Source organism: Pogoniulus pusillus, chromosome 3, assembly GCF_015220805.1.
Source record: "Pogoniulus pusillus isolate bPogPus1 chromosome 3, bPogPus1.pri, whole genome shotgun sequence".
In the NCBI taxonomy this organism is placed as follows: Eukaryota; Metazoa; Chordata; class Aves; order Piciformes; family Lybiidae; genus Pogoniulus; species Pogoniulus pusillus.
The window spans coordinates 14,662,555-14,939,700 of record NC_087266.1 but is presented as its reverse complement, the minus strand read 5'-3'; the positions used below and the strand labels follow the sequence as shown (position 1 = coordinate 14,939,700).

Sequence of the window (277,146 nt, the reverse complement as noted above, 5' to 3'; positions counted from 1 at the left end):
GCTATTGCGCTTCAGGACATAGTTTAGTCTTCCTGGTAGCCGGGTGCTGGTTGGACTGGATGACCTTCAAGGTCTTTTCCAACCTTCTTGATTTTAATGATTTTATGATTCTGCCATGTGCTCATCTTCCTCTTCTGTCTCATAGTCTTTGGGGTTGTGGCCTTCTACTTTAGCCTCACGCTCTTGACCCTCTTCTACATTGTCCCGTATTTCCTCTGCGCGGTCCTTCCTTGCGTCGTCTCATTTCCCGTCCTTTGCGTCGTCCCATTTCCCATCCTTTGCGTCGTCCCATTTCCCTTCCTTTGCGTCCTCCTCTTCTTCCACTCTGCGTCGTGTCCTTCCCGCTTCTGCCCTTGCCATTGTGCGTCGTGCCCTGTTGCGTCGTGCCCTTCTTCCTTTGTTTCGTCCTGCTCGTCTTCCTGCTCCAGTCTTACCCCTTCCCCTCTGCGTCGTGCCCTGTTGCGTCGTGCCCTTCCTGTTTTGTCCCCTCCTGCTTCTTCCTGCTGCTTCTTTGTCCATTGCGTCGCGTTCCCTTCTTTTTTCCCTTTCCCCGCTTTGAGGCAAAGCTGCTGAGGTTGGGGAGGCCACGGAGGGTTTGGGGAGCAATGGTGGGCTTTGGGATTGCCATGGTGGGCGTGGGTGGGCATGGGAATGACACAGAGGAAGAGGATGGGTTTGAAGCAGAAGATGAGAGCACAGAAGGGTGTGCTTGGGTAAAAGAAGGGCAAGAGAGTGGTGAAGTGTTGATATAGATAGTCCAAGGCAGTGGTGGAGTCACCATGCCTGGGGGAGTTGAAGAAGGATGTGGATATTGCGCTTCAGGACATAGTTTAGTGTTCCTGGTAGCTGGGTGATGGTTGGACTGGATGACCTTCCAGGTCTTTTCCAACCATCTTGATTAGGAGGAAGTTCTTCACAGAGAGAGTGATTTCCCACTGGAATGGGCTGCCCAGGGAGGTGGTGGAGGCACCGTCCCTGGAGGTCTTCAAGAAAAGACTGGATGAGGCACTTGGTGCCATGGTCTAGTTGACTGGATAGTGCTGGGGGATAGGTTGGACTGGATGATCTTGGAGGTCTCTTCCAACCTGGTTGATTCTATGATTCTATGATTTTAATGATTTTAGGATTCTGCCTTGTTCTCATCTTCCTCTTCTGTGTCATAGTCTTTGGGGTTGTGGCCTTCTACTTTTGCCTCATGCTGTTGACCCTCTTCCGCATTGTCCCGTATTTCCTCTGTGCGGTCCTTCCTTGCGTCGTCCCATTTCCCATCCTTTGCGTCGTCCCGTTGCCCTTCCTTTGCGTCGTCCCGTTGCCCTTCCTTTGCGTCGTCCCGTTGCCCTTCCTTTGCATCCTCCTCTTCTTCCACTCTGCGTCGTGTCCTTCCTGCTTGCGCCCTTGCCTTTGTGCGTCGTGCCCTGTTGCGTCGTGCCCTTCCTGTTTTGTCCCCTCCTGCTTCTTCCTGCTGCTTCTTTGTCCATCGCGTCGCGTTCCCTTCTTTTTTCCCTTTCCCCGCTTTGAGGCAAAGCTGCTGAGGTTAGGGAGGCCACGGAGGGTTTGGGGAGCAATGGTGGGCTTTGGGATTGCCATGGTGGGCGTGGGTGGGCATGTGGTAACATGGGAATGACACAGAGGAAGAGGATGGGTTTGAAGCAGAAGATGAGAGCACAGAAGGGTGTGCTTGGGTAAAAGAAGGGCAAGAGAGTGGTGAAGTGTTGATATAGATTGTCCAAGGCGGTGGTGGAGTCACCCTGCCTGGAAGGGTACCAGAAGTGCCTAGCTGCGGAGCTTCTGGATAGGGTTTCCTAAGGTCATGGTAGCTGTGCTCTGGTTGGTGTGAGTGATCTTAAAGATCTTCACCAACCTTAGTGGTTTTAATGCTTGTATGATTCTGCTTCGTCCTCTTCCTCTTCTGCGTCATCCCCTATCGCGTCGTGCCCTTCTTTCCCTTTGCCTTTTTCTTCTTGGAGAGAAGCCTTGGTGGGTTGGGGCGGAGAAGGTTGATGTAGGGTGAAGCTTGTGGGCTGGGAGAGAGCAGGGTTGTTCTTTGTCTTGTGTTGCAGTGCTCTTGTTGTCCTCTCTATGTGCTGTCCTGTTCTTGTGCCTCTTCCTTTTCTTCCTTCTTCTCTGTCCATATGTTGCGCCGTTAAAGGCGCAAGAGGATGTGTCATCCTCTAGGAGGAAGAGGGGGAAGAAGAATTGTTCTTCTTCCCCCTCTTCCTCCTCCTCTTCTTCTTCTTTTCTAGGGCGTCCAGATTCACTCGCACCCTCATCTCCTTTGAGAGCGTGCCCAGAGGGATCCGTGCTGGAGGGCAGATGGTTGATCCAACTCCTCCGGTTTCCCCTGGCCATATTCATGATGCCCCGCATCAGTGCAGAAGGTCCTGAGAGGTTTGGCCCTTGAGGTGCCCAAGAGCTACTGCAGAGCGAGGACATGGATGAGAGCCTGAGGTCCTCTGAGGAGTGTTGCTGAGCACCTGTGGGGCTGGAGATGGCGGCGACAAGTGGCATCATGTGAAGACTCGAGAGTTGTTGGACACAGAGAGTGACCTGTCTCTCCTTGGCTTTCCAGAGCCAATGGCTGTGTGGAACATGGTGGCTGCCCTGGATCAACAGCACCTTCTGCAGCTCCAGGTATCTTTCTCTCTTGCTGCTTTTCCTCTTCTTCTGTTTCTTCTTTTCCATCTACAGCTGGGCAATAGCTTGCTTCAGGATAGAGTTTAGTCTTCCTGGTAGGTGGCTTACGGTTGCACTCGATGACCTTCAAGGTCTTTTGCAACCTCCATGATTTTGATGATGTTATGATTCCACCTTGTCCACATCTTGCTTTTCTGCATCGTGGCCCTCTTTCTTCCCTTTGTCTTCTTTGCGGAGAAGACGTTGGGCTTGGGGAGGCCGTGGTGGGCATGGGTGGGCCTGGGGAAATCTCGGTGGATGTGGGGAGAAGACATGAATGACAGAGAGGAAAAAAGAAGGGGATGAAGCAGGAGTTGATGGCACACAAGGCTGTGCTTGTGGATTAGAAGGGTGCAAGTGTGGGTCAGGCCTCGTAAGAGGCTGGCCAGGGAGGTGGTGGAGTCACCACCATCTCTGTAAGAGTTTGAGAAGCGTGTAGATGTGGCGCTTCAGGACAGAGTTTAGTGGTGATGCTGGTTGACTTTGGGTTGCAGTGGCTGATGCTAAAGGTGTTTTCCAACCTTCACGATTGGAATGAGTCTTAATGACTCTATGCTTCTGCGTCATCCCCTTCTTTCTCTTCTGCGTTGTGCCCTTTATGCTCTGCGTCGTGGTCTCTTGCGTCGTGGCCTTCTTCTTCTTTCCTGTTTTCTTCTTTGAGAGAGGAAAGGGTGGGCTTGGGGAGGAGATGGTGGATTTGAGGAGAAAGTGGTGGGATTGGGGAGAGGGCTTGTGGTTGGGCTTGGGTGGGAATGGGGAAGGGGTTTGGGGATTTGGGGAGCACATGGGAACGACACAGAGGAGGAAGCTGGGGATGAAGCAGAAGAGCCCAACGCGCAAGGGCGGCGTTGGAAAGAAGAAGTGTGAGAGCCTGTTGAGGCTTTGCAGTAGGTTACCCAGAGAGGTGGTGGAGTCACCATGCCCGGGGGAGTTGAAGAAGCGTGTGGCTATTGCGCTTCAGGACATAGTTTAGTCTTCCTGGTAGCCGGGTGCTGGTTGGACTGGATGACCTTCAAGGTCTTTTCCAACCTTCTTGATTTTAATGATTTTATGATTCTGCCATGTGCTCATCTTCCTCTTCTGTCTCGTAGTCTTTGGGGTTGTGGCCTTCTGCTTTTGCCTCACGCTCTTGACCCTCTTCTGCATTTTCCCGTATTTCCTCTGCGCGGTCCTTCCTTGCGTCGTCTCATTTCCCGTCCTTTGCGTCGTCCCATTTCCCATCCTTTGCGTCGTCCCATTGCCCTTCCTTTGCGTCCTCCTCTTCTTCCACTCTGCGTCGTGTCCTTCCCGCTTCTGCCCTTGCCATTGTGCGTCGTGCCCTGTTGCGTCGTGCCCTTCTTCCTTTGTTTCGTCCTGCTCGTCTTCCTGCTCCAGTCTTACCCCTTCCCCTCTGCGTCGTGCCCTGTTGCGTCGTGCCCTTCCTGTTTTGTCCCCTCCTGCTTCTTCCTGCTGCTTCTTTGTCCATCGCGTCGCGTTCCCTTCTTTTTTCCCTTTCCCCGCTTTGAGGCAAAGCTGCTGAGGTTGGGGAGGCCACGGAGGGTTTGGGGAGCAATGGTGGGCTTTGGGATTGCCATGGTGGGCGTGGGTGGGCATGGGAATGACACAGAGGAAGAGGATGGGTTTGAAGCAGAAGATGAGAGCACAGAAGGGTGTGCTTGGGTAAAAGAAGGGCAAGAGAGTGGTGAAGTGTTGATATAGATAGTCCAAGGCAGTGGTGGAGTCACCATGCCTGGGGGAGTTGAAGAAGGATGTGGATATTGCGCTTCAGGACATAGTTTAGTGTTCCTGGTAGCTGGGTGATGGTTGGACTGGATGACCTTCCAGGTCTTTTCCAACCATCTTGATTAGGAGGAAGTTCTTCACAGAGAGAGTGATTTCCCACTGGAATGGGCTGCCCAGGGAGGTGGTGGAGGCACCGTCCCTGGAGGTCTTCAAGAAAAGACTGGATGAGGCACTTGGTGCCATGGTCTAGTTGACTGGATAGTGCTGGGGGATAGGTTGGACTGGATGATCTTGGAGGTCTCTTCCAACCTGGTTGATTCTATGATTCTATGATTTTAATGATTTTAGGATTCTGCCTTGTTCTCATCTTCCTCTTCTGTGTCATAGTCTTTGGGGTTGTGGCCTTCTACTTTTGCCTCATGCTGTTGACCCTCTTCCGCATTGTCCCGTATTTCCTCTGTGCGGTCCTTCCTTGCGTCGTCCCATTTCCCATCCTTTGCGTCGTCCCGTTGCCCTTCCTTTGCGTCGTCCCGTTGCCCTTCCTTTGCGTCGTCCCGTTGCCCTTCCTTTGCATCCTCCTCTTCTTCCACTCTGCGTCGTGTCCTTCCTGCTTGCGCCCTTGCCTTTGTGCGTCGTGCCCTGTTGCGTCGTGCCCTTCCTGTTTTGTCCCCTCCTGCTTCTTCCTGCTGCTTCTTTGTCCATCGCGTCGCGTTCCCTTCTTTTTTCCCTTTCCCCGCTTTGAGGCAAAGCTGCTGAGGTTAGGGAGGCCACGGAGGGTTTGGGGAGCAATGGTGGGCTTTGGGATTGCCATGGTGGGCGTGGGTGGGCATGTGGTAACATGGGAATGACACAGAGGAAGAGGATGGGTTTGAAGCAGAAGATGAGAGCACAGAAGGGTGTGCTTGGGTAAAAGAAGGGCAAGAGAGTGGTGAAGTGTTGATATAGATTGTCCAAGGCGGTGGTGGAGTCACCCTGCCTGGAAGGGTACCAGAAGTGCCTAGCTGCGGAGCTTCTGGATAGGGTTTCCTAAGGTCATGGTAGCTGTGCTCTGGTTGGTGTGAGTGATCTTAAAGATCTTCACCAACCTTAGTGGTTTTAATGCTTGTATGATTCTGCTTCGTCCTCTTCCTCTTCTGCGTCATCCCCTATCGCGTCGTGCCCTTCTTTCCCTTTGCCTTTTTCTTCTTGGAGAGAAGCCTTGGTGGGTTGGGGCGGAGAAGGTTGATGTAGGGTGAAGCTTGTGGGCTGGGAGAGAGCAGGGTTGTTCTTTTTCTTGTGTTGCAGTGCTCTTGTTGTCCTCTCTATGTGCTGTCCTGTTCTTGTGCCTCTTCCTTTTCTTCCTTCTTCTCTGTCCATATGTTGCGCCGTTAAAGGCGCAAGAGGATGTGTCATCCTCTAGGAGGAAGAGGGGGAAGAAGAATTGTTCTTCTTCCCCCTCTTCCTCCTCCTCTTCTTCTTCTTTTCTAGGGCGTCCAGATTCACTCGCACCCTCGTCTCCTTTGAGAGCGTGCCCAGAGGGATCCGTGCTGGAGGGCAGATGGTTGATCCAACTCCTCCGGTTTCCCCTGGCCATATTCATGATGCCCCGCATCAGTGCAGAAGGTCCTGAGAGGTTTGGCCCTTGAGGTGCCCAAGAGCTACTGCAGAGCGAGGACATGGATGAGAGCCTGAGGTCCTCTGAGGAGTGTTGCTGAGCACCTGTGGGGCTGGAGATGGCGGCGACAAGTGGCATCGTGTGAAGACTCGAGAGTTGTTGGACACAGAGAGTGACCTGTCTCTCCTTGGCTTTCCAGAGCCAATGGCTGTGTGGAACATGGTGGCTGCCCTGGATCAACAGCACCTTCTGCAGCACCAGGTATCTTTCTCTCTTGCTGCTTTTCCTCTTCTTCTGTTTCTTCTTTTCCATCTACAGCTGGGCAATAGCTTGCTTCAGGATAGAGTTTAGTCTTCCTGGTAGGTGGCTTACGGTTGCACTCGATGACCTTCAAGGTCTTTTGCAACCTCCATGATTTTGATGATGTTATGATTCCACCTTGTCCACATCTTGCTTTTCTGCATCGTGGCCCTCTTTCTTCCCTTTGTCTTCTTTGCGGAGAAGACGTTGGGCTTGGGGAGGCCGTGGTGGGCATGGGTGGGCCTGGGGAAATCTCGGTGGATGTGGGGAGAAGACATGAATGACAGAGAGGAAAAAAGAAGGGGATGAAGCAGGAGTTGATGGCACACAAGGCTGTGCTTGTGGATTAGAAGGGTGCAAGTGTGGGTCAGGCCTCGTAAGAGGCTGGCCAGGGAGGTGGTGGAGTCACCACCATCTCTGTAAGAGTTTGAGAAGCGTGTAGATGTGGCGCTTCAGGACAGAGTTTAGTGGTGATGCTGGTTGACTTTGGGTTGCAGTGGCTGATGCTAAAGGTGTTTTCCAACCTTCACGATTGGAATGAGTCTTAATGACTCTATGCTTCTGCGTCATCCCCTTCTTTCTCTTCTGCGTTGTGCCCTTTATGCTCTGCGTCGTGGTCTCTTGCGTCGTGGCCTTCTTCTTCTTTCCTGTTTTCTTCTTTGAGAGAGGAAAGGGTGGGCTTGGGGAGGAGATGGTGGATTTGAGGAGAACGTGGTGGGATTGGGGAGAGGGCTTGTGGTTGGGCATGGGTGGGAATGGGGAAGGGGTTTGGGGATTTGGGGAGCACATGGGAACGACACAGAGGAGGAAGCTGGGGATGAAGCAGAAGAGCCCAACGCGCAAGGGCGGCGTTGGAAAGAAGAAGTGTGAGAGCCTGTTGAGGCTTTGCAGTAGGTTACCCAGAGAGGTGGTGGAGTCACCATGCCCGGGGGAGTTGAAGAAGCGTGTGGCTATTGCGCTTCAGGACATAGTTTAGTCTTCCTGGTAGCCGGGTGCTGGTTGGACTGGATGACCTTCAAGGTCTTTTCCAACCTTCTTGATTTTAATGATTTTATGATTCTGCCATGTGCTCATCTTCCTCTTCTGTCTCGTAGTCTTTGGGGTTGTGGCCTTCTACTTTAGCCTCACGCTCTTGACCCTCTTCTACATTGTCCCGTATTTCCTCTGCGCGGTCCTTCCTTGCGTCGTCTCATTTCCCGTCCTTTGCGTCGTCCCATTTCCCATCCTTTGCGTCGTCCCATTGCCCTTCCTTTGCGTCCTCCTCTTCTTCCACTCTGCGTCGTGTCCTTCCCGCTTCTGCCCTTGCCATTGTGCGTCGTGCCCTGTTGCGTCGTGCCCTTCTTCCTTTGTTTCGTCCTGCTCGTCTTCCTGCTCCAGTCTTACCCCTTCCCCTCTGCGTCGTGCCCTGTTGCGTCGTGCCCTTCCTGTTTTGTCCCCTCCTGCTTCTTCCTGCTGCTTCTTTGTCCATTGCGTCGCGTTCCCTTCTTTTTTCCCTTTCCCCGCTTTGAGGCAAAGCTGCTGAGGTTGGGGAGGCCACGGAGGGTTTGGGGAGCAATGGTGGGCTTTGGGATTGCCATGGTGGGCGTGGGTGGGCATGGGAATGACACAGAGGAAGAGGATGGGTTTGAAGCAGAAGATGAGAGCACAGAAGGGTGTGCTTGGGTAAAAGAAGGGCAAGAGAGTGGTGAAGTGTTGATATAGATAGTCCAAGGCAGTGGTGGAGTCACCATGCCTGGGGGAGTTGAAGAAGGATGTGGATATTGCGCTTCAGGACATAGTTTAGTGTTCCTGGTAGCTGGGTGATGGTTGGACTGGATGACCTTCCAGGTCTTTTCCAACCATCTTGATTAGGAGGAAGTTCTTCACAGAGAGAGTGATTTCCCACTGGAATGGGCTGCCCAGGGAGGTGGTGGAGGCACCGTCCCTGGAGGTCTTCAAGAAAAGACTGGATGAGGCACTTGGTGCCATGGTCTAGTTGACTGGATAGTGCTGGGGGATAGGTTGGACTGGATGATCTTGGAGGTCTCTTCCAACCTGGTTGATTCTATGATTCTATGATTTTAATGATTTTAGGATTCTGCCTTGTTCTCATCTTCCTCTTCTGTGTCATAGTCTTTGGGGTTGTGGCCTTCTACTTTTGCCTCATGCTGTTGACCCTCTTCCGCATTGTGCCGTATTTCCTCTGTGCGGTCCTTCCTTGCGTCGTCCCATTTCCCATCCTTTGCGTCGTCCCGTTGCCCTTCCTTTGCGTCGTCCCGTTGCCCTTCCTTTGCGTCGTCCCGTTGCCCTTCCTTTGCGTCGTCCTCTTCTTCCACTCTGCGTCGTGTCCTTCCTGCTTGCACCCTTGCCTTTGTGCGTCGTGCCCTTCCTGTTTTGTCCCCTCCTGCTTCTTCCTGCTGCTTCTTTGTCCATCGCGTCGCGTTCCCTTCTTTTTTCCCTTTCCCCGCTTTGAGGCAAAGCTGCTGAGGTTGGGAGGCCACGGAGGGTTTGGGGAGCAATGGTGGGCTTTGGGATTGCCATGGTGGGCGTGGGTGGGCATGTGGTAACATGGGAATGACACAGAGGAAGAGGATGGGTTTGAAGCAGAAGATGAGAGCACAGAAGGGTGTGCTTGGGTAAAAGAAGGGCAAGAGAGTGGTGAAGTGTTGATATAGATTGTCCAAGGCGGTGGTGGAGTCACCCTGCCTGGAAGGGTACCAGAAGTGCCTAGCTGCGGAGCTTCTGGATAGGGTTTCCTAAGGTCATGGTAGCTGTGCTCTGGTTGGTGTGAGTGATCTTAAAGATCTTCACCAACCTTAGTGGTTTTAATGCTTGTATGATTCTGCTTCGTCCTCTTCCTCTTCTGCGTCATCCCCTATCGCGTCGTGCCCTTCTTTCCCTTTGCCTTTTTCTTCTTGGAGAGAAGCCTTGGTGGGTTGGGGCGGAGAAGGTTGATGTAGGGTGAAGCTTGTGGGCTGGGAGAGAGCAGGGTTGTTCTTTGTCTTGTGTTGCAGTGCTCTTGTTGTCCTCTCTATGTGCTGTCCTGTTCTTGTGCCTCTTCCTTTTCTTCCTTCTTCTCTGTCCATATGTTGCGCCGTTAAAGGCGCAAGAGGATGTGTCATCCTCTAGGAGGAAGAGGGGGAAGAAGAATTGTTCTTCTTCCCCCTCTTCCTCCTCCTCTTCTTCTTCTTTTCTAGGGCGTCCAGATTCACTCGCACCCTCGTCTCCTTTGAGAGCGTGCCCAGAGGGATCCGTGCTGGAGGGCAGATGGTTGATCCAACTCCTCCGGTTTCCCCTGGCCATATTCATGATGCCCCGCATCAGTGCAGAAGGTCCTGAGAGGTTTGGCCCTTGAGGTGCCCAAGAGCTACTGCAGAGCGAGGACATGGATGAGAGCCTGAGGTCCTCTGAGGAGTGTTGCTGAGCACCTGTGGGGCTGGAGATGGCGGCGACAAGTGGCATCGTGTGAAGACTCGAGAGTTGTTGGACACAGAGAGTGACCTGTCTCTCCTTGGCTTTCCAGAGCCAATGGCTGTGTGGAACATGGTGGCTGCCCTGGATCAACAGCACCTTCTGCAGCACCAGGTATCTTTCTCTCTTGCTGATTTTCCTCTTCTTCTGTTTCTTCTTTTCCATCTACAGCTGGGCAATGGCTTGCTTCAGGATAGAGTTTAGTCTTCCTGGTAGGTGGCTTACGGTTGCACTCGATGACCTTCAAGGTCTTTTGCAACCTCCATGATTTTGATGATGTTATGATTCCACCTTGTCCACATCTTGCTTTTCTGCATCGTGGCCCTCTTTCTTCCCTTTGTCTTCTTTGCGGAGAAGACGTTGGGCTTGGGGAGGCCGTGGTGGGCATGGGTGGGCCTGGGGAAATCTCGGTGGATGTGGGGAGAAGACATGAATGACAGAGAGGAAAAAAGAAGGGGATGAAGCAGGAGTTGATGGCACACAAGGCTGTGCTTGTGGATTAGAAGGGTGCAAGTGTGGGTCAGGCCTCGTAAGAGGCTGGCCAGGGAGGTGGTGGAGTCACCACCATCTCTGTAAGAGTTTGAGAAGCGTGTAGATGTGGCGCTTCAGGACAGAGTTTAGTGGTGATGCTGGTTGACTTTGGGTTGCAGTGGCTGATGCTAAAGGTGTTTTCCAACCTTCACGATTGGAATGAGTCTTAATGACTCTATGCTTCTGCGTCATCCCCTTCTTTCTCTTCTGCGTTGTGCCCTTTATGCTCTGCGTCGTGGTCTCTTGCGTCGTGGCCTTCTTCTTCTTTCCTGTTTTCTTCTTTGAGAGAGGAAAGGGTGGGCTTGGGGAGGAGATGGTGGATTTGAGGAGAAAGTGGTGGGATTGGGGAGAGGGCTTGTGGTTGGGCATGGGTGGGAATGGGGAAGGGGTTTGGGGATTTGGGGAGCACATGGGAACGACACAGAGGAGGAAGCTGGGGATGAAGCAGAAGAGCCCAACGCGCAAGGGCGGCGTTGGAAAGAAGAAGTGTGAGAGCCTGTTGAGGCTTTGCAGTAGGTTACCCAGAGAGGTGGTGGAGTCACCATGCCCGGGGGAGTTGAAGAAGCGTGTGGCTATTGCGCTTCAGGACATAGTTTAGTCTTCCTGGTAGCCGGGTGCTGGTTGGACTGGATGACCTTCAAGGTCTTTTCCAACCTTCTTGATTTTAATGATTTTATGATTCTGCCATGTGCTCATCTTCCTCTTCTGTCTCGTAGTCTTTGGGGTTGTGGCCTTCTACTTTAGCCTCACGCTCTTGACCCTCTTCTACATTGTCCCGTATTTCCTCTGCGCGGTCCTTCCTTGCGTCGTCTCATTTCCCGTCCTTTGCGTCGTCCCATTTCCCATCCTTTGCGTCGTCCCATTGCCCTTCCTTTGCGTCCTCCTCTTCTTCCACTCTGCGTCGTGTCCTTCCCGCTTCTGCCCTTGCCATTGTGCGTCGTGCCCTGTTGCGTCGTGCCCTTCTTCCTTTGTTTCGTCCTGCTCGTCTTCCTGCTCCAGTCTTACCCCTTCCCCTCTGCGTCGTGCCCTGTTGCGTCGTGCCCTTCCTGTTTTGTCCCCTCCTGCTTCTTCCTGCTGCTTCTTTGTCCATTGCGTCGCGTTCCCTTCTTTTTTCCCTTTCCCCGCTTTGAGGCAAAGCTGCTGAGGTTGGGGAGGCCACGGAGGGTTTGGGGAGCAATGGTGGGCTTTGGGATTGCCATGGTGGGCGTGGGTGGGCATGGGAATGACACAGAGGAAGAGGATGGGTTTGAAGCAGAAGATGAGAGCACAGAAGGGTGTGCTTGGGTAAAAGAAGGGCAAGAGAGTGGTGAAGTGTTGATATAGATAGTCCAAGGCAGTGGTGGAGTCACCATGCCTGGGGGAGTTGAAGAAGGATGTGGATATTGCGCTTCAGGACATAGTTTAGTGTTCCTGGTAGCTGGGTGATGGTTGGACTGGATGACCTTCCAGGTCTTTTCCAACCATCTTGATTAGGAGGAAGTTCTTCACAGAGAGAGTGATTTCCCACTGGAATGGGCTGCCCAGGGAGGTGGTGGAGGCACCGTCCCTGGAGGTCTTCAAGAAAAGACTGGATGAGGCACTTGGTGCCATGGTCTAGTTGACTGGATAGTGCTGGGGGATAGGTTGGACTGGATGATCTTGGAGGTCTCTTCCAACCTGGTTGATTCTATGATTCTATGATTTTAATGATTTTAGGATTCTGCCTTGTTCTCATCTTCCTCTTCTGTGTCATAGTCTTTGGGGTTGTGGCCTTCTACTTTTGCCTCATGCTGTTGACCCTCTTCCGCATTGTCCCGTATTTCCTCTGTGCGGTCCTTCCTTGCGTCGTCCCATTTCCCATCCTTTGCGTCGTCCCGTTGCCCTTCCTTTGCGTCGTCCCGTTGCCCTTCCTTTGCGTCGTCCCGTTGCCCTTCCTTTGCATCCTCCTCTTCTTCCACTCTGCGTCGTGTCCTTCCTGCTTGCGCCCTTGCCTTTGTGCGTCGTGCCCTGTTGCGTCGTGCCCTTCCTGTTTTGTCCCCTCCTGCTTCTTCCTGCTGCTTCTTTGTCCATCGCGTCGCGTTCCCTTCTTTTTTCCCTTTCCCCGCTTTGAGGCAAAGCTGCTGAGGTTAGGGAGGCCACGGAGGGTTTGGGGAGCAATGGTGGGCTTTGGGATTGCCATGGTGGGCGTGGGTGGGCATGTGGTAACATGGGAATGACACAGAGGAAGAGGATGGGTTTGAAGCAGAAGATGAGAGCACAGAAGGGTGTGCTTGGGTAAAAGAAGGGCAAGAGAGTGGTGAAGTGTTGATATAGATTGTCCAAGGCGGTGGTGGAGTCACCCTGCCTGGAAGGGTACCAGAAGTGCCTAGCTGCAGAGCTTCTGGATAGGGTTTCCTAAGGTCATGGTAGCTGTGGTCTGGTTGGTGTGAGTGATCTTAAAGATCTTCACCAACCTTAGTGGTTTTAATGCTTGTATGATTCTGCTTCGTCCTCTTCCTCTTCTGCGTCATCCCCTATCGCGTCGTGCCCTTCTTTCCCTTTGCCTTTTTCTTCTTGGAGAGAAGCCTTGGTGGGTTGGGGCGGAGAAGGTTGATGTAGGGTGAAGCTTGTGGGCTGGGAGAGAGCAGGGTTGTTCTTTGTCTTGTGTTGCAGTGCTCTTGTTGTCCTCTCTATGTGCTGTCCTGTTCTTGTGCCTCTTCCTTTTCTTCCTTCTTCTCTGTCCATATGTTGCGCCGTTAAAGGCGCAAGAGGATATGTCATCCTCTAGGAGGAAGAGGGGGAAGAAGAATTGTTCTTCTTCCCCCTCTTCCTCCTCCTCTTCTTCTTCTTTTCTAGGGCGTCCAGATTCACTCACACCCTCGTCTCCTTTGAGAGCGTGCCCAGAGGGATCCGTGCTGGAGGGCAGATGGTTGATCCAACTCCTCCGGTTTCCCCTGGCCATATTCATGATGCCCCGCATCAGTGCAGAAGGTCCTGAGAGGTTTGGCCCTTGAGGTGCCCAAGAGCTACTGCAGAGCGAGGACATGGATGAGAGCCTGAGGTCCTCTGAGGAGTGTTGCTGAGCACCTGTGGGGCTGGAGATGGCGGCGACAAGTGGCATCATGTGAAGACTCGAGAGTTGTTGGACACAGAGAGTGACCTGTCTCTCCTTGGCTTTCCAGAGCCAATGGCTGTGTGGAACATGGTGGCTGCCCTGGATCAACAGCACCTTCTGCAGCTCCAGGTATCTTTCTCTCTTGCTGCTTTTCCTCTTCTTCTGTTTCTTCTTTTCCATCTACAGCTGGGCAATAGCTTGCTTCAGGATAGAGTTTAGTCTTCCTGGTAGGTGGCTTACGGTTGCACTCGATGACCTTCAAGGTCTTTTGCAACCTCCATGATTTTGATGATGTTATGATTCCACCTTGTCCACATCTTGCTTTTCTGCATCGTGGCCCTCTTTCTTCCCTTTGTCTTCTTTGCGGAGAAGACGTTGGGCTTGGGGAGGCCGTGGTGGGCATGGGTGGGCCTGGGGAAATCTCGGTGGATGTGGGGAGAAGACATGAATGACAGAGAGGAAAAAAGAAGGGGATGAAGCGGGAGTTGATGGCACACAAGGCTGTGCTTGTGGATTAGAAGGGTGCAAGTGTGGGTCAGGCCTCGTAAGAGGCTGGCCAGGGAGGTGGTGGAGTCACCACCATCTCTGTAAGAGTTTGAGAAGCGTGTAGATGTGGCGCTTCAGGACAGAGTTTAGTGGTGATGCTGGTTGACTTTGGGTTGCAGTGGCTGATGCTAAAGGTGTTTTCCAACCTTCACGATTGGAATGAGTCTTAATGACTCTATGCTTCTGCATCATCCCCTTCTTTCTCTTCTGCGTTGTGCCCTTTATGCTCTGCGTCGTGGTCTCTTGCGTCGTGGCCTTCTTCTTCTTTCCTGTTTTCTTCTTTGAGAGAGGAAAGGGTGGGCTTGGGGAGGAGATGGTGGATTTGAGGAGAACGTGGTGGGATTGGGGAGAGGGCTTGTGGTTGGGCTTGGGTGGGAATGGGGAAGGGGTTTGGGGATTTGGGGAGCACATGGGAACGACACAGAGGAGGAAGCTGGGGATGAAGCAGAAGAGCCCAACGCGCAAGGGCGGCGTTGGAAAGAAGAAGTGTGAGAGCCTGTTGAGGCTTTGCAGTAGGTTACCCAGAGAGGTGGTGGAGTCACCATGCCCGGGGGAGTTGAAGAAGCGTGTGGCTATTGCGCTTCAGGACATAGTTTAGTCTTCCTGGTAGCCGGGTGCTGGTTGGACTGGATGACCTTCAAGGTCTTTTCCAACCTTCTTGATTTTAATGATTTTATGATTCTGCCATGTGCTCATCTTCCTCTTCTGTCTCGTAGTCTTTGGGGTTGTGGCCTTCTACTTTTGCCTCACGCTCTTGACCCTCTTCTGCATTGTCCCGTATTTCCTCTGCGCGGTCCTTCCTTGCGTCGTCTCATTTCCCGTCCTTTGCGTCGTCCCATTTCCCATCCTTTGCGTCGTCCCATTGCCCTTCCTTTGCGTCCTCCTCTTCTTCCACTCTGCGTCGTGTCCTTCCCGCTTCTGCCCTTGCCATTGTGCGTCGTGCCCTGTTGCGTCGTGCCCTTCTTCCTTTGTTTCGTCCTGCTCGTCTTCCTGCTCCAGTCTTACCCCTTCCCCTCTGCGTCGTGCCCTGTTGCGTCGTGCCCTTCCTGTTTTGTCCCCTCCTGCTTCTTCCTGCTGCTTCTTTGTCCATTGCGTCGCGTTCCCTTCTTTTTTCCCTTTCCCCGCTTTGAGGCAAAGCTGCTGAGGTTGGGGAGGCCACGGAGGGTTTGGGGAGCAATGGTGGGCTTTGGGATTGCCATGGTGGGCGTGGGTGGGCATGGGAATGACACAGAGGAAGAGGATGGGTTTGAAGCAGAAGATGAGAGCACAGAAGGGTGTGCTTGGGTAAAAGAAGGGCAAGAGAGTGGTGAAGTGTTGATATAGATAGTCCAAGGCAGTGGTGGAGTCACCATGCCTGGGGGAGTTGAAGAAGGATGTGGATATTGCGCTTCAGGACATAGTTTAGTGTTCCTGGTAGCTGGGTGATGGTTGGACTGGATGACCTTCCAGGTCTTTTCCAACCATCTTGATTAGGAGGAAGTTCTTCACAGAGAGAGTGATTTCCCACTGGAATGGGCTGCCCAGGGAGGTGGTGGAGGCACCGTCCCTGGAGGTCTTCAAGAAAAGACTGGATGAGGCACTTGGTGCCATGGTCTAGTTGACTGGATAGTGCTGGGGGATAGGTTGGACTGGATGATCTTGGAGGTCTCTTCCAACCTGGTTGATTCTATGATTCTATGATTTTAATGATTTTAGGATTCTGCCTTGTTCTCATCTTCCTCTTCTGTGTCATAGTCTTTGGGGTTGTGGCCTTCTACTTTTGCCTCATGCTGTTGACCCTCTTCCGCATTGTCCCGTATTTCCTCTGTGCGGTCCTTCCTTGCGTCGTCCCATTTCCCATCCTTTGCGTCGTCCCGTTGCCCTTCCTTTGCGTCGTCCCGTTGCCCTTCCTTTGCGTCGTCCCGTTGCCCTTCCTTTGCATCCTCCTCTTCTTCCACTCTGCGTCGTGTCCTTCCTGCTTGCGCCCTTGCCTTTGTGCGTCGTGCCCTGTTGCGTCGTGCCCTTCCTGTTTTGTCCCCTCCTGCTTCTTCCTGCTGCTTCTTTGTCCATTGCGTCGCGTTCCCTTCTTTTTTCCCTTTCCCCGCTTTGAGGCAAAGCTGCTGAGGTTAGGGAGGCCACGGAGGGTTTGGGGAGCAATGGTGGGCTTTGGGATTGCCATGGTGGGCGTGGGTGGGCATGTGGTAACATGGGAATGACACAGAGGAAGAGGATGGGTTTGAAGCAGAAGATGAGAGCACAGAAGGGTGTGCTTGGGTAAAAGAAGGGCAAGAGAGTGGTGAAGTGTTGATATAGATTGTCCAAGGCGGTGGTGGAGTCACCCTGCCTGGAAGGGTACCAGAAGTGCCTAGCTGCGGAGCTTCTGGATAGGGTTTCCTAAGGTCATGGTAGCTGTGCTCTGGTTGGTGTGAGTGATCTTAAAGATCTTCACCAACCTTAGTGGTTTTAATGCTTGTATGATTCTGCTTCGTCCTCTTCCTCTTCTGCGTCATCCCCTATCGCGTCGTGCCCTTCTTTCCCTTTGCCTTTTTCTTCTTGGAGAGAAGCCTTGGTGGGTTGGGGCGGAGAAGGTTGATGTAGGGTGAAGCTTGTGGGCTGGGAGAGAGCAGGGTTGTTCTTGTTCTTGTGTTGCAGTGCTCTTGTTGTCCTCTCTATGTGCTGTCCTGTTCTTGTGCCTCTTCCTTTTCTTCCTTCTTCTCTGTCCATATGTTGCGCCGTTAAAGGCGCAAGAGGATATGTCATCCTCTAGGAGGAAGAGGGGGAAGAAGAATTGTTCTTCTTCCCCCTCTTCCTCCTCCTCTTCTTCTTCTTTTCTAGGGCGTCCAGATTCACTCGCACCCTCGTCTCCTTTGAGAGCGTGCCCAGAGGGATCCGTGCTGGAGGGCAGATGGTTGATCCAACTCCTCCGGTTTCTCCTGGCCGTATTCATGATGCCCCGCATCAGTGCAGAAGGTCCTGAGAGGTTTGGCCCTTGAGGTGCCCAAGAGCTACTGCAGAGCGAGGACATGGATGAGAGCCTGAGGTCCTCTGAGGAGTGTTGCTGAGCACCTGTGGGGCTGGAGATGGCGGCGACAAGTGGCATCGTGTGAAGACTCGAGAGTTGTTGGACACAGAGAGTGACCTGTCTCTCCTTGGCTTTCCAGAGCCAATGGCTGTGTGGAACATGGTGGCTGCCCTGGATCAACAGCACCTTCTGCAGCACCAGGTATCTTTCTCTCTTGCTGCTTTTCCTCTTCTTCTGTTTCTTCTTTTCCATCTACAGCTGGGCAATAGCTTGCTTCAGGATAGAGTTTAGTCTTCCTGGTAGCTGGCTTACGGTTGCACTCGATGACCTTCAAGGTCTTTTGCAACCTCCATGATTTTGATGATGTTATGATTCCACCTTGTCCACATCTTGCTTTTCTGCATCGTGGCCCTCTTTCTTCCCTTTGTCTTCTTTGCGGAGAAGACGTTGGGCTTGGGGAGGCCGTGGTGGGCATGGGTGGGCCTGGGGAAATCTCGGTGGATGTGGGGAGAAGACATGAATGACAGAGAGGAAAAAAGAAGGGGATGAAGCAGGAGTTGATGGCACACAAGGCTGTGCTTGTGGATTAGAAGGGTGCAAGTGTGGGTCAGGCCTCGTAAGAGGCTGGCCAGGGAGGTGGTGGAGTCACCACCATCTCTGTAAGAGTTTGAGAAGCGTGTAGATGTGGCGCTTCAGGACAGAGTTTAGTGGTGATGCTGGTTGACTTTGGGTTGCAGTGGCTGATGCTAAAGGTGTTTTCCAACCTTCACGATTGGAATGAGTCTTAATGACTCTATGCTTCTGCATCATCCCCTTCTTTCTCTTCTGCGTTGTGCCCTTTATGCTCTGCGTCGTGGTCTCTTGCGTCGTGGCCTTCTTCTTCTTCCTGTTTTCTTCTTTGAGAGAGGAAAGGGTGGGCTTGGGGAGGAGATGGTGGATTTGAGGAGAAAGTGGTGGGATTGGGGAGAGGGCTTGTGGTTGGGCATGGGTGGGAATGGGGAAGGGGTTTGGGGATTTGGGGAGCACATGGGAACGACACAGAGGAGGAAGCTGGGGATGAAGCAGAAGAGCCCAACGCGCAAGGGCGGCGTTGGAAAGAAGAAGTGTGAGAGCCTGTTGAGGCTTTGCAGTAGGTTACCCAGAGAGGTGGTGGAGTCACCATGCCCGGGGGAGTTGAAGAAGCGTGTGGCTATTGCGCTTCAGGACATAGTTTAGTCTTCCTGGTAGCCGGGTGCTGGTTGGACTGGATGACCTTCAAGGTCTTTTCCAACCTTCTTGATTTTAATGATTTTATGATTCTGCCATGTGCTCATCTTCCTCTTCTGTCTCGTAGTCTTTGGGGTTGTGGCCTTCTACTTTAGCCTCACGCTCTTGACCCTCTTCTACATTGTCCCGTATTTCCTCTGCGTGGTCCTTCCTTGCGTCGTCTCATTTCCCGTCCTTTGCGTCGTCCCATTTCCCATCCTTTGCGTCGTCCCATTGCCCTTCCTTTGCGTCCTCCTCTTCTTCCACTCTGCGTCGTGTCCTTCCCGCTTCTGCCCTTGCCATTGTGCGTCGTGCCCTGTTGCGTCGTGCCCTTCTTCCTTTGTTTCGTCCTGCTCGTCTTCCTGCTCCAGTCTTACCCCTTCCCCTCTGCGTCGTGCCCTGTTGCGTCGTGCCCTTCCTGTTTTGTCCCCTCCTGCTTCTTCCTGCTGCTTCTTTGTCCATTGCGTCGCGTTCCCTTCTTTTTTCCCTTTCCCCGCTTTGAGGCAAAGCTGCTGAGGTTGGGGAGGCCACGGAGGGTTTGGGGAGCAATGGTGGGCTTTGGGATTGCCATGGTGGGCGTGGGTGGGCATGGGAATGACACAGAGGAAGAGGATGGGTTTGAAGCAGAAGATGAGAGCACAGAAGGGTGTGCTTGGGTAAAAGAAGGGCAAGAGAGTGGTGAAGTGTTGATATAGATAGTCCAAGGCAGTGGTGGAGTCACCATGCCTGGGGGAGTTGAAGAAGGATGTGGATATTGCGCTTCAGGACATAGTTTAGTGTTCCTGGTAGCTGGGTGATGGTTGGACTGGATGACCTTCCAGGTCTTTTCCAACCATCTTGATTAGGAGGAAGTTCTTCACAGAGAGAGTGATTTCCCACTGGAATGGGCTGCCCAGGGAGGTGGTGGAGGCACCGTCCCTGGAGGTCTTCAAGAAAAGACTGGATGAGGCACTTGGTGCCATGGTCTAGTTGACTGGATAGTGCTGGGGGATAGGTTGGACTGGATGATCTTGGAGGTCTCTTCCAACCTGGTTGATTCTATGATTCTATGATTTTAATGATTTTAGGATTCTGCCCTGTTCTCATCTTCCTCTTCTGTGTCATAGTCTTTGGGGTTGTGGCCTTCTACTTTTGCCTCATGCTGTTGACCCTCTTCCGCATTGTCCCGTAATTCCTCTGTGCGGTCCTTCCTTGCGTCGTCCCATTTCCCATCCTTTGCGTCGTCCCGTTACCCTTCCTTTGCGTCGTCCCGTTGCCCTTCCTTTGCGTCGTCCCGTTACCCTTCCTTTGCGTCGTCCCGTTGCCCTTCCTTTGCGTCGTCCCGTTGCCCTTCCTTTGCGTCGTCCCGTTGCCCTTCCTTTGCGTCGTCCCGTTGCCCTTCCTTTGCGTCGTCCCGTTGCCCTTCCTTTGCATCCTCCTGTTCTTCCACTCTGCGTCGTGTCCTTCCTGCTTGAGCCCTTGCCTTTGTGCGTCGTGCCCTGTTGCGTCGTGCCCTTCCTGTTTTGTCCCCTCCTGCTTCTTCCTGCTGCTTCTTTTTCCATTGCGTCGCGTTCCCTTCTTTTTTCCCTTTCCCCGCTTTGAGGCAAAGCTGCTGAGGTTGGGGAGGCCACGGAGGGTTTGGGGAGCAATGGTGGGCTTTGGGATTGCCATGGTGGGCGTGGGTGGGCATGTGATAACATGGGAATGACACAGAGGAAGAGGATGGGTTTGAAGCAGAAGATGAGAGCACAGAAGGGTGTGCTTGGGTAAAAGAAGGGCAAGAGAGTGGTGAAGTGTTGATATAGATTGTCCAAGGCGGTGGTGGAGTCACCCTACCTGGAAGGGTACCAGAAGTGCCTAGCTGCGGAGCTTCTGGATAGGGTTTCCTAAGGTCATGGTAGCTGTGCTCTGGTTGGTGTGACTGATCTTAAAGATCTTCACCAACCTTAGTGGTTTTAATGCTTGTATGATTCTGCTTCGTCCTCTTCCTCTTCTGCGTCATCCCCTATCGCGTCGTGCCCTTCTTTCCCTTTGCCTTTTTCTTCTTGGAGAGAAGCCTTGGTGGGTTGGGGCGGAGAAGGTTGATGTAGGGTGAAGCTTGTGGGCTGGGAGAGAGCAGGGTTGTTCTTGTTCTTGTTCTTGTGTTGCAGTGCTCTTGTTGTCCTCTCTATGTGCTGTCCTGTTCTTGTGCCTCTTCCTTTTCTTCCTTCTTCTCTGTCCATATGTTGCGCCGTTAAAGGCGCAAGAGGATGTGTCATCCTCTAGGAGGAAGAGGGGGAAGAAGAATTGTTCTTATTCCCCCTCTTCCTCCTCCTCTTCTTCTTCTTTTCTAGGGCGTCCAGATTCACTCGCACCCTCGTCTCCTTTGAGAGCGTGCCCAGAGGGATCCGTGCTGGAGGGCAGATGGTTGATCCAGCTCCTCCGGTTTCTCCTGGCCGTATTCATGATGCCCCGCATCAGTGCAGATGGTCCTGAAAGGTTTGGCCCTTGAGGTGCCCAAGAGCTACTGCAGAGCGAGGACATGGATGAGAGCCTGAGGTCCTCTGAGGAGTGTTGCTGAGCACCTGTGGGGCTGGAGATGGCGGTGACAAGTGGCATCGTGTGAAGACTCGAGAGTTGTTGGACACAGAGAGTGACCTGTCTCTCCTTGGCTTTCCAGAGCCAATGGCTGTGTGGAACATGGTGGCTGCCCTGGATCAACAGCACCTTCTGCAGCACCAGGTATCTTTCTCTCTTGCTGCTTTTCCTCTTCTTCTGTTTCTTCTTTTCCATCTACAGCTGGGCAATAGCTTGCTTCAGGATAGAGTTTAGTCTTCCTGGTAGCTGGCTTACGGTTGCACTCGATGACCTTCAAGGTCTTTTGCAACCTCCATGATTTTGATGATGTTATGATTCCACCTTGTCCACATCTTGCTTTTCTGCATCGTGGCCCTCTTTCTTCCCTTTGTCTTCTTTGCGGAGAAGACGTTGGGCTTGGGGAGGCCGTGGTGGGCATGGGTGGGCCTGGGGAAATCTCGGTGGATGTGGGGAGAAGACATGAATGACAGAGAGGAAAAAAGAAGGGGATGAAGCAGGAGTTGATGGCACACAAGGCTGTGCTTGTGGATTAGAAGGGTGCAGGTGTGGGTCAGGCCTCGTAAGAGGCTGGCCAGGGAGGTGGTGGAGTCACCACCATCTCTGTAAGAGTTTGAGAAGCGTGTAGATGTGGCGCTTCAGGACAGAGTTTAGTGGTGATGCTGGTTGACTTTGGGTTGCAGTGGCTGATGCTAAAGGTGTTTTCCAACCTTCACGATTGGAATGAGTCTTAATGACTCTATGCTTCTGCGTCATCCCCTTCTTTCTCTTCTGCGTTGTGCCCTTTATGCTCTGCGTCGTGGTCTCTTGCGTCGTGGCCTTCTTCTTCTTTCCTGTTTTCTTCTTTGAGAGAGGAAAGGGTGGGCTTGGGGAGGAGATGGTGGATTTGAGGAGAAAGTGGTGGGATTGGGGAGAGGGCTTGTGGTTGGGCATGGGTGGGAATGGGGAAGGGGTTTGGGGATTTGGGGAGCACATGGGAACGACACAGAGGAGGAAGCTGGGGATGAAGCAGAAGAGCCCAACGCGCAAGGGCGGCGTTGGAAAGAAGAAGTGTGAGTGCCTGTTGAGGCTTTGCAGTAGGTTACCCAGAGAGGTGGTGGAGTCACCATGCCCGGGGGAGTTGAAGAAGCGTGTGGCTATTGCGCTTCAGGATATAGTTTAGTCTTCCTGGTAGCCGGGTGCTGGTTGGACTGGATGACCTTCAAGGTCTTTTCCAACCTTCTTGATTTTAATGATTTTATGATTCTGCCATGTGCTCATCTTCCTCTTCTGTCTCATAGTCTTTGGGGTTGTGGCCTTCTACTTTTGCCTCACGCTCTTGACCCTCTTCTACATTGTCCCGTATTTCCTCTGCGCGGTCCTTCCTTGCGTCGTCTCATTTCCCGTCCTTTGCGTCGTCCCATTTCCCATCCTTTGCGTCGTCCCATTGCCCTTCCTTTGCGTCCTCCTCTTCTTCCACTCTGCGTCGTGTCCTTCCCGCTTCTGCCCTTGCCATTGTGCGTCGTGCCCTGTTGCGTCGTGCCCTTCTTCCTTTGTTTCGTCCTGCTCGTCTTCCTGCTCCAGTCTTACCCCTTCCCCTCTGCGTCGTGCCCTGTTGCGTCGTGCCCTTCCTGTTTTGTCCCCTCCTGCTTCTTCCTGCTGCTTCTTTGTCCATCGCGTCGCGTTCCCTTCTTTTTTCCCTTTCCCCGCTTTGAGGCAAAGCTGCTGAGGTTGGGGAGGCCACGGAGGGTTTGGGGAGCAATGGTGGGCTTTGGGATTGCCATGGTGGGCGTGGGTGGGCATGGGAATGACACAGAGGAAGAGGATGGGTTTGAAGCAGAAGATGAGAGCACAGAAGGGTGTGCTTGGGTAAAAGAAGGGCAAGAGAGTGGTGAAGTGTTGATATAGATAGTCCAAGGCAGTGGTGGAGTCACCATGCCTGGGGGAGTTGAAGAAGGATGTGGATATTGCGCTTCAGGACATAGTTTAGTGTTCCTGGTAGCTGGGTGATGGTTGGACTGGATGACCTTCCAGGTCTTTTCCAACCATCTTGATTAGGAGGAAGTTCTTCACAGAGAGAGTGATTTCCCACTGGAATGGGCTGCCCAGGGAGGTGGTGGAGGCACCGTCCCTGGAGGTCTTCAAGAAAAGACTGGATGAGGCAATTGGTGCCATGGTCTAGTTGACTGGATAGTGCTGGGGGATAGGTTGGACTGGATGATCTTGGAGGTCTCTTCCAACCTGGTTGATTCTATGATTCTATGACTTTAATGATTTTAGGATTCTGCCTTGTTCTCATCTTCCTCTTCTGTGTCATAGTCTTTGGGGTTGTGGCCTTCTACTTTTGCCTCATGCTGTTGACCCTCTTCCGCATTGTCCCGTATTTCCTCTGTGCGGTCCTTCCTTGCGTCGTCCCATTTCCCATCCTTTGCGTCGTCCCGTTGCCCTTCCTTTGCGTCGTCCCGTTGCCCTTCCTTTGCGTCGTCCCGTTGCCCTTCCTTTGCGTCCTCCCCTTCTTCCACTCTGCGTCGTGTCCTTCCTGCTTGCACCCTTGCCTTTGTGCGTCGTGCCCTGTCTGTTTTGTCCCCTCCTGCTTCTTCCTGCTGCTTCTTTGTCCATCGCGTCGCGTTCCCTTCTTTTTTCCCTTTCCCCGCTTTGAGGCAAAGCTGCTGAGGTTGGGGAGGCCACGGAGGGTTTGGGGAGCAATGGTGGGCTTTGGGATTGCCATGGTGGGCGTGGGTGGGCATGTGGTAACATGGGAATGACACAGAGGAAGAGGATGGGTTTGAAGCAGAAGATGAGAGCACAGAAGGGTGTGCTTGGGTAAAAGAAGGGCAAGAGAGTGGTGAAGTGTTGATATAGATTGTCCAAGGCAGTGGTGGAGTCACCCTGCCTGGAAGGGTACCAGAAGTGCCTAGCTGCGGAGCTTCTGGATAGGGTTTCCTAAGGTCATGGTAGCTGTGCTCTGGTTTGTATGAGTGATCTTAAAGATCTTCACCAACCTTAGTGGTTTTAATGCTTGTATGATTCTGCTTCGTCCTCTTCCTCTTCTGCGTCATCCCCTATCGCGTCGTGCCCTTCTTTCCCTTTGCCTTTTTCTTCTTGGAGAGAAGCCTTGGTGGGTTGGGGCGGAGAAGGTTGATGTAGGGTGAAGCTTGTGGGCTGGGAGAGAGCAGGGTTGTTCTTGTTCTTGTTCTTGTGTTGCAGTGCTCTTGTTGTCCTCTCTATGTGCTGTCCTGTTCTTGTGCCTCTTCCTTTTCTTCCTTCTTCTCTGTCCATATGTTGCGCCGTTAAAGGCGCAAGAGGATGTGTCATCCTCTAGGAGGAAGAGGGGGAAGAAGAATTGTTCTTCTTCCCCCTCTTCCTCCTCCTCTTCTTCTTCTTTTCTAGGGCGTCCAGATTCACTCGCACCCTCATCTCCTTTGAGAGCGTGCCCAGAGGGATCCGTGCTGGAGGGCAGATGGTTGATCCAACTCCTCCGGTTTCCCCTGGCCATATTCATGATGCCCCGCATCAGTGCAGAAGGTCCTGAGAGGTTTGGCCCTTGAGGTGCCCAAGAGCTACTGCAGAGCGAGGACATGGATGAGAGCCTGAGGTCCTCTGAGGAGTGTTGCTGAGCACCTGTGGGGCTGGAGATGGCGGCAACAAGTGGCATCATGTGAAGACTCGAGAGTTGTTGGACACAGAGAGTGACCTGTCTCTCCTTGGCTTTCCAGAGCCAATGGCTGTGTGGAACATGGTGGCTGCCCTGGATCAACAGCACCTTCTGCAGCACCAGGTATCTTTCTCTCTTGCTGCTTTTCCTCTTCTTCTGTTTCTTCTTTTCCATCTACAGCTGGGCAATAGCTTGCTTCAGGATAGAGTTTAGTCTTCCTGGTAGCTGGCTTACGGTTGCACTCGATGACCTTCAAGGTCTTTTGCAACCTCCATGATTTTGATGATGTTATGATTCCACCTTGTCCACATCTTGCTTTTCTGCATCGTGGCCCTCTTTCTTCCCTTTGTCTTCTTTGCGGAGAAGACGTTGGGCTTGGGGAGGCCGTGGTGGGCATGGGTGGGCCTGGGGAAATCTCGGTGGATGTGGGGAGAAGACATGAATGACAGAGAGGAAAAAAGAAGGGGATGAAGCAGGAGTTGATGGCACACAAGGCTGTGCTTGTGGATTAGAAGGGTGCAAGTGTGGGTCAGGCCTCGTAAGAGGCTGGCCAGGGAGGTGGTGGAGTCACCACCATCTCTGTAAGAAGCGTGTAGATGTGGCGCTTCAGGACAGAGTTTAGTGGTGATGCTGGTTGACTTTGGGTTGCAGTGGCTGATGCTAAAGGTGTTTTCCAACCTTCACGATTGGAATGAGTCTTAATGACTCTATGCTTCTGCATCATCCCCTTCTTTCTCTTCTGCGTTGTGCCCTTTATGCTCTGCGTCGTGGTCTCTTGCGTCGTGGCCTTCTTCTTCTTTCCTGTTTTCTTCTTTGAGAGAGGAAAGGGTGGGCTTGGGGAGGAGATGGTGGATTTGAGGAGAAAGTGGTGGGATTGGGGAGAGGGCTTGTGGTTGGGCATGGGTGGGAATGGGGAAGGGATTTGGGGAGCACATGGGAACGACACAGAGGAGGAAGCTGGGGATGAAGCAGAAGAGCCCAATGCGCAAGGGCGGCGTTGGAAAGAAGTGTGAGAGCCTGTTGAGGCTTTGCAGTAGGTTACCCAGAGAGGTGGTGGAGTCACCATGCCTGGGGGAGTTGAAGAAGCATGTGGATATTGCGCTTTAGGACATAATTTAGTGTTCCTGGTAGCTGGGTGATGTTTGGACTATCTTCCTGGGTACCCCATTCCAATCGCAACCACTCTTTCTGTGAAGAAGTTTTTCCTTTAAGTCATATATTTCATTGAGGTATGTTCCATTTTGATCAACTTGCCCAAAAAGGATTGTAGAGACTGCAGAATGGAGAGACACACTGGAAAAATACAGGGCAGTCTTATGTCTGGAAATCTCTGAGCATTTTTTTTCTGTTCAAAATGACAGCCCAGAAATGGAAAGGCTCCATTAAGGGCTCAAGAACAAAGGAGATTTGGATTAGTTTTGTCACAGTTTTTAATCTAAGCTCAAAAATAGAGAGGACCAAGGTGAAAAGAAAATAGGAAGAAAGTGAACACGAAACTACTGACTTTCTTTTCAGTTACAAAAATCAGACAACTTCAAATGAAATTGGCAGGAGCCAGGTTCAAAACAAGGTAGAATAGCTGTTTACACAACAGTTAATTAGTCAAAGAACTGTGTAATGCTTTGCCTCACAATGCAGTGCATACCGAGATGCTCATCACCTGTCAGCAGAGCATTCGGGGCTTCTACACCATACTCAGTCTGCAACAATACTTCTCTACTCTGGACATCAAAGTATCTACTTACACACATCTGTCTTCCTGTGCTTACAACCTTCTGCTGTTGGTCATAGCTGGCAGTGGAGTACCCACCCTGGCAGAGCTCTGCTCCAGGAAATGAGAGTTCTTCCTAGGGAAAAGAAATTGTCTAAGTATGAAACAAAATTTAGAAACAAAACCACAGGGGACCTAGATAAATTTATTGAAGATTTTTTCCCTCCACTTGATTTTGAGGACTTGTTTTCAAAGTTTGACAATAGAAAAATATAAAAAGAGCTGGTTTATTGTGCATTGAAACAAGAAAATCTGAAATAGCTTTGTATTTCAAAAATTCATCTTGGCTGCAAGCTCCTTTTATGCAGTGCAGCTCATTCACTGAATGCATTCATGATGTGATTCTGCAGGGAGGATGATTTCTGGCCATATTTATTTGAAGGCTGTATTACAATGAATAAACATAAATAATGTCTATGAGAAGGCAGGGTAAGATTGCCTGGCAGCCTTCAGTCTGCCTTTCTCATGACTGCTAACTTGACAGTTTTCACATAGTTCTTTGTGTGGGACAAACTACAAACCAAATAATCCTGAGGTAAGGCTTTCATTGCCTACATGGTACTGAATGTATTTATTTTTGCTATTCCATTTAAGTCCCAAGTGCTGTCAGAGTGCCAAATTTTCAGACAGTGTGATTTTTTCAGAATTACAAGTCTTTGTTTAGTTTAAAATGGAGTTGTCACATCTCTTGTGATGACTGGGGCAATGGTTCTTACAAAGATATAAAAAGCTTCTGAAGCTTTTCAAGGTCTCCCTGAAAATTTCCCTCGGGGAGGTGAGGCTGTTGAGGTGCACTCAGTCATATCCAGCAAGAGCCCCTCTGGAGACTGACAGAGTACTTGACACTTTCAGTGGGATGATTTCATAGGTGACATGGTGTCCAACAACAGTTGCAGTGAGCATGTCACATAGGGAAGAGCCTGAAGGTCTCTGTGCAAAGGCATTCCCTGAAGGCAAGGGTTCTGCAGGCTCTCTTCAGCATGCATACTCAGCCATACTACGCATAGTGACTCTCCATGACATCTCAGCATCAGACTCTTTGTAATGAAGGAATATTACTCCTCAGTGCACACTACTCACCTTACAAGGTCTTTCAAAGTCTTTTTGTCACCTTCTGATACGGCAGACAGTAGTTTGCCTGTGAGTTGGGAGGGCAACAGATCTCCTAATACTCTTCACCAGGGCATTCTCTTATTCATACACAAGCAAATGGGGGAGGAAGGAGGAAATTTCTGGGGGGGAGCAGGTAAAAATCCAGTTTAAGCAGCCAGAGAGATTTCTTCTTGATTTACTACTGAAGAACAAAATACAATTACCAAAGGTTTGGTTAATGTTATTCAAATAAATCAATTGACCCATAAAAAAAAAGCATCAGCCTTCTATCACTATACATGACACATCCTTTAGCTGTTTCAATGCTGGTGGCTTGAAATCCTTAACAGCTGAAAAAAAAACCCTCAAGTAACCACATTAAAATTTATAAGTATGCATCATGAACAAAATAAAAATAGCTTAGGATGCTAGAACCATTCCAAAGCAAACACAGCCTAAAAATAGGGAAGCTAAAGTTAAATTTAACAGAAATAAAATATATTAAGATCCAGGGAATCTTAAGCAAAAAAAAATAAAAGCCCTGCTTTTTTTCCCTGACTCTTTAAGAAGCTATTTCAGGATCATAAACACTACTCAGATTTATACTGAGATGGAATTTTATTTATTTATTGTGTCATATTTATATGTTGTCTTCTGTTGGAGACATTGGCCTTTACAAATGTTTAATGCTAGAAATTTATGAAGCAATTAAGCATTCATAAATGGGCATCCCTAACTGGCTATGGCAGCTAGATTATTTTTTAGGATGCAAAGGACTGAGGACAAAGGAAATTCTTCAGTTTATGACATAATTAGTTCAAAAGTATTCTATTTGGGAGAAGGAGTGAAATGCCGCTTCAGACAGGATTGGATGCATGCATTAGAAATAAAAATAAACCAGTTTAAAGTTGCAGACTGATCATTTATTGTGAAGGAGAAGAGATGAAGTCCTAGCTTTCGCTGTCTGAGAAGAAGAAATAAAGTCCTAGCCATTTAAGTCCATCAGTGAGTTATTCCAGCTGGTAACAGCAAAATTCACCCTGAATCTGATGTTTATGAACTGTCTTCCCCTAGACAGCCATGAACTTAAAAGCTGCTATTCACATAAATGCCACAAAATAATGAAAGTCAGCTTCAGTTGGAGAGCAGCTGCTCTCTGCCAATTTCAACAGCATTAGTGTCACCAGCAGGAGTTAGTTGGTGGCTTCTCCAAACTCACCAAGCCAAAGCTTTCAGTGCACACTTCTTTTCAGGTCTTCTTAAAGCTAGATGAATATATATATATTTTTTTTTCCCCCCTTGCCCAGATGTGGCACTGCCACAGAAGATGAGCTTTTGGGTGCAGGGATCCATGCTTTTACTGCAAATAATGGGTTAAACCTATCAGCACAGGATCATAGAATCAGTCAGGGTTAGAAGGGACCACAAGGATCATCTAATTCCAATCCCCCTGTCATGGGCAGGGACACTCTACCCTAGATCAGGCAGGCCAGAGCCTCATCCAGCCTGGCCTTAAACACCTCCAGGGATGGGGCCTCAACCACCGACCTGGGCAACCCATTCCAGGTTCTCACCACACTCATGCTGAAGAACTCCCTCCTCACATCCAGTCTGAATCTCCCCACCTCCAGCTTTGCTGCTGTCACTACCTGAGATTCTTTCAGTACAATTTGGTTCTGAGGCAAGGATACTGGGGTCTGAGTTACTGAGTCACTGGTGGGACAGAACATCACTGGGTTTTGTATATAGTCCTCTATGCTTTGGGGGGGTGTGTGTCTACTGAAAGCAGTACAGTATCCTGAGGGCTGTTGGGAGTATCTGGCACCCTGGCAGGAGCACAGATAGTGAAAAGCAGATCAGCACTGTGGCATTCAGATAAATTTTAATGCAAAGGTGGAATCTGCACTGCAAAAGGAAGGTTAAAAACATGGAAGTACCCATCAAGCAAAGCTGGATTCAGTTTGTTGGAGGTCCCGTACGCAGATCTGTGATTTACTTTAGGCTGGAAGTGACGTTTACAATTCCCTGTCATGGCTCTTAATTACATTGTGCAGAGCTCCAAGCTTATTTAAAGTTGTAGCAGACAAGTATAATTTGTGTGTTTAGGATCAGGATGATTCACTCAGCTGCACAAAAAAACAGGGCCTGCGCTGGCAGGGGGACAGCTTGAGGTCTGCTGAGAGGTGACTCTGCTGGTATCAACTTTAGCAAGTCTCTTACATAAGCCAAAGGCCCAAAAAAGAAGCAATTTGAGAGTAGTAGGTATAAATTAATTACTACTGTAAATCAGGGGGAAAATCCAGCTAAATAGTAACTTTTAAACATTGTATCTCCTGCTGCCCTCTCGGCTGTGTTACAAAACCATCTGTAAAAGAAGTGCACTATTAATTTGCAATTTCTGGCCTAGCAACAGCTGTTCAGAGGGATGCTGGCTTAGCTGGCTCTGTGTTTGCTTTTATCTACTCACATTCTGGAAGAATGCACTTACTGCAGTGTTCCGTAAGTTTTAACTATGGCTATGCTTTGATAACTGAACTAGACCCTGGGAATGGCATTTGTGTGTGTTTCTGACACCCAAAACCACTAAAGAATCATGGCAAAAGTAACCTAACGTTTGGGGTTTTTTTCATCTGTAAATGATGTAGAAACTCCACATGGGTACTGAATGGTTGAATCAAACAACTTGCCTTTCAGCAAAAGCATTTTAAGGTAGCCTCACAGGATTAGTAAATTTCATGGGAAATAACAGATGAATGACTGTGCTCTCATTGAAGTAATTGTACTGGGAGTGACTGCATGCTTGCTTAACGCCTTTGTAACCAATTACTGATAACAGATTCCTGTTTCCCTCATCTTGCTAGAAAGAACAGCATTAACAAGTTTATACTGAACATCCCAGGGATAAGTCTGTACCATCTGTGATAATTCACTTCCACACCTGTGATTTGACTTAGTAGCATTTTGCTTCTGCTTTTTATAGGGACACTGTGCATTATCTAAAGCACCACACATAGTCCAGGCAGTCTCTGGTATAAATGAGAGAAGCTGGACTTGCCAGGGCAGTCTTCTGGCTTACCGAAATTTCACAGCAGATGCAGTCATTGCCAAGCCCACAAAGGTGACACTGCTGATAGGCTAGGCTTCAAGAGAAGACACTTGAAATCGTCTCTGGAGAACAGCTGGTTGAATGCACCTTGGCTCCCAAGGAAGCCCTTCCAGGAAATATTTGGGTAGTTCCTGACTGTACCTTATTTAGGTGGATGTCTTTCACAAATCACTTGTTAGCTTACAAAGGGAAAGAAGCTTTGAAATTAATTGATAAAGCAAGTCATCTCATAGTCATTTCACAGATGAGGAAAGTGAAGGGAGGAGGTTGGCCAGAAGTCTCTGCTCTATTACAGGTGAAGGTTTGGCTTGTCATCCTGTGTGGTAACTCCAGCCCATGAATGACTACTGCAGTCAGCAGAAGAAACAAATGGCTGGTTCCTTTTTGCCTTTCCACATAAATCAAACTAGGAAAGCTTGCTTGTATAAAAGGACTGTATTTTCACTCTCTTCTTTTCCACATCAAAGAATCATGATCTTGGTTGCTGGCATCGTGTGCAGACTGATACCTGTGCCTGCCAGTACCAGCTGCAGACTGGGTATCAGACAGTTAATAACCTCAGAAAGATGGTGAGTCAACGTCTGTGTGAGATGGAAACATGGCCTGCTAAGGAGTTCTCTTCTAACTGGACCCAAATACTACTTGAATGGAACAAACTGTTCCCATCCTTTTATCCAAAGATAGAAGAGGGAGAGAAAACACTGTTCAGACATTTGCCAAAATGGTAAGGGAGATGAACAAAACCCCCTCCCAGCTTCAAAGCTCTGGTTTAAGCTCACCAAAACACTGCTTCACCTACTCCAATGCCAGTATTGCTATCCCAAACTCCCCAAAAGTCTCATTCCTTCAAGACAGGGCAGGAAAGCAGCAATACCTGTCTGCATTTTAAAATAAAATTCTTTGAGGGGAAAAAAAAATGCAAGTGAACTTCTGAAGGAAGTGATAAACCCTTTGGTAATAGCACCTAAACTGGCATGCCTGGTCTTGAAACTCCGCCTCTTGCATGTTGTTCATTGTACGTTTAGTTCACTAAGTACATCTTTAGGGAGAGGCTGTCTCCTGAAAGCTTCAAGCTACAATGCTTCCTGTCTCCCTAATCAGCTGTGCAACAGGGTAAATTTAGAAACAAAAGGCAGTGCAGCAGCACTGACAAATGAGTTTAGTGCACATTAAAACCTGTTTTGGAAAAGTCTGAACAGGTCGTGCATGTCTCCAGCTCAGGCAGAACTGGCAGGCTGTGAGCAAAATAATAAATGACTTGTATGCATTTACCACCTTTCATCCTGAGAGAACCTGAAGTGTTTTACATAACAGGAGTTATCACCCACCCGCAAAACAGGCACCTGTGGAAGGCAGGCTGCAGGAGCCAGGTGAGGCACAAGCATTTTTTAAAGAGGCAAGCAAAGAATATAATCTCCTCTATTCAAGCATGTAAGAAGACTTTAGGTGGGCGCATGAATTAGCCAGGCTGGAATTTAGCCAGGAAACCAGTACATGAAATAATCCTTGCTTGGAAATAAGCACAGTGAATTATTGAACGACCCTGAGCCAAACACAGAGCATTTCATGTGAGCTTGCTGAAATTGCTGCAGAGTCACTAACAGGTTTGTATTCCAAAAAAGCTCGCTTTCAAGTCTCACAATGATTATTTACTCAAAGGCAGAATTACAAACAGCAGAAAGTCAACTACAAGGAAGGCCTTCCTTAGTAGGAAAAAACAGAAAAAGAAAGAAATAAAAAAGACATCATAAAGAGAAAGTTTTGAGGTGAAGGAGGTGGAAAATACACGAGTCCCTTAAGGGAAACACATACCAGTAAACAAATGAAGTGTAGGTCTGCAGGCCATCATTTTTTACCACACCACTCTGCATTCGAGAACGTGCAAAAGACTGTTCCATTAGAAAAGACCACACACTTCTGCTGGATTTTTTCCCCTCTTACCCAGTTTGATGCTTTTGTTTTTGCCAAGACTGGTATCTGGGCTTAGCTTCAAGCTCATCAGTAGTTCCCTTAGAGTTTCAGCCAAAAAGACATCTTTTCCACAAAGGCTGGATGATTTTCAGGATGATTTTACTTCTCTGCAGGAGGTTTTTCTCCTGCAAAGTGGGAGCTGTGCTAAATCTATTGTATCTTGGCCACACTCAAACTCGACTAGCTGGGTTAATTCACAGACAAATTGAACACATGCAGTACATTTAGTTAGGAGACAGATAGCACTAAAGCAACCTTCTGCCCAGTGGAAACTTTCTGTCCAGTTTATTAAAGCAGTTGTGCTTAATTAAAGCATGCACATTTCTTCAAAAGAATGAAGCATGAACTAAAGAACTTCTCAAGCAGAGAAGGAATTAATGTTTGCAAAGCAAACCATAATGGACACAAGTTTGGTTCTGGGTTTTTTTTTCTCCATTTTTACACTACCAGTGTGACCATTCTTTACAAGGAGTTACCAGACAAAGTGCTAGAGTCAAAACTGCACCTTTCTGGGGTGTGTACCTTAGCTAACAACAAACTACAGGAGCAACAAGGGTTACTAATTGAACCAAAGATGGAAGTGACCTGCTGATCTGAAACTCTAGGAACCTCCATTTCCTAACCTGCTACTTGAACTCTCTCAGTGGCCCCCAGCTCTTTAAGATGGTGCCTTAGAATGGATGTCAGAGGTCAGCTAGAATGCCCAGGCAACCTGAGGCTGCCTCAGCTCTATCTCATTTCTGAGAGGTGCTCATCTAACTTTTTCTTTGACTTCTCCTATGAGAGTTACTAGAGCCTCCTCAGGCACCCCAGCAAGGCACCCAGATGAATAAGACTTTCCCAACCTAAAGTTTACCTTACTGCAACGTAACCAATGACTTCTCATCCTATGCTCTAAAGATAATAGGTTCATCATAACAATTGCTTTTTACTGAAAGATCATCTTTAACCACTTGATCAGCTTTTCTCCAGATAAGTGGCCCAACTATTGTAATCTTCCTCTCTTTTTCCTCATCATTACTCTTCTCTGCACTATCTGTCCATATCTTTCATCAAATGCTGTACCCAAAAAGCTGACCAGCACTCCTGCAGCTCACTGATAGGAACCAGCACAAAACTGCTTTTCTATCCATTGCATCTGCATTTGTGCATCTCATAAGCCCATAAACATTGTTATAAGAGAAAACCCTCTGCTAACCTGCAGATAGATCAATTTTGTGATGTTCTCCTGCATCACATCAGCAATTTTATCTACTGAGTTACCAGGTCCTAATCTTTGACTCCTGTAGCTAACTACTTCTGAGTACATACTTGTCTTTTCATCTGTATTGGTTTGTCTTCCAGTTTTCTCCAAACACTTCACTGTCTGATCTTATTTACAGCACACTGGAAGCTCCTTCAAAATTTGTGTGTATGTTTCTAAATCTAAATCACAAATGTGTGTGAATACACAGAAATATATGAAGTCCCTGCTCAGATCTGAGTGAATAGCACAGAAAGTCTATCTTACATTTTGACAATGGCACAATGGGGGGAAAAAAGACACCCAAACCCCCAAGCCAAACCAAATAACAAAAAAAGGGGGGGAAGAAGGGGGGAGAAAAAAAGAAAGAAAAGCCTGAGAGTGGCCACCACAGTCTGTGCTAGAAGCAGTCAGAACACTCAGTTTTCCTATTATGTGATATAAAAATCTCAACCTTGTTCCAGTAGCAGAGTACATTATATGCAAACACAGCATGCAGACCAAAGGGCTGATTCAAAACTTAAGGTCAAAGATTTCTGACTTCAAAGGCACCCTGAATTGCCTTCAAATGCCTGGACATCAGCTTGTCACCTTGTGTTCCAGTGCTGCTGTTCTTCTGCAGAAATACCTAGCAACAGAAGTTATAGCACAGAAATAGTTATATTCAAATGTGGAATAAATCCACATGTTATTATATTTTCAAACAGCCCACCCGTAGAGGCAGCTTAAATCTTCAAAAACAAAAGAAATCCCAGCAACTGCCGTCAGATCTTGGGGATAGGGATGTAATCCAAAAACATCTTAATCTCTCTTTAAAAGGAAGAGCTCGAGCAAGTAGCACAGTACGTGCTATTTTTCAGTGGAACATGGCATTTATCTGTACTGAACTACAACATTAGGGGTTTAATCCCTGCCATGAGTAACATTTTGCCCTATAACGTACCAGTTCCTTAATCTCCTGAGCCACACGTACACATCTTTCTGTGTATGCACATACATAACTACACCGTTACAGAATGTGCCTATACTAAGATCATGGATTATGCATTAAGCCTGAAGGCAAACTTCAGGGTAGACAAATCTTATCTGAAGCCAATTTCCTTTCTATTCTAGCTTAAAAGCAATAGATGCACTCTAACAGGAGAGGAGTGACTGGCAACATATCCTCTCTTATCCCACCCCCTTGGTTTTGGGGCTTTTTTTTTGTTTTGGGTTTTTTTTTGTCCATGTGCAAGGTGCCTTTAAATCCCCCAAAAAGTGAACTTATACATACTGTGCTATGACTACTCATGGCTGGTTTCTTCAGAGGTGCACAGCTGAGTAATGTGCATTCACATGCTCTCTCTTTATCTTCTGAACAAACTAGTCCTCATCACACCTAAAACCCTTTAGATTTAAAAATAAGCAGCAGCCATGCAGACTTGGTAACTGGGACATCACACTTTTTGCTTTGTTTTGTTTTTTTACTCCATATGAACCTAGAACAAATGTCACAATGCTCATGAGAACTTGAGTTGTTTTTAGGCAGAAAATTGGTGCTTATACATAGTGTGTCTATCTATAGATAAGCACAGAAATGCATGCAGCATTACTCTGTGTGTATGTATGTATAATGACACAAGATTCCCCCTCTCTCTCATAATTCATCAATGTACTTCTACATCTAAAAGGTTACTTTGGCTTCCCAAAAGCAAGACTGGATAAAGCTAAAGAGGAATGCTGAATTGGAAAAAATGGCTAAATCCCTAAAGACTCAGGCAAATTTTTTCAGAAAAGAAAGAACTGGTGCACATTGATTTGTCAGTGGTAACTGTGCGCTCTCTGTCTCCCACCAAATTACAGGGTGTGCTAGTTTGAGGCTAACTGGAATATTTTAGTGAGAAAAAGTAGATTATAGGCTGTGAAAAGGAAACAGTGGTGATGTTTACTTCACTCGCAGGCTTGCCGAGATGTATAAAAACAAGAACACAAATATAGATAAGACAGTGTGTGAGTCTCTTATCTATTGGAGTCTGTGCCTATGATTTTCTTCCTGGGCTTTACTGTGTAACCCAACTAATTCTGCTTCTAACCACCCTTGTTGATCCTCCAAACTTGCCTTGCATGCAAGGCATACTCTGGGATAAGGTAGTGGGGTGGAAAGAAGGCGGAAGGGCTGTTGGGAGCCCCTCCTGGGGACTCTGATTTCATAAGAGTGGCAGGGCAAGTAACTCCCAAACCATCACACAAGGTGATTCAAGTTAACTGGTGAACAGCAGAGAAAGGCTAACTGGAAATCAGCAGCACACCTTTCCTACTGAATGTCTGTCCACAAGCAGTGAAAACTATCATTTGTTTTACACTAACATATTACCATGCTGCAGTGGGTGGGTTTAAGGTGGCAGAATTGGATGCATACATTTACTACATCACAAAAATTATATTCTTACATGGTGCTGCCTCTCAGGAACACATCTGCAAAATGGCATGGTTTGAATTAATAGGAAGAATCTAAATAATGCTTTTGTCAAATGCATCCTCAAAGCATTTTGCAAATACTAACATTTCAGTGCTCCCAGGACAAGTAAAACTATGCCCCACAGCTCTTCTGGGAAATGGCAACATTTAAAGGCTGAGCAGCAATTCAGATGTGACACTATGAAGTGGAAGTCCTCTTTGTCCAGGGCAGTGTGTATCCAGCTAGACAGTGCTGACTGCATTTAAAAATTGTCTTTACCTCTTGTTTCAGCTGTCACCAATGCACTCACTTCAGTAAGATGGTCATCTCTTAGAGGTTAGTGACATTAAAAATAAAACGCAAGCAAATGTCAAGCCAGCTGCCACAAACAAGTGCCCCAGATCTCTTTCCTTGGTTAAGAGGAAGATATGTTTAAGAGCACCTAAGAGCTCTTACAGCAGGACAGGTGTGCTCAGTTCCTATTTTCATGACTTCATTGTTTTAAGATGATGATAAATCAAAATCCATGAATGACCACAGTAAATTTCACTGTTGTAAGGAACCTGAGCCACACATGGGTTTCATGCAAACCCAGCTTATTTTCCAAGCCATGGCTAATACATGGATGCTGGTATTACAGTTTGGGTAACAGGCTTTCTAGCATTCTTGTCACTAAACTGCAAAGAGAAGTTTCTGTATCTCTCAGCGATCCTATTGGTGCTTATCACACTCAGATAATCAATGAAAATCTAAATCCAAATACAATTTACCTGCAGGACAGTTTACAGCTGCGAAGACCATTCAAAGTTGAGTCACATCTTAAATGAAAAACATATATGCTAAAGATGACTTGGGTTTCAGTGCTGCTTTTACTGCTTCCTGCCAACCAGGATTTCTCATGCTGTGCAGATGCCTTCTTATTTCAGTGACATCTAAATTTAGAAGGTGCAGATAACTTGTTAGCAGTAAGTGGTGACAAGGGGCAAGAAGAACACCTTTACTCTTGGCCAGGAACTTACGATGGTGATACTCTAAATAGAATCTGCGTCCCCACTCTTTCTGAATGAGCCTCCAGAACAGGATGTGCTACACAGTTCATAGCCTGATCTCAATTATTTTGTTAATGAACCTAGGTGCCTTTTTTTTTCCCCCCTAATAATCTGCACATTAGGATAGGGAAGACTCAAAGTTTCCTTGGAAGCATACTATTTCTGGCCTGCTGAAACCAATACTTTATAACTAAGTGTTGTAAATATTTCAAAAAGAATTGCCAAGTGAGCCTGGAACACCTGGACCAGATATCCTACCTTGCTGTAATGCTGTCTACTTAGGGCTGCCTCAGAAGGTTACTCCTATCTTCAACTACTGCAGTATGTCACCATCTTATAAATGGGAGAGAGTGATATCAGCAATCAGGATCGGTGTCTTGTCGGGCCTTAGCACTGGCTTTCTACTTCCAGGTGCAAGGTGTGAGGTTAGGTTTAAACCTAAAGGATCTGAGGAGTAACTCAGGAGTAAAAGACAAAGTAGCATAAGCATTGAGCCCTGGACCTTTAACTAAGCCAACACAGAACCGCATTGAATTTCACTGAATAGTAGCAATTCTGGAACTGCTAAAATGCAACAGTGTGATTTCAGCCATCACCAGCTGCATTGCATTAAAACCCCCCACCTTTCAGAATTTCTGTTTTACAGAAAGTCAAAATTAATTAATCTTGTCAAGCTTTTTAAACTAAAATCTTCAGACACTTTCAAGGTATGCCATTACATATTTCACAATTCATAAGGCAAAACTTGGAAATGAAAATAGTGTGTCTTTATTGATAGTCTGCCACAAATTAATGTATAAACTTTAGAGTTTGCCAAGAATGTATCTGCTACGTGGGAAGATCCTGAACATTGCCAGCTTATCTGCAAAAAGAGGATGCTTATAGTAGGCAACAGATGTTGTGTTACCAGCTCTCACTGTAGTGCCATATGCAATTAAAGGATTGCTTTACACAAACCGTATGAGGCTCAGTAGAGTCACCATCTCTTCATTATTGCAAGCACACAGAGATGTACACATTAATGTTAAGCCTTCATCCACTTCAGTGGGACTCCTTGGTCTCTCAGGTGAGCTTGTACAGAGTATTTGCAGGACTGGAGTTTATGACTACACAAGCAGTGACAAGGGGGACAAGAACAGACGTACTACAATAGGAATTCCAACAATTCAATGCATCCATCTCACTGAAGGAAATCAGTGTCTTTACATACTACTGAACGTTAAAAACAAACAAAGATGTTTAAGCACAAAGTATATATTTATACCAAATAAAACAACTGAAAAAAAGTATTACATAAAGAAAATTAATGTAACAGAATGTACTTAAGTACCTAACTTACAGTCATGCTCATATCTAATAGTAACATTGGTAACTAATATATATAATTTTTTGACAAGGGTGCATTTAGGAGTTCTCTAACATACAACATTCTAAATGTGGAGAGTATTTTTCCCAAGATACAGAAAACAAATTATTTTACACAGGCACACCTGTTAATTTGTATTAAAAAGAAAAAAAGCCAAAACATGCTTGTAAGTGAAAAGGTCACTTTAGTACTAATTTACCAGATGTGTGAAATCTATGTAGCGTTAATCATGTTGAAATTGTCTCTTCTCCTTTTGCATTGGTGAGCGCCAACACTGAATGGTACAATATTTGATCCATGTGATTTACTGACACTGCAACCCGTTCCCAAGCAGTAGCCCTGCCCAGGTGAACAGCACAGTACTGTACAGCCCTATCAGTCTGCATGTAGTGTATTTATAACTAAAAGCTATTACAATTATTACAATGATTTCTGTTTCAATATATACATCAGTATAAAATACTACCCAAAACACTTTTGCATTTCAAACAATTTTAACCACTTCAAACAATGCATCTGTAGAATTAAAAAAAAGAAAAAAAATCCAAATTAATGTTGATTGCCAAGAGTACAACATCTCTATGGTATGCTTCCTAATAGATGAGAGAACAGAAATGTATTAAAATCAATTAAAATAAGTATCACAAAACATAATTAATGTTAGAGCAGTTCAAGGATTCCCAGTTTGTCAGTATCTAACTCTAAGCAGTGCTACCCAGATACAGTATAAGCCATTTAGTGTTTCTACAATGAGAAGAAAACATTCAAATATTAAAGCTGTGACAAACACACAAAAGCAAGGAAAGAAAATTTGTTCTGTACTCATCCCTGTTGTAGCAAGGTACAGCATGTCAGGAGTTGGCACTCAGTGCATTGTGTCTGCTATTATACCCAGATACAACTGCGGAAGACAACTGAAATGGAAGCAACTCTTAAATTTCCTTGCTGTTGTGGTTTTAAGTCAGACCATTCAAGTTATAACAACTTAGTGTCTTTTTCTGAAGGGAAGAAGAGAGAAGAATTCATAATGAAACTGTAAAAATGCTACTAAAATCCCTATCTTGGACACAATATACTGCTTCAAGAGCTACTGTGTCATTGCACAATACAAGTGGCCTATTAGTCGTTGGATTGGTGGTGTAGCAGAATATGTTTGCCATTGTGGATGTGTTTTGGAAATCGGTATTTTAAACCCTGCCTGTATACCAGAACAAGCCACAAACAATTCTGTATATTTCAAACACTAACATCCTTACATAAAGTAGTAAATGTACATTTATAGTGGCAAATTTCAAATCTCTGCCCCTGCTGCTTCAGATTTTTAAAATGAGACTTGGTCTGGAGTTTTCATTCTTTACACTATCCTAAAACAGAACTGTTTCTGAAGCATACAAAAATCCAAACAATAATCATATGGGATTTTTTTTTTGCTTTGTTTTGCTGATTTATTCTTAACTTGAAAAACAATAAGTGTTTTTAAAAAACCCACCCAAACCATAAAAATCTCTCCCCAGGAGAAGTCCCTGCTAGCTGAGATTTTCTTTTTTTCAAACCCAAGTTTCACACTTACAGTATCTTTATTGTCATTTTACACACTCTCGAAAGTAAAGGCTCATGTTGAGAATGGTGAGAGGCCTTTAACTACAGAGGTGTTAACTGGTGATGCTATTTTTCATTAGAAAAAAAAAACAAAAGCCCCACGGGACTTCATAGCTTATACTGAAACTTTGATTCATGCTCATTTTGTTCATTTAAAAATACTCTTTGGAAACTGTGTCATCTCCTGCAAACAACCTTGTGATACATCTTTTCCTGTTAAAATAAAGATAATTCATATTCACTTCTACCCCATGCTAAGCTCTACTACTAATATACATCTTCATTACCTGCTCATGTCACCATCTAACACATATCTTTACATTCTTCTACGTATAGTGCCCAGGGCTTATTTTTCACCAAACAGAATTTGATAACAATTACATTTGGGAGTTTTTCTTGAAGATCTCCTTTTCTCCCCTCTCTTTTTGTCTGTTTGTTTTTTTTTTTTTTGGTGTTCTAGCCTTTTCATTGCAACTTAGAGTGATATCCACTTGTTCAGACTATTTCCATGCTAACTTTAAAACTTTATGGAAAGTTTTATTGCCATTAAGGAATTTGAACTCTAAATTTGCTTAGGTATCAAAACTGAAAACCAGAAGAGAGATTAGCTGCATCTGTCATTTTCAATATGGTTTCTGCTACTTTAAAGTAAGTGTTTGAATTGTACATAACAACACTTAGTATTCTACCTTTTATACCACTGAAATTGGATTCTAATTAAAAATCTGGCAAATAACCATGAAAAATAAGCCACTGGTCATGAATTCTAATGATTACATTCAAAGCTAGCCTTTAAAAAGATTTAAAAGTTACAGGCAAAACATACTGGTTTATGTACTCTAGCTTATCAGGCTACAATAGGCATGTTTTAAGTATAAAAAAAAAGCAGACAATTCAGATTTAAATAAGACTATGTGAAATCAGAAAAAAAAAAAACTGGATTTCACTATTAAAAAAAAAGAGAACACCTATAATTACTTCCCATCCTACAGCTACAGTTAAACCAACTAACAAAAATAACCAAACTATTTTTGACAAACAAAAGTTAGGCTAGAATATGTGGCAACAAAGTTCATATATGTTTCTATGTAAAACTCATGATTTACTATAACATATGAACAAGAGCACTTTGTGACTAATTAAAGAGCTACTAGTAGAAACACTTAATGCCAAACAGTCTTCAGCCCTCCTTTAAGTCGTATCTCCAAATCAGTATTGACTTTTTTCGACCAGATACATCATTTTTGGCTTGTCACCCCAGTATGTCATGTTTTACTGCTTGCCACAGGCAGCAGGAGACAACTAGCTGAGCAAACTACAAGCAGTGACATGCAGAAATTAACCCTCAAATCCGAGTACTTAGATAAAATGATATGCAAGCGCACATGAGGACAAAAGGAATGGCATTCGTCATCCAAACAGGCTCATCGTCCCTCCCCACCCCCCTTTGAACAGTAGTTGCAACAGCAATAGCAAAAGATCAAGAAGATGTCTGTTCTTCAGAGTCAACTGTGGAAAAAAGTCAGCAATATATAACAGCAGTGATGGGCAAGGAAGAGCAAAATGAAAGAATCTTGTTGAGTGTTTGTTCATTTACTTTTTCTGAACACAAGCCAAAGTGCACCACACTGGCTTGTTCTGAACTTCAGATACAGATGTCCTAATCTCCTCAGATCCTTCACAGATTTAGTATTCAGTCTCCCTGAGGCCCCTATAACCAAGTAAGAAAACTCTCTTTATCTAGCTTGGTGGCTGCCAAGACAGACTCCATGTCATTAAGGATGTCAGAGCTCAAAGCCTCTTGCAGACTTGGCATCAGTTCTTCTCCTTCTATATTCATCCCATCTCCTTCCAGTGTCCCAAGGTCCACATTTGTCCCTGGAATGGCTTCAAGGTAGTCTGGGAAACGGTTCTGATGGGACGGTATGTTACTTTGGCCGATACTGTCACCTAGTTGTAACACAAAGCAAGACAGATATTAAATACACTATCTAACTCACCATTTATCAGGACAAGTGGTTAAAAAGTTAATCCTGTGTCTCTTGCATCACACAAGCAATATGATTCCTAGAAATCCATCACAAAATCCAAAGATGACCTGATTGCTTGCAGACATACAAAGAACATGCCTCCATTTCAACTTTTTCACCTACTGACACAAATCTCTACAGCTCTTTGATGTCATTTAGCATATATTAGTCTTTACACTCCCAGGAATATTTATGCTCAATCCCCCATCCTCCCAATAGAGCTGCTTACACATTTTTCACAAGTCTAGCTAAATTATTTCTACTGCAGGAAATTATTAGGGTAGAAAAACAATGCTGTGAGTATTGCAGCTTTTCACAGTCGCTGGTTTTCATCACGAACAGGCACAAAGATATCTGGAAAACACACATTAAGCATACATGCCAGAACAGACCTGTGTCCATCTCATCAACACTGTTCAGGAAGTCATCGGGGGTCCTGGGTACACTATAACTGCTCATGCTAAGTCCACTATCTGTGCTTTCATCTCTGGAGTGATATGTTCCACTGTAACAGAAAAAAGAGAGGAAAAAATTATTGAGGGCAGAGTACTGAAGAAATTAGAATAAATGCTTGCTTTTGAATCAATTCAAGGGCTTTGAAAATACTGCTGTCACAGGAGATGCTCCAGTCTCATAAAAAACTGAAGCCCTGGTCTGTGTGAAACAGCTGGGTTTTGCTTTATATAGACCTCTTCCAATTAAAACTTTATTACTTTGATCCAATTTCACATGATAATTAAGCAGCTTTACAAATTGCCTGCCTGTGTTCTGCACTGTTTTAAATCTCCTGCACCCACCCACAGCTAAAAACCTTTGGAAGCATATCACAGATAGCCCCTAATAATTACTGAAAAGCTAACAGTAATGGCAAACCTTTTCACAACACTTCTATAAGAATTCCATGAGGATTATTTTTTTTAGCTACTGATGTCCCTATCAACCACTGAAGTGCATTTTTAGGTCACTGCTGTTATAAATAGGAGGTATAGTTGGAAGTCCTTTAGCAATTCTTTAATTGCTTGCCACTTGCATTACTACTAATTCAGTCACAGCAAGAGAGCAGCCCAACATAAATCAAACACTGGTACAGCAGCCATCCTGTAAACAAAGCCTGTTCAGCACGATCTTGTTGACAGAACAATTTTAACACTGATGCCACAGGGCTTTACGTGCATTTGCCATCTTACTGCCAGTGCAGCCAGCAAAACCAAGAAAGCGGCAGTGTGAAATCTGGGAGGGGAGTAGAAAGTACATCAGTGTACTGAGTTTAGATAGCAAGGTTTTTGTAGCAGGGAAACTTCAAGGAACAACCAGCAACAGAACAAGGGGACACAGTCTCAAGTTGTGCCAGGGGAAGTATAGGCTGGATGTTAGGAGGAAGTTCTTGACAGAGTGTGATTGGCATTGGAATGGGCTGCCCAGGGAGGTGGTGGAGTCACCGTCCCTGGAGGTCTTCAAGAAAAGACTGGATGAGACACTTGGTGCCATGGTCTAGTTGACTGGCTAGGGCTGGGGGATTGGTTGGACTGGATGATCTTTGAGGTGTCTTCCAACCCGGTTGATTCTATGATTCTAAGGGTGGCTTCTGCAAGGAGACACCAAGAGCTGACCCCCTGTCAGTTGGTTCCAGCAAATGAACCTCCTGCTGCCCAAGGCTGAGCTCATCAGTGATGCAAGTTGTACTTTTGTGATAATGTACTTTTAAAAGGGTAAAAAAATCCACTGTGCAGCTGCTGAGACTGAGAAGTGAGAACATGGGAAAGAAACAGTTCTGCAGGTACCAATGTCAGTGAAGGAAGAGAGAGCAGGAGGTGCTCCAGGTGTTGGAACAAATTCCCCCGCAGCCCACAAAGAACATCGTGGTGTCACAAACTGTCTTCCCGCAGCCCACTAAGGACCCTCTGCTGCAGCAGATCAGTGTGCCCCAAAGGAATCTGCAACCCTTGCGGAGCCCATGCTAGGGCAGGACCCATGGAGAAGCAGGTTTTTCTGATAGGAACTGTGGCCTTCATAAACAGTTGTAGGAGCACACCATTACTTTCCCTCCCATTTACCTCCTAACATCCAAGCTTCACAAAGCATTATCAATTTTTTTTTTCTGGTTGTGGGAGTATTCACCAATAATCCCTACTGATTTTCCAGCTTGAATACTACATGAAGATCAACTTGAATTACAGTTCAAATTAGCATCAGAAAAGAAGACACACTGATCCTCCTCACAATATGCTCATGAAATACATGGAGTATGTCTTCCTGTCAAGTATGAAGCACCAAACAGATGACAGCTGAGCAGCTATTCAACTCTGTGTGAGCAGAATGTCATCAGCTACGACTGTAAGCCATTAGCCATGACAGGTAAGATTTCACAAAGCTGAGATTGTTTAGCCTGGAGAAGAGAAGGCTCAGGGGTGACCTTATTGCTGTCTACAACTACCTGAGGGGTGGTTGTGGCCAGGAGGAGGTTGCTCTCTTCTCTCAGGTGGCCAGCACCAGAACGAGAGGACACAGCCTCAGGCTGCGCCAGGGGAAATTTAGGCTCGAGGTGAGGAGAAAGTTCTTCACTGAGGGAGTCATTGGACACTGGAATGGGCTGCCCGGGGAGGTGGTGGAGTCGCCGTCCCTGGGGGTGTTCAAGGCAAGATTGGACGTGGCACTTGGTGCCATGGTCTAGCCTTGAGCTCTGTGGTAAAGGGTTAGACTTGATGATCTATGAGGTCTCTTCCAACCTTGGTAATACTGTGATACTGTGAAATCCAACATTTCTTTAGAGTTAAATCATAAACAGATTTTTTAAAAGCATGATTTAAAAAAATCCAGTATCACCACTCATTGCATAACGTATCACCACTCATTGCACAACAATCCTAATAATTAGGATTCTGTAAAAAATATGCTGGTTTACTTTGTGGGAGAAAATACCAAAAACAGAAGTAAGACTATTCTGAACTAAATCACTTGAGAAGGCTTTTTAGCTGCTGCTCTCACACTTGGAATGTCCAGCCCATCTCTTTAAATCCCTTCTTAATACACATTTCCTATTTCTTCAACAAGCATTACAAGCATTTCTTAATTTAGAAGACACACCACCCAGAATTACCACAGGCAACTAAACCACATTACCCAAAATAGAATGGATGCTTCTTCAGCTAATATTTGTTAAAATATGTGTATATAGAAGAATAAATCCCAATTTTGGAGTTAAACAGAGACTTACTGTCACTACCAGTATAAATCTAACAAAGCTATATAAAAAGAGTGGCAAACCAAAAAGATAAAATAGTCTAATAAAAAAAGTGTACATATCTGGATTCATAAAATTCCACAGTGACAGTACTGAAGACAGCAAGGAGGAGATAGACTACGCAAATGAAAACACTACTGTACATTTGGTCAAGTTGCTCCAATGGAACAATTTTTTACTAATGTTTTCTAGTTGTTCTGATTATGTAGGCAGTGGAAAATATTTGACTACCTAAACTTTGAATATCCAACTTTGTTAGTGGGCTGGGACGGCTCTTCTAAGATAACATGCTGAGAGTGCCAGCATTGCTCAGCCTGGAAAACAAAAGGCTTCAAGGAGAGTTTATTATGTCCTTTCAGCACTTAAAGGAGTCCGATGAGAAAGGTGGGGACAGAGTTTTTTACAAGGAACTGCAGCAATAGGACAAAAGGTAACGGCTTTAATCTAAGAGGGTAGAGTCAGACTAGATACAAGGAAGACACTTCTACAATGAGGATGGTGAAAATCTGCAGCAGTTTGCTTGGAGATGGTAGATGCCCTATCCCTGGAAAAATTCAAGTTCAGTTTGGATAAGGCTCTAAGCAACCTGTGGGAAGCACTGGGCTAGATGACCTTTAAAGGTCCCTTCCAACCCAAACTACTCTATGATTCTATGACTCCTCCTGAAATTCATAGGACCGTCTCAGCAGGAACTTTATATATACCCTAGAAAGATGCAAAGAAGCATTTCTCTAAGTCTGAACTATAACATAAGGCACATCAAGAAAATCTTTAGGGCAAAACTATTGAACTCCTTAGGGAGTTTAATAATGAAACACCACTACTTTCTTCTCCATGTGCAAGGCCTTCCTTTTTTACTTAGGTTTTCCCCCATCCCCCACTCCCAATATACTCAAAACACTGCATAATTTGAGACAGAAACTGTTCTCCTGCTCACACAGTAACATACACAACACTGGCACTGGCAATATTTCATGCAGTAGGAGAAAAAGCTTACTGGCAACAGGTGTTATTTGCATAATGCAAGGCATACAAATGACACCAGATTCTAGTGACATGATGGAAAGGATGTTCTTGCACCATCACTACTGAACTTTACTTTTGAGAATTAATAGTGAGGATAGAGCACATGAAATGGTAGAGAAGTCTCCTGGAAAGGGCCGAAAATGAAACAAGCTAACCTGGTGAACTGTCAATTACTGGAAGAATTAAATACAACAACAGTACACCTTTGTGGATGAAATATCCAGGTGAGAGGTACCAATAACACTGAGTTACTTAAAAAAATGCAGGAAGGGATTCATAGTTGCAGCAAAGGTTTGCAAACATTTTTATAGTTTTCAATATCCAAAATTAAGGCAGGCATTTTTGCTTGCCCTGTTCCAAAGTCACCTTACAAGCAGTTTTGAAACTGTATTGATGACAAAAGCTATGGAAGCTAAGACTTACATTGAAAGACTTCTATGGGGTTTTCCATAATATAAAATATAGCATTAAAAAGGAGAATGAGCACGTTGTTATACTTCATGAAGCATCCTAACATTAGGCTAGCATTTCAGGGTAATGCAGAAAGGTAGTAATGAACTCTGATGGATTCTCTTATCATAGGGGATACTAAATTGACATCAGCTTAGAATACTGACAATATATAATCCAATTAAGAGCTATAAAATTAACTACTCCAACTCAAGATCAACTACCTGATACTGTTGGAACACTAGTAGATTTTTGCTTCGTTAATTAAAAGTTTATGTGGCTTAGAGGTATGACTTTTACCATTTTCATATTTTCTTACCAGCATGCTAAGCAAAAAGTACAGATGCAACTTATCTCAAACTGCAGTAATTTCTCCAAAACTGTATTGGTTAGTATGAAGCATTTGCAAGCTGTAGTTAGAACAGTATTTCCAACCAAAAAAATTGTAACTCAGAGGGATTAAAGAAAAAAAAAAGTATGAAAACGAATAGTTTATACTATAAAGCTCAAGTTGTGTTTAGAAGATTCACTTCAAACTCATGCAGCAATTAAACCAAAACAAGCCACTATTTGCAGACCTAATATTAACAGCATAAAAATACTGCTAAATTAAATACCTGAAGTGGAGGGGAGGGATGAATAGAGAAACCTTAAAATGAACCTCAAGGTCTAGTCCTAAATGTGCTTCACAGTTCATTTGATCTCATAGCAAGCTACTCACAAATTCTTCTGAGTCAGTAATTTGAAATGACTGTTAGTCAACAGATTATGCAGAAGCAAACATGTTATGACTTTGAATAAAAAAACCTTTCTACAAGTCTGAACAGACTACTTCCTCCCACAGGAGACAGCTTTTAATCCTCAACTTTTACTAGACTTGCCATTTAAGGAAAGATTCATTTACAGCTGTGGCTTTTGGCAAAGACAGATGTTCAAAATAAACTATTACATGTACCAAACAGAATTTTAAATCAAAATTCTCCCTCTAGTAGCTACTCCAACAAACCTGTTAAGAAAAGGATCAGAACTATTTGTAGTCATTGTTCTCATTTCCTGAGACATTCCAGGAGATGAAACAGGATTTTGAGATCCACCATCTTGTTCCATTGTTGGAAGCTGACTACGAAGAGCCAATTCCTAAAACAGGACGGAGAGGAGAAAGAAAGACCACATTAGGCATTTGAATGAACATTTAGATACATAAACATGTGACATTACAGGTACTTGATGCTTTTACTGTTTCTAGTTACAAGACTTAAATGAAATTAAGTTTCTGAAAACATAGCAAGAATTTTCACTGACTTCAAAAGATAATGAATGTTCCATCAGTTAAGTCTAGTACTAGAGACTTCACTGTAAATGTATTTATGGATAGAAGTATTTGTGTGTTTACATAAATCTTTCCCAGTTCACTTCAATATCCTGTTGCTAAGTCTATTCTTAAGATAAAAAAAAGAAGAGTTAACACTATCTGACTACTAAAGTATGTCTGTCTAGCTCTGTTGACCAGCACTTTTTCCCCCATGTCTTTTAAGTTCTGATTAAGTCCCTGGTTTCTTTTTTCACCTTGTTAGCTTCATTTAGCAAAGTTTAAAATCTATCTCTGCAAGCTTCCATTTTACTTCTCTTGTTTGAGGCATGCATTTTAAACTTTCTGATTGACCAAATCAGTGATTGGTCCCATGCATACATCTCAAAGGTCTTCAAATCTTTAATAATTTGTTAGTAAAATTAAGACACTGCATTTCTGAAGTTACATACCTAGACTACCTATGTATTTTTATGCATCTGACTGTGCACAAACCTGAATCAGTTCAACCTTAAAGCTTGCAAATAAGTTTTAACATGAAATCTGCAAAATTAAAGGTGGGTGGAGAAAAGCAGCATTGAATGCAATCTCCAGTGCCCCCACCCATCTCTCTTTAAACAGCTAATCCACAAGTTACACATGTGAACAATACAATAATTTTCTTCAAGCAGTTCTCCTAAAACGTCATCAATAGCTAACAAAAGCTGTGCTCTGTTAATGCAGAAACTGGTAAAGAATCTACTGACTACCTCGTCTTTATTAGTAGTATGTGATTTCCAGGCTGTGCCCAGAAAGCTAATCTCAGGCAAAACCAATCTTGTCTGTCTTGACAATACCCAGTGTTTGTTTCTTGTAAAATGAGAGGTCTTCATCTGTTCTCACTTATATGCCTAAAGCTTACTGTAGACTTTTAAGATACAAAACCAGTCCTTCTCCAATTCAAAGTGATTTATTTTTAAAGAAGTCTGCGGTTATTGTATTTTCTAGCAGATGGTGCCAACTACTGAATACTTCCCTACCACTTGTACTACTCTCTTTTGGATCTGCATATGCTTCACTCCCATTCTTGTGGATTTTTATTCTATATATTTATTTAATACCTAGTTTCATGTCTTGTACTAGGTTTTCTCACTCCAGCTGATTAGACCTTTGCAGAAAGCACACAAACATAACACTGGGTTTTGTGTCCATCACAACCAATTGCCCACTCCAAGTAAATCCAGTTCTCTGCTACCCACCACTTGGCCACTTTTCTAATACACAGTAATAATAATCCTTCTCCTCATTTTCACATCACAGGATGGTAGGCATATTTTAATAATTTCTTTTGGTATATCCATATGATTTTCATTTGATTATGTAACAAACTCAAGTGCAATGACTATACAATGAGGTCTTACTTCATAGCTAAGTTCACAAACTACTATCAGTCACACCAGCCTTGATACAAGAATGCTGATAAACAGGTGGACTCAATCCATTAAAATAAAAAAAAAAGGAAAGTAGAAAAGCTTTTAATTACTGAAATGCTTCCCAAATGACCTAAACAAGGCAGATCTTAGAGCAGTTATCCCAGAAATGGCTCAAGAACTGCAAGCTCAATTTTTATGTCCTTCCTCCGGAGACCAGAATTCTTTCAAACATCTCCTAAGCCTTCTCTTGTCTGAGAAACTGCCTTCATGTGATATAGCTCCTTTTAACTCATTCTGTCCTGTAATTCGCTCAGTGAAGAAGGAACAGATTTTGCACCACTAGAATCTATTTAGTCCTGGGAACATGCCTGGAATACAGCACAACTTCGTTCTCCACTCTGATAGCAGAGCTGTAAATTAACAAGCACTCATTCTATGTGGCTACAGCTACCTGCACTTGGCAAAAACACTCTCTTTTTCCCCTTTCCTCTTGCTTAGATCTGTGTGTTGCATTTTATTCCCTTGGGCTGTGGTCCCTGACAAGGATGAAAAGAAGGGGACAAAACTGACAGTAGCCTGCACAAGAAGCTTAAATCATACAACAGTGCCCCAATTCGCATTGCTTCCTAAGGCAGTAGCTTTTCATAAAACAACTATCAAAAACAATACTACTAATAAAATCAAGAATTAATTAAGAAAAAGAAAAAAGAGAGAAAATAAATCCATACAGGTCCATTCTTCAGGAGCTACTGGCAGCAGGGAAGTATAAAGTCATAGATGTTTATACCTTAAGAAAAAAGTCAGTAAAAAGGAATAAACAATTTGTAAAAATGGGCAGTTAACTGGTTATTTTCTAGTTCCTTGAGGGGTAGGAGAGACTGAAGTTTCATTAATATATGAACTTAAACAGGATGATAAAAATAAATGTACTAGCCAGCTAAAACAGACCAAAAAGAAAAAAAAATCACATTTCACTGAAGGCCCGCTAAAAAGAGATCTATTCAACTAGGAGAAAGAACTTTCTTTTGCCTATTCTTTAGCATGTAAGATATAGTGAAATAAGTATTTTTAATATTAGTACTACTTTTATCTTTCTTTCAACAACAACATTGTTAGAAGTCCAAAATTACAACTATGTTAAACTATTATTAAGTAGCATTACTGTTACTTATTCAGAAGGCTGAACTACAGCACTTTCTCCTAGAAAAAATATTTTTCCATTACTCATTGAAATAATAAATTTGTGTCATTCTAGGGGCAGGAAAAATAATGGAATTACCAAAAAAGACAAGTTATTAAAAACTAAAAACAGACCAATTATTATTCATTCTCTAAAATAAGCAAAGGTTTTGACAAGTCCTACAGAGTGCATTAAGGCTATTTTTCCTAAATGTGCTGCTTGCAGAATGGCCTTTTTGTTTCTTCTTTATAAAATTGATGTTAAGTTTCAGAAGTTATGCTTCCTATACTAAAAAAAAAAACAAACCACCACACACATGGAAGTGTACAAGCCACTCCCAGTTATAGACTTTCAGTTTATGCTGTAAAATATATCCTTTATTAGAAGTATTCTAAGTCTGGAGGCAAAAATAAAACCATGACAAAATCCTGTCTTAGATTTCTATAACTTCATCTCATCCTATTTTCGTTAAGTATGTCAAACTTTTTAAAAGTACCTCTGGGTAATAAAAAAAAAGAAGCTTAGCATTCCTATTACTAACGTAAAAGCTGGATTTTTGTTACTACATGAAGACTAAAATGATCTGTCATCTCCTTAAGCAAAGTAATTTAAAAAACAAGGTCAGCATTGTGCAATTTATCTGGTTGACCTTATCAACTTCAAAAATTGTTGATAATTGCATACAGTTTAATCCTTATATGAAGTTCCAGGTCATTCATACCATGTCCAAATTCACTTAATGGAATTAGTCTGCCCAAGCCACTTTTATCTTCATTGTACTTTTTAAGGCAAGGTAAAAGACTCCATTGCACAGCTAATTTATCATATTCTTACTGTATTAAATGTATGACATGATACTCAATTTAAATGGATATATCCTTAAAATTGTTTGGTGGGCGTGCTAAAATATTTACATTAAAAGGGATAATTTTAAAGTTTCTGCCCCCTAAACACAGATCAACTCTCAAATTATCCACAGGCTTCACTAGGGTGAAATGAAGTGTTAAGGGGAATAAAAGACCATGACTTACAGCACCAGTTACTTCTTCAGACTAAGGATCTAAGTATTCTTGCTTGGGAGCCACAAAGTTGCAGCATATACACAAAAGAAACAAGGAAAACACATGGACAGATGAAGACAAATATGAAGAGTTATGTAATTAGCGAAGAGTAAGGGGGAAGCACAAATCATTCAGTGTTGCAATCATGAAAGCTAGCAAAATTAATTTAATAAGTGCTACTGATAGAGTGATAATTGTATTGTACACGCTTGGCAAAGAACTCAAGGCTACACAAAGCATTGCAGGGACAGATAAAGCAGCATACATTGGAACAGATGCTTGTAAATAAAGTCGGTCTTCTTGTCTGGTTTTGCAGACTTTTGTCGTGCCACTGCTTCACACCCCTCTTACTACCTGCCTGCCATGGCTCCAGTACTGCACCTGTCCAACCAAGGTGTATCAGAGCACCAGTAAGGCAGGTACATTTCAGCAGGAATCAGCAATCATAAAGGCTACACATTATACTCAGGTCAACACGACTCATTATCTTCTGCTGATCAATTACTTGAGCAGTATCACAGTATCATCAAGGTTGGAAGAGACCTCACAGATCATCAAGTCCAACCCTTTACCACAGAGCTCAAGGCTAGACCATGGCACCAAGTGCCATGTCCTGTAAAAACCACCACTGACTCCAGGAAAAGCATTGTAGTGGGCTACTGCTCATATAGTCACAGATTGTGTCCTGAAGCAATTAGTGGCATAAGAAACAGTCAAAAGCAATGCATGCTAATCTGATTTACTCTGTAGACTTTCAGACAGGATATTTATCCATAAATATCTACAACTATTGTATTGGCCTGTATAGTTTAGGTGTCACAAATGAAATCAGAGTTTCTGAATTTTCATGTTACCCATAATAATGTGAACACCTTTCCTACTGTGCAACTTCTAATTACTGATGCTCATCATTTACCAACAGACTGAAATACAAATTCTGCAGTTTTTGCCACAGAAAGTAGTAAACATTTCACTTAGATCTATGATACTCAATAAGGAAGTTAACTACACTATTTCAGAAGTCAAAGAACATTTAAAGCATTTAGGTCCCAGGACTGTTGAACAACAGCACTGTTACTTGTGCAGTACTATTGTCTGAATTCCACATTTTGTATAATTTGATGGCAGTCAACATACCCTTTCTCTCTCAATCCAGCCACACAAAACTTTTACTTATATTCAATGACATTTGCACCTACTGGGCAGTCCTTACAGTAGTACCTTAGTGTACTGCTCATCGCCAAAGACTAACATAATAATTAGGTCAAGGAATATCTCCATAATTTCTACAGGACATCCAACTCCAAGGTGAAATTTCTGGTGGTTTGACAAAACTTTCTATTTTATTTAACAGTGCTTTGAAGAAGTCAAGTTTGTCAGTCAGGGCAGAGGGAGATGTGTGCCTTGATTTCTTAATCACTGTGGGTCCCAAATCAGGGGCGATTTCAAAGTGACTTTTTACTGGTAGTTACAGATAGCCTTTGACTGCATATTCTTACTTCTCCCTTAGGACAGAACTAGCATTTGTATGGTCATACACTAAGACAAGTCAGAAAACCAACCCAGGTTAAAAAAAAATTTTTTTTCTGGATCTATCGGGTGTCTGATTTCTCTTGCAGTGCAGCCACAGCAATACATCAAATAGATTATGAAAAAAAAAAACATGTTAGAGACATCCCTTTCTGCTGCCTTAGTATTAAGGCAATTCCTGGCAAACAGCTGAGTTTAATGTCTTACATTGGTGCAGTTCAGTTTGCCAAAAGACATCTACCAGACCTCTCAGTCACAAGTCATTTTATTAAGAAGCAAATATTTTGCTTAAAAATTACCACACAACTCCCCAGCTGCAGTCTTCAGCCCCAGCTTAGGTTGGCTCTAAACCACTGATTAAGGCTTCTGAATTAATTTCTAAAGTTATATCACTGTATAGATGTGCTGCCTCACCTGTTAGCCTCACAGTATTCTATAACAAATCTCTGTGCAAGTGATACTTGATAAGATTACCTGAACTAATCTTTAGCTAACTAAAATCCAAGTGCTTTCCTAGAAACAGATGCCTATACAAACAGAGGCAATACTTAAAGATTTGTTATTGTATGCTGAATCTACTGACTCAAACTAAAAAAATCAGTTCATTAATTACAGAGATCTTTGCAAGGTAGACTGGTGAACTCATTATTTAACAAAGCAAAATACTCTTGCAAACAGTAGTATGTCAGCAGTTCCAATGAAAACAGAGCCAAATGTGTACAAAATTGACTCCTGTCTATTTAGAATCTCCGAGTTATTTACAACACTGTATATGCTGCTCAGCTCCCTTATCTCCATGGCATTTCCCCAGCAATATTTTGTTACTGATTTTGGAGAATAAGGGAAAAAAACCCACATATAAAAGAATAAAAATAAATATCTATCAGAAAACATAAGCCATGAGACACAACCCCAAATGCAGTACTTGTAAAAAGAGTTATCAAGTCAATAAAACACAACAAAAGGAGGGATACTCCGTTTATGTCTACTAAAATGAAAAGCTTCAGGGAGTATTTGTGACAATTGATTAAAAACAAAGTTCAATCAGAATGTAAAATTTTAAATGAGGAAAACAATCTTTTGGAAAGACTCATCACTGTGTCTTTGCTAGCCCTGCTCAGAACAGATCTCCTCAGTCTAAGACATATCACAGGCCACTTTCACTATCAAACAATAAGGCAAATAAAACTGAGGTATACAATACAGCTACAAATTTGCTGCAAACATCTTGTTATTTTCTTCCTGCATCTTGTAAATGTAATTTAATAAAATATTTGTGTATATAAGTGGTGATATCTTCACTGGTCAAAAAAGCCACTGGTTAAAGACCAAATGATGACTTTAGCTCTGTTTAAAAAACAGACAGCAAAATAACCTACCAAAAACCCCAACACAAAACTCCCCCTAACCCAGAACACCCTTAACTAAATCACAGAATCATATGATCAGTCACGGTTGGAAGGGACCACAAGGATCATCTAGTTCCAACCCCCCTGCCATGGGCAGGGACACCCTGCCCTAGATTAGGCTGGCCAGAGCCCCATCCAGCCTGGCCTTAAACACCTCCAGGGATGGGGCCTCAACCACCTCCCTGGACAACCCATTCCAGGCTCTCACCACTCTCATGCTCAACAACTTCCTCCTCACGTCCAGCCTGAACCTACCCACCTCCAGCTTTGCTCCATTCCCCCTAGTCCTGTCACTCCCTGATAGCCTGAAATGTCCCTTCCCAGCTTTTTTGTAGGCCCCCTTCAGATATCGAAAGGCCACAAGAAAGTCACCTCAGAGCCTCCTCTTCTCCAGACTGAACAGCCCAACTCTTTCAGTCTGTCCTCATAGCAGAGCAGCTCCAGCCCTCTGACCATCCTTGTGGCCCTTCTCTGGACACCCTGCAGCACATCCACATCCTTCTTGTAATGGGGGCTCCAGAACTGGATGAAGTACTCCAGGTGGGGTCTCACCAGAGCAGAGTAGAGGGGGAGAATCACCTTTCTCAACCTGCTGACCACACTTCTCCTGATGCAGCCCAGATTTTGGTTGGCCCTCCAGGCTGCAAGTGCACACTGCTGGCTCACACTGAGCTTCTCGTCCACCAGCACCCCCAAGTACCTCTCTTCAGGGCTGCTCTCCAAATAGTCACTGCCCAGCCTCTGTTTGTGCTTGGGATTGCCCCAACCCAGATGCAGGACCTTGCACTTGCTCTTGTTGAACCTCATGAGGTTGGCTTGTGCCCACCTCTCCAGCCTGTCCAGGTCCCTCTGGATGGCATCCCTGCCCTCCAGCCTGTCTGCTGCACCACACAGCTTGGTGTCGTCAGCAAACTTGCTGAGGGTGCACTCAGTGCTACTGTCCGTGTCAGCAAAAAAGATGTTGAACAAGACTGGTCCCAGGACTGATCCCTGAGGGACTCTGCTTGTCACTGCCCTCCACTTGGACATGGACCCATTGCCAGCCACTCTTTGGGTGTGGCCATCAAGCCAGTTCTTTATCCAAATCAAGACAAGTGATTTATCTTGTTAATCTAGATCAATTTCAAATAACACACAGGGGGGGTGGGAAACAAGAGCTTGAAGGGACAACGATGCTTAGGATTTACTAAGAAACTAAGATATGTATTGCCCACCATTTCCATTATGATTTGGACATAAGCATATCTTGCTATTTAAAGACATATTACAAGGAAGTGAAAGAATCTCAATCCAAAATGTACGTCCTACATCAAAAGTTCCAGCTTCACTAGTATCTTGGAACTTCAAGAGTACAGAATTCCAGAGTGTACTTGTTTTTAACAATGTCTTCCTTACTTTCTAGTGAATGCCACAATTCTGGCAATAACACAGCTTTGCAAAGCAACTGAACAAATCTTGCACCGAAAAATTCTAAGTGTCCTAAGAAATTAATACTTCCCAGCAACACTGGAAGTCTTCACAATTAAGCTGATGAAAGTTGTCAAGCAATAACTTAAAGAAAAAAGAGAAACTAATTCAGTAAGTCTTCAGTACTGTAAGTGCTTACATTTTACGTAGTAAGAGCAAATATATAAACCAAAACCAAGTGATTCAGCAAACAGTGACAGACTGGCCATATATATATATATATCTTTATATATCTTTGCAGATCCTTCACTGAGCAGGGGAATTTCCAGGGTATCACTGAAAAGTTCATAAGAATTAAGTTCATAAGAATTAAGTTCATAAGAACAGAGAATATAAGAAGTTCATCATAAAATACAAAGGACAAAATAATGGAGGCAATGAACAGAGCAAGCATTCCAGGCATGCAGAACTGCCAAGAAAGCAGCACGGTGACAACAAAATGATCTATGATAAGTTGGAAAGCACAACTGAGCAGAGTAATAGAGAAGCAGAGCTGTGTCTGGTTCTTAGATAGGGGACCTCCATATAGTGCAAGAAACGAACAAGCATAGGCAGAACAAGCTATCACACAAACATCTGTGTAATATACTGATCTTACTAGACAAGACCCTAATATTAGCAGCAGCCTGTCTTTGCACAAGAAAGCAGTCTGCACAACATCCAAGAATGATGCCATCAGTGCCTCAACATCCACTATACACTAGAAAGCAAGGAATCTGTTACCTAACATCTAGTCAATTGTATAATTTATACAAAAGTTGACTTTAGGTGAGACGTTGACAAGCGGATACAAATTGCAGGAAAATGGAAGAGGAGCTACTCTGAAACACAGAAAAGGTCAAATGTCTCAATCTCTCAATTAAGACAGGTGGGCATCATTAAGGTGCTCACAGGTAATTGATAATTGTGAATGTAAGAAACTGGACAGACGCCTGTTGGTTTTCAAATTCCCTGAAGGTATCAATAACTCTTGTTCACACAGTAGATGTGGAAGTTGTAATTTTTGCTTCAAATACCTTTGACTTGGACATTTTTAGAATCATAATACAAGAAGAGTCTTTTACAGTACTTGCTATGAAAGATGAAGCTGAGCAACTGCGTAATCTTTCCAGAAGGCCTCCATCCATAATACTTTGAGTACTAGTACCTCTACAGAATAGTATACTATCAAGGCAGAGAGACACAATGTTCATTCAGTACCAAAACAACCTGACCAAAGACACCAGTGCAACAACCACAGCATCATATCTAGGTTGCACAGAGCAAAAAGTCAAGAAGGAAGAAGAGTTTGGACTGGATGCAGGATGCTGGACTAGATGACTTCCACTCATCCCAACCTATTTGTTTCTGTGATTAAGAAAAGCTCAGAGATCTAGTTAAAAGTTAAAGAACAGTTCTCAAGGTTTTTTTAATCCATATATGAGAGGTATTTCATTAGAAGCAAGCTTCAAGAACGTTAGTGTCATATAATTTCTTGACAACTTCTCTCTAAAATGGATTTAATCTTCCTAGAATTAAGAGCACTGGACAAACTAAGATTTTATTTTCAGCATGCCTTAAAAGTATACCTAAATTTTAGCCAAAGAAGCTATTGCTCTTTCCCCAAGCACAGCCCTATCATCATGAAAGCAGGTAATTCCTCTAAACTTCCTTAGTTTTATTTATAAAGAAAAGAAAGGATCTGTCAAAACGAAAATGTTGACTGAAGAAACATTCATACTTTCTGCAGATTTTTTTACAGATTCACTAGGCTGACTATGACCTGATAGATGTGCAGATTGGAACTCAATAGTAGCATCATTGGAGAAAACTGACACCATTTGCCTCTATAATATAAGGCATCAAGAAGTGAAGTGCCTGGATTACAATTTCCAGAAGCATTTCTCTAAGGACATTCTTCCATGTGTCGCTGCTCACTCCGTTATTGAAGTGACACATGGAAACACAAAAGCCCACATTTAGATGATACAACATGAATCATTCAGTATAGAACTTCTGACAATTGCACACTTTTCTATCCCATGGATCACTCAAATGCAGCTTGGATCACCAGCAAATGCATGCTCTGAAAGAACTGACTGCAGGCAGGTTGAGTGTACAGGCGATCTGGTATAAAGTCAGCTTAAATGTAGCTGGAATCCTGACTTTTGCATAAATACTCTCATTAGTTCCCATCCCAAACAAAACAGTGACCACTACACGCACATTTCCTGAATTATGAATAAGGTCCCTTTGAGGTTTTGCAGGTTTTTAGTGTTTTAAACTAGAAATTAAAGAAGTTTCAAAAATCCAGTCTTTGATTAGATATAAAACTGATAAAAAGTTCTCCATTTACTGCATATTCCTGAGCTGGCAACAGGAAGAAATTACTGTGCAAGAGTGAGCAACCATGCAACAGACTTTCAGACATATAAGAAAACACAGAATACACTTCTGGCATTCAGTAAGAGTAACATCCCTTCTGAATGACCTAATCGTGGCAGAAGGTGTTTCCAACTAGCGCAGAGGTTCTCTGTTTATTCCTCGTTATTCTGAAAGAACTTTTTTCTCCTTCATAATAGGATCCAATATTGATCAACATGATCATTATGTGATTAATGTTCTAAAAATGAATCAAATTATTACATCTCAATTTAAATGCTTCCATTTTTGAGCTGCACATATACTGCCAAACAAGAAAGCACTTTTTTCAGAGTGGCAGTACTGTTTCTAAGGTCCGGGGTTCCTGTATTTAACATGACCTTCTGAGGGGAACTAGTAACATACAAATTTTGCAGTACTCTTCAGAATGCAATGCAACATCAATATTCATGGCTTGCAGACACAGGATACTTTTATTATTTTTATTGCCTAGTGCCTGTAGTGTTTTTTCCTTAGAAAAACAAAAGTACAGTAAAAGCCAATGTAAATATTGACCTAAGAACTGGTAAATTAAGAATACTGTTAGCAACAGCAAGTAAGAAGCTGTCTGAATACATCCATAAATCCATCCTGTCAGAAATTCTTCCATAGTCAACTTCTTAAGAGCCTAAAAGAAGTCTGCATTAAATTGGTTATTATGGTTCGCATTTTGACCAACTTTCTTTTGGTCTGAACTTGGGAGGCCTTTCAGAATGGTTGATTTCTAAGTGGAAAATGTACCTCTGCAAGATCCTGTTAATAATAACCACACATTACATCTCCATAACAATTATTTTGTTAATCTAATCTATGAAATAATTCTGTTACACTGTACATGCTTAAAAAATCATAAATATTTCAAGTGACTTTCTGTTATCTGATTATAGATATCCTTCTTTAAGATTGTACCTGTTTACACAAACTGATATGAACATTCATATGAACAGTACTCAGAAGTCACCAACTACTACCTTAGATATAATGGGAGGTTTGCTTTAAATACACCTCTTGATGACATCAGGACTGGAACAGTAGTATCCTCAAGAATGCTAAACAAGAAGGCTGTTTTTCAAAGTGGAAAAACGTGTAATGAATTCCTCATTTGCTTTTAAATACTGAGATAAAGCTGTAGAAATGCAGCACTCTTAAAAACGTTTGGGTCACGGCCAGAGAAGTAGTTAAAAAATGTGTATGACAGACTTTGGGGGGGTTGTTTCTGGGTTTTTTTTTTGTTTATTTTGTTTTTTAATCCTTCCAGGTAGCAAAAAGGTCCCCTGCTAGCCTAATGTAATGCTTCCATTTCTCTAGTTATGCTGAAACATCAGTTAAGAGCCTACCTGATGTTTTGGAGAATTTGCTGTGCTGGGATTGATATTCCGCAATGCCTAAGAGTAAAAATAAGATGGATAAAAATTACTTCAGCTGCATGGTTTGTCTATGCAGGCTGTCTTATAAACACCATCTTGCAGTATCAAGCCCCCAAGACAGGCCAGATGAGACAGGATAAGGGAGCTGAGCAACTACGAACATCATGACACAGTGAAACAAAACTCACAGAATTACCAAGGATGCATATTTGACAGATAAGCTCAATGATCAGGGAGAACAACATGACGAGAACTGGCTTTTGCCTGAACCAAAGTTAGTCAGGCTCTCAATAACAACTTAGCCAAGAATACAATTAGAAGGCCTACCTAGAAGCATGCTAGCACAGGGTGAAATGTTTGTTGGTGGATTAATTGCAAAGCAGGAACAGCAGAAGCCCAAGTGCTTAAGCAGAGAGAAAGTCCTGATGCCACCTTTGCAATGTATTCTTACCTAGAGAGCTATAAAAAGTAATGGCTGTAAAGATGACCCATCTTACACCAAGAGATGCTGAAGATTCCTACAAAACAGGCCTTGACTACAAAGGGGATAACCAGAGTCAGATTCCAGGACAGAATACTGCAGGTGATGAAGAAAGAGAAAAGCTGTCTTTGAGGACATGAAGGTATTATCCTCTCCTGATACAAGGCCCATCACCCAAAGTTAAAAGGGAACAAGGTTGAGATTTTAGAAGGTTTTCCTCAGAGAAAAGATTAGTACTTTCTCTGGCAATGAAAAAAAAAATCAAAAAATCAAAGAATATTCTAAGTATCCAGCAGAGATGGTAATAACTTTTAAAACACTTTAGATGGAAAAATCGAAGCAGGAAGCTTACAGGTAAAAGGAAGTGACGCCCGAATGAAAATCCAGAGATTTCAATGTCCAGTCCTACACTTCAACATTTGCTACAGTTACATTCATACAGAAAAGAAAAAAAAAAAAACACTGAACCAGCTTGTAGCCTAATTCTGAAGTTTGAAATTTTTCACCATAAGAGAAACACAGGTTCAAAACACCGCACGAATGATTCCTTTGTGATCCAGTCCACTGTTTAACAGATAAGATTTTTGCAACAAGGCACCTCCTTGAAGTATCTTACATAAAGTTTTTAGAGTACTTTGAAACTCTACACACTGTGACAGGTTCTGCAAGTGAAAAACCTTCATTTAAAAGGGAGAACTAAAGCAGCTGTGGAAAACAACTTCTTGTCTTTTTGCACAACTCACAACTTGACAAATATGAAATATATCCTTAAGAGCAATATCCAATCATATCCACAGTCCATGATGTCATCCTAAGACTAAACAAGCCTGTTCTTGGAGAGTTTTGTTACAGAGAAAAATGAGGAAGGAAAGCAAAATCCTTCAGTCTGGTAAGTTAGATGCTTTTACTACCAACCTATTATCACTAACAGAATTAATTCAGGCCTTTTTACATCTCAATGCTTTTTGTACAACCACTAGTCTTTAAAATTCACTGAAACAACAACTTAGCCAAAACACAACACAACACAACATACAAAAGAAATAGTGGAAGTAGGTGTCTAACCTGTGGCCTCACCTGCCGAAGCAGTTCTTGATGCTTCAGTCTCAGCCTCTCCTTTTCCATCTGTAGCTGCTGAAGCCTCATCTGTTGTTGCTGATTGGAGCTACTCCCACCCATCACACCACCTTGGGGACTCTGAGGAGCCAGAGGGGGTGGCTGTTTCACTGGAGCACTTTGGCTGATTCGCTGATTCATGGCTAAGGAACCAAAACAATAAACATTATTAAATGAAATTCAAACAGAAACATACAAGGATAGTATTATCCCTAGATATTATAAACTTTGTAAAACTGCAAACCATGACAGCATAAAACTTGTGTCTACACTGATGCTCAGAGTATCAGCTGTATGCTCACATGCTTTTCCTGTGAAACCAATGCAACAGTCTCAAATTTATGAGCACATGTTCTAAAAGCTTCTGAAAACAGTTAAGTGTGTAAGTTGGTGAAAAAATAATAAGTGATAGCTCAATACTTCAAGTATAATTACAAGAATATCTCTCTTCTTAAACTATTCTAAATTTAGATGGAAATAATATAAAATTGCATTTCCTATTCATGTGGAATTTTAGAATTGTTAATCTCAAGAACACAGAGAATGACAAAACAGATCCTCTCACATATCAAGATAGATTTGGTTAAGGTTACCATCTTCACAATGTGATGTAGATAATGCAACAATCATTTGTACTCTTGTCACCTTAAGACTTGAGCCTTACGGATGACATGTAGGACATTCTGACATGACACGGAGTTGGAACAGAAATGGCAGATGAGTTACACAGCCAAAATCACTGCCATTAAAGCAAAATGAGAACCCATCTTTCTTTCCCCCATGAAAGCAAGACCCAAGACAACTTTGTTGTATAAAATAATGCATAATTGGGATGCATCTACTTGACAGGCCTGATTCCCCCCACAACCAGATCGGCATGGTTAAAGTCAACAGAGACACTGAAGTTCCCACAGTGAAACCAAGACTGAACTGATTTACCAGAGTACTACTTTCAGGGGCTTTTAGTTTTGGAATTGGCTCTCCATCTTGTCATCTGGAACAGTCCGAATCTGTTAACATTCATGACATGCTGCAGAATGCATTTGCTGAAGCAGTGATAAGAGAGTGGTAGGGTTGGTGGTTTTTTTGTTTGTTTGTTTTGGGGGTGTTTTGGGGTGATTTTGTTTGTTTTCACCTAGTAATGAGGATTAAGGTTTATAGGAAGTTAAAAAAAGAAAGAAAGAAAAAAGGGACTGAGTGTCTTTTAGGATGACAGGCTGAAAACAGAGCATCTTTTAGGATAATAGGTTGGATTTGGTGCAGGGAAAATCATCTGTTGTATTAGTCTGAAATAATGCTTTCATTATATATAGAAGATTCCTGAAACACTAACACTTCTAGCTATCATAAGGAGAATTATCTCATAAAAAACCTGTAGCATGTTTTCTCTGAAAATCTCATCACTCTCCACTGTCTTTCAAGTGTCCAACTTAAGGTACAGCAGTGTTTTTCTTCTGTTTCAAGAAAGCCTAAATGTAGTTTAAAATAGCAGTAAAAATGCCGTGGTTCACAGCATTGCTTCCTATTCCCCTTGCCACATTTCAGCTTTCCAATGAGAGGTAACACATGAAGAAGAAATACCACATGGTCACAGACAACAGAAAAGAAAGCAGTCAAAACCGGTTACAGATTCAAATTTCTAGTCTACCCTTTCAACTATTCCACAGGTCCAGCACTAAGTCGAGAGCCTAATGGGCAGGCAGGTCACATTTCCATGAGTCACATCAAAATCAGGTGTCAATAGCTTAAAATAATTTGAAGTAATATTTTATATAGTTACTTGTGAGAGTTTCATACATATGACTACAAATAAGATAAACATGCCTGTAAAGGTAAGTGAACAAGTGAAGTAGGAATAGAAGCTGGATCCCAGTACGAAGTGGAAACAACACAGTGAATACAAAGGGCTGCAAGTCCCACCCTGACCTAGTGGGGAAAAAAATACTGGGAAGATAATGTTGCTGTGGATTAAAGCTTAATGTCAAGCAGCTGATCTTACGATCCAACACAACTTTGGCATAAAAAATGAACTTCAGGAAGGTGGCGGCCAGGATGATTCAACTAGCTTTGTGATATGAACTGTGGTCCCTAGGCAGGCCAGCAGTAGGAAGAGACACAACAGCTTGTTCCCCAGCTAAAAAAGACACAGAAGATTCATGTGCCCCAAGATACCAGAAAATGCTAAGCAAAAGCTTCAACAGAACCAACAGCTGTCCTGCAAGGATGTGAGCAGTAAACTGTAATTACAAGCTCCAGGATCTCTCTGGGCAATGTCCACTGGAAGACTGACAGCTATTAGACTACCTGTATTTACCAAATTAGGATGAAGTTGAGGCTAGAGAGCAGTGCAAAAAGAAACACAGTCCACAGAGCAGTTCTGGACAAGCTAGACACAACACTGCTGGAGTGAGGAATTTATCTCTTCCCTTCTTCTTGACCAGAACTATATCAAGCCTGGAAGCAGAACCGTACCATTTGCTATTTATATCTCTTTCACATTTACACTCTTTCACATTAAAAGCAGATAATGAAGGGGTTAGCAAATTACAACAGCCTTTTGCAACTCAAGCAGACATCTGTGCTACCTCTCAGAAGTTCCAGCTATTAAACAAGTAAGGTCAATTACTGTGCAAAGTAAAGGGAACAAAGGTTAGAAAATTAACGCCACGTGAAAGAAGCACATCTAAGCTAAGAGAAAACTACCTCGCTTGTAAAAATTAAGTCCTCAAAGCTGAAGTTTTCTTCTGGTTAAAAAGGCCACTTTTATGGTCTAGTTTTCGATTATATAATCACATATTCAGAGTCCCTGCCTCACACAGGTCATAGCACAGACATGTTACAGACAGCCCCAGAAAAATTTAATTTACTAACTCTAGTTAAACACTTAGCAGCAATATCGCTAACATCCCTTCAACATATTATGAATTTGTTTTCCTGCATAAGTACTACTTCTCTCAACCACTTTTCCACTAAGATGCTTTGGAAGTAATTTTCTTCTCATGCCAAATTCTTTCTGTGTCTGACAGCTGCTTGTGTTACTCCTGTTCTCTCTGATCACAGTTTTTTTTGCAATTGAAACTGTAAGAAACAAATCACATTTGATGATTTTCATTTTATTCTCTCATCCTTGAATCCCCAAATGCCTTCTAAAGTTAATTTTGAAAGTAACATGCCCAACCAAAAGTCTATGTAAAACTGGAATATCTTAAGATATCGAGTATTTTGTGTATATTTAATATTCATTTAAATTTCCTTACATGATCTAGTAACTCTTCAAAAACAGAACCTAAGAATCTAGTTTCTGAATTCTCATTCATGTATTAATTGAAAGTATTTTATTATCTCAAGAACACAATTGCTAAGGACTTAAAATTCAAGTTTTAAATTGCCCTCAGAACAGACCATGGAGTTATTTGTCATTTAAGGGAACTATTTTGTGAAATAAAACTAAAAGTATAGTCATTAAAATAAGATACTGCTTAACTGAATTTTATGGTCTTAACAACATTCCCAGTGAAGAACCAGTGTGAAAAAATACTTTTCAGCTATCTTAGTTGATTACACAAGTCTTTAAGGAAAACAAAAAGGAGAATGTAATTTTCTATCATTTCCAACACTATTTAGTGAAGAGAGGAAAAACACATCTCTCCAAGTGACAGACAAAAAGAGGTGTTTAAGTTTTCATTAGGGATTGTTAACTTTTTTTTAGTTGGTTAGTCTTTTGGTGCTTGTTTGTTATTTTCATTTCTCATTTTGCATTACTTACTGAGGACATGACTGCAGAAATCTGCACTCTAAAGAATATACTTATCTATATCATCTCAGATAATCACATTTTATTTTTCCTACACCTCAAGGGCATGTGATGACTCTGACAAGCACAGCTCTTTAAAAGTACTTTGATTTCCAAGGCAAAGACCTTTATATATCTGTTAGAGTCAGGTCTCACCAATTATCTAATGTGTCCTGTTCCTTACCTTCCATGGCTATATAAAGCATTTAAAATAAGGGGCTCTGCACCCACACAGTGAGGGCTGTGAAGACCTCACAGGCAGAGAAGGAACAAACAAGTCTTTGTTTCCAGAAGAGAGGGATTTGAGGGAGGAGGAGGGGCAGACAAGTTAAAAAACAGGGGCAACTTAAGACAATAAAAAAAGGATCTTGCCATCCTGTAATATGGCTTAACTTCACAATCTGCAGAAGACAGCCCACTGTAATACATGCAGTATGCTTTTGAGGACAGAGAATTAATGATCTTCAAATGTTACATATCAAATATTCTACTGCTCAAACTCAACAGCAAGATGCCTCTTCTGTATTGCAGAGGATAATACCTGACAGCTACTGAAAAGTTTAGTCCGCTGTCTCCATCCTTAGTGGAAACCAAAGGAAAACAAAAACAAACTAAGAGGGAGAAACAATTAATAGTCACTGGTGCTACAAAGAAAAGGCCAGGAGATAGTTAGTAACTTAAACATAAAAGGCTAATTCTCCCAAGATCCTAAGACAATTTAAATCACAGGTCCCAGGGCACTGACAGTTTGCAGCAGGCACAGCACCTTTCCCCTATGCACAAGAATTACACGCCAAAATTGCTGTAGAGCACCCTTAATAAGTAATAGACAAGATGAACTGTTGATGAGCTTTGTTTTGTATTTATCATTTCACTCTTCAAAATTGAAAGTAATTTTAATCTACAGATTTAAAGCCATTTTTTGAACAATGAAAAAAAGCTCAGTATCTGAGCATACTATAATTTAGTCTTCCTAGTAAGAATCAATCTTTTTATTGAGAGAACTGAAATACCATACTTGTCACTACAGTATCTGCTGTTTAAAACAATATAATCTAACCAGTTCTTTGTTTTCTTTGATAAAACCATTGTTTTAAAAACTCTTTATGTATCCTAAATGACAGAGGCGAAACAGGTGCATTGACTTACCACTACTAAGATTCTACAGCATCCACAGACAGACTCCTAAACTGAAAACTGGAGTAAAATGCTGCTGCAGTTTTTCACTGATTTAACTTCCTTCCTTATAGCAATATTTACAAAGCACTTCAAGTCAATGTATGTCAGTTTAAGAACTAGAATATCATGGCTATGCAGAAAAGCAAATACATATGAGATTTGGCAGTAATGTGAGTAGCTGTAAGAAACTTCTGCTCAGTGCATGCACATAAAACAAAAGTTTCAATTATTTACAAATAAATCAATTTGAAATTGGGAAGTCTAAACAATTTATTTTTAAAAAATCATTTTATTTCAAGATCTTCATGCAGAATGGAACTGACAGCATAAATACTACTACAGGAAAGCTATGTAGGACACACTACAACTGACAGATTATGAGAAGAAATCTCCACTAATGCCATCTGAATTTAAATTGCATGTAGGAAATACTGAAGACTACAGAAACTGCAGGGCTCAAAGCTTATAAAGGCCCCATGTCCATCTACTGCGTATCCTAAAAAACGTATTTAAATCAAAGCTAGTTTGCATTTTAGTCCAAAGGTTAATCAGTAAAGTCTATATAAGACTATTAGCTGTAAAGTTTTACTGCTTAATCACCACATGATACTTTCTGGGTTAATTAGGCCAAGACAAGCTTCTGTACAACGATAAAATAATATGAAACCTTTATTTGAGGAGAACAAACCCTATGTATATGCATGTACACTTAAGCCCACAGATTCACAGAATGGCTTAGGGTGGAAGAGATCTTAAAGACCGTCTAGTTCCAAGCCCCCTTCCATGGACACAGACACCTTCCACTAGATCAGTCTACTCAAGGCCTCATCCACCCTGGCCTTGAACACCTCCAGGCAGGAAACATCCATGACCTCCCTCTAGAACTTGTTCCAGTTTCTCACCACCTTCACTGTAAAGAATTTTGTTCTAATATCCAGTCCAAAGCTACCCTTGTCAAGCTTCAATTTATTCCCTCTTGTCCTACCACTAAAAGCTTTCCCCTTTCCAGCTTTCTTGTCGATCTCCTTCAGGTACTGGAAGGCTGCTGTAAGATCTCTCTGTATCCTTCTTTCTTCCAGGCTGAACAGCCCCAATTCTTGCAGTCTGTCTACATAGATGAGGTGCCCCAGCCCTCTAATCATCTTTGTGGCCCTCCTCTGGACCCACTCCAGCAGTTCCATGTCTCTCCTACGCTAGAGGCACCATAATTGGATGCAGCACTCCATGTGGGGTCTCACAAGACAGAATCACCTCCCTTGTCCCACTAGTCACTTATGATGGAGCCCAGGATACAGTTGGTCCTTTGATCCGCAAGCACACACTGGCAGCCCATGCTGAGTTTTTCATACACTGACACATCCAAGTTCTTCTCCTCAAGACTGCTATCAAGCCACTCCTTGCTCAGCCTATATTTGTGTTTGAGACTGCCCTGACCTAGGGCGTAAAGATACCAACAAATCTTTCTCAAACTAAATTAAATTATTCTGAAAACAAAACAAACCAAACAAAACCCAAATCAGGTATAAATTTATCTATACCCACGTCCCTTCTTGTTAGTATACATAAAGTAAATGACAGAGGGATCTGGATAGGCTGGATCAATGTCTGAGGTCTACTGTACGTGCTCCAATAAGCCCAGATGCCAGGTTCTGCACCTGGGTCACAACAACTCCCTACAATACCTACAGGCATGGTGGAGAGTGGCTGGGAAGTCACCTGACAGAAAAGGACCCAGAGGTGCTGGTTGACAGCTGGCTGAATACGAGCCAGCAGTGTGCGCGGGTGGCCAAGAAGGCCAATGGCATCCTGGCCTGAATCAGGAATAGCGTGGCCAACAAGAGTAGGCAGGTAATCATGCCACTGTACTCTGATGAAGCCACACCTTGAATACTGCATTCAGTTTGGGGCTCCTCACTGCAAGAAGGATATTTTGTTGCTGGAGTATGTCTAGAGAGAGGCAAGAAAGATGGTGAAGGGTCTGGTGAACAAGTCTTATGAGGAGTTGCTGAGGGAACTGGGACTGTTCAATGTGGAGAAGAGGAGGCTGAGGGGAGATCTCACTGCCCTCTACAACCACCTGAAAGGAAGTTGTAATGAGGTCTATCAAGTGACAGGACAAGAGAAAATGGCCTGAAATTGCACCAGGGAAGGTTTACACCAGATATCAGGATATATTTTTTTACTGAAAGGGTGTTCAGGGACTGGCACAAGCTATCCATGGAAGGGGCAAAGTCACTATCCATGAAGGTATTAAAAAAAACATGGCACTTCAGGACACGCTTTAATGGCCATGGTGGTGTTAGCTCGATGGTTGGACCTGTTGATTTTATAGGTCTTTCTTAGTTGAGAAAACTCTATGATTCTGTGACATGCCATTGCATTTGCAGATCAAAGCCAACTGTGGCTCACACTTGCTTTTGTACAGGAATGTGAATCTGTTCTGGAACTTAAAAAAATCTGAAATGCCACTGTGACCAGACACAAGATCTGGGCTTTACTTTTGACTAAACAAAGGCCCAAACCCCTGCATTTTCTGGACTAGGGTTCTAGTTCTACCTGATCCACAAATGTGCCCCTGGCAAGACTTGTACAACCTGATTTGAAGAAATGTGTATTAAATTAAATGCTAGACAGGTAAAGGATATGAAGGCAACACTATGAAATACCTCATTTTAATTTCCAGTACTTAAAAACTAGCAGCTGCTCCAGAGTTTACACTTTAAAGTGTATTTCAAGTTTGTTGTTATCATCACTTCTATTTCTTTTCCTACTGGTGTAGTTCAGGCAGCTACTGGACACAACACCCTTATGGAAGTTTCTATTATGATGTTAAACACTGTCTTACCTTGCCTTCCCCTTCATCCAAAATTTATACAGAACTTAAAAAATCATTAACATAATCTCTACATGTGAATCATTAACATAATCTCTATGTGGGAATCATTAACATAATCTCTAAGTGGGAGTGGTAAAAATAACGTCATGGCAATGATTTCAAGCATACCCCATATGGTAGCTCCCACATTTGGAAGCACCGGAAGGAAAAACACTAGGCACATGTAACACTGGCATGGTAACTAGTAACAAGCCTGTAAAAGAGAAATCTGGAATAAACAAGAAAACTGAAACATTGCTTTACTCCAGTCCCTGCAGACAGACTTGCTTGACTACTCTAATGAAGCACTATTACTTAAACACAAGACTTATACTATCAGAGACACAGAAATCAACTGCCACTTTCTGGCATTTTCCCACTTAAAGCTCATTGTCTCATCTTCAAATTTAATAAAGTAAGTATCCTCAACAGGCAAATTATTTTAAATTGCATATCAAACCCAAGTCCTGGCATCTGAAAACGTAAAACATTTTAAATGCCTTTGGCGGTAGCTGATACAAAAGTTGATTTTTGGAAACTTCAGCAATAAAGTTGAATGATTCCAAACTTCAACTGGTTCTAGGAAATCTACTTTTACAGAAAAAGCAGATGTTGTTCCATTTCAACAATTCCAGCCACTCACAATGCATAGCTGACCTGCTTCCTACCCAGACATTTTTGACTATCAAGAAAACATATTACATGATCTGGAAGACTTAATATAAACAGCAGGATCTGTAAAGAATGACCAACGGACAACAGCAGAGGCTAGTAAAAGACAACAGTTCAAAACACAGGCTCAGCTTGACAGTTTAATTAAAGAAATGCACAGCCTTCTTTTAAAAAAACACCCCCTCCCCACATCACTTGAATCCCTTTAGTGCATGGAAGGTAGGATAGCATGTTTGTACCAGATGCTCTACTAGACAAGAATCCTGCTGACATCAGCCTAAGGACTGCCCCCCACCATTCCCATTCCTTTGATCCCATCTCATCGTTTATGATTGCCTGTGCTTGGCATAAGAAAACTCTCCTTTCATACTTACTGCTCTCCTGGATTTTCAAGTTTGTGAATTTTCCAAACAGAAATCTATTCTAAAAACAAATACATAGACTTCGAGGATCAATATTTGAGCCACGACAAGACTTCACTGTTGTTTAATTGGTGGAGCTGAAGACACCAAACCCATTTCATAGATGTTAAATCTGACTTCTGGAACAAAGCTCATATCTTGGAGCACTCACATCTCAGACCCAGCACAGTCTACAGGCAGATATTTGGACAGGGACTCCATTCTGATGCATCAGTCTTAAAAACCTGCTGCAATAAGGAATCCAAATTAACTGCACCATTTTATCTTCTATTTAAAAGCACGAATACAATACCCAGAATCCCCAAACAAAACAAGTCAGTAGGAGTGTCCACCTAAAATAATTTCTTCAAAGTGATCCTCCTTCCTCTCTCTTTTCTAGCCCATTAATGGAAAATTCCCAGCATAACTTAAAAAACAAACAAAGTATATGAACACCTACTTAGGAAAATAAAGATGAATGCAAAGTTTCCATTTGGTAAGGAACATACAGAGACAGAACAGCTGTTTCCCAGGAGGCTGGGAATTCAGAAGCAATAATGGTAGACTCTTCAAACCTTCTTTCTAAATACTGATTCAGAAGAGTATGTTTGCACATACCACTCAATAGCTTTACTGTTTTCAATGGTTCTTCACATTGGTGAAAGTGGCAATATCAAGGAAGAAATTCATTTCTCCTTAATTTTCAGTCAACATTAGTATTACTGCATCAAGAGCTTCAACAGACAAAGATGAATACACCTGGGATTGCTTTTCAAAGGATTAGTAGACAAAAAAATAGTGAAAACCAAACCCTTATCCTTAAACAGAGAGATAGAAAACAGTATGGGCATCCTCAGTGGGAAAAAAAACACCCAGTCTTTTCAACCTATATCAAGCACTGAAAGGTAAACTTCTGAGTCATTCACACACTGTTTAAGGTCACAGCACATATTTGTTGAGGATTTCCACATGATAAATAAATGCAAGGCTCAGTAAATTAGCTGTCAAACAGATTTCCCCCCCCCCCCCCCTTTAGGGGTGTGACTTAAGGAGGTCACATTTGAGGAAGCAAAATGAATAAGGCTCTGTATTTTCTTGGCTGAAACAATAAAAATACAAACCATCATACATAGTGTACAACTTAAGATTTTAAGGAAAAGTCCTTCAAGCTCAACAGCAGCTAGCAGCTTGTCTCTATTTGCCATCACTCTAGATCAGAAGAGCCCATATGCCTTTTTTTCCCCCCTTCCCTTTTTTTTTTTCCTGCCCCTTTCAGTTACACTTGAGCTCTTTGACTGAAAAGGTCTGGAACAGATTAAAAGTCCGACCACAAAATAAAGAGCCCTGGCATGTACTCAAGTCTGTCTGGGATACACATACGCAGTGGGCCCAAAAAGGGAAGTTATGCAGCAAGAAATCCTTATGCAGTCTTTTGGAAATTTCTAACTTCTTTCAGTTTAACTGCACAGCCTCAACATTTGATGAGGTTTCAGTATAGACAAGTAGCTTTTGCCCTTACAAATAGATTACACTATTTGCAGGAATACAAAATAGTGCTGAGAAACAAGATTCATCTCTGTCAATTATAGCCTTTTCCACACTCCTTTTTAATGTGAGCTCATCACTGGAAACTATAAAGTAATACCAAGAAAAGAAAAAATACATACCCTGCAAGATTACTTAAGTAAACACAATTGTCCTGCTTCTTTTAAGTGAAAAGACTACTTCCTTTCAAGTCTTACTCACATATTAAGTAATTGTGAAGTTGCAAATTACCTACCTACACACTCCTGCAACACACAAACAGGTCTGCAACTCTGGCTGGTGTTAAAGCCAGCATGGACATTTGCCAATGCTGACAACCTTCAATACATGCCCCACCTTTGGGCTCAGGTTGCATAGTGGTTCAACCTGTCTACAAACTAGTGAGTGGTTTATAAACAAAGTGTGACAATCTGTTGTGATCCAGAAGAGCAAACGGATGTTTAAAGTAAGCACTCAAGTATATGAAACAAGAATGCTGAAATTTCTAACAGTCATTTCAGAAAAACAAAACAGAATAGCACTGTTGAGTTTTGCAGCTCTGTGTTTATATGGCATTCATGGAGTTAATGCCTCTTCCAAAAGGGGCCCACAGTTGTTGTTAGGTCAACCCCTGTAAAGCTTCAAAGGCTTTGTATCCCCTCAGCCTGACCTACTCAGTGATCTGCACACTGTTTTCATTTCACTGCATCGAGTCCAAAAGTAAAGACTGAAAACCACAACGATCTCTTCTGTTTTTTTCACCCCTACTGTTCTTTCCATGCCTCTGGAAAAATATCTAAAATCTAAAGGAGCTGAAAATAGTACGGTATTAGGAAAACAAATCAAGGGCAAATTAATACATCTAATAAAGCTTACCCACACAGGTCATGGCTTTACACGAAAACTAAAGTTGTAATACCACCTTAAATACATCAGAAAAATCACTTGGTTGAGCTAATACTAGTTTAGAGGCTGTTACTATATACTATTGCTATTCACAGTAATCAGTGTAACTCTGCTCTTCATACAGATCAAAAACATCAAAAATATTATTAAAATAGAAACAGAACAAATAAATTCTCTCCATGTTGCTTAAAATTGGAAGTTTTGTCATGATCATCACTGTGACAAGCTGGATTTATAAGCTGGTATGGTTCAAGTGTATTTGAGGATCATAAAAAGTTATTTGGCAATGTCCTCTTTAAGACAGCACAAAGGAAAATAAATATTTCTTTGGGAATTAAAAAATCTTAAGTTTTAAGGTTTGTGGTTTAAAAGGCAGCTTGGCTGAAACAGTCTCCAGGTAATTCCTAAATGCCACCAAGTCTGGGAGCTGTACGGTGACATACACTGTTCAAGAATATATCTTTTTCTTTATTACTGTTTTTTCAAAAAATATTGGTTTAAATAAAGTCTCTATAATTCAAATTAAAATGTATTTTAATGGTACTATAAAATGTTTTCAAAATATGCCTGCAAAATTAAAACTGAGTGAACTGAAGCGAATCAAAAATTCTGAAGTGAGATGAACTTTTACCAAAGCGTGGGTCAAGCCTTGGGTCTAGCCAAGATGTGGTCTTGTTCTTATGGTTTATGTAGTAAATTTCTCCATCCTGGGTCATAGCTTGTTCCCATCCATCGGGGAGTGGGCCTGCAATATAGAAGGAAGGAGTTGATGGCGGGCTCTTGTTTGCTCCAGCTGAAATGGATCTAAAAAAAATTCCAACATTTTACACATATAACAGTACATGAAACAGAAGTTTCAAGCTCGAGTCTCACATTTCTGGGATAAGGGCAAAGAAATGGCGGGTATGAAATCAAAGAACAGAAAACATTCCTATCATTTTTATTTTGAATTTGGAGTTTAATTTTATAACTTGTTTGCATCCTTTCATATGCTTTTGACCCTTCACTTTGTTATAGCGTTATAGAACAAAACCAGCAATAAGTCAAGCCTGCCAGAATGAAACCAGCATGAGCACCAGGGAAAAAGAACAAGCACAGAGATATTCTATCTCTCATGGGAAAATTCATGTTGTGATTAAGGTCCATCAGTAGCAAGGAGATAACACTGATGAGATCCTGAAATATTCCTCTTTCACAAACAATTAAAAAAAAAAAAACAGAAAAGCTCATTTTCCTTGTACCTCATATAGTAACTTTCTGTGGAAGCATTAAAGGCTTAAGCAAGCAAAAACACAAACCTGAAGAGCAGCAGGCGAACAAGCAACAAAAAAAGCAAAGGTAAGAAAACACCAGGAGCAGACATAGAGACACAATGCTACAAACAGCAGTGCTATGCCTCTGTGAGCTAAGGCACAAGCAGGGAAATCTGCATTTAGGAACTGGTACAAAGGAGTTAGCTGACAGCGTTCTGGAGCTCACACTTAATGTCTGAACAGAGTCTTGAGGTGCATTTTCCTTATGGTCCAAACAGCAGCTTTTCAGATAACCACCTTTCATCACTACGCAGTTCAAAAACCATTTATTCCCACCTCTGCAGGACTGTGTACATTCATCTGTATTTTGCTTAGACTGAAAACTAGTCTTTAAGTTACACTAACATCATCTGTCATGTGCTTTACAAATGTATGTATTCTTATATTCATAGGTATGGACTTCTAAAAATACCTAAATGAGATATAGGAAGATTTTGTCTATATTTATTTAGGTTTAAATACAATTCAAAGGCAATAAGGCAAAAGATCAACTACAAATGTTAAGAATGTAAAAGAAATCAGAACAAGAACTGCTGCAGGAAGCCATTACATTGCAACCTCTCCTTCCACTCTTCCTCAGTGTAATCTCATAATACATTAGCAAAAGCTATCTGGCTTTTTAGACTATCAGACCATTCTGTATAAGATACATTAAGTATGCAGAAACATCATAATTTCCTGAGTCAGACATACATACAAAAATATGTGTATGTATTTGGTTTGTGCCTGAAGTACCTACTATATCTGAGCTCAAACTACATTAGCTCTGCCTATCATTTTGTCCAGAAGTTGTGCTCCTGCTGAAGAATTTTTTGTCTAAAGCTGGGGGGAGGGTGGGAGGGAGCAGAAGATTTGTTTCCATAATCTCAAAATAAGTTATTGGGAAAATGTCAAAATGGATGCGTTACAGTGATATCCAAAGACATAACTAGGACAAGAATTTCTTACCGTAGTTTCTGAAGATCTGCAAACTACCTTTCTAATTTGAACTTTTTCATTTTGGCTCAGAAAACTGTGCTCTTCTCTAGTAACCTTGTCGTGGAGGGGTACTCTGCCACCTATGCCAATTGTGGCGGAGGGGAGGAATTAATTCATGCGAGAGGATATTTATAAAAATATATAGATTTATTAACTTCAACATTTTCAACTCTTGCCACCCCCAACCACTGAACTTTAGTATTAATATTTGTTCTACATGGTTATGAAGACATTATGGGAATATATATCAAACATTAACTATTGTAACAACTAGCAAACATTCAAACTATTAACAGAGAGAGTATTGGAGGTCTTCAAGAAAAGACTGGCTGAGGCACTTAGTGCCATGATCTAGTTGACTGGATAGGGCTGGGGGCTAGGTTGGACTGGATGATCTTCGAGGTCTCTTCCAACCTTGTTGATTCTATGACTCTTTTTTCTATGATTGGTCAGGGCTGGGTAACAGGTTGGACTGGATGATCTTGGAGGTCTCTTCCAACCTGTTTGATTCTATGATTCTGTTTCTCCCTGTGGCTTAATGCCACTTGGGGTCTATATACTATTTGCTCAGCAGAGTGGGCTGAAAACTGGCAGGAGGCGATACAAATTACAGAGGCATTAATTTACTCACAATTCTGATTAATCAATAATCACCCTCTGGGACTACGTCACAGCCTATGCCTAGTGTCCAATTCATCATGGTCTCTGCCTGTGGACTTTGAGGCTGGAATCCTCTGGTTTCAGGGGAAATGACAGTCTCTGACCTTATGCTGCTGATTTCTTCTGGATGTTCTCTCCAGGGATACGTAGGCAGGAGCTCAGGTGCAGAGGCAGGATCCCATGCAGTCTGAGCACGGGTCTAATGCTGGCTACTCAGGCCAATCGAATGCAGACAGGCAAGCAAGCAATGTGGGGGAGCAACAAGTAAGCCTGTGTACCCCTATTTAGAAAATGTGGGCCGAGAATTAATAGCCCATTGGCCACTAGAATGACCAATCAGGTTGGCAGTCAGCCAAACCTTACCATCCTAGGCAAAAGCCACAGGCCTGGACTCCAAATATGGGAATCACGTGGGCCTAGCACCAGGCAGGCACGAGCTGGGGGTGTGGGGGCTTACACAGTCAGGTGTCCTGGGCAACTGACTTTATGGCACCAGGTCTGCTGTGCTCCTTTGTACTCGTTTACCCCTGGTGCAGGCAGAGAGACATGTCCAGGCAGGGCAAGGCATAAATAAACCTGCTTTTGGGCCTACAGGCCCTCCACAACAAACCTCACGACATCATTAGAGCTACTGGGTTTTTAAGTGAGGAAAAACAGTGCTGTAATCACTGGACATTTTCTTCCCGTTCCTAACACTCACAAGCTTTAAATGTTGCACACAAATAACATGAGGAATCAGAGGCTAGCAAACAGAATGGGTAGGAAAGAGTGACAACACTCCAAAATGTTAATAAAAATCTAATAATCAGAGTAACAGGGCTTCAATGAAGAATTGCAATATGAAGTGCAAAGAACCCTGTGCTTTGCTACCATACCCAAAAACCAGGTGGTTAAAGAGCAAGATGCTATTTTATAAAACTGGGGCACAGGAGCACAGCAATGTGTCCCACATCCTCCTAACACAGAAACCAATGAAAAGCCAAAAATGTTCCTTGACTGCTAAACCAACATGCTGGCCATGTGGGCACACCTTACCACTACCACTCTCCTCAGAGTCCTACATTTTACATTCCTTGGAGACAAAATTCATCAAGAAATTATCTTTTGAACTGCAAAGTCAAAAAACTCAACTGGCTCTAGGAAAAAAAAAACCAAAAAGAGCCTTGAGGTGTGAGCCCTGCTGAAGACCAAGAATTGTGTATGCTCTTCTGTAGTAAGTAAGAGCAAAATGCCTTTGGAGCAGCATGCCAGGAGATGATCAGTCCACCTTCCTGGTGGAACAATACTGCTTATGAGATTCAGTGACCTGATGAGTATTATCTTACTAAAGACAAAGGCTCCCATTTTTCTAAATAAAATGCACAGCTGTGGAGAGAACAGGAAAGATCTGCCTGCTCACCCATCTGTGTCACATTAGTAAGTCTTCCTTGCTAAGTGCCACCAAGGACTGCAGAAACAGTATTTTCCTCTCTAAAATCTTTTGGCATTAATTGTGATGTTGCTTTCTTCCTTAGCTAATAAGGGGTTTCATGTTTCTGATGTCATCCCTACATATTGAAATGGTAGTTCAAAAACTGATTAGTAGTGCTTCTGTCATTCTTACTTGGTTCTGGGAGCAGTCGTGAAACCAGAAGACTGTCATGTCTGATTTTACAACTGTCAGTCTGACATACACAGGGAAAACTGGAAAACCATGGTTAAGAACAGCAGATACATTCACCCAAGACATCTAGGACAATTCCTGTGTCACTTTGAGCCCCCAAAAACTGTCACTTTGCCCCCCAAAAGCCTAACGGGAATAGAATTAACAGCATAGCTGAGTGCCTTAAGGTATATAAAATCTATTACTGCTCTTTGGGCTTTCTTAGTAAAATTTCTACAGCTACTATAGCCTGTGTTGTACAAAACCAGGCATTCTGGAGCCATTTAGCCCAGGAACCTAACCTAGGGTGATGGACTCATCTTTCTGCTGAAAACAGCACATTTATTGACTCTAAAACTCTATAAACTTTTAAATAAAGCATTGAATACATGTCGAGACCCAAAAAGTATAGTGACTATGAGTAGACACTTGGCCTCCAAGCAACTCAGATGATTTCATGAGCCAGATTCTGTCTACTTATCAATGCCAGGGGACATTTTTTCAAGTACATTTTCAGTTTCCCTTTGATCCTTTGTAAACACTTATCACCAACAATATATCCCTGTGGCGTTGTCACCTACAAGTTCTGTTTGGTTCCTGAGCACAATCATAACCATAAGATTATAATTGTATGAAAATATTTGCACAGGGAGAGACAACCCTTCTAGGGAACTCACCATTTACTGTGGTACTTTTAAAGACAAGGTCATAAAAAAAAATATATTCCAGTTTCCAAATGTAAGCCATTCTTACAGAACTACTGATAAGGCGTATTTCTGTGACTAAATATTTATATAATGTTGTGACTTAACATAAATACATGTAATTTTCAAAGTCTGTGTGCATGTTTCTGCTGCGCATCTCCATTTTTGTGAATTCTACTTCCTCATACACCATGAAATGCAGAGTCTTGAGTGCAAAGCCAGCTTCCTGCTCCATATCTAGATATTACAAGAATACACTTAAATGACCTAGAAACTGGAGCATCTATTTCATGAGCAGCAATCATCTTCATCTCATATAAACACTGATCTCTAGGAACATTCCTAAGCTTTCTCTGTGAAAGCTGAAATGTTTCCCTTCAATACCTGTCACTGTGATTTCAAATCTGTTTAAAAATCAAAGTCCACAACATTAAAAATTTACCTGAAGTGCAGAAATCTGCAAATGAAGTGAGCAAGAACTTAAAAGAAAGAACTTGTTTTATTTACTGGCATATTCTACCTCACCTTCCCACCCTCCAAGAGGGAAAAAAAATTGTCAAGAGTTATGAATTTGAGTGTCTGTTTTCCTACCAATGTTCAACATGGTACTATGTCCCTAGTCTAAGAGGCAATGGAATTACACTAGATCTACAAGCTTTCTAATAAATTCAAAACTGCAGCGTAACAGGAAAGACAAAAGAGGACAAAGACAGGTAATCTGCTCCAAAGCTAGTTAGCTAATGTCTATGCGCAAGCAGAAGAAGATAAAGTAAGCAGTGCTGTCAAGCATGATTCAAGAAGTAAAAGTATCTGAAGAATGGAAGCATGTAAATACAATTATTATCCCACCTCTGCTGCAACAAGCGTAATTGTTGAAGAAAGGCACTGTTTACTTTCAAATGTGTAACTTCGCCTCAGTAAGAAATGTACAGGAGAAGTCCCTCAGAAAAGCAACAAACCACTATTACTACTTTCTTTTTTTTCCCCCTCCTAAATCAAGACAGAAGAACACAGTTTCTCCCACAACACCTTTAGAGAAAGAATGGTTAGAAACACAAAATCACAGCAGTCAGGCCTAATTTTAACATACATTGCACATTTAGAAGTAAGAGGGTTGTCTTCTTTCCATTACTTATATAAAGGTGCAATACCATTTCACAGAAGACTAAGCAACAAACACCATCTAAAAGAGCAGTGTTTCTCTGCACACACATGGCCCCAAACATTTTAGCTGATTACATGTAGTACCAAGCTAAGCTCAGCAAGACTGAGACATTAAAAAAAAAAGAAAGTAAAAATCAAAGAACAAAAACAAAGAGGAAAAAAATCTTCACTTTTCACATACTGATAACTTCCTGTAAAGCATGTATGTTAACACTCACAAAATAGTTTATTCACAAAATCATTGCCTTTGTCCTTACCACACCTTCTAAATTTCCCTGAGTTCCCAGAAAATTCAACAGGATTAGCTTCAATTTCAGCATCTTTCAGACTTCTGTTCTCTCCCTTCTTCAAGTCTGTTTTCCTGCTCTTAACTCTAGCTGATGGCTAAAATTCTAACTCTGGGTAAATTGGCAAAACTTCTACTGGCTTTCAAGACGGGCCTGAAAACCTTCTTACATTTCATGGCATCAGCTTTACTTACAAGCTCCTTTGGCAGTCTGTAATTAAAGATACTGAGACAGCAGCTTCTGATTAAGCACTACAATTAAATGAGTGCTATACAAGGATGAGCCGTACAGAAAGGAAAACATTCTCCCTTGTGGAATTTTGGACATTTTTTTGCAAGTCACTGACCTCCAGCTGTCACAATACTTACACTTGAGCTTTCCCACTGTCTTTCATGAAAGGCTCTCAAAGGACAAGAAGGACTAGTGCATGTTTCATTGCCAGCAATATTTCAAAACAGGAAACTTCTGCCTTAAAGGTCTCAACTTTTACTTCCCAATGCTTGATGATGAATATTCAAATTACAACATTAAGTAGCCTTGCATCTGTGACGTTAACACTCAGATTTAAGTTCCACTGTGCTGAAGGGATACAGATACTTGATTTTTAGCATTTGTCTCAAAGATCTCCTTACTAGGCCACCAAGGAAGCATAAGTTACCACAAACTCAGTAGTAAAAAGTAATAGAACTAGATATGAGACTTTAGTCAAAACAAATTATACAGTCATAATTAACAGCACACAGATTTGCCAAATCAGGTATCAGAAACAGAATCGTATCCAAATAATACTGGACCCGAATTTAATTCAAAACAGATTTTGCTAAATGCAAACAAGTGAAGGGTATGCAGGTGCATCCAAAGAGCCAGTTTCAAGCCACAACACCTCAACTGATTTAAGCTGCTAAAAAAGCAATGCTACATAAACACGCAACTATGTACACTTAAGTCCTGACCTCTTCATGCACTTTATCAAATTCAGAGCAGTGGGGAAAATTAATTTTATGAGATTTCAGTTCATATTCAATACAGTATCATCTGTGAAATGAAAAACAAATGCTCAATGAACTTGTACTCAAGCACTTTCTCAAGTCACAAGACAACCCACTTTAATGTCTCTTAATTTACTGCATGAGCAACATCATCTATACAGGATCACTTGCTCACACATCAGTCAATTACATGTCAATTCTTGATTTCCTTATAAAGGTAGTCCTCATGTAACGACTGCTAGATTATCTCTTAGATTTTTACCCCTTGCAAATAACCAGTTTTGGTTTGTTTTTGTTTTGTTTTAAAGCTAGGGACTCTTCATTTCTTTCTAAGTACATAAAGTGAATCCTGCTTCACTATTAATTCTTGGTACAACGGAAGATTTGAGGAGTTATCTTAAAATACAGAATTCTATCAATATTCGAACGCCAAGCATCTAGTTTTAGCATATATAGGATAAGCCAAAAGGCAAAATAGACCAAAGGAATAGACCATGCTGGATGAGGCTTTGAGTGACCTGGTCTACTAAGAGGTCTCCTTGCCTGTGGCAGGGGGGTTGGAAATAGATGATCTTTAAGTTCCCTGCCAACTTACACCATTCTATGATTCCAGATTTTTCCTTTCTCCTCTATTTTTCCCCTGCAGGTTTCGTGGGATACATTTACAGTAAAAATAATCACAGTTATTATACTTTCACATCAGAGCATGAGATCTTAATTGCTCTGAATCATTACTTCCTGAACTTGAACAGAACTCTCATTTGTTTCAGGATAATCCAGCCTTCTAGTGTAGCTAGCAAAGCATTTGATTGGCTTCCCCTCTAATACTCAGTCATAAACGACATAGTTTGGTCATGCCTGTTAATCTTTGAGTATTGTCTGCAGCATATGAATTGCGCCATGAAACAAAGCCGTCTAAGTGGACAACAAAAAGCAGCAACAGAGAATAACCTTTGTGAAATACAGAACAGCAGACACAAACAAAATACAATCGGACTGTGAGAAAATAAATACAACATGAACCTCAGTGACATACAGAAGGTGGCAAAAGAGCACAGCAGTAAAACTAGCACAAGAGAAGTCTGAAAGCATATAGCACAAGAACAAGCACACTTTACCACTAATGATGACCCTCTCAGACTAGCTGAAAAACAATTCCAGGCTTCCTCAGCAAGAGAAATTATTATCGTGATACAGGAATTTGGAAACAAGAAAATGAGAGGAAAACCAAAACATTTCTGCTTCTAAACAAGAATTTCCAGGTGTTGGCTTTGTCCATTTAGGGAAGATAGTAAAAAAGAGATGTTTCTAACAAATACAAGAAATGTAAAATTAATGGGGGTATACAACGCTTAGTGAGGAAGAGGAGGCAGAAGAACACTGCAGGAGCACAACAGCTTTAATGTCAATTGACACAGTGCAAATTCTAGTCTTCATGAATTGAATGGCTCTTTCAATCAGAAGAAACTAGGACAAAGATTCTCCTTCTCCAGATGTCTTAATAAACCACAAACCAAAGGACTATAGTCTATTTTCTGTTGACATCATAAATGTTAAACAAATTTCCTTACCTCCCATACCAGCCTCTTGCTTGATGCACCAGAAATTAACAAATTTAAAGTTTAAAACCAGGACAATTAGAAGGACACTTGTGAGATTTGGTCTCCCTCCTTCCCAACTAGAATAGCTAGTGGTACCTTCCTATGTATCAACTTTTTCATAAGTAGCAATTTTACTTACCTGATGCTGAGTTCATGATGTTCTGCTGCACAGAAGGACTGGTAGGTGCTGTAACATTCATCTGAGAAAGCATGGCTTTCCTAGGATCTTGCCATGTTGTGGTCTGATCGATGTGACTAAGACGAAAGGAAGAGAGAGTTAGAAGAGTCATGCATTCACAGCAATGACCTGCTAAGCACAGAAAGTTTAACAAAAGGTTAAACCTGCTGACAACAACTATATTAAAAAACAAGCAAGAACCATTTGGATTCTCTTCAATCATCAGAGTATATCAGATTATCAAACCCTTACTCTGGCCACCGTCACTTTCCAAAGAAAGTGAATCTCTGGAATTCTGGAATGTCAAGTACAGTCCAGAAACTTGGCATGATGAGGTCTGAGTTCATATTCATTACTTAGGGAGCTGTATCTAACTGGTTAGCAAGTAACCGTTAGTCTCTCCAAACTTTCTGGGCATAGATCAATATCTTCAGATCATGTGATGGTCTACTGTCCTCAGCACTAACAACTGAACAATCTCTCTACAGTAATTTAAGTAACTAGTCACAGTAGAGCAGTAATATGAAAGTGATGTGCAGCTACCTTTCAACTTCATGTGAAAATATGACAACTAGATTGTCAAGTGACCCAATGAGCCCTCTGCAGAACCTGGTGACAAGTGGCATCCCTCACTAAGGGTGCCTTAGTGGGAGTAGTGCTGTTTAGTATTTTTATCAATGATTTTGACAACAGAATCAAGTTCATCCCTACTAAGTTTGCAGATGACACCAAGCTGACTGGTGTAGTTGACATGTCTGAGGGACGCAAAGGGTTCAGACGCGAGTGAGAAGTAGGTCCATGTAAATCCTATGAGGTTTGTCAAGAACCAAGTGCAAGGTCCTGCATTTAAGTCAGGGCAATCCCTGTATTGATATAGGCTGCAGCATGAAATTACTGAGAGCAGCCCTGCAGAAAAGGACTTCGGGATATCAGTGGATGAAAAGCTGGATGTGAGCCAGCAGTGTGTGCCCACATCCCAGAGAGCCAACTGGATCATGGGAAGTATACTGAGGGAGATGATTATGCCCCTCTATGTCGCTCTGGTGAAACCTCACCTACAGTACTTTGTCCAGTTCTGGAGCCCCTAGCACAAGAAGGACACAAACTTTTTGGGGTGGGTCCAGAGGGCCATGAGAATTATATGAGAGCTGGAACACCTTTGCTATGAAAAAAGACTGACAAAGTTGGGGTTATGCAGCCTGGAGAAGAGAATACTGTGTGGAGACCTTCTTAGAACCTCTCAGTACTTAAAGATGGTCTATAGGTAAGATGAGGAACAGACCTTTTATCAGGGCCTGTGGTGACAGGACAAGGAGAAACAGTTTTAAATCAAAAGAGAGTAGACTTAGACTAGATATAAGGAGGAAATCTTTCACAAAGGTGGTGAAACATTGGCACAGGCTGCCCAAGGAGGTAGTAGAAGTTTCATCCCTGGAAATATTTCAGGTCAGGTTGGGCAGGGCTCTGACCAACGTGATCTAGTAAAACATATTCCTACTCACTGCAGGGTGGCAGGTTTACATGACCCTTAAAGGTCTCCTCCAATGCAAACTATTCTATGATTGCCTTCTTGAAGGACAATCTAAGTTATCTAGGTCAAATACATTAGAAGAGGTGAATCCCAAACTTTCTTTATGTATTTGCATGATCACAACATCTGAGATCTCTGGTCATAAATTAAGACCTCATTTTAGAACAAACTGGATGAACAGAGCAGAGTATTATTTGCTTCCTGCCCCAAGCAACTGATTGCTATACCTACAAACTTACTAATAAAAAAATCAATTCCAATTATTAACTGGTTTTAGTATATTCTTTGATGCTAAAAAAGTAGTCATTTCCCCCCCCAAATACTAAATTTTTGTAACTACTTCACCACGTCAAGTAAGTGATAATGAATAGATACAAATCCAAATACCACAAAATAGGGCAGTGGCTACCAAAACCAATTACTTATGTAGAACCACTTATCAGAAATCTGACTACTGAAGGGACTTTCTATTGTTAAGGCAGAAGGTATGAAGTAGCAGCTTTTAAAAAAGGTTTAAAATATGTCTATTTTACGTTCTCTAAATAAGCACAGAAATAATTCCAAGTCAAGGAGTTACATATGTACTGCAACTGGGTCACAAAACAGTCAGAAATGTCACTTGTACGAAAATGTAACAGTAAACAAAGATCTACTTTGTCTGCATGTGGCAACTACTGTCACTTTTCCCTTGTGTACAGGAAACTCCTGTTACCACAGAATTAATTAAAATGGTGTCACTGCCATGTTAAGTTTCCACAACACCGCTTTTTTAATGCAGTTACTATTAAGCACCTTGTGTCTTTAGTTGCACGTTTTCCAATATTCAGCTCCACTGAGAAGCATACCATACACAGTGCTTTTTTATTTCCTTTTTAGTCTATTTATATATAAACCAGGACACAATGTAGTCAATACTGCCCTATATATTCTGAACTACACATAAACATTTGGAGTGGAGTACATTTTTCATTTTTCTGGTGGTCAATTTTGCAAAGCAGTGAAAACAGGTAAAGATAATACAGATGTAAAACCACTGCATAGTAATGCTTCACAGAACCATGTGTTTAAATTACAGCACCAGCATGTGCTGCTCCTCCCCTTTCTTTCTGATTTGTTATATTTGCTCAGCTCAGTTCTGCAAACAGTGGAAACTGGGAAAACACCACTGCACCCATAACACGTTCATTTATTTTATTTAATTCCTACAAAAAATCCACGTAGCACTATGAGCTTAGAAAATAACCACCTAAGGTACACACCTTATAGCTTTTTTTTGTGTATGTTAATTTGAATGTAGAGTAAGAAATAGAAAGAAAATTTTCTCTTGCTGCATTACAGAGCCATTTTTGCAGTCAGCTGCAGAAACACTGAAACAACAGTTTTTCCTAACATATCTGAATATGGGTTAGATGGACTATGAAAGAAGAATTTTTTAAGTACTCCAATCCTGAGCACAAGGACAACACTGTCAATTTCTCAAGGTTGCTCAAGATGCAAAGTATAGTTAATGTTCATATGGAGCTGTTAGCATGGATGGCTATTTTAGGCATCAGCAGCTTCCAACTTTTCCCTAGATTGAGAATCACTTGAGAAAAGTCAGCATGTTCCTTACTTAACCAACTAGATCAGTAGTCTTTTTAAAGAGACACAGAAGAAAAGTCTCAAAAGTAAGCACACTGATTATGTTAAATTCTTGCTAATCGTAAGACTGGTTCAATTAGCCAAATTCTGCCCCAATCCCCTCAGCTCTATGCCTCCTCACCCAGGCATCCATTTTCCCCACACCTTCCCTCAAAACCTCTCTTCAACAGCCACCAAATCACACTACTTGCATGTAAATCTTACTTGCTCCATATACTGATGTTTTGAATGCTACATACAATGATCTTTCCCTGCGCCAAATAGCAGTGCAGAAAAGGTCTAAATGGACAAAACAAGACACACCAGCAATTAATTCCACTGTCTTTCCCTGCACTATATAGTTTGTTCCGTAGTAGCTCCATTACATGATAATTGCCCTAATCCTTACATTCTGTATCATCCACTTCACATGACCTAAGCCAAATCTTGGTAAAGCATTACCATCAACCTAACTAAAATCAAGCAAAAAAAGGCAAGCTACATCAAACTAACGAAACCTATAGATGACTCCTAGCAGAATACTGTCAAACTAAACTGAAATTCTCCCTCCTCATGAACTAGAATCACAGATTGACAGCATGCCCATAGAAGAAAACAAGTAAAATAGTCTTAGAATTAAAACCAACATCTGTGGGCCAATCAGGGAATCTAAGACTTTCTACTTCATAGAATCAGGGTTGTAAGGGATCACAAGGATCATCTAGCTCCAACATCCCTGCCATGGGCAGGGACACCCTGCCCTAGATCAGGCTGGCCGGAGCCCCATCCAGCCTGGCCTTAGACACCTGCAGGGATGGGGCCTCAAACACCACCCTGGGCAACCCATTCCAGGCTCTCACCACTCTCATGCTGAACAACTTCCGCCTCACCTCCTGCCTGAACCCACCCATCTACAGCTTCACTCCATTCCCCCTAGTCCTGGCACTCCCTGATATACTGAAAAGTCTCTCTCCAGCTTTTTTCTAGGCCCCATTCAGATACTGGAAGGCCACAAGAAGGTCACCTCAGAGTCTCTTCTCCAGACTGAACAGCCCCAACTCTTTCAAACTGTCCTCACAGGAGACATGCTCCAGCCCTCTTGGGATTGCCCCGAGCCAGGTGCAGGACCCTGCACTTGCTCTTGTTGAACCTCATAAGGCTGGCTTGTGCCCACCCCTCCAGCCTGTCTGCTGCACCACACAGCTTGGTGTCGTCAGCAAACTTGCTGAGGGTGCACTCAGTGCCTCTGTCCATGTCACTGACAAAGATGTTGAACAAGACTGGTCCCAGGACTGATCCCTGAGGGACTCTGCTTGTCACTGGCCTCCACTTGGACATAGACTCATTGACAGCCACTCTTTGGGTGCGGCCATCAAGCCAGTTCTTTATCCATTTAGTGGTCCACCCATCAAACCCATCTTCTCCAGCTTGGAGACGAGGATATGGTGCGGGACAGTGTCAAAGGTCTTGCTCAGGACCAGATAAATGCCATCAGTTGCTCACTCCTCATCTATTAATGTTGTGACCTGTTCATAGAAGGCCACCAGGTTTGTCAGGCAGGATTTGCCCTTGGTGAAGCCATGCTGATTGTAGCCAATCACCTCTTCACTATTCTTCTGTCTCAGCAGTGCCTCCAGGAGGATCTGTTCCATGATCTTACTGGGCACAGAGGTGAGACTGACTGGCCTGGAGTTCCCTGGCTCCTCCTTCCTACCCTTTTTGAAAATGGGAGTTATGCTTCCCTTTTTCCAGTCAGTGGGGACTTCACCAGACTGCTAGACTACAAAAACATCTAGCTATCTGACCCTATCTATTATTGTTCATTTACATCTGTGTGATGCAAATCCCTGTTAAATTGGACAAACGTTGTATAAACTAAGGAAATCAACTTCAACTGTACCATATATGTAGGTCTATGGCAACAAGCTTTAGAAAAACAAAACTAAACCACCCAGAACATGGTAAATATTTGTTAGCAAACTTCTGTCAGTTCTGGTACCAAGAAGAGCGACTGTGCCAAGCTATGCCACCCCCTACCCTGCAACAAAAAACACTTTCAAAGTGATATGCATTATGGAGAGAATCAAGCTGTCTCTCCCTACGTACCATCAAGTTTGAGTCATATATAAATTATTCACATATTGACCAGAACAACTTCAAACCAAGAAAAATGTTCTCATTCTATGCATACAAAGTGTATTTCTGCAGTTACTAAAAATCAGAACTTCTAATTGAAAAGAATTTTTATGAGCCTTAAATGCTGTATAAAACTGAGTATTTGTAGTAAATTTCTATCCTATTTTTAAAGAGTTTCTTTTTGTCTTGAAATCTTTTTGGTGCGTTGGCTTTGTTGCAGTTTTTCTGAGAGGTCAAGGTTTGGATTTTGATTGGTTTTTGGCATACTTTAAAGCACAACAGAAAAGAAGCAGATATTGGAGCAAGAAAACATAATATTTGTTACTTTTTACTGAGACTATTTAGATATTAGACTAACAAAATAAAACCATTCTTAAGAAACAAAGAACTGGTCTTTCACATCATTGGTGGTAAGAACTTCCGTAATCTTCATCACAGAATCATCATAGAATGGCTTAGGTTGGAGGGAACCTTAGAGATCATCTACTTCCTTCACCATGGGCAGAGACTCCTCCTAACTAGACTTGGTTGCTCCAGGCCTTGTCCTACCTGGCCTAGAACATGTCCAAGGAGGGGGTATCCACAACCTCTCTGGGCAATCTATTCCTGAGTCGCATTACCCTCACATTGAAGAACTTAGTCCCAAAATCTAGTCTAAACCTACTCACCCACAGCTTAGAATCACTCCCCCCTGCCCCATCACTATACATTCTTACTAAAAGTCCCCCTCCAGCCTTCCTGGAGGAGAGTACCGGTAAAAAGGCTATTTTCAGTGAAGATGTTATTAATATAAGAATGTCAGAAATCATCAGAAATCTATTACTAAATGTGTAACAGAAATATGTCATTAGAAGAAAAACAAAAGACAGTGAAAAGACACTTTTAGTTTAGGTACCAAATGAAATTTCTGCAATGGCAACAAATCTGAAGAGGTCTGATCTACACATAATAGAATGCAAGCACCCATTGCTTCTCTTTGTGTCTCATGAAACCAGTTACAAACATACATAAAGGCAAGCTGTTCTTCAGTATAAATGTATCACCCTAAGAAACTACACAATCATCTCTCAATCGCTTGTCTTGCTATGTAGGCAACTTTGATGTCTATGAGAAAATTATTTCCAGCCTCTAATGAAATTGAGATGACCAACTTGGATTTTGGTTTTCAGATTTTTGGGATTGGTTTAGGAATTCATTGGAAACCCTTTTTTTTTTTTTTTAATTAAAAGCAGAATGAAAACACAAACCACTGACCACATCATGACAGACCTATGAAAACTGTTGGTGTTGTGTACTTTTTGTATTGAGGACAGAGGAAAAAGTCCCTATGTAACACAAGTAAATGCACAAATGAAGCTAAGCCTACCTATTTTCCAGACTGTGTGTGAAATCTCATGTTTTCATTATTTCCCAAATGTGAACTGCTCCATTGACAAGCTTGTCACCTCTGATTTTATTTTGCATTAAATGACTGAGCTATAGATTCTATTATTTTATATTTTTTCCTTTGTCTTCCCAATCAGCTGGTTGCCTCAATTCACAAGACACATAATTTTCTGAAATATTTTCCCTTTCCCTTTTCATCTAATAACATTTTAAAAAACAGAGGAATCATGACCAGTGTAAGAGTTTCCTCACAAATGGCATTGCTGAGTTATTTTAGAGCTATCACCAGTATATTTTAGTACAAGATTTGATTTAGATACTGGAAGTTAGTTGTCCTGCTGGTGCCAGGAGAAACTGAGTATTTCTGTTCTTGAAACATCCATAAATTGTCCGCAGGGAAAAAAAAAAGTCAACTTCAGACAAGGCCCTTTGCCAAATCTTCCACAAACTTGTCCTGTGCATAGGCAGTGTAGGCTACCCGCAAGCTACCCACCTACCTACCATTCTAGGTCTGACCACAGGGAGCTGGTATTGTACCAGCTAATTCAAGAACAGTGCTGGATGCAAATTCCTAAGTGTGGCGACAGATAGAAAGCCAAAATTAATCTGACATGACAGATGGGCTAGGCAACCCCACAGGTGAATTTTCCACCATTTGCTCTAGAAATAGGATGAAATAATAAGCTTAGGGTGGAAACAGTCTCAGTACTGAACCACAGAGGTTGGAAGGCTCTGGAGATCATACAAGTCCAGCCCCACTACTAGTGAAGGTATGCCTGTATCAGATTGCACAGAAACACATCCAGGTACGTTCTGAAAACCTCTGCAACCTCTCTGGGCAGCACGTTCCAGTGCTCTGTCACCTCGAAGTAAAGAGGTTTTACATTAAGTTCACGTGAACTATCCTATGCTCTTGTCTGTACCCACTGCTCCTTGTTCTGTGGCCACCACTGAGAGGACCTTCACTCTTTAGGTATTTATATGCATTTATAAGAATTTTCTCAGTCTTCTCTTTTTGAGACTAAAGAGCCCCTGGTCTCTCAACTGCTCTTTCTAAGAGATACTCTAGTCCCCTAATCATTACCTTCCTCTGCAGTCTTCAACAGTTCCCTGTCCCTCTTGAACTGCAGAGCCCAGAACCAGTCACAGTACCACAGACGTGGTCTCACTAGGGAAGAATATTGTGGAAGGAGACCCTGCCTCAACCTGATGGCCACACTTTTAATATACCCCAGAATACCTGTCCACCAACACTGTCAGAGGCTTTCTCCACAGAGCTGCTTTCCAGCAGGTCAACCTCTAATCTGTACTGATGCATGAGGTTATTCCTCCACAGGTGCAGGACTCTAGATTTGCCCCTCTTGAACTTCAGGAAGTTCACCTCTCCAACTCTCCAGCCTGTCCAGGTCTCAGTGAATGGCAACACAATCTTCTGGTGTGTCAGCCACTCCTCCCAGTTTTGTATCATCAGCAAACACGCTAAGACTGCACTCCGTTCCTTCATCCAGGTCACTGATGAATACGTTAAACAAAACTGGACCCAGTTCTGACCCTGGGAAACACCACAAGCCACAGGTCTACAACTAGACCCTATACTGCTTATCACAACCGTCTGTGCTCTGTCATTCAGCTAGTTCTCAATCCACCTCACTGTTCAATCATCTATTCCATACTGCCTAAGCTTATCTATGAGTATGTTCTGGAAGGCAGTGCCAAAAGCCTTGCTGAAGGGAAGGCAGGCAACATCCGTTGTTCTCCCCTCATCTACCCAGCTGGTCAGACATCATAGAAGACTATCAGATTGGTTAGGCATGGTTTTCCCCTTGTGAATCCATTGTGACTATTCTTGGTAATGTTCCTTTCTTCTACATGCTTAGAGATGACATCCAGAATGAGCTGTTCAATCCCCCCTCCAAGAGATGAAGGTGAGGCTCACTGGGTTGTAGTTTCCTGGGTCCTTCTTGCCCTTTTTGGAGTGACACTGACTTTCTTCCAGTCCTCAGGCACCTCCCCTGTTCTCCATGACCTTTTAAAAATGATGGAGATTGGCTTAGTAATCACATCAGCCAGTTACTTCAGTACTTCTGGATGTATCCTATGGATTTGTGGAGGTCCAAGCTTATCTCTAACCCAATCTTCCTTGACTAAGGGAGGGTCTTCCTTCCTCCGGACTTTCTCCTGTGCCTCTAGGGTCTGGGACTCCTTAGGGCTAGCCTTAGCACTAAAGACGACATTCAGGAACTCCACTTTTTCCATATTCTCTGTCACCAGGTCATTCACCCCAATTCAGCAGCAGACCCCCAATTCTGCCTGGTGCTCCTTCTCCTGATAATAATGTATTTGAAGAAGCCCTTCTTGGTACTTTTTTACATCCTTTTCCAAATTTAATTCAAAGAGGGCCTTAGCCTTCCTTATAACATCCCTACATACTAAGTGCTCATATATTCCTCATTCCTCCCATGTGTCCAGACCCTTTTTCTGTGTACCATGGACCTTCTTCTTTCATCTGAGTTTTTCCAGAAACTCCTTGCCCAACTGTGGAGGTCTCCTGCCCCTCTTACTTCATTTTTTACTCACGGGGATGGCACCAATCTTGAGATTGGAGGAGGTGGTGTTTGAATATTAACCACCAGCTCTTTTTGCCCCCTTTATCTCCTAGAACCCTAACCTACGGGATTCCTCCAAGTAGGTCTCTGAAGAGGTCAGCATGAACTACTCTGATCCTGAAAACTAGAGTATAGCATGCAGAGATTTCTATGTTATGGCTGATAATGTTCTTAAGGTACTACACACAATGAAGTGGTTTCAGCGTTGCCTGAGTGTAGGAGCTGTGACATTCTTTGTGCACCCTTTTGTTCTACTCTGTTCAGGGGAATCCAAAGATCGGAAAATATCAAAACATGCAACTGAGTCTTCAGCTGCATGGGCTCCATTTTTAATCACGAGTTGCTGACTTCAGAAGGAAACATATTTCTTTGCAAATGGTGTAACAAAATTACATGTTTATATCTTAAACAGCATTAATACATTGTTTGTGATGACACAAATTTGGATTACAAGCAGCACTGGTAAAGAGAAAAACATGAACTGGAAACAAGATGACTCTGTTACCAATTACCTCCATCCCCAATCCAGTCCTCCATCAACACTTCCCTAAATTTGCACCACTATTACACATAGATACACACTTAAAATGGCCCAGGATCCTTTAAGGACATTCCAACTGTCTTTGTACATAAGAAATACAATACAAGGAAAGCTGTTGGTCACACAGGAATGAAAATCTCATCTGCTGAGCGATGACATTCCATCCACTGCTTGGAAAAACGTTGTGTTTCCGCTTGTCCTCTCCATATTGCACTGTTTCCTTAGGTTTCAGAACTGTTACAGCCTCATACATTTAAAAAGCACACAACAGCAAAACTCTTAACTTCCCCCAAAATGTCAGAAAAAAAGCCTAAAATTCATAGCAGAGTTTGCCTCAAGGACAGTAATGCCTCCAGGCACAGCCTGCTTGCCTCAAAGAAACAAACACATTAAGAGTTTCTGGATGTTACTGAAACATATAATATAGTTTTATTTTTAAATTTTCCGTAGTCTTTACTCTTCTTGACAGGTCCTTATGCAAAGCTAAAGCATAGCTTTAACTAAACAAAGCTTCTGTTGGAATACTCTTACTGATGACATCTTGACTACACCACACGACAAGCTACAATGACAGAGGGCATACTGGTGATACAACAGACCTGTCCAGCTTTCAGCTTGCAAGAGCATACCTTAACATCAACTTGCAATTCTTCAGAGTGCAATCATGCATTGTGCCACAGATGTGACTTCATTAACTTTGAAACAACACAAACAAAATATGAGGTGGGCACAAACATCTCGTTGATAAGACAGGAGAGGATATTATCAGAGCTCCAGCTCCTTAATCAAATTATGAAATAAAACTATGTTACCCTACGTAATTAGTCTTAAGTAGGAAAAAATCATTCAGCAAATTAATGGTTTGAATCTGAACTAGAACAAAACTCTCTGAGGAACTTAAATGTCAAAAATTACAAAAGTTCAATTGGTGCAGAAACAGATTTTGCAGAGTCATTAAGAGTCAGGCACAGAAATCCACAAATCCTTCTGGAATTTATTCCTGAAGTGGTTGCACCTTTTAAGCTGCTAAGAGCTACCAGAAACTCCAGAAAGCATGACACATAAAGCTATGAACATGGATAATTAAACAGACAGCTTTTAAAGATACAAAAAATACTGTATTTGACATTAAGGTACTCAAAACCAGCCTTTGTTAGTACTGGCCTGCATGTAAACAGTGCATACTACATACACAAAGGACTTAATACTACGGTTACTGCTTTGGTTATAAACATCTTGCTGTTTTGAACTTGCAGAACAGCACTGTCCTTAGGAAAGCACTCACAGCATAGTCCTCACTTCAGAGAATATAGTGTTAAAACGGACAGCGGGCAATAGGCAGTCATACATGCATGACTAAGAGATTAAAGCACAATGTGATGATACTCCAAAGTTTGTTAAGGTAGCATCACATTTAATATACGTGAAACAACTGCTATTTGTCAAAACAAAACAAAAAGGGGGGGAGGGGGCAATAATCTGCTTATTTTGCATCTATTACTCTTTTTCCTCCTGTCTCTCTTCCTGCTCTTCGCTCAAGAATCTCATCTAGAAGACCAGGGATAATGATTCTTGGGTTCCTCTGTGAGTATCCCAAATAAAATAAGATTATTTTCAGAAAAAAAATGGAATATGGAGGTGTTTTCATTTCTGATGCTGTTTCCATTAATTTGAAAACTATAAAAAACAGCAATAAGAAGGAAAGAAGAAAAGTCCCTGCTTTTATAGTCCTTGTATCAGCTCAATCCTTTCCTAAACTCTATACAGGACTAAATGCACATTCTGTATTACCAGGTTTGTTTAATTCTAAACTTGCCCTCTGTTTCACAGCATAGAGACTCTATTTAAAGAAAACCTCCACCTTCTCTTCACCTTGCTTCCTGTCTTTAAGTCACTCAGCATATTCAAAATCCATCATTTCCATTAATGAAAGAGAGAAAGATGTACCACTAAAGAGGGCAAATCTAAAGGAAGAACTGTCTCTGCCACTATTTCAAGTGAAAATTACTGGATTCATTCAACTCTACAGATACCCTCCCATGCCTCTCCTTAGCAAACACAGAGAAGACCATCTCAAGATGTAACCATTTCATCTTCTGTAACACTAAAGACAAGGTTACACAAACACTTTCACATTAAGGGAAAGGCAGATGATTTTCAAAAGAGACAGGCCATAGAATCCCTTACCACTTTCTTGTCCTTTTAACTCTGAGATTCTATCTCATTTCTCTCTCTCTCTAGTTGGCTCTTACAAGGAGACAAAGAAAGTAAGAAAGAAATCAAATGCCTCTTTTGCATAAACAAGAACCAGGCAATTTTACACCCCTTTCTGTATACTCTATTTTCAGTTGCCTGAAGGTTTTAAAGTCAGACAGGCTTGCCTAAGCATGCTGCAATAAAAGCTGCTATAGCCAGCTGCTTTAATATCTAGAGGGTTTTCTAGCAAGCCTGTTGAATAACTCTGAGGCAAACCACCACCAAGGAAAACAAAATATTAAGATAAAAAGATCCTTTAGGTTGTTTCCTTATTGCTTTAAGTAGGAAGTCTCAGAGGACAGTTCAAACTGCTTGAGTGTTCAGACGATGATTGCTCCCAGATGGCCTTGAGAAGATGAGCTGACTCTTATGAAACCATTAGGTAGGACATAGTGGAAATGAATAGATAGCTTGCTTCTACAAAGACTACACAGATGTGTTTTTCTTGCCTTTAAAATCATTAATATTGACAAGTATTTTTAATATATGCTTCAGAATTGACACTTAGCACTTTAATCAGCTATTTAGAAGTTCTCTGCTTTAATCATATAAATAGCCTTATGGGCTATCTTCTCATTTGAAATTGCAGCTTAGCAAGAGAACAACTCCCTTATTTCCATTCTCTATACTTACATGGGTGCATTTTGTTGGGATTTTTGTTGGTTTGTTGTCTTGCTTTCATTTTCCCTTCCTGTATTACAGGGGAGGTTCATCCCTTTTTAACTCCTCTATGATCATGTCTCAGTGAGGGATTTTTGCTTTTACAATTCAGAAAAATGATATGTGCTGCTTAAGTTGGAGGAAATTATTCTTGTCCCTGAAGACTTTGCAGATTGCCATGTAAAACAAAGAAGAAACTCTTCCAACAAGTTGCTGACCAAGTCAGTACTTGTGAACTATCTGCTCAGCCAACTCCAAGCAATCTTGCATATTCCTTTCCCCACCAAGCAGATTATTCTTTTTTCATCCCCCACACTTCAACCCCCAGGAGACAGACTTCCCAAGCTGCAATGCACCAGAAGCAAGAGATTTCTTAGCACACAAATACACCACACTAAAGGCTATGCTTTCAGAATTTTTTTTCTATTTACCCATTGAACATAGAGCAGCAAAGACAATATAGAGCAGAAGCCCAACTGGAAATTAATCTGGCTTCAGCTGTTAAAGAGAAGAGGAAATCTTTCTACAAATATAATGACAACAAAAGCAGGACCAAAGAGAATCTCTGTCCTTTGTTGGATTCAACAAGGCACAAGTGGTCACGGCAAGGAAAAGGCTGAGGTACTTCATACTTTCTTTGCCTCAGTCTTCAGCACTAAGAGGAATTGTTCACTGGATACCCAGCCCCCTTGAGCTGGAAGATAGGGAGCAGAATGAAGCCCCCATAGTCAAAGGGGAGATGGTCTGTGACCTGCTGCATCACTTACATATGTCTATAGAGACAGTTAGAACTGGCAGAAACACTCAGCGAGCCACTTTCCATCATTTACCAGCAGTCCTGGCTAACTAGGGAGGTCCTAGCTGACTGGCAAATGCAGTACCCATTGACAACGACAACACAGGGAACTACAGACCTGTAAGTTAGACCATGTTGCCAGGGAAGGTCATGGAGCAGATCATCCTGAGTGCCATTACGCAACATGTGCAGAGCAACCAGATGATCAGGACCAGTCAGCATGGGTTCATGAAGGGCAGGTCCTGCCTGAAGAACCTGATCTCCTTTTATGACAAGATGATACGCTTTAGTGGATGAGAGAAAAGCTGTGGATGTTGTTTACTCAGACTTCACTAAAGCCTTTGACGCTTCTTCCCACAGCAGCCTCCTGCAGAAACTAGCTGCGCATGGCTTAGCTTAGTGGATGCTTCACTGGCTAGATGGCCAGGCCCAAACAGTGGTAGAGCACAGAGTAAAATATAGTTGGCAGCCAGTCACTATTTGTGTTCCACAGGGTTCAGTTTTAGGGCCAATTCTCTTTAGTATCTTTGTCAATGATTTGGTTGAGGGGTCCAAGTGCACTTTCAGCAAGTTTGCAGATAACACCAAATTGAGTGGGAGTTTTGATCTGATCAAAGGTAGGAAATCTGCAGAGGGATTGGGACAAGCTGGATCAATGGGCAAAGCCAAATGCCAGGTTCTGCACTTTGATCACAACAACCTCATGCAATGGCACAGATTCTGCTGTTTGACAGCTGTTTGAACACAACCCAGCAGTGTGCTCAGGTGGCCAAGATGGTCAACACCTCCCTGGTCTGTATCGGATCGTGCCTTGTAATTGTAGTGCTGAGGCTGCACTTCAACACTGAGTTGCTGGAGTGTGCACAGAGAAGAAAAACAAAGCTGGTGAAGGGTCTGGAGAACAAGCCTTTTGAATGGCTGAGAAAACTGGGGTTACTCAGTCTAAAGAAGAGGAAGCTGAGACTAGATCTTATTGCCCCTCCACAACTACCTGAAGCAAAACTGTAGAGAGTTCCATCAAGTAATAGAACAAGAGGAAATGGTCTGAAATTGCAGGTTTAGATTGGATATTAGGAAATATTTCTTTACTGAAAGGGTGGTCAGGCATGGTAACATGATGCCCAGGGAGGTGGTGGAGTCACCAACCCTGAAGGTGACATGGCACTCTGGGACATGGTTTAATAGCCATAGTGGTGTTAGGCTGACAGCTGGACTTGATGATCTTAGAGGTCTTTTCCAACAGAAACAATTCTATAATTCTAAAAGCATAACAAGAAATTAAGCTACTTAGATCATGCAATTAGAAATTATACCTATGGTAATAAAATGTATAGTATATGTAAATATAATGGCTATATTTACTTTTTAAATGACTTAAACACGTTTTTTAATATGAGGATTTTCAGGTTCCAGGTTTTCCATTTTCCTTTACCATAGCAAAGAGTTTAAAGAATGTCAGTTCTAAAAGTATTTCAGAAGCCCATTGTTAAATAATAAAATACAACTAATCCTTATACTCAAATTCCATTACAATCTTCAGAATGTATCACATAGAAGTGTTTATTTCTATTTTGTTTTATTAAGAATTAGGGGAAGAGGAAAAGTTTAACAGTAAAATCATCACCAGCAAACCAAACTCCACCTTCTTTCTAGAAAGATCCATGTGTTCTTTAAAAGAGCTCTCAAGTTTTCATTTATTCCATTAAATCAATAACAATACCTCATCTTCTATGTATTTGTAGTAACTACATTTGCTTCCTGAGTATCTTTTGGGAATCAAAAATAACAAATATAAAATGTGTTAACTACAGGACTTTATTTCAAAGCACATCACAGTTCTTAATGTACAAATTTCATTTAGAGTTATGTAACAGTTACAAGTCTTGCCAAAATTAGCATCTACCATGTTTTATCAATAAACGTAGTGAAGTATTTATTAATCTGTTCAATCCTACTGTTAGATGCAAAATAGGTAACAACAACAACAAAAAACATCACAGATCTACAACTTCACCAAATTTCAGTGGAGTATTTATAACAAGAATTGGAGTTACAAAAAATCCTAAGTTAAAATTATCACCTTAATTTAGAAGTCAATTCCAAATTTAGAATCCTTGCAGTCTTCATCTACAAGCTATGAACAATCAGCATTCAGCTGCCCGGGGAGGTGAGGGCAGCTGTGTTGCTGCAGTTGGAGGAGGAAGAAGTTCGTATTTTCACTTTTTGGCTTTCATTTGTAAAAAGCCATGTACTTACAAAATACTTGCCTAGCATTTAAAATCATGTTTACTCATATCAGACCCCCTAATACAATAAAGAAACTAATACATCCTACTGTAAGTTGGTTGTGTGTCTGCAAGTTAGTTGTGTGCACTGTTAGTTGTGTGTCTTTTTTAATGGCTGAGAACATCTATACAAACACACTCTTAACAGTGCAGTCCCCCCTCACTTTCTAATAGTGTCGTTTAGAGACCTCCTCAACCCAGACTTTATGCTTGAATACTATGGGGTTTATTTTGCTTTTAGGAAGTGAGGCCAGCTGTTAATCCCTTACAGTATTTGCTGACCATTAGTCAGCACTTCCCTCTGACCTATCCCTTTCCTCCACTCCCTTTCAGTTCCAAATACTGCCATTATCAACTTCCAGCTTTTCTCTTTTTTTGCCTGCAAAATTCAAACTGAAAAAATCTTCTTTGCCACAGAGAGATTTTTTTAAACAATCAGTATTAAGTTCTTTTGAACTCCTGGACAAATTCAGTTCCTTTAGTCTCTTCTATAAGACAGGGATTCTATAGCTGAAAAGTCTTATTACCATTCCACAGGGCTACTTTTCCCCACCAATCACACAAAGAAAATACTTTCAAAATCTCAATCCAAACAAGATTTAAGTGTTAGCTCTGAAGGTTGTTTACATTTAGACTATTTGCTTAGGTTTGCCTCATTCAGTAGCCAACATGCAAAATTTCAGAGACAAAACATCTTTGTCTTTGGAAGTTATCAGGATTCTCATCTCAGAATTGCCAGTATGTTCTGTCATGTATCAGTAAATTCAACAGCTAGTAGGACACAACTGGTTTGAATTTTAAGTATTAGAGAGCACAATGGAACAACATTCATCACAATTCCATGTCATCTCATAAAGCAAGCCTTAATATAGGCGATCTGACATACACCTGCCAGGACAAGGTGCATGAACTGCAAACCAACACACAGTTACGACATGGCTCCATCACAGGGAGTCATTTGCACTGCAAATTTCAGAACACATCCACCTTTGCCCTTTAAACTCAGCAATCTGAATTGAAATCTTGAGATCAGAGATATAAATCAGTATCTGCAGGCTAAAAAAGAGGATGTACAGAGAGGAGAATGAAATTCCCAGTATCTTTTTAAATTAATATCCTTTTCACAGTCACCCACAACTAGCCTGCTAAAACCTAACACTGAGCTAATACAACCCCTTTGGTCTGCACTGTTCCAGAAATTTTCAACATTCTCATAAAATCTCTGATCAGTATTTAGTGACCTGAACCAATTGCTTCTAGTCATCACATACTGAATGCTTTTTATAACATACACTGCTTATCCACATTGATTTTGTATTCAGAATTATGGAAGACGGAAACAAAGTTACTCTGCTCTCCAGCTCCCTGTTTCTTAGCTTTGAACGAGAGGATTGAATAAACCACAAAAGTAAACACTCACTTGGCTAGTGCTTTCTGAGCTGTGGTTTAACACTTTATAGTTCCAGGTAATCACCCAGCTACTTCCTTACAGAATTTATCACTCAAAGTTCTGTAGCAAACATACACTGTTTAATGTTCTCTTTAAAATTTGTTCTGCAATTAGCTTGTATCACCACACAGATCATAACTTTAAACTTTATCTCAAAACCTTTTGAAAGTAAACTGTACCTTAAAAAAAATATTCTAGATACTGTGACTCTATTGACTCCATAAATTGACACTTGCAACATCTAGTTACTCTAACATCTGCTTATCCTTTAAGTATATTTTCAGAAAGCTATTTCTTCAGAAAATCATTATATAATATTTATGTTCATATGAGAAGTGACAAGGACTGTTACAGATCTGATAATACCACATTCCTCTCTATACGAAACCTACTTCAATTTTCATGTATGTGAAGAAAACCAAAATTTAACAGCATGACAAGGGCAAGGAACACAAAATAACTAGTATGAAACAGAAAGCGGGAAAGGCTCTGGAGTTGAGTTTGCTCTATTTCAGAGACCTCATTTCTTTGTGTTCCATTCATCCTCATATCTGACTTGACAACTACTATTCTGAGCTCTTCAGTATTGTAGTCCTACTTGACTAACTAAATGGACCTTGACTGCAGTAGTCAAGCAGTGTATCTGGTAACTCCTAATCTACTAGTGGGAACAGCTGCTTGGCCAGCAAGTACCGTCCAAGTGGCCAAGCATCACCTTCTGTGTTGGAGCATGCACAGAGCTGCCGGGAAGATTCTGCTGACAGCACTGCTTCAGCATGAAAGAGGAGAAGGATGGGGGCCTGGAGGCACACTGCTCCTGCTAACAGAACAAGCCAGGAACTGCTCTTTTCTGGTTTTGTCAATGGGGACAGGCAGTAAGCAGATACTGGATTTGTTCCTTAAACTATTTATAGAGTAACTGCAACAAGACTCTATCACACTGTCAGTGCATACACAACAAACCAATCAGTTGATGAAATCACTTTGCTACAATTTATTTAGACATCCATTGGTGATGAGGGACTTCGAGTAAATCAATTTCCTGGGTATCTTCATCAGATGTTAAGTATTTTATCCGAAAATCACTGTCTCTGTTGGATTAACAGACATCCTGCTGGTGAAAGTGGCTGAAGAACAGTTTGCACAAAAATAAATCATATCCATAGAAAATTTATTTGCATCCTACCCAGAACTGTGCAAGGATCTAGTAAACTATTTAATTACTGAAAACCTGTAGCCATTTTGTAAGACAACAAAACTCACTTAAATTTCTGCACTTTCATAAAGTTGTAGTGCCCTGTACTCCAAACAACATATACCTGAAAATGTGGTTTACCTGGCTCCCAATTATGGAGCTGTTTGGGTTTTTTTGGGCACATAAGAAAGAAGAAATTCACTGTGAACCACTTCAGCACAGTACGAGAGATGATAAACTAGGGAGTGGCAGAGGAAAGGATGAAACATCAAAAGAAAATGAACAGTGAAAGTCTAAAAGAAGAAACACGACTTGCAAAGGAATTTGGCAATCTGGTAATATCAACAACTCCTAAGGAGCCAAGCCTCATGAAGAGAAGCTGAAGTAGCTAAGGAAGGAGGTTAAAATCTGCAAGTTTACAAACCACAGGAAGAATTCTTGTCCAGAATGAACAAACCCTGAAGTTCACTGGACAGAGCTATATTGGTCTGAGAGATTAAACTGGGCGGAATAACAGTAGAAGCTAAGAACCAACATACATTTTTCCCAACACAAGAACAGTCTGTGTTTATATCTGTACAAGATACAACTTTACATATCTGCACAGCAAAAACACTGTTCCTTCTATTAAGCATCTGAAACGCACTGCAGGCATCAACTGAGAAAAAGAAAATCATCATCAAAATCTACAAAGTTTTGCAGTAAAAAATACATGCCAGGTGCACACAAGAAATGTCTGCTTCCCAATGCTAGAATTACTATTTTTTTAAAGTCTTATGCAATTATTTCTTCTTTTTCAAAAATCTTAGGTCCTCCCCTGAAAAAAAGGAACAAAAAGTTCCTTTACTCTCACATTGAAAACTATCAGATGAAACAATTCCACCTCACTGTAACTGGTAACAACAAAGATTTTTCCCTTAGTTTTGAACAAAAGGGTTTTCTAAAACTACACAACAAATATCCCAAGACCCTCTGGAAATGTGCTTGTATGTCTATGCAAGGTAGTACACAGTACACAGAAAGCCAGCACTGACTTAGCAGTTTTGTGCACAAAGCTGCCCATTTGCTCCTTGCTCTCCTTGCTTTTGCTTTGCTGATCAAAGGAGTTGCCAAGTTTTTTCTTTACTATTACAAGACAGGAAAAATGGCTCTCCTCGGAGAGGCCCCTTGTGAAGGTCACAGAGGTTAGCTCCACAAGCCCCAGAGTCTGCTCTGATGCTGGTGTGATTGGCTGGCTTCCCTGCAGTTACCCTGCATTTCCCCTCCTTCACAATAGTGCGGCTGGTTATGGAAACTAAATATGAAAGAACGTGGTGGGGGAGGAAAAGAATTTCTATGGAGACACAGTTGAAAACAGTCAAAAGTTCTACTTGTTTGAGCAGCCTGGAAATCAGCATTTCTTTTTGGAAAACTCAAAATAAAAATGTCAGTATTCACTCCCCTCTCAACAAAAATTCAAAAGGAAAAAAAGAGTTTGTTATTTTCTTAGAATACAAACAAATGCACACTATTCTACCTTGATCTGGAAAAGGTTAATTCTTAAGATGTTTATTTGCCCCATCCTTCGACTTAATCAAGTGGAACCCATAGGTCACACCCTTTTAATGAAGACTGAAATAAAGCCAACAACTCAGTATTCAGATTTGTAGCACCTTTCAGCTTCCTGTGCAGTAAGTACCACAACAGAGACACTTTTAAAATCTTGCAGAACATATGAAAGCTTATTTATAGGCATCAGAACCCAATCACTTTTAGGCCCTGAAGTTAAGTACTGAAGATATCTTAGAACACTCTGCAAAATCATCGCTACTTTTCAGATGGTTGCTTAAATAACACTCCCTATTTTCCATAAGTTCAAGCCTACCAATCCACCAGCAGACGCAACTGTTTTTCTTAAACACAAAACATTCAACCTGTAGAATACACAATGAAGTTCTAAGCACTTTGAAGTGCTTGCTCCTAGGAAACAGACTCAATGTTGGTCTAAGTAGGGGAAAGGAGTATACATTTTGTATATTGAAGAAGGCGCTTTTTGAGGCTCTATATTTTGGGGGCACAATTTCATATCACTTTGCAAAGAAAACTCTGATTGTCAGCATTGCTCAAAAAGTTTTTGTACCACCATGAACATCAAGCCAGGCTCTCTCCTCTCTAAATGTAGGCGTCAAGTTGTGCCTCAAGTGCCATCACCCATGTTTGGACAGGTGAAGCCTATTAAAACTCAGCCCTGAGGGTGTTTGATGCTGAACCCACCTCTGCAGCTATTTGGACTTTATTATGTTACCAGGACTCAAAAAGCACTTCCAGAAGTAGACAGATTGAAATACTTATTAGCGGGGCTGCACAATCTGTTTAAGTAGTCTCAAGGTTAAACAATATCCAGTAACAGTGAGGCTCGTACTTTAGCTTTTTCTTCCTAGGAGGAACCAACAAGCTTCCTCTTGCTATCCAGTTGCCTCTGTTCACAAAACATCGAGGAAAACAAACCCTCTGTATTGGAAGAACCACAATATTGACTGACAATTATAACCAACACTTGGATGCTTTCTCACTAGTGTAACAAATAGCACTTCTGCCTGAAAACCTTACCAAGCTCCTCAAACCTCTTTGGGGGGGTGGCTACGGAGGCCAGCACACCTAAGTTCTAGTAAACCCAAGTCCTCCTAAGGGCATATGATGTACTGGCAAGCAGAAGATGGTCATCAGATTACCTGCAACATTTACAATGCCAACAGACTGCTTATCTTTCAAATATGCCATTAAATCCCAAGGAGAAAGAACTGAGTCAAAGGTCAACAACAAACTATTTTGCTAGCAGGCATAGTTTAGACAAAAATTCTTATTCTTCTGGGTGATGTCACTACACAGGCAAAAAAGTCTCCCATAATATATGCTCTACCAGGATTGAGGAACATCTCCTGACCCGATCTTTGCTATTCAGATGATTCATGTGCGAGGCAAAAACCCTCTTATTGTACTCACCTACTGCATCCACACTAGGGGGCTTTCTGCTGATGTAATCACATTTTCTGATGATGTATCTCAAGACTACATTAACCCACTCCTCCTTAAGGAATTAAATTCAACATCTGCAAAAGGTGGAGCAATACCACAGCTCTCATATTCCTACAGACACCACAGCTGAAGAGGAAGGAAGAAAGCCAAACCAAAAAGATACTCAAGATATCCAACAGAATCAAAAGAAGATTAGGATTAGAAGATACTAACAAATGAATACAAAACCCTCCTCAAGAAACAAGACCAAGACCTGTAACATGGGAGTAGGTTTAGGAAAAACTTAAAGCTGTAGTTCTAGTATGTTAAAGGTTCAGACTTCTGTAATGACGACACCACTAGGCCAAGAACATGCACACTGTAACTAGCCTCCGCTTTCTGCAGTACATAATGCAGGAGAAACTTTCAGTGCAGTTTTGGAACACAACTCCCTTGAAAAAGTCTTTTCAAGAAACTGGTGAGTAATTCCCTGATACAACACAGGCAATAGATTAATCCATCCAGAGGACATAGCATCAAGTGCCTGACATCAGTGCTAAAACTGCACAGATTATTGCCTTTCGTGGAGCAAGTCAAAATTACACGAAAATTACTAAAAACAGCCTGAAAAATATTTCTTAACATCTGAATTGAAAAGTGCTTCATATGTGGCAAAAAGCTTAAACACTTCATTAGATATCTCCATTTCTTCTACGACTTACAATATAATCAACAGGTCAAAAGCTCAGAAATTTTCAATTAAAAAATTACATTTATTGGTCACACCAAACATGAAAAAGGAGAAAAATAAGGACAAGAAGGTGGCTGCTAATCAAAATCAGATAGTTTCACACTTTCTATTTCAGTAGTATGGACGGCTCAGCTCATTAAATATCTGACTTCCAAATATAAGTTTTTAGCTTAAGCTATCACTGGCTTTGTTTTTCATGTTCAGCCTATATATATGAGTAAACTTAACATGATGTTGTTTAAGAGTGGCCAGTATTTATTGGAAATTTCAATTCTGACATCATGTAGAAATGCAACTGCTAAGAATTTTACACCATCACAATCAAAGCAACTTTACCATAACTTAATTTTTCACACCAGACAGTCTCATTCACATGAAAAGTAAATCTGATCAACTCAAACCACAACTGCAAAGATGTTTCTGTCCCACTGTTTAAAATATAAAGTTATGAGAATACAGAGTTTTACCAATAGGATAGGAAGGACAAAAAAACATGCCTAAATGCTTGTTACAAGGTAGCTTAGACCAAATGTTTTTGACCACTCATTTTATGAGTAAAAAAATGTGAAGTATACACTTCCTATATGTATATTAAAACACACAAAAATAAAAAGTATTAATGTATTAATCATGCAAAACCACATTTTCTTCCCACACCCTCATGAGCTGTCTTGTACATCACTTGGGATGCATGTACTCCATGATGGAGAATACTGGCTGAGACTATCTAAAGGTGAATGTCACCCCTCTGAAATACATTCAGTTGCGAAACTTGGAATATTATTTCCCTTGAAGTAGCCAAAAATATAACTAAGTTGATTTCTGAAGTACATTATGTTAGCTACACTCATCTTATGTTTGTTGTATAACTATTGGAAAGGCTGATGAGAGCTATATTTTAAATCAAGGCTAAAAAACATGCACGTTTTGCTTGCAACAGACTTCCTACTTTTACAGGGATCATATTTGTTACCCTCCAACAAAAGTTACTGAGAATTCTTCTACAGGTGTAATGAGGAGACAAGGTAAAGACTGCAGCATTTAATACTGCAAAATATTATTTTACAAGAGATTACACAGTTGCATTTTTTCAACCAGGAAATCCATTTAGACATATTACAAATACTAAATTAAATTAGGAGTCTCACTACTAAAGCCACTGGAGTTTCTGTTGCCTATTTCCGTAAATGCCAAGGGAAATCTGATGTGGAGTTCATGCTGAAGGTGATTCATTCCTAACAATTATCCACCAAATACAACAGGATTGGGAGAGTGGATGAACAGAGGAAAAAAGTTTGTTCTAGAATAAAGCCAGATTGAGAAGACAAAACAAAGTCATAGCCAGCAGTGAAGCCATGCCTAACATAAAAGGCAAAAGCTACTACAGAGACAAGGTCTCCTCCATTTGCTGCTTGCTGCACCATAGAAATTCTTTAGTTTGCCATAATTTCAACATTGATCTGCATCTTTTTGATGACCAGCTCATCATCTTTTGCAAATTATTTTCTCAGAGTAGGATGCTTTATTAAGAGCTATGACAATCTATATAGGTAAAAGAAACATTTCTTCTAAGTGTTATTACTTTTTTGCTATGTCATACAATTAGGTGTTCAGAAACATATTCAAGCTACGAAGTGGTGGGACAGAGAGGAGACGAAGTACTACTCTTAAGGATTTTTGAGTCACTGGGCCAGAATTTCATTCCTACATAAGGATAGATAAGGAAAAGAAGAAGTGTGCCCAGGTAATCAAAAGACAGCACTGCATAACTTATCCTTATTTTGATTCAGTGCTCTCTAACCATGTAGTAGTAGCACCCAAGACAGTCATCAGAACAACTCAAATTCTTCATCAGTATAGCTGACTCAAAAAAACGTGGTAAAGTGGCAGAGGAAATTACAGCCCACTTACTAAGCCTACATTTGTTATGTGAGAGTGCTATTTATAATGTCACATGCTGGAACTTGTTCCCAAGCTAGCTAAACCTACATGCTTAATTGACTCAATAGACAATGCTGCATTGTCAAGACTAATCTTTTCCTACAGGCTACAGTTTCTGAACCATGAAAGCTTTTACACACTTCAATTTTTGTCACAGTCCTGAAACTTCAAAACACGCACCAAATTTGTATGCAAGTAGCTGCTATCTTAACTACCACTAAAATTCACATAACCATATGCAAAAGGAGTCATCGGGAAGTCTGAGCATTTTAAAGAGGATGGGAGCCATCAAATTAAGGTCATGTTTCAGACATCCAAGATGGAAAGGTGACAGAAGGGACTAAGGAAGACAAAGCCTGCAAACAGATTCATGTCACAAATATACAGCATGTGACATACATAGCATCACCTCTCCCATCAAACTAGATTTTGACAAAGCCACTTTAAAAAGTACATGTTTCAAGTTACTTCCCTAGAGTGAAGTTTTGGGAAGAAAGAAATCTAACTTGTCTACAATCTGAGAAGTTATCAATTAAGAAGTAATTTAAACAAAGACTACCCTGAATGCTACAGACTGGAACTGCCAGCTCCCGCAGAATACTTTCAGTCCATACTACTGAAAAATGCTTTCAGGGAAAAAAAGCACATGGAGGTGGGGAATTAAAAATAAATCCCCAGATATGACATTTTATTCAATAAACAAGTTTCATTAAGCAATTCAACAGTGAATTGGAATTTCAGTCTTTCTACATTTGCATATCAACCATCAAAATAAGTACTGAATGTTAAGAATTTAAGTGATTCAATTACTATTTACTTAAACCAGCAAACTATCCAACTTTTTCTATAACCAGCTTCATAAAGCTGAGGTTCAACATCATAGGATCATCCAAGCTATTCTATTCCTTTAATATTCTTCCTGCCTCCCCCAAAACTGATGAAAAGAAATGCCTTGGAGAACACCACAATTAAATCTCAACAGCTCCTGAGCAGCTTTAGCTAAAAAATAACAAATGAAGAAAAGAATTAAACTAAGCCTTCTCTAACTATTGCCAGATGTAAACAACAAATAGAACTGAAATCTTCATAATACCACCAAGCAACTCTTGTTCTCTGACAACCAGAATTCTTTAAGCAGTTGAAAGTCGATTGTGATTTGACTGTCTAAAAACTACAAATCACGCAACTAAATAGACTGAAGTTACTAAAATTACAGAGACTAAAAGTCAAGCTCAGCATGAAAGGCATTCAAATACAGATGTACATACACTTTTCCCATACAGACAGGCTGTTTCTTGAAGACTGTATTTCAGCTCAATTCTTGTGTTGCTATTATTTTCAACAAGAAAGCAATGAACCACAAAAATAGTCTCATCCTCTTAAACTGCAATGCCTCACTGTAAAGACACACTTCAAGAGGATGTATCTATGTACATGCAACATCTTTTGAATGCAGCAGTCATGAATGGCATTGCTGAGCATGCTGCATGCAGCACACTGCTGATAAAACCTGATTCAGATAGCTTCCCACATCTCCTGCTTCGTTAGCGCAAGCTAAGAACAACCTTCTAAAACAAAGGAGGGTTAAACAAACAGCCATCACGCCTCTCCTCTATAATGCTCTCCTCCCAATTTTCCCATACCAAATAGCCTTCAGGTTTGTACTGTAGGATAAAATAGCTTTGCAAAAACAATGTATTACTCCCTTTAATAACGTGCTGATGGACATCTGGTCCCATTTATTTCACTTTTTTTCTGATCTTCACAAAAACACTATGACTCAACCTGATCATAAAAATTAAAACAAAAAGTTGTAGATAGAAGATTGCTAAACTACTTGTACCAGAAAAAAAGAACTCCAAAAAGCCAAGACATGTAGGAAAAATGTTCTTTCAATCGCCACAGGGTCTAATGGTATTTTGACAAGACTGCAATCATGCTCCTGTTACAAGACCAGATCTTGTTCTCCGCATTTTGCCAGGCTAATACTACTTTCAATTAATGCTTTTGTTACAACATATACCGTCAGGCAATAATAACTTCTACAGTAATTTCAGTATATAACATTCATTTCCTCACATAATTTATTCAAAAATTCTCATCATTTGGCCTCATAGATAATGCCCATGCCCTTACTTCACAGAATTCCTCAAAATAAGGCTAGACACTGTTGTGCTGAGCAAGACACTGTCAAAACATGCCTTCATTTAATTGTTTTCCTCTCTTTCCCTCAAGAAAAAAAGGAATATTACTTTCCTATCCGACTGGCACAACCACAAGAGAGCTGAATTTCCTTTTAAACGTCAGTCCCAGTTTCACTTTCAGGAATTGGCACATACATCTTTCTTTCAAATAGTTGAGACATGCTTTTAGTGTGTTATCTGTTAAACAGTGAAAACCACTGCCAAAGTGTCATGTGGTGCTGATCTTCGCTTGTGTTTACTGATCACTAAACCTGTGTTAAAAAAAATATAACAGTGCATTTTTCATTTTTACCAGCCACTAAATAAGCCACCTTTCAAATCTGAAAAGTCATGCTAAAGGAAGTTACAGACTAGAGCTTCAGCAAACAAACAGGCAATTACTGAAGCCGCAGAAATCCAGACATGTATTTATCTGAAGCCTGAGACAAGTACTGTGTGGGAAATGTTATGAAATCTGTCAAGAAAACTCGGCCTCAGATTTAATCCACTGCCTCTCTACCACAAACAGCTGTGAAGTTATAACTTGGTTTTTGCTTAAACGTTATTAATTAATAAAACATAAATGTCTAACTCCACAGAAGGTGGGAAGTTTCAAATCAATTCCTACCAGCCAATTAAAATGTTTTAGAATGAGTTTGGATAGACTGACCTTGAAAAGTGCAGTGAATATGAAAGTTGGTGCCTTCACAGACTACACACTTATTTTGACCTCCCTTGCTCTCTGACAGTACTCAAGGCAAGAAACTAGAATTTTGACCCCCACTTCCACTAGAGTAAGTATTCAAGTTGTTGAGTTTTGAGTTGTTTGGGTTTTTTTTTAATTGGTGTCTACATTTTTGTAAATTCAGTTCTCCAAAGTGTTCAAGCACTAAAATGAATAATAAGTTTATACTTTCAATGGGGAGGACATAACATTAAAAAAGTAATGGTAAAAATAAATTTATATGTTTCTCTAATAAAACAAATCCTATATTCTGCTATCTCCATTTCACACAAGAACAATCTTCAATTTCTCCAGCATTGTCTTTGCATGATTTCACTGAAAATAAACATTTTAATACAACAATATTCAGTAAAAGAGATGTACATATTGTCAACACAAAAATACACAGGTTACATTATTGGCCACTATCATGAAGGTCAAGCTAGGTGACTGCTACCTCTACCATTTCCAAATTCTCTTGCTGTTGCTGGAGGTGCCATCTATCTCTCCAAAAAGGACACCATTTGAATTTTTCAGGCAGGCTGGTCTTGTTGATACAGCCTAAAATCTGACAAACTAGTGAGAACAACAGCAGCTTGTACTCCACATTGTGTGATTTTCACTTGCAAAAGCAACCAGTCGAAGAATTCTAAGCCTTGCAATATCACAGTAAATGAAGTTATTTAGTATGAGCTCCACTTAAACAAATTAACAGATGTAAGACCACTCACATGCAGACAAACACAATGGAATCATACATACATAATTACTTTTTAAATCAAACCTACCCACAAATTTGAACTGCCAGTTTCTTGTGCACCACTGACTTATTTGCCCAGAAAGAATTTAATCAGAGAGGTCAAATGCAAACCAAAAGTAAAGATCATAAGCACAGAGGCTTCCCTTATAAGCAGTGGTTGAATTGCCACAATCAATAGAAATCCAGTGGTTGCCTCTGAACACCATGCCGCAAGCACTGATTAAAGAAATTATCCTTTTGACCCTCCTCTTCTTCTTTAAAGGAAAGCCTTACTGCATTTCTCAGCTCCCAGTATGTTTCTCATCATGAAGCAAAACATAACCTGGGAATGAAAACTAACCCATCAAACAGAAGTGACTGAATAAAAAGCTAAATTCTGGACTTCTGGAAACCAATCTTAATACTATTAATATCATAGTCCATTACAGAAGGAAGTATGATCTCTAAATCCATCTAAATTGGCTTCAACTAACTGTACAATCAAAAAGCTTGTAGCTTAATACAGAGCAGTATTATAAAAGGAAAATTAAGTCACTGATTTTTACAGTCTCTCTCCTGTTGTCACTAGGTACACTACCAACGATGGCATATCTAGGACTATAAGAATGAAAAAATAGGTCACAACCTAGAGTGTGAAAAAGGCACATAATGCATAACCAAGATCTACTCTCTTCATGATTTTTATCACACTGGCTAAGCTGTATAAAGTTCCTCCGTAAGGATTATCAAAACCTGTATGAAATAAAATACCAAAATTTCCAGAACTACAGTTACTATTTTTAGATCTCAGGTACAGCTGATAATTTTTACTTTGAAAGAACAGAAATTTCACGCTATACAAAGTCCCTGACTGGCTTTACACAAAATATCTAATGCTGCTATACCTTTTCACACTAAGGATGAACACATCAATCAAATTCTATATTGAACTCTGAGAATTTCAGTGGCATTTGTTTTGTAAAATGTGGGTTTGTGTTATAATTTCTGATCAGAATAAAGTCATATACCTTCTGATTTGTGTACCTGATTGTATATGTATAGACAAATAGAAGGTTCACAGATGAGCTGAACTTACCTTTCTACAATGGATACCTATGGTGAAACTATTTGCTCTATCATCATATAGTTGCCATTCAAAGTTGACTTCAGTTTTACACAGCACAGCAGACAAACCAAACTGGTCAAATGAAAGAGCAAGTCATAAATCAAAAATGAGCCATGTGTAGCAAGGAATAACTTATTTTTTATTCTGGTGTTTTAAGTTGAACCACAAATGCAGTAACTATTTATGTAAAAAACACAGACAAGAGCTTTAAAAAAAATACTTTAGTAAGTTTATAAAATATTACAGTTTATTCACACTTGTAAATGCCTAGTAAAACATCTGAAAACAGATACAGACTTGTATCAGTCCCTCCTAGAATAAACCATGATAAATTCCTTTACTAGAAAACCTGCACCTACATGTTTCTTGTTTTCCTTCCCCCCCCACCCCATCCAACATCTGTTGGTCAGATACTCAGTATTCTTCATCCTCTTGCTTTGCCTAAGGCAAACAAAACAGCCACCTGTATTTCCTGAGCATAAAAACACAAATGGAGTCTATTCCTCCTCTTTGGCTTCTATATCAAGCCTAACTGCATTGTAGGAAATAGCAGCATTCTAGTTTTGTCACTGAAAAGAGTAAGACAGCATATTTTATAAGCATGCAATTATCACTTCAAACTGTCACTACTACTTGAAACTAAACTAAGTCTTAACCTATTTTATTGCTTTTGTGGAATAACTTTGTTTCAACACAAGGGAGATATGAAGAAATGCTGACTCTGTGTTATATTTCAGTTCCTTTCTATTTCAACCTCCCTATAAGCCCTCTCGCACATTACTTGCTGTATGTCTTCGCACCTTGCTCTACACTTCAATTTCTCTGGTAGCTGTTCTTCAAGAATTTGCAAGCTGTTCAACTACAACAAAATCACACCAAAATGACCCAAAACTGTGGTGTGGATATGGTTACGAATAAAACTATGTGATTACTCTTTTTCTAATAAAGCTTGTACTTTTTATTCACTGTTCTGATGTAGACCACCAGAACAGCTGAGAACTGTGCTTCCACAGGTACACCCACAAGACTTATTTTTATTGGACCAGCGAAGCTCCCATAATCCAAGGGGAAATTATTAGTGACCTGCTATACCACTTACACACAAATCTGCAGAGCCACTTTGTATACACCCAAGTATACAAAGGGAGGTGGTGGAAGTGCTCATCCACCAAGCCCCTTGCCATCATTTATCAGCAGTCCCAACTGCCTAGAGGTTAGCAAATGTAACTCACATCTACAAGAAAGGCCAGAAGGAAAGGCCAGGGAACTACAGAACTGTCAGTCTGACCTCAGTGCCAGGGAAGGTCATGGAGCAGATCACTTTGAGTGCCATCATATGTCACATACAGCACAATCAAATGATATTGTCCAGTCATCATGAGTTTATGAAGGGCAGGTCCTGCTTGACAGACTTCATCTTCTATAACAACATCCTGCTTAGTGGATGAGGGAAAGGCTATGGATGTTGTCTACCTGGACTTCAGTAAAACCTTTGACACTGTCTGCCACAGCATTCTCTTGGAGAACTTGCTGCTCACGGCCTGGGCATGTACTTTTGACTGTGTCCAGTCCCAAGGGGTGCTGGTGAATGGAGTTCAATTAAAATTCTGTTTGGTGCCGGGTCAACAAGTGGCGTTTCCAGAGCTAGGAATTAGGATCACATCTCTAGTGTTTTCATCAGCAATCTGGATAAGGAGATCTAGTGCAACATCAGTAAGTTTTATAATGACACCAAGTTAGTCTCTACAGAGGGATCCAGACAGGCTGGACTGATGGGCCATGGCTCATGGCATGAGGTTCAGCAAGACTAAGTAGCAAAATCCTGCACTTGGGTCATCATGACTCCCCAATGCCTGGGGAAATGCAGCTGGAAAGTTGCTCAGCAGAAAAGAACCTGGGGGTGTTGACCAACAGTCAGCAGAATATGAGTCAGCAGTGTACTCAGATGGCTAAGGTCAACAGCATTCTGGCTCATATGAGAAACACTGTGGCCATCAGGACTATATAAGCAATCACTCCCAGCACTGATGAGGCTTCACCTCAACCACTGTGTTTGGTTTTGGGCCCCTCACTACACAAAGGACACTGAAGTACTAAAGCATGTCCAGAGGAAGGCAGTCAAGTTGATGAAGGGCCAAGAGAACAAGTCCTATCAGGAACTACTGGGGTTATTTAGCCTGAAAAAAGGAGGATGAGGGGAGACCTTATTAGTCTGTACAACTACTTCAAAGAAGGCTGTAGGGAGGCGACAGTCTGTTCTCCTAGGTAACAAGTATTAAGACAAGACAAAATGGTCTCAAGTTGCACCAGGAGAGGTTTAGACTGGACATTACGAAAAACATCTTCACCAAAAGGTTTGTGAGGCACTAGGCTGCCAAGGAAAGTGGTGGAGACATCATCCCTGGAGGTATTTAAAAGACATGTCCATGTGAAACTTAGGGATGTGGACTAGTGGCAGGCTCACCAGTGTTAGGTCAATGTTTTGAGTCACTGATCTTAAAAGGTCCTTTCCACCCTAAATGATTCTATAATTACAAGTTACTCAAAGGCCAGTTGTTAGTTGAGCTTAGTATGTTTTTCTTATACTAACTTTTCAGATACATAAAATGTACACTGTTTGCAAATATATAAAATGTACACTGTTAAAAGTAAAGTTAACATTGTGATCCCTCATTAAAAGTTATCTACACTAAAATGTTGATTTGGGGCTGATCTTAAACCCTGTTAAAGGCCAAAACTCTGCTGAGTAGACTTGTAGACTTAAAAATTAAACACTTATAGGCAGTGACAAAAATCCAAGCTGTCTTCCTCCCAACACTCTTTTGAAAACCCAGAGTTTTTCAGGTCTTCCAGTTTGGCTGTAGCTTTTTTGCTCTCATAAACTACAAGGGGAATAAAGTTACTATACAAATGCAACAAAATTTGGTTTCATAACAGCTTCATTAGCATTATCCATGATATCATAACACATCACACTGGTTAATAGCTCAGCTCAATGCCCAAGATAGTTTAATTAAAAAAAAAACAAACCCCAAAAATCTCAAGCCAATTAAAAAAAATTAAAATCCAACCACAAAACCACCACATATACCTTTGCTGATCTCAGCTGAACTTAGTTCCCATATTGAATTTGTAACTGCAGCAAAGCCAAGCTTACACATATTGTTAGAATAAACCAAGCTCATTATCGTGGAGTATCAGATACAGAAGCCATACTGGCCCACAGTTACATACTAGCCAGAATTAAAACTTTTATTTTTGTTCCCCCTAATTGACAGATGGTCACTCCTAAATAACTAAGATTTTTATTGCTGTAACTGGAAGAACCATTATGTTACCCTAGCTCAGTTTCTATCCAACAGAGAAGTGGTAACTCCACACATATGTCTGCAATAAAACGTCTTCAACTGCAGTTTACAAGCCAGACACCAATGCTGTTTATTTTTTTTTCTCTATATGGCTCATTAAGAACTGCTTTATCACACTATTTTATTGACTGGTTTTGAAGGTCATAGTAAGCTGCATATTAATGCATGGGTTTATTTACTAAAAGAAACAAAAAGCCACCAAACATCACACCACAAAAAGCACAAATCATTTGCTACAACTTATCAACTATTTCCACTCTCCTCCACTGATGCACCATATATTCTTAGTAGCACTTTCTGCTAAGCACACTGAAACAAGTGACCTTGTTTCAGATTATGCCTTTAAATGAAATCTGTGTTTCTATAAACAGCACAGAAATGCAAATTCCCTAACAGAAGATGCTGATCATACATTCTACAGGAAATCAAATAAGTGTTGGGGTTTTTTTGTTTGTTTGTTTGTTTTCGTTTTAGTTTGTGGAGTTTTATAATCAAGTATCTTGAAACACAGTTTTAAGAGTGAACTTTGTGGGCTTTAAAAGCTAATTTTCCTGAGGATTGAAGTCAATCAGCTCTCTGAATTTTAGATTAAGAATAGCTAGTTTTGTTAAGCGCTGCCACAGGTGCTAGGATGGAGGTAGATATTAACTGAAAAAGTGAAGTGATCGCTTTTCTGGAGGCTCATAATACAATGTGGATTCAAAGATGTCAAGAATAAATGTTATGCTCATTGCTGGCTTACTCTTGAAATTCACAATGAATTAAAAACAAACCTTGAGTCAGAATTGAAAAGGTTAATTTCAATAAAGCATTTTAAATATTTACATTATTTCTCCTGTACATGTAATTTACAGGACTGATAAGAATATTACTTGAGTAAGTTGAATGGTAGGAGACAGTAAAAACAGGCTGGAAGATAAGTTTTTTCTTCCTCAAACTCCATAAAAAATAGGACACATTTCTTTAGGGAACTGTGTTTTTCCTCTGTTCTCTCTTCTCCCTAGTTCTGTCTTCTCTGTTCAATCTCCCTTGTTCAGAAACACATAATTACAGAAGAGTACAAATATGGAGAATGATTTCATAGACAAGCAGCAATTTCTTCTGTTTTAAATAGGACTCCCTACTATTATGACTTAACACACAGCATATAGATCATCTAAAAAGCTATGTTATGTGGTAGCTGAAACTTGATTACTGTAATATACATCCAGTGACCTGTCAGAGCTTCAAGCAAGTTAAAAGGAATTGCATAAACATGGCCAAAACAGTAAGCAATAACCTAGAAAACTGATATATGTGTCAACCAGACATTTCAGGAAGGCACTTCCTGGAATTCACTGTGTGAATTAATGAACACATTAAGACTGTAGAGTAGAGCACAGCCATTTGGACAACTCACTCAGAGCAAGATGTAACATGGGATGTCACTGTGCATAACTATCTTGAAACAGACTGAGCAATTTTCTTTAACGCCTTTTTTTTTTTAACCCTAAAGAAAAATAATACCCAAAACATAACATTTTGTTTGTTTGTTTTTTCCCTTGGTAACAGGGAAACTACAACCCATTAAAAAAGTCATTAGATGTGACCTATCCATCAGAAAATGCACTAGATACTTTGCTCTGTTACAGAGAGCTGTTTTCTGAAGGAGGACATCAGCAAAAGGAAGGGAGTTTGAGCCTCCATCCTTAGCAGTTTTCCAGAGCTGGCAAAATAGTCACTTCTGACCTGATTTAGCTTAAGCAACATTTGTGCTTTCACCAGAAGGATGAATGACAGCCTTCACTAAATGCCAGGTTGGCTAGCTAATAAAGATGCTAACAACTGTGTTTGTGAACTTTGAAGAAAAGAAACCACCCCATGCCTACATCACCTGGTAAATTCACAGTCCTTTAAATCTTCCAGTCAACTTAGGTCCTAGCCATGCTGAAGCTCCTATGCAGAATTCATACACCTTCATTGTTTCAAGAAGAATGTTCCACCTGAACCATTCAAGAGTCAGACAACTGCCTATTACTACCCAATTATTTATTGATTGCCACATTTGAAACAGCATACTCAGTATCACAAAAATCAGTTACAGCTGGCCAAAAAATTTAAACTCATAAATTTGGAAAGACAAATACTATTATTTTGGTTACTGAACTGTTGTGACATACAGACACACTGAATGACAGAAAAATATGGTGTGCACATGTCCTGACATCCTAGGTGAGGTATGGTATTTGACAGAAATTATTGTGTAACAAAATTTAAAACCTTCCAAATCAAGGTTGAGATTGACAGTCATTCAGTACTGATGGAACAGAGGATATGAAGGAACATAACTTGTCTTCCAAATACCCTGACATTGCTTACTTTTCTAATGACATATCCATTCAATAAAAAAACTATACTGTGTAGTATATAAAAACTGTATGTGTAGTACCAGCCATAAGGTATTTTGTTGTAGAAATGAACCTCACTTGGATCTTTTTTTGAGTGACACACACAACATCATTTTATCACACCAGCACACTTCCATTTTGTTGGACCAGCTCCCAGATATAAGTTAGGAGGAAGCACAGATGACGCTCCTTTTTCAAGGTGAATGCCCAACAGCAGTATTTGTATCCCAAGGTTCACAGGGAAAAATCAACTTTTGGAGACACAGCAATCATAGCAGGTGTTACATTTCAGAAACCTATAACTAGGGAATCTGATTAGGAAGAGTAAGTGTTGATGGTTTTTTTTGTTGTTTGTTTGTTTAAAGCAGCTATAGGTTATGGATAGGCCCTGATACAATGTTAACGACAGAAGTATAAAAACCCTAAGAAAAAAAACAAACCCAAACCAAATAAAAATTAATCAAACAAAACAAGCCCCCTCCCCAATACAAAAAAATCAACACCAAAACCACAAATTTTGCAACAGTGGGAGGTCTCTGGTCAATTGCTACAGAGGCCTACGTACTAGGATCTCTGCAAGAAAAAGAACAGCAGCATCACAAAGTTTTCCAATTACATAAATTTACTCTTAGTCAACTGCTAACTGGAAAGAACTGGGGGGGAGGCAGGGGGGAGGGGGAGTACATAGGTTGAAAGGATAAGCAGTGGGAGGAGTAAATGTAATTCTACATTTTTTTAGATGAAAGTTTCAGAAAGTTTTCTATTCCAGAAACACCCAGCAGGCTGGGAGTCTCCAAGTTTCAAAAGAGATAATTTCCAGAAGATACCAGTCTTGAAGAGAACCAATATGCACCAACTGTTCATTGTCACTTCCAAAATAAGAACTGGGCGCCAATGAATGAAGCTGATGAGAGCCAAGATTGAAACAGAAGGAAGGCTTTTCTTCATGCAGTGATAGACAACCAGTTAGACTCCTTGCCAAAGTGTGCAGCAGATGCTGAAAGTTTCTACGGCCTCAAGAAGAGACAGTACAAGTTTTGGAGGACAGCTGAAATCTGGGAATGTCTGTAGTATCATCAAGACATTTGCTCATCACCACTAATGGCAAGCCACCAGGGCCCAGCAGTTGCTAGGTTTCAAAACTGAGTATCTTCTCAAGAACAGCAGATGAAGGCTTCCTGTTTCACCCCTTTCCTCTTTCAAAGCAACCTTAAACCTGAAAGTTGGAAAATGGGTTCAACAACTATGAAACTGAATTACAACTAGTTTTTCCCGAGACCCTACCACGTACAAACAACATTTAATTCATTAAGAAAACAACGAACTGGCCAAGCTTCTCAGCAGATCTCAACAATACAAGGCTGATCATGTCAAGACCCATCTAACAAAATAATTAAAAACTGGCACAAAATGAATTGTAGACTATTTTTAAAAGAATATAAATAAGAGTTTCTTTGACCTCATTAACAAAGATGTTAAAATATTCATTCTTAATTGTTCATGATAAGGCATGTTTCACATTTTGTGCTCCTTATGCCTATCCAGTGATCAAATTATCAAGATAGTGAAATATCCAATAGATTTTTTTTCCCCAATTATTAGTCATGAAAACAATCTTCCCCTCCACAAGTACACAGATTATAACCATTCTTCTAACACTACAAATCTGAAAGGTCTTGACCTCTGTTATCTAGTAATTATTTAGTCCCAAACTCCTAAGTCTGCTTTGCAGTGGTTTCAGAATAAGATTCCTGTAAAAAGTGGAAACCTGAAAGATCAGTTGTGAAAGAGAATGTTTACTTCAGTATAAATGTTAAATTCACTGTCTAGAAGACCTTAAGTGACACACAGGGAAACTGAGTGTACATGCATTTAGGGCCAAAGAGTAGGAAAATGAAACCCATCTCTACACTTGATAACATATAATTATGTCAACGGTAGCGTAAATAAAAAGCTCTCCAAAAAATCTATTCATATGTGATCTAGAAACCAGGCAGTTTTAGCTTAGTCAGGCTCATGCATATACATAGTCCTGTAACTGGAAGTACACAAAACTTTTTAGAGTGAAATGAGTATAACTCATCCTGACTCAAAGGCCAGCACTGAAGTCAGTGGACACCAAAATTCTATTTACAAACATATTTTTCAAATATATACATAGAACACACTTCCAAGTCCTTTCACCTTGATTTTGTAATAGGCTTCTCTACATCAGATTATACCTTTTCAAGCCTGTCTCATTTCATATCTTTAACTCATACAAAGCTGGCTACTGACAATGCAAAGGTTTCATAAATTAAAAAACTACATGATCAGCAGTTAGAAAATATGGAAAGAAATTTCTTTTTAGTCTATTTCTCACTATTCTAAAGAGATTATGGCACTGTTAAAATGAAAATATAAGAGAACTTGCAAACCAAGCTTTTCAAATAGGAACAACAAGAAAAAAGAGGAAAAAATGAGGTGCTTTTCATTCCTTTACACAAAGAATTCGATTTTGCACACACAACCTATGCTTGTTTGCTTTCAGAAGTTTTATTATGTAATATATGTCTAATTTTATGACATAACCAAAAAAGTCCAAAAGTTTACTTTGCAGCTAAAGCACTTTAGCTACAGCATGTAAGCAGGAAAAAAGAGGCAACCTTACAGCAGTAAGACTGTTTAACTAAAATTAACCACTAACACTGATCTAAGTCAGGGATCCAACAAAGGGATTTAGTCTTCCACTATGATGCAGCAAAACCTCATTACTCAAATTAAAGCAAAGTCCAAGACTGTTTTAAAGACAGCTCTGTTTCCGTAGCAACTGGCATGATGGACAGGCAGTGTACTGGTAAAAGTCTTACTTTAGAAGGCATCATTATATTATTAGTTTGACTTAACCAGCAATTTAGAAAACCTAGCCATATTTGCCTGAAACACAGCCTGAAGTAACTTACTTAAAAGCCAAATAAAACACTAGCAGAGTGAATCCCAGAAAAAAGACTTCAAGAGGCCATGAAACAGCAACGCAGCTTAGCCATGCCTTTCAAAAACTTGCTGTCCAAATAAAACTGCTGTTTTCTCCACTACAAACTCCAGGTTTTAGGTAATATTTTCCTTATAAAGAGAAATTTCGCCCATGCTCTAGATTCCTGTTGAAATGCTTAACAAAAAAATACAGCTTATCTAGTAAATGTCCCACTATAGCCTTACATCAAAATGAGGTTTAGCAAGCTGTTTGCTGTCCTGCCATAACATGGCATCTATATGTTAACACTCTAATGCACACACTCCTCCCAAGAATTCTGTCCCACATTATGCTAACTCGAATTTCCCCCACAGACAATTCTATATTTCTCTTGAACCAACTACCTGGTATCCTGTCCATGTCCTACAGGCAACTGCCAGAGAACTGCTACTGACAAAAATTTCCTGTAAAATTTCTGCACTCAGCCAAGTAAACTTTCTTCAAATTCTAAAAGAGAAACTAAATCATTTAAATACTAGGGTTTGTACAATCATGTGCAGTTTGGGAGTGGGAGGGATGAAGGAGGTGGAGTAAGAAAGCAAAGACTCCACAAGAGATGGAACAACATTTACACAAAAAGTGAAAGACAGCAAGTTCCACCATTAATGAGTGGCACTGCCTATATGTTTGGATTGTACAAACAACACATGGAGGTACATTGGAATTTACAAAAAACATAAGATCATAAAAATTAACAGAAGAACTGAGTAGCTATCAGTTTCTAAAGGTTAAACTAAATCTAATTACACCATCTGAATTTGTTCCTGGGTATGAAGATAAAACACATGCAGTGGTCTGGCCACACATGAAAAGAAGAGAAACATCTCCAGTCTTGGCTGACAGCTCTCAGTAGCTGTTTATCTCACTTTTTTTTCTTCCTTTTCCCCCCTTTTGGTTGGCTGCAGGGGAGGAAATGTCTAGTCTTAATCAAGAGCCTGAAAGAAGCTGCTTGTAGTTAATATAAGACTAGTTTCAACAGATAATCTTGTATCTTAATTCTAACATACCTTGCTCTCCTAGGTATCATCCAGTAACAGCTTATGTCTGATGAATGAAAGTGTTTGGCAGTGTGTGACTGAATTCAATATTTCAGCATTCCCAGTGCTAATAAGTTACCTTCTCCATGAATGTACTGTAAAAATAGGTAAACTGAGTGAAAAAAAATATTTTGCTTACTCTGTGTTAGCTTTGAAAATGCTACAGTTGTGCCACAACTGGAGAGGGAAACTAAGCAAACTATAAAGAGAGGGTTTAGATTTTAAATTTTAAAGCTATTGATTTCCATTTCCAGAAGAGGAAAGATAAGAGAATAAGAAATCAGTCTTGTGAAAATAGGTCTGACTTTACCCAGTGGTGTCATTGATCAGCTGAAATGCATTTACCCATTAAAAGTATTTTTTGCAAAAACAGGTGGGGTCTTGCCTGTTCTACTTTGATGGGAACTTTCTAATTAACATACTCTTATTATTTTACTGCTTTCTATTGAGTAGGAATTTCCATGACATGACTGATGGGTTACAGATTACCCTATGCTGCAAACCAGATTACTGCTGAAAAAAAAAAAAAAACAACAAAACCCAACAAACAACACAATTGCACAATTACAACTCCCTGCCATCTTCAACATACAGAAGAAGAAAGGCAAAAGGACAATCAAGTGCAAAAGACACTGATCTTCATTTATATAAAATTCTTGTTTGTCTTTAGATGAGGTCAAAATCTGAGAGAACAGAAGTGGTTCCAAAGCAGTGCAATTGCTCCCACAGAGCTCGTAACCAAATATAACCTGACAAATTATTTAATAAGCAGAATTGTGGAAGCATCTTTTTTAAACATGAAATTCTGACTAAACCTGTATCAGAAGCTTCTTTTTATCACTGAAGGAAAAGACCCTAAAATTTCTTGTTATAAAAGACTAGTCAATAAAGACCTTGGTCATATGGTAGCTTTCAACATAATACAAAGTTTTCAGACCACAGTACAATAAAACATATCTCAGATTTGTTTCAAGCTCTAGAAAGCATTGCTTCAGAATAATATTAGGCATTTAAACCATAAACCCCAGAACTCCACCAGTGCTCTCAGAAGCTAAACTACAGGTAATTCTGACCAGTTTTGGAAGCTGAAAATTTTACTTTTTGTTTGCTACTTGAAACAACCATATCTTTTCTCCTTAATGAACAACGACTGCATTAATACAACCTTATTTTTCTGAGAATGCCATTGCTTACTCTCTCCACTGCAAGTATGTTTACATTTTATTTAAATTTGCAAGAACTATAGTCACATTATATTTTCTACAGCTGGTGCATGCTCTCCTACAGTATTACAGTGTCTCAGTAGAGGTTTCATCCAGTGCTTTTTAGAGTGTATGGAAAGACTTCAATAGGCACCAAATCAGACACAAATGTTACTTTTATGAGAGATATATTGAAAGGAAAAAAAAATCTGTGGGAGGAAGAAAGGTACAAATCAACAGTGAATTTTAAATAAATACAACTCACAGGGACAATTTAATTAATTTACAACTAACTGCCACAGTTCCTGTCTTTTTCCCCAGTTCTATTTTCTGAAGACAGTAAATGTCAATATACTTATAACTTAAAGGAAAATACATAGGTGGAAGCCACAGGGTATGTTTTTGGTTTACACGAAATCACATCTATTAAATTTGTTTTGGAATAATCTTATCAGAATCACCTTGTATGGCAAGATATTGAATGCAGAGTTATCATAATTTGCAATTTTATTTTGGCAAAATGAAACTAAACACAAGAAAAACACTGTGCGCCATTGATTTCACTGACGCCCACCCACTAAGCTGGCTGCAAGTTCTCTGAATTCAGTGGGCTGAAGATGTACTTTCATCCTACTCCCAGCTCAGTCTCACTGTTAACACATATAAGGCAAGTTTGCCCTTATTCTTCCTCCATCCTTTTAAAGATATGGAAATCTCTAGTACAACTTCAAATTCAGAACAGTTTGCATAATCGTTCTTTGCAGGACTCTCACTTGGAAGAGGTAGAAGGAAACATACACACTTAATACTACGCCTGTCTTCAAAGACAAAAAAAGTCTTAAGTTACCAAAAACACACCACAGCATGTTTCATTTTAAGAATGTTTTAGCTAATATTTCTTTCTTCCAGCTATGTCCTGAAACTCAAAGTGCCCATTTTTCCCTGCACAAAATTCATGGTTTTTTTCTTTTCTGTAGCACAACTTCACATTTTCATAAACATTCAGAACACATCAATAATGGCATTACTTTGATATATTATAAATAAAATTTAGCAAAGTTAAAATCTAACTGGCTTTTTTAGAAGATAAACCCACCAAAATATTGACTGTGGTTTTGTTTTTCCACAATACAGTTTTTTTTAATGACAAACTGGCCTGAACAGAACCATAAACACAAGAACTCACATTAACTGGGGATTCTGAATACGCATTTTCCCAGTAAATTAACGTAGTCAACAATAAAATGCAACTGTGGCAACAGTTTTTCCAATGAACATCTTCTTGCCCAGGAAAAGAAAGATTGTCTTAGTGTGGGGAAGAGAGGGGGAGAAGGGGAGCAGATGATTACTGGTGTAGTGGGTGGTTCCAGTCAAGAGCAAAACAAGGGATGTGAGAGAAATTTAACGGCATTGATGGATATTTTTTCTTATGTGACATAAAAGCAGGATAGTATAGCAACAAAATTCCCTGTTATCTTAAAACAATTTGGTTTCATAACATCCAAAGCCGTATCTCTGTATAGAGCATATAAGAAATACATAACAGTAGTCTGTTTTTAAGGTTTCTGCCAGATGGGTAAACACCTCAAACACACCCACAGATACTAATGAAAACCACCTTGGCCTCCTTCAGGAAGTCATTCAACACTCTGCAGAAAAAAAAATAGGAAGTTGTTGATAAACTGCTTGCAAGAACTACTTCCTGTAGGAAAAATAATTACAAGACTTACTTGCTGGACAATCAGTTAACTTTTCCTCACACTACAAAATGAGAAGAGGTATTACCAAGCATTGTATGAATGAAAAGCATAACACTAAGTTAAAATAATAAAAGAGTAACTCTAACATGAAGCAAAAGGGTTTTTTTTCCTTTCTTTCTGCAAGTTCTTGTCTGCTACTCCCATGGCAAATTATCTTTTGCCTAGAGAGCGGTCCCCTATCTTTCTCCATAGTTCACTGAAATGTCAACCAGCAGCTGGCTCACAGGAAGTGGTTAAAAAGCAATGCAGTTGACATCACCACACAAACCAAGCAAGTCTTTTTTACTGCACGTTTAAGAATGGGCTAAAGTATACCACACAGCAATGCCAAGATGACTCAGACATGACCACTTACTAACCAGGCAAGTCTAAACTTATGCATTCTATTTAAATAGCAGTTTCACTGAGAAATAACATTAGTTGTACCAGCAGTGTAACAAGCATCTCTTAATTCACTGGCCAAAATCGTCTGCATGTTCGCTAACGGAAAATTATACTCAGGAGTCCCACTCCTAACAGTGACATGTACACTAATGAGTGGAATTCTGGCAAATCACATGCTGGGCATTCGTACATCAAGGGGTCTATTTTCTGGATGACAGACTGATTTACAAGAGCAGTTCTGGTTCAGATCCTACACTACCACTTCCAACCTCTTTCAGGATGTATGGACACATATGTATATAAAATATCTGGCCAAGTAACTCTTGCCTATATCTACATATACAGACAAGTATTTTCTCTCTTGTACACGCTACTTTCATTTCATTGCACATTACATTTCATTTGTAAGTACTGTGCTTGTGGTGTTTGACCTGTTGATTAGTGGAAAGGACTCTATTTCAAATGGTATTAAGTACAGTGCTTAATTTTATATTATATTATTCTGTTTGCACTGTAGTATATTATGGTAACTATAACCATAAAGCTCACTGACATCTGGAAAAAATCTAATACTGTTACCTATTCTGCAAAGATCTTTCTAGAGCCTGATTATCAAACTATTCATGAAGTGGCTACAGAACAGAGCAAATGCAAACAAAAGGCAACACAGCCTATCTAACAAAAAAGCTGAATACTTGGAACAGGCACCAAAAATCTGCATATGGCAGAAAGAAACATATTAAACGTATTTAGTATCAACAATCTTAGTACCTGCACTCCAAGCAAAAGATTAAGGTACAACTAAACGAGATATAAGTTTTAACAGGCTTGTATGTATGAGATAATACTGGTTACTTAACACTGAAAGAAAGCTGCTACAATGCAAACTCAAAATACTCAAACTCAAAAATAATTCTTACATTTCTTCAGGTTTTTTAAACGTACAAAACAAACATATCTCTAGTACTCCAAGCATTTTTTACAAATCTTTATGACTCCCAGCAAAGTTGGTGGATCTCACCTGTAGCTTGTATTAAACAATCTTTTAGGAACAACAAATGTTCTTCGAGTGTGAGCAGAGCCTTCAGAACTGTCCCCATTAGATTCTCCCATACCACAGCATCACCCAAGGAAAGCCAAAAGAAAACAGCCTATTAAGCTGTTTAAAATCTCCCAAGGTCAGCATGTGACCCAGCAGGGAGAGGTTCAAAAAGTACAGCCTTTATTTTTCTTCCTAACAACCTGGTTTGTTTCCACTCCTTTCCCCTTCAAGACACATCCTTCACAGCTAGGAGCTCTTTCAATCATTTACTTTGGATGTCTGCTCGAGAACAAACGATCTTGCTCATGCAGATGAGTTTGCCAGACTTGTGTGTACTTTCCAGTCTCAGGCTCTTTATTGTTCTTGTTGAAACCTGACCCTTTGAAATGGATACCGGGACACCAAGTAAAGACAAAAAAAACTTGCAGAAAAAAAAAGGGATTTTTTTTGTGGTAATAAGAAAAAGCTTTCCAAGAACAAATCTTTCATTCTGATTTCACCTAAATGTGCATAATTAAAAATACCCAAACATATATTATTAAAATCTATTATAAAAGCATGAGGACATTTTGCATCTCTTAAGTTGTTCTGTTTTCTGTAAAATTGATAGCACTATCAAAAACAAACACTTGTGACAGTAAAACTTAAAACAGAAGTATCTATTTTTCATGTTTCACAAGCTGCTCTGTAAGAGCTCTCACTAGCACAGTCAAAACAAAGTTTGCTTTTTATTTCAAAATTCAGTCTGTACTTCCCTCAAGGTCCTGTGAGCTACAGTTCTCAAATGGCAGAAAACACAATTTTAGAAATTATTTCTGCCCATGAAAGAACTTACATTTAAGAATATACTGATTTGTTAAAACTTCTCCAAAGAAAAGACCAAATTTTCAAGATCTATTCCCAATGCTAATTTTTGCATTCCAGAACAACTGTTTTCAAAAAGTAATCTTCAAGCTCAAATAATGGCAGATAACTGCTGTAACCTCTCTTTGATTATAAGGAGTTATGCTAATTTCTTGGTATCGAAAGACCATCACAACAGGAACAAAAAGCAACTGTAAGAGTTCTGAAAGTTCCATTTTCAGTGATGACAACGCAAATTTGTTTTCGGAGCTACAAACTCAACTACTTCAATCAAACGTACATACTAATGACAATGTTTCAGCAAGAAAGATAGGAGTAAAGATGTTTTTCTTGGCTGAAATAAGTTTTATGTAAATAACACACTCTGCTGCCCCTTCTCTCTCCCAGCCCTGGAAATTACATATAATGGGTTATTTAGAGACTTGCAGTTAAATAAAATGTTCATAATACAGTCAAAATATTTGAAGGCAAATTATGTATCTTGGTGAGCAAACTTTCAGAAAGACAGACAAGTTCCTGCTGGCTTCAAAAAACCAGCAGTAGAAAAGAAAATGCTCCCTGATGGATTAGGTGTCAGATGGCTGGCATTTGTAACCTCTCTTCAGTTATAGCAAAGGTGATACTAATTCACTGTGTGGAAAAGCTACATCTGTAGGAACAAGAAACAACATTGGAAGTTCTGCCGTTTCCCTTTCACTGCAAAGGAGTTGAGTTACAGACACAAATATCGCAATCAAACACATATTAATTTCCTCATGAGCAGAGCGCAAGCAAAATTGTTTTGACTGCGTACTTCACACAATTGCCCTTATTCCAAAAGATGAAAGTTCCAAAAGTTCCAATGTATTCTCACCACAACAGTTTCTAAAGTCATTCTGTCTTTTCTCACCTGTGTAAAACTCATTATGATCTACACGATCCACCAAAACCCAAAGTCACAGTTTAAAAATCATTTAACTGATTTTTTTTTATGCAATGGATAACATTCTTGAGCTAGGAACGGATAAATAACCACAGAGTTTCATACACTTCGCAAAACCAGCAGAGTTGATAAGGAAGAAATAGTGAAGTGGTAGGATACAGGCATGTATTTAAAAATGTGTATTTCAAACAATAATATCTACTCAGATTAAAAGACTGTAAAAAAAACAACCAAAAAGCAAACCAAAACTACATAGAAAACAAGACAAAAATCACCAGAGATATAAGTAACTGAAAAAAAGTTTTACTTACTTAAGGAAGTATCTCTGTCCAGATGGTGTCTTAGCCATCTCCCAACCTGGTGGCAAAGGTACATCATCAGGGATCTCAAATGAAGACTGGCGGAGATGCTGTGAAGATGGAGCTCCGGGTCCAGCCACTACTCCGGAGGGTGTAAGTGTCCCTGGAGAAACAGCTCCCAGCTGCAGTGATGCTGGAGAGGAATGAGCTCGGACATGCTGTGGGGTCAGAGCTCCTGCTGTCCCTGCATCAGTGCTGGCCTGACAGGAGTAAAATTGTAACAATTGAGATTCTTATATTTCAGCAGAAACGCAGCTGTCAGAAGACATTTCACTTCAAATATCCCTTTCAGAAGAAATCCTTAATTCATTCTAAAGTTCTGCTTCTTTTCCATTTGTAGTTGAAGAGCCTCTCCATGTAGGCTGCTTAATTAGCATCACAATAGCCCTTGTGTAAGTCACAAAATTTTGACTGGAAGTATGTGCTAACTGCCTTTAGCTTTATCTTGAAAAGTAAAGTTCTCCTTGACTGAGAACAAGAAAAATACATGACCACAATCAGCACACCTTATACCACCTATGGTTCATTACTGGACTGCACCCACCCGTCACACCCACTTTCTGCTGGAGAAGCTGATTTCCCACTCTCCTTCTAAAACGGGCATGCGGTGGTGCAAGGACACCACATACACCTTCTGCAGAGAGTTTAAAAGATTACTCAATGAGAAAAGCAACAAAGAAACGTAACCGACATTGGCAGCGAGTTCCATCAGTGGAAGTCTCCTAACTCAACCATTATATATATATATATATATATATATATATAAACACTCCATATAACAAGACAGAACACAAAATTTCCTATCCGACACACACACTGCACTTCTAAGGCTATTGGGGGTTTATGAAGAGTCTTCCCACGCTTTATCCAAAGATAAGCTTCAGCAAACTATTTAAGCAGTCAATCAGAATGATTCACAAGACCATTTACCAGTTATCAGTTTTAACTATACTGAAGTCCCTTGCCAGCAATAAATACACATCCACAAAATAGAAAAAGCAGATCTGGAAATCTGGATTAAAGTAATACTGGCTCTTTGATTTTTCTTTTTATGTATTTATCAATTAAGCAATTTTGTAGATGCATCAGAACGACACGGGCACCTATAACAAGATGCATCCATCAGCCACTGCCACACTTCTCTACGCAAATTATTACACCATATAGAAGGCCCTACTTATACACTCTTGAGACTGAGAATTCTGTTTCATAAAAATAAAAAAAATCACAGAACCCTTTAAGTTGGAAAAGACCTTTAAAATCACTAAGTCAAATCATTAACCTAGCACTGCCAGGTCTACCATTAAACACACTACATCTGCATGCAAGCACCTGCAAAGTTTCATATATTAAATTGGAAACTTTCTATCTTACATTTGTGCTTAAACAAAATATCCAAGCTGCAAATCAAATGAATTTGAGACATGTTAATTCCTGAGAAACAGGGAGATTAACAGGAATATAAAGACATTTTCTGTCAAGTTCTTTCTTTGAAAAGACTTTTCCTGTTACTTTCTGTGGCACAACTATGCAAAAACGAAAATGAAAACAGTCTTGTATTAAAAGTCAGTCCACAATGAAGCAAACGATTCATTGGCTTTAGCTGAATTTGAAGCTTTATATTTTAGGAATGGCCAGCCAGCACAAGGAACTGTGACCCAACTAAATACGCATTACAGATGAAGAGTAACTAACAAGCAAGACAACGTTAAGCTTAAAAGTACAACTTGTGTCAACGTCACACGTGAAGTGCATTCTGAAGGTGATAGCTATTTAATTGCCGTTACTGTATTTAACGAGACACAGCACCAAGTGCTAGCTGAAATGCACATCAGTCCACCTTTGTGCATAATGGAATTGCGATGTGATTCTCACGACTTACAAAAAGTTACACTTGATAACCTTATTCCTCGCTGGATTTCAGTATGCCATTAAAGGTCTGTGACTCGGAAGCAAGCAAAACTACAGAAGCAACTCAGCCCCACCCCTTTCTATTTTCTTTTCAGTCTTGCAATATGAAAGCCAGACTGATTTTTCGAGTATTTGGAAAATGAATTAACTCCTGGGCTGAGAGAGTACGTGCCAAGGTTCAGCCTAGAGTGAACTTCTGAAGCCAAGTTATAAATCCTTCAGAACAGAAGTTTAATAATGGAAATGTTGACAGACCCTTAACAACAACAGTATCATGCACCAGTACACAGAACAAGTTTCACTCCTACTGGCTACACAGATAAAGTGACAATAACCGACAATAAAACCTATTTTATAGCTTAGCAACAAAGTTCATTACTTAATAAAACACTCGAGTAGGCACAACCTCCTTCCAAAAAAGTTGGTAACAGCAGCCTAAACATTAACTTTCAGTCGTATTCGCACCAACACTTGGGTCATGGCAAGAAAGTCACTCTCCGTAAGAAACCAAAAGCCTCCCGCAGGCCGACCACCGGCCCTCTCCCGCGTTCCCCTCGGGACGGCCCTGCTGAGGCCTCGACAGCCCCCAGCCCTGCGCCGGGCCCCGAGATTTGCGACTTCAAGCCTCTCCTTCCCGGGGTACCGACTGCAGTAACTCGGCAGACCCTTGACGTCGCCGGGCCGGAGGAGTGGCCCCGGAATTAACTTCTTCAGTGTGTGTATGGGGGGCGAGGGGTTAATCCTACTCAACCCAGCGCCGTGATGAAATGGTGGAAAAACCACATCCATATTGTTTGACGGAGCCGGAAAAGAGAGAGATTGGCACAATTTCGTTACCCCCGTCCACAGACGGACAACCACAGGGTACAGGAGGATCAAACCTCAAAGCGAAATCCGCCCCGTCTGCCAAGCAAAAGCATTTTCACACAAGTTTTAGAGCCCCTGCCCCCGTCGCCGCCACTTTCCCGACAAGGCCGATAAAGTGACTGCGGGGCTCGACAAGGAGCGGATGTGGAGTCCGAGGCCCCGCCGGAGACCGGGCCGGGGACAACAGCCGGCCGGCCGCCGCTGTGCCGGCTCCCCCAAGAGCCCCGAAGCGCGGGAGGAGGTGCCCCCGCCCCTGGGGGAGGACAAAAAAAGGGGGAGGGGGAGGGCCACAGGCGAAGCGAGAACTCCCCCACAAGGCGAGGGACGCAGAAAGGGAACGAGCACCCCAGCGGCCCCGGCCAGGAGTTCCCCCCCCCTTCCACCCCGCCGCTAAAGCCCACGAAGGGCGGATTCCCTCCCCAGCCCCCTCCCCACTACGCCTCCTTTGGAGGACCTGGCGGTGGCAGGGAGAAAACTAGCTCACGGCTGGGCCGCCCCTCGTCTCTCACCCGCAACGCGGCCGCCCCCTCCCCCTCACCTGGCGGGAGTGGGCCTTGGGTTCGGGCGGCTTGAAGAAGGAGTCAGGCAGCTTCCTAAGTCGCATAGGCAGCGTGTGCGGCACGTTGGCGCCTTTGGGGTTCATCACGGCGTTGAACAGCGCCTCCAAGTCAGTCTCCGAGTCGCCCCGCACATGGACGATCTGGTGCCCCGCCGGAGGGGGCCCCGCGCCCGGGGGCTGCGCCGCGCCGGCCGGGGCCCCCGACACCGCGCCCGGGGGCTGCGACGGCTGCTGCTGCGAGGCCGGGGGTTGCGTTGCCTGCGGCTGCTGCTGTGGTTGAGATTGCCCAGGATCCATGGCTCCGTCGGGATCCCCCCCACCCCCGGCGCTTCCTTGGCGGGGCTCGGCGACTCAGAGCCCAGATTCCCAGCCCCGCATGCCCCGCTCCCCGGGCCGCGGCTCGTCCTGCTGTCGTTGGTGCTTCTCGCCCCTTGGCAGGGAAACCGACCCGGCCACAGTAACTGGCAAAACAACTCCGACCGTGCGGCGCTTCCCCGAACCCGGCCCAGCCCGGCCGGCGCCTCTGTCCCGGCGGCGGAAACTAACTCACACAACACACCAAACAAAAGTTCGGAGTTACGCCCGCCCGAATCACTCTCAGTCGCCGGCTCCGCCCCTCCTGAGCCCGCCCGCACCGTATCCAACCGAAGCAGGCTGTGGTGCGCAGCTTTCCTGCGCGCGCCCGCCCGCACCGCCTTCCGTTCAGGGGGCGCCTACTGTGAGGGGCACCCCCAGCTCCGCGCAGCCCGCAGCCGTCTTGCACCCGGCCTCGGCCGTCACCCCGCCACCACCGCTCCCTGCGCGCCCGCTCGGCCTCGGCTGCCAGGGAGCGCTGCCGACAACTAGAACTTTTTTTCTATGCCGACCTCCTATCCCAAGTTCCAGGCGGCCGCTCCGCCAGGGAGTGGGGAGTGGGGCCGCGCTCCCCGCCCCCGCCGGCCCGGATGGGGGTCAGGCACCCCCACGAACCGCCGCCGGGTGGGGGCTGCGCCTCAACATGCATCCCGCAGGCGAGGGCTCGGCCTGGACCACCTCCACCTCGCTACCACCAACGCCCTTCTCGCAGCCAGGACAGCTGTGGGGCTTGAGGCGGTGGGGCCCGGCCCTTCGCGGCGTGAAGAAGCCCCCGCTTCACCTGGCGGTGGCGGCCAGCCACGCCCCGGGCGGCACTGACTTGCCTCGGGGCTGTTACCAAGCGGGATGAAGGGGGGCCTGGGGGGCAGTGGAGGATGGGAGGAAGAGAGAGAGAGAGAGGGAGGTGGGCGCGGGCCGGGCTAAACTAAACTAAGCTAAATTGACGCACTTTCTCACGATTCCGCAGGGATTTCACCGATTCTAGAAGCATTTAGGCGTTGTGGAGCTGAAAAGCAGGTTCATAAAGAACAGGCATCTAGAGAAACACCTTTTATTAGCCTGATGTCGGGTAGTGTGTCCCTGCCCATGGCAGGGGGGTTGGAACTAGATGATCCTTGTGGTCCCTTCCAATCCTGACTGATTCTATGATTCTAGATAAAAAGTTTGAGGGGAGACAAAACTCTCAGAAAAACTGCTTCAAGAATTGTGCATTTTAAAGACTGAAAAATTTCTGTCACCACTTTGTAACATCTATATGAACGCATAGTCATACAGAGTAGGTAATCAAAGAGCACATTTTGTTCTTTTTTTCCTAAGAAATAGGCAATTTCTACCTGAATTCATGCGGAGAAGGCCACTTTCATTATGAAACAGTCAGATTTGTAACTAGTTACTGAATAAGCCTGCACCAAAACAATGATACAGGATATGCACATGTTGCTTGCAGGGGTCCACAATCAAGTAGGCAAAAGTCTGTTCGTGGCTTTTGCTTGAAGGATAACATAGGCCTTTGTCATCCTGTGAGGAGGTAAAAAACACCTCTGTATTAGCAACAACACGGATACTCAGGACAGAATTCATAAATCTAGCTGAATGTATCATTTTGCTCCAACTGCAGCATTTTATGGCAAAATAAATACACTGTAGCTTATTTAAGCAGCATCATGTCTCTGTGAGGATCCTGTCACTAGAAAGTGTACAATATGAATAGTTCCAGTAACCTTGAGGTAACAAATATGAAATGTAAAATTAAATATGTAAGCATGTGCAGACACAACTGAGCACTAAAATACAGATATTAAATATACAACGGTCCAATCACAGTTCATTTGAAACGAAGAAATGTAGGGGCTCAATACATAAAGCTGTTCTTTTTCACTCAACATTTATTAATGCATCTGTTCAGTTTCAAGTATTTTCACCCGAAAAAAACCCTCCTTACAGCTCTTACTGACAACTATGAACTGTTAGTGAAAACATTTTGTGTGCCAGTCCTCAGAAAGGGGTTGAAGAGAATCTAGACACCTAGCTCCAAAATCCTCCTTCAAAAAACCCCATACATTTAGCTGACAACTATCACTACAAAAGCTGGGCTCTTCAACTTAACATCCTACATCTGCCCACGTCAACAAAAGTTTCAATGTTAACACTCTTCAAATCCAGTAGATATCAAAAAACTAGATGGATTTTGGGAGAGTTGATTTTTTTTTCCAGTTCAAGCAGTATAGTAGTTGAACATCTAAAAGGTCAACAAATCTGTAGCTGGCACCTCCTTTTAAGACATTTTAAAACAATGTAACCGTTTCCTCCTGCTTCCTAACACCTTCATATAGCAGTTGAAGAGATGTAGATTATGGTCCACTCTTTTGTCTGAGAGGAACTGCTTTATTGCTTTTATTATCCATTTTCTTCAGGAACATTTTAAACTCCTGTACTACAGACTACTCTAGATTAGAGACATATTTCTCATTCTTGTATTGAAGCTTCCTTTTTTTTTTTTTTTTACTAAGAAAACAAAAAATCTGTGGCCTCTCTCAGTGATTAAGGCAGGCATCTTAGAAAGAGAATGTTCTGTGTTTCGATTTCTTTTCCAAGAACCATTTGTGAATTTTATGCAGTAGCTGTGGCACCCTATTTTCTCTCCTGTTATTTCAAAGTGGATGAACCCTTTGTTTTATGGTCTGGTGTCTTCCTTTAGATGATTATTCAAGACTATAAATCTTAAGATTAGCACCACCATGAAAACATTACAACAGATAGATATTTGATAATGTTTATTTGCAGCATTTTCAGATGATATTCAAATGCCACAAGCCAAAAATAGCATTCTGTTTTTAAGCAACACATCATGCACACTCTGTAGTTCCAGTTTTAAGATGCCTAGCTCTTTTCAGGTGTTTGGGGTTTTTTTTAGGGATATCTGTGTAACAAACACTAGATTCTCAATTGCAGTAATGACAGCAAGCTTTAAGATTCTACAGTACTCAGTATCACAATGCCTTTGGAGTTTGACATAAAACTAATCCAAGATCCTACATGAAACAAACAAACAAACAAAAAAGGCAAGAAAATACTATCATTAAGATGTGACCAGTCCTTAAACTTTATTTCCCATTGCTACTGAAGATCCCACTCCTTCAGTCCTTATCAAATCAAATAATGTCGCTTGAAGTTTTGACTGTTACAAGGCAGTGTTAACAAACACCCATTCAACAATGCAAGAACAAAACCAAGTTACCTTCTGACGTAAGACATTTCAAGAAACTTCAGAATATACCAAACATGGTATGAGGAAAATAATTATTATAATCTAATGTGCTACTTTGAAGCAGGCTAGAATGTTTTGGTGAGAAGAACTAGGTTACAGGCTGTGAAAATAAAACAATGGTGAGGTCTACTTTGCTCACAGTCTTGCTGAGAAGTATAGGAACAAGAAATAAAAACATAAGATAACCACTCAGAAGCACTCACACTTGGCATCACTCTCGCTTGGGCTGCTGGCTGAGCTGCATCTCTCTAACCTCATCCTCCATTTTGGGCTGATCCATTTTGCTTCTTAACCTCTGGCTGAACCTCCATTCTTCCTTGGGACTGGGGAAGGTTGAGAGGGGTAAGGGGAAGGTGAAGGGGTGGTTGAGAGCCCTTCCTGGGGACTCAGGTTTCTGGGAGGGCTGTTGTGTTTCTGCATTACCTTTTTACCTTGTATATTTCTGTATATAATTGTATATGCTGTAAATATTTGCTTGTATATTGTGCTAGCTGTAAATATAAGCTTCATTCATATTTCCAGAGCCAGATGAGTCTAGTCTGGGTGATTTCTAAAGTGGGGGTGTGGGGGGTGTGGGGTGTGGGGAACACCCAAACCGTCACATCTAATTAAATGAATAGGGTTCTTAAGAGGGTGCATGTAATCATACCAGTTCCATCTGCAGTCTGGACTTCAGTTCAGACATGCAGGAGTGTAATGACTGATTTATTGATGTTAAGAGTAGGATCATTCTGGTTTTAATTGTAGCAACACAGATAATCAGCTGATGATTTAAGAGTACACGTATGTAACACATAGCATAATACAGAAATAAAGATACTGCCGAACAGTTCTCAAACCCACATAATTTAATCAACAATATATTTTAATACTCTGTGAATAAACTATGCATTATGCTGATCTGTAACACTGCCATATCTGAGCTCAGATGAAGAAAGTTCTTAAATACCAGTTAGCATCCAAATACCTCAGCAAGTTATTCTGAAAGTGGGTATATTATCTGACATTTAATTATTGCATATTGTGGTTACTCAAGAAGAATTTGGTGTAGTTCATCATACTGGGACAATTAAATGACAGATATGCTGAATCTAGTAAACATTCAGCCAGTCCTCAAGCTTGATGGTAAATATGTCATTTTGCAAGAGAAACAGGAATGAGACTTGAACAAGAGAGGGGAAGAGAGGTTAGCAGTCATCTCAACACCCTAGCCTTTTTGTATACCGACTTCCTTTCAGTCTTCACAGACACATATGCAATACAAGCCACTCAGAAAACTCTCATAACATCTATAAACACAGAACTACACCAAAAGTAGATTCTTAATCCTTACTGTTATCTCAAGTAGATCTAAAATCAGAATTACTCAGACTTAAAGAGAGTTGTTGTTTTTTTTTTTTTAATAACCTAGTTTCTGGGTGACTGTTATTAATTTAAGTGTAATCCAGTAAATCTATTTTTAGTGAGCTACCAAATAAAACTTCAGTTGGCAATAACCAATGAAAAGTTAGAAAAGAGGACAAAAAAGCAGGGTGAGATAAGGGAAAGAGTTCACAAATGAAGAAGGACAACAACTATGATTCTATGGGGAAAAAAAAATCTTTAAAATGGAAAATGATGCTTTATTTGTGTAAACATCAATGCATTAATTTCATGCTATGTATAATACTTCCAGTAAAATCCTGCACTAAAAAAATATTATTACTTACATATGCAGACACTCTGAAGACTGTAGAAACAACATGTATTTCTTTTGTTTCAGGATTCTTTTGAACACTGAAATACAGGGAAATAGCATAATACATGCAGTAACCACTGATTATTAGAATATATAATTTAATATTTTTTTAACATATTCATTGCATTCTCACTCACATTTAATCAAGTTCAAATTAATTGTTAAGATTCAGCTCATGTCACATTGTTCATGAAAAATACATTGACCATTGTTAAATAATGTGGATATTATGACATTTTACTGAGAATTATTTAGTGTATATAGGCATCTGAGTAGGTTCCCCTATTTTCAGCTACTAAACCACAGCAGTATTACCCATGCCAGATGACTCTGATTTAAAGTTTGTGTTTTGATAGTTACAGTATCACAGTATCACCAAGGTTGGAAGAGGCCTCATAGATCATCAAGTCCAACCCTTTACCACAGAGCTCAAGGCTAGACCATGGCACCAAGTGCCACATCCAATTCTGCCTTGAACAGCTCCAGGGACGGCGACTCCACCACCTCCCCGAGCAGCCCATTCCAGTAGCCAATTCTCTTCAATTCAAGAGAGATAGTTATGAAAAGTTATTTAGCTAAACATTTTGTAACTTTCCTTTTTTGAAATATTCTTTGAGAAAAAAACTTGCAAAGTCAACTGCATCTTAATACAGACTACAAGAAGTAGAAGCAGTACTGGTGAAGAAATGCAGGCTTTAGCTATTTTCTAATTAATATATAATTATGTTTATGTTCATTTTTCTTCTTTCTGAATGTTGTGTATAGAGACAGCTATGAAAGTTAAGATGGTATCAATTCTGAATTTTTATATTTCTTAAATGTGTTGTGAAGACTGCCATTTCTTGCAGCACAATTAGTAATAACACCAAGACATTACTGCAAAGCATCCAGGCATCTCAACATCTTTTAAAGACAAGTATTTTAAAATGTGTCATTTTTCCTCACAACTGCTTTAAGCAATTCTTAGATTTCTTCATAAGTTAGATCATGTAACTTCTATTCACTTACCTAATTTCACAGATTCCTATTTACATCAACTCACTGTGGAGTACCTGAGTTTTATAAATTCCATATTAAAACAGCTGGAAGAAATGCATAGCTCAAGACCTGCTTGTCACAAACAGGTTCGGTTCCCTGGAAAGGTCCAAGTGTAGCTGATTCGCTAGAAGTTATGTGTTAAATAGCCCAGTTGTGCACTGCACCAGCTCCAAGCTGCCTGTGACAGCAGTCTCCTATGACCACTGGTTTGCAAAGTTTCTTTTTATGAGACAGACAAACCCCAAATCAAATGTCATCTTCGTTGATTCAGTCTCTCTGAAGAATAAAAGAAATGGACTCTCCAAATAACTGATTTCGTCTGTAGTGACAGAGCCATGTATGAATCAAGCCTATGCTGTGAAGTTGATCTTTCCTGTAGTGAGTCAATAAGGAGGCTTTCTCAGAATTTTCTGTTGCAACTGACATTTTGATATATTCAACAGTGGATTAAGATGGCATTACTGAAACTAGTACTAGCCCAGTTGTCTGTCTTACCACCCCTCTAGGGATTACTTCCTTCCCAGCAGGGACAGTTCAGCTGGTTCATGACTCAGCTTCTGAAACACTGCAGTTTACAGACCAGTGTATTGAGGTAAACTAACATGGATGTCAGTTTATGCTAAGGTACTGGACTGTAAACTTCAGATGTTCAGAAACTGTTTAATTGTCTGTGCTGAAACAGTGACAGCTTTCAGAAGAAGGTATAAAGGGTTGATGGAGTTAGCACTTTCTACCACGTATCACCACCAGCAAAAGCTATGGCTGCATATAAGTTAATCTGGGTTCATATTCTTGTGTCTGAAAACAATGTTTTCAATTTCTGGTTTATTGATTTTTATATTACATCTATCTATGACACTGAAGTAATGCCACTATGTATCCCATTGCCTTGAAAAAAAATTCCCCTTGTGATTAGCTTTCTTTAAGTAATTTTTTTCCAGACTGAGTATTTTTGATTCATTTTAGTATTTTGGTTCATTTTTAAGGCAAGATAATATATCTGCCATAATCAGATGAGATCCTTCCTTTGCTGACTTGAAATAACCAGCAGGTTGCCTCTGACAATCTTGTTTGCTCTTATTTCCTTAGAAATAGTCTTAATACCACATTTTGTTCCTTCAAATTGTTAATTTCTAAACAAAAATCCTCAGCATCTCTCAGTAGAACAAGGGGACACAGTCTTAAATTGTGTCAGGGAAAGTCTAGGCTGGATTTTAGGAGGAAGTTCTTCCCAGAGAGAGTGATTTGCCATTGGAATGGGCTGCCCAGGGAGGTGGTGGAGTCACCGTCCCTGGAGGTGTTAAAGAAAAGCCTGGATGAGGCACTTAGTGCCATGGTCTAGTTGACTGGCTAGGGCTGGTGGATAGGTTGGACTGGATGATCTTGGAGGTCTCTTCCAACCTGGTTGATTCTATGATTCTCTGAATTCAGTTTGGGCTCTATTTCTATCCCAACCTTACTAACAGTAGTTTATTAGGCTCTCAGAACATTAAAAGAACTCAATGCTTTCAAATACATTTATTTATTATGGTGGAAAGGGCATGGAAGTGGCACAGAAAGATGAGAAGAATGACTATAAGATACTACAGCATGAAGAGATGCTGTCAGGAAAACCAGGGGTTAAGTACAGAAGACAGAATTTATCAAGCAATATTTAACTAAACAAAAAATACTTCAAGAAAGATTTTGAACTTAGGTCATACCAGATACAACATAACACTAAAATTCTGGATGGATTCAAGTCATCACAGACTAATTATCAGGAACAGACAACAAATTGTGCATAAATCCACTGGGAAGTAATTATTACTCTTTTTACAAAGGAGAAAACACCTGCCATTTAGTGGTTGTATTTCGAAGTCCCTAGCTGTGCTTGTAAAATATCTAGTGGTTAACTTCAAAAGATTTTGCATTCTCTCCTAACACAATATACATGGAAATATTTAAATTAGATCTCAAGTATTTTGACACTATTTTGAATGCTAATGCCTTAGTGTTGGAACCCAGGAAAGGCCAGAAGAAAGGCTGTAAGAAAGAAGTGAGAAAGAGCTCATAATAGGTTTGCCACTCCCAGCACTAAAGACACGTTAATGAAACTCTCCATGCCAAGGCTCTTTTCCATAAGAAATTCTGTTACAAGGCTGAATTGTGGTGGTTTATATTTTTATGAATATATAATAATTAGACTGTTCATCCATAAGGCTAATTTTTCAATGTATTAATAACTATAGTACTATCCATTTAGTTTCCTCCAAGCCCTCAAGACATAAAACCTAAAGCTTAAGAATAGTACAGTTCACAGAATTTTGTAAACCGTGAAAAGCCTTTAATATCACTTTACCAAGACTAAAAAGTATCCAATGAAACTGCAGTCCAAGATTAAGTCAGATGCAAAATGAAAATTTTGGAAGAGGGCTCTGGTCCCTTCCATGACATATGGCAGCACTGGGGATAAGACTTTAAAGAACAGTTGGTATTTGATGAGAATTTGAAAGTGAACGGTTTGGTAAACAGAATTTAAGATACCACTGCTCTCATTTAACATAGAATGTTTTGGCTTGGAAGGGACCCTTAGAGGTCATGTAGTCTAACCCCCCTGCAGTGAACAGGGACAAGAACTATTTGACATTCTTAATGAATTTTACAGCAGGAAAATGAAAAAGAAGAGCAAAAAATTTTAAGGGGATAGGAGGGTAAAGAAAAGGACTGGTTTAGAACCAAACTTGAACATGTTTAGAAGAAAACAACTTAACAGCAAAGGATAATAATAAAGTGAAGGAGCTAATTGGATTCATGCATTGTCTTAGGCCAATTCAACAATACAAGAGCAGAAACAGCTGTAGTTAATGCAGAGTCAGCTAAGGCCAAGGATTAGAGTAACAGGCAGCTTGTTTCAAGTACAGAGTGATCAGTTTAGAAGAATAGGGAGGGTAGAGCTGAAGCACTGATGGATCCTTTTATATCATATTCTGTATTTTGAAGAACTGAATTAATTTTCATCTATGTATAAAAATATCAAAATTAAGCACACTAATTGGAAAACTCTGGTAGCTAATTACAGAATTCACAATAATACATGCAATAATCTGAAATTATTATTTCTAGAAAATCTTATTGAAATACAGATTAACACTCAATTTCTCTGTTGCAGAGGTTTCTCTAACAGTATAAACTGTTTTGTAGCTACTTCAATAATTTATTTTAGATGGCCCTGGAAAACAGCACGAGTAAATCTTGCACCCTGTAAAGTACTGACTATAAGAAAATCTGAAAGCTCCTTAGAAGTTATTAAAGATTTGTAAGCTTCTTTGGTTAATATTAAAAAAAAAATCCCCAAACCAGCCACATATTTTTTGTTTGGATACAGCAATCTATACACAAGTGCTACAAAAGCAAAGAAATATTCAGGTGTTTTAAGAATCACTGGATCTAATCCCTTCATTGTATGTTTGTTTCAGACATATAAATCTTACTCTCAAGTTTATCCAAAGTCAGTTTAAAAACAAACAAAAAAAATCCAACAAACCAAACCCCAAATCAAACAACATAAAATTCCAAACAATTCCATACATCAGACCTGGCAAAAAATGTGTATTTAGTGCACTATGTCATGTTAATAGACAGATTCTACCCCTTAGCTTAGCTTTACAAGCCATAAGCATATTTGTGGAATTGAGAATGTCAAAATACAACTGTATTTAAAAAACAAAGCAAAACAAAAAAATCCCAATATTCACCTGGAAAAAAATATATATAATAAAAAATTTCAAGTAACATATTTAGCTTTTAAAATCTTAAGAAAAAAAACAGCTTAAAAGTAGTCCAACACTTAATTGTTGATATTTTATCAATGACAGTGGGAATATAACCTGGTTCCAGTGCCATACTATGTTTTTAGTAGACCATTACAGAAACAAAATCTTTAGAATGGGAGCAAATTGTAAAACATCAATGTCCATATATGTATAACACAAAAGATTTTTAAGTGGGACAGATGCCATTAAGATTGCATGTATTTTACAACTAAACAACTATCACACGGTATTTTGACAGCTGAGGACAAATAAGATTGCAAACTAATTAAATTACAGTCCCCCATTTTTGAAGCAGAAACATAATAAATTTACACAAATCAGCACAAAGTATCTATGCACAGCACATACATATATAGCCATTTTATGTAACAGAAAACACTTACCTCACCAGGTCTTTATATAAAGCTTTTGTAGTTTCTAAGTATGGACCAATTACATCTTCAAATTGGCAAAGAGTTCCTCCAATGCAAAGATGCTTAAAAAGACAGAACAGAAATTCCTTGCGATCCAGTTGACTGAATGAGTCATAATGGTCTGAGTCTTCCACAAGTAAGACCTTGTAGAACAAGAAAATAACAAAGAAGTCAAATAGATGAAAATTTAACATTTGAGATGGTTTATAAACCATGCAAATATTTCATGTTGCACAAAGTTATAAAATATAACTATTTATTTATATGAAGGGAGGTTGTAGCCAGGTGGGGGTTGGTCTCTTCTCCCAGACAACCAGCAATAGAACAAGAGGACACAGTCTCAGGTTATGCTAGGGGAGGTCTAGGCTGGATGTTGGGAGGAAGTTCTTGACAGAGAGAGTGATTTGCCATTGGAATGGGCTGCCCAGGGAGGTGGTGGAGTCACCATCCCTGGAGGTCTTCAAGAAAAGACTGGATGAGGCACTTAGTGCCATGGTCTAGTTGACTGGCTAGGGCTGGACTGGATGATCTTGGAGCTCTCTTCCAACTTTGGTTGATTCTATGAACTAGGAATGGAAATAAATAAATACTTCACTCTAAATCCTTCTTTCAATGACACAATTTTGTTAAAAATTTATAGATACAATATAAAACAGAATCACTGTCAGATTTGTGCCCACAAGACATAATGGAAGATTTTTCAAGCATTTTGTTATTCATTGGTTAATTGTTCATTGTGCTAATGAAATAAGCAATAACCTGAAAAGAATTAGCTATATTGGGTATGTCAGTCACTGCCCATTAGTTTGCCTTTCTTAACATTGTGATGTTTGATTTGTACTCAAAGTTACGCAGTTACCTCACATTTGTTAAGAAATCCCAGTGATGTACCCAAAACCACTCCTACTCCATTCTTTACTGCAAATTCTAGTGGCCCTTTATCTGTAGCCTGGATTAGCCAGACATGCTAGTGAGTTGCCTCCATGCATCTCGCCTGCCTTTTCCTGCAATTTCATGTGAACACAGGAGACTTGCTAGCTTAGTCCCACCACTGTGCACTGCAAGGGTGGACAGGAATGGTAACTCAGTATGGTTACAAGACATTTGAGTCACCTCAGCCAAACTACAGATGCTAACCTAGACAAACGTCAAAGCTAGAAATGAGTTTACTGCTCTCTGGCCTTCTTTATAATATCATTACACAACCTGAATAAAAAAGGGTCAGGGCAGCAACTGTTCTTGATGACTACCTCGTACATATTCCAACCTCCTCCTTGGCTGAAGCAAGAGAAGGGGTGGCAGGCAAGGAAGAAATAGAGAGTGTTGCAGATAAGGGCCTTTAATGCTAGGAGCTGGACAGTTTGCTGCCCCCTACAGTCTACTGTTCTGGGGCACTGCCTAATTTAGCTGAAATTTTGGTTCCTCGAAGATTGAACTCTTCATTCTGTTTGCCATCTTAGGTTATCAGCAGGAATCACATTCATTTCAGACACATGTAAATCCTTCAACTTTCATGTTTCATATGCCACACACATCCCTTTCAAGGGAAGGAAAATGGAACAAGCCTGAAACTCCATTGATTTATTTTAAACGTTGCCTCTAACTCTCCTACATCAAATATACTTATTTTCAAAAAACAATTCACATATACCAAACTTACAAATAAATACATAGTATTTTGAACTGCTGGGCTACAAACCACATCTGAAGTTCAGACATGAGCTGGAGTTCTCTCCTTTTCTCAGAACTTTACAAGACAGACCAGTATTTCAGGACACATCCTGTAACCAGTGTCACCGGTTCAAACACATCGCCTTCAAAGGATTTGCCAAGTGCAAATGAGTGCAACTCTATAATTATTAAGTACTTATGTTGATTATATATACAAAGAAGAGCAAAATCCAGTTCTCCCACACTATGCTTTGCTAATGCTAAACAAACATAAATAAATTTTTAAAATTGTTTCAGCTTATGAAGTCAAAAGAAACACAGTGAAGACATACATTGATTAAGAAGGTGCCACTATTATTCTTTTTCAGAATAACCTGCTCTCTGGCACCTCTGCTGGAGTAAAACAAACAGATTTTACCTTCCTGCCCTGCTCAGTAGTTATAAGTAGTCCTTTTCCAGTGTTACACTGAAAAATAATTTACTTTTACATAGTTTAATCTCCTTTACTTCAGTGAAAATATGTGAAGATGACTTTGCTTATATGCCTTCACATATGATATGGTCAGCATTCCTAGCTAGGAATGCATCAGGAAGTAACTATTTAGTATCTTCAATTTCATGAACTACCTGTAAATTTGGGTGAACACACAGCTGTGGGTACCATGGAACCTTTCCATTGGAACTACCTGTTTTCCCCTCTTACTCAAATTAGCTGAATTTTCTCCCATGCACACCTAAGTACTGACTACTAGAGATAAGGGTGAGTAGAAGAAGGCATTACTTTTTTCTCCCATCTGAAAAGGAAAGATGGCCCACCTGGAGAATAACCATTGGCTTTCACACATTCAGGCACTGCACTGCCTCAGTCATTTCTATCACACGCCTATCTATGAGCATTTTTACAACAGAAAATAAGTATTGTTAGAAAAAATAATACTGAAAGATTCATAGATTCATAGAATGGTTTGGGTTAGAAAGGATCATCAGGTTCCACACCCCTCGCCACTGGCAGGGACACTTTCCATTAGATCAGGTTGCTCAAGGCCTCATCCAGCCTTGCCAGGGAGGGGGCAAACACAGCCTTCCTGGGCAACCTGTTCCAGTGTCTGATTATCCTTACTATACAGAATTTCTTCCTAATCTGTGGTCTAAATCTGCCCTCCTCAAGGTTTAGTCCATTCCCTCTCATCCTATCACAACAAGCCCTTATAAAAAGTCCCTTCCCTCCTTTCTTGTAGGCCCCTTTCAGGTACTAGAAGACTGCTATAAGGTCTTCCCAGGAGCTTCTTTTCTGCAGGCTAAACAGCCCCAGCTCTCACAGATGTGTTGTTACAGTAGCTAATAGAGTAAGAAAAAATACAATATTCATTGCTATACTGACCTTTCTTAATTCATCTGCAATGAGAATATCATCATAATAGTCATCATAACATTTCACAATATATCCAGTTTCTCTAACAACTCCTTCAGAGTATAGCCGGTCAAAAAATGCCATGGAAATCTGTGTACAGGGCACCACTGTAGCTTCAACTCTTCTCACTTTGGAATCTGGAATATATAGGAAGGCTTTCTTATAACAAACAAACAAAAATGGTTTTACAGTAATTGCAATTTGATGCAGTATCTCTAACGATTGTGTGGTATATTCTTTAAAGATAATGCAAATCACATAGGTAAGCTTAATCACACAGTCCCGCAGAAAGTAAAGCAAGCTAAGAGAGAAACATGCATAAAGGAAACATTTAACCCACCTGAATGCTGCCTTCTGCCAAAGCTCTAGTCTATTCTATACATATGTCTGCTCCCCCTGTTGGTAATACTACCAACGGAAACAAGTCACAGAAGAAACACCATGTGAACTCAACATCAGATCACATCCTTAGAAAATCGTATTTCACATCTTAAGCCTTCAAGAACCCGAGGACAAATATCAAATTTGGTGTGAAGTACAAAAGTCAATAGCTGCTAATAGCACCTCACAAAATAAAAACAAGCATGAACACAGCCCCAGTGATTTTTTGCTTTGTTAGGTATTACAGCTGAACAATTTGAAAAGATACTTAGAGTAGCTACTGTAAGTTTCACTAACCAGCTATTTCGGAAGATGAAAAAGGCACTTCCTGTATGAATCTAGGGTATTATGTGTGTAACCATTAAGTGGAGAATAAATCTTTGGGTTTTTTTTTCTAGTTTCTGTGCTTGCAAGTCCTCCAAGGCTTGATCCCATTGCTCGCAGGCATCTAGTGCCATTTGAAATGTCCTACAGTACTTTTTAAAATGAGGTATCAGCCCATAAGGGCACATATCTTCTTTCTATACAGTGTTAGATCTACAAATCTGTCTGCACAGTGTTTCATAATTTATGGCATCTCAAATAGCATTAGACTCCATGTTTAGGAAGCTTTGAACTCAGTCCAGTTCCATCTGCACTCTACAGTCCAAATGTTCCGATCAAATGTTAGAACATCTTCACTGCTCATCTCCAATTCCCGCTCAAAACCCTTCTGAGCAGGAGAGGGGATGAGAGCACAAGTAAGCAAGCACACAAGGGCAACATGTCTCTGCAGAGATAATATTCACAGCATTCCATGAATTTATCCTTCTCTGTTCTTGTCTGCAGGTTTCCTTGATAAGAGGCTGGTCAATGACATCACAGTATCAAGAAGTTTTTAATCATACAATTAAAGATAAAATTAAGTAGTGTCCTAACAAACTGACCTAAAGGATCACTAAAGACAAGTGTTCAGGAAATAAAGATGGTGTTTCAGAGACATGTCAAAAAGGAAATATATGAACCACGATGCTTCCAAAAGAACCTATCATCTTATTCTATCCTAATCTTTGCAAATATAGCATAACTCAAAATTTCTCTTTACTCATCTTACAAAAAGTCACTGGAATTTCTCCCATACATTATTACATGCAGATTATTCATTCATAACTTAAGCAGGACTGGGATTTTTGTATTTAAACCCAGCTAAACTGTATCAGTTACCTGATCAACATAAAGGAAAAATTAAAAGAGAAACTGTAAGTTGATAGTTTGAAAATGTGCCTATTTAAGCTAAAAATGCTGGCATGAAATTTTATAGGGCCAGTGTGATGTAAAGAAAATAAACTATAGAGCAAAATCTCATAATTTAATTACTTAGTTTCAAATCTACAAAAATCGTTATGAAAAAGGGTAGCTTTTAATAAAGAAAAAAAAAGTTTAGGACATTTTCCTACCTGTCCATGTAGTAACTATCAAAAAATAGTAAAATTATGTACTCAAAATTATAAGTCAGAAAAAACATGACAATCTAAGGAAAAAAAAATCAGATGTTAAATTATTTGAGAAAAAAATAGAATCTTAGATCTGCACAGTCACTGAGGTCAAATTATAAGAAATTGAGCTATTTATAGAACATCAAATTGTTAGGATCTTGTGGGGGAGAAAAGGAGCCACATTTCTGCTCTGAAAAAATATTTTAATGAAAACTTTCATCAGGAAAAAGAATCAAGAGCTTTGTAATCTATTTAGTGATTCAGAAAACCAAACTATAAATGGAAAACTTTAAATAAATTGGAAGCTTGTATTCTCCATTTGAAAGGTGAGATTTGAAATTGGAGATTCAGAATTTCCTGGAAAAGAGTGACCAGCTTTAACAACACTGTAAAAGTGAGCAATAAAATAGGAAGAAGAAATGCCCTGACAACTCTGCAAGTGGAAAACAAAGAGCTGAGAAGTACTAAAGCAGATTAAGGTTCTTAGAACAGCTAGCTCTGGAATATCTATAAAGAGCTGCCAATATACTTTTAAAATTAATACACTGCATATCTAAAATTGAGCAGATAAACCCCAGATTAGGTGTATTTATAATTCCTCCAAAGTTTAACAAATATTTTTACCTTAGGGAAAAATCCTTCAATTTACTATTTACAAATCAGTTTATATAGAAGACTCATAGTGCAAGCTCAGTGCTCTGTACTAAAACGTTGGCACTTCAAAAACAAAAAGTACAGGTTGGTTATTTATGTCAAATTGCATTGACAGATTTTTTTGCAAGTGGTAATCTGTAGCAGTAATCTCAAAAAATGATGATTTAAGATTACCTTCCAGATTTTAAAACTTCATTCCAAAGACAACAATCATTAGTACATATGGCAACTCAAGAATCTTTCTTCGGCAAATAGCACGTCTTTACTTACACAAAAGGACAGTAACCTTATCCCTTTGAAGATAATTTTTCAAGTGTTAATTGAGCTTAAGCAGATACAGTCCTGCCTCCTCAAGGCTGCTGACAGGTGCAAGGCCAGTAATGCATCCAAGGAGAGAACACTATTTAGTTTTCATTGCAGCTATTTAAAAATACAAGAGTCAAGACCTAAATTGGCACACATCAAATCTGTTATTTTTGCTGTTTCAGTTATAGAAATATTTGAGTAACAGTAAGGTAACTTAAAGCAGGTGACAGAACTATAAAGTACTCTCCCCCATGAAGAGGGGGAATATATCCCTACTACAAAAGGCAAAAAAGGCTGGTATGAGAATAGATAATTAACTATCTGTCTGATCATATGAAGCAAATTAGAGAATATCCTTGTGCAGTTTACCTAAAATGTTATATTTCAATTAATGTTAAGGTTGGAGTGCTTGAGATGATGCACTCTTGTGAGTTTCTGCTAGGAATCCCAACACATGGAGAAGCTGAGAAGAGATGTACAAGTTGCAGTCCTTGGGGACCACATGTTTTATGCCACCTTTTGATCTAATGCATGGAGACTGAGGGTATTACAGTCTGATAATATTAAGGTGAGGATGAGAAGCAATCAAAAGAAATTAAAAATGTGATTATATGCAGACAAAAAATGTTGTAAATAACTTTTAGAAACAGATTTTTAAGAAAAGGAGATAGACAAGTAACGGAGAAGTAAAGATGAAAATTAAACCATACACACTGAATTTAAGAGAAGAAATCTTAGTGAGCAAAAGTGACCACAGCCCAGAAAAGAACAAAGAGATTATGAAAACAAATGCCCTCACAGAGTAGTATAATATTGATGCTTTATATAATGCTGACATCTATCTGTGAGTCTATAAACAGTTCTTGCTCAAGCTAATGGTTGGGAGAAGGGAGGTTTCTAGGAAACCCTACTTGTATTATTCATCCAAAATATTCCCCCCCACCCCCCCCCGCCCCCAGCAAAAAAGCCCAAACCAATCAAACAAACAAAACACTAACATTATTATTTGCAAGAGAAAATACAGTATTTGAATCAACCTCAATTATGTGATTTTCTTCAGACTTTCTACAATGCAAAATAAGCCCATTTTCAGTATTTTCTGTCAAGATCAGGAAACTGCTTTCGAAAGAGTTACTCTAAGGTGATAAGGAAATAGCATATTTGGATTAATTTATCAGCATGTCTGAAGAAGAAAATATTAGAAGATGACTCTTTATCTCCTTCCACTCTAAGCTAATTCTTACTATATTTTAAAAAAATGCACATGAAGACTAAGTATAGAAAAATGTGCCAGCATTCCTCACCAAAAATAGGCAAAGAATGGGAAGATGAAATTTTAAGAGCAAATGGGGTATACCAGCTGTTCAGGATTTAGAAGGGCAACCCTTCCAGTCCTTAGAACAAAATGCATTACTTTGAATGCATTTCCTCATCACTGCTAAAAAAGACTGAACAGCATCAGGAGTTAAGCTGGAATACTTGGCAAGTGACCCTCTACTCTTGACACAAGGTATGTAACCTACTGACCTCCACTATGGGAGCTGGCAAGTTCTATGACTTAGACACAGGACTAGACAGACAGCCTAAAAAATTCCTTGCAGGAAAAGGTTTGCCCAGTCTCTGAAATATATTTATTTTCTACCTGCTTGCCAGAGTAAAAAAGAGGTACCCAAAAGAGGTCTTGAGCTATTTTCTGCTTTTTATATGTTTCAATTGTTTTAACAGCCAGATACAGTGTTTGGAAAATGGATTTTGCTGACAAAAAAGTGGCAATGTCTAGTGTCACCACATACAGTGGGGGAAATGTATGCCAATTGCAAAGAGCTGAAATGGACAAGTTACAAAATTCCCAAAGCTCCGCTAAATATTTACACATAGTAAAGTATTTGCAGACAAAATGAAAGAACTGAGTACTTCCCACTATCCCTTTTTAAAATATTCCTGCTACAAAATAAATCACTTTGGAAATATCAGAGTTCACATCATGCATAAAAGTCCAGTGCATTATCACATGCAATTTTCTTGAAGTTGTGTGTCACTTATATAATTAAAAAAAATACATTTTTCAAAGTGGTGCCATAAAATTATGTGCTACTTGCTTTTGATCTTTCTCCTTTAGTGTCTCATTTCCATCTACAGAAAACCAAGTGTTATAAGCAGTCAGTAATGTGGCTACAAACTAGAAGTCAGCCTTACGCCACAATTGCAACTAGGGTAACCTATCAAATAGCTTTCTTCCTGCATCTCGATCACTTCTACTGTGCAGACAATATATTTACAGAAGCTTGGGCCATACTGTATCTAATCTCCAGCTCTTTCTCTTAAATTCTAATACAGCAATAAACTCAGATCTGTCCTAAACTAGGTGATTGCACCTATAGAAGAGTGTCTTTCTCAAAATACATCTGAATAAGGTAGTACTATAATTCCATCAATTATGCAATTGATTATATCTGGATACATGATCAGGTCAACTGGATGTCACAGACTATTTAAAAACAATTCTAGTAGTTTGGCATATGGACCAGTGCAGGAGCCAGGAGATACACAAAGTGTAAGACATGGCAATTTATTAACAAAGTAGGTAAGAATATTTAGTAAAAGAAGTCATTCTTTAAGATATTTCTTCCATGTGAATACTCACATATATGAACTATCATTGCTACAAAACAGTAAAGACACAGATTTATTAGTTAAGATAAAATTATTCTAAATTTACCCAATGTAGTCCATTGTCCTGAAGCTGAGAGCAACTTTAAACTGGAGTTCACATTTTGATCAGTAAAAAATGCCTGTAACATTCAAATAAGAGAATACAAGTTAATGAAATTAAACATAAAAACATAACTTATAGTGCCATATTTATATATGTAGCATTAAGATTTTACAGTAAAGCATTTTTATCCAAGAACACAAAGAAGGATTCTATGAAATCCTGGGAGATAAAGAAAATGGAAGAAGAGATGCATGCAATATTGTTGAAGTGAAACATTAAATGCTAAGTATGATTGTTAAATTTCTATTTTGTAAATAAATTTGAAGCTTGAATAAGTGTAGAGACACACAGAAATTATTGAACAGTTATGGAAGAAATCTGGAAGTTGCTGAAAGGGTGGAGATGTCCTGCAGCAAGACCTGAATTGTTTGTGTTTTTCATTTTACAAAGAAGACATGCATAGTAATGCCGGTAGTTGACAAGCTTAAATGATACATAAGCCAATTAATAGAACCTACCCTTATGCATATGCATGCAAGCAGAGTGAATAATCATTGAAGAAGCTTCTAAGAAAATTATGGATTTTCAGTCTCTGCATCATCAAATCTCTTTACCACATCTCCAGGATACAGAAAGATCAGCTTATATAAGGTAATGGTCCCTTTGTTCTCAATTAATTCACAGCAGCTCAGAGTTCATCATTTCACAGTGATATGTTTACATTTTTAATTCAGATGAGACAAGTACTGAGAAGGTAAATGCATATTTTGCAACTTTCAGTCATTTGAAATGTGTACCAGTGGGAGATGAAATACTGCTGTATTTCTGTGTGAATTTCTTTAAAACACAAACAGGCTGAATTCTTTATCCAGGATAATGAAATAAAGTAGACATAAAACAAATAAACCAGTTGTTTTTAAACCAACAGATGTAAAAACCACATTGTTTTTTAAACCACAGATTATTATTGCTTTGTCTCTGCAAATAGATTAATAAATTCAACTTTGCAGAAGACAACAAAAGCAGAGGACACAAAATCAGCAAGAGAGTCAACTCTCAAAATGCCCACAATTCCAGTAAAAAACAGTGGTATACAATAAAATCGAAAATACTGTATTTTCAGATCTATGGTGCATATGCACATCTAATTACATGATGTATTTCTAGGACAAAGCAGTAACAGCTATGAGTAAGGGTACCGACCGCATATACACTGTTTAGTCTCCAACTGAGTGGACTGTCCAACATTAAACGAGGTGGCCAAGATCAGCATCTAATTCAGATTCCCATTACTGGACATCTTGAATATTACAGCATCACAGTATCACAGTATCACAGTATTATTAGGATTGGAAGAGACCCCACAGATCATCAAGTCCAACCCTTTACCACAGAGCTCAAGGCTAGACCATGGCACCAAGTGCCACGTGCAATCTTGCCTTGAACACCCCCAGGGACGGTGACTCCACCACCTCCCCGGGCAGCCCATTCCAGTAGCCAATGACTCTCTCAGTGAAGAACTTTCTCCTCACCTCGAGCCTAAATTTCCCCTGGCATAGCTTGAGGCTGTGTCATCTCGTTCTGGTGCTGGCCACCTGAGAGGAGAGCAACCTCCTCCTGGCCACAACCACCCCTCAGGTAGTTGTAGACAGCAATAAGGTCACCCCTGAGCCTCCTCTTCTCCAGGCTAAACAATCCCAGCCCCCTCAGCCTCTCCTCGTAGGGCTTGTGCTCAAGGCCTCTCCCCAGCCTCGTCGCCCTTCTCTGGACACGCTCAAGCATCTCAATGTCCCTCCTAAACTGGGGAGCCCCAGAACTGAACACAGTACTCAAGGTGTGGTCTAACCAGTGCAGAGTACAGGGGCAGAATGACCTCCCTGCTCCTGCTGACCACACCATTCCTGATGCAGGCCAGGATGCCACTGGCTCTCTTGGCCACCTGGGCACACTGCTGGCTCATGTTCAGGCGGGTATCAATCAGCACCCTCAGATCCCTTTCTGTTTGGCTAAGTTCTCTCTTAAAACTGAGCAATATTAGGACAGACTAAAATATTATTGCTGGACAATACAGTTAACCCACAAAGACTTAAGCACCACACTTAAATCACTGACAGAGACAGTGAGCAGAACAGCATGCTAACACTGCTACAGTGTTTGCCATTGTACAGTTTTGCAATATATAGTTTTAATGGGAAAACAGCCAACTTAAAAGATGAAGGACTGAAAACTACCGTAACAAATTCATCCTTTTGATAGGGCTTAAACTGCTGGTCAAAACTAAACGCTTGTACTGTGATCCCGCCGTGCATGGACCTGAAATGGAAAAAAGACATTAAGCATGCAGCCATGCTATTTATTCACTCTGCAAATCTATCTAGGTACACTACATAAAGTCCCAAGAACTAGGTCGGTCCTTCCTTCCTTCCTTCCTTCCTTCCTTCCTTCCTTCCTTCCTTCCTTCCTTCCTTCCTTCCTTCCTTTCTCTTTCTTTTCTTTCCTTTCTTTCCTTTCTTTCTTTCTTTCTTTCTTTCTTTCTTTCTTTCTTTCTTTCTTTCTTTCTTTCTTTCTTTCTTTCTTTCTTTCTTTCTTTCTTTCTTTCTTTCTTTCTTTCTTTCTTTCTTTCTTTCTTTCTTTCTTTCTTTCTTTCTTTCTTTCTTTCTTTCTTTCTTTCTTTCTTTCTTTCTTTCTTTCTTTCTTATTTTTCTTTTTTTTTTTTTTTCTTTTTTCCGTTCTTTCTTAGAACCGCCTCCCTCCCCTCCTTGGCGGGGTGAGGGAAGCACAAGCTCTCCTTAGCAGCACCAGAGCAACGCTGCGAAGGTGAAATGGATCTCGGCTAACTCTGGCAGGCAAGGATAAACGCCTTGCTCCTTCCGCAACAGGCGTTTTACGTGCCTGGAAAACCCTAAGGAGACTTCCAGTTATTGGCCGGAGGAAAAGGGACACACAGACCCAGCGCATCTTCAGAGGGGAACCCTGAGGGCACGGCTGTGCCACGACCCCACTTCTCAGCACCGCCCTCCCTCCCGCCTCTCACAGCTCCCCGCCACACCCAGCGAGACTCCTCTCACAGCGCCTTTCCCCCTCCCACCATTTGAGGAGTCGGTCGCGGATGTCCCTGTCCTCCAGGCATGGGAAAACTTTCTGGGGCAGAGAGCGGAAAGCGAAGCCCGCAGCACAGCGCCGGCCCTCGGCGGACATCTTCCCGAGCCGGTGGCCGCTCGGCGGTTGCCGTGGGAACGGGGCCACGCGGGCGGTGCTCCGCCGGCGCGCTCCCGCCGCGGGCCTCGGCCCTGCTCAGGAGCGTTCCGCCGTCCGGCAGGGCCAGCCCGCAGCCGTTACCCGTGGGGGCCGCAAGACGCGGCCGCCTCCTTTGTGCCAGGCTTGGTTTGAGTTTTGCCTATAAACCCCCCTAACCAAACACTAGGCTTCTCCCTTCTGCTCCTGTCCATGCACCGGGAAAACTCAGGCTTGCCGAAGGAGAGCCTCGCAGACCGGCATGCAAAGGCAGAGACTACCGCTGCTAGCTTAACCAACTCCACCCCCATAACCTAACGCCAAAACAAATGGTGAGAGATGCAAAGCCCAGAATTACGAAGCTCCAATGAATCAGGGTGCATCTTGCTTCTCAAGGCGTTGTTGGATGCTGGAATGGGCTGCCCGGGGAGGTGGTGGAGTCGCCGTCCCTGAAGCTGTTCAAGGCAAGGTTGGACGTGGCACTTGGTGCCATGGTCTAGCCTTGAGCTCTGTGGTAAAGGGTTGGACTTGATGATCTGTGAGGTCTCTTCCAACCTTGGTGATACTGTGATACTGTGAAATAGCAAGACTGCTTTCCAGCTCTTGCTACTGCAACATTTAGGGAAAATACATTGTTATTATGGAAGCTATCTACAGAAGTTCAGTAAAGCAAGAGACACCTTGCAGCATCTGGAGAACGTCCTGCTCTTAGCAGGGAAAGCAGTGAGAATATAAGGCTGCTGCACACCTCGCACTATACCACTTAGCCACCAAACCCGCTCTGAAACCGGCTCTCACTTCACTGCAAATCTCTAGAAATGCCATTTCCCCGCTTAACTCGGCTGCTCGGGTTATACAGCAGCCCCATTCCTAAGTTTAGCCGTGGGTTTGACTGTTTCAAATGGGGGGAAAAAATTGAATCACATTTGATTTGCTTAGAAAGCAAAAGAAAGATGCAGCATGCTCATGACAGCAGAGAGAAAAGATGAAGCTGACAATATGCAGTCCTTTGTTTCATCAACTTCTAAGGGACATCTTACTTAACTTGTAAGACATATTAGCCAAACACGCGTGTAACAAAGGAATCCAGAAGAAATAAATAGCGTACGCCTGTTAAGAAACTGCGTTTTAACAGTTTTGGTACCATTCATTGCTTTCTACACACTCACCAGATTTTTTTGTCAGAGTTGCTTACACCAGCGGGCTGCAGCTCAACAGACCAAGTTATTGTGCAGCAACTATGTGACATTTAAGGAGACATTTCCCTGTACTTTGTCCATTCTGTTTTTCTCCAAGTGTTTTCCCACTTTTCCATCTTTTCCCCACAATTTTTTTACTTGCAACTAAACAACAACAGAAGAGAAGGCTACACTGTACTTAAAGATGTTCAGATGGCAGAGGGGGTTCAAGAGGGGATGAAGAAAAAGTGTGCCTTTCTTCTTAGTATTTAAATACCATCCAAAGAGGAGGCACTTGAAACAAATTATTATAACTTTATTCTCAACATCTCTCCACCTACTCCAGCACTACCCAATCTGAAACAAATTATTGTAACTTTATTCTCAACATCTCTCCACCTACTCCAGCACTACCCAATCTGAAACAAATTATTATAACTTTATTCTCAACATCTCTCCACCTACTCCAGCACTACCCAATCTGTTAAATGCCTGTTATGACTGATATTATTAGCCAGAGATCGAATAGCCAAAGTGAAAGAACTGGTTTGGGCAGAAAATGATGCATAGCAACAACTACCAAACACAGAAATTCTCAACTTCAAGTCATTCAGAATCAAATAGAGGATTTAAAGAAAAAAAATAGTGAAACTAAGTCTTTGGGGACAAAAAATCCTGCTGACTTCAGTGAGGATTTTGTCCTCACTAAAAGAGAAATCCCACTGAAATCTATACTGCTTAAATGCTTTGATGAATCAGGAAGTAAGGAAATGAGTAAGAACTTCAAGACTGGCTCAGGAGGATCAGAATAGGAAGCTCTAAATGTTGTGCCATCGACCTATTGGAGTTGTATAATTAAACATTTCCAGTTTTAAGCAGTTTACAGTAATAAAATTTGGAGGGTTTTAAAGCTGTGAAATTTATGTTCTCACAGAAGATATTTGGAGGGTGGAAGAAGTACTTTTCTGCTGCAGAATGAAACCTTGCAAATATATAGTATTTTAGCAATAGTAGTCTCTCGCTTTTAACCAGACTAATTTTCAGCATTGTTTGTTTTTCACATGTTTGCCTATATGTGATTTTGAAGAATTTGACAGTCCTGAATAAACTATGGGCCTTAAGTGCAAAGCAAACAAACCAACCTTGCCATGGCAAACAAAAATCAAATTACATAGGACCAGCCCTGTTGCACTTTTGCAAAGTGCATCGTCAGTCTTTAAGGCAAAGGTCAGCTAGTGACAAAGTGGCAGCTTGTTCCAGCTGGGGAGGTAGCAAAGAACCTGAAGAGCAGCTCCTCTCTCCCTCTTGCAGAAGTCTTCAGCATCACAGAGATAGTTAAGCCAAATGGATTAGACAAGCAGAGGAGTAATTGTCAGGATACATCTGTGAAAGAAATTAGTCTCTCCAGTATTAAAATACTATAGGAAAAATCTGATGGAGAGTAAATTGAAGTCCAGATCTTGCATCTTCTCTGTAACAAGGACTAGAACCCCTCAGAATAGAAAGCAGGGTATACTACAGTGATGCTTAGCTCCTGAAAAAGATTTACAGTGTATTGATGTCCAATTCTAGGCAGCTGCACGGATAAAATACTCCAGCTTCAACTCTGCAAGAGACACAGAAGGCAATGAGAAGACCATTAAAAATATCTAAATAGCAGATAGAAAAGACTGCTATATCTGAACTCCTTTTTTTCTCCACCTTCACTCTGAGTGTTGCCCTTCTGTAATCCATGACTGCAAGGCATGAGTCTTGTCTGCTTCAGAGCCAGGCTTGGATAAGCAGGTGAAGGCAGGCACTAACACCTCCACTTGCAGAGGACTGCCAGAGGTTTAATTTTTAGAGAGCTGAAGAACTCCTGGTAGCCACCTTCATACCATGCATCTAGAGCACCCACCGTGAAAGAGGGAAGTCAGGATTTTAACCTATTTCAGCATGAGGAAGCCCAAGCTCACAGAGTTTGCATCTGAAGTGTCTTAACTACACGGGCTGGTTTCATGTTGCCTGATTTAACCTTTCACTGTCCTAGCAAGCTTATTTCTGGATCACAGTGTCAGGACCCTGCAGGGACTCAGCAACTGCTCTTTTTCCCAGTGATGTGGCTGCCTGCACTCAAGGCTCTGCTGTGACCTTGGATCAGAGACCTGAAAGAAGAGCTGGGTGGAACAAAGCTGCAAGGTGTCTCAGCAGGAGCCTCACCCATTTGGCTTGGTTGCCGCATTTCAGGCCCAGCTGTTGCCCTGGCTTCTCCCTGGAGCTGTGTGAACAGTATGCCTGTGCCTGGTCATGAACCCCCCTAATCCAGAGCCTCACCTCAGACTCAGTCTGTCTCATCATTATGAACTGAGCTGGTGATCTTGACTCATGGTCGAATGTGGTTGCTGTCACCAGACCTGTTTTGCTGTTCTGGTTAGGGTGCTGCAGGACCAGGCAGTGTTGGGGAGTACACTGCCCTACTGCCCTCACTGTCGCCTTTGGCTCCCAGTTCATCCCGTTTTACAGTGTAGCCCACTCTTGTTTCCTGACACACAGTGGAGTGGTGGGAAAATGACTGTGTTTATGCTAGATTCCTCTGTGTTGCTTGGTTTAATCAACTCAGTGTATTTCAGTGAATGTTCTATGAACAGTCTTTGCGTCCAAAGGACGTGGGATATATTGCTTTATACACATGCTACAGCCTATTCCCAGGCTTAATTAAAAAAAAACAATGCTGAAACAGATCATTTCCAATTTCCATAGTAAACAGTATTTAGAGATAAGTAGCAAAGAAAATATATGAGGCTAAATACCAGAAGTGAGTTTAGGCATAAACGTGTGCAATACCTAGATTTCCTCTGGTCCTTAAAAAAGAAACATGAGATGTGCTAGAGATGCATACTAAGAATTAGAGTGAGGCCCAGGAAGCTCAACACAGCATATGATGCCATCCAGGCCTAAGGGAAACAAAGAAGAGTCATGTAGTTAATCCTCATATCTCTTACAAAATTTCTGTACTCCCCTGAAGATTCACTGCCTTAAAGCTCTACTTTGCAGGCTGGTGTCTAAACACATTTTCTCTAAATCAGATATGGGTTGCAGTTTCTTTTAAACCCAGCAGAACAGCTCTTTTCAAGCAATGCATGAGTTGTCTGTATGCACAAGTAGCAGTAGAGAAGCCCAGTTTCAAAGCCAGCCTATGCTTTGAGAGTTCAGTGCTGTATTCTCTTTCTTCTAGGACTTTCATACCTGGCTTTGAAAGACAGCTTACATACAAAAGCTCACAAGGCATATGGGTAGTTGTAGCACAAAACCTGTTCCTTAGGTAGAACATAGAATGACATTTTGCTGTAGTCATTGTTGTTACAGAGGCAAACAGGAGTTTGCCTCTGCGACTTCTTGGTTAGGACCTTTAAGAGGGCAAGGGCAACTCTGGGGCCTATTCAAGTGCCAAAGACTTTGTTACAATTATCCAGTGACTGTCTGGCTATTATGAAATATTGAAGTAATCTTGGATTTAGGCATGCAAATTTTCGTGTTCTTCAGCTATTTTAGCTTAAGTGGTTTTGCTGTTTCTGACTGATAGTTTTTATTGTTTGTAGACAGTTGTGCAGCCATAGCAGAAGGTGTTTTCTTTGTTACACAGCACAATTTTGAAGCGTGCATTTAGAACTAAGTTCTCTCTATGCTTTTGTCTTCATTGGCTTCTGGTGCTCACACCTCTTGTGTTGGTAACAAATTCTGTTAAAATATAACAGTTCTCTCACTTCTGTGTGCATGATTGCTGCACTACCAGGCTACAGGATGTGCTGGTGTTCTCTAGAGAGTTGTCAGGGTAGGAGTGACTTAAGTTCTAGATGCTGTAGTTGCTTGAATTTGGGGTCTGCTACCATTTAATATGGTGGGTCTGTCAGATATGACACAAGGCCTAGAGGATATCTGTGCTCCTGCAAACTAGTGACTGTAGGTCAGGTGGGGCAGTTCAAACAGTACTAGATCTAGAAGTGAGAGCTTATACCTGGAGATGTATTTCAACCTCAGAGACTTAATTTTAGATGTCTACTTGTAGGCATTTATGGGTCATCTAAGCTTCCATTATCATCAGGGGAGATCAAGATCTCAATTTAATTACATAGAGAGGCATTTCAGGTGCCCAAGATGCCTTTCAGTTTGGCCCAGATACTCCTTTTCTGCTTTTCTGGAATGTCAGCTAGAGACTGTTCCTACTTTAAAGAGTGATGTATGTGCCAGCTCAAATAAGGCAATATTCACTCTCATATGGAACTAGGTCACCATGTGCAGTCATCTGAATTGAGTCCTAAGTCAGCCACAAGTAAAGGTTTGCCTGCAGAATTGATTTTACACTGAGAGGGATACACTAGTGATAAATCTCAATGCAGCTTGACATGAATGGTTTGAAATTAGAATACTTAGAACCCACAGAGACATTGATTTCTCTCCTGTGGTGCATGTGAGATGATTGTCTATGAAGGTGTCCCATGTATGTGACTACAAACTACCCATCAGTATACTTGAAAAATTTACCCAGTGAAAAATCAAAGTGGTTGTAGCTACTATAAAAGCCAAAGACTACCAAGGGTTAAGCCTGACTACATGTTGTTTTTTTTTCTCATCAAGATGGTGGAGTTAAAGCAAGGAGGGAAGCTATAAACATCTAAGGTTTGGAATGTAGCACTGTTGCCTAACGAGACCTCTGTCTTTGACATTAAGTTCAGTCTTTTTCCAGGGCTGGCAGGCAAAGCAAGTTCTGTTGCTCTCTTAAAAGCTGGGTAAGAGGTCATGTGACTTTTGCTATCATAAAAATAGCTTTTATTGCAAAATCTAGTTTCCTTTGTCTGCTGTGCATACTGTTTAAACACAGCTTGTGAAGTGTTATTAAATAATGCTTCATAATGCCATCTTCCATTCAGTCTGACAAGCATCCTTCATTGTGTAATCGCAAATCTTAACCTAGGCCATCTGAAAGACCTCAATCTAAACCCTGAACCAGTCTGAGAGAGTAGAGAAACTCCTGTGAAACTGCTCTGGTTTCACATTTGTTTGCTAGAATTATGAGGTCTTTGCTGAACTGCTGTGCTAGTTTGAAGCTAGCTAGAATGTTTTGGTGAGAAAAAGTAGATCGTAGGCTGTGAAAGGAAATCAGTGGTGATGTCCACTTCCCTCAGAGTCTTGCTAAAGAAGAAAGGAAAACATTAGATAACACTCTCGCCTTTTTCGTGGCACTCTGCTTTGGGCTTCTGACTGAACTGCATCTCCCTAACCTCACCTTCCACTCACCTTTGCTTCTTAACCTCTTGGCTGAACCTCTATTCTTCCTTGGGACTGGGGAAAGGTTGAGAGAGGCAGGGGGAAGGTGAAGGGGTGGTTGAGAGCCCCTCCTGGGGACTCAGGTTTCTGGGAGGGCAGTTGTGTTTCTGTATTACCTTTTACCTTGTGTATTTCTGCATATAATTGTACATATTGTAAATATCTGCTTGTATATCGTGCTAGCTGTAAATAAATAGCTTCATTTATATTCCCAGAGCCGGCTGAGACTAGTCTGGGTGATTTCTAAAGTGTGGGGGGTGGGGAACACCTAAACCATCACAACTGCAATATTTAAACGAATTAGTCTAAATTCCTATGCAGCTTTTTCTTGCTCTTTTAAGTGTGTAATAAACTCTTATCAAATCTGTTCTTCCTAAACAGGGAGGAAAAGATGGGCTTCACTGTGAATTGCTTCTTTCAGGCTTTGGAGAACTGAAGAAGTCAGTTTCCAATGTGTCCAGTAAACTTCTACTGCTATCTAAGCTAGTAATTTAGCACTGGACCCAGAAAGGACATAGAAGACAGTGCTGTTGAGCTGAGATGCATATCAGAATCCAGGTCCTTAGTTACATATTTATTACTTCAAAGACTAAGTAGTTACAGAGATTGCCCACAAAAGCTCTATTCTAAGCAAAAAGATGTCTAAACTAGCCAAGAGGAAACAGCATTTGACAAAACCCAGAAGATTCATATGAATTATGAGAACTGAAGCATGCCCTTGGATTGAAGTATTCAGCTGATTGCACTTTAATACTTTGGCCACTAATTCTACAGTCATTTTTATGCTCTGTCCAATAAGTATTATGCTTCCCTGATAAGAGGGACAGTTTCAACAGCAAGACTGACAGAGGTCTGTCCTATACTGACGCCTGATCTGAAAGTTATAAAAGGCAACACCCGCTATGGAGATATTCAAAACCCACTTGGACATGTTCCTGTGTGATCTGGTATAGGTGGCAGGGGGGTTGGACTGAATGATCTTTTGAGATCCCTTCCAGCCCCTGACATTCTGTGATTCTGTGTGAATGCATGGTTCTCCTGTAGATAAAATCAGTTTTACCCACATAGATGAAAGGATAAAGGTAACACAGCCACTGGCTCTCATGTTTTGTGCTGGGTTCTGTCTACCAGGACAGCTCTGGGAACAGTTACTGATGACTTGGGAAGTCAAGTAAAAGAGGAAAGTCTATGCTTTGAATCCTGATGCTCTTTAGTTGTCAGAGAAATGTTCCATAAAGGCAACATTAAGGTTGATATAGGATTGTCCATGAAAGTAATGAAAATAGTAAGAAAACATTTACAGGGGCGAGAGTATTTTTTTCCTTTCCTTTCCTTTCCTTTCCTTTCCTTTCCTTTCCTTTCCTTTCCTTTCCTTTCCTTTCCTTTCCCTTTCCTTTCCTTTCCTTTCCTTTCCTTTCCTTTCCTTTCCTTTCCTTTCCTTTCCTTTCCTTTCCTTTCCTTTCCTTTCCTTTCCTTTCCTTTCCTTTCCTTTCCTTCCCTTCCCTTCCCTTCCCTTCCCTTCCCTTCCCTTCCCTTCCCTTCCCTTCCCTTCCCTTCCCTTCCCTTCCCTTCCCTTCCCTTCCCTTCCCTTCCCTTCCCTTTTTCCTTTCCTTTTCCTTTCTCCTTTTTCTTAGAAAAATGTCAGCCAGCTGTTTTGTTGTGCCAGTACCTCCTGCCACAAAAAAAGCCAGAGTAAGAGAGATGTTTCATGAAATTTGACCTGCTCAAAGTGAGATTAAGATTCTGCTGGTGATAATGGGTGCCCCAAAGCATCAGGGGCTATCCTTGTTTACCTTTGAAAATTCAACTCTAGAACAGCAAATGTGTCTAGAGACCTAGGGATAATAAGTACTTGGAAGCAGATTGTCACTCATGTAAATGTCTGAAGCAAAAGGTTCTTTTGCTATTCTACTCAACCCAAAAGACAGGATACAGTAATGAGGACTAATTGATAAGAGAGAGAGAGAGTAGCCTTTCAAGGATATCTATTTTGGGTGCATTAAGGCAGCATAGCCTGAAGTCAACAAATGTAAGATCAGTTTAGGAAACACTGGTAGTGTCAAATGAAAACCATCCCTCAGCTTGCACCAAAAAAAGGAGAAGATTCTACATGTCCTTCAGAAGAAACAGGAAATAGGTTTGGAAATTGGTATCCATTTTTGGTTTGAGTTACATGAATTCTGTGGTTAATTCTCACCTGCTGGTGAATCTGGAGCTTTTTATCAGTGTTGGAGAACTCTGCAGGGTTTCCAGTGGTCAGGAAACCCTCATGGAGTCTCCCAAGGCAGAGATGAAAGTCTAAAATTTAGGTTCCACAGCTTATGATGGAGGTCACCATGTGTCCAGGCTTCTTCCTCACTGTCAGAGTGAAGTCCTCATTAGAGTTAGAAATGTTAGGCTTTGGGAACAATAATACAGAGTCTCAAAATACCAATCTATCTGCACAATAGTGTCTTGAATTCACAGGCCAGGGAAGGCCCAGCTCTTGATTATCCTACCAAGCAGGTTTTTTTTGGTGGCAGGAAACTAAAGAGTTTTTATTCAGAATTCTGCTTGAGATCTAGAGAAGTGGGTTTTGATTCACACAAACTGAGATTATCTAATGAAAGCCTGCTTATCCAAAGCCTCCAGTTATACAACAGAATAAAATAACATCTCAGAGAACATCATTGCTATGTTATCTTTGCAAACTCCTCCTCCTGAGTCAGCTGTTTTTTTTATTTCTTATTTTCCTTTCCAAGATGCTGTGTGATTTGCTGTGCAGTGCTAAATGCTGATCTTCTGACAGCAGTATGCCCCAGAATCCAAGGTGAAGAGGTGATTCCTATCCCCAGATGCAGGTTCAAGACTGCAAGGAAAATGTGGAGCTCTTGTTTATGAGTATGAAATGTGTGACCTCAATCTTGTGCATGTCGTCTGGGGGGAAAACAAATCAGAGAGCTCACCACTTTGTTTACAGATGCCAAGAAAACACATATGCTAGTTTGCTTCTGTGATTTATCTGGTGAGAACAAATTTGCACCTGCAGAACAACTGAACATGAAGGCTGCTGCCCATCCACAGTAAGTGTAGCAGGAGAGCATATTTTGCAAGAAAGAAAAATTCTTGTAGAATCTGTCCATAGATTGTCTTCCCCACCAGGTGTTTCCAACTCCTTTCAGCCCTCAGGTCTTACAAATCATGGTATGTAGTTCGAATGTCAGCATCTATCCGATCTTCCCCTAGACTCAATTCTGAAAGAATGAGTGTAAAGAGATTAGCTTCCTCTTAGCCTTCCAAATGAATGCGTGCAGCTCAGTTACTGAAGCAATACCATCCTGGCCAGGAAGTGACAAACTTATTCAAAGATATGGGCCAGGTAAGAGTCTCACTTGTCTGCTCTTCTGCAGAGTATCATTTGAATAAAATGACATGCAAATGCTTTCTTAAGGTGTTTTTGAGGACATACAACTCTTATTGGAATAACAAGAAGCTAAAATATGCCACAGACTATGAAAATGGATGGAAACCAAATGGTTTTGTCATGTGTAAGAGAGTGGATTGTTTACTCTGTTCAGCTGACATTAGTGTTAGGGTAAGGATGGATAATCTGCTTTTATTTCTTAGCAATGAGTCTGAAAGTGTCAACGTTTTACTTTCTATTTTAATACTTTCTGTATATCAATGTCTAAATTCAAATTTTCCTTGCTAGAGATTGAGCTCAAAAGTGGCTCCTAAACATTTCAACTTAGAAATTTCAAAATCAAAAATCCTGACAGAAGGCTGTGATGTCTCTTTCTTTTGAATGATGTGTGATTTACAGTGCCGGGTCTGGTTCCCAGAAGGAACAATGAGATCATTGCCATTTTCCCTAAGAGTTGCAGTTGTCTTCCTAATCATGTTGTAGTTCAGCTGGGGATTATTTAGACTATAGTGGTAAATGTTTGGGTATGAAAACCCTCTAAGGAAAAAGAAAAAAAGGAAGGGAAGGGTTAGGGAAGGGGAATAGGGAAGCAGAACAAGAAAGGAGAATAAGAAAGGAAAGGAGAAAAGAAGGAAAAGAGAGAAAGGAAGAGAAAATAAAAAAGATAAGAGTAGAAAAAAGAGAGGAGAGGAGAGGAGAGGAGAGGAGAGGAGAGGAGAGGAGAGGAGAGGAGAGGAGAGGAGAGGAGAGGAGAGGAGAGGAGAGGAGAGGAGAGGAGAGGAGAGGAGAGGAGAGGAGAGGAGAGGAGAGGAGAGGAGAGGAGAGGAGAGGAGAGGAGAGGAGAGGAGAGGAGAGGAGAGGAGAGGAGAGGAGAGGAGAGGAGAGGAGAGGAGAGGAAAAAGAAAAGAGGAAAAAGAAAATATCAGTGAAGCAACATTTAGAGAAATTATTTATATCGATGGACCAAGAAAGCCTTGCCAAAATATAGACTGCTTATGCCAGACATGTGTACAATAAAAAAGTTTGTAATCTGAAGAAGTGTTTCAAGCCTGTACCCAAGACACAAGCAGGGAAAGGACAAAGTGCATTTAATAAACCCATAACTTCCTTCAGAGCTTACAAACTGATCTTCTGAATTTGTTCAGCAAAGCACAGTCGGATGCTTTATCACCCTATGTAGAGATTTCCATACATTTCAGAAAGCATTATTTAATTTTCTAGAGAGCTTGCAAGCACTTCTTTATTCCATAAGCACAGACATACAAATATTTTTACCAAGCATTATTCTAACAGAATTTAGTATGCCTGACAAGCTGGAATTGGCAGTGAGGTCTTTGTTTTGTTTTAGTTTAGTTTGGCTTTTGTTTGGTTTGGCTTTTACTTTCTTGAAAGGTAAATTTCATCTCATTCACAAACAGGTTTTACTAATGAGGTGTGTGCAGGAGAGTGTTTGATTTTGATTATATTGGGGTTTTTTTAAGATAGGTTTGGGTTTTTGTTTTCTTTCCTTGCTTTCCATTTCTCCATTTTAGGTCCCTGAAAATGTTTCAAATGCTATTCCAAATACAGTTATTGAGTTCTGCCTTTTATTTGAACAGCAGCAGGACTGGGGGCATACATAACGTTCCTATGTACAAATGTGACAATTTTGGTGAATAACTTGATTTTCAGTATTAATACATAATTGTAAAGAATGTAGTTTTAAAAGGTTGGTTTACAACACAGTTTAAGAGTTAATATGGGAACAGCAGAGCATTCAAGGAGGAAACAAGAGGTGTTGGGGAGCATTTTTTAATACTCATACATTCATATCCTCTTATTTGTCATAGATTAGATCAATGATCCTATGAACTGTAATTTTGGCAAATTATCTGTCTATAAATGTGATTCATTTGGGTGCACTGAAGGTCATGCTAGATATATAAGGTGGCACCTGCACAGAAGTACTCAGATTTTAACAGAAAAACTTCAAACTCATCGGCGTCTGATCCCCTAAGGAAATGGAGAATGTAGTCATAGTTAACTTATTCCCCAGTTAACTTATTCCCCTTCATTATGGAGTTAACAAGCAACTTGAAAGGCTGGCAAACTCTGTCTTTTCCTTTGTGAGGAAAAATAAGCATAAAATTAAAGCAAATGTCCTATCTAGGATCCTGTTTATTTTGAATACTTTCCTTGTTCCTGACTTCTATTTCACCAAAATTAGCATGTTGACTATGTCCTAGCAAAGCATTGAACACACCTTGCAACATAAGCAGGGCACATTTCTCAAACTCTCATCCTATCACAGGTCAAAAGCCCTTTGCTAGACAATACAACAAGCTGTTTTGTGGGAAAGGTGATGTTAGGAACCCTAAATTGGCATTAAATGGAATCGCAGATGTTTGCTTCTTTTCATCTCGCTGAACATGCAGACTGCTTGGCTGTGTTTGTACTGTTCTGTTGGTTTAAGCTTTGAGGCTGAATAGTAGTGAGTTGCTTGTGTCCACACTCCACAGGGTCAGCTCTTTCTACAATTAACTTTTCTTACTGACAGCTGAAGTAGTCCAAAATAGAGTCAGGGAGAGCACCAAGAATTAAGTAGTGTGGCAGTAAGTGTGAATTCCTGAGCTCATTACCTGGTGTCTCTTTTGTTTAGCAGTGTAACTACGCCCTAAAGAAAAGGAATGGAATGCTATGGAAGCTTAAGAACAAGTGATCAGAACAACAGTGACCACGAATCCATGAGGTGTGCAAGTCTTCAGAAGGAAATGTCACAGCCAAGGAAGAGGACTTATCCCTAGGATGTCAGTAGTATTCATGTCTGGAGAAGCAAGACACCTGCTTCTCAAGATCACTGCTGTAACAACCACAGGTCATGAAGAAGTCTGCTGCAGCCATGCTTCCAAGGATCACATGTATTTTGGCACAGCTTAGGCAGCTATGCAAAGGATCTGCGCATGTATGTACTCACATGAAGACATACACGTGAGAGACAAAATTCATGTGCATTTACATAGATATACTGATGGATATATGAACTAGAACCAACTGCTCTCCAGTTTGTATAAAAGCAGATCATGCTATGATACGTAGTATAATTTTAAATTGATGCTATGAAATCTTCCCAACAATGGAGCTACTGATTTTGGCTATAGTCCTTTTAAGCTGTTGCCTCGGGCTGCTGTGGGGAAGCTGCCCTGCAGCTTTTGTTGCAGCTGATCCATATGCTTCCTAGCCTCTGTACACACAGTGTGCCAGTTGCACTGGACATGTTAGGAATTAAGATGCAGCGATTTCAAACTTGCCTGGTATAGGTTTGGAAATGCATTTTTTCACTTGTGAGATCCCAATGCTTCAGTTGCTTGAATAAAGGAGAATTAAGTGCAAGTGCACAAAGTTGTATCCACAGGGATATGAGTAGTTTGGCCAGCATATGCCACAGGTGCAGATGCACATTAGTGACCATCATGTTCTCATGTTTTACATCCTTTTGTAGCTAACTTTGTTAACCTCAGCTTGAGATCTAGTTTAAAAAAACCCAAACAAACCAAACCCAACAAACAAAATCAACAATATGCCAATAGAAAAAGTGAAGAGGTGAGTAGACCTCTTCTGAATCTGCTTACAGTGGTATGCACAGCACCTATCATCCCCACAGTGTTTACCTCTGAGCTAGTCTCTAAGGTATCTTTCAAGTTACTAGAAACAAATAGGTACTTCTAGGAAACAATTAGTCTGATCTAGTTTAGATGTATAGAGACAAATGAATCATGCCTTAAAATCTTGCATGTAATTTCTACACATCTACAGGAGACATACAAAGCTTCTAATCCTTCAGTCTACAATGGTAACATACACATTTTTTAACATTCTCTTCAGACTTTCTGAATAAGTCTGTATGCTGCAGCAGTAGAACACTAAGGGTGTAGCCAGTCCCCCCATGGTGGCCAGGCAATGAAGGGATGGTCTGAGAGGTGGCTTAGGGGTCCTCCTCGACACAGGGCAAACACAGTGGCCATGAACTTGGTGGGACTTGAGCTCTGCTACAGCTGTGGATTTACGGCATGTTAAGCCTCCAGCTACTCAGCTGCCAAAGGAAACATGAGCAGGCACGGTAGTTATGTTCTTTATAGGAAATGAATAAGCATGAAAGGACCATCTGCTAATGTGTGAGTTCTGTCTTATTAAGGAAAAAAGATATCTGAGAAGCAGGCAGAGATGTCAAATCTAGTACTACTGTTTTTTTGAAGTATAATACTAATTCCATCTTCCTAAAATCTTCTGTTTCTCTCTTCCCAAGGAAAAATAAAGGGGGGGAAAAAAGAGTAACTTTCAGACTCATTTGGGTTAATACACCTTGCATTTAATAGTACCAGAAGGATCTTAAAATGCTGCATTAATTATGGGCCAGATGTTATATGCAGTGCCAAGCTAAAATGATAGGACTGCTCAAGCCAGTAAGTGCTCTGCCATAAAGTTCTGTGTTTATAGTCAGCTCTCTAGGGAAGGGTAAGATGGCTGGCAGCTACATACCACCGAGAGGATTTTGACTCAGGAAGACAGGGAGAATCTCTGTGATCTGGACAATTTTAAACATTAAAAACAAACAAACAAACTTCTGGAAAGGATTTGCACTTTGGTATTCAGGATGGAAGGGTGGAGGTGTTGCCCTCTATGTTAAGAAATGGATTGAATGTGAAGAGATGTCCCTAAAGAATCTCCACAAGCAAGTCAAAAGCTTATGGATAAGAATCAGAGATCAAGACAACGAGGGGAACCTTGTAGTTGGAGTCTACTACAGGTCTCCTGATCAAGAGGAGCCTATTGATGAAGCATTCCTACTCCAGCTACAGGAGGCATCATGCTCACAGGCTCTCATTCTGCAGGGGGACTTCAACCACCCCAACATTTGTTGGAAAAATAGCACTGGAAGATGTTGGCAACTTAGGAGGCACCTAGAGAGCTTTGATGATAACTTCTTGAGACAAGAAATAGACATGCCTACCTGAGGGGATGCAATACTGGATCTATTGGTCACCAGTGTAGGCAAACTTATCAGGGATGTCAAGACTGGAGGCAGCCCGGGCTGCAGTGATCATGCAGTGGTGGAATCAGGAGTACAGGAGTACAGTCAGAAAAGCAAACTTCCAGATCTTGAGAGAGTTAGTCAACAGGACACTCCAGGAAGTGGTCCTCAAGGACAAAGGAGCAAAATAGAGCTGGCAGATCTTTAAGGACATGTTCCACAGAACAGAAGAGATTTCAGTTCCCAGGTGTAAGAAATATAGCAAGGAAAGGAAGAGACTGCCATGACTGAGCTGAGACCAGCTGGTCAAGATAAAAGGCAAGAAGGAGATGCACAGGCAGCGGTAGCAGGCAGAGGTATCCTACAAAGAGTACAAAGATACTGCCTGATTGTGTAAGGATGAGGTCAGCGAGGCCAGGGCATGGTTGGAGCTGAACTTGGCAAGGGATAGGAATAATAACAAGAGGACTTCTACATGTACATCAATGCCAAAGGGAAGGGTAAAGAAAACATACCCCCCATGAAGAGTGAGAATGGTGAGCTAGTAACAACAGATTAGGAGAAGGCTGAGGTTCTCAACAACTTTTTTTTTTCCTCAGTTTTCACTGGCAACCTGTCCCAAGACCTCCATAAGGGTAGGGATAACGGTGGTGAAGTCCTTCCCACTACATGTGAAGATAATGTTGATGGCCACCTGAGGAACCTGAATGTACACAGGTCTATGGGATTTGATGAAAGGCATCCCAGACTCCTGAGAGAATTACCTGATTTAGTCACCAAGCCATTTTTCCAATGTGTTTGAAAAGTCCTAGCAGTAAGATGAAGTCCCTGGTGACTGGAAGAATCACAGAATTAGAGAATGTTAGGGGTTGGAAAGGACCTCCAGAGATCATTGAGTCCAACCCCCCTGTTCCAGTGCTCTGTCACCTTCACTGTAAAGAAGTATCTCCTCGTGTTGAAGTAGAACCTCCTGTGTTCTAGCTTGTACCCCTTGTTTCTTGTCCTATCACTGGGCACTACCAAAAAGAGACTGGCACCTTCATCTTGACACCCACCTGTCAGATATTTATAGACATTTATAAGATCCTTTCTCAGCCTTCTCAAGACTAAACAGTCCCAGGTCTCCCAGCCTTTCTTCAAAGGAAAGACGTTTAAATCCTGTAGTCACCCTTGTAAACTCTCCATTGGACTCCCTCCAGCAGGTCTCTGTCTCTTTTGAATTGTATTTTCCTGTATTTTCTACATTCCTACCAGCATGCAGCAAGCCACAAAACTTCAGCTTTTCCTTGTCTTATCATTTTGTAGAAGACCCCAATATAAAAATCAGTAGGCAGTGTCATTATGAGCAACATATAATAACAGATGTATACAATATAGCATGTATACTTCAATAATTGTTACAGAGTGACAGATCCTGGTCTGTCAGCATGCTGAATTACTAGGGATATCTGACTCCCCAAATGGCATCTGATCTATTAAATCCTATTTGTTTTAGAATATAATTATACTGGATTTAGTCTTGCCAAATAATCTCCTCCATCTAAACTTTAATCAAGGGATTTTGTCCTGTAGATTGTTTCATTTAAAAATCTTTGCTATGAGCAATAGTGAACTTGAAAAGTGCTTTTCTGGAGTGTGCTAGTTTGAAGCAGGCTAGAATGTTTTGGTGAGAAGGACTAGCTTACAGGCTGTGGAAGGAAAACAAGGCTGATGTCTACTTCGCTCATAGGCTTGCTGAGATCTATAAGAATCAAAACATAGATAAAGTAGTCTTGCTTCTGCTGGAAAACTGTCTGACCTGCATCTTACTCTCTAACCTCACCCTCCGTTTCTTATTCTAATCCACTTTACTTCCTAACACCCCTGGCCAAACCTCCATTCTTCCTTGGGACTGGGATAAGGTTGAGAAGGGCAGGGGGAAGGTGCAGGGCTGGTTGAGAGCCCCTCCTGGGCACTTGGTTTCTGGGAGGGCTGTTGTGTTTCTGTATTACCTTTACCTTGTATATTTCTGTCTATAACTGTATATTATAGGTTTAAACTGAAAAGAAAAAGAGCTTATTTTATCTGCAGTCAGAAATCCTCAAGGTTTCAAAGGAGACAGCTGTTTGGTTTTTAGAGCAGGATTTAACCTCACTAAGATTAGTCTTAGTGAGTGAGAAGTCTTTTATAGGCCTCTTCTCTGTTCTAATTCACTGAGGTACATAGACAGCACAATTGCTATGACTATTGGTATATACATATTAGAGTGACTAGAAGCCAGAATTATTTAGTTCTCTGAAGGATATAAGCCTCTTGGAAAATTCAGAATGACATGCACATATCAAAGAGGATAAGATCAGAACACAGATCCAGTACCTAAATCCATACTCAATGTTTGGTACCCATCTATGCACAGGAATGCTATTATCGTGGGTTAACAGACTATCTGGGCTTCAGTTCTAGATCTAAGGTGTTTGAGAACCCAAATCTACAAGTCTTTGAGAATATGTGCTCTGAAAAATGGTGTACACCCTAAAGTACACCAAACGGATGCAGGTAACGTGGAGCACAGATTAGAGTAAGGTAAAGGATGGAGAAGGCGGCTCTGGTTGCCTTTTGTGGAGGGGGTCTGGTGGTCAGAGTAATCCCTCAGACAGTGAGTTTCCCACAACGAATCGCTCTGGCCTTTCTGTTAAGCTCATCCTCTTCAAAATGCAAGTGTGGATCTAATGCATTTCTTTTCATTTTGATTGACTGTGAACACAAAAGGCGATTTAACAAAACGCATTTTGGATCTTGATTTCAAAACTGAGGCTAGAAGCTTTTGCATAACGTCCTTCTGCATTAATTCCAGCCTGCTTTTCCCACTCTGGGGCCAGATGCTCAGAAACCTGAAAAGTGCAGTTTGCAACGTGGGGGCTGGGTGATCCTGCTGTAAGTACAGCAGTGGGAAGTTGTGAATGGCGCTGAGAGTTTCTGAGAAGGGAAACAATTGAAACCTGTTGTTTAGGCTGAAAAGATTTAACACAGGATACATTGCTTTAATCATTGTCTTGCCAGATCGTTGCACTTCGATAGAGATTTTGTAGCTGGATTGCTCTCTGGATTGCCTCTTCCACTTCTTCATGCAAATGAAGTATAAAATACTAGAAAACAATTAGATTGGAAACTTGTAAAGGAGAGCTCCCTTGACAGAAAATAAGATTCATGGGAGGTGTGGCTATTGTGGAAGATAAGATAGTAGTTAATACATATGGGGCAGCAAGAGGAGTCACCATTTTTTGGTCACTTAACATCAAATGTTTAGCTAAGGGAAGAAAGGTATGGATTCAGTGGAAGACTGCCAAAGTTAGTTAAAGCTTATTAAGTATTGCCTAGAGAATGTCAGCCATTACTATCACATTTATTCCATATTTGGGCTGTCTGGCATTCAAAGACAAGTCATTAGCAAGATAGAAAAGCTCCTATTGCAGTACAGTCTGAACTCTTCTGGGAAAAGCCTGCACAACAACCTATAAAACAGAAAAAGTGAACAAGATATTCCGGTTTCCTCAGGATCACCAGATACAAAGCAGGGTCACCATGATACCAAGCTGAGACAACCTGAATCCATTTCAAAAGCTGTTTGAAAATTGAAGATTAAAAATACCTTGCAATTGTTCTGTAACAGTGAGGCCTGGAGCTGAGAGCATGTTGCATTGTTTCTTTTAATCTCTACTAGGAGTTCAGGCAGAGGAGACCAGGAAGAAGGTGTAGCTACAGTCCCACAGTAGGATGTAAGGGTGATCTCTGTTTCTAATTCTACATGGAAAGACTCAGATGATGTTCCTTTACTAGGGAGAAATGTGTCCTACTTTCACAGTACAAACTGAACATACCAAAGACATCCTGTCAATCTTCACAACACCCACTTTCCCTGTGCCCCTGCATTGCAGTGTTACTCTCTATGTGTGATGTGGCTGATTGATGTTCTTAGCCACAGAAGATGCCATTTAGCAGCAGTTTTCCAGGATGTGGAGCTGGTTGCCAGCTGAAGATTTTCCTGACACATTTCTGTTGCCCTGTCACCTCACCTGCTCTCAGCTGTTACATGTGTAAACTGGCCACTGAATTTGGGGCTGAGCAACCTCTCATGTGATGTACATCAGCTGTCTGAGATAACATAGCTAATGCACTACTACAGCGCTCAATATGTGACAGGACTGTGAATAACAGGCTAATTGCTCTGTGTGCTTATTCATACCAGCAACAGCACAAAAGTCAGTGCAGGTGGAACTGGGAAGTCACATGCCTTAGTAATGATAAACTGTCCATGTTTCACTGAAGTATGAAAAAGTGGTGATGACAGCTGGGTGGCACTTACTTACTTTGAAGCCAAATGTCTCCTGTACTCCAGATACGATGTCCTTTAATCTCTGATGAGTCGTGCTGGATTTTGCTGTGCTCTGTGTGACTTCATCTCTTGCTGTGACACTCCGAGACAGCCTCCTGCTGAGGTAGCAGAATTCATCTGCAGGCTTTAGAACTGTGTTGTCAACACGTGCATCTGTGACAGTGTATTTTCTAGCACAGTGAGACTGGAAAAGGGTCTCCATTTTCTTTTTACTGACGGTCAGGCCAAATCACCTGGCAGCATTAGTGAAGCATTAATTAATGTGTCATGCATCTTCTTCTGCATTGCACAATGACTACTCAACGGCCGGCAAAGAGCAGGTTCCAGGCCGTGTCTTTATGACCTTTCATTTAGCAGAGGCTCTGGAGGTGGCAGGAGGGAAAGTAGCTCTCGGGATATTACTGTTATCCACCTACTAATGATTCTTGTGAAGTGGCAGAACATTCTTCCAGTGATTATGCATGATTTGCAAATAATAAGCTATCTTAGAGTGACTCAGCCAGGAGCAAACATAAATATGTGAGAAGGCATTTTAAGCCATGTCTCCACAAATCTTTACATGTAATGAGCTTGAGTGTGATGTTTGATCCACTAATCATTCTGAGACTATTAAGGCCAGAAGGATAAGCCATAGTAAGTGCAGACTGAGACCACTCTGTATTTGACTAGCTCTTTTTCCTGAGAACTTTCTGACCCAAGTGTGTGACAGAGGCTTTTTGATTTTTTTTAATAACTTTATGAATGTTTGCTGGCATGGCAAACCAAGAGAACAAGATACAATAGCCTTTTTGGTATAAATCTCCGTTAATGAGATCGGGACTAGAAACCTCATTGTTCAACTCACATTCTGTCTGAACATAATCTGCTTCTCAAATTATAAATCAGGGGCAAGACACTGTACCATTGTGTAACTCTACACCCCGGCTCTGGAATGTTTCCTAGCCACAAGAGGATTGTCATCATTTCATTTACGAGAGAGCTATCAAAGAGGCTTGGGCCATATTTGGTCTGCAACCCCCTCTCAAATGAAGACAAATCCTCCCCTCCCCCTTCTTGCAGCAGGGTATTTCTGCAGCAACAACACAGAAGCAAGCATCCTAAAATCTAAAAACAAAAGAAAAAGCTTACCATGTCCATCACTCTCAGAAGCAGTGCCAGTTGCTAAGAATTAAGAAATTATTTATAGGTGTCCTGTGTATCTCCACTCCTTTAGGAAACAAACACATATGTGTAATAAGATAATTGAATTGGAAGATTTAGTTCTGTCTGCAGGCATATTGTGTGTGCAAATCCTCTGTCGTTCCACAAGACCTTACAGCACACTCTACTTCAGAAAGCAGATCCCTTCTGACAATCTCAGGCAGTCAGAAAGAGGAACTTAATCAGAGGGTGTGGCTGGTGCACTAATTTTGAGAGGTCGGAAGGACATAATTGCTTTCATGTTTTCATCCATGCTTTCTAACAATTAAAGAAAAAGGGGGGAAGACTTCCTGGATTTCTTACTGCCTTAGCAGCAGTCTAGGAAATCGCGATACTACTCTTCAGCTCCACCAAATGTAGGTTATTATGCATTTAACCTAAAGGTACGGTCTTTCTGGTCAGTCAAGTCACAGTCAGTCAAGTCACCTTTCATTTCTGCTAGGACTCATTCTACAGGAAGGCAAAGAGGTTTGCCCTTGGCATCCTGTGGTCTGTCTTTCTAATTCCATCTGCTGTTAAGAGCAAAATGGTGAAAGGGATGTGTAAATACTCATCCTCCCCGCCGAGTCCCTGCTAGCTGAAACCTCTCTGTGCTGTTCTCAGATACTGAGAATGCCTGTGCTGGTACTGCCACAGCAGCTGTGCAAATCAGCACCGTGTAGCTCTGTTCTCCAAAGAGAGGTTGTGGGCATGGGCTGACAAGAAAGCAGAGATCAGTGTTGCAATGTGACTAACTAAGAGAAAATAACTCCAGCAAACTGACCATACGATCCCCTGAAGGCCACATTCTCCAGTGTCAAACCCTTTGCCTACAGCTGAGAACAGAGTTTGGACCCCTCAAATAGATCATGCCAGTAATTTCTGATTTTTTTTTTTTCAGATGCCCAAACCAAGAAACCAGAAAAGGAAATAATTTCCACCAGCACAAAATTACCAAACCATTTAAATGGCTCTGAAACTAAACATTTCACATATCTTTCCTCTAAGCTGATTAGTCTGGAAACTTAGTCTGGAAATTTTACCTTGAATCAAAAAGTCAGACTTTTAAATAAAAACTGAAGCTTAGTGCATTTCTTCCTTTGAATAAATCTCTTTGCTGAACATGAAGTATTTCAGGAGCATTTCCTTCTTTAGAAATAAATGTTTTTGTTTCTTTCAGTTTGCATAATGGCACAGTTCTTCAATGACCGTCAACACCAGACAACGGCTCATTATTCTGTTGGCATTTTAACCTAACTGCATGATGGCACAACTATAAACAGATTCAGCATCTTTTAGAGTCTCTCAGGCTGAGAGAGTTTGGGCTGTTGAGTCTGGGGGAGAGAAGGCTCTGGAGAAACCTTATAGCAACCTTTCAATATTTGAACGGAGGCCCACGGGATAGCTGGAGAGGGAATTTTTGCAGAGGCGTGTAGTGATGGGATAAGGGATAATGGCTCCAAATGGAATAAACTAGATTTATATTAGACAGCAGGAAGAAATTCTTTACCAGGAGGGTGATGAGGCAGTGCAACAGGCTGCCCAGAGAAGTTATGTGGACTCTAACTGTGGAAGTGTTCAAAGTCAGGCTGAATGCAGCCTTGAGCAACCTGGTCTAGTAGGAGCTGTCCCAAGCAACGACAGGCAGATTGGAACCAGATGATCTTTAAGGTCCTCTCCAATCCAAACTGTTCTATGATTCTGTGATTTCACCACCAGTAGAAAAGTCTGAATGTGAACAGACATTGCTTAAAGGGAAAAGCACTGCAAAGTGGCTTTCTTCTCCTTTCCTTCACTTCTTTTCTGTCTCCTTTTCCTGCCACTCTGAAAGAGCATGATCCATTGGATAAACATTAAATAAAAATCTGGAGCAACATCTTCCTTTTCAAAACAAACACAAAATTAAGATACACAGAGACTTTCTATGTAGATTTGTGTCACCCATGGCCACTTCTGTCACCTGGATCACTGCCACCATTGTTCCTGCCTTGGGATTTATATTCAATATTGCAGCTACAATTTGGAATACAATTCCAAGAACATTATGGCATCATCTCTAGTTAAATGAGGTCAAATTCACTCTGTGTGAATTCTCTCTTATAAAAGCAGTCGTGTTAAATCAGGAATAATGATGAGCCAGACTATTATGAACACTATGATGACAGTGATTAAAGGATATGTAACTCCCTGTCCACTTGATTGAACAGATTTAAGTGTTTGAGGGTATGTGATGACAAGTGAGTCTGATTGTTCCCACACACCAACAGCCATGTTTTAGATGGCACTCGCTGTACTCACTCTGCCCACAGTTTGATGATTTCTAATGTGCATTTTCAGTCCTCTTTTGTCTGTAGAATTTGACAGCATCAGCAGGAACTTTACCACAGCCACAAAAACTCAAGGCTTCTGTACTAAATACTGGCCTAATAGATTATCGTGGTAGGCCTGAATGGGCCAAAATAGGCCTGAACATGTCCTGGCTTGCCCAGACATGTTTTTTTGCTCTCCCTCTCTCTGTTTTGGGGAGAAGCAATCACAGGAAAGAGGACAAAAAACCTGGAGCCACTGAAGTCTAAGGACTCTGGTTTGCCCAGACCTGTTTCGCTCCTGTTTGCATGCTGTGGTAAACTAGGTACATATACTTGGCTTATCCCTGCCTCATGCAAGGCCTATGTTTTCCCAAATTCCAATTGGCTATTGTGTGTCCAAAGGCCCATTAGTCTTGGGCTGCATTGATAAAAAGAGACAAGCAGGTAACACAACATGATCTCACGTTGTATTCATGCCTGCTGATGCCTGCTGCTATTGCTCTCTGCTTCTGGCAGTGTTCTGCCTCACTGCCTTATTGCATCCTGAACTGCCTGGAAACTGCCTGCCTCAAGTTTACCAGGAACAGGCAAAAATGCCTCCATGCGTCGGCCTGCATAGCCAGTGTGCTAAGACTGCACACTGCAAGACATCCTGCCTACACCTGCCAAGATGAGGAGCCCTGGAAGGGACAAACAGATTGTCCAGAGAAATGAGGATAAAGTCAGAGGTCGCTTGCCTCCTTTCCCCAGCACCCTGTGAAGCCTGGGAAGAACCAGAAGCCTCAGCAGCTGACAAAGCATTGACAGAATCCTCTGCAAGTGTTTGGGTACTTTCCAAAGCTGTAGCTAGCCCCACAAGTCAGGGCTAATTTTGTGGGCAAATATTCAAAGCCTTTTTCCAAGAAATCCTGCAACTAGATTCTACTGTGCCTTTCTGCCTTAGTAGCAGAAAGGAGCTTCTCAAGTCCCCTGGTGGGCAAGATGTATAATTGAAGCTAAGAACCTCTTTCCTGTACAATGTTTGCATTTCGCCTGTTCCCTGTGTGTATAAGTATCCAAACTCTGTGTTTTTGTGCTAGTTTGAAGCTAGCTAGAATGTTTTGGTGAGAAGAACTAGACTAAAGGTTGTGAAAGGAAAACAGTGGTGATGTCTACTTCCCTCAGTCTTGCTGGGGAGTTTGGGAAGAAGAAATGAAAACATTAGATAACACTCTCACCATTTTTCTCTCACTCTCGCTTGGGCTGCTGACTGAGCAACATCTTACTCCCTAACCTCACCTTCCATTTGGCCTAACTCACCTTTGCTTCTTAACCTCTTGGCCTAACCTCTATTCTTCCTTGGGACTGGAGTAAGGTTGAGAGGGGCAGGGGGAAGGTGCAGGGGTGGTTGAGAGCCCCTCCTGGGGACTCAGGTTTCTGGGAGGGGAGTTGTGTTTCTGTATTACCTTTTACCTTGTATATTTCTGTATATAACTGTATATACTGTAAATATCTGCTTGTATATTGTGCCAGCCATAAATATAAGCTTCATTCATATTTCCAGAGCTGGCTGAGTCTAGTCTGGGTGATTTCTAAAGTGGGGGGGGGGGCAGGGAACACCCAAACTGTCACAGTTTTGAACATTGTAAATAAGTTTTCTGGCAAGATTTAATGTTAATAAGCAGTTTTCATAGTTATTAACAATCTTCACTTGGATATCAAAATTAAGATAGATTATTGATTAATTATTTTTGCATAATTCATAGCATAGATGGATGCATATTTCAGGGATGCTCTTTAGTCTCAAATGCTTCACAACACCCTCAGTCCTAGCAGCCCATCTATCAGCAGTGTTCACTGCCACAATTTTACACAAGAGTTGGATACCTCCAAACACTGTCATAAAGGTTTGCCTGCACTCCTCTTGGCTGCAAGACACAGTGTTTAAAGTGTTTGAAACATGGACTACAGGGTGGCTCCACAAAGGCCTTCATCCCGTCACTTGGCTGCAGTTCTCTTACCCATGAATCTGGTAGCTGCACTAAACATTTTTTCCTTATGAAAGCAAAGTGGTCAGGAACAGTTGATGGAGGAGGGTACCTGGCCCCTCCCAGTCCCCTCTTACTTCCTATTATCACTGCAGTTCTTGCCACTGGCAATACCTTATCAACAAGCACTAGGAAAGGATCCTGCTGCCTGGTGCTCCTGGCTGGATGCTCCAGAAGAGTCTTCTTTAGAAAGACTAGGGTGCTGTGGCAGCTCCAGCTGCAGCTCAGAGAGTGTCTGTCTCCCTACCTGTCCTTGACAGCATTGAGGACATGACACAGTCCCCATGTGGCTGCAGCTTCACATTCACAGCACTGTCAACTTTGTCACTGCTGCTCCCAGTGCCAACGGCAAGCAGAAGCCCTTCTCGCCCTGATTAGGAGGCCTCAGGTTCGCTGACTCCTGCTGTAAAACCCAGCTGCAAGTGCTGGAGTGGGTGGTGGCTATTAGCCTGAGGTAGATCACATTCATCCTGGCGTTGAAGGCTGAGGTATAAGAAATGAAGATGGTCCTGAGCAGAGGTACTGCAAAGCCCTGATGAGGTGTAAAGGCTGTGTTAACATCACCCCTTTTCTTCTAACTCTGGCCTTCTCCTGGCCATGGCTTCTGAGAAGCTGCTTGTCAATGACTCTTATCGGGCTCTGTTCCACTGCCATTTACAGCACATCTGGGACATTCTTCCTGGATGCTGTTTTCCTGTGTCTACAGGCTACTGTAAATTGTCCTGAGTAAAGCTGTAATGGGTTTATCATTACATGCCCAAAAAGAGCTGTAGAGCTGCCATCTCCTACTGAAATCTTGTCTTTCTTGGACCCTGGAGCCTTACTGCTTGCTTGCGGACCCCAGCTTTCTAATGTTCATCACAATTAAGTTTTCCTGGACATTATAGTATGTAAGTGAAATATTATAGCATAGGTAGATTTCCCTAATAGATCTGTAATTTATGTATGAGCTGATTTACTGTGTTGCAGCTCAAGAAGCAAATTAGGAGGGAAGCCGAGTGCAAAGCAGCAGATTTGTTTCCAAGAACACACTTGCTCTCTGGCTGCCCTGTACAGCTTCATGGCACCTGTTGCTCTTCAGTTTTTTGCTTAAAGTATACTTTTCACATGGGAAAACATATGCATTGAGGACATATTGACATTTTGGGGGGCTATTTGCTTGATATCCTCTGTAAAAGCACTGAGTTGTACTTGCTCCTGAAACCATCCTCACAAGTTGAATATTCGTCTCATAGATATAAGCTTAAAGAAGATTTTTTCCAGTGTTTTGTTTCAGCACAGAAAATTCAGAATCAGAAGTCCTGACAAAAGGATGTGATGTCTCTTTCCTCTGAATAATGCATGGTTTACAGTGCTGGGTCTGGCTCCCAGAGGAAACCACAGTTTTAACATGGCTTTCATGTTTATTTTCTACACTAAAAATTTAGTGTAGAAAGACTATGGAATAATTTCCCTAGAAAGCAGCAAAACTGGTAGGCAGAGTGAAGAGGTTTTGGAAGAGAATAACCAAAGACATGCACATTTTTATTATGTTCATGTCTAAACCAAGTTTGTCAATTTTAACATGGTGTCCTGGTTTAAGACAACCCATCCTAATGAGCAAGTCCCCCCTGCAAAGGCCGGGAGGGAAACCAGCAGAGAAAGTGGAGTGGTTGAGATAGGAATTTAAGCAGATGATACAATTACCTTAGCCTGTTTTGCAGAACAGCACAACAAAAGCAGAAGGAGCAGCAGAAGCCAGTGATAATAGTCCTGCCCATCCCCAAAAGCCTGCAGCCAGACCAGTGGAAAAGGCCAACAGGCCAAAACCAGAAGCAGCATCTGGAAACGAGAAGCCTCTCATGTTACAACCTGAACTCTCATGTTACAACCTGAATTCCAAGTCCCATCATACTTTGCTCCAGCCAGCACTTTCATTTTAAAGCTGGCATGGCATCAGCATGGTATCAAATACTCATCAGTAAATTCAATTAGCCAAACCCATGACACACAGTTACTTTTCTCCATATTTTAAACAGAAAATGGAACCTTTTAAATTATAACTTTTAAATATTTTATATGATGCATAGAAAAGCCTGGAAACACCAACCTGAAGAATAACCATCAACTAACGGGAACAAAACCCCTTGATGGCTCTTCACAAATGCACAGACTCTAGCAGCTCTGCACAGGGTTAAGCTGTCTGAACCTGACTCCAGGTGATCTTGACCTCTCCCCAGGGGTAGGTCTGAACACCACCAGGTGATTCATGGTTAGTCCACTCCCCCTTCCTGTCTAAAGATCTATAAAAGCAGGGGGGAGTTCCTGCTTTCCCTCCTTGCCTGCTTATGAGAAATCACCGTCCCTGTTTCCTGCTGCTTATTGTTTCACCACGTGGCCATCATTTCCACGAGGTGGACAAAGCCTGTTGCCATCAAATCTGGTTGTGTATTTACATGTTTAGTACCTTGTTTTCCCTTCCCTACACCTTTGTAACTTCCCTACCTCATATATCTTTTTATTTATTGTTAAACTTTTCTTCTTTTAACTTCCAAATCGCAGTGAGATTATTTATTTGAATTTGCATACCATTCCTCTCTCTCCACCTAATTTCTTTTCTGTTGGGAAAGAAGGGGGAAGAGGGAAGGGCATTCTAAAAATTGTTATTGGCTCTTTCAACTATATTTGAGTCTCTGGGAATTTAAATTAGAACCAAGACAAGCTGCTTCTGGGTCCACTCTTGTAGTGCACTTCCTTGATGCCTTAGAATCTTACACACCTAAACAAAAGCTACACTTTAGCACTGTCACACAAAAATGATCTAGGAAATGAAGTTACTGAGTTGAAGCCCATAATGCTAAATCTAAATATTAATTTGAAAGTATTTTCCTAGAAACATAAATTTAGGCACCTGTATTTGAAGATCTGTCCATGTAATTGAGGAAGCTGACTCATGGGCCACAATTAACAGAAGACACTTAGTTAAGCTGGTGCTTTGACTTGCTGACCAGCAGGGCTGTTTTTGATCCATGGCCTCTGGTATTTGGATTATTTACTTTCTTCACTCTCAGTCTCTGTGGGGAAGCTTGCTTTCGCTATTTAAGCATTAAATCCTCACCATACTGGAATGTCGCAATGTACTGCATACAAACAGAGATGTAAGGGGTCAGTATTTTCAGTGCAAACCAATTTTAAGTTTCAACTTGGAAGGCCTTTGTGCCTTTGAGAATTTTACATGTATTTGAGCACCAAAGACCAAATAAGTACTGACATAGATCAGAATCCTTTAGGCACGTGGATTGCAGCTGTAGTTTCCCTTTTCTGGCAGTAGTGTCAAGGACAGATGGCAACAGCCATCATGAGACACCAAGTTCCCGTAACTCTGATGTTTCAATACAATTTATCTTAACAGGCTCCAGCTTGAAATCAGCACCTTTAAGCCTACCAGATTTTCCCTCCAAAGATATTGCAGAGTCTAGCCAGAGGAGAAAGGCACCACTGTTCCTTTACTGAAAACAAATAACTCTTTCCCTAAAACTCCTTTGCAAAAGTTCAGGTGCCATGTGCTACATATGTAGCTCACTTTAGTCTTGGCTGTCACCATGCACCAACATGTAGCTCTAATCCCCCATAGTTCTGATGGGCACATTTTCCTCTTCTCTTCTTTCCACAGGCTGGCTCTGTCCTAACCAATGGCAGCCCTTAATGGTATGATGAGGAATAACAATACTTTAAAAATGCTTTTACTAAATGATAATGGTTTCTTTGGGAAGATACATTCTATTTAGAGAAATGTCAGTGGCCTCTGGATGCATGTGTCCATGGTTGCACTGGTGCAGAGCTGAGCCCACTCCTGAAATGCAACTCTGAGTTTCTGTGCACTCGGGAGACCAGCACAACACTGTGTGAGGTTCAGGCACATCTCTGGTGGAAATACTGTAGTGCTTCAGGTCCCAGACAAACATCCCACTTCTTACTGTATAGATACAAATGGAAAAATCAGGCTAACGGGGAATTCTAAATTAAAAAATGTAGTGAATTGCTTTCATTGTTTCTTGCAGCTAATTACCAGCCTGGATTTGTTGACCAGTTCTGTGCACTGCATAAACATTGCGAGAAGCTCTAAAAAATGTATCTACTTTATGCGTAAGCAGCAGAGCAAGAACAAAGAAAAGAAAAAAGTTACTATCTCATAGCAATTAACTTCACAGATTTAGGTATCATGCAACTTCATGAACAAAAAGCCTTTAACCTGGAACTGACATAATACAGATCAGTTTATCACCAAACACCGAATCTGGTGACATATTAACCATCATGCTACAAATTAATTTAAAATTCATGTATAATCTCAGTCCAAGACTGCCAAACTGTCCCTCTAACATAACCAGTTGCAAGACAACTGCAAGTGCATCTAGCTCTGAAAAAAGACACTCAGACATGTTCTTAGACCATATATGCCCTTCTGCATTGAATATTGCTATCTGGGTATCTTAAGCAAAGGAATGGAATTCTCACCTCCAGGTTTGCTGTCTCCTCTTTGCTCCCTTTTATGCAGAGATTTTGTAAAATGGATCATAAAAGGAAAGCCAAGTAGCAAAACTAAAACACAGCTTTTGTTGGTGGGCTAGTTGGATGTTTATGGTTTTGGGTTTCTAGGACAGCTGTTTTAGCCTAAAGCTGACATGAACACAGTGAGGTTTCCCTACGTGCTTCAGTGAAAGTGCATATATATATATATATATATATATGCACACCATCATTAGTTGTGCATTTCTTTCCAAAGCACTTTTTTTTTCCCCAAAAATTTCCTGACAGTTTTATCCTGGGGTTCTTCACATGAAGAGCCAAGGAAGAATTCCTCTTTAAAGACAATAGTTAACAGATGCTGTTGGGAAAATTTGGACAACAGGAATCAACAACAAATTCAGCAACACCTGCAGGAGAAGTATGGTGCTGGGAGCAGAGTCAGTTTTAGAGTCAGATGGAGCCAACGAATAAAGGCAACATCCCTGGAGGCGTTTAAGGCCAGGCTGGATGTGACTCCGGGAAACCTGATCTAGTGCAGGGTGTCCCTGCCCATAGCAGGGGGATTTGAACTAGATGATCCCTGGGGTCCCTTCCAACCCTGACAATTCTGTGATTCTGTAATGTGCCATACAGCCACCACTACAAAAGGTGAAACTCCATGTATTATCTGCTGATAAATAACACAATATGTATGTTATAATTGTAATAGAATCTATTAGTGAATCTTAAACTACTTTCCCAGCTTCCTTTTTATTTTACACAATTTAAGTAGTAAAATATTAATTTTCCTTTCATTTTAGTTATGGGTAGAGGAAATTTGCAGACAATACAAACACTTTATAAAGTAAATAATAAAATAGACTTAATGATCTTAAAAATGCTTACCAGTCAACTGCCATTCATTACTTGTGTTACTGCTCTCATCTTTATTTTGTTGCTAATTTTATAGTGTCAAATAGTATGCACATTACATATGAAGTACATAAAGCTGCAATATCCTGAAGCAGGTAACATCAGTATCCCCTGTACCATTGCAGTCGATTACTAGCTGAGGCTTTCTGGTGCTGCTGTGAGGCTACTGCAGTGTTCAATGGGAAGGATAAACCTTGCTGAATACTCTGTAATAAAATGGAGAATGATGAGATATACATCAACAGAAATGCAATTATGCATAATATAACATTCAAGAAGCATCATTTGATATGTGATCTGTTTTTTGTTATGTAAACAATGGTCATAGACTCATAGAATGTCAGGGGCTGGAAGGGATCTTGAAAGATCATCTGGTCCAGCCCCCCTGCCAGAGCAGGATCACCTAGAGTAGATCACACTGGAATGCATCCACATGGTTCTTTAATATCTTCAGAGAGGGAGACTACACAACCTCCCTGGGCAGCTGGTTCCAGTGTTCTGTCTTCTTCACAGTGAAAAAAATCTTCCTCACATTTACAGGGAACCTGTAAACTGTAAATGCCTCAACTTCCACCCATTGCCCCTTGTCCTGTCATTGGGCATCACTGAGAAGAGGCTGGCTCCATCCTCTTGGCACTTGCCCCTTACACATTTATAAATGTGAATGAGGTCAACCCTTGGTCATCTCCTGTCCAAGCTAAAAACCCCAGCTCCTGCAGTATCTCCTCCTAAGGAAGATGTTCCATTTCCTTAATCATTTTTGTGGCTCTGTGCTGGACTCTCTCAAGCAGCTCCCTGTCCTTCTTGAGCTGTGGGCACCAGAACTGGACACAATACTCCAGATGAGGGCTTACCAGGGCATAGTAGAACAAGAAGTCTGACTACAGAAAGCCAGGAAAATGCGGGGTCGGGGGCTGGGGGGAGATTTTTGGAAGTAAAGCCTCTGAGAACATAGAAGCTCAAAATGCTTTAGTGAAACAGTGAGATGTGGTAAAGGTAGCTATGCTACACTGATTGCTGAAAATTACATCCTTTACCAGTTGTTTCACCACAGAGAAGTGAATTTGCAAAACAGGAAGCAGTAGAGCGGAAGGTGAGCTTCCAAGCCACACCTACCATGAGGACTCACAAAAGAAGAGGTAGAAGTGCTTTGTTTTTTTCAGTCTCACTTCAAAACCAGGCAGTCATTTTGAGGCTGGATACTTTCTTAAGTTTTTCAGTCTCAAACTCAGTATGTGACAAAATCCTTCTGAAGGGAGTATTTTTTCCAACATTTTTAGTAACAGTTTATCCAGTAAAGTATATGAAGGTTATGGAAGTATATCAAGTATGTGAAGTATACAGTCATCTGTTTATGTTTTTTCCCTCAGTACAAATACATAATAAAGGAAGAGACTGAAAACACAACATCATGTCCTATGAGGAGAGGCTGAGGGAGCTGGGATTATTTAGCCTGGAGAAGAGAAGGCTCAGGGGAGACCTTACTGCTGTCTATAACTGCCTGAGGGGAGGTTGTAGCCAGGAGGAGGTTGCTCTCTTCTCTCAGGTGGCCAGCACCAGAACAAGAGGACACAGCCTCAAGCTATGCCAGGGGAAATTTAGGCTTGAGGTGAGGAGAAAGTTCTTCACTAAGAGAGTCATTGGCTACTGGAATGGGCTGCCCAGGGAGGTGGTGGAGTCGCCGTCCCTGGAGCTGTTCGAAGCAGGATTGGACGTGGCATTTGGTGCCATGGTCTAGCCTTGAGCTCTGTGGTAAAGGGTTGGACTTGATGATCTATGAGGTCTCTTCCAACCTTGGTGATACTGTGATAAATTACCAATTCCTGCATTTTTAAATGAATATTTGAAATGTAACTGTACATCAGACACTCATCTGCTCATTCAGTGCTTTACATTCCAGGTATCATGATTGGTTTTTTTTTTCAGACAGACAAGATATGGAACCAACATATAAACACTTACTGAAGACATTTAATACCTGTCACTCAACAAACACGACACGCGTACAGGTCAAAGTAAGAATTCACAGCATATATCTGGTTGGAAGAGACCTCAAAAATCATCCAGTCCAGCCTTCAACCCAGCACCGAGAGATCACCATTAAACCACATCGCTAAGTACCAGGTCCACATGCTGCTTGAACACCTCCAAGGATGGTTGACTCCACCACTGCCTTGGGCAGTACATTTCAATGTCTGATAACCCTTTCAGTGAAGACATATTTCCTAATATCCAGCCTTAACCTTGCCTGACACAGCTTGTAACCATTTCCTCTAGTCCTGTTGCTTGTCATCAAGGAGAAGAGGCTACCCCCTCCTTGCTCCAACCTCCCTTCAGATAGCTGTACAGAACAATAAGGTCTTACCTCAGCTTCCTCTTCGCTAGACTGAACAAACCCAGCTCCCTCAGCTGCTCCTCATAGGTTATGTGTTCCAGGCCCAATTCATTGTACTACCAATTACTTTACACACTTCCATGCAGTATTCCCTTTCCTCTCTAAGTTAAGAAATATATGTCAACTATGAAGTACATATAGTTAAAATTGTTAATTGTTTTAAAGGAATCTTTAAAATTCTTGGAGGTTTCTGGACTTTGCAGGCATCAGCATTCAAAAAAGAAAAATTAAGTCAGAGGATGAGGCAGTTTGATACAAATTGTTAAAGCACATTTCCAATACTATAATGTTCATATGTGAATTTACATAAGTAGAAATCTGAAGTCTGGCAGCTGAACAGATCAATGCCAATATTTTCAATTATATTTTTACTATAAAATAAACCATAAGGTTAATTTGTAGAATTAAATACTCACTAAAGGAGTGGTTATCTGCAAAACATTTGAAGTAGATGGGTTTCTGGCAATGGCTTCTTGAACATCTAAAAATAGCAGGAAAGTATCTTATAACATTATGCAAGACAAACACTACAATAGAAATGAATCACAGTCAAATATTCAACACAAAGCTTTCCAAAGATTGTGGAAATGTAGTTTAATAACATTGTTCTTTGTTTCCCCTTACCAACGGCTGCTGAAGTATGTGCTGTGTCTGTATTTGCAGGAGATATTATCTGCTCAAAAAAAAAGTGTCAGTAAAGAAATCTAAAAGGTAGAGAAAGGAATGCCAGTTACTGAGCTGGCAACAAAGCTTCAAGATTTAGACTGGCTACTGCTATTCAATCAAAAGGCCACTATGAATGTGCACAGTTTTAGTCACTTAATTTGGTAATATGTGACATCAAAGCCAAAAAAAGACGATTGAAAAAGGCCACAATTTAACAATCAATGTATTTACAGCACTCCAGTTACAGGTACATACTTACATATACTTCTATGTCCTATAAACTTATCTTATTACCAATTTTAATCCCCAAATAATTAGGCAAGCTAATTATATTTCTAAGATACACATATACACGACATTACTTTTCACAGTTACTTCATTTGCAGCCAGTTAATTCCTGTGATTCTTTCACTGTTTCTTTAAATTCCTTATGTGCTTTTCTTAGTTTTCAGTTTTCCTTTCTACATTTTGGAAACTTCAGCTTCTTGCTCTCAGTTCTGTTGCATTTTTTACCTCTACTTCTCTGTAATTTCCCTTTATACAGCAGTTTATGAAAAAAACACATACAAGAAAACAGAAAATACCTACTTTTTTAAACTGAGCATATCATACTAAAATACCTCTCTGACAAAATAAAGCACTCTTCAGTTCCATGAGATGTGATATAATGAAATTCTGAAAATTATTTGATGGAAGCAGGAATTGTAGGCCACACTTGCAGAAGACTTCTAAGCCATTGCAGAGATCTTTCATTGTGCTGTTGCAGTTTACAGGAAACTGAAGACTTCACAGAAGCTGTTTTCTTCAAATTCAAGACATCCACCATTTGATACAGAAATCTATCAGTAGTGCATGGAACTTAGTAAGACCTGGTTTAGTTTGATTCCAGAAACCTGGGTAAGTTGACCATGGAACAGTGAAGTCCATAAGGCATAGTACTTAAACAGTAAAATAAAATCAATGGACTTTAAGAAAGCAGACTCATATAAACTCAGATCACTTGCATGTAAAGTTTAACATGAGAAAACTCCAAGGGTGTCTGTATTCATCTAATTGCCTCTCCAGCAGAGAAGTGGAGTTGGGAAAAAAGACTCACAGGTTGAAATAAAACCATATTTAACAGAATAGCCAAATTAATACAAATGTCAGCACAAAATACACAAAGTTAGACTCAGCTCAGCAAAAGCACAGAAGCCACAATAGCCAGGAAGGCAACCCTCTAGAGCAAGAGAGAAGAGAAGCTGGATGACAAGAAGCCCAAGCAGAAGACTCTCTTCTCTCCTAACCAAATTTATCCTGAGTGTGATGCTCATGATATGGGACACGTGTGAGCCAATTCCAGTCATCTATCCTGGCCCACTGAGAATTTCTACTGGCCTGTAACCCAAGGCTGATCTGTGATTCTGTCCCTGCAAAACCAGGACAAAGGCAAATGTAAAATTCAGGAGAGTTGGCAGTTCCATAAACAGTAAAAACGGCAAGCAGAAGTTATTCTAATGACATGGAAAGCCAAGCAGTCCACACAGACTAAGTCATAAGGTCTCCACTGAATTCAAAGACAGGATGAAGCACACAAAATACAGAAATTTTCTCAAACTAATGAGACTTTTTCTGAAAGACCTGTACATAGAAGTAAATACTGACCAACAGATACAGTAGCAAGAAGCCCAAGCAGTAAGTTTGTTCTATGAGTATGTTAATTATAATAGGATGAAGAATTCTATTCTACTTAGTTCACAAACTAATCACTGGAGAGAAGGAATTATCAAGAACAAATATACTTTGTCCCTGTATTCTTCAGCAAAACTGAAGATGTGGTTGGAAAGGTAATGTAAAAAGCACCAGTATAAAACTGGCAGAGAGAAAGAACAGTTAGAGAACACTTAGGTAAGTTAGACATTTTTTAAAAGAGTTGCGCAAGTGATACTCATTTAAACATTCAGACTGGGCTGCAGCGATCTCAGAACTCTGTGATCCTTAAGAATTCATGGATAAGAGGTACATTCTAAAAGACTACAAGAAATAGAATAAAAAGCCATTCATTATAAAGAGTTTCATTTGCAAAAATCTTGGATATAAAGGGTAATTATTCACAAAATTAATTGCAACATTTTAAGATGGATAAGGATTGGAACAGATTCCCAAGTCATACATCTTTCAGGAACAATTTTGACAATCATCTGTTAGAAATAACAGCTACATTGGGTTGATTCAGTATCTGAAGGTATGCTGCAATCACATTTGAAGTGATTTTTTAAAATCAAGTTCAAATCACCATTATTATTAATTGGTTTCACTGATTTTATTGTTTGCTACAAATATTTTAAAATAAAAAAATAGAATAAAACCATTCCTCTCACAAGATTCATGTTTTTAATCCAGCTTAATCCATGTCAACAAAACAAAAATGTTTAATCACTTGATGGAAGATCCTACTTATTGCCAAACTTACTTTGGAGCCTTTGATTGAGATGATGAAGAGACTGGAAAATTTTCTGTTCTTCTACTGAAAGTGCAGTCATCTTTGGACACGGAGTCCTGTTAAACAGTAAGGGCTGCCTGGCTGGGTGCACGCTTTCCATAGCTGCCAGGATGTCATCCTCTGCAGCAGGTGTACTTGACAGTTTTTCTGCTATAAGAAACTGAACAGTGCTTTCTGAAACTGAAAAGATTACAGGAGTAAATTCAAATGAGAAAGGCTCATAACATTTAAATATACTGCTTGCTTTCATGTGCCTGTGAAACACATAAAATTAATATTAGAAGGTCAAAAAGGTGGCAAAGTCAAGAAGCATGATATGTTAGAAAATTCATCTTGCAGATGGCATCAGAGTGAGTTCTACCAAAGTTGGGACTATGTAACGATAGAAAGCAATACTGCCTGTATCAGCTACGTGTGATACACAGAGTTATCACAGTTAAATACAAGCAGGAACGGAACGTTGTGCTGTGTGATTAAAGCCACCAATACATGATGCTAGATCTTATTCCCTTGAAAAATTCAGGTCTAGACAACAAGCTACCCTTTCTTACTCCGAATCACTGTGCCAAAAGATACAACTGATGTTACACTGTGGATGTATTAGGTCACTACCTTATGTACAACAAAGAACCAAAGTAAGATGTGTTACTATACCTTCATTAGACTTATAGGTGTTATTCATATTGTGTACTGGATCAATTGCAGACTGAACAGGACTCAGCTGGACAGTTTGTAATGATTTCTATTAAAAATATAAGAACATTTTAACGCTAATGTAAGGTAACAATACTAAGTTCTAAAGTTTTTTGATGTATCATTTCATATTACTAATACTTTCTAAAGATGTTTTATTATTTCATATTACAAAATGTTTCAAATGCAGAAATATTAGTGCATACAGGTCAGGACCACCTGCGGTCAGGGTTAAGACCACTCCCTCAGATGGGTTAACCCTTTATATATTTAAAGCACTAAACCTGAGCACATTTTGAAGTCAGTAGCTGGAGGGAAAAAAAAAAAACAAATATGACTTTTCCTTAAAGTAATTTCTGTAAAAATGATAGGACAAGGAGCAATGGGTGTAAGTTGCACCAAAAGAGGTTCTGCCTCAATACGAGGGGGATCTTCTTTAAGGGTCACAGAGCACTGGCACATGCTCCCCAGGGAGGTCGTGGAGCCTCTTTCTCTGGAGCCTTTCAAGGCCTGTCTGGATGTGTTCCTCTGTGATCTGTGTTAGATAGTATTGTCCTGCTCTGGCAGGGGGGTTGGACTCAAAGAACTCCTTGGGTCCTTTCTGACCCCTAACATCCTGTGGTCCTGTGATTTTGCCAGTGAGTTTTTGATGAAGTTGAAGTATGACACACTCTTCAATTTGTTGTCCCATTTTTTAGATGACCAGACCTAGTACCAAAATAACTCTCTGCTATAAATGGGATTTAACATTAAGGTGTTTTCGGTTGGATTTTTAGTAACAGATACTGACTTGTATTGTCCTGTTCTGACAGGGGGGGTTGGACTCGAAGATCTCTTTGGGTCCCTTCCAACCCCTAAGATCCTACTATAATTTAATAGAACAAGGTGACACAGTCTCAAGTTGTGCCAGGGGAAGTATGGGCTGGATGTTAGGAGGAAGTTCTTGCCAGAGAGAGTGATTTGCCATTGGAATGGGCTGCCCAGGGAGGTGGGGAGTCACCATCCCTGGAGGTGTTAAAGAAATGACGGGATGAGGCACTTGGTGCCATGGTCTAGTTGACTGGATAGGGCTGGGTGCTAGGTTGGACTGGATGATCTTGGAGGTCTCTTCCAACCTGGTTGATTCTATGATTCTATGATTCTACTGATACAGTGATTTATTCTAGCTGGTTTTAGTTTTTACATCAGTAATGACAGCAAGCTGACTAAGCACACTGATTCAAAACTGTATGACAATGATTGTATTTTATATTCTTGAAACTTGCAAATTTGAAGATATATAAACTTTGATAGTGTTTAATACTTACCTGTGCATGATAAGTAGGCTTCCATCTCTCAGAGACTCTGTGCTTGTTTTCATGGTTGTCAAAACACTGCTTTTGTCTTGTAACAGGTACAACACCTTAAATGACATGCATACAAAAGTAACTTCATGTTAGCACAGGACTACAAGATATAGCTGTGGATTGCATGTGGACATTTCCAAGAAAGTTAAGTAGAGCCCCACTTTGAATCCCAGATAATAAGTATGGTCTGTACAAAGATAGAAGGTGGTTTTACCAAGTAAGCAGGAGAATGAACAGTGAACTATGATAAAACTAGGATCAAATTACATGCCCCAAATAAAGTTTTAGAAAATAGATTGCATTAAGAGAATAATCCTAAAGTCCAGTTGCCTGACACAGGAAATGTCTCTTGCCAAGATGCTGGATCTAATGCCTTAATGGATTCAGTGTCTGCACAGATTACATAGCACTGTGCAGAAAACATGCAATAGTTCACAAAATTTATTCGATTTGCAGAATCACAGGGTAGAGGTGGGAAGGGATGTCTTGAGGTCATCTGATCTAACCTTCCTGCTCAAGTAGGGCTGCCTAGATTGCCCAGGACCATGCCCACAGATGGCTTACAAATACCTCCACGGATGGAGATTCAGTTGCCCTCACAGTAAAAAAGTCTCCAGAATTAGTGTGCTGCTCAGAGGGAACCTCCTGTGTTTCAATCTGTGCCCATTGCCTCTGGCTTTGCTGAAAAGAGTCTGGCTCAGTCCTCATTGCAGCTTCCTTCCAGATATTTACAGATGCTGATAAGATCTCTCATAGCCTTCTCTTCTCCATGCTGAACAGTGTCATCTCTCTCAGCCTTTCCTCACTGGAGAGATGCTCCAGTTCCTTCACCATCTTCGTAGCCCTTCATTGGACTCTCTGAAGAGAGAGCCTGTCTATGTGCCTCTTGTACTATGAAGCTCAGAACAGAACACATTCCTCCAGGTGCGGTCTCACAGGTATGACTCAAATGCAAGTCATGGTTTAAAACCTTAGTTCTACAGCTTTGCATTTTGTAATTTATCTCACTAATTTATACAGCTGTATGATAATGTGAATGACAGTAATTCTGTACAGTGTTTTCCCTTGGCTAGGGAGCCCTAACCTAGACACTGCATCTCAATTTTTGTATCAATTTTGTCTGGCATAATAATATAGTTTCAAAATTAAAACATCAGGCTTCAAAATTAAATTAATTAAACTTTTATGCATACAAACTGCAGCTGTATATCAGCATTTTCATGTTCAGGTTAGGAATCTACATATCCAAGATATGGATACTATATTCTCCTTTGTAAACACTTGATATGCAAATGCAGTTTACATGATATATATTTGGGTGGATAAATTGCCTATTTATGTACATAATCAATATTTACATGTGTAGTTTATGGTTAGGCCAAGAGGTCTTCTAGTGATTTAGAAAGAATTTTATTTCTTTATTTGCTATTACAGTGCTATTTAACAAAGCAGAATTTTTAACATTTGCACAAAAAGAAAACAATTAATCCTAGAAGCCCATTTTAAACCTGGCTGCTGCCATCACATGTAACACAGGACTGAGTAGCTTTAAAAGGTTCTTGTTTAGTTACATTGAATTATTTCAGTGCAATATATGGTGCTGAACAGCACCTGAAAATGAAATGTTAATACTGTGTTAAATATAGGGGAAAGATTAAGAAAGAAGCAAAGAAAAGCCCTTGTTATATTACTACTCACATAATATTTTTCTGAAACCTCTATTGATAGGCATCAGCACTTGATTCGTTTGCCCTACATCCTAAATCTATGCCATGGAAAAGACTCCTTGGAGAAATGTAAGACAAAAATATAATTAGCAAGATTATCTCTAAGTGCCTGAGGTACTGAGCAGTCTGCTCTTGTGTAACTGTAAGCATCTGAGTGGGTCCCCTATTTTGCAGACACTAAATGTTAAACACATTTTAAAAGCATTTTAGTGATTAAATAATTCTAATACCCAGCTACAATATATGTGTCAGTCAGAAAATATACCAAGTGATGCCTGGAAGCCCCCGAAAGATTCTCATGGACGATAATTTTCTTTATTCATTTTGTTCTCACTTATTCTTTGTTCATTTGACCAAGCATTACAACAGATCACATTTTCTAGGGTCTGCGCAGACCTCCCTAAACCTTGCAACAATGCCACAGCAGATACTTCGCTCAAGTACAAGCAATATTCAGCCTCTCACAGCAAACACTTCAGCACAAAGACTATGGTGAACTATGTGCATTTGCAGATAACAGAGGAAACAACAGGGCTGCCATTAGGAGTTATCTAGAGCATTTAAAATGAAGAGGACTTGCGAAATATAAAATGTTAAGTGCATACCGATAGAGGCACACTCAAATTTTAAGAGCTGGATCTATGTGACACTGGGGATACAGCATTTAAAGTTGCAGTGAAGACAGTATTAGTAGTGCACACAACTTTGATCCAGTAAATTTCCTAATTAATTCCTAATTAATCTGATATGCAAATGAAGTGATCAAGCAGCAGGTATCTCTGTATCTCTGCTGGAGGCATGGCATGGTAATGCAAGACTTCATTCATTTCCAATGTAAAATCCAATAGGTTCACTTAAGTCACACCTATCTTAAGTTTATCTGTTTGAAATGGAATGGACAAGTAGATAACATTTCTCATTTCCCACCCCTGCTTCAGGCCAGGGGGCCTCTCTCTGCTATTACACAACAGAGCTGTTCTGAATCACTCCAGAGTTAAGCTGTTGAGTACTGTAGATAAAACCTGAAATTTAGGGGTTTCAAAGTTACAGGAATTACTTATTTTTCTAGGAAGCATCTTTGTGCTGTGTGTCCAATCACCAGAATGATCATAGAATCATAGAATTGGCAGGGCTGGGATGGACCTTAAGGATCATCTAGATCCTACACCCTCCTGTCATAGGCAGGGTCACCTCGCACTAGATCAGATTGCTCACAGCCCCACCCAGCTTAGCCTGAAAGACATCCAGGGCTGGGGCTTCTACCACCTCCCTGGGCAGCCTGCTCCAGTGTTTCACCACCTTCATGGTGAAGAACTTCTTCCTAATACCCAATCCAAATCTACTTCTAGTTTTGCTCCATTTCCCTCTGTTGTATCACTACCTGACAGCCTAAAAAGTCCCACACCAGCTTTCCTGTAGGCTGCCTTCAGATATTGGAAGGCCACAATAAGGTCACCTTGGAGCCTTCTCTACAGACTGAACAGCCCCAATTCTCTCAGTCTGTCTCCATAGCAGAGGTGCTCCAGCCCTCCGATCATCCTCGTGGCCCTTCTCTGGACACCTTCCACCACATCCATTTCCTTCTTACAATAGGGGCTCCAGAACTGGATGCAGTATTCCAGGTGGGGGCTCACCAGAGTGGAGTAGAGGGGGAGAATCACCTCCCTTGACCTGCTGGCCATGCTTCTCTTGATGCAGCCCAAGACACACCTGGCTTTCTGGGCTGCAAGTATGTGAAGTAGTTTGGAATGGCTGCTTGTATCTGAAAGCAGGGTCTATAGTTTCAGGAGCTCTGCTTCCATCTGCAGCTCTCAATAGGAGGCAAAGCAGTACATATCATACAAAATAATAAGCATGAAGATGCCATCAGTGCCTAAGGCACAGAGTATGGCTAGACTGAAGAGGAAAAACAAGGTAAATAAAAATTATGAAACCTATTTTTAAATGTAAAGAGAAGATTATTCTCCTAATGTTTCTTATGCATCTGTCCTCCATCTCACCAGTCAAACTTCACATCATGTTGTTCCCAAGGCTGATTTTTAATAAAATGCAAGATTGCTCCTGAAAGATCTTAAAATCCTTTATAAACCAGACACATTTTGCAGCACAGTAGATGCTCTTCATTTTTTAACATAGATTTATTTTTTTTTTAGCATTTACTGTGTTATGGAGACAAAAACTTAATAATTATAGGCATCTACAGTGTCAGCATTAAAAATATTTGGTAGATCTATCTACATTTCTTTCACTTTTGGGTGGCAGTGACTGTTGGACAACAGGCTATGACTCCCAGTAACCTTGTAAAATATGCTTATATAGTCCCTTCCCCCTGTATCATTATTTAGACCACCTGTCACATCTGCTCATTAGTCAGGAAAATAATCTCAGGGAAAATACTTCCTTTTCATTTACTGTGGTAGAGAGCTATTAAAAATAGGGATTGATGTTTGAGAGGCCTCTGGGCAGCACTAGAATAGAAATGACAGTGACAAATGGTGAAAACTTGTTAAAACTGGCTGTATTGTGTGAAAGGATGAAAGGCTGGATGTTTAAACTGAAAACAAATTAGTGATGTAACTGAAAAAGACTTTTCTTTGAACACCTCCCCAGCCCAAATGCAGAAACATGACTCTTACCAGTAGCATAGACTTTTGGAGCTCGGGCATTATGCACTCCTTGCCAGGAGGTACTTGTTTCTCCAGCTGCTGGGATGTGATGGAGATGTAATCCATTTCCTGCATTAACAGGTCTTCTTTCGGTGCAGGTTACTGAGCGATCTTGACAGGCAGTTGTCTGGACAGTATTTACAAAACAAGTATGCTTTGCCCAAGGTTCGTATTTGGCCCTGCTGCAGCCAGGGGTAGGTATCACAGTGCCCAAGTCAGAAGGACAAGGAATACCCTCACTGCTTTCTGTACCCTTTCTATTTAAAGCATGATCTGCTAAGACAATGTGCCTTTCATTTAAATCATTCCTGCTTGTAGTGCTAACTTGAAGACTTGGATGCAGTAGTGTCTGACACCCAGGGCTAGCTGCATTTTCGCCACTTCTTCGTCCTGGCAGAGGTGCAGATGGTGGGTGAGGTGCCAGCAATTTCCCTGGAGCTCTATGAGTTCTATTGGCTTCAGTGGCTGACTGTGGTTTGATTATAGTGCCTCTTCTCTTAACAGGTATAAAACTTGACTGGGCTCTTATGGCTGTTGTTCTTCTGCTTATTTTTACCTTGTTTTTGAGCTGATTACTCTCATTAATTTTACAATAATCACTACATATTAGGGGACTGCTCTCCTCATCTTTGGATACTATCCAAGTTTTTTTAGTAGAAGAGGCTCCAGTGGACATAAACATACTCAGAGACGTGAATTCTTCATTTGATTCTTCAGTATTAACATTTGGTTTTGATATAAGAAAGTTTTCCTGGTTTGGAGGTTGAGCAACAATACTTAAATTAGTCTTAGGAGCATTATTTGAAGTTTGAACATATTGCAGCTGTGTACAGGATATTTCACTGGTGTTTTTTTCATAACATTTGTCATTATTTTCTATTATTATCTGGCTAACCTGATCACACCATGTTAGCTTTCTACTGTATTTTTCATTTTCTGCACTTTTCTTTTTTCTTTTTGCCAGTTCTAAACTGTCTCTGATAGAAGACTTTGGTTGAGTTCCAAAACTGATTCCATGGTTCATGGTAACGGCTTTGAAAGCAGTGGGTTCATATTTAGAATCATTCTTTAAGATACTTCTGAATAACTTTGCTCTTTTTCCCCCAAGAATATTGTTGTTCAGGGCTTTATGCTGTGTGGGAGTGCCAGAATGGAATTCTGTATCAGACACCAGTGACACAGTTTCAACCATATTTCTCTTTTCTTTCTCATTGTTATTCTGTTGCTTAACATCACAGAGAACTGAGGCATTTGGTATGCACTGAAATAAAGATGATACTGGGTTAGTGTCATCAATACATTTAATATTTTCTTCCTTTGTTTTGGCCATTTTCCCTGAGGTATTTTTAATAGACTCTGTACTGATGTTTTTGTCCTTTGGTAATGTACCAGCTGTGCTGGGAATGCCAGTGGAACATCTCTGATTAGGAAATAAGATTGTAGATGTTGCAATAGGTTGACTGGAGGTTTGCACAGATACAGTTCTTTTTTGTGGGGTCACTTTCAAATTCTCTTCTCGCATCAGATCCTGAACTCTTCCTCCTGGAATAGAATCAGGGTTGGCCCAGGCTTTGTTAGGATTCAAAGCAGGAAGATCAGTGGCTAATGTGCTAGATGACCCAGAAGGTGACTTGTTTCTATCTTCTTTTATATTTTGCTGAAAACTAAATGCATTACTTCCAGAGCTTTCTTGCTTACCAGAGGTAGAGAACTCTGCAGGTTTTCCTCCAGAGCTGTGAGAAGAAGAGGATTCCTCTTCTGAATCATTTACATGTTCAGCAGCAGTTAGAACATTGTGTTTAGCAAAAAGATCATGAACAGGTAAATTGTGGTAGTGTTGTGAATCTGTATTTCTCAGACAATTATTTAGATGCACATTTTTAAAAGGAGTGCTTTGAGCTGTATTTAAAAAACTATTATTGCTGGGCTGTGATTTTTCTGGATTGTACAGGGCACAGTCACACTGTGTAGTCAAAGATGATTCATTCTGTGTTGTGTAATTTCCATTTAGTTCTCCAGCCTCAAGACTGTCAAGGCTTGACAGGCTTTCTGAATCATCTGTTTTCTCAACTTCTTGATGAAAATTCTGAAATAAAGACATAAAACCACACTGTTTTATTTATCAGAGTTGTTGGGCTTTTTTCTTTCCTGATAGTATCTTTTCCATAATGGAAGCTTAGGCTAAAATACAACCAATATTAAGCCTGGTGCTTTTACAGCTTGAGTTCATAGCATCATGAGTGTTTCCATCAAGTTAAGATTTATTTGGATATAAAGTCCAGAGGAAGGAGGTTCAAAAAAACTCCATCCTAAGTTTTATATAAATTCAACAATATCAAAACAAGGAACAGGATTTTTCTAAGCAATGCTACTGTTTCTGAATTATCCTATGACACAGGATGGGTTTTGTACTCTAACATGTATGTAAGTTTAGAAAATGAAAGAAAATCCATGAAAATGAAGACCTGATCATGGATCTGCCCCAATATAACACTGGAATTTTTCTATATTACTAAACTGAGTAATATGTCTATTTGCATACTAAGTGCCCCAAGTGATGAGGATGTAAGTCTTGTCATGGCAAATACAGAAAGCATCTCTCAGATATCATAATCACAGTGATTAACACCTTCCCCTACAGAAACCTCCTCATCTTTCAGAAAGAAGGAAGAATCATCTGATCTCTAAGGGTAGGATAAATCTAAAGGCACACAAGAGTCCCATCCACTCTTTTGACCTCTTTTGTCATACTTTAATGTAGTAAGACGCATAAGAGGAACAGGTACCATCGGAATCACCAGTGGGCAACCTTATGTATCTACTGTGCAGGTATTTCCTTCACTGCCACTTCTCCATCCAAACACTGAGATGCTGCCATGATTGAAAATACATACTTTTTAAAGTACAAGATTTCAAAAGGAACATGGACATAGAGGGAAAGAAGCTAATCAACTACTTTCACAACCTTGTACACTTTCTCTTGTGGGAGTTGACTTGCAGCAGTGAAGTGATTTTAAACTGTATGTTGGAAAAAAATAGCATGGAAAAGTAAAAGAATCTGCATTAACTATGCAATATTATGCAACAATTTATTTTATTAGTGATACTAAGTGGAAAATGTTTCAGGGAGCAAAACCTATTAAGCCACGCAAATGATTATATTTCCTCTGGTATCACAGTATCACACAGTATCATCAGGGTTGGAAGAGACCTCACAGATCATCAAGTCCAACCCTCCACCACAGAGCTCAAGGCTAGACCATGGCACCAAGTGCCACGTCCAACCCTGCCCTGAAGTGCCCCAGGGACGGCGACTCCACCACCTCCCTGGGCAGCCCATTCCATCATGCTGTGGTTTTCACAATGCCTGGAACATTACAGACCTAAGAAACTGCTCTTCATCATGGCCACTCCTTTCAAGCACCAAAAGAGAAAATATGCCTTTTTAAGATCCATTCTTTGTGGGTTTAAGAGAAAAGAAGAACTTCTACAAATTTTGATCAGCTGGCAGTTGTGATGCAGCTAAGTCACAGAAACATTGTGCTGTTCATCAGCCAGTACTCAGAATTAAGGGTACACCTCAGAGGTGGATTATTCTGACCTCTGCCTTATGGATGAGCCCAAAGGCTTGCAACCTTAAGGCTGCATTTCTTCCTACCACGCCCTGCTGCATAATCTACCTACTTCTTGTATTGCATCCAATATCAGAACTCTTCACATACCTAATTCATTCACTAAATACAAGTGCTGCATGATGGGATGGGTAGGATCTTCCTTGCTCTTTCTGGGTGTTTTTTTGAGATGGAGATGCTCTAGGTCTTCTTTTTGTGCAACAAGTAGTATCAAGTCTGGATACGTATCTGATGCCTGTCTCACGGTTTTACCAATTCTACAACTCGTGTCATTAACCTCTTTTGGAAACTGAACTTTGCAAAAATCTCTGCTGGAGATTACAATAGAACTAAAATTTTGAAAACTTGCCAAATAAGGTAAAAAAATAATTCATGAATAAGAAGATATTTTTGTAGTAAGCCTTTAAAAAAATCTAATAAAATTGTTGCAATATTACATAGTTTATAGCTGTACAAATATTGTAAACTGTAGAATAAAAAACATTAGTGTGTCCTGAAAGACCTTTCATGACTGATTTAAATCTTATCTTGCACTAAATGTTCAGAGTTTGCTACAATCTTCCACTATAGTCATGACTGGAGATAAAGAAACTAAACAGAAGAAAAAAGAATCAAGTGTAGAGAAAGACCCCTTTAGGGAATGTTTTCAAACTGAAGTTATGCAAACCTGTATCTTTCTCATAGAAAATAATAAATATGCTTTGTTAGTTATTTATTAACCTTTATGTTTGGATAAATTATATTGTTAACCTCTAGATGAACTTCACCAAATGAGGAAAAGGCACTTGTTTAGAGTTTTTGTATCAGGCCAAATTAAAGAACTAATTTTAGCATTTCCAGATGGGAAAAAAAACAAAACCAATAAAAAGAAATTATAGATGTCAGGCTTACTTCTTGTCAAATATGGAAACCACATCTGTACAGCTAAATGTGTTTCTAAAATGACTAAGTTGAACTGAGGAAAAAATTTGTCAGCATTGATTTCAAAAAACCTTCTTTGATAGCAGATTAGCTTAATCTCATAAATCTGGAGGATGCAAGAAAAGTTGCGACTTTCAAAAATTAAGATCAAAAATTTTTTCTCCATTTGTGCTCCAGAGGTTTTACTGCCCTTGTAAAACAAAACCTCCTGGGAACACAAAACCTCAGTTCAGTCAACTGCCAAAAATAAGTTAATAACTAAAGATTAAAGGAGTCCTCATATACTCACTTCTACTTCGTTCATGCATATTTAGTTCATTTATTTTGTGGCACCATACAACTTCATCATTTCACACATCAAAGATGCTTATCATTTTCATGAAAATATTGAAATATTTTATTTCCCTTTCAAGCCTGCCCTGTAATGAAATTGAATGTCATATTTTCTTATAAAAATACCTAGAACTACTTCTGCAGACCTAAAGAGCAGCCAACAATTATTCTATTTTAGTGGTCAAAAGCTGCAGGGAAACAAACCTGGAAACCGCCATGATTTGATTTGGTTAGATCTGTGAGAATATTATAGGATGATAAAGGTACAAAAAATCTTTATAGAGTGAACTATATTTTTATTTTCTGTACTTGTATATTGTCTCTGTTACATAAGTACAATACATTGTATTCCCTGTTGCCTGCATTATATGGTGTCCTAATGCATTAAACATAATCCCAGTCTACTATTGTGGGAATTAAAAAAAAGGAGGAGTTAAAGATGTCACTTGTATGTCTTAAGACTTAGAACAGCTGTGCCAAGCTGTTTCATTTCAGTAAAGCACTATGATAAAGAGAAAATATGAGCCTAAGAAATCTTTCACAAGGTCACCTAATGAACAACATTGCAACAAATAAGTGTAAGAGATCCCGACAAGTGAATTTTCTGCCAAAGGACCCTGTCTGAATGCTATTACACTAAAGAGCTGCTATATATGTATATTTGACATTTTCTACCAAAGAAGTGCTGACTGCTTACAATTGCAAGAGGTGAACAGCAATGCTCTTCTGAAGTGCTAGAAAAATGCTACCTACTTTGAAAACCCAGGCCCCTCACCTCTCACACTACTTGCTATTTTGGATAATTTAAACCAGTTTGTTTACAGAAGTGCTTTGTGTGTCGTGCTGGTTATTCCAAAAAAGGAGAATGGAGATCAGGTTAAACTTACCCATTTTCACTTCTTTGGAATTTGCAAGTTGAAGGAGAACTGATGTTTTAAAAACCATTTTGCAGATTATTTCTAGACAATACTTTAAAGACAGAAATGGAAGGAAAACAATTCTTGGACTTTTTCTTGCCACTTTAGAACAAAGAAGTATTCCTCTGGCTTGCTGGCAGTTGAGGTCTTAATGATGAAACTCAAAGCCCTGAAATGATCTTTTCAAAAAAGCTTTCAAAGGAAGTCTGATTTATGGGACAAGAAATGAAGAATCAGTGATGGAGGAAAGTATTTCTTCATCTTCTAGAAAACTCAGAATCTATCTTCCTGCTTTATTCTTACTCACAAACACACTAAGGCGGCAAAGCACTTGGGCTGGCAGATTTGAATGAACTGGAGCTGTGGCATCAGAAAAAAAAAAGAATACAGCTTGACCACTACACATCTCCTAAAAGACCCACAACCATATAGTGTGTCAATATAATTTTTAAGTAATCTCTAGTTCAGCTGAGGAACTATGTTACCAGATCTCTCTGACTTGCTAAAAAATTAGTATATGTTTTTATGGTCTATAAAAAGCCTTGTGCTTTAATTTTAGTAATGTAAATACACTCCACAGATGGGGCAAGCTTTAATCTCTTTCTACTCTAACTTGTACACTGCATAGCAGCAAGCAAGGCAGAAGGTGAATTTATATTAGGAAATCTTAAAGGTCACACAGAGAAATAATTTTAGAATCACAGAAAGTCCTGAGTTGAAAGGGAATCCATAAGGATCATTGACCCCAAAGCCCAACTCCACACAGGGCAACCTAGAAGTTGAACCACATACCTAAGAACATTTTCCCATCCATGTATTTATACCTCTCTAGAAATAAAATTATTTAATGAGTTTTGTATCATTGCCAACATTCACTGTATGCTTCATTAATATAATCATTTGTCTTGAAATAAGACACTGTTAGATGTTACTTATTTTACAAATGCAGTATTTTCAATCAGATATTTCTCAAGACAGACATTCCTCTTAAGAACTTTGCAAATATGATTTGTAAGAACACATACAACATTTCACAATCTACTCTTCCCTAAACAGCCTCCTGAATTTAAAAGCTGATTATTTTTCCTTTTTCTTAGAATCATACAATCAGAGAATGTTAGGCGTTGGAAGGGACCTCAAAAGATCATCCAGTCCAACCTCCCTGCCAGAACGGGATCACCTATACCAGATCACGCAGGAATGTGGCCAGGCGGGAGGCTTCCTCTCCAGAGAGGGACACTCCACAGCTTCCCTGGGCAGCCTGTTCCAGTGTCCTGTCATCCTCACAGTTAAAAATTTCCTCCTCAGGTTTAAATGAAACTTCCTATGCCACTCCCTCAGATGAAATAATTATTTCTTTGTTACAAGATCTTTCAGTCTCCTGGGTCTGAGTTACTCTCTGCTTATGCTTGTCCTCTGAATTCTGAGTGCTTGGTTTAATGCTTCATTTCCCAGTTTGTGAGCCATATTTCCTTAAGGAGATATAACAGCATATGACATAAACTGCACAGCAAAGATCAAGGTTCTAAATACCATAGCAGTGCTGCTGTGGATCAATAATCATATTTTAAAAACATACTGGAAGAATTAATTAGGCTTCTGTGTGTGTAGGCCACAATGAGCCTACTAGAGTAAAAAAAAAAAAAAAAGGCTAACTCTTTCCACTTTACAAAAGGTTTATGTCTTTTAAAAAACCCAAACAACAAAACCCCACAAAATACAGCTATGCTATCTTCAGAGGGGTGGAATTACACTGGACAGTGATACTTCAATCTTGATGAGAAGCCAATGGATTTTCCCAACATCCTCCTGAGACATTAATTTCTATTATCTCTGACAATAATAATATAATATAACATAACATAACATTGTGGCAGACCAGTACACAGAAATTTCTTAATCTACCACTCTCTTCCTACAAGAAAACGTTTCATTATTACCATAGCTGCAGCAAACTAAAGATCAGATACTGCTATTTTTGACACTGTTCCTCTCCTTTAGCTACATTTATGAATATTTTAATGTTGCAGTAAACCAAATCACTTCAAAAATAGCTATCAAGTATGGTAGCAGAAATAAGTAACTGCATAGCTATATATGAGTATTTCATAGCTACATACACATATTTTGATATATGTGTATGAATGTAAAACCAAAAATGGAATAATGCAAATATGTATGGCAATTCTGAAAGAAGTGTGTGCTTGTAAAGGAGAAGCAGGTATGTATTAGATGACAGTTCTCAATGTCCCTGTGAAACAAACCCTTTTGTTCCAAAAATGCTATTTTGGCTTCAATCCTACATCATCACCAATTCCAACAGGGCTTTGAAGGAGGGAATCACAGAATCATAGGATCGACCAGGTTGGAAAAGACCTCCAAGATCATCCAGTCCAACCTAGCACCCAGCCCTAGCCAGTCAACTAGACCATGGCACTAAGTGCCTCATCCAGTCTTTTCTTGAACACCTCCAGGGACGGTGACTCCACCACCTCCCTGGGCAGTCCATTCCAATGCCAATCACTCTCTCTGGCAAGAACTTCCTCCTAACATCCAGCCTATACTTTCCCTAGCACAACTTGAGACTGTGTCCCCTTGTTCTGTTGCTGGTTGCCTGGGAGAAGAGGCCAAACCCCACCTGGCTACAATGTCCCTTCAGGTAGTTGTAGACAGCAATGAGGTCACCCCTGAGCCTCCTCTTCTCTAGGCTAAACAACCCCAGCTCCCTCAGCCTCTCCTCATAGGGTTTGTGTTCCAGGCCCCTCACCAGCTTTGTTGCCCTTCTCTGGACATGTTCCAGCACCTCAACATCTCTCTTGAATTGAGGGGCCCAGAACTGGACACACAACTCAAGGTGTGGCCTGACCAGTGCTGAGTGCAGGGGAAGAATATCCTCCCTCATCCTACTGGCCACATGGTTCCTGATGCAGGTCAGGATGCCATTGGCTCTCTTGGCCACCTGGGCACACTGCTGGCTCATCTTCAGCCTACTATCTATCAGTACCCCGAGGTCCCTTTCCTCCTGGCTGCTTTCCAGCCACTCAGCCCCCAGCCTGTAGTGCTGCTTGGGGTTGTTGTGGCCAAAGTGCAGAACCCTGCACTTGGCCTTGTTCAATCTCATCCCATTGGCCTCTGCCCACCTATCCAGCCTGTCCAGGTCCCTCTGCAGGGCTCTCCTACCCTCCAACAGATCAACACCTGCTCCCAGCTTGGTGTCATCTGCAAACTTACTGATGCTGGACTCAATCCCCTGGTCCAGACCATCAATAAAGATATTGAACAGGACTGGGCCCAGCACTGATCCTTGGGGAACACCACTAGTGACTGTCTGCCAACTGGATGTGGGTCCATTCACCGCCACTCTCTGGGCTCTGCCATCCAGCACAGAGTGAATCTGTCCAAACCATGAGCTGCCAGCTTGGCTAGGAGCTTCTTGTGGCAGACAGTGTCAAAGGCTTTGCTGAAGTCCAGGTAGGCTACATCCACAGCCTTCCCCACATTCATCAGGAAGATGATCTTCAAATGACTGACATTGAAGTTGTCAAATATGAAGATTGTAATGTCATTTTTTACAGCATAGGTTTGGAATAAATCACTATTCTATGTAAAAAAAAAAATCCCTATTATTGCAGAATGCACAATCCAAACAAGTTTGAGTATCTGGGTAAAATAATTCAGCCTGGAGATACATTTCAATTATCCTTTGTAAGCAATGTGAATTTTGGATTCATGAAATAAAGTGGAAAATAGCTATGTGTTTCAAAATTGGTTGAAAGCCAATAAAAACGGAGCCCTTCTGATCTTGCCAAAAGGAAAATAAGTAGGGAAATCATTTGAGTCATAAAATTTAATTGATCAACATAAATTAAAACATTTGCAGTTATAAGTTAAAAAAAGTCCAAAGTTTCTAGATTTAAGGTGACCATAAAAGGTTTTTCAAGATTTTTGAATAGTCTTTTCAAAATCAAGTCTGACTTCAGTTCCAATTACATTTGAACCTAACCTTCCCTTTAAGAGTCTAGCTAGCCATGAGCATTCTACAAGTTCCTGACACTTAGGAGAGGCTGTACATAGGCCCTCCTTTTTTTCCATGCTGGTATTGTCTATGCCTCTGAGGAGTTTGGCTGATACAATACTCCCTGAAGAAGCAACTCTTGTGTAACTAATTCCAGTCGTACTACAAACACACTTGAAAATTAATTCATTTTTTCTCATCAGTTACCTGAAACATCTTCATTTCAGAGACACAGTCCAACCTCAAAAGTATAGCGAGACAAACAGCTAACAGTCATACAGGTCAGCTCACTCATGGATATCACTTTATTTCAATGCATGCAAAATACACTTGGAAAAAAAGGAGTGCCAAGGTAAAATTCCTGCTTCAAATCAAGCAGAAAAGGATTTAAATTTTGATTTCACAGATACCACTTGAATAACCTAATTATAGCCATATAAAAGAGGGAAGATAAAAATACAGTCTTGTGGTGGAGGGGCAGCAGCCCCAAAACTGAGGCTTCTCTATGCCTCTACATGCCTGGACATGTTTTTCTGCCTCGCCCATGGCAGTAAACAGGTTGTGTAACACACTCACCCAGTCCGTGTACCCCTGGGGTCCGCCCAGGTGATCCCCTAATTGGGAGGGTCCAGGCAAACAGCTACTGCCTATTAAGGTAAGGTTTGGCTTACTGCCAACCTGATTGGTCACTTTAGATGGCCAAATGAGCCACGAATCTTAGCTCAGAGTCTATAAAGAGAGGTGCAAAGGAGCACCACATGTTCAGAGTGTCCAGAGCGTTCAGAGCGTCCAGAGCGTTCAGAGCATTCAGAGTTTCAAGCTCAGGTCCCTGATCCACATAGCAGCACCCTGCTGCCCAGACCTGCTTGCATGGCCTAGATACTGAGTCAGGCCCTTACTCTCTTGCAAACATTACTGAGGCTCAGTCCTCTTGCATTGATCTCAAGGTGCAGTTAAGATGTCTGTGAACCCTTTGAGAAGCAGAGCACATGCATGTCTGCATTTCATACATATATGGGCAGCCGAGAGCCCCCTGCCTAAGCCTAGAGCAGCCGTACATACTGGCTTGCTGGCTTGCATTTATCTATGGAGCTCAAGTCTCCCTGCAGCTCAGCAGATCTTTCAGACTGTCTGCTAACCTACAAACACAGCCTGCTAGCTGTGAGACGACCGTGTCAGAAGGTAGACGGACAAATCCTCCTCCTGCACCTGGAAATCCTGCCAGCTGATCATCCCTGGACACACACGGCATCCAGAAGCAGCAGCATTGAGGCAGAGACCACACCAGGAGAGAAGGTTAGAGAAATCCTGTTTACCCCAGAGACTGGGAACACTTATCATTCACCTGCAAGCTGGGACAGATTCCAGCCTCACTAAAACCTGAATACTGGGCACACACTGTGACACAATTCCGGGAGGGTGATTAATAATTAATACTTAAGAGCAACACATTTAAGCAAGCTTTAATTCCTTTGTAATATAAGTTACCTCTGTCTCAAGAGCACACACAGTTTCAGCCCTTGCTGGGCAAACAGTATAGTTGTTAAGAGGCATTAAGCCTAAGGGAATCTTTCTCTCTGTCTATAGTTGTTGATAATTTGATATTTCCATTTAATAATCAAATCCCTGTGAATATATCCCAAACTGTTTTCATAATCTTGCACAATGAACCTAAATTACATAGTGGTTGGGGGTGGTACAAATTTGTAAATATTAATTTTAATAAATGATTTTATAAAAAATTAATACCGCCTCAAATTAATTTCTCACCTCCCCCTAACAGAAGAGGAATAAGAGAAACCCCTCCAACACAAGTCTCCATAGGTAATCTATACCTGTTTTGCCTGTGCATTAGCTCTTACTTGCAAGTATTTTGTTTAAAAAGTGAACAAACAGAGGTAAAATGTTACAGCAATGAAACCATTTAATTCAAGCATAATGTATTTTTCTGTACCAAACAAAACACTTTGGTGTGGCCATCAAATTAAAGAGGGAGTGAAAAGAAGATGACAAAAAACCCTAAATAATACTACTCTTTGCAACACTTCTGACATTTTAATGGAAATTCTATAAATTATTGACCTCAAGGCAGGTGGTGGAAATGGAAAATTTCAATGTAGAGAGCTGGAAAAAATAATAAGCACTTGGTGAAAAACTGAATGCAGCTTTAACTGAACCTTAAACATTTCATTTATTCCTGCAACAAAACCAGGAAAGAACAAAGCCTTTGATTGGGAATGAAGTTAACAATAATAACATTAATTTCTTCAAAAGGGAACATATTTATGGACATATACCAAATAATAATCCAATGTGGTGGCTCAGATGTAACTGTTGCACAAGATTAAAACTACTGCTCCTAGTATTTTAACCAATATAGTTTTGGAGAATGGTAGAAGGATCACTAAAAGCTTGACCTACTGCTCTAACTATACACATTGTCAGGGATGGAAAGTAGGGAACACACCAAGACTACTAGCAAGAGTCTACATAGAACTTTATCACCCTGTAGGAAAGAAAAGAATTTTAGGAATCTTTCTAATCCTGCTCAGCCTGAAAAAACAGGAAAAAAAAGAGAGGTCAGAGGATCTCAATGGATGGTTAGACTGCAAAGCATGTGCACAGCAAAATACTTTGACACTAGTTTCAGAAAGGCAAGCACTGTTGAAATTACCTGGGATAACAGATAGTAACAAGACTACTGAAGCCTATTCATGTCAGTAAGAGTATTATAAATAACTACAAACTGCAAATTTTATTAGTAAGAGTATTATAAATGCCATTTAAAATCACAGGAAGCCATAATGCACATGCACACCAGCACAATCCAAGTATTAGATTTCAAAACCCAAGCCTTAGAACAATGACAAGAGCTTTCTCGACTATTTTTCAAGAAAGGAAGTCCAAATGTTAAAAGTGTAAGTATTCCCAGTTAGAAACTATTTATCAGATGGAAGAAGATGAGCAACACCTAGTGGTAGCAGAAAAATATATTCTGGGAAAAAAAAGGCAATTTTTTTTACAGGACCAAATTTTTTTCAAAGTGATTTTAATGTGTTAGCACAAATTCCTTTATTATGTGCAGTGTCCAAAGCTGATGCTAACATTTAGAAAAAATTACAAGTAGAAAATCATGCATATTTTCCAGATAGAATTCAACTAGAATGTGATAATTTTGTTTGATAAAATACTCTACAATGCAGTTGTCTTATAATATACTAAGAAGAATATTTTTATATGTTTTACTCAAAGAGATTAAATTATTTTTTCCTAATTGTAAGCTAATTGCATTTTTTTCTAAGTATAAGCCAAAAATCATTGATTGCTATTTTTTTCCCTAATTGTTATGCAGCTAAGGCCAAATTCAGGATCATCATTGAGAAAGGGATTTGCAAACACTATACCAATGAAACATACCTTTTTGAATTTTGTTTGAAAGTGGTTATCTAGAATTCCATTTTATTAGCTCACTTCTATAAATTGCCACTTGCTATTCTTTCTTCTACACTTGGAAATAAGAGTGACCACTAATTGACAACCTTCCAAGTACAAACTACACTTTCTATGTTCTCAGCTTTCCTGAAATTTACTTCAGTTGAACGACAGTTTTCCTGTTAGCCATCAGCTGCTCAAGAGTCTCATGAATAGCCATCGGAACAAAATAGGTACAAAAGCAGAATGAACATGCCTGCATATAGTAATATCCATGAACTTTAAATATATCTGAACTGTATATGGTCTTTCAAAATGTTATTCATACACATCCCTGCTCTACTGCCACCAAGGATTCCATGCCTCTAGCCATTACCACACACTGCTACACAGAATCAAGATCATCAGTCCAGGTAACAGTAAACATTACAGAAGTAAAATATTAAGTCCAGACTTATGTAAAAAATCAAAGACAACACTGACAGACCTAAGATCGTGTTTAAAAGCACAATTATAAGAAATCACTTTGGTGCCCTGTTCTTGATTTTTATTATGTTTCTAAGGAGACTTCTGAAACTGACTTTGGGTCCAAAAATTGGTTTAGGTAGAAAGTTAATAGGTTTGTTACTGCAACACTTTCATCTGTTTCAAAGATGACCAAAAAAACAAAAAGTCAAAAGACCTGAACTCAAACCCTAAGGGATGACTACACATTGGACAAAAAAACTTCAACCAAATAAACCAAAACCCCACAAAACCCAAACCAACCAAACCAGCCAACCAACCAACCAAAACAACAACAAAAAAACCCCACAAAAATCTCCCCCGCAAAAAACCCAAACGACAACACCCCAAGATATTCCCTACCATAATTATACTGCTATAGCATTTTGCACGGAGCTGTAGCAATTGGCTAAGCAGAAACTTCCATGCAAATTGCAAGCTGACAATTTAAGTCTGGACATAGCACAAGGCTGTCATGATAGACTACAGTGACAGCTACTTCAGAGCCAAGAAGTCTGCTGATACAGATCTTATGTTCACAGAAAGACAACATGACAGATATCTTTGAAGAATTTGTGAAAATACTCTTACAAACATTTTTAAAGCTCTCAGATTTCTTACTGAAAAATATGCATAATTTCACTATAAGAATCTACTGGTAAGGCATAGTACAGTGTGCCCTCAGGTGCTGTCCACTCAGTAAAGACCTGTCATCTTTATGACATTGTAGAAACTTTCTATTGCATTTAAGAAGCATCATTTAATCAATCACATGGAAATATCATACCTCCAAGTTGCTCAGATGTTGTTTTTCAAGGAGTTGTTGCATTTCTTTCAGATTTTTCTGGAAGATAAGTTGGTTACTATCCATGTTTGTTCTACAGCTCTCTTGTATTGTTTTATCCCAGCCAACCACTGTTGAAATCTGCTTCTGATGCAAAGAACTGTTTCTAGATGCTGATGAGGATGAAGTGTCATCTGTGGTTCTTGATGCAAGCAAATAACTTATTACTTTGGCTTATTTCTACGTGTTACTTGTACACTTTTAAACATGTTCCTTTCCAAAAGTATACATCAACAATAAATGCTGACAAGAAAAGGAAAACTATATAACTACAGGTGATGCCGTTAGTACTATCTAAAACTCTCCAACATTTGCCATTTTAAATCTTCTCTTCTGTTATTTATAAACAGTAAAACTTTTCTGGTTGGGTTGCTGGGTGACCGCCTCAGGCTGAATTAATCTGGAAAATGCCAGCCAACAGTTTGGTCATTTATAGAAATGGAACACGGAGGGTTTAAAAAGGAATAAACTGAACAAAAATAACAAAAATGCCCTTCTTTTTCCGTAAGGTTGGCTTATATAGAGGGTAACTATACTGATGCCATCAGATCTTCCTTTACTTCAAATATCAAGAAGGCTTTGTAGTATCTAGAGAGCCCAACTCTACTGATGATGCACAATGTGGCACATTAAAGAACTTGTACTTCCTATCTGAAAGAAAACAAATCTTTGGAGTAGCTACCATAGCTGTGTGCTGTGGTTAGGGTGAGCCCACCTTAAGGTAAACTACAGAACTGTAGACTTCTAGAAGGCAGGGAATAATGAGGCTGGGTAAGACCACTAGGAATAGGAATCAAGCTTTGGAAAACAAGAAGCAAGAACTAGGCAGATACCAAGGACAAAAAAAAAAAAAAAAAAAAAAAGAGTAACAAGCAGCCTTAACTAATAAGTAAGCCTTAAAAAGAATCAACCCAAATCTCCAAAAGTAACAAACAAACAAAAAGCTACCCGCCAAACCCACACCAAACCCCTCCAGCTCAATGGCTAAATGAAGTTTTAGTCTTCTAGAAGTATAACTGATTCTTGACTGTCTAGATGGAACAGTTTAGTGAAGGACACTGATCCTGTCTTTTGGCTTCAACTTGATACAAGGGCCCTAAATCATAGAATCATAGAATCAACCAGGTTGGAAGAGACCTCCAAGATCATCCAGTCCAACCTATCACCCTGCCCTATCCAATCAACTAGACCATGGCACTAAGTGCCTCATCCAGTCTTTTCTTGAAGACCCCCAGGGACAGTGACTCCACCACCTCCCTGGGCAGCCCATTCCAGTGGGAAATCACTCTCTCTGTGAAGAACTTCTTCCTAACATCCAGCCTATTAGTCTGTCTTATCCAAAGTGGCACTTCAGAAATCTCTGACCACAACCAGATTTTGAGTTCATACTTCTGTTCAGTAGAACCATAACCCTTACAACTGATTAGAAAGCCAAGCTTATGTCTTGCTGGTTTAGGATCAAGTATTTGTGGTACTCCACAATGATTACAAATGGTGGTAGAAGGAGAATAGATCTTGGAAACAGATTATCATTGTAAACCTTCAGTGACACTATTTGCAAAATGGGCACACTTTTACCCAAAAGGGGAGATCCAGATATTATTTTACCAGGTTGATCAGGTCCATTACTTGAAACCGAACTTTGTTACAGCAGTCACTGGATTTTAGGTAACAAACCAAACTTTACTGTCAATTCAATATACAGATGCTTTCCAAGATTCCCAGGATGCATTTCTTGTGCAGAGTTCCCTAACACATTCCCCTAAATATTGCTGACTGGGAGAAGATGTCTTGGTACATTCGTGGCAAAAGTGAACTTGGTTTATATGCAACTAAAAATAAAGATCTTATTTCCACACATTTTCACCAGCACCATCCTTTTAATTGTTGTTGTTGCTGAATTTAAATTGAAATCTGGCTTGACAAGGTGATTTACCATGCCAATTTTGTGCCATCCTCATATTTAGTGAAGATGATGGTGAAGATGACGGTTCCTTTCATACACACGCAATATATAGTGTAGGAACTTAAAAGAAAATGTGACTACATCATGCCACACAAAGCTTTTTTCCTTAACAGCTGGCACAGCTACTGAGCAAATTGGCACAGTGCAGTCACTCAACATAGACCTCATTCTCTACTGCTATCTAGCAGAGATGCATTATCAGGAAACATGCAGTTTCTAGCTGGAGATAGACACCATATATCTAATATATGTACAGAAACTCAGTAATCCCTTTCCTTAATTTCTCTGCATATTTTTTCACCTTAAATTTACACAGTTCCTTCTTCCAAGTAATCTTCTGTTTCATTTGTATCTAAAACAATATTCCCTGTTAAAATCAGTCCCCTTTTAGTACATTCGTGTCAAAAGAGACCTCTTCTGTATTTGTAACACAATTTTAGGACAAATGGAAAATTTAATCTCATTGATTTTACTGGTACTTTTCAGAGTATTTTATGCAGTATTGCCAAAAGATTGTCTTAATAGCACTGACCTAACCAAAGATACATATTTGGCAGAGTCTAACAAAGGAATTTATTATTTCTGATGAGGTGGCTGATAGCAAAAAGGAAGAATAACATCTCATATTTATTTATTCAAGTCAGAAAACAGATCTGTTTTCTTTTGGATGGGAGATAACCTTCCTACCCAAAAACATTTAGTCCTTATCCACTTTTTGACAACTTTATTACTGCAGACCAGAGTGATATACACCTAGCTCCCCCAAAATATGTCAGAGGATTTTTCTCCCCATCTATTTGGACTCTAAGATGATTTACATTTATAAAAGTTTCTACTTTGCAACTTTTTTCAGAGACCAGTTTTTATTTGTCACAATTAAGTGTCTATTCCACGACTGAAGCTAATCAAACTCTTCTAAAACATAAACAGGGAAATACATCTCGTACAAAAAAGCAGCTCATTACACACATCCCAGTGCCTGTTGGCTAATGAGCTGATCAAAATCTCTGCTTCAGCATTGAATAACTAAACTTTACTAGAAGCAACATAGCTCTCCTGCAGGCACAGAATGCAGTTTCTTGCTCATTAGGTGCTTCAGTTCTTTTTGACTTTCTTCAAGAGCAGGTAATATGCCTCCATTGCTTAAGTGAATATTTTACAAACTTCTTATACATAAAGAATTCCAGAACCTTATAAAATTCACCTATATTCACTTGGCTCTGCAGCCATGTGTCTTGAAAACTGAATAGCATTTGTTTATTCCTTTAGAAGGGAATACCGATGAATTCTATGCACTGTTTCTGAGGGAGAGTATCTTCTTAAGATGGTAGAAGATTTTTTTTGAGTGTTTATACAAGAGTAAGAAGAGAGACAAATACAAAGATATACTATCTCACTTGAGTTAGTTATTAGCTGTCCCACTGATTAGCCAGAAATTAATTTGGCTTCTAAGAGAATTTTGCACAGTTTTTGGAACCAAGTTTGAAAGCATAGATATCCCACTTTTACCACCCACACAAACTATGTCTCTCAGACCAAAATCAAAATGAACAACCTTGCACTAACATCTTCCTTCAGCAGACCACAAAAATATAGGCTATACAGCACATGGTCAGGTTGACTCTTCGTGTGAGAAGCAGACAAAAATGTATTTTCTGTCACAAAGAAGGAAGACAAGTTGTTTGCATTAAAATAAGTGAAGCTATGTTTCATATCAATTTGTCATCTTGCCCCTACACACAAGCCTGTACTGCAGTAACTTATTTATTTTTGTCTTATTGCCATAAATGTAATATTCTCAATGTCCTCCTTCACTCAGCCCATAGGTCTCCTACCCAAGCCCCCCAGTTAGCAGCTGGGGAATAAACAGAACCTTCTGCAGCAGGTCCCAAGATATTCGTGTGCTGTCTTATCTGTACTAACTGCCTTGTGACCTGCCAAGAGGTGAATGTGAACTCAACTTTTAGACCTTTTTCATGTTGAGGTCACTTGCTTGAATAATTCCTTGGCCAATTACCAATTTCAAACTTGTAGAAATATAATTTCTTTGAGATTCTTAGCTGTCTTTCACATTTGGTTACTAGGGGAACACAAACTGTAAAAGAATATGAATGTATCAATTTAACTTCCTTAGGAAATCAGGTTATAAAAACGAAAATCAAGAAAAGAATACACTATCATTCTTACAGAATAGTGAATTTTAAAAATCAAACAAGTAAAATATGGATTCACAGAAATGTTATACTGTAAGGAATGGTAAGTGATTTGAAGAGGTCCTGGGACAAAAATATTAACTCCTGAGACACAAGGAGCAGATGAAGAAAGATGAAAAATAAAAGAACAAATGATAAAGTCAAGGGGAAGTTGTACTGAGCTCCCATCCTTAAGCAAGCTTATGAGTGAAATGAGACAAAGTATTGGGAACTCTGAAACAGGGTTCAGAAAAGTGCATTTTTCTTGCCATATGTGCTAGTTAGAAGCAAGCTAGAATGTTTTGGTAGAAGAACTTGATAACAGGCAGTGGAATGAAAACATGGTGTCTCCTTCTCTCACAGTCACGCTGAGAACTCTGGGAAGAAGAAAGACTTCTTCTCCATTTTGTCTTTCTCTTCTGCCTTTGCCTTCAGACCTAGTCACATCTCATTAACCTTGCTCCTACTAACCTTGCTCGCTAACCTCTTGGCCGCACCTCTCTTCTTCCTGAGAACTGGGGTAAGGTTGAGAGGGCCAGGGGAGGTGTTGGGGTGGTTTGAGAGCCCCTCCTGGGGACTCAGGTTTCTGGGAGGGGAGTGGTGCTTTTGTATTGTTTATCCTTTGTATATTTCTGTATATAATTGTATATAACTGTATATATTGTAAATAGCTGCTTGTAAATTCTGCTAGCTGTAAATAAATTGCTTCATCTATATTCCCAGGGTCCGTCTGAGTTAGCTGGGGCTAAGACAAAGTGTGGGGGGGCGGGTAAGAGCCCAAACCATCACACCATAATTTCAATTTATATTTAGCAGACAGATTTTTTTTTGGCTTGTTTTTATGGCTCAAATCCTCCTTTATTATGTCAATCCACTGCAGTAGCTGCAGAACTACAGGCATGTTGACTGTCAGACAGTCTATTTAGCTCTAAGAGGCATGAAATATTTTTGAAATTGCCCAATTATTGCCTATGAACATGTATTAATCAGTAGCAGATATGTCATCAAACTGAATATTAATGTCACAGTGAAGAATATTCTGAGGCTCAAAAGCAGGAAGACCTCTTTTAGAGAGAAATTATCTCTACTCTGAACATCTGCACAATTTACAGCATGCAGAAAATAATCACAATAATAGTAACAAAAGCATCACCAACCAACCAAAACCAAAACGAAACCAAACCAAAAATCTCCAACCCCCTCAACTGTTCAGGAAAGAAGAGATTAGGAAGGGGATAATCAGGAAGGAGTATCAAACACAGTAGATATATAAACTATGCATGAAGAAACATTCTGTGATAAGTGAAGATATGTTAGAAAAAGTCCTTGGGTGGTGTGAGAAGTGCGCGATTCAAATTGTGTGTCATGCAAATCAAAATTGCAGGCAAAATTATTACCACGATGCTCAAGATACATCTAGAGGATGAGAAATTTAGAGGGTTGACAGCTGGAAAGAAGATAAGATCATACGATGAATATACAAGCTAAACTATCCTTGAAGGTCAAAAGCAAAAAAATGGATGAGAATAAGAAATATTCTAGACAAAATAATTCATAGTTGGCTTGATAACCAAGACAGTCTGAATCAAGTTACAACTGAATGTGGAGTGGGTTAGCCCTGACAATTCCCAGAATTCCACTGAAAAGGTTTGCATCATCTCCTCTATTGTTTTACCAAATGGACACAAACAACTCAAGATGTTTCATGTTTCATTGGAACAATTCGCAAATGCTTTCTTTACCATGTGAGAAACGGCCTACAGTTTCTTAAAGAGTAATTTTCTGTTATTTATTGAAGATATTAAGCAATTTACTTCCTTTGATCACAGCATAAACAGAAATGCTTACCTGATGTTGGTTTTGGTTTTGTTGGGCAGGCACAATCCTGGCGTTACAACTGATCCTTTAATTTGCACAATAGCTTCTTCCAACTGAAAAGCTGCTTTTGGCTGGACTAGAGAGATTAGTGAAAAACACAATGGGAAAATATTTTTAAAAAATGGAATATTTTACCACAAACAGTTTGGTTAACTTCTTGACGTTTTAAAGCCTAAATCCAGACAGTTAGAATAAACTGTACATTTTAGTCTCATTAGACATGCTGCAGGCTCTCTAGTTCCTCTGAAAAAAAATTCTCAGCCTATTTACATGTTTACAGTAATACATGAATTCAGCAGTTTTGCTATATGTTTTTAGACAGCTCTGTTGAAAAAGTTCAAGGTTAAAAAATCCAATGCTGACTTTGTTTTCACTTAGCCAAAGTTATGACTTGTAGATGTTTTATAAAGGCCAAACTGTAACTTAATAATTGAATTGGAAACAGAAAGAGTTCAGACAGGCACAAGATGTAAAAGTAGGATAGGAAGAAGTAAGTAAAAGTAGAGTAGAAAGTGGCAGAGGCAGAATTGCTATAAAGGAAAACCAAGAAAAAAATTGTGATTGCTACATAGTCTGGGCTGTCAGTAAAACTATGAAGAAGACTTAGACCAGTACTGTTCTATTTTGTTATTTTAATTTGACATTTGATCTTGAAGTCAGAGACATTACCTCACAGCTGGCAAAACTGCAGTTGGGAGAGAAAATCTGTTAGAGAATACCTAAGTAATATACCATATCTTAAGAGTTTCAACACTGGAAAGTTGACTGGAAATCAGACTTGGCTGATCCTGTTAGGAAGTCCTGCCAATCTGCACTGATTCCAAGAAAGCAGGAACTGAGCTGAAGTGATTGTTACTTCCCAGCAGAGAGAGAATAGCTTAAAAAGCTGACTAATTCAGCTAAAGTTATGTAATACATTAACATACGCTAGGACTGTTTTTACTTACTGATAAACAAAATGCATATTCTTGAATATTTCATACTCAAGGGTTCAAATGGTAGAATCATTTTACTATCCTAATAACTTATAACACTTCATATTCAACTATGAAAGATAAGCACACTGCAGTGAAAAAAAGTGGGGATAACTAAAGAAATTACAATGTTCCAAGGAGGTGATGTATTTACTGTGACCAGAATATAATCTCTAACAATACAACTTTTAAGAGAAAAAAAAAGTTCTTTTATAAATTCCCTCTACCCAAATTTGCCATATTTATCAGATCTGAGCTTCTTATGAAGCAATAGAACAAGGGGACACAGTCTCAAGTTGTGCCGGGGGGAAGTATAGGCTGGATGTTAGGAGGAAGTTCTTGACAGAGATTTGCCATTGGAATGGGCTGCCCAGGGAGGTGGTGGAGTCACCATCCCTGGGGGTGTTCAAGAAAAGCCTGGATGAGGCACTTAGTGCCATGGTCTAGTTGACTGGATAGGGCAGGGGGATAGGTTGGTCTGAATGATCTTGGAGGTCTCTTCCAATGTGGCTGATTCTATTCCGAGTTTTGCTAATATGAGTTCAATTAATTTGAGTTAACTACTGTTTGTCTTAATAATGGTAAATGAATAATGGTTACACTTTAATTTACAAACCTATTTGCCTGTGCTGAGAAAAAGGCCGATGAGCACGCTGGAATTTATCAGTTGCTTCCTGAAGTTTAGTTTTCCTCTGATGCAGGATTTGTTCTCTCAATTTTTGTTCTTTTTCTTCTTCTTGCTTCCGTCTTTCTTCAAAGGCTCTGTTATTTAATAAGCAAAAAAGATGATCCCTATGTTTTCCAATTACATTTGCCAAAATTTTCGTAACTTGCTTATTAATTTGCAGTTTTAGTACAAAAGCTTGCTGCTCCATAAATTAAATGCTATAAACATCAGCACAGCTGGATCTTTATGGTTTGAATGTAAATGGGACAGTGGGTTGTGAAGAAGAGACACACTGTAGTATTTTTATTTTTCAGCCTCAAACAGAGATTTGATTCTTTCTTATATGTGAACTAACAGGAAGACTCAACCAGTTCTTGTCATCAGTGTGGCTTTCATGACAGTCTTTACCACATAAATGTATCGTGGTGAGCAGATGAATAGGAAGGTGAACAGCAAATACTCTATGTGTATGCCTTTCATGGTAACAGAGTCATTATTCAGAAATAACACAAATGAACTACAGCTTTCACCTATCAATCGGTAAGAGTCGGTACCAACTTCTAGTTGTTGAGAAGCTTCCTGAAAGACAGTCAGATTAGTAGCACAAAATTTGATAAAAACTAACATGAGATTCTGATTGACAAAATCAGTTGTTTATATGAAGTATGCTAAATGTATCCTTCTACTAGTTGGAAAGCAAACAGGCTTTAATAAAAACCAGCAATAATCACAAAGTTTTCCTTTGGTAGGCACAAGCTTGATGAAACTATATGGAATTTTTATTTCTGCTGACAGAATCATCAACTTTTACTTACAAACTTAAACCACCTCCTTGAGCAAAAGACACCCAGTAAATTTACTGTCACACTGCCTATGTAAGCATGTCATATATAAATAATAATTTTAAGCTTAAAAAGGGTAGATTAAGACTAGAAGAAGTTTTTTTGCAGTGAGGGTGGTGAAACACTGCAACAGATTGTCAAGAGAGGTGGTAGATGCCCCATCCCTGGAAACATTCTATTCTTAATAAAATGATACCACAAAATGAAAACTCTTTAAGTTAAACTTCTAAAGACTGCTATGTGAGGGTCACTACAGCTGGAAGCATCCCATCTTTAAAGTTCTCTGTGTGTTAGAAATGTGATTTGGCAGGTTTCTAGTATACTAAGTAGGCTTCCACTCCCCACCTGCATTAGTGGAAAGGTAGTACTGTTTAACCAGGCATTCTTTGTTTCCCTCATCACAATAAGACACTTTCTCATAACTTTAATCACTTGCAGTTGCTTCATAAAACTTTTTGTTTCATGAAGCAAAGATGTTACTTAACAGAGCTACTCCTTAACTCATGCTATTTTAGTTATTCTTCCCTTTGTTTTTCAGGGAAAAAGTTCAAATGGAACTATTCCATTGACCCTCCCTAGTATCCCTTCACTGTGCTGGCTGATCACCTCTGAAAATAAACAGAAAAGTAATCTGAAATAGGTATCTTTTCTTTTACAAAGTCTGAAATCTTTAATTGCATAATAGTAAAAAACAGGAAAACTGTCATCTAATTCCCAAGTTTTACAGGAATATCTCACTTTAATCCACTTGGAAGCCAAAGTGTAGCAGAAAGAGACAGAGGAAACTTTCACTAGTTTATCCATAGCTGCTAAAAATACTGAAGGTAATGATTGACATTTCCTAACTTTAGAGACAAACTATTACATTTAATTAATAGCAAGTGAAGACAAAATAGATACTATTTTTTAAAAAGTGGAAATTAACTGTAAACAGATTCCATGTAGCTGTTCAAACCTTAAATCACAGAGACTGTGTACCGACATTCCTGCCATCACTAAGACTGCACCTTAAAACTCCTTCCCATATCATAAGGGAAAACTGGAAGTTGTGTAACATCTGATCTTCCACTCCTCAATACTACATCTCCAGTACTACCAATCATAACCTCAAGAAAGACTGGTAGAGTACATGAAAAACCAAAAGTAAGAAGAAATAACACTATATGCAAAGGGATCTGCTGCTTTCAGTAATATATGTAGCACTCTAACATTCTCCAAGGCCAGAAATCAAAATGTCAGTGAACAACAAAAGCAAGTACTGCTTCTACTTTGGAAGCACATTCCCCTAAGAAAGCTCCAGATCTCCCAGCTGCAGTATTCCTCACAACTGTCTTGGATTACAAGAACAGATGAGACTACATCCTGCAATCTATACAGTTAGTACCTTATTTTAACAACCTCTTTACTGCAAATGACACTTAATAGCTACACTACCACAAACTCAGATGAATTCCCACAATTCAAGGTGATTCTTCTGCTAGAGATGGAATTTTTAGTCTCAAAGGCTTCAAATAAAGGATGTGTATATATATCTGAGGGGTGGGTTCCAAGTGGATGGGGCCAATTTGTTTTTGCTGGTCAGCAGCAGTAAGAGAAGGAGCTACAGCTACACACTGGAACATAGAAGGTTTTACCTCCACAAGAGGTGAGTGTGACAAAGCACTGGAACAGGCTGCCCAGAGAGGTTGTGGAGTCTCCTTCTCTGGAGTCTTTCAAAACCCGCCTGGATGCATTCCTGTGCAAACTAATCTAGGCGACTCGATGACCTCTAGAGGTCCCTTCCAACCTCTAAGGTTCTGTGCTTCTGTGGTTCTGTGATAAGACAGAAGGTTGACTTATGCAAAGTGAAACAAATTAAGTATGATTCAAACATGGCAAGTTCCATTTGCAAACTTCATTTTGTCAGAAAGCAGGAACGGTTTCATTTGAGTCATGAGATGAAGGGAGAAAAGCAAGTAGCCAAAACCAGAAAAAAACTTACTGCAATTCAGTTAAATTTTGACAGGAGCTCGTCTTGTTCCTACAACTCAGAAATTAGAACTAAAAAAAAAAAAAAAAAGAAGTGGAACTAGAGGTTGTTGTCAACTTCCAGTATTTCTGTATTTCACTCACATTAAAATCTGATACAGAAACCTGCTATATTTTACATCTTTATCCTGACTAAAGAAATAGGAAAATTACAAGAGAGGAAACAGACCTGCTTATCCTGGTAAGTAGTTTCAACATACTATTCTTGATCCCCTTAATATTTCTAGAAGCTGATCAAGAAGACCTTTAGTTAAACTGTAGTTGTTAAATTCAGACATGTGGGAAATTCTACAGCTCTGCACCTGGAGTAATTCCAGAGCATAACTCCAAGTAGGGAAGTGTAAATTCTGACAGGGTCTGCATGTATTTATTGTTAAAACGATTTTGGAGTATGACTTAGCTGCACTCTTCCACATTCCTAATAACTGGCATAAAACCCCCACCATTGTTCCATTTAGCTAGAAATACGCCAAGTCCAAATGCTGATGCACAACTCATCACAATCACTATTTGGTTTGGATTAAGACAAACAATCTCAATTTAAATGTAAGGAAATGCATCAAAGATATCCAGTGAAGCTTGCATCATTAACTTCTTGACCTCAAAAAATGTAAATTGTGACACCCAGGTGAATTATGTAGAATAAATAATTTTACAAATGCACATTGACATCTTACAGAAGAACAGTTAAAGCAAATGTTTGTTCATCCACTCTCCTTAAGCCACCAGCTTAAGTTCGTACCACAGATGTAATACTGGCAAAAGGGTATGTCTTTAAGATGGAGAGTTAGCAGAAGAATTTCCTGACTGCTGTTTTTTTAACCCAGATTTTCTGTCTACTATAAACAACTCAGCAGTGCAGCAGTTTTTGAAACAGCTGCCAAAATGTTTATAGTGAATTTGGAATATGAAACTTAAAATACTTACCAGTTTCACATATAGAGACGTTCTGTGGAAGGTATTTTTATGCTAAAACCAATATGACTAGATGGTGGAACTATTTCCTGGTTCATTTTATTAAATTATCTTCACAGTGAAATGATGAATGCTACATTCCCAGGTGGACTAAATGCTTACTACTGCCCTGGATGAAAAATAAAGGAATACATACAGAGCATAGGGAATGCTATGAAATGAACTTTTTGAAACTGAGTCAATATTACTCATCCTTTGTCATATCACACCTGCAATCCAGTGCACAGTAATTTTATCATTGAGGTAGTAAGGTGTTTGTACAGCTCATGACTGGGGCAAGATCAACAAAAGGCTAGAATAGGTTATCACACTCAAAATCCCCTTAATGGACAAAAAGAAAACACATCTTATATCCTTGAAAAGATCTGTGGATGCTGCCCATAGATCAATTATTTTAAGTGAGACAGTGTGCTAGTTTGAGGCCAGCTGGAATATTTTGGTGAGAAGAGTCAGATTATAGGCGCTGAAAAGGAAACAATAGTGATGTCTACTTCACTCATAGGCTTGCTGAGATGTATAAAAACAAGAACATGAACACAGATAACACAGTCACGGTGTGGCTCTCTGTTGCAGCTGGTGCCTGTACTTTCATTCCTGGCCTGCTTTCCGTGTAACTAATCCTTCTGCTTTCTAACCCTCTCATGCCAATGCTCCAAATCACCTTGCATGTGAGGCAAAGTATGGGATATGGTAGAGGGGTGGAAAGAAGGTGGAAGGGTGGTTGGAACCCCCTTCTGGGGACTGTGGTTTCTGGGAGGGGCATTGTGTTTCTGTCTTACCTTTACGTTATATATAGCTGTATACATTGTAAATATCTGCTTGTATATTGTGCTAAGCTGTAAATAAAAAGCTTCATTCCTTAATTTCCAGATGGCTGAGTCTAGTCTGGGCAATTTCATATTGGGGGGGGGGGGGGCGGGTAACACCCAAAACAATCACAGATAGTTAACTGGACCAGAGGAACACATATTAACTCTACTGCCTCATCTTTGTGGATTATCATATGCTAAATACAAAAGGACAGCCACAAATTGCTATGAAGCCTTCCTTCTAAGGACTAACCCTTAAAATTCTGTAAGGGTTTACAGAGATCTGACCTCCAAAATGCCCCAAAGGTTCACAGGAGGCTTGCTGGCAAAATCCGTGAGTCATTACACTCACATTTTTTTATAGGCAAAAAATGAGCACATCTTATACAAAGCGAAGATTTTTCAGCTAGCATAACTCAAATCTTAAGTCCAATTATTATTAATCCAGATATAACTGTTAGAAAAAAAATACAGTTAGAATACTTCTGAGGATGTCACACCAATAGCTATAAACCAGCTTGAACTGTTATTTGCCTATTGAGTTTCTGCCTTTTTTCCTGAGGCAAATACTTCCACTGCTACTCTGCATCCCATGGCTGGTATTTTCACCCTGGTAGGGTTAGGATGAAGCCATGCGCATTTGGAGTCACTTCACCATGAACATGATGTTCTTGTTAATGATTTCTGCTTCTTCATCTCAGGCTCCACTTAAGAGTTATTTTTGTATTTGCTAACACACTTTTGCACCTTTGCTCTTCATCAACCATCAGCTCTACAGTATGTTTAAATGTTCAACACCTGGTGCTTTTCATACATACTACATACTATTCTTTTGGGGTTTATTTGTTACTCCTAAAGCCACTGCTGTCAGATCTAGGTCTGCATTTCTTTAATAAACTATCAGTGAGTTGTTTAGAGCTGTGGGATCTCCAGTACCAAGCCTATGCCAAACCTTTTACCATTCCCTGCCTGTTCTCATACCAGGTCTGTATTTCCCTACATTACTGCTTGTTATTGCTATGTATATATACCTACAGTCATTCTGTAAAAAAACAAATAAAGGCAAAATAAATTAGCCACAGACACCTGGCTAATTAGAGAAATTGCTGTTGCAGCTAATCCAAGCAAAACAAAGCTACAGGCAAGTCAAGCTAAGTTCAGAGAGAGACAGCTTGGCAAGCATCTGTCCTGAGCCCTTGCAAATTCAGCACAATCCTGTGGCTCATTACCAGACACGGTTTATTTCAGGTCTACAGTGACCACTATTTTTTACTTTTTATTCTAATTTAGAAAGCAATACAAAATTATGAACACACTGCTCTCCCTGTTTACATGCTAGTATTTTTCTCCTGTTCCTGGCATTAGACTGCTTTTAATTCTCCATCAACAACATTGATGAGTAATTTAAAGGGCTTTTATTAAATAATCAAAGATAACCAGCCGGTAGGTGGAGCACAAAGCTTGTGCAGATCTTGAAAATAAACTGTTTTTGAGAAAACAATGATAATGGGAATAGATTGGAAACTGATACAGACTGGGAAAGCACTTCCTTTGCCAGTTACAACAGATGGGTTACCTATTCAGATTTCAAGATAATTTAAAATGTTGACTCTAGACAGCTGTCTGTAAGGTTTACTTAAAAACGCACACAGACATTTGTATTCTTACAGTGAACCATCTACCTGCAGTCAGTAACATGACAGTGAAATGGGATGCACATTTTGCATTGAGCAGTAACAGCAGGAAGGCTGCAGTCCTCAGCAAATTGGCAGCTGGTGTTTAGAAAGTAGTGTGATATATAAACACAAAATGTGATATATCCTATTCGTTTACAACAAGTATGTGCTTAGTCAGTAGCTCTTATTTCCAGAATACTGTTATTTAAACAAAGTATCTGTCAGCTACTGCCCAAGAGAATATTTAAACTTTGATCTTGAAATTGCAGTGAGACAATAAAGGAATTACCTTACTTGATAGCCAGGCAACTTGTGTAATCAAGTGGCTGTTTTTTTGCTGTGTTGAGGTACTGTTGCACCTCACAAAACTAAGTATCTTGGTCACTATAACAGAGAAAAAGAAATTGATAGCATCAGATAGGAATATAGATTTCTCTGAGTATTCACTTATGTATGCATATACTAGAGACAGTCCAAAGATGGGCTGTGAAGATGATGAAGAGACTGAAGCACCTTTCCTATGAGGAAAGGCTATGAGCTGTGACTGTCCAACCTGGAGAAGGCTTTGGGAAGAGGTTATTAATATCTATAAATACCCGAAGGCAAGGTGCAAAGAGGATGGATCCAGGCTTTCTTTAGCAGTGCCCAGTGCCATAACCAGAGGCAGGATAGAGGCCTCTGAGCATCAGGAAATATTTTTTAATGTGAGGATGCCTGAGCACTGGCACAGGTTGCCCAGATTGTTGGGATCTTCATCTGGGGAGGCTCAATGGCTGATCTTGAGCAACCAGCTCTATGTGGCCCTTCTCAAGCAAAAATTTAGATCATATGATCATATGAGCCCTCATCCTACTGAATAGTACAACCAGCAGGAGTAGGGAAGGGCCCCTGTACTCAGCATTGGTGAAGCTGTACCTTGCACTGTTTTGTTTTGGGCCCCTCACTATAACGAAGACTGAGTTGCTGAAGCATGGCCAGAGAAATCCAGTGAAGCTGGTGAAGGGCCTGGAGGAAAGTCTTATGAGAAGCAGCTGAGGGAACTGGGATTGTTTAGTCTTGAGAAGGCTGAGGGGACACTTTGTTGATCTCTAGAGCTACCAGAATGGAGGTTGTGGTGAGGTGGTGGTTGGTCTTTTCTCCCTATTGTCAAGTGATACAACAAGAGAAAATGGCTTCAAATTGTGCCAGGGGAGGTTTAGATTGGATATTAGGAATTTTTTCTTTACCAAAAGAGTGATTGGGCATTAGAATAGGTTGCCCAGGGAGGTGACAGTGTCACTGTCCCTGGAGATGTGAGAAAAAAAGTGCAGACATGGCACTTTTGGACATAGTTTAATGGCCTTAGCAGCATTAGGTCAACGGTTGGACTTGATCATATTAGAGGTCTTTTCCAACCACGACAAATCTATGATCCCATGATCTCAAGAGGTCCCTTCCAAGCTCAATCCTTCTGTGTGAAGGTCAGAATTAGAAAACAGACTGTCATACTTTACAGTACAGTCATGTGTACTCTCCATATATTGAAAGAAAAACACATGAAAGAAACTATTTCAGTTTTAAAATTATAAACTAGTGATGCTGAGAATAACTTCTGATATGCCTGTAAGCCCTGTCAGGGAGAATTTAGGGTACTGCCAGGCGAGAGCTTAAGGAAGTCATGCTATCCTTGAAAAACCATCATCATAGCTAACATATTTATACACATTATAACGGATCTTGGTTCATACCCAGATTTGAGACATGTCCTGATGACTGACCAATTGCTCCCTACCTGCACAACTGTCAGGAAAAAGTTTCAAGGGCCTTTTTATGTCCAAATTACTTTCCTCCATACACACTATGACCCATAAGTTTGAATCATCTTTCACAACTTATTAATACTGTATGCATTTATTACTTTTGTGACATTAGATAACTATCTCCTTCTCATTTACTAGGAGAAGATTGTCACCATGGACTTTATTAAGGCTGCAATGAAATACATATGGCAATGTATTTATGTATCAGCAAGTATTAGTTTAAATACACTAGTCTGTCAAAAATATGCAGGCTGTCTGGTATTTGCTTCTATGTTAGAGTATAACATTTCAAGACTAGTAATACAATAAACAGTGTTCATCTGAGATGTGCAGGGGTACAGTGGTACTGTTCCAGAAAACTAAATAAGGTATTTAATCTTTCAGCTGAGACTCAGTTTATTATTTGCAAAGGTTGTGGGTCACACACTGTCTTTAATCACTCCCAGGTGATCATACTTCCTCTTCCATTTTCCTTTGTATTTAAAAACATATGCTAACAGCTTACACTGTCAAGCTACAATGTCAGTATAAACAATATCTACTGCCTCTCTTATGAGTTATCAACATATTTCAGTAAGTAAACACTGTAAAACAGAAATCATATGTTACAAGAACTGTGGAGGACGAGCCTTAACAAGGTAATACTAGGCAGAGGAACCTAGTCTGAGGCTTGGGTCATGTACTGAGGAACCTCCTTCCCTCTACAGGATACACAGATGAGTCTCCTGTCTTTTTGAGTATGGCCCCAATGCTATGGAAAAGCCTCCTATGCCTAAGTACTTACAGCACTTCACTGATACATCTAAGTTTATCATTTACTTAATCCATTTGTCACAGAACAGTTCATGTCTTTGCATTCCCACATGTATAAAAAGGCACAGTACTCTAAGTTCTATTTAAAGTGTCAATGCAGAATAACCATGCGCTAGAAAAACTTTGCATTGTGTATATCAGGAAGCGGGAGCACAGAAGTCACACCATGCAGGGGAAGTTGTGCAGCTGTTGTGTCATGCAGACCAAAAAGCACATGCTTCAGAAAGCAGCGACAGCTGTCTCCCTGCTGACCCATACTGTACACCGGAATGCATTTCTTGTACATCCACCGAAGCTAATAAAAATCAGAACACTAGAAATGCAGAATAGAGCCACAAGGTGAAACTGCTACTTACCTTTTCTTTATACAACAACAGCTTGTTGTATAAAGCAAAAAAAAAAAAAACAACAAACTCCAACAGGTGACTACAGTGAACTTCCAAGAAGTAATGAGTACATCAGAATAATGTTATTTATATATTGTATTTGTCTTACAGCAAGAAATTAGATTGGTGAAACTTTTCAGCCTAGATTCCTCTAGAACAAAGCAGTGAGACTATTTAACAAGCTGAACACACAAATAGTAGGATTATAATGAGCTGTTCCAAGGTTTTGACTTTTTTTTTTTTTTTAATAAGCTCCCAGCAAAGGGACCCTGGTTACTTACTTTCTTCTTCTGTTTGTCTCTATCAAATATTTCTGTGCCTTATTCCGACATGTTTTTTGATTTTCTTTCAATGTGCGACGTTCTTCTTCTAAGTCCCATTCAAAATGAAGCATTAAAGCTCTATCTCTAGTACTGTGTTAAGGGCAATGTAAACTGTACCATACAGCTCATTAGAAGAAATAATAGCCTGTTTGATTGACTGTATATACCTTTGGGGAAAGGGTAAATCATATCTATGAGATACAAAATATTGATATGCCTGGCTAAATGCACAAGAGTTGGTCCCATAATAATATATTTTAGTCATAACTTTGTTTATCCAGCAAAAAAAAGTGCAATTGCCTTTTGCTGTTTACAGTGATTTTAACAGAGGCTTTGCACTCATATTTCAGGGTATGAGCAGGTGAAAAGTCTCACCTATCTTATTTGAAAGATGACTCTTTGTTTTTTGTCTAAGTCTGTAACTGTATTTGGCTTCACTCAGATGGAGTGAGCTTTCCCCACAACATCTTTTGTAGAGCTGTGTTCTGTAGTGGTAGCTGGAAGGGTGTTGATAACACACCAGTGTTTTGTCTACTGCTGAGCAGTGCTTGCACAACACCAAGGCTGTGCTTTTCCAGCGTTCTCCCCAATGGTAGGCTGAAGTGTAGGCAAGATCTTTGGATGGGACATGACCAGGCCAGCTGATCCAAAATGACCAAAGGTGTATTACATACCATATGACATTAGCTCAGATATAAAAGCTAAGAGAAAGCATGAAGTAGGGGGCATTTGGTGGTGGTGTTTGTGCCCCAGAGCAATTGCTACATGTTTTGAATCCCTGCTTCCTGGGGAGTGGTTGGACATCATCTGCTAACTGGAAATAGATAGTATTATTTCTGTTTGCTTTTGCTTCCCTCCCGGCCTGTGCTTTCATTTTTGCCCTGTTAACTGCACCTATCTTGACCCATGGGCCGTATCTTCCCTCACCCCTGTACATCTAAGATGGGAAGTGAGAGAGCAGCATGAAAAATGTTTAAATAGCAAAAGCAGCTTCTCCCACTAAGAATTAGTTGTTTTCACTGAAATTCACTAATGTCACTGAATAAAAGCTTTCCACGGAGCAAGAGCAGACCTGCCTCATGTCACTAATGATTTAAGTAGCAGTGTACTTGGTGCAGCTTTGAACAAGTGTCATTATTTGTTACTCAGACAAGAAAATAAGGATCCTCAGGTTAGGACGGAAAAACAGCTTTTCTACAGCAGATAAAAAAAAAAAAACAAAGCAGATTTTATTTGAAGCTATCCCAGAGGCAATCTCTGACCACGGGGCTGGGTAGGGGCTGTGCCACCACGGCCCCTACCCCACCGCCCCCACGGACTCCGCAGCTCCACGGCTCCATTCGTCACCTCCTCAGGGCGCGGGAAAGGACCATCACACACACTCCCGGCTCTCTGCACGGATGCCATTCCTGAGGCAGGCCGCCTCCGGGCCGCACACACTCACCACCCCAGCACCCGCCTCGCCAAGCCCGCCCCGGCCCCTCACGACCAGCCGAGTCCGCGGAAGGATACAGAGTCCCGTTCGGCTTCTCAGCCGTGCAGTCCCTGAGGCAGCCGGGGGAGTTTTGCGCCCGCGTCGCCCCGCCAGGCTTCCCGCTTGGTGGCTCCATTCAGCGTCCCGGGCCCACCGCCCCCATTAAAGAGTGCGCCGCAGTCGGTGTTCCTTTTAGCGCCGCTCTAAGCGTGCTGTTGCCATCGTAGCAACCGGAGACGCCGCTTCCTTCGCAACGGGGCGGAGCCGCGGTTGAGGGGAGGACGAGGGAGCGGCAGGGGAGCGGCCGAGGGAATGGTAGGGGAGCGTCAAGGAGCGGCTAAGGAGGCAATGGGGGAGCGGCTAAGGGGGATGGTGGGGACCGGTCAAGAGGACCCCAGGGTCCGCCTGCGGGGACGGCGAGGAAGCGGCTGCGGCAGCCGCAGGCAGTGCCTGAGGGGCCGGCGGTGGCGGTTTGGCGGACGCTGCCTTTACGAGCCTTCAGAGCAGGCGCGAGCAGCAGCGCGGGCGCGGCCGGTACGCAGCGTTCCCGCCAGGGGCAGCGTCCCCGGGCCGGGGGGAAGTGAGGCGTGGGGACCTCGCTCGGCCGCTGGGCGCCCCCCGTGCCTGCCCGCATCTTCCGGGACCGGGCTGCTGCACTTCTTGTTGCCTCTCAGCGGGCTTTACACCCTCTCTGCGCTTGTGCCAGTAACAGGATACAATTAAAACGAAAACCGGTCCCAAAAAATAATGTTTCTCAGTAGTTCTGTAGGGCAAGCGAAATACTTCCCAGAGTCAATTGTCATTCCCTACGTGGGGCCCTGCGGGTATGGTTAAATCTTGAAGGTAAAGATTTGTGATTAAGAGGAAAAAAAACTCTTTAAAAAAAAAAAAAACAAACTCAGCGTGAAGAAAAAAAATGCAACCCCCCCCAAACCAACAAACACAACCTAAACCACTCCAATCAAAACACCAACTCCAAAACAAAACAACAACAACAAATGTTTAGTAATTAAATACAAACAGTTGACTTGGTTTGAGTGAGACCAACAAAAAAAAAAAAAAACAAACAAACAAAAAAAAAAAAGGCAAAAGTATACCTAAAAGTACTTTTTTTTCCCCAGGCAGAGCAGGGTGTTGCCTTGGGATTCTGCCAGGCTTCGGATGAGCTGTCGGCAAACAGCTAAATGCCTTGGTGATTTCCTGGTGAGATGTTTCTTGGCTGTTGTGTTTGAGCTTAAATCAATTATTCTCTTTTTCAGTGTGCAGCTGTTCTATGTCTTTGACTAGGAGGGTAAAAATAGTAGTCTGCATTAGTAAAATACTTTTCTCCACAGACACCCCCCCACCCCCCATATTTGTAGCACAGCAAGTGAAGTAGGTGTTGCTATTGCCATTCAAGACCCCTCAGGTAGCCAAATGTGCTTAATATTTATAATATCCCAGTTACCACAGTTGAGAAGGTGACCTTTAAAAGTCTTCTAGTTCAGAATACCATACCTAAATTCACCACCTCTTTGCCCAGTCTGAGCTCTTGTGTGCTGCAAGTAGAAGACCAGTTGTTGCTTCACTAGAATGTACTTTTCAACCTACATATCATTTTAAAATCCCAGTTTGCCTGATAAAACAACGTGTTTCATTTAGGATGCAGCAGAAAGCTTTATTGGTATGGAGCACTGGGTCTCCCAAACAGGACTGAAGCAGAACTGCAGAGTTTAAGCCTATGTCACACCTAGGAAGATTCAAGTACATGGCAAATTCATGCTGGCAGAATGTCAACTTCTTTAGATTTTGAGTCACTTTTTTATCTTACCTAGCACAACTCACAGCTTACCCCCAGGTACCTCCTGAAATTTAGAATTAAAAATGTGTATGTGTTTTTCTGTCTTTTCCTTTTGCTTCTTCATAGCCCTCCTTGACACTTACTAGATAATTCCTCCTGGTGAGTAACCTCACATTTTTCAGATTGTGGGATGAGAAGCAACTAGCTGAAGGTGATGTATTTCAGAACTGTATGATTATTCTGGGCCAGCAAGCAGCATGATCTCAAGTGGTTACAAAATGGACGGCCCAGAGGTTTGAAAGAAGTTTAATAAATTTTATTATGGGCTAGAGACAAATATTCCAGTGAAGGATAAGGATCAACTCTTAAATCTTTGTGGGATAGATTCTAAATTTATTACAGATCTGCTCTGAAGGCTGGAGCATAGCTATGCTGCTGCAGAAACATATTTTTGTTTCATTCTTGTTCCAGTGGGGGATTAATCTGCTAATGCCCTTTAGCTTCCCTCCAAACTTCAGTTTAACTGTGTAGGCAACTGAACAGGAGGAGTTCAGTCAACGTTATGACCATTTTAACCATTCTGTCCTGAAATTTGTCACCTCTTCCTCTTTCTCTGCATGGGAAGAGGAATACCAACTCCTTGTTCCCCATAATGTTATATACGTGACATGAAAATATTTCCACCTTCTTCCTGAGACTGAAGTATGGATTGCAACCTACATCTTCTTGAGAGTATCAGCTAAATTCTAGTAATAGTAATTCTTATACTAAAAAAAACATGATATAGCATATGATACTTCAGAATAAATAAAAAAATATTTTGAGAGATACTGAAAAAAACAAAGTTGATGGGAATTTTGAAGGCAGTTGAATGCACTCCTCTCAAGGAGAGGCCAGGTATGGGTACTTAGTGTCCTTTAGCTATGAATTTTGTAAGAAAACATTGGATTAAAAAGTAGATTAAAATCTGTTTTTACAGCTGCTTTAACGTTCCTCTCAGAGTTGCTTTCAAAGCTATTTGTAGCAAAAGCTATCTCCAGTGTTTTCCAAATTCAGACAGGGATAGAGATGAACCACAGTATCAAGACAAATTTGGCTATGCCAGTGAAAGCTGATGTTGAACTGTGTATTCTGGTGATTCTTTAGGCAATATGTCTCCCAGTGGTATGTCAGAACAATTTAAACTCTTATATGTACATGAGGAGTTGCAAATCTCTTGTACCTCTTATGAACTTTCCAAATTATTTGCCACTGTAGTTAAAAATACCAGATCCCGTTTTTAAGATACAAAAAATAGTACATTTGAGTGTACTGTAAGTTCCTCCTATCTTTAGTTAAGTTTCTGTGGATTAAATTTATTGTTATTCTTTCTCAGGGCATTCTCTTGTACTGTGATATCCTTCAGGGATAAAAAAATCATTGCATCTGAATGCCTCACTTTCAATACCTATGTTCCTATAGATGGGCTGCCTGTGAGACTAAGGGACTGCTGTTGTCCTCTTAGTAAACAATTTTCTATGTAACACAAGGTATTACTTTAATAATTTTTAGTGTTCTGCTTTTAATTGCTTTGATGGCTTATTCTAAAATTGTCTCCACAGCCTGTTCTAATGCATTACCACCACACCAATATAACCATCTTCACTTTAAGGGTATAAAACCTTTGTAAAAATATGAAAACATCAATTAATACTAGTTCTTCTTTCAAGTAACCCAGTACCAAACATATACCAATGCTAAAACACAGAATATAAGGAAATCTGTCACAGTTTTACCACCACAAAAATAGGTGTGTTTGGTGTGTCATACAGAGGTGATAAGCGGTCACTGCTCTCAGATTACAACAGTGGCATATAAAAACTACTGTGCAATCGAAATGTTGTTTATTAAATCCAGGCATTAAAAAGGAGTGATGTGTTGGCTCCTCTCTGTGCTGCAGACATTCCCAAATAGTTAGCTCAGGACTTCATAGTGTACAATTCTTTCCACGGAAATTTGAAACCCAACAAAACGTTTGCATTCTTCGAGTAAAAGATGAACTGCTTTAGGGTAACTCCACTGGTTTGTCTTAATGTTTTTTTGTTCAGTTTAGGAGAGACTGTCATAAGTAATGTCAAACCTTCATCTAAGGTAAGATTTTTCAATTATTTTGCTTAGGTAAGATAATACAGCAAAATGATTTCTCAGAAAAGTGACATGTTTTTAAAATGCAGAGTGCCTTCCTCAGGATAGACAGAAAAATACAGAAGAATCAGGTATTTTCGAACAGAGAAAAGAAACTAACTGAAATTGTAGGAATTCAGTGTATTTGAACACTTTTTTTTGTGATAATGGCCTTCAGCACAGCTTAGTAGGCCACAGTTTTAATCTCATCTGTAAATGCAGAGCAGCTATTGGATTTGGCATTGTCACTGCTTTTGCTTGCATTGTTGAGGTCAGACTTAATTGCCTGTTTCTTGTTAACTTTTGTTATAAATATTAAGAATATTTGTTAAAAATATTAAGAATATTTACTTGATGGTCTGTAATTGGACATCTGGTGAATAGGTGTGATAAAGCTCTGGAACAAACCACAGTTTCAAGTGATCTGTTTCTAAGTGATCTATGTATAACCCTTACAGAAGTATTCTTTATTTTGTACTTATTTCAAAATCAAAGGAACAAATTAACTTAGTTCTCTCGCACCTCCAGACACTAAGGGCAATTACATTAAGAATTCAGTAATTTTTTGTTGTTGTTGTTTTTGTTTTGTTTGAAAAAAAAACACCTTTTTTTTGGGGTGGTGGTGTGATGTTTAAATCTCCTTTACAGTTTTCTGTAATTCTCACTTTCTCTTTTTTAAAGCAAAAATCAGGAAAACAGCTTTTTTTGTGCTTTGCCAATGTAGTACCAATACCAGAAAGAGAAACCTAAAGCAGGAAAGTAAAACAACTGAAGATGTGCTCAAGTCTAAATAACTTTTCTTTTTCATTAAAGCCGTTATGTTTCAGGGATCCTATTTACATTTGGAAGCACAGTATATGAACACACTACAGTGCTTTGCCTGGGTGATTGAATCAACAAAGAAAGACTCAAATGAAAACATGTTTCTTAGTCTTTTGGCAATGACACATATGTCAGGAATTACTTTTACTATTTAAGTGATGAGTCAGAGGAATTCCCTTACTTTATGTCACATGGCACTATGGAAGAAAATATTAAATACAAAAATACAATTTGAAAAGACCATTAATAAATGCACTACTTTTGCCAGTGCTTTTCCTGTTACTACTTCAGGCAACTGTGTGCCTGATTACTGTCCCTTTATTCTTTCCTCTATAAGAGCATTAAAAAAGTATTTTTAATGCTGACTTTGTCCACAAATCTGCCTGGGACTGCTGGTGTGCATAGACTAATAAGTTGTACAAGTATTTCTACAATCAGAGTATAAAATTGATTTAGGGACTTTCAAGAGTGAAAGTGTTTTGCTAATATGTGGTAAATCCAGATGCCTGCTCCTTTACAGTGAAAATAACTTTGAGATATCTGTTTGGTGTAGCAATTACTAAAATGTGATCTTAAATGTAAGATTTGCCAAGTTCTTCCCTCCAGTTCATAGTACTTGAAGGTAGAGTACTTTGCCAGAAATGTTAGTGGTGTTTTTTAATTTTATGGAGGTTATTCTTTACCCCGATTCTCTCTCCTGTGAGGTATATCTAAGCAGAAGCCACATAACAGGCTTTGGTCTTAGCTCTGTTAATTATTGTTTGATAAAGCTTTATCAAAAACAGGGTTTGAAGCAAGATCCCAAGGAGTAATCTGCTTCATTCTGGCAGGCTGAGCTATTTTATATATATGCTTTATGATCAATTTCTTTCCCCCTCCATTGTTTGGTACAACAGGGAACAAGGACTGTTGGAGATGTGGAAAATCCACTCAAGGCAGAAGAGAAAAATAAATCTGCAGCTATTTCAAAGCAAAAAGAACAGTGCTTTGTACCGTGTGATGATGTTCAAGCTAAAACTTTACGAGGGGAAAAACATTACATGTGCAGTATGTATTCATGAAGAATACTCTCAGCAACAAGCTATGCAATGCTATGCTATGCAATTCTCTGCTATGCTCTGCTATGCTGTGCTAATTGCTCATTTTGTTGAGCACGCGTGACAGCCTTTGACTCTGCTGCCTTGGCTAAGAATTGTACAGAAAAACTGGGGTACTGCATTTGGGGTACAGCTGGTGTGACAGAGTTAAACTATAATCATGCTAGTGTCTTTCTATCAGGCAAATTCAGGTAGCAGCACAGCCCACTAAGATCTGCGTTACCCTCTGAACGTCAGTGGCTCTCTCCATTGAGCGTAAGAGTCAGGTGTCTGTCCAATCACAGATAGGTGTGAGGGAGTTAGGTGGAACTTAGTTGCTAAGTGGGATTAAATTTATACTTCAGCTTGCCTTTTATAAATACTTATGGAGAACATTCTCTATTCACCACCTTGACAAACTGCACAGTAAATGATGTGATTTGTCTCGGGGAAAAAAAGAGCTAAATTCTTGTATTTCACATATGATTTTTTAAGATGTACTATTAATTAGCTGACAGCTTTACTTTTTTAACATTTATTTTATTTTTGGCATCGGGGCAAAGCCCAGGAGTAACAAAGTAAATGGATAAATGTAGGATGACAGGAAACCAGAAACATCTGTCTTGTCATTTGAATTTGTATTTCTGTGATATCCATTAACTGGTCATCAAGCTGCTGATGGGTAAAGTCAAATTATTCAGTTCTTAAGAGGAGCTACCACTTCTTATGATGTCTTCAATACAACCAGCAAGACCTGAGGGGTTTAGCATCTCTGGCATTAATTGGTGGTCCCTGTACTACTTTGGTTTCACTTTTAAGTACCTTGAGGTTAAATACCTTCAACGTTCACTTAGATATCATAAATGAGTTTGTCATCATTCAGTCTAGAATATTTCTAGATAACAAAGTGGTTGAATGTTATTTCTTTTAAAGGAAACTTGCAGAACTCTCTTGCTGAATATGCAAGAAGTACAAAAAAATTGGTTAGAGACATGATGCATGATCAACAGTCTTCTTTGGATTACCTTTCTAATCAGGTATGTTTTTCTTTATCATAAAGATCTATCACTACAGATATTGTCTAATTAAGCATTTCTATTATAAAATAGTGGAATTAGAGCTCTTTCACCACTCCTAGGGTGCAAGTTCCATTTCTATGACAAGTGCTAAGCACCACCTGGTCCACAACTTAATGCCATACATGGTAGTAGGGTTAAGTGGAGGACTGTTCTTCCACACTGGTTGTTATCTTCAGCCCAGTTGTATTTGTGCAGGTGGCATGTTATTTCATTGCTAACTCTGATAGTTTGCAAACACTGTGCTTCACAGTAGAGGTAAAAAGCCTTAATCAAATGGAAGGACTTCTTTTTTTGAATTAACCAAAGTTCCTAAGAATGATTTTGGATGAAAAAAGTAAAAAAATTCTGACTAATTCACCTAAGGAAGGTATGAATCCCTTATGCATCACAAAAATTAGCTTGAGGTTGTATTTTAGTAGGAGTGACAAAATATACCTTTAGAGAGTAAAAATCCTCAATGCAGCTTAATTAAAGCTCTTTTAATTTGCAGGTAAATGAGCTCATGAACAGACTTCTTAATTTGAACACAGAAGTTTTGGGAAGGCATTTGGATCCACTTCCTTACAAAGCAGTTCAGTCTCATGGTAGGTATTCTTTACATTTAGACTTGATCTCTTTTTTTAAATTATTTTTTATTCTTATCCCTTGATGAAGAGCTGATTAAAAGAGAGGTAAGCTGTTGTAACATTTACTGTATTTCTTCTGTGCTAGTAACCTAAACTCTGGGAAAAAAAGGTGAACTATTTAAAAATGTAATCATAAATAATGTTTTAGATCATTCATAACTGATAGTTCTGACCATCCTGTTTAGCATCTTTTGTTGATTTTGATGCAAAATACCAAGTATGATCATCAGTTTGCAAGTGATAAAAGAAATGTGTTCTGCATTTGCAATATCCTTCATCTAATAGGATGGAAGTCACCTGCAGACTGGACAGTTAATCTTTTCTCTGTCCATCCCAACTGAAGGAAACATTCCCTTTTAGCAATCCTACTGGCTGTACAGACTACTTGAGTATGTTCAGCAGAGACTTGGCACTTAGGAGCAAAGGTGTTTTTATGTATGCATTATGAGGTATAGGCTTTTGCAAGTATAAACAAAAATATTTGCAGGAAAAAGACATCCTTCCCTGGATAATACGTCTTTTTCTCAGCACAAGAGTTGCCCAAATAAAATCTGTAGAATGAATGTCCCAGATACAGAACCTTTAATTTCCACATCATACTTATTAAGAGTAGAAAGAACTTTCTCTAAACAATGCAACTTATACTTCTTTTTGAGCTTAATGGAATTAAGAGAATTCTCATTTATGAGGTAAATTCATGACAAAACATGTATTTTAAGTTTGCATGCCAAGGGAATGCTATTTGAAACCATTCCTACATTAACAAGAGAAGTAATATTTCTGCTTACGCTGTATTTGTTTCTTTAAATGTATTTTGCTATGGAACTTCATCAAATACTTTGTTCTCTAGGGTTGGATTGCACTCATATTAAAGATACCATTGGTTCAGTTTCAAAAACTCCAACTGGTCTGTACATTATTCATCCAGAAGGATCAAATTATCCTTTTGAGGTAATAAATTTATCTCTTAGGATAGTCACAATTTGCTTGACAATAAGAACTTAGAATATATTTAATACATTTAAAGGGTTTTCTTTGAGAATTTCCCAGCAGGTGAATAATATATTGAATCATTGTAATATATTTGCCATTGCGATAATTTTAACAAGTTTCTCAATTTATGCAAAGAAATGTGGTCTCTGTTATAAGATTCTGTCATTAGTTTTCATATATAGTGAAAAATGTACCAAAGAGGAAAACCCAAGGTATTTTCCAACACTCTAAAAGCTTTTAGACATTGAGAAGTGCTCCTCTTTTCTGTTTTTGAGATGGAAGACTGAGGAGCCACGTGACTGATCCATCTGGCTTCTACGTCGACACTAAGTTTTCTGAATTACTCTGCTAGGTGACTGTATAGCATTGCTTTCTCTTGAGAGGTGACTCTGCTGATGCCTACAGCTTGGACCATGATCCTTGTGAATAGGAATCTAAATGTAGGTGCAAATGTGTACTAGTTTCATAGAGTCGCAGAATGATTTGGGCTGGAAGAGACCTTCAAAGGTCATCAAGTCCAACCCTGTTGCAGTGAGGAGGCACATCTTCCACTAGATCAGGTTGTTCAGAGTCTTGTTGAGGCTGTCCTTGAATATCTCAATTACCTTGCTGGGCAACCTGTTCCAGTGTTCCACCATTTTTAAGGTAAAGAATTGTTCCTAAATCCAAACAAAATCTACTCTTCCCTAATTTCAAACCATTGCCACTCATCCTATCACTACAGGCCTTTGTAAACAGTCCCTCTCCAGCCTTCTTGGAGGCTCCAGATCTCCCTGGAGCAGGTGCACTCTTGTCTGAGTGTCATTATAACTTAGTATTGAAGCAGAGAGACATCTAAATGTTTACTTTTCATATACAATTTGCAGAATATATATTCTTATGACAAAGAAAAATGGCTGAAATGCAGCATGAAGTGCAGCAGTCATGCTTCCTATCACCACCTACATTCTCCATAATTCCTAGGAGTTGTAGACATCATCTAGGAGATGAGAGGTTTGGTTTAATTTCCTCTGTCTTAGGACATTCAAAGCCATGCAAACACAATGAATGGCTTTGTCCATTTATTTCTGTTTCACTTTGTTCTGCCTAAGTCCTTATATATAGTGGAAAGACATATATGACACTTTCAAACCTTTAATTTTGCAGCACATGCTGGGGTCATTAGTTTTTGAGGAAAAAAAAGTTGGGCTTAAGCCAGGTAATAAATAGCAAAATTTAATATCTTACTTTATAGTATCCCTTTATATATTACAAAAGAAGGTTAAATCCCTTTATCTCTAGCCAACTGGAACCCTACAAAATGTGACACACACACAAAAAAAAGAGCATATACTTATGAAAGGGCTTCATAAGTATGCTGGATCTCAAAAGTTAAAAATGAACTTGGTTCTGCAGGCTTCTGATAGAAATGGCTGTCATTCTGTCTAAACAATGTAGCAAGCTCAGGGAAAAGATTTGCTACTCACCAGCAAGAGCCATCCATGTTAAAAGAAAGGCAAAAGACAGGTGGAATCATTCACAGAATGATGCTGTTTGCCTCACCTTGGGATGAACCATATCACAAAATACATCTGTTTCAGTACTTCTAGACTGACAGGGATTCCACTGAGGAGATACTGGTACTTCATCCAAATTACTTTTGCTGAGAGATGGTATGACTAATCTATGCAAGACAAGTGATTTCTCAGTTCACTTACAGTTTTTGGCAAATAATTCTGATATGATAAAGTTCCTTTCACTTCAAAAGTAAAAAAGAAAAAAAAACACCCAAAAAACTGACAAACCAACCCAAACAACTTTTTCATATTTAAAGTTACTGCCAGAATCTGAAAATTGGTTATACAAGTTGAAAGGTTTCTTAGGGGGAATAAGAAACAAAGAAGATAACCCATAATAATTTGATTAAAAACATCAGGTAAAAAACAAAAAAATGAGAAGAAACATTGCAGTCATGAAATGAATTGTCTCATTTCTTGTCTAGTAGATGTTACACAGAGCTAAAAAGATACTGCCAAAAAGTTCTGAGAGAAAAATATCTAAACTATGTGTGTTCTATGAAGAATGCTATTTTAAGGCAAACTGTTTAATGCAAATTCTTCCATGTGTTGAAGTATAAAAAGAGTGCAAGAGAAATGATAAATGAACATAAATATCAGGGCATTAAAACATAAACAAGAAATGGTAATCCATTTTAAGAGACTAATAGCCAAGTTAGGGAAGCTCTGCAGACTAGCAGGAAAAATACAAAGAGGCAGAAAACCATAAGAGGAAAAACAAAGAAAGAAAAAACACCCAGAAAATATAGTCAGCATGAAACAATTTATTTAAATGAGGACCTTTTCAACAATAAGCTGTCCTTTAACTCAAACTAAACCAAAATGTCTTTAGAATCATTTACATAAAGATACCAGATAAATGAAGAAAACTATTTAGACAACCATTCTCCTATTTTAATGATTGAAACCTCAAGAGTTTTCAAAAGTGAATATAGTTTTTGATGCTTAACTTGTGCTCATTAAAACATGCATTCCAGGAGCTAAGAATATGCAGTTTTAGTGGTAGTAGCAGGTATTCATAATCTCAAAAAAACTATTCCCAAATAGGCTTTTGTCGGAACATTCAAGGTCAGGTAATTAAAATCAATTTCCCTTAGGAAAAAAATGGCATCATGATCAATTTCTGATGCATCTTTTCAATATTTCATTACATTTTTCTAGGGTGGATTAGGGAAACTAAACACTTGTTTGGAATATACCTCTTATAAAACACTAAAGATGGAAAGAGAAGACATATTGAGTAGAATCACAGAATCACATAATGTTAGAAGTTGGAAGGGACCTCCAGAGATTGTGTCCCACCCCTGCTGCCAAAATAGGATCACTTAGGGCAGGCCACAGAGGAATACATCCAGGAGGGCTTTGGAAGGCTCCAGAGAAGGAGACTCCATAACTTCTCTGGGCAGCCTGTGCCAGTGTTCTATCACCCTCACTGTAAAGAAGTGTCTCCTCATGCTGAGGTGGAACCTCCTGTATCCTAGCCTATTCCAGAGTCCCACTATCCTTGAACAGAAGAATTGCTTCCTAAGATCCAGTCTGAATATACTCTCCCTCATCCTAAAACCGTTCCCTCTTGTCCTATCCCTAGACACCCTTATGGAAAGTTCCTTGGCAGCCTTCCTGCCTTCAGGAACTGCTAATTAACTTCTTGCCTTCAGGAACTGCTAATTAAGCTTAGTATGCCCTAGAACTACTTTGAACACCATAGGTGGTGCAGCATCTAAATGTGCAATATGCTCTTTCCTACATTAGGATGCCCAGATTTTCTAATCCGTGACAGAACTGGTCAATCTCTACCACTGGGAACATACCTGAAAAATACTCAAAATGACCTGGATAGATTCTTGTTTAAATGCTTAACAGAAATCCCTGGAGATCAGCCAAAGGTCATGGGGCCCTTTCTGCAGACAGTGGAGGTATAACACCTGCAGACAGTGACTTAGATCTTGTTTTCCCTGAGCCATGCTATGAATGCACATTTCTCTGTATAGGAGGGGGATTACAGGGCAGGCAAGGGTAGTAAGATTCCTAACTAGGGAACTAATTTACATGTCTAAAGTTAAGTGGGCTGAGAGGAAAATGTGCCACGTGATATTCTACAGCAGAGGGCAGATGGACCACTGCCATTTGACATGCTGCTGAGCACAACTTTTAGTAAGGACTCATAAATTTGACAAGTGATTTTATGTGTTCAGTGGGACTGCTCAGTTGCAGGCTGTTAAAAGTTAATATTGAAATTTCCCTGGATTTGGGCCCCTTAGAATCATAGAATCAACCAGGTTGGAAGAGACCTCCAAGATCATCCAGTCCAACCTAGCACCCAGCCCCATCCAATCAACTAGACCATGGCACTAAGTGCCTCATCCAGGCTTTTCTTGAACACCTCCAGAAACGGTGACTCCACCACCTCCTTGGGCAGTCCATTCCAATGGCAAATCACTCTCTCTGTGAAGAACTTCCTCCTAACTTTTTGATACTTCACCTTAAATTACATAATGAATTGCTGCTATCCCTTTTTCCATTTCTTTATTAAAGGCTCTCATTTCCTAGGCATCACAAATATGTTGTTTATGGGGAAGAAGGTATTGATGCTGAGTGAAAACACTTAAGAAGTTGTGTCTATTTTAGTTTGCTGAAATAAAGGTATATTCACAGTGTTGGTGACTACATGTAATACTTTGCATGATTATTATGTGGCACTGCATGTTACTTTCAGTTCATACTGTTATTAAAACACAGTAATATTTATCAAAGCTTCTGGTGGGCTGAGGAGAATCTTAAGAGGTTCAATAAGACAAAGTATAAGGTCCTGCACCTAGGTCGGGGCAATCCTAGATATCAGTGCAGGCTGGGGGGTGATGAAATTGAGAGTAGCCCTGCAGAAAAGGACTGGAAGTACTTCACAGAGAGAGTGATTTCCCATTGGAATGGGCTGCCCAGGGAGGTGGTGGAGGCACCGGCCCTTGAGGTCTTCAAGAAAAGCCTGGATGAGGCACTTAGTGCCATGGTCTAGTTGACTGGCTAGGGCTGGGTGCTAGGTTGGACTGGATGATCTTGGAGGTCTCTTCCAACCTGGTTGATTCTATGATTCTACTGGTGGATGAGAAGCTGGATATAAGTCAACAGTGGGTGCTTGCAGCCCAGAAGACCAATCACATCCTGGTGTCGTAGGTTTTTGTGTAAGAGTGCAACACTGAGATTGTTCTACTATTCTCTTATTCTAAGGAAAAAGGGCGGTAAAGTAATAACACTCCTGCATACAGAGAGGCTGTATTTCAAAATGCTCAGGAAAAGATACGGCAGGCATGAATCCATAACACCTAATAATACAGATAGAAGACACATAAGAATTCTCCCAAAACTCCTCCCAGCCAAACCAAAACCCACCAAAACTGCCAGTGCTCATTTTCTCCCATCCCCCACTGTCAACTCTAATTTAGGCCCCAAATGGGCAGAGTTCACTGTGGCCTGTGGCCTTGAAGGCTACGGCCTACAGGGTATGTTTACATGGTTGCCAAGTTACTCAGATAAAGATCCATCTGGAGAGCTGGAAAGGCAGGCAGAAAAGAGAACAAACTGACCTTGCTGCTTACTTCTAAAGTGTTTCCAGGCTTATGGGACTGAATAACAAAATTACAATGTCCAGAGGCAACCAATTTGTGTCCTGGGATGGATCTTGGTCTCTGTAGGTTTTTTTTAGGAAATCTGGGATAACCTGGAACCTCTCAAACAACCACACCTAGGCTGCAGCGAAACAAGTGTGGCCAGCAGATCAAGAGAGGTGATTCTGACACTTTATTCTGCTCTGGTAAGATCTCGCCTGGAGTGCTACATCCAGCTCTGGAGCTCTCAACACAGGAAAGGGCATGGACCTGATGAGGTGGGTCCAGAGGAGTGCGACAAAAATTTACCAGGGGGTTGGAACACTTCTGCTGCAAAGACAGGCTGAGGGAGCTGGAGTTGCTCAGCCTGGAGATGAGAAGGCTCTGGAGAGGCCTAATAGCACCCTTCCAGTGCCTGAAGGGGACCTACAGAAAGGCTGGAGATGGACTGTTTACAAAGGCCTGCAGTGGTAAGATGAGAGGCAATGATTTGAAATTAGAGTAGATTTAGATTGGATGTTAGGAACAACTTCTTTACCATGAGGGTGGTGGAGCAGTGGAACAGGTTGCCCAGGGAGATGGCTGAGGCCCCAGCTGTGGAGATATGCAGGGCCATATCTGAGCAACCTGATCTAGTTGAGAATGTAACTGCTCACTGCAAGGGGCTGGACTAGATGACCTTTGGAGATGCCTTCCAACCCAAACTCTTCTATAATTCTGTTATGAGCAAACATTTGCATGCAACACTTTGTATTGGTTGAGTAAAATATCAAAATCAAGCAGTACAAGAAGAACATGTAAGCAAATACTGCAGCTTCATTTTTTAGTTCTGAGCTTTCTGTTTGAAAGCTATGTTGCTTAGCAAAACTCTGAGTAGTCCATTTTTATGTAAAATGAAAATGCTCTCCTCATAACAGTTGTTTCAAGAACATCTAATCTTATTTATGTCTATTTTAGGTTTTGTGTGACATGGATTTCCAAGGAGGCGGATGGACTGTGGTTCAGAAGAGAACTGATGGAATCGTTCAATTTCAGAGAACATGGTCTGAGTATCTGGATGGATTCGGTGACCTTTCTGGTATTCATTTTAAATACTTTAAAAGTGCTTTGAGCCAGCAGTGTGCCCAGGTGGCCAAGAGAGCCAATGGCATCCTGGCCTGCATCAGGAACAGTGTGGCCAATAGGACAAGGGAGGTTATTCTTCCCCTGTACTCAGCACGGATCAGGCCACACCTTGAGTACTGTGTCCAGTTCTGGGCCCCTCAATTCAAGAAAGATGTTGAGGTGCTGGAACATGTCCAGAGAAGGGCAACAAAGCTGGTGAGGGGCCTGGAGCACAAATCCTATGAGGAGAGGTTGAGGGAGCTGGGCCTGTTTAGCCTGGAGAAGAGGAGGCTCAGGGGTGATCTTATTACTGTCTACAACTACCTGAAGGGGCATTGTAGCCAGGTGGGGGGTGGCCTCTTCTCCCAGGCAACCGGCAATAGAACAAGGGGACACAGTCTCAAGTTGTGCCAGGGTAGGTATAGGCTGGATGTTAGGAGGAAGTTCTTCACAGAGAGAGTGATTTCCCATTGGAATGGGCTGCCCAGGGAGGTGGTGGAGGCACCGTCCCTGGGGGTCTTCAAGAAAAGCCTGGATGAGGCACTTAGTGCCATGGTCTAGTTGACTGGATAGGGCAGGGTGATAGGTTGGACTGGATGATCTTGGAGGTCTCTTCCAACCTGGTTGATTCTATGATTCTATGATTCTATGAAACCAACAGTTCTACTATCTTTGTGAGCTGCATCCCACTGTACTGTGTGGGATTTTTAGTAGCATAAAGTTATTGTTTCTTAAAAGTCTTATTTACACAAGGAATTTTTTTTATCCATATCTACAACTACCTGAAGGGAGGATGTAGCCAGGTGGAAGTTGGCCTCTTCTCCCAGGCAACCACCAACAGAACAAGGGAACGCAGTCCCAAGTTGTGCCAGGGGAAGTATGGGCTGGATGTTGGAAAGAGGTTCTTCACAGAGAGAGTGATCTGCCATTGGAATGGGTTGCCCAGGGAGATGGTTGAGTCACCATCCCTGAAGGTGTTCAAAAAAAGCCTGGATGAGGCACTTAGTGCCATGGTTTAGTTGACTGGCTAGGGCTGGGTGCTAGGTTGGACTGGATGATCTTGGAGGTCTCTTCCAACCTGGCTGATTGTATGATTCTGTGATTTTATTTCACCCTAGTAGTCTTTAGCCATTGTCCATCCTCAGTCTCACAAGGGATATTTTCCCTTGTGATATTTTCTTTCCAAAATAACGAATGAGTTATATTTCTTCTTTATTTGGATTTTAAAAAAACACAACCATAATTGGGTTTAATTACACTTGCTTAAAGCAAATTTCCTTAAAGCTGTGAAAAATCAGTAATATTTTACCACAAGGCACGCAAAATTAGAAACAGAATGGAAATCTTTCAGTATCTAGTACCAATACAATGATGACACTACTTTTTTACTGCCACTTTTCATCCAACAAGTCAAAAACCAGTTGCTTTTTCAGGAGTTTATCTGGGATTGCCATGGAGGCACACAACTTTTCAACTGTACAAGAAAGTGCAGCACATATGAAGCAACCTTTCATGGAAAATAAGTGGTTTAAAGAGGCAAGAAATCTCAAGAATAGAGTTTGAGTTTATAATTTCTCAGTATTGCCTTTAGGAACACTGCTGAGTTTTGTGTAATTGAGCAGATCTTTAGCTCATCTGGTTTTGTGGTCTTCTAAGGTATACTGAAGAGGAACAGTTCAAAGTTACCATGTGGGCAGTTTTCTAGAAATGTCATAGAGGGAAACACTGATGTGCACGTGGGAACTGTTTCCATGGATTTCCCAATGAAGTAGGAAGAATGCACTGTACCTTTAGTAGTCTTTTAACGGAATATAAGCCTATCATATGAGTTTTATTACACTTGGTTTAGGAAGGAAAGTAGAAAAAAGTAGATTTTTTTTTTGCTTTTATGCTTTCCATCTCTAGACATTTATAGACTGTATTTTATTCCTGTTTTAGGGGAATTTTGGCTTGGACTGAGGAAGATTTTTCACATTGTAAATCAAAAAGCCACTAGTTTCAGTCTCTGTGTGGAATTGGAATCAGAAAATGACAAGCATGCCTATGCATCTTATGATGGATTCTGGATAGAAGATGAAGCCTGTTCTTTTAAGATCCATTTGGGACGTTATTCAGGAAATGCTGGTAAGACCCTGCTTCTCTGAAATATTTAGAGACAGCTGCTCCCTTTCTTAATGTGAAGAAATGCATTCAAGAGATTAATACTCGATTAATTTAAAAATCTTTATTTCTAATATGCTTTTCTCTATAATAATGAACACTTAAAAAGGTAAATGGTTAATAATGTCATGACTGGTCATGCCAGTATCAATCTTCACAGAGTAAGAAACAATTTTGTTCTATTGTTTTAAGGTCTTTAATGGAGTAATTGAATAATTACTCTTTTAATAAAGAAAATTAATAAAGAAAATGAAGGATTTTTAATGGTTTCAAGTCCAGAGACTTGATAATACAAAAGGGATTTTGTATATGTTTGTGTACATCTATTTAATGGTCTGATTCTTTAGATGAGTATTATCTCATTTCCAGTTTGCTGATGGTAGTGGAAGTCTTCATGATGCTGTTGCTTTGGTGAGTTCAGAAGTGCCCACACAGTGGCATACAAAGGATACTGAAAGAAACTGACAGGAACAAATTAGGCCTACAGTGTCTAACAGTCAATCGCTGATATATAGGCACCAAATAATTTACAGTTCCAGGTCTCCCTTAATACAGCTACACCAAATGTGGATATTGTACCATGGCTTACTGCTTTTTCCTATTTTTGGGGGGTTTTGCATGTTTACTAATATGCAAGAATGTTTCTTATTACCAAAGTAATAACTAATCTCAAAATGTGTTGATCCTTTACCTGTATTTGTGAGAAGTACTATTTCTTTAAAAAGACAAGAGAACTGACCTTTGTGTTTTAACGATTCCATTTTATCTCAGCACTTACTCTGGGGCTTTGGGCATATCTTTGGAAAATCTGAAGTTAACAATCCTTTTTGTTCCTTCTATCTTTTCTTCCACTCTCTACAAGGACAGAAACCTTTACCTTTGTAGCTGGTGTGTATCACTGCAAACAATAAAAATATAATATTTTAAATCAAATTTCAACTTCTTCTATACTTCTTGGTATTTTATACTTTTTCTTTCCTATGTCTTTAGTCCACTGCCAGCTCGTTATCTGGTGGTCTTGAACTGCTTTGGAAAAGATCTATTTTCTAAGAAATTCAGAGGAAAAATTTGTTGGAAGTATACAAGAAGTGCTGTTTCTCCATATATAACCATAATCTCCATAATTTATCTTTATATCTCTTTTACTTAGGTGATGCATTTAGAGGATACAGAAAAGCAGATAACCAGAATTCAATGCCTTTCAGCACATTCGACGTTGATAATGATGGATGCAGGCCAACATGCACTATTAAAGAACAGCCTGTAAAGAGCTGCAGTAACTTCAGTGGTAACACTGGATGGTGGTTCAACCAGTGCGGCCTTGCAAATCTTAATGGTGTTCATCACTACACAGGGAGATTTCTTGAAACTGGGATTCACTGGGATACATGGACAATGAACAATAAGCCAGTCAAAATTAAATCAGTTTCAATGAAAATTCGGAGAACCTATAATCCATATTTCCATTAACCTATGAAAATCTATCTCTTACAGTTATTGTGGGTTAAAGTATCACTGCATCCAAAACACCATTCATTTTCTCTGAACAGTTCTTTCTCAAAACTCTGTATTTCCATAATGCAGTTACTCAGTATAAATGCAATGTATTGATGACTTCTGAATGTGGTTTTTTATATGCTCTCTGCATATCTGAATTGTCAAGAAATTTCAGCAAATTTTCCTTTAGAAAAACACATTTCATAGAATCATAGAATCGACCAGGATGGGTTGGAAGAGACCTCCAAGATCATCCAGTCCAACTATCACCTGGCCCTATCCAGTCAACTAGACCATGGCACTAAGTGCCTCATCCAGTCTTTTCTTGAACACCTCCAGAGATGGTGCCTCCACCACTTCCCTGAGCAGCCCATTCCAATGGCAAATCACTCTCTCCGCCAAGAACTTCCTCCTAACATCCAGCCTATACTAACCCTGGCACAACTTGAGACTGTGTCCCCTTGTTTCTGTTTCCACCTTTATATTTTGTAAAAATACCTTTTCTTCATTTCAGGTTCATTTTCCAGAAACTTAACCTCTTCTTTCCATATTCCTTCTCAATCAGTGCCTGATTTTAATACAAGTAAGACAGATACTACTATGTATGAATTACGTTTTGTTCTGTATTTAATTTTCATAGTCAGTGTTTCATAACCAGATGTTTATTCTGCCATTATCTATTTCATAATTCACTACAAATGAACACTTCTTTTTCAAAAAAAAAAAAAAAAAAAAAAAAAAAAAAAAAGTGTAACATTTAATATAAACTTGTCCATTTTAAACTTTAACTATATGGATCTGATCTTATTATTTTATTTCTACTTTCTTACATTCACTTTGTGAATGATCTCATGGAAATGAACATAATCAGCTTGAGTTGTAAAAGTGCATTCTATGTTGTTATGTGAATTGCCTGAATCTCTGCCAGTAAAAAGAGAATAATGTAAAAAAAAAAAGCTTTTGATAGGGTGTGTTACAAGGATAAAGGAGAGAAAGAATTCCTCTTCTATGCTTGACTAGTCTGTTACAGTTGGAGATAAAAGTTGCTAAAAACAGAAGTTTTGTCTATGCTAGGGAGAAACTAAAGACTGTCCTTATAGTAGGGGCCTATGTTAGAAGCACAGTAAGAAATAGCTTGAGGAAAAATATCACAGGCCCTGTAGAGGTACTGTGAGGAGATAGCTCACACTCTTGAGAGAGACTGAATTCTCTGACAGTGGTGAGATTTGGTTGTCAGACCCTCTAGTCTTTGAAATTAGAGATGAAGAGACAAACATTATGTAGACCGTCTTTAGTCCTTCCTTTCAGTCCAGGCTTACTGGGAATGCAATCCTGTCGAACGGGAACATAGACCCAGCAGATCTCTAAGGGTAGATACCAAAATGACAAAGCTTCTGTACTAAGATGAAGAAGATTTAGAGCAGTTGATGATTGCTTGGAGAGTTTGTTTGGCTGCAAGCCTGGAAGCTGTCACTGTATTTGGGCTATAATCACAGAGAGTCTCCAGGCTGCACTACAACAATCCTGCTGGAGAATGCCAGTGGCAAAATTTAGTGGCTTTGATGAAAACCTCAAAACTTTGATGGCAGAATTCACTCTGACAATCAGGTCCAAACCTGTGCACAGAAAGGAAGAGTTTAAGTAGGGAATCTGGACACTGGGTAGAGCTAGAGTCTGCTGACACCCTAAGGCTCCTTTTGGTGCTATTAAAATCCCTGCTTGAAAATGAAAGTGTCAAATTAAGATTGTAGATTTCTGCTGGCAAATACTACCATATTTAATTACCAGATTTACTCTTTTCTTTGTCAGTGTTGGTCAGATCACAGAGGAGATAATTAAAAAGAAATAGAAAAGATAATTAAATCTTGAAGGACCATTCTTGCAAATAGACATTGGATCTAAAAGTCAAGTAAAAAAACTAATTGAATTCTCAATGTCAGTAACAGAGGGGTAAGGGGATGTTTGAATATTTACTGCACCTCAGCCTTGTTTGCCTTCCCCCTAATTCTTACCAATGGGGACTCAACCTGATCATCCTTAATCTCTACTTCTATGATGTCCAGAGCATCCTTAATATATAGGGCCACTCCTCCACCCCTTTTCCCTTGCCTGTCTCTCCTGAAGAGTCTGTAACCTTTGATTACTACAATTGTATGAGTCATCCCACCACGGTTCTGTGATGGTGACAACATCGTAATTTTCCTCTTGTACCAAGGCTTCCAACTCCTCTTGTTTATTACCCATACTACATTAGTATCACACACAGTATCACAGTATCATCAGGGTTGGAAGAGACCTCATAGATCATCAAGTCCAACCCTTTAACACAGAGCTCAAAGCTAGACCATGGCACCAAGTGCCACGTCCAATCCTGCCTTGAACAGCTCCAGGGACGGCGACTCCACCACCTCCCCGGGCAGCCCATTCCAGTGTCCAATGACTCTCTCAGTGAAGAACTTTCTCCTCACCTCGAGCCTAAATTTACCCTGGCGCAGCCTGAGGCTGTGTCCTCTCGTTCTGGTGCTGGCCACCTGAGAGAAGAGAGCAACCTCCTCCTGGCCACAACCACCCTTCAGGTAGTTGTAGACAGCAATGAGGTCACCCCTGAGCCTCCTCTTCTCCAGGCTAAACAATCCCAGCTCCCTCAGCCTCTCCTCATAGGGCTTGTGCTCGCTTCAGCTGGGCTGCTGGTTTTACCCCTATCTCTGGCCTACCACCCTTAGCCTCCTTCGGTTCGTCTCTAGTACTACTGTAGTCACACACACACACACACCCCAGCCTAGCTTAATGCCCTTTCAACAAGCCCAGCCTGCTCATGTGCCAGAATCTTTCTTCCCCTCTGAGGCAGATGTACTCCATCTGTTGCTCACAGACATGGGGCCATATAAAGTTCCCCAAGATTAAAGAACCTAACATTCTGTTGGTGACACCAGCCTCTGAGTCACTTCTTCACAGAGAGTGATTTACCATCAGAATGGGCTGCCCAGGGAGGTGGTGGAGTCGCCATCCCTGGAGGTGGTCTAGTTGACTGGATAGGGCTGGGTGCTAGGTTGGACTGGATGATCTTGGAGGTCTCTTCCAACCTGGTTGATTCTATGATTCTATGATTCCTGTACCTCTCATCATTCCAACCTACAATTAAGGGAATTAACTTGTGTCTTTGTTGTGCTGTGGGAGCTGGATCTGGTGTGTAATCTGCAAAAAGGATAAAGTCCCAATTGCAAATACTTGTCAGGCTGCAACTCCTTTAAATCACGTGGGTATGAGATTTTGATATAGTGTCCTTAAGATGAAGGAAAATGCTTTATTCATTTTTTAGGTTAGAACCATATATGAAAATAGTGTGGTTAAGAACTTTTGTCTAAGTTGCATTATCTACCAGTGACAATTGCACAATTGCACTAGTGCTTCTGTGGCACCAAAACAAGTAATTAGGTAATAAATAATGCCAGTTAATGGTTTTAATGCCAGTTAATGGCTTTATTTTCTGTCATGCATTCTAGCAGCTGAAAGGATGTGGAAATGTCATAGTTTTGCCATCATTTGACTGTTCTGAAATGTCACCATTGGTGTAGTCTGGTATTGTTTCAAAATGTAGCATATACTTTGAAGAACAGAGTGCTAGAGATTAGTTGGCAGTGTGTCTGTTGCAAATCTGAAATACAACAGTGACACCGGAACATTTTCCATGAGATAGATGGCTACTGTCTTCAAAAGTTCACTTCATTTCTTCTCTAAAACAACTGCAAAACCAAATACATTTTTAGTTAAGCACAGAGAGTTTACAAGGACAATAAACTGATCCCTGGGGCCTATGATGGTTCTCAGTGTGGTTATACATAAGATCTTTGTAAATCTCAGTTTGGTGAACTGCAATTATTTTGACCAAGTTTATGATGTTCCAGTAATATAAACAAATGACAACATGATTTCCACAGTCTGATTACTACTGACGTGGCACTGCAGGGATCAGTGTATTAAACATCTGGAAATAACAAAACAGTACAACAAAAGGCATTTTACTTTCCACTTGGAAAATCCTTAATTGGGCAGTAAAATATCCTCTACACTAGATTACCATTTTTCTTTTTTTGATCTCACATGTATTTACTGTAAATTCAGTCATGTTTTATTAACACAAAAAACCCCCAGTCTGGTGTTATTATTGGTCTCTGTTATTAAACATACATATGAAAAAAATTATATTGTATTGATAGTTCACTACAAAATACACAGCATGCTTATGTGTATTGTGCAGTACTTCAAGTTGCAAATAGGAAACTGATTAGTAGCTCCACTCTAAATTTTAGTTGACTGCATACCACAGTTACCATTAGTCTTCCCAATTATTTAAGGATCATTAATATAATGCATAATTAACATGAATTATTTAAACTATGATCTCAAGAACTCTTGCTTGAAATCTACTACTGATGTGGGTTAGGAACTTACACACACACCCACCCTCTCCCTCCACTAATGGAATTCACCAGACTAGCTAAGACAGCTTGGAAGTAAGATGAAGCTATATTTACAGCATGACAAAATGCACAAGCATACATACATGATATCTTTACAAGTATTTACAATTATATACAAATTAGAAATAATAAGAAATCCAAACTCCCTCCTGGACAAAGAAACTGCCCAGAAAGGCTCAAAGCTACCTCTCTTTCCCTCTACCTTCCCAAACAGATAAACAAGCAGCAAAGCTTAGGCTGTTTTCTGTTAGCCAAGATTACAAGAGGAATGTTAGAGCAGATCAAAGGAGAAGTGAAAGGCAGTGGCATCACAGACCAAGAAAATGATTTACATTTTAGCTTTTTATCCCCCCTCAGCAAACCAATGAATGATATAGACTTCATCATTATTTTCTTTTCACAACCAATGATCTAATATCTCTCATTAAATATTTCAATTGGCCTCAAACCAGCATAACTACGTTAAATGTTCTGCAAATGTTGGCAGTGTGATCATGGACATAAAGATACTGCAGACTGAAAAGCATGATGCCATGAAATTCTGATGCACCAGGGGAGGTTTATATTGGATATTAGAAGAAACTTCTTCAGTGGAAGCATTATTAAACACTGTGATAGTTTGGGTGTTTCCTGCCCCCCCACACTTAGAAATCACCCAGTCTAGACTCAGCCAGATCTGGAAATATGAATGAAGCTTATATTTACAGCTAGCACAATGTACAAGCAGATATTTACAGCATATACAGTTATAGACAGAAATATACAAGGTAAAAGGTAATACAGAAACACAGTTACCCTCCCAGAAACCTGAGTCCCCAGGAGGGGCTCTCAACCACCCCTTCACTTTCCCCCTACCCCTCTCAACCTTACCCCAGTCCCAAGGAAGAATAGAGGTTCAGCCAGAGGTTCGGAAGCAAAGTGGATTAGCCCAAAATGGAGGGTGTGTTAGAGAGATGCAGTTCAGCCAGCAGCCCCAGCAAGAGTGATGACAAGAGAGAGTGGTTATCAAATGTTTTTGTTTCTTGTTCCCATACATCTCAGCAAGACTGTGAGTGAAGTACACATCATAGTTTTCTTTTTCACATCCTGTAATCTAGTTCTTCCCACCAAAACATTCTAGTTTGCTTCCACCCAAGAAGGTGGGTTGGAACTGCATGACCTTTAAGGTCCCTTCCAACCCAAATCATTCTATGATTCTATGATTCAAATAGCAGTTCCATTTTGTACAAGTTCTCCAGAAACAGCAGTCCCAACATGCACCGTCTTTTATCAGCCATTACCTTTAACAGGAAATTGAATAGGTACTACTTGTTCCTTGTGACTCCTGTGGTCTGGGTCTGTTTAAGGCACCAGACTCCACTGACACATATATAACATGGGGAGAAAACACTTGCATCCTTTAGAATATCTGTGTGTGCACACATGGCATTGCACATATATATGATATTTGAACGTATTTTCTGGGAATCTGTGTTCTGTCTCATCTGTCCCAGTTACATTTTATCGTGGTGCATGTAAAGGATATAGAGAGAGAAGAGTTGTGTTGTATGGGATCATTCAGCTGCAAAAATCAGTCCCTGAGTGGGCGCTTTGATGGCCATGATGGTCTTAGGTTGAAGATTATTAGACTTGATGCACTTAAAAGATTTCTTCTATAATTCTACTATTCTATAATTACAAACCAAGGTAAAGGTGATGGAATCACAGATGACCTCTGGAGCAAATCCAGTTCAGCTCCCTTCCTAACAACACATCTAATTTGATCAGATTGCTCCAATACTTTTCTAGTTGAGTACTCTATAATCCAAATTTCAAGATCACAGAGCCTCTCTGGGCATGTCTCACTTGTTTGGCCACACTCAATGATAATTTGTTTTTCCTAACATCTGACTGGAATTTCCCATGTTCTGACTTCTGTCTGCTGCTTTCTGTCCTATTCCAACTGACTCTGACCTCTTGTGTATGATGAGAGTTAAATGATCCTGAACTCTTCCAATACTGTGGGTCCTGCTTTAGTCCCACAAACTCTATTAGTAGCCTAGGGAAGACTAAGGGCAATTATTTGGAGTACTGTGTCCAGTTTGGGGTCCCACAGCTCAAGAAGGACAGGGAGCTGCTTGAGAGAGTCCAGTGCAGAGCCACAGATTAAGGAAACTGAACAAGCTAAGGCTTTTTAGCTTGGAGAGAAGACAACTAAGGGTGACCTCATTCATGTCTATAAATATGTAATCAGTAAGTGCCAGGAGGATGGAGCCAGCCTCTTCTTGGTGATGCCCAGTGACAGGACAAGAGGCATGGGTGGAAGCTGAGGCATAGGAGGTTCCATGTGAACCTGAGGAAGAATTTTTTCACTGTGGGGGTGACAGAGCACTGGAACCAGCTGCCCATGGAGGTTTTGGAGTCTCCCTCTTTGGAGATACTCAATCCTTAGCAGTGAAAACTGAAGCAAAATAACCTTTTACCATGAGATCCTCTGCCTCCTTGAGGCTCACTTGCTCCTTAGCTTTTCTTTGTTGTCAGTGTAATTATAAAACCCTTTCTTATCGCACTTCCCTTCCCTTGCTAGTTTCACCTCTGGCTGTGCTTTGGTGTTGCATATTTCTACCCCAACATGTGCAGCCAAAACCACAGAATGACAGAACTCTTTTGGTTGGAAAAGACCTTTAAGATCATCGAGCATGTGTGTTCTTCTCAAATAGCCTGTCACTGCTTCCACCTTCTGGGTCCATCTTTGTGTCTAAGCTCAGTCAGAAGCAACACATTCATCCATGCTGGCCTTCTGCCATGCTTGCTCCACTCTGGAATGGACAAGCATATGTATGCATTTTGGAATGTTTTTCTATATTCTAAAACTCTCCAATAATCACCTTACTATGTAGGTTTTTAAATAGCAATTATTACAATAGAGCAGCAACCAGGTCCTGAGGGCATTACTACATTTCACCTACAAGAACTCTACTTTTTAAAGAATTGATTACTCCCCCTTTAATTAAAAATTACCCCAAGTTTATTGCAGTGAAATTATTTTCTGCAAAAATGGTGACATCATCCTGGCTACAGAACGACAGACCAACAGCATGCAGTAACACCATTTTTCTTGGTAAAGTTTCTGCAACAAGTCTCTAATGCAGAACTAAGCACATCTGAGCTCTTTCCTGTCATAACAGTAAACGGAACGACTTTGCCAGGAATGAAACAGAAGGGTAGCAGCACACTCTGCAAACTTAAAAGTGGTCATGACTTTTTCATGTAATCTTATTTTTCAGAGTTCAAAGGCGACTTTCAAGTGATGTGACAATGCAAAAATAGGCTTGAGCATAGAAAACATCTACCCACTAGAAGTTATGTTCTTCAAATAAGTACTAAAATAGCAGTGTGGTCTTTTTTTCCCTGAATCTTTGCCTAAGTGAGTCACTGTCACTGGAGGTGTTCAAGAAAAGCCTGGTTGAGCCACTGAGTGCTATGGTCTAGTTGACTGGATAGGGCTGAGTGATGGGTTGCACTGGATGATCCTGGAAGTCTCTTACAATCTGGCTGATTCTATGATTCTATGAACTTTAGGATTCAGTGTCCACAGCATAAGCCCAGATGCACTTGCGGTTCAGCTGCCTAGTCCTGAACAATGACAGTGACACTTTATTTTTTGTGTACTGTTCCAACTTCTGATAAAATCAATGGAGAGAGATCACAGAACGAGTGAGACTAGATGGGAACTTTTGAGATCATGTACTCAGGCACGGTGTGCTAGTTTGAAGCAGGGTAGAATGTTTTGGTGAGAAGAAGTAGACTACAGGCTGTAAAAGGAAAACAATGGTGATGTCTACTTCCCTCAGAGTCTTGCTGAGGAGTTTGGGAAGAAGAAATGAAAACATTAGATAACACTCTCACCATTTTCCTCTCACTCTCGCTTGGGCTGCTGGCTGAGCAACATCTTACTCCCTAACCTCACCTTCCATTTGGCCTAACCCACTTTGCTTCTTAACCTCTGGCTGAAACTCTGTTCTTCCTTACGACTGGGGTAAGGTTGAGAGGGTCAGGAGGGGAAGGTGCAGGGGTGGTTGAGAGCCCCTCCTGGGGACTCAGGTTTCTGGGAGGGGAGTTGCGTTTCTGTATTACCTTTTACCTTGTATATTTCTGTCTATAACTGTATATACTGTAAATATCTGCTTGTATATTGTGCTAGCTGTAAATAAATAGCTTCATTTATATTCCCAGAGCCGAATGAGTCTAGTCTGGGTGATTTCTAAAGTGTGTGTGTGGGGGGGGGGGGGGGGGAGGGGGGGGGTAAACACCCAAACCATCACACCCAGCCCCTCAGTGTCTTTCTTGTAGTGAGGACCTCAAAACTGAATACAGTCTTCAAGATCTCATCTTACCAGTGCTGCGGGGAACACCCAAACCATCACATACGGTCACTTAGATAGTTCAGGACCGTGTCCTGTTGTACTCACGAGTATCTCCACAGCCTTTCTGGGCAGCCTGCTTCAGTGTTCAAACACCATCACAGTAAAACAGTGTTTTCCACCTTCTTGAGATTAACTATATTGCACAAAGGTAAAACTCCTGTAAAGAAGGGATTAGTCCTTGCATTAAAGAAAACTCTTTTTTCGTCCATTATTTCAGTATTTCAGCTTTGTGTGTGCATGCCGAAACCACACACAAGGTACTAATTTCTAACACAGCTCTCTGTGAGACCAATACAAAACGAGCTTTCAAGCATTTATTTTCCACATGCTTCTCTACATTGCCTCAGCTTTTCCACAGCCTCACATGGTCTGGCAGTCTTGGTTTGTGTTTTTGCAGAAGGCTGTCCTTGGCAGGTGGTTTGCAGACAAGGCTGTGGAACAAAAACAAGCCCTCGGAAGTAAACACCGGGCTCAGCTTTGAGGCCAGCAAAGCTCTATTGCAAACAACGTTCAGAACTTAAAAGAGTTTTCCCAGTTTTTCTTTCTTTTGTCAAGTACAGGATTGCCAAGTGCTTACATTGCACTCGATTACAAATAGCAGGATTGTGACGGGACAGAAGGTCTGGTTTTGAGGCACTCGTTCCCAGTCCTAGCCAAAAAAGCCAGGCGGCCCGCTTCCCGTAGCGGTACAGGGTGTCGTGGCGTCGCGTCGGCCTCCAGAGTTTACTGCTGCCGACCCGGGGATTACCGGCTCTCGGCAGGGCACTCTCTGCCTTTGGCCCGGACGGGACCCCGCTGCCGAGGCGCTGCACGGCTTCCTTGCGGCGGCAGCACAGCCGTGGGCCGCGGGGCCCGCTCTGGCGGGCGCTGCGGTTCTGCGATGGCGGCAGCAGAGGGCGCCAGAGCGCCGGCCGCAGCGCTCTCCGGGTCCGGCAGCCAGGGAGGAGCATGTTGCATGCAGACAATCTCTGTGCTTCTGAGGCAGCTCTTTCGCTGGTTTGTGTTCTCATCTCCCGGATGAAGACATTTTGTCACCAAGTTTCTCTTGACTTGCAAATATTTGAATTATCCGGGACTGTGTCAGTCAGACTAACACTGTAACAGGCTCTCATGGTACTTTGACATTTTCAGACAGCAGAGTTGACGCAGCTTGTGATGAAAAGGCAGCCAGCAAGGACGGCTGTAGAAGATGGTGATCCCTGTGTTAAAGAAGTAAAGCGAGAACGAGCAGTGTATGCTCAGGAAATGCACTGGATATTTTTCCATAGCCCATTCAAGTCAGTGGAAGAAATCAAGTTCATAAAAAAGTAGAAAGAAATAGAACTATCTGTTGTGATTTTAGCCAATAGGAAAATCACAGCCATTCCTGAAGCACAGTGAACAGCAAGGGCATATTACCTGCTCGAGCCACAGCCTGCACCCCCCTTGGTAGGTGTCAGCAAATGATAAAGTGAGTCTTGTGCTTGTCCCTTCACTGGGCATCACTTATGAATCAACATTTATCATTGAAGAAGATTTACAGAAATATGCTTATTTGGGAATGATTCTTCAATTATCAGGCAGCGGATTTTAAACCCGTTTTTTAGCCAGTCTCTGTGTAATTGACATGTTAGAATACTAGTTCTTATTTAGTGATATTAAATAGTAGCAAAATGGATTCTTACAGATTCTTACTTTTTTGTTTCTATCTGTATGAATCACTTTGATAAAATCATAGAGTTGTTTAGACTGCAAAAGACCTTTAAGATCACCAAGCCCAGCACTACCAAGTCTGCTGCTAAACCATGTCCCTAAGCACCAGGTCTGCACATCTTTTAAAAGCCTTCAGGGGTGATGGTTCATCACTTCCCTGAGCAGCTTGTTCGGGAGCTTGACAATGCTTTCAGTGAAGAAATTTTTCCTAATGGCCAACCTAAACCTCCTCTGGTGCAACTTGAGGCCATTTCCAATCATCCTGTTACTTGCTCCTTGGCAGAACAGACCAACACCCTTCTCAGTACAATCTCCTTTCAGGTAGTTGTAGAGTGAGAAAGTTTCCCTTCAGCCTCCTCTTCTCTAGACCCAAAACACTCCGTTCCCTCAGCTGCCCCTTGTAGGACTCTAGGATCTTCACCAGCTTTGTTGCCCTTCTCTGGGCCTACCCCAGTGTGCTAGTTTGAGCCTAGCTGGAATGTTTTGGTGAGAAGAACTAGATTACAGGCTGTGAAAGGGAAACAATGGTGATGTCTACTTCCCTCATAGGCTTACTGAGATGTATAAAAACATAAGTCAAAACACAGATAACACACTCGGCACCACTCTCACTTGGGCTGCTGGCTGAGCTGCATCTCTCTAACCTCAGCCTCCATTTTGGACTAACCCACTTTGCTTCCTAATCCCCTGGCTGAACCTCCATTCTTCTTTGGGACTGGGGTAAGGTTGAGAGGGGTAGGGGAAAGGTGCAGGGATGGTTGAGAGCCCCTCCTGGGGACTCAGGTTTCTGGGAGGGGAGTTGTGTTTCTGTATTACCTTTTACCTTGTATATTTCTGTCTATAACTGTATATGCTGTAAATATCTGCTTGTATATTGTGCTAAGCTGTAAATATAAGCTTCATTCATATTTCCAGATCTGGCTGAGTCTAGTCTGGGTGATTTCTAAAGTGTGGGGGCAGGGAACACCCAAACCATCACACCCAGCCCCTCAGTGTCTTTCTTGTGGTGAGGACCTCAAAACTGAATACAGTCTTCAAGATCTCATCTTACCAGTGCTGAGTACAGGGGAACAAATGAGTCTTGCTCATATATTCCATGATACTGTTTGCCTCCTTGCTACATGGGCACCTGCTAGGTCATATTCAGCTGACTTGTTCCTTTAATGCCATATAGACTAGCACTGTGCTGCTCTTGTTCTTCTGTATTGCAGAACTTGCTGATTTTTTTTGCCTGGGATTAACATCAGGCAAACTGTCATCAAACTCTGTCCGACAACCTAGCTGCCTTTTTATAGTACTGTTATGACATTTGCAGATGTTTGATTTCCTCATGTTTAAAGAGGCATTAAAATTGAATACCAGTAAGTCATATTTCTCCTCATAAAAACTGTCTAGGATATGTGGATGCAAATTAATGAGCCCTATGGATTTAAAATGCTTATACCTGATAAATGGTGTTTTACCTCTCCAGTTTGTAATGCTAGAACATATTCCACCTCCTCCCATGACACACCTGTTGAGTTTATGTGGCACCAGCTGCATTTTCTCTCAGGTGTTTGTTTCTGTGCTGGGAAATTGAAAGGATAGGACTTCTATTGTCTGGGTGTGTATGTATGTATTGTATAACATATGGGCACAATGTATATATGTGTATATCACTGTACGTGGTCAGCAGATCTGGGAAGGGGTTGTTGACAGCTTTAGAAGCTTGATGCTTCAGACAGCTTTCACCTCACCTCACTGTCATCCATTTACCTAGTCTGTAATTCCTCAGCTTGTCTTGAAGGAGGCAGTGATGGGAAAGACTGTCCAAAATCTTTCCCCATGTCTCTCCCCTCCTCCACTGAGCCAGTCATCTCCTCATAGCCACCTGTCCCAGGTTGAGGCTACAGGGTTAATTTTTTTTTTTTTTTCCTGGGACTGAAGATTGTTATTCAATCCCATAATTCTGCTATCTCTTTATAGACTCACAACAAGTTCAGTTTGTGCTCCTTTCCTCCTTCTCCTGCCCTGAGTGTGTGATGGGAGCCGCTTTCTCAGGAACATGTAAGCAGTAGGCCTCTTGGATGGCAGAGGCATTGCAGGGGGGGGAGGATTGGAGCACTGGGGAATGTAGATATAGTTTTTTGGGGATGGGGGAAACTTCAAGGGGGTTTGCCATGGTAATTGCTTTGTAATGTCTGTCGCTGTTTTCTCTCTCCAAATATAATTCTGTGTTTTCTCTCCAATTCGATTTGAGAGTTTAATCTCTGTTGTGCTCTCTTTAAAAAAACTACGACACCACCAGCTTGCTCAAGCACAGTTTTCCCTTCACAAACCCAAGCATTTTGGAGATATGCCATTCCCCAGAAAAGGTGTGAGAGCTACCCCATCATTCTGTCCTCTCACCACTTCTGTATTTGGGTGCATATGCCCCTTCAACAGTTTTTTGTCAGCTCACAGAATCACAGAATCTTAGAGGTTGGAAGGGGTCTCCAGAGATCTTTGAGTCCAGCTCCCCTTCCAAGGCAGGATCACCTTGTAGCTCGCACAGGAATGCATCCAGGCAGGTTTTGAAGTCTCCAGAGAAGGAGACTTCACAGTCTCTCTGGGCTGTCTGTTCCAGTGCTCTGTCACCCTCACTGTGAAGAAATTTCTCCTCATGTTGAGATGAAACCTTCTCTGTTCCAGTTTGTAGTCGTTGCTCCTTGTCTTATTGCTGCTGACCACTGAAAAGAGATTGGGTCCATTCTTTTGACACTCACCCCTCAGATATTTATAGATATTGATCAGATCCCCTCTCAGTCTTCTCTTCTCCAGACTAAACAGCCCCAGGTTTCTCAGTCTCTCTCTGTAGGGGAGATGCTCAAGTCCCCAGATCATCCTCGTGGCGCTCAGTTGGACTGCAGGTTCCTGTCTCTCCTAAACTGGGGAGCCCAAAATTTGGCACAGGTGTGGTCTCATTAGGTCAGAGTAGAGAGGGAGAAGAACCTCCCTAAACCTGGTGGCCACACTTTTCGTGATGCATCCCAGGATGCCATTGGCTCTCTTGGCCACAAGGGCACATTGCTGTCCCATGCAGAACTTGTTGTCCACCAAGACTCCGAGGTCTTCCTCCACAGAGCTGTCTTCCAGCAGGGCAGCCCCCAACCTCTACTGGTGCCAGTTCTTCCTTCCCAGATGCAGGACCCTGCAGTTACAAGGTGTCTCTTGTGCATATCAACCCACTTCCTTTGTTTGCCAAGCCAGGCTATCACATCCTCACTTGCTAATATTTTGTCATTTCCCTTTCCTGTTGCTCTTAATGCAAAGCTCTCATCTCACAGGACACTCCTGAAGATATACAATTATGGACAAGTGAAAAAAAGCAATGCAGACGTCTTCTTAAAATCCCCTTGGGAAATAGAAGTAAAGAAATAAGTTGAGCTTCCTGAATGGAAAAGTGGAGAGGCTTGCAGTGCACTAAAGCATGTAATCATAGAGTAAGAAATGTGGAGGTTTTGAAATAAAACCTTCAAAAAACATTTTAACTGGGAGCAGAATAAGATTTTCTGTAGCTCATTGTACTCAGTGTTTCTCTGGGATCAGATCTGCTCTAGAAATATGTGCTTGTTCTTGTTGCTATGTAGGCAGCCCTCAAGTGAGCCATTTGGACCAGATATATTTGTAGTTTGTACAAGGCTATATTTATATATTTTTATGTGTGTCCATATATATGTACATGTATGAATCTCTTTTATAGATAGGGGAAATTAAGGAAGTTTAGCAGAGCTGGTCAGAAGTTTTTTTAATCAACAGTTTTCTATCAAACCCCATCATTTTTAGAAGGTGTTGGAAGCTTGGTTGCTATCTTGGTTTCTATTGTTTGCTAGTTTTTCAGCTGAATTCTTCAGCTGCTCCTCAGAAGCTGTGTGACCTCATGCCTAGGACCCCACAGGAGGTCTAAAAATCTCCTTTGGCGTGTGGAGCAGTTGTTTGAGAGGTGACAGAAGTACAGAAGTAGCCAGCAGGCCCTACAGCACCTCTTTTGCTCCAGCGAAATTAGCTGTACCCTAGGAAGAACTGGCTGAGAGATCATAGTATCATAGTATCACAGTATCATCAGGGTTGGAAGAGACCTCACAGATCATCGAGTCCAACCCTTTACCATAGAGCTCAAGGCTAGACCATGGCACCAAGTGCCACGTCCAACCTTGCCTTAAAGTGCCCCAGGGACGGCGACTCCACCACCTCCCCGGGCAGCCCATTCCAGTGTCCAATGACTCTCTCAGTGAAGAACTTTCTCCTCACCTCGAGCCTAAACCTCCCCTGGCGCAGCCTGAGGCTGTGTCCTCTCGTTCTGGCGCTGGCCACCTGAGAGAAGAGAGCAACCTCCTCCTGGCCACAACCACCCCTCAGGTAGTTGTAGACAGCAATAAGGTCACCCCTGAGGCTCCTCTTCTCCAGGCTAAACAATCCCAGCTCCCTCAGCCTCTCCTCATAGGGCTTGTGCTCAAGGCCTCTCACCAGCCTCATCGCCCTTCTCTGGACATGCTCAAGCATCTCAATGTCCCTTTTAAACTGGGGAGCCCAGAACTGAACACAGTACTCAAGGTGTGGTCTAACCAGTGCGGAGTACAGGGGCAGAATGACCTCCCTGCTCCTGCTGACCACACCATTCCTGATGCAGGCCAGGATGCCACTGGCTCTCTTGGCCACCTGGGCACACTGCTGGCTCATGTTCAGGCGGGTATCAATCAGCACCCCCAGATCCCTCTCTGTCTGGCTGCTCTCCAGCCACTCCGACCCCAGCCTGTATCTCTGCATGGGGTTGTTGTGGCCAAAGTGCAGCACCCTGCACTTGGAGCTATTGAACCCCATCCCATTGGACTCTGCCCATCTGTCCAGGCGGTCAAGGTCCCGCTGCAGAGCCCTTCTGCCCTCCAACCCAGCCACATCTGCCCCCAGCTTGGTGTCATGTACAAAGGGCAAAGAAAGGTGCAGAGGTAGCCAAGGAGAGGACTGAGCAGAATATACAGATGAAGAAAGGTGAAGGATGAGAAAGAATTTGGAGACCAGACTACAGGCAGCACCATCCTTGAAGTAAGAAAACAAGGTCAAAACATTTGAATCTGTTGCAAAAATGAAAAGGGCAGAAGAAGGTAAGAGATACTTCTTTTTTTTTCCCCAGTTGTGGTTAGATAGATGCAGGATGTTGTTTTGAGTTCGAAATGGAAGTTTTCACAGAGCCTCATAAAAGAGAGAACGAAACTATCAACTATCATTCTTAACTAGCAAGAATGAGCTGCCATGGAGGTGGTTAAACAATACAGTAATGTCAGTTATGCACACTCTGAATTAAATGACAGTCGGTTCTGGTTTTCTGATTCTGTATCATAAGCAAGTTGCCATTTTGAAAATTACTGAGGCTGGGAAAGTATTCCTTGTGAGTTCTCATTTGACTTTGCACAAATGGGATGGAGTTTCCTGCTGCTGTCATTTCCCCTGAGGGATTGTTCTGCCCTGTCCACCAGATTTATGCCTGCTGTGAATAAAAGCTTTTGTATGTTCACTCATTTACTTGGACAAAGCCTGTCATCAAATCTCAGAACACCCTAACCAGCAGGACCATGTGAACAGAGGATCTTGTTAAAGACTTCCCAACTAACGTTGCTTTGTTGAAATGCCAGTGATAACTTGAAGATAGCTGTACCTTACTTTAGTCATTCCTTACTCAAAGGATTGGTGAAAGCATCAGGTCCCTGAAGCAAAGAGTTAAAAAATAGAATTTGATTTCTGCTACATTTAAAAATTACCACACAAATACATATAATTCACTTTTGTTTTCAATAGTGCTTTAATAAAAGAGTATCTCAATATGGTACGTGTCATTAAACAGTAAAATTGTGAGGCTCATTGCTCACCATTTGACTGTAAAATGTTACAGGGAAAAATAAACGCTTTCAGAACTCTCCTGAAAAGAAGCAGGGCTGATGCAAAAGCCAGAAATGCCACTGCACATACAGGAGCTCCAGCAGAGAAAGCTTTTCTTATGCTAATAGCAGCATTATTGGACAGGGAATTGAGGAGGTGGATTTTAATGTTAAAGGTCATTAATGCAAAGATTTTGTGAGGTGTTCCTGTATGTATATATGTATATGTATATATTCAATGGCTGGATGTGCATGTGGAAATCAATGACAAGTGGTGTCCTTTGGGGATCCATAATGGGACCTGTGCTGTTTAACATCTTGATCAAGAAGTTGCAGGTTTGCAGATGACACCCAGCTGAGTGTTGCAGCTGACATGCCAGAGGGATGTGGTGTTGAGGAATGTGCCTGTGCCAACAAGGGCAAATGCAAGTCTTCAATCTGGGTCGGGACAGTCCTTGTTATCAATACAGGCTGGGGGATGATGGACTTGGGGGTACTGGTGGATGAAAACCTGGATGTGAGCCAACAATATGTGCACACACTCTGGAAGACCAATAGTATCTTGGGCTGTATCAAAAGAAGCAGAGACAACAGATTGAGGGAGATGATTCTGTCCCTCCTCTGTAAGATGCCTTCTGGAGTACTGGGTCCAGCTCTGGAACACTCAGCACAAAAAGGACGTAAACCTGTTCCAGCGTGTCCACAGGAGGGCCACAGAACTAGAGGGCTGGAACACTTCTATGATAAGAGGCTGAGGGTGTTGGGGTGTTACAAATAATGCCAAATTAATCAATATTAATTTTGATAGCCAGGTGAAGATTGTTAATAACTATTACAATTGTTTATTAACATTAAATCCTGCCAGAAAATCTATTTACTCCTTCCTGTGGTTGCTTCTCCCTGTAGTAGAAGGAGGGAGAGCAGAAAAACATGTCTGGGCAAGCCAGGACTACCACAATATGGGGTTGATCAGCCTGGAGAAGAGAGGAGTCCAGAGAGACTTATTGTAGCCTCTTAGTAAAGATGGGGACAGTCTTTTGAGCAGGCCCTGTTGTAACAGGGCAAAAGGTAATGCTTTTATACTAAAAGAGGGTAGATTTAGACTAGATATAAGGAAGATTTTTTTTACAACAAAGGTGACAAAACAGTAGCACAGGTTGTTCAGAGGGGTAGTAGATGTCCCATCTCTTGAAACATTCTAAGCTGGATTGGACCAGGCTCTGAGTGACCTGATCTGGCTAAAGATGCCTCTGCTTACTGCATTTTATTTATAGATTTCTGAGTGTATGCATAACTCTTCTCATACAGTTATGCATGAGTGTGTCTTTAAGTAAATATTTTTAATGAGTGATCAAAGAGTGGGAAAGTTACAGAGCAAACCACTTGGAAAAAAAAAATGTGCATGACCAAAAGTTTCATGACATGATCATGCATTGTCTTTGCAGAGGTGCCCTGCCTCATTCAGTGACCGAGACCTACCGCCCCCCCCACCCCCCGCCCACACACTTTGGAAATCACCCAGACTAGATTCAGTCAGCTCTGGAAATTTCAATGAAGCTTATATTTACAGTTTAGGACAATATACAAGCAGATATTTACACTATATACAGTTATAGACAGAAATATACAAGGTAAAAGGTAATACAGAAACACAACTCCCCTCCCAGAAAACCTGAGTCCCCAGGAGGGGCTCCGAACTACCCTAACACCTTCTCCCACCCCTCTCAACCTTACCCCAGTCCCAAGGAAGAATGGAGGTTTGGCCAGAGGGTTAGGAAGCAAAGTGGATCAATCAGAGAAACGTCAGAGAGATTAGAGAGAAAAAATTGCAGCTCCGAGCTCCCCAGCAGAAGAAGCAGTGCCTTGTCTAGGTTTTGATTCTTGTTCTTATACATCTCAGCAAGCCTATGAGTGAAGTAGACATCACCCTGTTTCTGTTTCATAGCCTGTGATCTAATCCTTCTCACCAAAACATTCTAGCTAGCTTCAAACTAGCACAGTGTTACACTGGCTAGTGTTTTGCTCTATATTCACTGTTCAAGCTATGGCCTTCTGCTTCATTAATTATATGCTTCTCTGAAAACAAAACGAATCATTTAATTGTTGTGTTTCCATGGCAATCAGGCAGAATATGAAACTTTCAAACATACTAACTTAGTTTCTGTTAGACAAAGGATTGTTTTTTTATCTTGGGGGCTCAGGCACACAGAGATGTCTACTGAAGACTAAATGTTTTCAAAATACTTTGTATTATATAAGATAGGTGGAAGTGCTCAGTGCTTCAGATAAATAGACCCTGGGGTGGCTTGTCAGGTATCCAGGAAACAAGAAACATGTAGTTCAGTTACAACTCATAACAATCTTGTCTGGAGTTACCTATGCATAACCAAATTGTTGTTCAGAGGCAGTCAGGAGTAAATCAGCCTTTCAGGGCAATCATTGAGCTGACCTCTGAGACCAGTTTCAGTTTGCCTCAGTCAGCATCTGCATTGCATGAGACAAGGTCTTAGAAACAGGAGGTGCTCTTACTGCACATCCCTGCCTCAACCTTGTCGACTTCTCCCTCCTGTGCATTTAGAGAGGGAGTGTTCTCTCTGGACTGTGTGTAGACAAGTTAGAAGAAAGGCTTGAACCTGCAGGTGGAAAAGGGTGAGGATTTGTCCATTTGACTTTCTTGCACATGAGACTGACTAAGAGTCACAGTTTAAAACCCTGTTCTTGGCACTTCAGAAGTCTTTTGAACTGTAGACAGCTAGCTCATACTTACTTTTCAGAATGGCAGCTGTTTTATATGGGATGAAACAAGTGATTGGAGAGCTTTGCAAAGCAGGCTGAAGTCTCCAACCTGACAGAGATCAAGCTCATGTTTTTCCAGTTGGTGCATGATTAAGTTTAAGATGTAGCCCAAGACAACATTTCATATTTCTTAAAGCTTTTGTTTCAGCTGAACTCAGTCACTCAAGCGATAGCTCCTGCTTTAAATGTCTGTTGCGTATAACGGTGATAATAATAATGATTGTGATTCTCCAGTTGAGGCTAGTGTATGTCTGGCTGCCTGGAAAAGTGCTATTCCCACAAAATCCAGACTATGGTGAATCAGACAGTAGACATCCTAGAATCACAAAATGCTTTGAGTTGGAAGGGATCTTTATAGGTCATCTAGTGCAACCATCCTCCAGTAAGCAGGGACATCTCCAACTATATCAGATTGCTCAGGGCCCCATCAACCTGACCTTCAATGTCTCCAGGAATGGGTCCTCCACCAGTGTTCCACCATCCTCATAGCAAAGATCTTCTTCCTTATGTCTAAACTAAATCCACTCTTCTCTGTTTTAAAATCATTGGCCCTCATCCTGGCGCTACATGCCCTTGTAGTTTTTATAGGCCTTCTTCAAGTAGTGGAAGGCCATTATAAGGTGCCTCAGAGTCTTCTCTTCTCCAGGATGAACAACCCCAATAGTCTCAGCCTGTCTTTGTAGGAGAGATGCTCCAGCCTTCTGATCATTTTTGTGGCCATCCTCTGGACCCTCTCCATCAGGTCAGTGACCTTGTGTTGAGGGCTTCAGAACTGGACATAGGACTCCAGATGAGGTCTCACCAGAGCAGAGTGGTAGAATCTTGCCAGATAAGACCAGGATACAGACCAGGCTGCAATTGCCCTTGCAGGCTGTGAGTGCATATTGTTGGCTCGTGTTCAGTGTTTCATCCACCGGTACCAACTTCTGAATAAATACATCAGTAGCACATTCAGACTAATAAGATATTCAGTGAAAGGGCTTTTAGTAAAATTTCTGTGAAAAATAAACATATAATAATTTCCAGCTTTTGCCCTGCATAGCAGTGTACTGTGAACTAGGTGGAGGAAACACCTGGGAGTAGCCCACACTGGATAGATTTCCTACTGTAATGGTTTGCTAATATGCACCATAAAAAGACACAGGACATGATTCTGAACTTTGCTGGTTTTAAAGCAGTTGAAGCCCATGGTTCTTAGTGTTGCTGCCACAGTCTCTGTATGGTGTGAGTAAGGAAAGAGAATAATACTTAGGAGATCCTTTAATTTTCTCACTTAATCTTACTGTTAAAGGAGGTTAAAAAATAGGTGGTTTTAAATCTTTAAAGAATGTTCAGGAAAGACTAACTCTTGGTATTCTTAGTGTCACTAAGTGCCAAAGGTTTGCAGAAGACTTATGTGACCTCTGGAAACTGTAGGATTTAATTACTGGTAATGTCTTGAGAATTTTGTTGTGCTCTGATAGAATCTGATTTCCTCTCCAACAACATCCGTTGTCTCCACCCTACCATTTACTTGCTTTTAACTTTTACAAGGTCACCTTGATCAGATTCACGTTCTAAATACTTCTCTTAAGTAACATTGGTGATCTCACACTTCCATAAATTTTACTTAGCCCATCACCAGTATTGAATTGACCACTATCCTATTTCATTATAATTATGAAAAACTGCACTTACAAATTTAGTCAATGCCTTAATGAGGCCCCATTGCTTGCCAAGTAGTTCCTGAATATACCAAATTAGTACTATTAGTACTACAGAGCATAATTCTTTCCTTTCACTTCCTGACAAGAGTAGCAATAGTGCAATTTTATGAAGACTGATGCCCAGTAAACTGGGTAAGTCTAACTCTGCATAGTAAAATCTGCTTTGATTTACAGAGAATTACTTTATTATTTATACAAGTTGTTGTGAAAATTAATAATAATTTATTAATTATGAATATTAGTTTATGCACATTAAATTTTATTATTAATATTTTTTAAACTGGAAAATTCCCTGTGATTATTTGGATTTTCAGTCCACAGGAAGTAGTTGTACAGAGGGTATTTATAAACCAGAATTAACAGTTTAAAGAATCAGAACTTGGAAAAGAGGAAAAATTCTACCTATGCTTATGAAGCCTTAGCATTGACTCCAGCATGTGTACTCATGGCACCTGGTCCCTGAGTAAGTGTCCTGTACAAAGATGCTTCCAAAACTCACAATGATGATTACAGGGCAAAATACAAAATATTCCAGGCAGAGGGAAGAAGAGAAGAACTGACGTGCTGCTGCTGAGCTGCTAGAGCAAGCTGCATACACATGGACACCATGATTCTCAGTTAATGAGCTATGAGTGGGATACTGCTCCTGGTGGAGGATCAGTGCAGAAAGGCTCAGTGAAGAAAGGCAGAAAGGCACTGGTTTCTAAATCACCTCCCATTAAGTACATCAGTTTGAAAGTGCAACTGGCCAATAGGTACTAGCATCATTGTCCTGGCCATCTTCGTGCCTCATGTGACAGCACAGGCATGTCAAGGGGCAGCACAAGACATCTGACATGCTGCTAAGCCCCTAGTCCTCAAGGCTTTGCTGGGGACAAACACTTATTTGCTCATCTGCTCAACTTCTTGGACCCACAACAGGAGGAGGAAAGCAAAGGCCAAACCGGCCTGGCAGGATTTATGCCCTACCAGGACACAAGTGTCATGCTTTCTCTTATTTCCACCCAGAACAGCAGCAGACATAAGGCTGGGAGCAATACAAAAATAGTAGCTCTTAACAGATGTCTTTGATTCCTCCTGAGTGAATGTTGGACACTAATTCAGTTTCTAAGAAAAAAAAATGCTCCAGAAGGACATCTTTAATTTATTTATATTCACATCTTGTTATTCTTTAAAAGAATACTACCAGTAAGTTTAAACTGAGTAACCTCTTATGTAACACTGCTTAGATTCTTGAAGACAGAAATCTTTGAGATAGATAGATATGTGTGTGTGTGTGTGTGCATATGTATATATAGAATCATAGAATCAGCCAGATTGGAAGAGACCTCCAAGATCATCCAGTCTAATAGATCACTCAGCCCTATCCAGTCAACTAGACCATGGCACTAAGTGCCTCATGCAGTCTTTTCTTCAACACCTCCAGGGCTGGTGACTCCACCACCTCCCTGGGCAGCCCATTCCAATGCCAATCACTCTCTCTGGCAAGAACTTCCTCCTAACATCCATCCGAAACCTACCCTGGCACAACTTGAGACTGTGTCCCCTTGTTCTGTTGCTGGCTGTCTGGGACAAGAGACTAACCCCATCTGGCTACAGCCTCCCTTCAGGTAGTTGTAGATAGCAATGAGGTCACCCCTGAGCCTCCTCTTCTCCAGGCTGAACAACCTCATCTCCTTAAGCCTCTCCTCACAGGGCTGTGTTCCAGGCCTCTCACCATCTTTGTCGCCCTTTTCTGGGCATGTTCCAGTATCTCAACATCTCTCTTGAATTGAGGAGCCCAGAACTGGACACAGTACTCAAGTACAGGGGAAGAATAACCTCCCTTGTCCTACTTGCCACACTGATCCTGATACAGATAAAATATAACAAGTGGTTAGCAGTATTTCCATCACAAAGAGGAAAAATACTGATGTCACAACAGCAAACCTATTAGCACTTCATATCTAATATTGTTCTTTTAAATGCTGTTTTTTGCCTTTCTTAGGGAAGGGTGGGAGATTTTAATTCAGAACAACAATACAGTGAATGGTTTCAGTCTATTTAAATTATTCCCATGATGTACTGAACTGAAGCCTACTACTTTGAGGCAGACAAATTCTACAACAATTGCATTATAAAAAGGGAGGCAGTAGAGCACATGGTCAAACAGAACTTAACCAAATGGTTGGTCATCAGGGATGAAGCTCTGCAGGTCAGGTTGAACGATCTGTGACTAAAGAATTGTAACAAAATCTTTCCTTTACAGAAGATGTAATGCATCAAGAAACACTGTCTGTCTTTAACCATCCTACCACCCGGGAACTTCAAGAGTAAAAGCTCTCACTAAATTCATTGGTGGCAAAAAATGATCAGCATATTTTCCTAGCAATATTAAGTATTGTAGCAACATGGCCTACCTTTCAGTTGAATTGGATAATTGACATACACTCTTTCTATATTATATTTTCTGAGTAGATAGTGGGAAAAGAAGAATGAAAAGATTATGCTGCAAGAATGAAAGAGAAGATTGTTCTCGAATGATGAAAATTACATAAATCCTTATGATTTTTTGAGGGCTTAAAGCTTGGTACCTTTCAGTCATACCTTCATACAGAGTCTTGCTCTTAAAAGCTACTGAAAGGAATAAGACCTTTCTCAAGTTTGATTCCACATTGCCTTAAACATACCACCTTGTTGGGAATAGTAATATTAAATGTAGTGATTCTAAAGAATTGTCTGAATATTATACACTGGAACATAAGCCATGGACAGGTGAGAGTGCACGAGCTCAGAAGTACTGAGTTGATATAAAGTGGAAGGGTGGAATGACCTTAGAGAATGGTGTAACAAATATAAACAAATGTAAGGCTGGAGCTTGTGGTTTTCGCCTATCTCTGCTGACTTAGATTGCTTAGACACAATGCATGTGTTGCTGAGAGAATATGATGAATGTCTATGCTAATTAGTATGTAATTTCTAATGCAAGTACATGTAACCAGTTATAGTTTAATACAGTTTGTAGCTTTCTGGTGAAAGGTATAGAAACACGTTTGGAATGCAATAAATGGACTGAATTAGCTTGCACCAGGCATCTCCCTGTCTCTTCTGATGCTTGTGGCATTCATCTCATGACACCACCTTTTCATGCTTCAATTTTCCTGGCTATATGTTTTTTTTCCTAAAAGTCTCTGATGCTTTATGTATTAATCTGTGTGCTTTGAGGTCCTCAGCTGAGAAAATGTAGGCTGTTTTTGTTTTAGTACTAGTATTAACTCATCACAGTTGGAAATTATTTGTTCTGTGTTTTACAACTCCTTCAAAATATACTACACTAAAAGCTGTCTTAGTATCCTGAGACTCAAATGGTGAACATAAAGCAGGAAAAATGTAGAAGAAAATCAGAAGTATGCAGAGACACACAGTTTTATTTGGTCTCTGATTTGCTGTATTCTCATATTTTATATCCAACACGTTGCTGTAAATAATTGGCAATGAAAACAAAGAAATTCATACACAGAGGAAGCCATGTGGAAAAAGATAAAACAAGAGCATATGTACCTTTAAAAGGTGTTCTGTTACAGGTACTGCATTTTGATATGTTTCCATCCATTGACACGAGAGCCCTAGGAAGCTGGAGAGCACATACTTTGTATGTTTACCTGTTATTTGAGGAAGTGGCATTGGCTACTGAGAACTTGTCTCCACTTCAAATATTTGTCTCACTTAAATGATACAAGTAAATCTAAAGTAGTAATCTTTCTGTATCTGGAAATGATAAACCTCTAAGTAAAAGCATTTTAGACTGCGACAGCAACACTAGCAGGAACAGAATAGAGGGTTGTTGGGAGATGGCCTTCAGCAGACAACTTCATGAGGTGACAGCATGGCTGTCCCACTGAAGGTTCTTTCTGAAGAGTGGTTCATCTCTGTGCCTCATACTCTGCCTAGGAAAAAATATTTTAAACAGTGTAACAAAAAGTCTGGATTGTTCTGACCAGACGGAGCAGGGAGCTTCCACATGAACCAGTTCTTTAAGGGAAGCTGTAGGGAGAGTCATCTTCACTGGGAAAGTGACAACAGGGGCTTAGGCACAACCAAGCTATCAGCATCACACATGGAGCTGGGAACATACTGCCTGCTGTATTCCACTCCAGTATAAAAACTCTGGGACAATCAACTTGTGTTCATCTGGGTGGGATCTTTCTGAGGGTAGATTCCTACAGGTAATCAAATTGAATCTGCAACTGAAGATGGATTGAAAGATGTATAACTTGGAGAACTGCTGTGACCTGTGACTGAACGTTACTGAGTGCTGGCTCTGTTCTCAGCTGCTTCAGCAATCAGTTTGACTCTCTGAGATCAGCATTGCTGCTGCTGTTCCCCTTAACACCCCAGAGACTGAAAGCTTCCCTGCTGATACACAGGCTTTTCACTTGTCTCCAACTCTGTTTTTAACGCCAACAGAAGGTCATTTGACTACTACATGAATAAGAGTACTGAAGACTTGTGTGTAGTAAATCTTTAGCCTTAAATAGAGCAGGAAAAGCAAACATAATTTTTATCAACTTTATTTAAAATAAGAAGCCTGAAATAATGCCTTGGCTTTTAGCAGCTGGTGTTTCCTCTATGCTAATTTAAAGTACTAAACCTGTTATCAGGTGTTCATTCCAAAGCGCTTTAACTGCATCAATGGATACACACACAAGCCCAGTATTTACTGTCAGTACATCAAATGGGACTTGTAGGGGGTGTGCATGAAATCTCATTGCTGCTAATGACGACTGTAATGCTACATTGAGTATTGGGGTTCCCAGCATGTAGTGATTGTCTAGCTGTAAGTGGTACCATATGGGTTGTGGTTTAGTGTTAATGCCAGTACTAGGTACATTAGTAAGCGTATTGTATGTCTTTTGTGTTTGCTCCTTCTATTTTTTTGATAAGAAACTGAGTACAGCCTCCACTGATACAAATTAAGTTAACTTCTGTTAGTTTCAGTGGAAGCAGCCCTCTAATGACTGCATTTCTATGTCTAAGCATCTAGCACAATGCTGGTTTGGCAGTGAAAAGGGGGGGTCAGTGGGCAAGTGGAAAATTTCAGCTTTGCATGAGTGCTGCTGATGTGAGATCTTCACATCAGAGGCCAAGAGTAATTCCAGAGGGCTGTGGTCAAAGTTGAGCTGATGGCTGTATATAGGGCTATACTGCAGCAAAGTGAATCTGTCCTCACAAAGCAGAGGTGCGTGATTGCACATCTTTCACTGACTGATGAGTGTGTATGAGGCAGAGTCCAATTGGGTGTAACTCAGCAGGGGTTTGCTTGCAGTCATTGCAGTCACATTGAGTGTGAACCTTGTCAGGAGCTGAGCCAGCTCTGCACCTCTTGAGATGGGAATGGCAGGAGTACATATGTCCATTGGTGAAAGCAGTCATGTGGAAGCACCCAAGCTGACGACTTGTGTCCCGGTACAGGTTGAGTGTAGTATGGCCGCAAACGTACTTTAGCCTAATACTGCAATGGAACTAAACACACATGCCAAGAGCCAGGGTTAATAGTAAGTGCTGCCTGAGAACAGCAAACCTATAGCTGAATCTTCACTGATCAGCCCTCCTGGCAGTGCTGTACTGGACAAAGGTGCCTGCCACAAGCTCCTTTTGCAAGACAAATGAACTTCTGTCCCTCTTCTTCACCCTCTATGCTCTGATGTTGTAGCTGGTGTATTCAGGTCTCTACATTTCTCTTTGGAGAGGAGGCATTGTATAACTTTTAAAACATACTTTTATTTTAAGATTCCTCAGAAACTAACATTCTCTGACAACTTCCATAGTGTACTTGCAAGTCCCAGTTGACAGCCAGAAGATGAAACATGCAGAAGAGTGAGCCCTGTGTTTCTGGAAGTTAATTTAGTTCATCTGGTGGTGCAGCAGGAAAGGAAAAGCTGGCTTTTTCCATCAGGCTGAGTTGTCAGAGGATTTAATTTCTAAATGGTAACAGCAAGTGATGGCCTTTACTGGTGAACATTGCTTGGAAACTGGCTCCCAAATTAAGGGAAACAGAAGAAAGAGAAAAAACTAGGACACAGCAAAATGTTTCAAACACTCACTAGCTGCACAGTGATGCTGAACACTAAAAGCTTTTGAAAACCACTGAGATTAATTATTTTTGTTGATATCATCATGTTTCTGCCAAATGGACTGTGCCTGGCCTATAAAGAGTATGATCACAATTCGCAGGCAGTAGCTGTGACTGACCAGTGTGGCACTCTTATAAAATACAGTGTCATTTTAACTAGCACAAAACTATCTTAAGGCCAAAGATAACTAGTGTTCAGTAAACTCATGTGAGTTCATTATTATCAGGATTCTGATCCCCATGTACAACTAATATCATGCTGCTGGACTCTGTCTTTGAATTAGTAATGTTATAGTCAGCATTAAGACCCTCTCTAGTGCACCTTTGAGTGCATCTCTGCTAGCATCTTAATTTATAGTAGGAGTCAGTCTTACTGCACTTGCTGTGCATCAGTTCATATTGCCTCACATATTTGTTCTCACAGCCCAGACTCACTTCACTCTGGAAAAACTTAAACTGGGAGGTATGCTCTAAGGTCTCATCCAATGCACTCTGCCTGATAATGAGTGTTAAATTCTCAGAATCAGACTAAATCTACTGTGAAGTACAACCTCCCAGTGTGTATCTGTTGTGCACATTGGGCCTTGGTACCAGTCCACTTAGAATCATAAAACCATAGAATTGTTTCATTTAAAAAAAGACTTCAAAGATCATCAAGTCCAACCATAAACCTAAGACCACCGTGGCCATTAAACCATGTTCCAAAGTGTCCTGTCCACACTCTTCTTGAACATAGGGAGAATGATGGCTCCACCACCTCTCTGGGCAACCTATTGCAATATCTGACCACCCTTTCAGGAAAGAAATTTTTCCTGATATCCAATCTAAACCTCTCCTTGCACAATTTTAGGCCATTTCTCTCATTCTATGACCTGATGCTAGGGAAAAGAGACTGACCCTCACCTCACTACAACCTCCTGTTAGGTACTTGTAGAGAGCAATGAGGTCTCTCCTCAGCCTCCTCTTCTCCAGACTGAAAAATGCCAGTTCCCTCAGCCATTCCTCATCCTCACTCCTAGTTCCTACTGCTTCTCCTCATAAGAATTGTTCTCTAGACCCTTCACCAGCTTTGCCACCCTTCTGTGGACATGCTCCAGCAACTCAATGTTTTTCTTGTAGTGAGGGGCCCAAACCTGAGCCCAGTATTCAAGGTACAGCCTCACCAGTGTCGAGTAAAGGAGAAATTCCATTGTGTTGCACAGTTTTTTAGTGTAGGGGAAGTCTTAGAACATGATAGAGTTCTTGAAGGAATTCTAGTCCCCAGGCCTGCCAGGGAGGGAGATAGAAGTAAAAACACAGGGAGGGCAGAGATGAACAGGCAGCTGTGCTTAGCTCAAAACCTCTGCCTGCATCAGAACTGCAAGAAAAGACCTTCCTCATAAATAAGTGCTCACGTCTTTTTCTTTTAAAACTGGAGAAAAGATCAAACAAAAAACTAGACAATAGGCTTTTGCTGATGCTCTTTTTCTTCAGCAGCTAGGAGGTTAGAAAATCTGCTTGTCTTTCAGAAGGTTTTTAAGGTGAAAGTTGCAAAAATATTTCCTTTTTGCATTTGAAAGTTGTATTTCTTGTGTATACTTCTGTATTAAAGGTCCATGGACAGACCATTCACTGTGTTTTGTCTCTTGCTGAGTCAAGCAGTAGAGATACCAGACAGCATGAAATATATTAAAATTAAAAATGCATTCTATATTATTGCTACTAAATTATTACTTTGACATTACAAGGTCATTGCCTGAAAATGTACTAAGGGACACCTTCACTTTCATAAAAGTGTAAAGATAAGAGTTTGAATAGCTGTGTGACTCATTAAATAAGAATATAGCTTTTGTTTCCCATATCTCTGTCTGTATTACATTGAACTTGGAGGATGTCCCTTCAAATCTTCTGGATGTATTTTGGAATCTCCACTAGAGAATGCAAAAATTACCTACCAGTTTGGGGTCAATCCCCAAAAATATTGTCAGTGTTGTGGAAATGGAAAAGCATTTTGGCTTCTCAGGATTTCAGATTCTCAGAAGGTAATTCTACAAAAATCCATTTACAGGACTTTTGAAATCACATTTTAAAGGGTTGAATAAACACACCAATTTCAGTTTCAAGACAAGAAGAAACTACTTTGCAAGGTATAAAATCTTAATCACAGATCTGTGTGCTCTGATCTCCTCAGTGTTTTTCTGGCCCACATAGGATTTATACACCAGAGCATTAAAGGCAATAAATTTACAACTGTATTATATTTCTGCAAGTGGAACGTGAGCAGAACATATTTTCCTCCTCTTTTTGTCCAAAGAATTGCAAAACTCTCTTTCCAAATAGGTTTTATAGCACACCTCCTATAAGCTGGAGCTCAGTATCTCATTTCAACAGCAATGTCACTATGTGAAAAAAAAACAAAACCAAACAACAAAAAGTAGCAGTGGCTTGACAACTTAATCCAATGCTTTAGTTCATGTGCAGAGGCAGAACTTAAGTTTGTGTAAGTTTATATGAATCACAAAATCTGTACTATTCTAACCTGTTGCATACAAACCCTCAAATCACCTGTTTTAAGGGTTCTGACTGACTTTGCTGTAAACCATTTTCAGCTCATTCAATACTGACCAGTTGAACATAGCAAAAACCCTTGAGTGAGCTTGAACTTAAATCCAAGTGGGA

At 40.8% G+C, this 277,146-nt stretch overlaps 4 protein-coding genes and 1 long non-coding RNA gene across 14 annotated transcripts; 2 read left to right on the top strand and 3 right to left on the bottom strand.

Moving 5' to 3' along the window:
* Nucleotides 1–2,292: 2,292 nt before the first annotated feature.
* On the top strand, nucleotides 2,293–16,754 carry LOC135189856 (uncharacterized). Its single transcript, XR_010308334.1, has 5 exons — nucleotides 2,293–2,631; nucleotides 5,863–6,250; nucleotides 9,466–9,853; nucleotides 13,085–13,472; nucleotides 16,704–16,754. It is a non-coding gene; the product is annotated as an uncharacterized LOC135189856 (long non-coding RNA).
* Nucleotides 16,755–37,736: 20,982 nt separating this feature from the next.
* YAP1 (Yes1 associated transcriptional regulator) lies at nucleotides 37,737–131,988 on the bottom strand. Of its 8 annotated transcripts, none has more exons than XM_064170541.1 (9): nucleotides 130,876–131,988; nucleotides 127,512–127,759; nucleotides 82,263–82,378; nucleotides 73,417–73,530; nucleotides 61,385–61,578; nucleotides 59,809–59,856; nucleotides 47,710–47,840; nucleotides 42,379–42,491; nucleotides 37,737–41,906 (listed from the first exon to the last, which is right to left on the bottom strand). In XM_064170541.1, the coding sequence occupies exons 1-9, from the start codon at nucleotides 131,191–131,193 to the stop codon at nucleotides 41,668–41,670; spliced, it is 1,521 nt and encodes a 506-aa protein (XP_064026611.1). In that variant the 5' UTR covers nucleotides 131,194–131,988; the 3' UTR covers nucleotides 37,737–41,667. The 8 variants fall into 8 exon arrangements, with proteins under 8 accessions (XP_064026611.1, XP_064026617.1, XP_064026624.1 ...); XM_064170547.1 differs by having other exon boundaries at nucleotides 61,397–61,578; XM_064170554.1 differs by lacking the exon at nucleotides 59,809–59,856.
* Nucleotides 131,989–132,287: 299 nt separating this feature from the next.
* On the bottom strand, nucleotides 132,288–153,391 carry CFAP300 (cilia and flagella associated protein 300). Its single transcript, XM_064170663.1, has 7 exons — nucleotides 153,225–153,391; nucleotides 152,368–152,449; nucleotides 150,140–150,212; nucleotides 144,575–144,741; nucleotides 141,493–141,665; nucleotides 136,228–136,294; nucleotides 132,288–132,768 (listed from the first exon to the last, which is right to left on the bottom strand). The coding sequence occupies exons 1-7, from the start codon at nucleotides 153,332–153,334 to the stop codon at nucleotides 132,637–132,639; spliced, it is 804 nt and encodes a 267-aa protein (XP_064026733.1). The 5' UTR covers nucleotides 153,335–153,391; the 3' UTR covers nucleotides 132,288–132,636.
* A 30,170-nt stretch (nucleotides 153,392–183,561) lies between these two features.
* On the bottom strand, nucleotides 183,562–229,528 carry CEP126 (centrosomal protein 126). Of its 3 annotated transcripts, XM_064170510.1 has the most exons (11): nucleotides 228,985–229,528; nucleotides 227,431–227,556; nucleotides 217,771–217,916; nucleotides 216,151–216,256; nucleotides 210,088–210,286; nucleotides 195,517–197,632; nucleotides 191,115–191,209; nucleotides 189,769–189,856; nucleotides 189,085–189,294; nucleotides 186,383–186,447; nucleotides 183,562–183,777 (listed from the first exon to the last, which is right to left on the bottom strand). In XM_064170510.1, the coding sequence occupies exons 1-11, from the start codon at nucleotides 229,080–229,082 to the stop codon at nucleotides 183,673–183,675; spliced, it is 3,354 nt and encodes a 1,117-aa protein (XP_064026580.1). In that variant the 5' UTR covers nucleotides 229,083–229,528; the 3' UTR covers nucleotides 183,562–183,672. The 3 variants fall into 3 exon arrangements, with proteins under 3 accessions (XP_064026580.1, XP_064026589.1, XP_064026583.1); XM_064170519.1 differs by lacking the exons at nucleotides 217,771–217,916; nucleotides 227,431–227,556; nucleotides 228,985–229,528 and having other exon boundaries at nucleotides 210,088–210,144; nucleotides 216,151–216,231; XM_064170513.1 differs by lacking the exons at nucleotides 183,562–183,777; nucleotides 186,383–186,447; nucleotides 189,769–189,856 and having other exon boundaries at nucleotides 189,174–189,294.
* A 2,262-nt stretch (nucleotides 229,529–231,790) lies between these two features.
* Nucleotides 231,791–247,936, top strand: ANGPTL5 (angiopoietin like 5). The gene is made up of 8 exons (XM_064170530.1): nucleotides 231,791–232,856; nucleotides 234,608–234,758; nucleotides 235,721–235,824; nucleotides 236,357–236,450; nucleotides 237,343–237,443; nucleotides 243,601–243,721; nucleotides 245,686–245,871; nucleotides 247,058–247,936. Exons 1-8 carry the CDS (start codon nucleotides 232,761–232,763, stop codon nucleotides 247,375–247,377), a joined length of 1,173 nt encoding a protein of 390 aa, XP_064026600.1. The 5' UTR covers nucleotides 231,791–232,760; the 3' UTR covers nucleotides 247,378–247,936.
* Nucleotides 247,937–277,146: the final 29,210 nt, after the last annotated feature.

Bases quoted from the DNA above. Each gene is read 5' to 3' on its own strand.
- YAP1 (XM_064170541.1), bottom strand. From the start codon at position 131,193: ATGGATCCTGGGCAATCTCAACCACAGCAGCAGCCGCAGGCAACGCAA. The intron at 127,760-130,875 runs GTGAGGGGGAGG...TACTCCTGTCAG, and splicing joins CCAAGGCCCACTCCCGCCAG to GCCAGCACTGATGCAGGGAC. The intron at 42,492-47,709 runs GTTTGTTGGAGT...TTTCTGTTACAG, and splicing joins TCTGATCCTTTTCTTAACAG to TGGAACATATCACTCCAGAG.
- CFAP300 (XM_064170663.1), bottom strand. From the start codon at position 153,334: ATGTCCGCCGAGGGCCGGCGCTGTGCTGCGGGCTTCGCTTTCCGCTCT. The intron at 152,450-153,224 runs GTGGGAGGGGGA...TTTCCATTTCAG, and splicing joins CGCGACCGACTCCTCAAATG to GTCCATGCACGGCGGGATCA. The intron at 141,666-144,574 runs GTCAGTATAGCA...TTGTTCTACAAG, and splicing joins TTGCAGATGAATTAAGAAAG to GTCTTACTTGTGGAAGACTC.
- CEP126 (XM_064170510.1), bottom strand. From the start codon at position 229,082: ATGGAGCCACCAAGCGGGAAGCCTGGCGGGGCGACGCGGGCGCAAAAC. The intron at 227,557-228,984 runs GTATCCTTCCGC...ACACAGTACTAG, and splicing joins GAGAAGCCGAACGGGACTCT to AGATAGAGCTTTAATGCTTC. The intron at 210,287-216,150 runs GTAAGCATTTCT...GCTTGCATCAAG, and splicing joins AAAACCAAAACCAACATCAG to AACCACAGATGACACTTCAT.
- ANGPTL5 (XM_064170530.1), top strand. From the start codon at position 232,761: ATGAACTGCTTTAGGGTAACTCCACTGGTTTGTCTTAATGTTTTTTTG. The intron at 232,857-234,607 runs GTAAGATTTTTC...TTGGTACAACAG, and splicing joins ATGTCAAACCTTCATCTAAG to GGAACAAGGACTGTTGGAGA. The intron at 234,759-235,720 runs GTATGTATTCAT...TTTCTTTTAAAG, and splicing joins GGAAAAACATTACATGTGCA to GAAACTTGCAGAACTCTCTT.